The 288,358-nt window shown below is 36.3% G+C and overlaps 1 protein-coding gene across 20 annotated transcripts; it reads left to right on the plus strand.

Annotated features, from left to right (window-relative positions):
- Positions 1-64,215: 64,215 nt before the first annotated feature.
- On the plus strand, positions 64,216-237,156 carry MPDZ (multiple PDZ domain crumbs cell polarity complex component). 20 transcript variants are annotated; one of them, XM_021675924.2, is made up of 48 exons: positions 64,335-64,353; positions 99,162-99,236; positions 101,626-101,792; positions 123,091-123,300; positions 123,975-124,114; positions 125,258-125,471; positions 126,198-126,326; positions 127,916-128,125; positions 130,717-130,831; positions 131,143-131,231; positions 141,465-141,648; positions 142,465-142,536; positions 146,667-146,776; positions 149,571-149,717; positions 150,585-150,749; positions 152,601-152,786; positions 153,937-154,146; positions 156,564-156,680; positions 159,417-159,584; positions 166,516-166,797; positions 167,056-167,179; positions 175,119-175,317; positions 178,898-178,939; positions 181,512-181,616; positions 186,267-186,359; positions 192,003-192,180; positions 194,969-195,079; positions 199,070-199,168; positions 202,469-202,631; positions 204,758-204,954; positions 206,108-206,199; positions 206,416-206,506; positions 208,628-208,708; positions 217,013-217,105; positions 217,194-217,268; positions 218,392-218,566; positions 220,502-220,647; positions 221,629-221,712; positions 221,868-222,061; positions 224,154-224,301; positions 227,889-227,975; positions 228,876-228,966; positions 229,856-229,899; positions 230,768-230,890; positions 232,175-232,279; positions 232,840-232,952; positions 233,847-233,970; positions 235,747-237,156. In XM_021675924.2, the coding sequence occupies exons 2-48, from the start codon at positions 99,221-99,223 to the stop codon at positions 235,891-235,893; spliced, it is 6,255 nt and encodes a 2,084-aa protein (XP_021531599.2). In that variant the 5' UTR covers positions 64,335-64,353; positions 99,162-99,220; the 3' UTR covers positions 235,894-237,156. The 20 variants fall into 20 exon arrangements, with proteins under 20 accessions (XP_064237659.1, XP_021531600.2, XP_021531604.2 ...); XM_021675923.2 differs by lacking the exon at positions 64,335-64,353 and adding an exon at positions 64,406-64,519; XM_012453518.3 differs by lacking the exon at positions 64,335-64,353 and adding an exon at positions 64,760-64,868.
- Positions 237,157-288,358: the final 51,202 nt, after the last annotated feature.

Genomic DNA, 288,358 nt, shown 5'->3' on the forward strand with positions numbered 1-288,358 from the left:
TCCCAGCACTTTGGGAGGCCGAGGCAGGTGGATCACGAGGACAAGAGATCGAGACCATCCTGGTCAACATGGTGAAACCCCGTCTCTACTAAAAATACAAAAAATTAGCTGGGCACGGTGGTGCGTGCCTGTAATCCCAGCTACTCAGGAGGCTGAGGCAGGAGAATTGCCAGAACCCAGGAGGCGGAGGTTGCGGTGAGCCGAGATCGCGCCATTGCACTCCAGCCTGGGTAACAACAGCGAAACTCCGTCTCAAAAAAAAAAAAAAAAACTAAATAAAAATAATTATAAAGAGCTCAGGAGAAGCAGGCCAGTATTGATGTGAAGATTGAAAGTTGAAGCCCCATGAAACATAATAATTATTCTTAACAAATCCTTACTTTTAACACATCAAATTTCTAAAAAACTATTTCCAATGCTAACCCTCAATAAAAGCCAAGACATTCCAACAAAATGAATTATAGTAAAAAGAATGGCATTCGATGCCACAATTACATGTTTGAAGTATATTAATTTATGAAGTCCAATTTAATGCAGGTGTAAGTTTTAGAATATCTGGAAGATTGGACTTGACAATGACTGTGCATCAAACTTTACATACAAGTGCTACTCCGAACACTACAGACACACTGATCTGTGTGTCATGCAGTTGGTTGACATGCATTTTTGTCTATCAGTTGTATCTCCATTATAAGATCTATAATGTGGGTTTAAAATGTAGGCTTCTTAGAGAGCAGTGTCTATATGTTATAATTAACACAGCATATTGTTATATGTTAAGAAGTACTTTCCAATGATGTAGATTTTTAGTGCATAATATTATGTCCTTCAGAGAAACCCTGTTCAAATTATGTTAGCCCAGGAATCTAACAGGTCAAAAAGATTGTTATAGATGGGTCTACAAAGAGAGGCAAATGCTAAGGGCTCACAAAATTCCTGTTGGTATACATAGAAAAGAAAACAAAATAGTGTTCCTAAAATGCTTTAGATGTTACAGGGACATGTTAAAACACAGAGTGTCTAGGAATATCTATCCTGGTAAAATCAATGGACTTAAGCCAGGGCAGAGAACACTTATGGCTTGCAGATACGTAATTTATGCTGTTTCTGATTTGAAAACTGGAGTAGATTTTTAATTTATGATTGAAAATATTGAGTTCACCTTTGAACATCTAGGTAAATTAGATTGCCCTCAAGTCACCTTTGAAAAGCACCACAACCACAACTATCAGTTTCAATTTGTAAAATGGAACCAATGAAAGAGTCACTAGGGGCACTTTCACACACCTAGCCCTTAAATTATGCATAAATAAGAACCACCAACACCTCCAACAGGCAAATGAATTTTAAAGTGCAAGGGTTTCTATTGAGAACACTCTGTTCAAAAGTTCAACTCAGCAATGCCAGCAGGATTGCACTAATGAATCAACTCTAAAACAAAGGGAACAAAGATCACTATTTTTAAGGGCCAATATTTCTCCATGTAAGATGCCGGGATGCCACTAAAGTGTGTTTCTCTAAAAGAGCTTAGTGAGTTTAACTTCCTGATACTAGATACGATATGTTTAAAAGGCTAGAAAAAGTCAAAAGAGGATAACTAATGTAATTCCAGTTAAAGTTCTTAATTTCCTTCCCTTCTCTAACAAAACTTACAAGAATGTTATGTATAAGGAAAAAAAGTCAATTTTGCAAAGATTTAGAACGTAGCAATTGAGTCTATGAATTCTCATTAAATTAGTCCTATAAATCAGATTCTATGGAATAACTCTGAAAAGCAAACCTTATCTTATCCAGGAAAACCCACTGTATATATTTAAAACCTCATAAGAGACTATTACTTATGCTGTATATTGTATTAAGTAAGCCCATTTAAAGCATACACTTTAGCTTCCTTAAGCCAATGTTTTTACAAGTTCATGACCATGATAAAATATATTGCTTTTCAGAATAAATATCCTTTATGCCTATCATAACTATGTTATACCAATTAAATTACACCAACATTTATGGGACAAATTTCCCTAGAAACAGACTGTGTTTAATGCCTGCAGTGACACCTACTGGTAATGAAGTACACCTAATTCTTAAAGATACTTGAAAGTAATAGTATCCTAGGTTCATATTTTCATTCTCAGGTCCTTAATTAACTAGCCACAGCAAATTCTTTCTTTTCATCAGCTAACTTATTTCAGTAGCTTTTTGGTAACATAAATATACATACAAGTAACACTTTCTTTCAGAGAATAAGAATTTGTCATTAAGTAGTTTTTGTTATCTTTGTTGAATATGATGAAGAAATGTACTTTTTGTTGATAACAGATTGTCACAACTCATTTAATTTATGCTTATGCAAACCCAGATGTCTCTTCTTATCCAAGATGCCTATGAGAGATGGTATTTCTAAGAAATTGAGGAGAAAATAAAGGGGAAAGAAGCCTTTGCATGAATTGTAGATCTATGGGATGGTCACCCCTACCATCACCTCTGAGGACCCCTGGATATGATCTGCATACTCCCTGTTGATAATGTGGTTTTTTCTCAGGGGCTTTGCTCATGTTGCAAACTCTTTTTGTTAATGTTCAAGACTGCTCTACTCAAATATGACCCAACATCCTTCTCTCTGACCTTATTTAAAGCCAACTACACATAGCACATCTCTCTATCTCATGTCTTCCCCAAATACACAAGTCAGTCTCATCCTTCTCTCCCTCATTTCTCCATACAAAGTTATATAAATTATTAAAAATCCTAAGAAGCCTTTCCTGCCCACTCTACTACCAGGGCTGTCTCTGCCTTTGAATTCTTATTATTTTTTGGTCTATACTACATCACTAAAAAAACTGTTTACATACTCTTCTTCAGTTACTACTAATAATAATCATAATTAGAGTCCATTTATATATTACCCACAAAATGCTGGGAATATGCTAAGCTGGATGTAAGGACTTTGCTTCTCACAATGACCCTTCAGGTTAACTACTACCATCTCCATTTCTCAGATAAAGAATCTGAGAAATGGAGAATTTAGATGCTTTGTTCAAAGAAATAGAACTTGACAAAGTTAGGATTCTAAACCAAATCTGTCTGGAGTCCCGAGCAACCTCTCCTTCCGTTATGACATATAATGGAAGTGTGTTATTAATAAGTTCTTTCCAGCCAAGTTCTGGCCTTAAGGCTGTTGGGCACATTTCAACCTCTGTAGGTTGTCCCCGTTCCTGCCCACAAACAGTGACATGTTTGTGGCAAGTTAGTGTTTCCTCTGCTCATCAGCAGAGTTTCAGAAATATTATTTTGCTTTTGTCTAAAGATTAAAGTTCCTGGAGGGTGAGGGATCCAGGGTAATTTTATGGGCAGTATCATAGGGCAGCTTCTGGATACCATGCCTTTGTGGCTCCTTGCTGCTGGTGCAGTGGTTCACCAAGGAAGGCTTTTTAGAAACAGCCAATCTGGCTGGATGCAGTGGCTCACGCCTGTAATCCTAGCACTTTGGGAGGCCGAGGCAGGTGAATCACTTGAAATCAGGAGTTCAAGAACAGCCTAATCAACATGGTGAAACTCCATCTCCACTAAAAATACAAAAATTAGCCAGGCTTGGCGGCACACGCCTGTAATCCTAGCTACTTGGGAGGCTGAGGCAGGAGAATCACTTGAATCTGGGAGGCGGAGGTTGCAGTGAACCAAGATTGCACCACTGCACTCCAGGCTGGGGAACAAGAGCAAAACTCCATCTCAAAAAAATAAAAAATAAATTAAATTGCCAGTTTGTATAATACTATGATAGTAAGTTTATGTTATTATTCATTTGTCCAAACCTGTAGAATATACATCACCAAGAGTGAACCCTCATGTAAACTATGGATCTCAAGTGATAATGGTATTCAATGTAGGTTAATTGATTATAACTAATGTACCATGGGTGCAGGATATTGACAGATGCAAGTTTAGGGATAGGGACTATATGGGAATGCTCTGTATTTTCCACTCGATCTGGCTATGAACCTAAAACTGCTCTTAAAAAAAAGTTCATTTATTTTTTAAAAACTGCCAATACCCAGGCCCCATCCCAAATTCAGAATCTCTGGGGAACAGACCTTTATATTGGTATGTGTCTAAAATTCCCCAGGTCACACTGATGTGAAGTTAGGGTTGAAAATGACTAAGTTAGTGTCTTCCATGTATGCTGAGTGCCTCTGGTCCTCAGGATGCCTGGTGACAGAAGAAGGCATGGTTTGTAGCTAAATCAGCCAGCTGAGTTTCCCCTACCTGCAAACATTCTGGAGACATATCCATGGTGATTTCTTGGCTCCATTTTCCTTTGAACAATAATAATTATAATATATATCATATAATAATACAATAAATCTATGTTTCTGATAGGAGACCACATGTACACTCAACATAGCATATAACCACTCATCTAATTTCTGAATTTTTGTCCCAGAGCCTTCAACATCTGATTTTTTTTCTGTGCCTACTGAGAGATTAGAATTGCCATCCATCATGGGTTTGATTTCCGTCCTTTGATTTGTCCCTGAACTCTTATAGCTCTCTTCTCCTCTTGTCATTATCTTTTATCAATTTTATATCCAGAGGTGCTTTTTGAGATCATGAACTTCCTCCAGTGTTAGTTCCCTTCCCATTAGCAGCCCTGGCACACTGTTGCTTCTAATGTTAACCTAGTAAATGTTAAATCCAGCTTTAGCATTCATGAAAACTTTTACAGACTCCAGTACCAACGGCATCATAAGATCTCTAAGTGCATCCTCCATTCATATATACCTAGCTCCCAGGCATAAGTAAGCATATTCACTCACACTTCATTTTACTAGAATGCACAGTCTTTAAGGGCAGAAGACATACCTTATTCATCTCTACCACCTACACCTAGCACAGTGTGGTTTATCCGTTCACAGTTTATCTACTCATAAATGAATAGTGTTTATTTATAAATTAATTGCATAATCTTTCCCTTACATAATAACTGTTGTTATTAAAATATGCACCTGGACTATTTTTTCCATTTGTGGCAATGAGAGTTTCCACAGAGTTATTCAAGTGCTTCACTGGAACACTCTTAACCAAGGTCAAATTGTGAAATAGTAGCATAAACTAGTAAATTTGGAGTCATTTGCACCTCATTCTAAGCTTTCTAAAGGTGTCTATGGGTCATAACATGTCATTTTATTAAGTACTTCATTTAATTTTAGAATATAATAAATCATTTCCCAATCAGAAAAAGAGGTCTTCCTCCACCACCGCCACCACTTCTTCTTCCTCTTCCTCCTCCTCCTGTCCTTCTTCTTCTCCTTCTCCTTCTTGTTCTTTCTTTTTTTTTTTTTTTTTGAGACAGGGTTTTGCTCTGGCTGGAGTGTAGTGGCCCAATCATAGCTCACTGCAGCCTCAAACTCCTGAGCTCAAACAATTATCTCGCCTCAACCCCCCGAGTAGCTGGGTCTACAAGTCCGCACCACCACACCCATATTATTGCTTTTTATTTTTCGTAGAGACAGGGTTTCACTATGTTGCCCAGGATGGTCTCAAACTCCTGGCCTCACATGAGCCTCCTGCCTTGGCCTCCCACAATGCAGGGATTATAGGTATGAGCCACCATGCCCAGAATTTTTTTAAGGCAGAACATGGGACCTGCTATTAAGTCCCATCTTTGCCACTACTTAGCTCTCCAATCACCTCCAAGTTACTTTATGATGAAACTACTTGAGGGGCTTATCATAATGTATTTTTACAAAAGATACATATGAGATACAGGACACATAATAATGATAATCATTATAGTTACTATTTCTATTGACATTCTCTTTTCTTATCCATAAACAATTTTCAATGATGATTTATAATTCAAATATGAAATCTGTCCTCAATCTACATTGTATTTGGAAAAGTTTGCAATTTGTTAGACCAGCCAATAGTCTTAGAATACAGTCTTTCATTCCCAGGAATTCATTATTTAGAAGTGAATTGGCCACCATAGCTCAGAAAATATTTTGGTTTTGTCAGGAAAGCTTTAATAAAGAAAATTATATATATATTCATCATCTATGCCAATAAAGTAATATCCAAATATTCTACAGATGTTTTATGAGGAATGGACAATCTTAGTTCAACTCAACCACCAGGTCCCTATAATTTACACCAACATCCTAGTTCTAAGAAAGCCTTGTAATATGTGCTTCAGCAGTCGAGAAAAAACATCAGATCAGTTCTACTTCATATAGAACAGTCAGACTTTGGATCAGATACTGGCATATTTAATCTGCCCAAGATGGTTTTGATGCCCTCTAAGTAGAAGATTAATATTTTGGAATAGGAATGATATAGCCAGACAGACCAGATGTTTACTTCTGTCTGCCTTTGGCTGCAATTGTTTAAATACAACCTAAAGAAAGGCCTGATGAATACTTGCTGTGGTGATGAAAGTTCCTGCAGTGCTTCAAGGGCTGCATTATTTGATTTGTATTTCAGCCTGATGTCAGGATGCTGGTGGGGGCCTATTATAATACATCTTCTAATACATTTTCTATGTGCCGAATTTGGTATACATTTAAATGTATATATGTACCCACATAAATGTTTGTGCTTGTTATTTAAGGTATTCCAAGTAAGGTTTAAAACATTGAAACCATCTGATTTGCATTTTTCAACAAGAACCAACATTTGTATTTATTTATGGAAACATTTTTGGCATAAGGCTTTCTACTAAATTATAATAAAAAGCTTTCCCTATCACCCTGGGGAATCTGGCAGTCAGCCTACCTCCTACCCAGATCAGTCTTCCCCACCTACTCCTGCCTTCTCCCAACCATTATATGCTTAGCTGAAGTCTGTGGTCTTGCCTGGAGCTGGTGTCCAGGAGAAACAGAAAGTTAAATAAGGCAGTATGTAGTAACGTGGCTGTGATTCTCTTGATCTCTGAGGTCCCCCAGGAACCAATAGATTGACTATCTATTATTTAGGCAGCTCTATTTTCATTTTCTGTAAAATGAACAAATACATTTTACATTTTTAAAGCATAGTAACACTCAAGAAATTAATTGAATATAAATACTCCTATGGCTTAAGGCTAAGAGAGCCACATTCCTGTCAATTTTTAAAATTTCTTGTCTATATCCAATCTATCTTTCCAGTCTAAACTGAATCAATTACTGACCCTGCCAAATAAATACAATTTTAAAAATCGTAATATCATTAATTACTACAACAAATGAAATTATAATAATATACATATTGAGTACTGATTATATTCAAGGCAATACTATGATTTAGATGTATACATTCATTACATCCATGATTTCATTAAATTGACAATATTCTAATAGTAAGTATTATTATGATGCCTGTTTCATAGGAGGTAAATATGAAAATTCTAGAGATTAAAATGACTTGTCCAACAACACACTATTTAAAAATGGCAACAGAGGGACTCTAATCCAGGAGTGTCTTATTTAATTTTTATTTATTTTATTGTAATATGCATTTGTTTTATTGTTAATTAAATAAATACATTTCCCTAAGTATGTCTGTATTCTTAGCTACTATCCAGCCTCAAGTGGCATTAATAAATAATAAAGACAAGAGTGTTTGTATTTTTCAATTGGCTGAGCATTTATTGTGCCCCAGTGATCATAAGTGCTTAATGTCTCAGTTAATCTTGACATCTCTGAAAGCTGGGCATTTTTAACTGCATATAGGGTCTTTCTCTGCTCATATTGACATGTATTTGGAAGTTTTATTAGAACATATTTTCCTGCTTAACTACTTCCTTCTATTCAAGAAATTGACAAGTTTGGGTCCTCCAGAGGAGAAAGGAACTGGAGACCATAGAGAAATTTACTATAGACACTTTGGTACATTTTGAATTTTGAAATAGATGTAAAAATCACAAAATTAAAGTTCTAAGATAATAGAGAAAATACATGAAAAAATAATTACTGACTAAAATTTTATGGGGACGGTAAAATACAAAGTGAACAATATTAATGGAGAAGCTAGGTAGAAAATAAGCTCTGGTCATTATTGCAATTGAATCATAAATAACTTTTTTTATTGTACTTGAGGTTCTGGAGTACATGTGCAAATCATGCAGGATTGTTGCATAGGTACATATATGGCAATGCGGTTTGCTGCATCCATCTCCCTGTCACCTATATCTGGCATTTTCCCCATGTTATCCCTCCTCAACCTCCCCATTCCCCCAAATAATGCTTTTTAACGTAAAACATACTGTTTAGAAACTATAAATCTCATCCACAAATCACATATATGTTAAAGTAGAGAAGAAAACTATGGAAAATATAAGAAAGGTACTATAAGGAACAGCGTAAAGATTAATTAACTAATAATGAGCATACAAATAAATAAATATTAATTTATTCATAAAAGCCAATGCAAGAAAAAATTAGTAAAGTTAACCAAGAAAAATGCTTGCAAAAACAAAACATTTTCATACAGTACAACTACAATACAATGAAAATTTTATGTCAATATACTTGCAAAAATAATGGAAAGAGTTTTTTAAAACAACTTATGTTGACTTAAGAAATTAAGAAAACTTCAATAACCAATAATCAATATATTAATAGTCAAATTTTCTCACTCCTACAAGTATCAGGGCATGATACTCACTAATATGGTTTGTCATAGACAATTGCTTTTGTTACAAACTAAAGGTTTGTGGCAACACTGTGTCAGTCCAAGTCTATTGGGGTAATTTTTTCATCTGCATATGCTCACTTCATGTCTCTGTATCACATTTTGGTAATTCTCAAAGTATTTCAAACTTTTATTATTAATCTGTTACTGTCATCTGTGGTCAGTGGTCTTTGATGTTACTATTGTAATTGTTTTGGGGTGCCACGAACCATGCCCATATAAGAGGGTAAACTGCATAAATAAATGGTGAGTGTGTGTTTGGGCTGCTCCATTTATTGTCAGTTTCCCCTTTTCTTTCTCATTCCTCTGCCCTCCCTATTCTCTCAGACATAACAATTTTGAAATTATGCCATTCCATAATCCTAGAATGGCCTCTAAGTATTTATGTGAAAGGAAGATTCGAATGTCTCTTACTTTAAATCAAAAGCTAGAAATTATTAAGTTTAGAGAGGAAGGTATGTCAAAAGCATAGATAGGTTGAGGGCTAGGCTTCATGTGCCTAACAGCCAAATTCTAAATGCAAAGGAAAAGTTCTTGAAAGAAATTAGGCCAGGCACAGTGGCTCACGCCTGTAATCCCAGCACTGTGGGTGTCAAGGCAGTCCGAGCCCTTGAGCCCAGGAGTTTGAGACCAGCCTGGGCAACATGGCAAAACACTGTCTCTACTAAAAATACAAAAAACTAGCTGGGTGTGGTGGCATGGGACAGTCCCAGTCCCAGCTACAGAGGAGGCTGAGGTGAGAGGATTACCTGAGCTCAGGAGGCAGAAGTTGCAGTGAGCTGAGATCATATCACTGCACTCCAGCCTGGGCAACAGAGCCTTTCTCAAAAAAAAAAAAAAAAAAAAAAAAGAGAGAGAGAGAGGAAAAAAAAAAAAAGAAAAGAAATTAAAAGTGCTACTTACTCCAGGCTAGGCGCAGTGGCTTATGCCTATAATCCCAACATTTTGGAAGGCCAAGCTGCGTGGATCACCTGAGGTCAGGAGTTCAAGACCAGCCTGACCAACATGGTGAAACCCTTTCTCTACTAAAAATACAAAATTAGCTGGGCGTGGTGGCACATGCCTGTAATCCCAGCTACTTGGGAGGCTTTGGCAGGAGAGTCACTTGAACCTGGGAGGCAGAGGTTGTAGTGAGCCTAGGTCACACCATTGCACTCCAGCCTGGACAAGAAGAACAAAACTCCATCTGGAAAAAAAAAAGTGCTACTCCAGGGAACATACAAATGATAAGAAAGCATAATAGCCTTATAGCTAATATGGTAAGTTTAAGTGTTCTGGATAGAGAATCACAAAAGACATAACATTCTGTTAATTCAAAGCCTAATTCAGAGGAAGACCCTAACTCTCTTCAATTCTATGAAGGCTAAAAGAAGTAAGGCAGCTGCAGGAAAAAAAACTTGGAAGCTAGCAGAGGTTGGTGCATGAGGTTTAAGGAAAGAGGACATCTGTACAATATACAAATGCAAGGTAAAGCAGCAAGTGCTAATGTAGAGGCTTGAGCAAGTTATCTAGAAGACCTAGCTAAAATCATTCATGAATGTGGCTCAACTAAACAACAGATTTTTAATGTAGATGAAACAGCTTTATATTCAAAGATAAGCCATGAAGGACTTTCATAGCTACAGAGGAGAAGTCAATGACTGGCTTCAAAGCTTCTGAGAACAGGCTGATTCTCTCATTAGAGACTAATATATCTGGTGACTCTAAATTGAAGCCAATGCTAATTCTTCAGGATCCTAAGATTTTCTGAAAATCCTAGGATCTTTAAGAATTATGCTAAATCTACCCTGCCTGTGTTCTCCGCAAATGGAACAAGAAAGCCTGGATGATAGCACCTTTATTTACAGCATAGTTTCCTGAATCATTTAACCCCACTGCTGAGATTTATTGTTGAGACAGAGTCTTGCTCTGTTGCCAGGCTGGAGTGCAGTGGCACCATCTCGGCTTACTGCAACCTTCACCTCTCTGGTTCAAGTGATTCTCCTGCCTCAGCCTCCCAAGTAGCTGGGACCACAGGCGCACGCCACCACACCTGGCTAATTGTTTGTATTTTAGTAGAGATGGGATTTCACCATGTTGGCCAGGATGGTCTCAATCTCCTGACCTCGTGGTCTGCCCATCTCGGCCTCCCAAAGTGCTGGGATTACAGGCATAAGCCACCACACCCCGCCAGGTTTCTTTCAAAATTTGAAAATATTACTGCTCAATGACAATGCACCTAGTCACCCAAGAGCTCTGATAGAGATATATAAGGAGATGAATGTTGTTTTCATGCCTGTTAACACAACGTCCATTCTGCAGCCCATGGATCAAGGAGTAATTTTGACTTTCAAGTCTCATTATTGAACACATTTCATAAGACTATAGGTGCCATATGTAATAGTTCCTCTGCTGGTTTAGGGCAAAGTAAATGGAATACCTCTAGAAAGGATTTACCATTCTAGACACCATTAAGAACAATTGTAACTCATGGGAGGAAGCCAAAATATCAACATAACAGGAGTTTGGAAGAAGCTGATTCCAACTCTCATGATGGTTTTCACAGGTTCAAGACTTCAGTAAAGGAAATAACTAAAGATATGGTGGAAACAGCAAAAGGACTAGAATTATAAGTGGAGTCTGAAGATATGCCTGAATTGCTGCAATCTCAAGATGAAAGTTGAATTGATGAGGAGTTGCTTCCTATGGATGGGCAAAGAAAATGATTTCTTGAGATGGAATCTACTCCTGGTGAAGATGCTATGAGCATTGTTGAAGTGAAAGCAAAGGATTTGGCATATTATATAAACTTAATTGATAAAATATCAGCAGGATTCGAAAGGATTGATTCCCATTTTGAAAGAAGTTCTACTGAGGGTAAAATTCAAACAAAGAGCATTGCATGCCATAGAGAAGTATTTTCTGAAAGCAAGAGTCAACTGATAGAAGCAAACGTTATTGCTGTTCTCTTTGCAAAAATCCACACAGCTATCCCAACCTTTAGCAACTACCACCCTGATTAGTCAGCAGGAAAGAGGCCATCTGTATTACATAAAAATGCAGGCCGGGCGCGGTGGCTCAAGCCTGTAATCCCAGCACTTTGGGAGGCCGAGGCGGGTGGATCACGAGGTCAAGAGATCGAGACCATCCTGGTCAACATGGTGAAACCCCGTCTCTACTAATACAAAAAATTAGCTGGGCACGGTGGCGCGTGTCTGTAATCCCAGCTACTCAGGAGGCTGAGGCAGGAGAATTGCCTGAACCCAGGAGGCGGAGGTTGCGGTGAGCCGAGATCGCGCCATTGCACTCCAGCCTGGGTATCAAGAGCGAAACTCCGTCTCAAAAAAAAAAAAAAAAAAAAAAAAAAAAATGCAAGGGGAAGCAGCAAGTGCTAATGTAGAGGCTTCAGCAAGTTGTCCAGAAGTTATCAAGATGGAGGCAAGACCCACCACCAGCAAAAAGATTATGACTCACTGAAGGTTCAGATGATTGTTAACATTTTTAGCAATGAAATATTTTTTAATTAAGCTATGTTCATTGTTTTCTTAGGCATAATTCTAATGTAAAATTAATGGACTACGGTATAGTATAAACATAGCTTGCATATACACTGGGAAACAAAAAAATTTGTATGACTCATTTTATAGTCTGGAAAAAAGCCCACAATATCTCTGAGGTATGCCTTGAAATGAGAAAATTATCACATAATTATCTCTATTGATTTAAAATATGATAAAATTTTCCACTTTTTACACATTTTATTCACAGTAAAAATTCACAGCAAACTAAGAATAGACTTCCTCCATCTAACAGAGGATATTATTTTTAAAGTATGGTAAACATACTTTAAAATGTTCCCATTGCTATTCAGTATTATAATGGATATAATACAAAACCAATACAAAAAGATAATAAACAGAAAGGTATACATACCTGTGAAAAAAACAGGGAAATGAACAAAAAAAATAGAAAGAATAAAATTTAAAAATAGAAGAAAAATAAACAGAAAGGTAAAGGGGAAATTGATTCTTTCACCAACAAAAAATCAAGATAAAAAAGAGGGTATAGAGCATGTTAGCACTGATGCAAAATGATCATAATTTTTTTAAAATATGCATACCTTCTTATCTATTTCTAGAAAGTTACACAGGACCAAGAGCAGGAGTTTCCTCTGAGATGAACAATCACATAAATAGGAACCAAAAGTGGGAGGAAAATGCAATAATTTTATAACCCTTTTGCACCACCTCGGTTTTTACCATGTTTATGTAAACAAATTTTTGACTTTGTAAAAAAAAAAAAAAAAAGTAAATTTTTAAAGAAATGATTATATAGAGTATCACCTTTTAAAATGCTATATGGAAATACCACGTGTCTCAAGACAGCATCTTCTCTATTATTTGCTTTCCCAAACTAAAAACAAGGTCTGGGAAAATCTTGACAAGGAAGTGAAATTGTCTAGAAGGAAGCTGGGGGCAGCTGGAGTTGCAATGACAAAGGAGGGAGGAGCAAAAAGAGGCAAAGACGATGAAAGGGGACTTGTGGAAGAGAAGACATGAATGGGAAACACTGAAATAATCTAGGAGTTCAGTCTCAATCCCAGCTCAGAGTCTAGATGCCTAAAAGACAACAGCATAGAAGATGACACTGAAACTTGGAACTGAAAGGGCAGCAGGCATGGAAATAGCATTTGCGTAAAAGTGAATGAGGTGGAGGTGTCCACATGGAGAGCTGTCTCTCGTACCTTGAAGCAGGCCTTTGTATTTATGTTTCCAGATGGTTTCCACAAAAATACCAGACATACTTGATACATCTATACCTGGGAGCTCAAAAACCAGATGGCTTGAAACAATATTATTTGCAGCATCTGATATGGAGAACAAAATGAAAGGTCAAGGAGAATTTTGTGAGCATCCCTCCTCCTTTGAGTATTCTACTTGAGGTGAAAGTACAGTGATGAGGATGGGATGGGTGTGGAGCTGATGTTTCAGGATCCCAGTTTGTGGGGCCCAGCCCTGTAGGTGTATTTGATACCATTTGACACCTACACTGAGGTAACTTAAGGAAACAGTGGCTTTGTAATAAAATTATATTCCCTAACATAAAGCATGTAAATTGATCCTGAATTTTTTTCTTATTTTTTTAAAATTTGCTATCACATGAAGATATTAAGAATTTCTGGGGTAGAGGAATGAAATCACACCTTAATTTAGAGGCTACAGAGAGAAGAAAGGTAAATAATTATGATAGTAGAGTTGAGAATTTGTCTATTCTTAGACAGTAAGAGTTAAATGTACTATTTTTATTTTTATTTTTTTTTTGAGACAAGGTCTTGCTCTGTCACCCAGGCTGGCATGCAGTGGCATGATAATGGCTCACTGCATCCTCCACCTGCTGGACTTAAGTGATCCTCCCACCTCGGCCACCCAAGTAGCTAGGACTACAGGTATGCGCCATCATGCCAGGGTAATTTTTAAAATTTTTTTATAGAGGTGAGGTCTCACTGTGTTTCCCAGGACGGTCTCGATCTCCTGAGCTCAAGCAATCCTGCTGTGGCTTCCTGAAGTGCTAGGATTATATGCATGAGCCACTGCACCTGGCCTAAATGTAATATTTACAGCAACACTGAACTATGTGACGTCTTTTGCATGTGTATGACATATGTTCTATAGAAACCTGAGTTTTTCACAAATAATACAAACGTTTCATTTTGCAATTGTGAGACAAAGCAAATTGCAAAAGTATACAAAAAAAGAAAAGAGGGAAGAATGAAAAGCAACTTCATAAGGCCTGTTTTTCATACATTATATTTCTTCATATTTATGGGGTACAAGTGAAATTCTTTTAGATGCATACAATGTATAATGATCAAGTCACGATAAGGCCTTTTCTTACAGCAGGAAACAGTACTTTGTAAAGAATAAAGCTTAAATAGACAATTTTAAATAAAATTTAAAAACTTTTAACTTTTCTGATTAAAATATGTACTGATAAACTACATGTCAGTAGACTTTCTTCCCACATAATTTGGATGTTTTTATTCATTTTCTACCTCTTATACTATTGGTAAATGTAATTCTTTGATTTCAGTTTATTGTTACTTGGGAATTTTCTTGCTTTACATTTACTTTTCAAAAAAAATTATAGAAACTTTACAACAATTGTCTCAGTTCCTAACTTATTGAAGCATCTGCCAAATTAATTTTTCTTATCTAGCTCTTTTGTTTATTCTTTTCAGATGCTATATTGAGAGATGATCAGATTTATTATTTTTCTCAGAGAAGAAACACAGATTGAGTTTTAACAGATGTTCCCATGTTTTAATTTTTGGAGTTTGCAATTCCCACTTGGCTTTAATGAGTTCATTCAGTAATGCTGACTTTTACTAGATATTGTATGTTCTCACACTTGATTTTGCAGTTCTAAACCACAAAAGAATACTAGAAAAGAGAGCCTATAAAGCAAATTTATTGTGGGAATGGAATTCTCACATGCAAGTGGGTTCAGAGTAAGGAAATATCCTTAGCTAGGGAGTGAGAAGTGACAAGGGATGATAAATAAGAAAACACATCAAAAAGTAAACTCTCCACTATCCAATTTAGAAACTTGCCTCTTCTCCAAACAAATTCTAATTCTTCCATGTTATTTGTAAGTCTTTGATTAAAAATAAAAACATTTTGTCATTACTGGTACTGCCTGACAAAAAATTTTAGATGAAAACGCAAAGTTTCTTTTTTTGAGACAGAGTCTTGCTCTGTCACCAAAGTTGGAGTGCAGTGGTGGAATCTCAGCTCACTGCAGCTCTGTCTCCTGGGTTCAGGTGATTCTCCTGCCTCCTCTTTCTGTGTAGCTGAGACTACAGCCATGTATCACCACACCTGGCTAATTTTTTTGTATATTTTTTATTACTTTTTTTTTATTGTATTTTAGGTTTTGGGATACATGTGAAGAACTTGCAAGATTGTTGTATAGGTACACACGTGGCAGTGTGATTTGCTGCCTTCCTCCCCTTCACCTATATCTGGCATTTCTCCCCATGCTATCCCTCCCCAACTCCCCACCCCCCGCTGTCCCTCCCCTATTTCCCCCCAACAGACCCCAGTGTGTAGTGCTCCCCTCCCTGTGTCCATGTGTTCTCATTATTCAATACCTGCCTATGAGTGAGAACATGCGGTGTTTGATTTTCTTTTCTTGTGTCAGTTTGCTGAGAATGATGGTTTCCAGGTTCATCCATGTCCCTACAAAGGACATGAACTCATCGTTTTGATGGCTGCATAATATTCCATGGTGTATATGTGCCACATTTTCCCTGTCCAGTCTATCATCGATGGGCATTTGGGTTGGTTCCAGGTCTTTGCTATTGTAAACTGTGCTGCAATGAACATTCATGTGCATGTTTCCTTATAGTAGAACTATTTATAATCCTTTGGATATATACCCAGTAATGGGATTGCTGGGTCAAATGGAATTTCTATTTCTAGGTCCTTGAGGAATCGCCACACTGTCTTCCATAATGGTTGAACTAATTTACACTCCCACCAACAGTGTAAAAATGTTCCTATTTCTCCACATCCTCTCCAGCATCTGTTGTCTCCAGATTTTTTAATGATCGCCATTTTAACTGGCGTGAGATGGTATCTCAATGTAGTTTTGATTTGCATTTCTCTAATGACCAGTGATGATGAGCATTTTTTCATACGTTTGTTGGCCTCATGTATGTCTTCTTTTGTAAAGTGTCTGTTCATATCCTTCGCCCACTTTTGAATGGGCTTGTTTTTTTCTTGTAAATCTGCTTTAGTTCGTGGTAAATTCTGGTATCAGTCCTTTGTCAGATGGGTAAACTGCAAAAATTTTTTCCCATTCTGTTGGTTGCCAATTCAATTTTTTTGTATTTTTAATAGACAACATGTAGTTCACCATGTTGGCCAGGCTGACCTCAAACTCTTGGCCTCAAGTGATTCACCCACCTTGCCCTCCCAATGTACCAGGATTACAGGCATGAACTACCATGCCTGGCCTGTAAAGTTTCATATTTGCAGATTCTGTCCTTAGATTAAGTCACATGAAATCAAGTAGAATCTCATTTAAAAGTTCCAATACAATCTTTGTAATCTTACTTTTGTTTCAATGCCAGACTCTTTGGCAACAGAACTAAATAGTGTCAGTTTCCTTATGTCAATTGTTCAGAAATTACATGTTACGATTCCAGTGTTTCAAGTGCTTGACACCAAATGTGTAATGACTCATAAAAATACTAAACACGATTATTTTTATCTTTAGGAGATTATTGTGCTCAGGATCCTGCTATGATGGAATTGACTCATGGAAACCAAAAATAAAATTCCATGATTGAAATAAAATGATATTTCAAGGTATAATAGGTATGAAATATTGGAATTACCAAGTGCTATAAACTTAAGCCCTAGGTTCTAAATCCAAGAGGAAACATGATAGAAAGAATAGAGTGGTTTTTCAAATACAGAAAAAAAGCGGGGAGGAAAACAATTACTTTATACTGTCTTCACTCTGGCTTAGTCATAATTCCTAGACATCATGCTGTGGTCTGTCTCCTCCACTCCCATGCCACCCTCCTCAAATATGCCTTCTTAAAGCTTGCATAAGCCAATTGCTCCTGGACTACAAACTATAGGAAACAGCACAAAAAGGAACTTTAGGTGATAAAAGGCTATTAAAAATTTCAGTTATTCAAAGTGATGCATGTTTAAACAAAGGTCAGTTTAAGGTATTACTTTTCCTAAGCCTGTTGTTTTAGATGGCCTCAACATATCTAGCATTCGGTTAAAATGATTTTTAAAAACCTAAAATAAAATATTAGCAAAGGAAATTTAACTTGGATAATTCCAGGGATGAATGAAAGGATGATTTATTTATAGAAAACTTCAAAATTTAAAATAACATTAATAAGTCAAAATTTAAAACTATGTGTATATATATCAAAATTCAGAGGATAAAATTCAATAATCTTTCCTGATAAAACTCAGAAAATCACAAAGAGAATGATACTTCCTGAACATACTGTAGAATGCCTACCTTACATTCATTGCCAAAATTATAATCATAATGGCAGCCAAGAGTCATTCCCAATGATATAAGAAAAATGACAAGGATATGTACTATTCCTGTGTGCTATTTGCTTTTAGTCAAGATCCTGGTGGGAAGCAGATGACACATTCAAGCTGGATAACAGGGACATTACCCAGGCATCGGCATGTGTTAGAAAAACCCCAGAGGATCTTGCAGCACCCTAGGTTAGCAACAGCAGAGAAATGTGACCAAGTGCAAGCCTGAAGGGTAGTTGTGTGGAGAGGACCTCTGATAAGAGCTGTAGCCTTTGGCAGGACACAGCCACTGGCACCAGTTAAGCAGGGAGGAAATCTTGGAAATAAATATTTTCCCTCCACTTCCCTTCACTCTGATTTCCTGCCAATGCCCTCATTGGCTGAACCTAATTGGAAGCCAGAAGGTAAGGAAGCCCCAGCAAGGGGAACCTTAGGGAGACAGAGCAGGATGCAGAGCAGGGAGAGGACTCTGGAGGGGAGAAAGGAAAATATCCAGCATGGCCAGCTTGCCCAAGTCAGGTGGTAAGAGGTGAATTCAGATACAGATGGGAAAGCCTGGCTACAGGACCCGAGCTTTTAATTACCACATTATACTGTTTTTCTCTAATCTTGAAATTACAGTTTAGATGATTCAAAGGGAAAAAGGATTTTAGTCTCAGTGGCAGTGAAAATCATAAAATGTCCCAATACATTAAAATACCAAAATCAGAAAAGACATAGGAGCAATCCTTAAAAATATATGAGGGCTAAAGAAAACATTTGCTAAGTAATATAAAATATTTCAATAAATGGCAAAGGATAGAATGCTCCTTTGTTAAAATATGAACTATTGTCAAGATGTCATTTCTTCCCAAATCAATTTTAGGCTTAACCTAAGCTCAATTAAGTTCTTCATAGTATTTTTTAAATCATAGAAATCTTTTTAAAAGCTATTTTAAAAGAAAGCTGGCAAAAAAAAAAAAAGCTAAGATTTTTTTTTTTTCCTAAAGATTATTGAGGTTGTACATGCCTATTCAATTCAGGAACTTAACAAAATAATATTTTAATTATAAAATATATTTTTTACCAGCCAAATTGGCAGGATGCCCTTCAGCCCCTGTTTTATTTTAAAATCCAGTGCAGAGCAAGATGTGATGAAAAATACATTAATACTGTTGCTGGGGGCATTAACTGATGCAAACTTCATGTGCCACAATCTGGCATTATGGATAAGAACCTTAAATGTGTTCATACCCTTTGGCCTAGTAATTCAATTTTTAGTAATTTAGTTTTAGAAGTTAATTCAACCGCATAATGATCTAGACAAATATTCATATCATCATAATAGCTTTTTAAAGTAAACAACATTGACCAGGCACAGTGTTTCATGCCTGTAATCTCAGCACTTTGGAAGGATAAGGCCAGTGGACCACCTGAGGTCACGAGTTCGAGACCAGCCTGGCCAACATAGTGAAACCCTGTCTCTACTAAAAATATAACAATTAGCCAGGCATGGTGGCACACACCTGTAATCCCATCTACTCGGGAGGCTGAGGCAGGAGAATTGTTTGAACCCAGGATGCGGAGATTGCAGTGAGCTGAGATAGTGCCACTGCACTCCAGCCTGGGCGACAGAGTGAGACTCCATGTCAAAATAAAATCAGATAAATAAATTTTTTTTTTTGAGACGGAGTCTCACTCTGTCACCAGGCTGGAGTGTAGTGGCATGACCTCGGCTCACTGCAACCTCTGCCTCCCGGGTTTAAGGGATTCTCTGCCTCAGCCTCCTAAGTAGCTGGGATTACAGATTTGCGCCACCCCACACCCAGCTTATTTTTGCATTTTCAGTAGAGACAGGATTTCACCATGCTGGCCAGGATGGTCTCGATCTCCTGACCTCATGATCTGCCCACCTCAGCCTCCCAAAGTGCTGGGATTACAGGCATGAGCCGCTGTACCCAGCCAACAAATAATTTAAAATATGTTTATATATAAATAGTCAATGTGTAGAATTCATTAAATTATGGGAAAGTCATATGCTAAAATGCCACATAGACTCTAAGGACAATATGTTTTAAAATATTACATAGTATAAAAATACTTCATATATGTATGTATTTAACCAAAAAAATGCCGAACTATATATAAGACTTATTTCCGAAAATTGTTTCTTTTCTTAAGCATGCACAGGGAAATAGGGGGAGACACACCAAAATATTAACATACTTTCTCTGATTATCAGTTTTGAATGATGTTAAATTTTTTTCTTTGTATTTCTCAGATTTCCTGCAATCAAGAATTACTAATCGCCGAAGCAGTCTTGAGCAAAAAGAACAAAGCCGGAGGATTCACACTACTTGATTTCAAAATGTACTACAAAGTTTTAATGAAAACAGCATGGTCTAATAACAGACATGTAGACCAATGGAACAGAGTAGAGAGCTCAGAAATAAATCCACATATTTACAATCCATTGATTTTCCACAAAGATGCCAAGAACTAATTTTACGTTTTTTCTCCATTTTTGTAAAAAAAAGTTACTGAGATTTTGATAGGGATTGCATCAAATATGTAGATCACTTTGAGTAGCAGGGACATTTTAACAATATTACTTATTCTAATCCATGAACACAGGATATTTTTCCATTTATTTGTATCTTCTTCAATTTCTTTCATCAATGTTTTATCGTTTTCGGCATACAGATCTTGCACTTTCTTGGTTAAATTTATTTCAAGCATGTTTTTGTGGCTATTGTAAATGGAACTATTTTCTTGGCTTTTCTAATAATTCATTGATAGTATACAGAAACCTTATTAATTTTTTGTATGTTGATTTTGTGTCCTGCAACTTTACTGAATTTATTAATTCTAAGTTTTTTGATGTAGTCTTTAAATTTTTCTATATATAAGATCGTGTCATCTGCAAATAGAGACAATTTAACTTCTTCCTTTCCAATTTGGATGCCTTTTATTTCTTTCTCTTGCCTAACTTCTCTGTCTCGTACTTCCAGTAGTATGTTGAATAGAAATGGTGAGAGTGGGCATCCCTGTCTTGTTCCTAATCTTATAAGCAAAGCTTTCAATTTTCACTATTGAGTATGATATTAGTTCTAAGCTTGCCACATATGGCCTTTATTCTGTTGAGGAACATTCCTTCTATACCTAATTTGTTAAGAGCTTTTATCATGGGGAGAATGTTTAATTTTGTCAAAAGCTTTTTCTGCATCTCTTGAGATAATCATATCGTTTTTGTCCTTCATTCTGTTAATGTCTTGTTTCACAATTATTGATTTGTGTGTGCTGAACCTTCCTTTCATCCCAGGGATAAATTCCACTTGATTATGGTGAATAATCCTTTTAATGTACTGTTGAGTTCAGTTTGCTAGTACTTTGTGGAGTGTTTTTGCATCTATGTTCATCAGGGATATTGGCCTGGATTTTCTTTTCTTGTAGCGTGCTTGTCTGGCTTTGATATCAACATAATGCTGTCCTTATAAAGTGAGTTAGGAAGTGTTCCCTCTTCCTCGATTTGTTGAAAGAGTTTGAGAAGGATTGGCATTAATACTTCTTTAAATGTTTGGTAGAATTCAGAAGTGAAGGCATCAAACCCTGGGCTTTTCTTTGATTGGAGATTTTAAAATATTGATTTGATCTGCTTGCTTATTACTGGTCTGTTCAGATTTACTGTTTCTTCATGATTTACTCTTGTAAATTTTATGTTTCTAGGAATTTATCCACCACTTATAGGTTACCCAATTTGTAGGCATATAATTGTTCATAACAGTTTCTTAATCTCCTTTGTATTTCTGTAGTACTTGTTTTTTCTATCATCTATCTATCCAACCATCCATCCATCCATCCATCCATCCATCCATCCATCCATTCATCCATCCAAGACAGGGTCTTGCTCTGTTGCCCAGGCTGGAATGCAGTAGCACTATCAGGGCTCACTGCAGCCTCAACTTTCCCAGGCTCAAGCAATCCTCTTGCCTCAGCCTCCCAAGTAGCTGGGACTAATGACACAACCACACCAAGCTAATTTTTGTATTTTTTGTAGAGACGGGGTTACATCATGTTGCCCAGGTTGGTCTTGAACTCCTGGACTCAAGCAATCTGCCCACCTTGGCCTTCTAAAGTGCTGGGATTACAGGCATGAGCCACCATGCACTGCCTGTAATATTAGTTGTAATGTTTCTTTTTTCATTTCTGATTTTATTTACTGGAGACTTCTCTTTTCTTTCTTAGTGTAGCTAATTTCTTTTTAATTTTGTCTTCACAAAAAAACACCTTATTAATCTTTATTTTTCTAGTCTCTATTTTATTTATTTCTTCTCTGATCTTAATAATTTCTTTCCTTCTATTAAATATGGGCTTACTTCATTTTTCTTTTTCTGATTACTTGAGGCATAGCTTGTTTATTTAAGGTCTTCCTTCTTTTTTGATGTAGATGTTTATTGCTATAAACTTTTCTTTCAGAACTGCTTTTGCTGAATACCATAACTTTTGATCGTTGTGTGTCCAGTGTTTGTCCCAGGTTTTTTTTTTTTTTTTTTTTTTTTTTTTGAGGCGGAGTTTCGCTCGTTACCCAGGCTGGAGTGCAATGGCGCGATCTCGGCTCACCGCAACCTCCGCCTCCTGGGTTCAGGCAATTCTCTTGCCTCAGCCTCCTGAGTAGCTGGGATTACAGGCACGCGCCACCGTGCCCAGCTAATTTTTTGTATTAGTAGAGACGGGGTTTCACCATGTTGACCAGGATGGTCTTGATCTCTTGACCTCGTGATCCACCCGCCTCGGCCTCCCAAAGTGCTGGGATTACAGGCTTGAGCCACCGCGCCCGGCCTGTCCCAGGTTATTTTTAAATTTATTTTTTAAATTCTTCTTTGACTTATTGGCCATTCAAGAGTATGTTGTTTAATTTCCAAGTATTTGTGAATGTTTCAAAATACCTTCTGTTACTTATCTTTTTTTGATGGCATTGTATTCAGAAAAGATGATATAATTTCAATCTTAAATTAGCTAATACATGTTTTGTGACCTAATTAATTTTGAAAAAATACAATATTAGATAATCACCAAACTTAATTTCAGATGCTTAGAATTAAATCTCTAACAAAATCATAAACAAACTAGAAAAATATATATATAAGTAAAGGTGTAAACAATCTTAAGGGAGTGGAAGTATTTTCCCATAAAAGATATGGAAAAACCATGAAGAATATATTTTTGAGTTATAAATGTAAAACCTTGTACTTCAAAAAAATTATAAATCTCAAATGCTAAGTTGGGGGAAAAATCTTTTTGTGAAACATCTAATAGCCAAAGGATTGTTACGCTTCATATATTAAGAAGTTTTCAAAATAGTAAAACAAACCTTTAATACTATGATAGAAATATGAGTAAATAGTGTAAAATGACGTGAAACCTTGTTAGTAGTGACACTGCAAATTAAGACAAACATAAGATTATTTGTCTCATGTCAAAGAGTCAAAGTTTAAAATTATGTAGTATCAAATCTATTGTGTCAGATGCAAATCTTAAGAGTAAATGTGAATTGTAACTATATTTTTGAAAAGAAATTTGATAAGACATAAAAATTTTATGAATGTTCATTCTTTGAATCTCTCCTTGGGAAGCTAATCATAAAAAAAACATTTAACATGCATTGAGGCTGGACATTGTGGCTCATGCCTGTAATCCCAGTACATTGGAAGGGTGAGGAGGGAGGATTGCCTGAGCCCAGGAGTTCCAGACCAGCCTAAGCAACATGGTGAGAACCTTTCTCTAAAATTATTTTTATAAAATAAAAAATTTTCTTTAAATGCATTGAAAACATGAATATTCACCCAGTATCAATTATCAGACTGAAAATTAGAAAGAATCCATAATATGTATAATAGTGTAATAGCTAAATAAATTATATCTCCTCATTATAGATAATTGTATAAACATAAAATTAGGATTCCAAGAAATTTTAATGTAAACAGTCATAATATGATGTTTAGCTAAAATTCAGAGTACAAAATGTGATTTCAGTAGAGGCAATCCAATTTTTACACATCTGTGTGCATATGTGACTGAAATAGTCCAAGCTAATGGTTCTTGAGCACTGACCATATGTCAGGGCCTATTCTAAGTGTTTTAAAATAACTACCAATTATCAATTTATTTTTTTCTCAGTTCCAAATTCATTCTTTTGGCCTGTTCTGTGAAAATTGAACTAGGTTCTTTAGATATTTTTTCTTTACCATCTGACACAATACTAAGTTTTGTCAGTGGAGGATGCTGGAGAGACACTGTGGAAGGAAAGGGTTTTACTTCCTGCTTCTGTGGTTTCCCCCCAGGATACAATGCAATACTCCCACAATATAGTGCAAACAGCAGCTTCCCTTGGCACCTGTCCTTCCCTGACAAGTAGTTTTGTAACAGAGCCTCCTATGAAACACTTCCTTATGAAAGATTTCTCTGGTACTCTACAAGGCAGATTTCTGGCAAGTTCTGCCAATGTGTCATCACAGCAAGTTCTCTTCCATTGAATGAACCACAGTCAGGCCCTCTTTAAGAAGTTTTGGATGAGTAGAGAAGAAGGAACACTTCCTTGGGTGCTCTAAGGAGAATTACATCATTGAATATCTGTAAGAACCCTAGATAATTATTGCCAATATGTTACAAATGAGGAAACTGAGGAATCATATAGACAAGAGCTAATGAAGCCAAAATTTAATCCAAGCCCTTTGGCTCCAAAATATGAAAAGTCATCCCTCAGTATCCATGGGGGATTGGTTCTAGGATCCCTACAGATAACAAAATCCGCAGATGTTTCAGTCTCTTAAATAAAATGGCAGTATTTGCATATAACCTATGTATGTCCTCTTGTATACTTTAAATCACTTCAAGATTATTTATAATACTTGATACAATATAAATACTAGGTAAATAGTTGTTTTACTGTGTTAGGGCTTTGTATTTTTTTATTGTCATATTATTTCTACTGTGTATTTTAAAAAATATTTTCAATTTGCACTTGATTGAATTTAGAAATGTGGAACCCACAGATATGGAGAGCCAAATGCACTTTCAACCACTATGCTATACAGACTTCTGAAATATTCATTATTTACACACAAATACATAAAAAGACACTGGAAGGTAAAGCAAGTAGATGTAAATGGCAGCTATCTCTAAGTAGCAAAATGACAGGTGTCTTATATTACTGTTGTGCAATTTCTGGATTTCCTCCAATATGCAATATTAGTTTAATATTCAGAAACATATACATATTTAAGAACGAAATTCGGAAAAATTCTCTGTGCAACAGAGATTTCCATCTTTACATGAAGCCACACTATCAATGCAATAAAGTACAGACCCACCAAAGCCACATTTTATGTCTACAGCCTTTACTCCACTCCCTTTCCTGATGTACAGGTGCAATGTGCACTGAAAGCATAATTCCAATTTCCCTGAGATCTACGTTTACAATCCATTCAGCACTGAGGCAAGAGTAACTATAGCTAAATTTTAATTTGCATAATTACAATCCCACACAAATAAAAAGCATTCATAGTGATTATGCTTGGCATGGCTCCAGTTTGTATCATATCCCAGGCCATATGACTAATATTATTAACAGTGCTGAGCAAACTTACAATACATTTCATGAAGCTAAACTATGAATATTATTTCCTAATTTCAAGTTACATAAAGTTATCCATCATTTCTCAGGAAAGTCTCTTTTTAAAAATCTATTTGTCCTGAATTCTTTGTATCACACTTGGTAACTTGCTCTGCTCTTCTAATTACTATTACAAGCTGTAATCTTTTTCTTCTTATTCCTGAAATATAATTCCTTCAAGAGGCGCCTGCCAGTCTGAGAGACCAAATTTTCTAACATGCCTATCTTTACCATCAAAGGGTTCAGTGTCAATAGCAAGACTATAATTTTTTATTTTATAAATAAAAACGATGGCCAGGGAAGTGTGAGTGACCATACGGGCTATGCCCACGCTTGGGGCCCCAGGCTTGGAGACTTTTTTGGAAGGTTATGTCCCCAGGATAGGGTGAGCCCAACAAGCCTGGGCCGGTCCTGCAGAAAATCCTGAAGGAATTGGATGGATATATTACTTATCATGTAAACCTCTTATAATAACGTGAGATGGAGGGAGGGTACCCAGAAGAGGGGAATGTTATCTTGCATCTGGAGAGCCCTGACTTGGAGCCAGGAGCAGGGCAGAGCAAAGATTAAGACTGAGTTGTACGGTGGAGCTAAGGAGAGCCAGACCAGACAGGTGGGCGGTCTCACGGAGCTCCCTGAGGTGTAGCCAGAGATCAGGGTCCCTGGTGGCTGGCTGCAGAGCCCGCCAAGATGCAGTGGAGAATGATAATCATGCAGGTAGAAAGGCCAGATAACAAGAATTCTCCGGGACAGTGCATTGATGAGAATTGAAAGGATGCATCCAACGGTCACGACCATGATGACATCACCACGGGAACTGCCAAAGGCAAGAAAGAAAAGACCTCGAAGAAAAAGAACCACTCCAAGGCCAAGGCAGAGGCCCCCACAGACCTTGCCATGGACCCCAAGGAGCCAGCCAGCGTGCTGCTCAGGTCTACAGAGAAAGGAGCTGCTGTGACAACCATGAGTGCCCCAGGGAGTGGCTCCACTTCTTGAGCGTGCGACTTAATCATAAACCAAAGGGCAAGTGATACTGTCCCAAATGTCTCAGGGAGAAGGAGAAAACAATGGAAAAGCACTGGGGAAAAAGAGAGGTAGTTTCTGGACCTCCATTTTAATTGTGAGAACAATATAAACCAGGGAATTTACTCCACTGCCACTTTTGATGAGGTGTAAGGATTGTAAAATACATATTTTTAAAGAATGTTAGGAAAGGAGCCATTCCTTTGCTAGAGGTGACAGTGATTATCTTAGACTTTGTTTCATTGGTGCACATGTGTGACAAGAAAATGCTCTGTGGATTGACATTTTTAAAACTACAAATATAGGCTTTAATTAAATACTTCTAAAAAAGTGAATCTGTACTATTCTTGCATACTTTTATACACATTTTACATCACCCTTGGAGTAGTTATCTCTAAATTAAAAACAAAATATAGGCAGATCATTTTAAAGAAATTTGCTGTCACTTGAAATACAGGTTAAAATCCATCATCTTAAAATAGTGGGCATCTTTAAAGTTGTTTATTAGGTATGCAGAAACAAAGGTTTTACCTTTTTGTATTCTAATTCATAATATTGTTTTCAACTATCACATATATAAAGTTTCTGAGGATCTTATGTCATCATAGCGGATGGTGTTGTCACTCTCAACTATGCATTCCTTATTATTCTTTTATTTGTACCTGCATCATGTGTCTAATTAGCCAATCAACAAATATTTACTAAGTCAGAAATAATGCCTAAGATAAAAATATTTTCAGCTAGATGGTGAAAATAAATGGACTATGAAAACAAATATAATAGGATTTTTACAGTAAAAGCTTAATCCTCCATACTAAGAAACCGCTGAAATCACACAGTCATCTTTGGCTAAAAAGATTGACTTAATTCTTGCCATGTCCATAATTCTCTTCTTTTTTTCATTGTCCAGGTTGTACTTTTGTGAGTTTCTCATTGCTCTTATATTTCACCACCTTGAACTGGGAAGTTTTTTACATATAAAATATAATACTGTTTTCAGAAAATTCTTACTTTTGATTATCAGAAAATTCTTACTATTAATTACATCTGCAAATGACTTATTTTAAATATAAAGTATTTTTCAATTATATTGCTACAGAGGTTTTGCCTCTTCTGATATGCTCTTGCTAAATCTGAACCTCAGATTCTTATTACCAAAAAAGGCTTTGTTTTCTAATCGTTGAAGTTGCCTCAATCACGGGTCTCTGTGTATCTTGCTCATGTCTTCCACGTTGTTCTGTCTTCTAAGGATCTGAGTGGCGTACTATTTGTCAACTTTTTTCGGGGAGTCTTACTCTGTTGCCCAGGCTGGAGTGCAGTGGCACTATCACAGTTCACTGCAGCCTCAAGTTCTCAGGTCACCTCAGCATTCCAAGTAGCTGGAACAACAGCTGTACACTACCACACTTGGATAACTTTTCTTTTCTTTTTTTTTTTTAGAGCTGAGGTCTTGCCATGTTGTCCAGGCTGGTCCTGAACTCCTGTGCTCAAGTGATTCACCCTCTTTGGCCTCACAAAGTGTTGGGATCACAGGCATGAGCCACTGCCTGAACTCTTCTACTTTTTTGTAGGAAGAATAACTTCTAGATTGATGATAAGTAGTATGGTATTTTCCAATTCCAGGAACTGTTGAGTGTAGTGATACTTTCTGTAGTAGGTTAAAAGTGGTCACAAATTTTTGCTCATCCTTTCCTTAAGAAGTAATGAGTCTAATTCCCCTTCCCTTGAATCTGGGTTGGCCTTAATGACTTCCTTGACCATAGAATATAACAGAAGAGATATTCTGAATCTTCTGTGTCTAGGGTCAGAGCCTTGAATTTTTAGCTCAGATCTCTTAGAACATTTCCTCTGGAAACCCTGGCCAGTCATATACCTCCAACTACCCTGAGGCTATCATAATACAGATGCCATGTATAGAGGCTGTGGTCAGCAGTCCTAACTCAGCTCAGCCTTCCAGCTATCCCCTGAAAAGTGACAGACATGTAAGCGAAGCAACCTTGGATCCTCCAGACCAGTGTACTCATTAGCTTAGTTCCTCAGAGTGACTTATGTTCCTGCCATGTGGAAGAGAATAATCATACAGACCAGCACAAATTTCTGAGCTATAAATCATGAGATATTAAAAATTGACCATTGTTTAAGCCATTAAAATTTAAATGGTTTGTTATGCAGCAATCAATAAATGGGACTTTCTTCCTGTTTGCAACTACTTGGTGGTTTTATTATTTAAGCATTTCAATCCCAATTTTATGTCAGTAACACTAATATAGTAGCAATTAAGAGAACTCTGCTTTCTATAGAATGATTTAGAATGGAGAGATATTTGTTCATCAGGTGAAATAGTAATAAAGACTGTCCAGTTGGCCATGTTATTAAGTGAATTTACAGATTCAGTTCAACTGGTAAAATATCTCCTGGCAGAAGAAATAGAGTCTTAATAGAATAAAGGCACTACCCTTGCTCAGATTTATTTATAAAGAATAAAGTACTAAAACATTTTTCCAAGTTTGGGGCAGAGAGGCAAAGGAGCAGAGGGAGTCAGGAAAGTTCAAAGCACATGAGGAAATTTATGGGTTTATCAGATAACAAAATTCCTGATTTCTTCAAGTCCTTTGTTTTTTATTTAGGGTTTTTTCCCCCCTAAGCAAGCAATGTGTTTCTTTCTGCTCCTATCATCACTATTTCATACTTAAATATGTGAGATAAAATCTTGCCTCCTAAGCTGAAGATAAGAAGAAAAGTGAAGAGGTGTGCTGGAACATGAGCTATCATCTCTATCAGAATTTGAAAGATGAGTTCATTAGACTCCTTACTGAAGGAACACAGCTCATTTGTAAGATTATAATCCTTCTGAGTAGTGATGCCCAAACCACACTATGCATCAAAATCACATGGGAAGTTTTTCAAAATATTTCCCAGATTTCTTTTGTGGGATCTAAGAATATGTGTACATATATTGGACAAAATTCTTTTAGTGTAAAAACAAAAATCAAAACAAATGAAAAACCAGAAAAAGCAACTCAAATTGATGTTAGCAAAAAAGAGAATGTATTAATTCACAGAATTGAAGAGTCTATTCTTTTAGAGGTTTCTACTGAGATACTGGTATGGTTCAGCTGTGTCCCCACCCAAATCTCATCTTGAATTGTAGCTCCCATAATCCTGTGTTGTGGGAGGGACCCAGTGGGAGGTAACTGAATCAAGGGGGCAGGTTTTTCCTATGCTGTTCACATGATAGTGAATAAGTGTCACGGTATCTGACCGTTTTATAAAGGGCAGTTCCCCTACACATGCCCTCTTGTCTGCTGTCATGTAAGATGTGCCTTACTCTTCCTTTGCCTTCTGCCATGATTGTGAGGACTCCCCAGCCATGTGGAACTGGGAGTCCAAATCTCTTTCCTTTATAAATTACCCAGTCTTGGGTATGTCTTTATTAGCAGCATGAGAACAGACTAATACAGATATACTTTCTATTTCTAAATAAAATGCGTAGTTTCAGTTCTTAATACTTCAGTTACAGGACTTATCTATTTACCTCCCACTACAGGAGATGAGGATTTAGTTTTTTATCAATCCTTATTCCATGCATCCATTTCTAAACCACTCCCCTTCCACATTTCCTCACCCATACTTCTCAATACAGTTCAATATTCAGGGTTATATTTTTACAGCTATGTAAATGTCATTTAGAATAGGAACCATGTAATTACCCATTTTAACTCAAACATAAACTCTCTTAGAAGTATTAATCTTCTCTTAGTTTGTTCAAATATATGAATTTCACCTTTTTTCATCTGTACTGCTTGCCCTTGAAGGCAGTTATTATATTGCAATATTACTTTTTCTCTCTTTTCTAATCAATCTCTTGCTTCCTGGCTTGCATGCCTTGTGCTTTCTTGATTTACTTCCTTATTTTGGTAAATAAAAGATAGTATTTTGAGACATTGCATACATGAAATATATTGTTATATGCCCTTACTTGTGATAGGTAGGTAATTGAATTTAGAATTATAAATTGGAAATCTTATTCCCTTGGAATTTGAAGACAAATCTCCTTTGTCTTCCAACTCCCAGTATTTCTATTGCCAAGTCCAATGAAATTGTGATTCTTGATCTTTTAAATGAAACGATGTTTTCTCTTTAGTAGCATATAGGCTCTTATTTTTATCCCAACTGTTTGAAATTTCATAATTATGTGGCTTGGTATTTTGCTATCAGGGTGACTTTGTGGTCTGAAAACTGATGACCTTTATTACTGGGAAATTTCCTAAAATTATTTACACAGTGATTTATCTTCCATTTTCTTTGTCCTCTATATTTGCATCCTGATTAATGAAAATTTGGACTTCCCAGACTGATCCTCTTATTTTCTTATCATTTCTCTATTACTTTTCCTCTTGTGTTTTACCTCCTGAAATATTTCAACTTAATATTTAACTCAGCAACAGCTGATACCAGCTGTCATATATGGGAAAAGGTCATATCTCGGATATTTTAGCCTTTGCTGAGCTCTCAGTTGAATGCAGCCACCTCACTTACTCTGGCTAATGCCACAGGAGCAGAAGAATCAACATGCTGAGCCCAGCCAACCTTTAAAAATATGAAAAATAACACATCAATACATATTGTGTTGACTCACTAAGCTTTGGGGTAATAGATAACTGATGTAGGGGGTATGACAGATCCTCACTTCAGGACCTTAGGCTTAGCCATGTGACATGCTTTAACCAATGAAATGTTAACAGAAGTGATACTTGTCACTTTTTAGCAAAGACTTTAAGAATCAGTATGTGGTATAACATGTTCTCTTCCTACATGCAAAAAGCCAGTAATGTTCCATATAGAGGCTATTGCCAAGAAGCCTTAGTCTCAAATTGAAACTGACTTTGAGCCAGAACATTATATTTTTCACAACAGCATAACCTTTTCTGCCTGAAACAGATACTAAACAGCTAAAGGGAAACTTATGTACATGGACAAGTGTGGGAATCACTGTGGGATGATCTGGTAGGTGCTCCCCAGCTCCCTCTTCAGAACTGAATAATTTATGTTATCAGCTGCTAGGAGTGCTGCCACAGACAGTCCTTAGCTGGTAGCTCTGGAAATTGCTCTCAACTAGAGAAAACTTCCTCACCAAAGTCATACCCTTAGGAGCAACCTGCATCCAATGACTGGTAAGGATGAAGGTATAAAAGCCCACCAAGCTTGTCATAATGCAGGACAACTTTGAAAAACCATTTCTACTTCAGAAATCTCCATGGTATCAGCTTCAGGTGTGACCACAGCCCAATTACCTCTCCCCAGTCCTGCTTCCTTTCCTTTCCTTTCCTTCCTTTCATGAGTGTGGTTCCCATGAGTGCTCTCTAATTAACTTCCTGCAAGCTAATCTCTGTTTCAGGGTTTATTTTCTGAGGAACCTCATCTGCAATCACTTTTTTGTCTTGTTTTGTTGGTTTTGGTTTTGGTTTGAGGGAACATCTAACAGCAATCTCTTTAGGAATTTCATCTTGGATTGACTTGATTCCTCAATCAATAATTTTCTAATATTATGCTTAAGAAAATAGATCAGGTTTAAGATAAAATTGGTCTTACAATGCTTAAGAGAATAGGTCATGCTCTGGGAACTGAATTAAAGAGAAGACTGTTGGATATTAATAACTAATTATCCAGTCTACACTTTAATGTCCCTGTTTTCGGTACAGTATCCTGGGCCTCAATTGTGCCCAATATTCTCCAGGGCACAGACATTTGGTTTCACCCTCCACAAAGATTAACTGCCCCCCTCCCCAGCGCCCAGCCTCGTGTTCTGCCATGTTAGGAAAGAGTTCAAACTCTAGCTGTGTGGAATTGGTTAGGGAGTCTTGAAGCCCACTTCCGCTTAAACATACTTGTCAGGCTGGGTGTGGTGGCTTACACCTGTAATCCCAGCACCTTGAGAGGCCGATGTGTGGTGGCCCGCACCTGTAATCCCAGTTACTTGGGAGGGTGAGACAGGAGATGAAAAATTGCAGGTTCAGCATTTTTTGTTTGTTTGTTTGAGTTAGAGTCTAGCTCTTGTTGCCCAGGCTACAGTGTAATGGCCTGATCTCAGCTCACCACAACCTCTGCCTCCTGGGTTCAAGTGATTCTCCTGCCTCAGCCTCCTGAGTAGCTGGGATTACAGGCGCCTACCACCATGCCCAGCTAATTTTTTGTAGTTTTAGTAGAGTTGGGGTTTCAGTATGTTGGTCAGGCTAGTCTCAAACTCCTCACCTCAGGTGATCCACCTGCCTCAGCCTCCCAAAATGCTGGGATTACAGTCGTGAGCCACCGTGCCCAGCCGCAGGTTCAGTTTTATACATGCTAAGATTACATTTCCTGTGAGACATCCAGGGGATGTGAAAAGAGGGCAGTTTATGCTGGGTGCAGTGGCTCATGCCTGTAATCTCAGCACTTTGGGAGGCTGACCCAGGCAAATTACAATGTCAGGAGTTCGAGACCAGCCTGACCAATGTGGTGAAACCCTATCTCTACTAAAAATACAAAAATTAGCTTGGGGTGGTGGCGTGCACTTTTAATCCCAGCTACTCGGGAGGCTGAGGCAGGAGAATCACTTGAACCCAGGAGGCAGAGGTTGCAGTGAGCTGAGATCATGCCACTACACTCCAGCCTGGGAATAAGGCTTCATCTAAAAAATATATATATATATGTATGTGTGTGTATATATATATATGTATATGTGTATATATACGTGTATGTGTGTGTGCATATATATGTGTGTATATATGTGTGTGTGTGTCTATATATATATATATATACTTGAATTCAATTCTACTCTTTTTGTACTACTCTTACTCCCATTTCTAGGAGTTCCTGGTGCCACCAATTTCCAAGCCTGCAACACAAATCAAGTGGTTTTACAACTTTTTCTTCATAATTTTCGGAATGTTGTTATTGTCGTCTCCTCTCTCAATATTTTTACCCTTATGTATTTATGCCTTTTTAAAATATGATCATATTCATTTACTCTCATTTTAGCAAGGAGTGAAGGAAGAAATGCATGCTTTATTCAACCATCTTTAATTAGAAGAACTAAATAGTTATCCTTCTACACATGCATTGCAGTTATTGAGTCAAATTCTCCTTTAAATATCTCTATGGAAAACTTAATTAGAATTATATTTAAATTCTAAATTAATGTAAGGGAACTGATATGATGCCAAGTTTTATTTAACAACAAAGCATAGCTTTCCATTTACTCAAGTTTTCTTTTAGGTATATCAATTGAGTAATAATCTTTTAAATATATGTTCTGTTTTAACAAATTTATTTCTAGTTTTGTTTTTACACTTTCTATTGATTTTCCAATGGGATTTTTTCTTTCATTATATTTACTAAATATGCTTTCTTATAAATAAGGAAAAGATTGAGTTTGGAATATTAATTTTGCAATTGGACATCTTACTGATCGGAATTTGTTCAGTAATTGGAATGTCTTCACTAGAAAAGTGGGAGGACCTCCTATCTTGGGTACAATATAGGTGACATTTGAGAAATGACATAGAAGTTACAAGAGTCACATTAGGAGTTTTCCAGCACACCACCCTTTCTAACACCTTATTTAAGTTGCTGGAACTCAGTCACAAGTTTATGCTGTGGCCTCTTGATTTTTAATGACTCTAAAGACTGTGGCTTGAGTTTTCTTGGATCTTTCTAGGGTAACTTAATGCAGCTCATGTGGAATCTTAGGAGTGCTTAATATTTCTAAAAGAAAAAAAATTGTTTGCCTCCTCCTCCTAGCCCACCCATGAGAGACTTCTAATTCTGAAATGTAAGCCAATTGGAGCAAACAGACAAAAAGGGAGTTGTGGTAGATTGTTTCCAAAGGTGGTCACAAACTTTCCTCCCATATCACATGACTTAATGCCATGTGATTTTGCCACTCCTTCCATAAAGAGGAATCTCATCTCCCTCCTCTCTCGAGTGCCTTTGCCTCACTAGTTAAACACTTCAAATAGATCCCTACTCAAAGTGCTATTCAGCCTCAGTTGGTTGTTGATTATGGAGCCCTGTGCTACATAATCTTCCTTTACTGGAAGGAAATGAAACCATAGTGAATGGTTCATGAAAGCATTTTTTTTTCTGGTAGCTATCTACATAAGAAATAGTATTACTGCTACTGAAGGATTTTAGTAGACTAAATTTTACATTATTATAATTTTGAAAAACATCTACTACCCAGAAAACACCTTCATGTTTAAACTTGGAGTTTAAACTCACAACTAAGTCATATGTGTTACTGCTTCACAACTCTCCTTATTATTATACGTGGCATTAGATATGAACCCAAAGGAAATATACATATATGACTACTTAAAAATAAAATAGAACCAAATCATATTTTACTTCAGATATCATCTAAAAAAGCACGTTTGTTTCGCTCTCTATGTATTTTATCAGTTTTTCTGTGTTTACTATGGTAAAAGCTAAAGCAATTGTTATAATTTTTGCACAACAGTAAAAACATTTTAATGTGTTTTAATTGCAGCATCCTCTTAGTAGTTGTTTTACAAATCTTAAAAAATAATATTGTAATCCCTGCTTCTACATTAAGGGGCATATTCTTCCCAAGACACTAATACATAAAGTAGAATAGTAATAATAGGTACTCACAAATGGGTACTCAGGGAAGAATATAACCTTTTAAAATTACTTACAAAGAGAAAATCCATGTTCTGCTACTGCCAAAACACATTTCATGACAACTAAAACTATTTTTCCATTCTTACAAATACAATTACAAAGATATCAAATGAATTCCAAGTAATAAACTTAAGATAAAGTTTCCTAATTTCAAGTTCACATAATAATATAGATGGTGTTTCATAAACGATTTCTCTAACACAGTCATTTTCAAACTTTCTTATGGTGGTGGGGGCCTTCCTCAAATGAAATATGAACAAGAAGACCAATTAATACAAAACAGATTTTAAAAAAATAAGCCTACTCTAATGAAGATTGGTGGGAGAAGGGTACAGAGGCCTGACCAACAGACACTCTGAACCTCAATTATATCAATCAGTTTTTCAGAGGGGTCCATAGGGTACTTCAGATAAATTACTAATGCTTTAGAAACATTTAAAACTACTGATATCAGGCCAGGTAGAGTTGCTTATGCCTGTAATTGCAGCATTTTGGGAGACACAGGCTGGAGGATCACTTGAGTCCAGCAATTCAAAACCAGATTGGGCAATATAGCAAGACCCTGTCTCTACAGAAAAATTTCTAAATAGTCAGAAATGTTGATGCACACCTGTAGTCCTAGCTATTCAAGAGGCTAAGGTGGGAGGATTGCTTGAGCCCAGGGGGTCAAGGCTGCAATGAGCTATGATCACAGCACTGTACTCTAGCTTAGGCAAAAGAGTAAGACTCTGTCTCTAAAATAAATAAATCGAATTAGATTATATTTAATAGGTATTCATACTATATAAAAATTCTTTGACCAGACTGGGGAATATAGCAAAAACCTTGTTTCTACAAAAAATACAAAAATTGGCCAGGCACTTGCCAATAATTTTTGTACCTGTAGTCCCAGCTATTTGGGAGGCTGAGGTGAGAGGATCACTTAAGCCCTGGAGGTCAAGGCTGCAGTGAGCTGTCATCCTACCACCGCACTCCAGCCTGAGCAATAGAGCAAGATCCTGTCTTAAAAAAATTCTTTAATAATTTTAAAAGTAGGGGAGCCATAAAGACTATAACCAAGACATAACAGTAAGCCAGGAATGGTGACTCACACATCTATTCCCAGCACTTTGGGAGGCTAACATGGGAGAATTGCTTGAGCCCAGGAATTTGAGACCAGCCTGAGCAACATGGCAAGACCCTAACCCTACAAAAAGTTTTTTAAAAAATTAGCGGGGCATGGTGGCACATGCGTGTGTTTCCAGCTACTAAAGAGGCTGAGGTGGGAAGATTGCTTGAAACCAGGAGGTTGAGGCTGCAGTGAGCCACGTTCTCACCACTGCACTCCACCTGAGTGACAGAGTGAGACTCTGTCTGAAAAAAAAAGATATAACAGTTTATTCTCTCAGCAAAAATAATTACATAGAGGCAGGCAAGTAAGCCAAAATGGATATGAAAACTCCACAAATTTCAGCAGGGACTTAAGCTTCTTCTGTAAATCTGTTCTGCCATCTTGGTGTAGGATTTCATCTTCAAAATCACAACATGGTCCATAATGGCTACTAGTGATAAGTCAATCTTACATTTATTCCAACAACAGAAAAAAGGAGAAAAAAAATGGACAAAAGAAAAAGTACAGCCCAGCCACCTCATCCGTTTTAAGAAGTCTTCACAACTTCTTACTGTCATTGGCTAGAACTTACACGCCCAATCACATCTAGCTATAATCTAATTTCCCGCAAGTTGAGTCTGGAGTTTGATTTTACCTAACTTACAAGCTACTAAGTTATCCTGTTACATTACATGAATGCTTAATGAAGACAAGAGACACTTAGATCTTTACTAATCATGGCACAGTAAGCCAGATGAGCTCCAGCATGTTTGTATAGGTTGCCTTGGCCCCCAGATCCCACAGGAATATCATGGGCCCAGATGAAAGCCTACACATGCAATGGGGTGTGTTACAGGAGAAGAGCACTGAGTTTGGGGAAACCCAACATTTTATAGCAAGCAGTAAGCAAGCATGCTTTGGGTTCTGAAAGCCATACTTCATCCCTCAAGGTTGCATGCTGCAAAAACAACCCTGAAAAATGGCCTGATTCAAGAGCAGTCGGGACCTTGCATTCTTGGCATACCTAGCAAGATTCTGAAGGTATGCTCAAGATTCTTGGTGTATTGCCCCTGCCAACATACATTATGACCCTCAACAAATTCAGGGTTCTGTCACTAAAGAAGAAGAAAAGAACAAAATTGAATATAAATGTCACAGCCTATATTACATCAGCTTACTGTATTTTCTAATATTTCTATGTTATGTAATAATTTTTATTTTAATATTTTAGTAAAGCTTTAAATAATCCAATGTATTTTAAAGTATTACAGAATATATTTTAATGTGACCTAGCATTCTTAGCTAGGTTGCATCTAGAAATTGGATATTTATAGTAAATATGGGAAAGACACTTCTTTCCTAAAAAATCTCTGATTCATGATGTCTTTAATTTGGGGTAAGAAGAAGTATTTTTTGTGTTCATTTTTCCTTTTGTGGGAAGGAAATGTTTTGATGATGTCTTTGAGACGAACAGATAAGAGGAAAACTTGGACAGCATCTTCCCACATATGCAGTCTCACTAATTAGTGTCTACATAAAACAGATTAGAATAACCACAGGCTGGCCATGGTGGCTCATACCTGTAATCTCAGAACTTTGAGAGGCCAAGGCAGTTGGATCACCTGAGGTCAGAAGTTCGAGACCAGCCTGGCCAACATAATGAAACTCCATCTCTACTAAAAATATAAAAAAGTCTTAACCAGGCACAGTGGTGGGAACCTGTAATCCCAGCTACTCAGGAAATTAAGGCAAGAGAATTGCTTGAACCTGGGAGGCAGAGGTTGCAGTAAGCCAAAATTGCACCATTGCATTCCAGCCTGAATGACAAGAGCAAAACTCCATCTCAAAAAAAAAAAAAAAAAAAAAGAACAAGAACCTCAGGGATCTATGTTCTTCAAAGATTTTCTTCCCCAGTATTCCCCAATATACTTCACACAATTGCCACACAGAAGGGAATAATATTTGAATGTTCTGGGTAGACAGGGCGTGATGGATCATACCTGTAACCCCAGCACCTTGGGAGGTCAAGGCGGGCACATCACCTGAGGTCAGGAGTTCAAGACCAGCTTGGCCAACATGGTGAAACCCCGTGTCTAACAAAAATACAAAAATTAGCCTGGCATGGTGGTGTGCAGCTATAGTCCCAGATACTCAGGAAGCTAAGGCAGGCGAATCACTTAAACAGAGGAAGTGGAGGTTGCACTGAGCCAAGATCATGCCACTGTACTCCACTCTGGGCAACAGAGCAAGACTCTGTCTCAAAACAAAAACAATAAAAAAAAAATTGAATGCTCTAGGGGAAATAGATCAAACTATTAATGACTATGGTAACTATCCTAGGGGCTCTCACTACCCCCAGGTTCTGCCCAGAAACCCAAAGTGATAAGGGAATCAATGTATCATTATATGTGGTGTATCTTCTGTTGAGATGTAATAACCTAGTTTGTGTTAGCCTAACTGACTCTGTCTCAGCAGCAAGCTCTAGCTTAGCTTCTCCCTCCCTGCCACAGCCCCTACAGGTGCATTACTGGGTCATGCTGCACTCAAAGCTTTGTACCAGTTAAGAGTGGTTCACACAGTTCACAGTACCTGTAACCATTGTAACCGCATCTTGCTTGGCAAGTCTACCTGCTATTGTGAATACCCTCCTCGGTGATTGATTGTATGGAAAGTTCCCCCTGCTATCCCCCTTGATGATTGTATGGAAATACCCTTAGCAACCAACAATCCTGGGAACCTCCTGCCCCCTGGTTACCAGCTTCCTTTCTAACTTGCTTGTTCTGCTTCTGTAAAATTCTGCTTCAGCTAGGCTCCCCCTCCCCTACCTAAATCAAGGTATAAAGGGAAATCAAGCCCCTTCCTCAGGGCCAAGAGAATTTTGAGTGTTAGCCATCTCTTGGTCACCAGCTAATAAAGGACTTTTAATTTGGAACTCAGAGCATGGCACTTTCCTTCTGACTTGCTCAGTTACAACAGAGAAGGTCCCTTTTAGACCAAGTGCATAAGTAGTGCTGGCAGGAAGACCTAGGATGAAGGTCAGTCTTCCCACTTACACAGTGTGACCACGCAAGGTACCCTAAGGGTTCAGGTGGCCACAGCCGACAATATCTACATCCACCAGAGTTGCATTCCCACATAGAGCACCATCAGCAGGAGTACCTATGACCATTGACAAGAAGTGCTGAAAGAAGATCGCAAAGGATTATGCACCTGAACACAAATGGCTCACAACTAGGCTGGAGACAATTCAAAATAGTGGGAAAGGCTGTGGCCCTATATAAGCAGGTGAGTTCTAAGAGCCATTGCAATTGAAAAGTATTGTGTGTGTGTCAGCATGTACTCGCATGATGGTGAAGTATCAGACAGCCTATTCCATTACAGTTCCTATATCAGCAGTGTCACAGCAAAAGGGCTGGATGAATATTTGCACTCTATGTTGGGGCTAACATGTGCTTAGACTGTTTTAGTATATTTGTGACAGTTCAACTGATGTGCACTAATAGACATATATGTAAGATCTAGGAGAAAGTATTTTTGACTTTAAACCAATTTAGGCATCTTTATTTTTTTTTTTTTTGAGACAGAGTCTCACTTTTGTTGCTCAGGTTGGAGTGCAATGGCGTGATCTCGGCTCACTGCAACCTCCACCTCCTAGGTTCAAGCAATTCTCCTGCCTCAGTCTTCCAAGTAGCTGGGATTACAGGCATGTGCCACCATGCCCAGCTAAGTTTTGTATTTTAGTAGAGACAGGGTTTCTCCATGTTGGTCAGGCTGGTCTTGAACTCCCAACCTCAGGTGATCTGCCCACCTTGGCATCCCAAAGCGCTGGGATTACAGGCATGAGCTACCATGCCCAGCTATATTTAGGCATCTTTGTAGGCCTTTCTAAAATGAGGATTCAAGTCCCTTGATAGTCTGCTACAACTTTAAAAAGCTTAACTTAGAAGACCCATGGATGCAAATTCAATTTGCTCTTCACCTGAAATTTTTGTAGAACTGTTTAAATAGACTAGGGTGTTGAAAAATAAAAAGTGAGTATGTGCTTTGTAGATGTCACTTCAGGACTAACAATATTAAATTAACCATTAAACTCCAAATATAATTTTTCAATTCAATAAAATAACTCAAAGAAAAAAACCCTAATTTGCAGACTACTGAGTTTTCCAAACAGGATAACATATTAACCCAATAAATAGTCAATGTTAGTGATCAAAAATTAGAAAGTGTCCTCTGAGAAACCATAAAGCTTTACTTTCCCACTTTATAATTATACATTCTCTTAAAAAAACTTACCTAGATTATTCTCACTATTTGAAAATCATTTGCTCAGTTCAATAAAGCTGGGAGGAAAAAAAGAAAACCAGTTACTCAACAAAGTAAGAAATCCATTACTCAGTATAAATCTACATGAACTAAGACAAGCAGTTTCATTTCTTCAAAACAGTTTCTTTACCCATGAATGTAGGTAATAATGACTACTACTAGAGTTGTTAAAAGATTAAGGATGTTCACTGGGATCTGCTGATTCTTTATGATTCATATGAGATTAGCTCAAATCCTCAATGTCATAGCATGTCAACATCCAAAGCACTCCTGAGGATGTCTACAATTTCTTGGGTGGCATTTGATCTTGGTCATCCCTGTACTCAAATCTCTGCTTATTTTGCATGTACTGGTCACTCTTCCATATCATGATGGTCCATCTGTAAAAACCATCCCCATTCACAGTGTGCATATGTGCACAGACACACAACATTTGTGACTATAGGTGCACTAGAGATTTGTTGGTGGGAAGAGGATGGAGAAGACTTCATCACAACAAGGCAAGTAATTCAAAATGACCATTAGCCATCTGATATGATTTGGCTCAGTGTCCCCACTCAAATTTCATATCAAATTTTAATTCCCAGTGTTCGGGGAGGGACCTGGTAGGAAAGTGATTGGATCATAGGGGTGGATTTCCCCCTTTTTAGTCTCATGATACTGAGTTCTCACAAGATCTGATGGTTTAAAAGTGTATGTCACTTCCCCCTTTGCTCTCTCCTGCCACTATGTGAAGACACGCTTGCTTCCCCTTTGCCCTTCTATCATTGTAAGTTTCCTGAGGCCTTCCTAGCTATGCTTCCTGTATGGCTTGTGAAACTGTGAGTCATTAAACTTCTTTTCTTCATAAGTTACTCAGTCTCAGGTACTTCTTTATATAGTGTGAGAATGGACTAATACATCTGTTCTTTGGAACAGATGTTCTTTGAAACATCCACAACAAGGAAATTTCTCCTACTTCTTGTCCTGTGTTTTTCCTCAATAAACATCAACAACAAGGAAATTTCTCCTACTTCTTGTCCTGTGTTTTTCCTACCTTATTGCTTATTTTCATCTATTCTTTCTGAATTCTGCTCTCTTCCCTTTGCCTTCCTTCCTGCAGTAATGGGAAGGATGGACAGGAACACTGAGAGAAGGAGCATGAGGTCTGAGTTCATGTGCCTCCACTGAAGTCCTCAGGTGCTGTCAAGCATCTCATTCCATGTCTCTCTATCTGTAAGTTCTGGAAACTTCTCCCTTCTCTTGTCCCTTCAGAACTAAGGGTTGCAAAAAAACCCCACAGTTACTAACCCAAATGTACCATACTATCTTCAATTCAAAGTATCCCTATGCCCTGATTACTCTTTTTTTTTTTTTTTTTTTTTTTTTTGAGATAAAATCTTGCTCTGTCACCAGGCTGGAGTGCAGTGCTGCAATCTCGACTCACTGCAACCTGCACCTTCTGAGTTCAAGCGATTCTCCTGCTTCAGTCTCTCGAGTAGCTGGGACTACCGGTGTGTGCCACCATGCCCAGCTAATTTTTGTATTTTTAGTAGAGATCAGGTTTCACCATGATGTCTGTGTGTGGTAGCTTACACCTGTAATCCCAGCACTTGGGAGGCCAAAGTGGGCAGATGACGAGGTTCCTGCCTACTTTTTATAATGTCATCTGTTTCACTGGAACCATGACTGATACACACATCAAATACATTTTTGTTTCAGAGCCTTCATCTCCCAGTCGGGATATCTGCAGTATTTATTTCATTTCTTCATTCAGGCCTTTGCTCAATGTTACTTCATCCAAAAGATCTTTCAGACCACATTATCAAAGTAGAAACCTCACCATGTGCAGAACCTCCTTCTCTTCTAATCCTTATTTTTATTCATTGCACTTGTTACCACCTAACATCTTCCAATTATTCTTCTTTATCTCTCTCCCAACATACAGATGACCAACTCACCCCAATTTGCCTGGGACTTTCCTAGTTTTAGTACTGAAAATTCTGTGTCCAGAGAATCCCCTCAGTCCTAGTCAAACTGAGACAGTTGCTTTTCCTACCACACAGTAGGATGCAAGCTCTATTGAGAGCAAGACTGGTTTTTTCACTATTATATGCTGACTAGCCCTTGGGAGTAGTACAGTAAATGTTTGTTAAATGAACGAATGAATAGGTATAAGATCCTAGGGAAAGGGGTGGGAAGTAGTCTACAATATAAGAGCTGAAAGGAACCTTAGCATTCCATACAATTCTCATTTTGTGCAAAGGGATGCAAGTGAGTGGGTATATAAGGGTCTGGGCAGAGAAACAGAGCCTGTGTCAGCTAGTTTAACAGAAGGAGTTTAGCATGATGAACTAGCTATAAAGGTATTAGAAAAACAGAGAAACCAAAGAGGAAATGATGAGACCTCCCAGATACAGCTACTGATGGAAGCCAGTGGTGCTCCTAGGGAAGAAGTGGCAAAGGGTAAAGTAGGTTTACTAGAGCTCAAAAGCAGGGTCAATGGAGTTCTCTGTATCTATTCAGCAGAACCAAGAACCATGAAGGAGACAAGGTACTGCAAAGCTGCCCAAAGTTAAAAGAAAGAGGGCAAAAACTGGTTTCTCTCTTTTTTCTGCCCTTCCATTGGTGGAACCTCACTGAAAGCCAATTGACCAAGGAACCTAAAAACTGGTGTTTGCAGAGATAGGTAAGAAATGCATCCCAGAGAACACAGGAAAATGGAAAAACAAACTTGTATGTTTCTCTCTATATAATTAACTAGCAAAGTTAAAATTGTGGTAATAATTGGAGCAATATGGATAAATAATAATGTCTGGATTATTAAGGCCATTAGGTTCTCTAAACTCTAGCTGAAAACAAACTAGCCTCTATTCTGATCTCTCTCAAAGAAAAACTAAAAACAAACAAACAAAAACTTCCCCAAACCAAAGAGTTATTTAATAACAAAGATAATTAAACTTCAATTATCTACATAAAATCTGTTGCCTAATCTTTAAATCAAATAACAACAACTTTTTGGGTCAGTTTTGTGAGCTAAAATAAGAAGTGGTTTGGGTATTGTTAAATGCTAGTTATTAATACTATTGTACAGGAAAGTTAATTTATGTAATACCCAGCCCCCAACTTTATATTTCACCAGTGTAATTATAGCATGTAGAATTTTTCAACCAGAGCACTAAGTCTATACATAGCACGAACCATTTAACACACCAACCTCCTTTTCCAACATCAACTATGTCTTCAGTTTCTTTAGAGATGAAATAATGGGAAGATGACACACAAAGCAATAGGAAAGCCTTTTATTACAATGAAATTTCAGACTTATTCATAAAACTTCCACTGAGGCCAAAATATTTTTTCTAAGATCAGTACACTTCTCCTGCCCTTAACTTGTCAACACTCTTTATCATATGATTTTGCCAGCTACAAGACAACTTTATTTGAATGTCTCAGAGAACCCTCAAACTCACCATATTAATTTTTATTTTTTTTGAGATGGAATCTCAGTGTTGCCCAGGCTAGAGTACAATGGCATGATCTCAGCACACTGCAACCTCCACATCTCAGGTTCAAGTGATTCTCGTATCTCAGCCTCCTGAGTAGCTGGGATTACAGGTGCGTACCACCACACCTGGCTGATTTTTTTGTATTTTTAGTAGAAACAGGGTTTCACCATGTCGGCCAGGGTGGTCTAAAATCCTGACCTCAAGTGATCCACTCACCTTGGCCTCCCAAAGTGCTGGGATTACAGGCATGAGTCACCACACCTGACCCATATTAAAAATTTAATTCATTAATTTCTACCAAATCTCTCTCCTTCATCCTTTGCCCAAATGTCTGTAACACCATCTTAATCACCTAAACCAGAAACATACACATTATCCTCTTTGCACTTTCCCTTAACTCTCACTTCCACTATTACCCTTGCCCACATTCCCAAACTTCAATAACACAAGTTCTACAAATGTCACATTTCCAATGTGTCTCAAATAAATCCCCTCTTCTTTACCTTTGAACTTCAGGTTCTTATTATGTCTCATTCTGATTTACTACATCAGCCTCTTAATTGAGATTCAGTAATCTATGCAGAGTTTAGCACAGTGCCTTGTATTTAGTGTAAACTCAATAAATATTAATTACAATTATCTATTTATAATGCCCTTCCTGTGTAAGTCTTCTATCCCTTTAATTCACTCTTTTTTTTTCTTCAAATTTTATAATTTTTTTGTAGAGACACTGTCTCATCCAGGCTGATCTGGAACTCCCAGCCTCCAGCAGTCCTTTCACCTTGGCCTCTCAAAGCTTTGGGATTATAGGAATGAGCCACCACATTCTGCCTTAATCCACCCTTTATGCTGGAGCCAGAGTGATATCTGAAAATACCAATCTTGCCTGGCACTGTGGCTCATGCCTGTAATTCCAGTGCTTTGGGAGGCTCAGGTGGGAGAACAACTAGACAACAGGAGTTTCAGACCAGCACAGGCAACATAACAAGACCTGTTATTACAAAACAAACAAACAAACAAACAAAAAAACAACTAGCCTGGCACAATAGTGCATGCCTGTAGTCATGGCTGTCATCCTGGGCAAGACAGTGAGACCCTGTCTCAATAATAATAATAATAATAATAATGATAATGATAATGTCAATCTTATCAAGCTATTTAAATGCAAGAAGTAATTTACTGTTGATGCTTATCCTGTAAGATAAAGTCTAAGCTTCTTCATATGGGAGGGATCCTCCAAACTTTTGAGGTCAGCCTCCCTCTCTAGTGTCTTCTCTCTGCAAGGTTTCAGAGGTTATCTGGGTCACAGATACACTAAGTCAATAGAGGTTTCATACATGCACACAGATTTTTTCTGAAATCTGTTTCTGTATTCCTGTGGTTTTTAATGCCAGGAATTCATCCTCTATCTCCGGTAAGATTTTACTTTCGAGAATCCTTTAATCACAAACTTGCTGCTGCCTACATGTGTAACTCCCACAATTCTAAGTACCTATGAAATTGATATTACATGCTTCACCAACAAGGGATACTAAGTAGTATTATATTTCCTTTTAGAGTTTCATGTTTCTCCATAGAGGTTTGAATATTCTTAGTTAAATACTATATATTCTATAATTTTTCTTCCTATTGTGAAGAGTATCTTTCGTTTGTTTGGTTTGGTGAGGTTTTTTGTTTGTTTGCTTCTGAGACAGCATCTGCCTCTGTCATCTAGGCTGGAGTGCAGTGGAGTGATCATGGCTAACTGCAGCCTCAACCTTGTGGGCTCAAGCAATATTCTCACCTCAGCAATCCCCCACCCCCAACACTGAGTAGTTGGGACCACAGGTGTGCATCACCATCCCTGACTAATTTTTAATTTTTATTTGGTAGAAACAGGGTCTCTCTATGTTGTCCAGGCTGGTCTCAAACTCTTAGGCACAAATGATCCTTCAGTTTCAACCTCCCAAAGTGTTGGAAGGACAGATGTGAGCCACTGTGCCCAGCCCAAGAATATCTTATTTTTTAGCGTATATGCTAGTTGATTATTACTGATATAGAGAAATGCTACTGATTTTTCTGTTTATCTTGCTTCTAGCAACTTTGGCAAATTTTTTAATTACTTCTAAGTGGTTTATTTGTTGATACCATTAAGAAAAAACATCTGAAGCTTGGAAATATACAAAAGAAATGACTATTTATTATTTCAAAACATTTTGAGGTGTTTCTTGTAGATCCACCAAGGATTATCTCATTCTCTAAGTGCATGTACCTTTGTTTGACTTATTATTTGCTATTGATCAAGATATTTTATTATTTTTATAAAGGAAAATGTTTATTTATAAAAATAAGCAAACAAAAAACCATCACATGATTCTTGTCCAAAAGCAATGCAAATGAATTATGTCCAGTATGATGCAAATTATTTCTGTCCAGTAGAAAGGACTGCATTTTAAGATTACAGGTTTATTGCTCAGTAGAGTATTTATCAGTTTAAAATGTAATGAAGCAATCTTATTCCAGCATATTTCCCTTCAGCGTATTTCAGCATTTCCCTCCTCATCCCTCATACCTTAACTGTGACTCCTTTGAAACCAACATAATATTCTGCTGGTTCTCTTATTAATGAGTCAAGTCAATTTTTAACATATACATATTTTATATTTGTATGACAGTCATGTTTTCAAATTTTTGAAAATCAAACTTTAGCATCACTTTTTTAATCCTCAGATGATCATATCTATTTCAAATAGTAAAAATATCATCTCTTTCCATCTTTTCAATTCATTTCTTTTTATTTCCTTATTACATTGTCCCTGACCTCCAGGATAAGGCTAAACAAAGATCTATATTAAGAAACCTAGTCTTGTTCTTAATTCTTAAGGTAATACATCTCAAGATTACATGTTAAAAAATAAAATTTTGCTCTATATGTATAATATAAAACATTTATTGTAGTTAAAATCATTTCCTCTATTTCTGTCTTTTAAAGAGTTCTTATTATAAGCAGGTGCTGCTTTTTAGTTAATACACTTTTTAGCAATGATTGATGTAAATGATTATTCTCCTTTAGTCTGATAATGTAGTGAATTTAATAGATTTTCTAACATTGACCCATTCTTGCATTCCTGACATTAAACTCTTACTGATCATTGGATATGTTTAATATACTGCTAGATTAAATATTTAATATATTATTTACAAATTTTATATCTATATTCTAAGTGATATTGAACTGACCCAATTGTTCCATAGAATTTTTTTTTAAATAAATATAGAAATAAACTCTTCTGGTCTTAAAGCTTGAAATATATTTGTTTTATCTGAGTTTCTTCCTCAAGACTTCCTTCAGGCCTCTCAAAAAATAGTATCAAAGAATTGAAATTCACCAGACCACTGCATCCAGACAATGAGATGCAGGATCCCACATTCATCACGGTTGCTTCCTTGCCCTCTCCAACCCCTGTTTTCTTACACATTGCTACATTTCTTCCCTGCTATATAAACCCAGAGTTTTAGTTGGTCAGAGAGATAGATTTGACACTGAGCTCTGGTCTTCTTCACTGCAGCAGCACTCATTTAAAGTCTTCTTCCTTGGCAATACACATTATCTCTATTATTGGCTTTCTGTGCAGCCAGAGGCAAGACCTATACCAAACCCCTGGTTGGTAACAAAATGGGTTCTAATTTTATTTTCTTCTACTGTTGCTTTCTAGTTTTGGAATTGTAATACATCTACCCAAAAACCTTAGTTGGATGAGTTTTAAAATTATTATTTTCTGAAATCATAGCTCTTTATTTAAAGGTTATAAAACCATCTGGATGTGAGATTTTTGTAAAGGAACAATTTTTAATCACTACCTTTCTTTAATAGTGAATGGTAGATTCAAGTTTTCAATGTTTTCTTGAATCAATTCTGTTTTTATATTATCTCTAGAAATGTATACATTTCATTCATGGTTTTCAATTGTTTTAGCATACAGTTGTTCATAATACTCATTTATTATTTTAAAATTTCTGTTGTATCTGAAATTGCGTTCTGTTTTTCATTTTGTGTTTTGTCTATTTGAATTAGTTTCTTGTTATTGATTGATTTTGCCACTGACCTATGGATCTTACTAATTTTTATGAAGATACTACTTTTGGTTTTGTTCATTCTCTTTGTCATTTCATCTCTCTCTCTCCCTGTTCCTTTATGTCTCTTTATCTCTTTGTTCTTCATGTTATTGATTTCTTCTCTTGTATTTTTTTTTTGTTTGCTTAGATCTTTTTTAAGTAGTTTTGTTGAATCTTTAGCTCATTTATTCAAAATCTTTTTGTTCCCAAATGAATTATTTAAACCTAATAATTTTCCTGTATGACTTTAAGTCCCCCAAATTTGAAAAATATTATTTTCATTATGTCATAGATTGATTGCAAAATGCTGTACCCTCTCTATACCAAAACCCATTGTAATGTTACCTTGCTGCCCCTCCCATTACTAATGGGTTTTTCCTCACTTCTTTAATCTGAGCTAGTCTCATGACTTGATTTGGTCAACAGAATATAGCAGAAGTGACAGTGTGCTAGTTGTGAGCCTAGACCTCAAGAATGCTTGTATTCACACTCTTTTACATTGTACTGCTGCCATGGGAACAAGCCTGATCTAGTCTGCAAGAAAGTGAAAGGCACATGGTCAGTCACCCCTGCTGGCCTAGCTACAGCCATCCTAAATCAGTCAGCCTCAGACCAACCTGTCAGTTGACTACAGATGCATGAATGAACTCAGCCATGATCAACCAAGCCTAATTAGGATTAGCAGAACCACTTAGGTGATACGTGAACAATAGTAAACGTTTATTGCCTTAAACTGCTTGATTTAGGGGTGGTTTAGTACTTAACTCAGTCGATTATTACTGAATTCTAAATATTTCTTTTTTTTTTTTTTTGAGACAGAGTCTCGCTCTGTCACCAGGCTAAAGTGCAGTGGCATGATCTCTGCTCATTGCAACCTCTGCCTCCCTGGTTCAAGCACTTCTCCTGCCTCAGCCTCCCAAGTAGCTGGAACTATAGGTGTGTACCGCCACATCTGGCTAATTTTTGTATTTTTAGTAGAGATGTGGTTTCACCATGTTGGCCAGGATGGTCTCAATTTCTTAACTTCATGATCTGCCTGCCACAGCCTCTCAAAGTTCTGGGATTACAGGTGTGAGCCACTACGCCCAGCCCTAAATATTTGCTAAATTATTTTGTGATTTCATTTTTAACCTAAGTAATATTCAACACTGTGATTCAATTTTTTTAAAAAGCTAGAATTTCGTTATTAATTTGTAAATTTATTTCTTTGTGTTTATCACTATCAAAGAATATGTTATGCACAATATTGATTATTTGGGATTTATTTAGGTTTCTCTTTTGCCTAATATCTATTTTTGTAAATTTTTATGTGTGCTCAAAAATAATATGTATTTTTTATTAGGGATATCATTTTTTGTATATCTGATTATTCAAACAATTATAGTGCTCAGTTATTTGATATTTCTGCTTTTTATCTTTTTGATATATGAATTTCTGTGAGAAATGTGTTAAAATTTCTAACTAAAGTTATTGAAATGGCAATTGTAACAACTATAACTGTATATTTTGAGTCTGTATTATTAGGTGCCTGTGTGTTTATAACAATTATATTTTATTCATCTGGTATTCTTTTTTGCCAGTATGAAAAAAGCTTTCTTTGTTCTGGTGACACTCTTTTGCCTTACATTTTATTCTGTCAACTGTTAAGGTTGATATTCCAGCTTTCTGTGTAGGTAATTGTCGCTGTCTTAAAAACTGTATTTGGTTTTTGCTGTTGTTCTTTTTTTGAAACAGGGTTTCACTCTGTTACCCAAGCTGGAGTGCAGTGGTACAGTCATAGCTCACTGCAGCCTCAAACTTCTGGGCTCAAGCCATCCTCCTGCCTTAGCCTCCCAGTAGCTGGGACTACAGGCATGTACCACCACACTCAGCTAATTTTTTAAAAACTTAAAAATTTTTTTTTGAGACACAGTCTCACTCTGTCATCCAGGTTGGAGTGCAGTGGTGCAATGTCGGCTCACTGCAACGTTTGCCTGCTGGGTTCAAGTGATTCTTGTGCCTTACCCTCCCAAGTAGCTGGGATTACAGGCATACACCACCACATCCAGCTAATTTTAGTTATTTTTTAGTAGAGATAGGGTTTCACCATGTCAGCTAGGTTAGTCTCAAACTCCTGACCTCAAGTGATCTGCCCACCTTGGCTCTCAACGTGCTGGGATTACAGGCATGAGCCACTGCACCAGCCCCTATTGATTTCTTAAACCTATAATATTTTTTTCTTCCCCATGATAAAGTAAGAAATGTTTTTGTGTATGTTCATATCGTGGAAGTTATAGATACAATTTTTTTTCCTTTTCATTTGAATCTGTAATTGTTGGATTTTTGTTTTGTTTTGGCAGAAATAAACTTTATCATTACTTTCAATTTGATTACCTTTATTTTACACACTTTCTTATTTTGTAGTGTGTGTTCTGGTTTTGTTGTTATTCATATTTGGTAACTTCTGTATTCTCAGTGTGAGTTTAAAGAGCAAAACTTTCAAGATTGTGGGGTTGAAATTATTTTATTATGGTTTCATTTTGAACCACAGTTAGTCAGGTTCTGTTAGCTCCTAAGTTCTCTACCTGAAATGCTTTGGACAGTTTTTCACATTGCCTCCAGTATTGCTATTAAGTCTAATTTCAGTATGATTTAGATTTTTGGTCTATGATCTGTTGTTTTTCTCAGGAAGCTTCTAGAATTTTGTTTATGCTACTTAAATTCACTATAATTTTCTATGTGTGGGATTTTTATTTTCTCTCCCTCATTTGTGCTCATTTGTGATCACTGGTTATCTATTTAATGTTGTTGTTTTAATAGCTATTTCTTTCTCCTAGTCTAGTTATTTTGCCCTGTGAGTTTACATTCTCTTGGTATCAACTGACTGATATCTCTAGTGATAAAAATAAAGGAGGAGACCACATTCTAATCATTGTCAGTAAATTTTAAAGAAGGAAGGGTATGAGCCCCAAGGCAGAGTGCCCTAAGCACCACAGAGTTGCTGTTTCTCAATAGGCTTCCATCCCTCCACCAGCCAAAACACTCATCAAGATTCAACACTTAACCCCTTAGGAATAAGCAACATTGACAGAAACAGTCTTGCTAGGTTATAATCCACCAGTCCAGAGGCTTTGGAGAGGGAAAGGATTAGAAATGAGTGCTTGAGGGAGCCTGGACTATTCTTATCTGCTTTCGTTAACTCTTTGTGCTACCAGTAGACCTTGGTAGGCTGAGCTTTGCTGCCAATTTCTGCAGGGAAGTGGCAAGCAGACAGTGATTGTCCCTAAGACACATTGTTGAGAGATAGAGAATTCTACTGCACCCTTAATATTCAGATTGTTTCTAAATATCATTTCCCCATAAAAGAAAACAGGCCCCTTTGGAGATATGGCCAATTCCAGGACTAGGACAAAGAAAGTGAAAGATAAGGCCAGGCATGGTGGCTCATGCCTGTAATCCCAGCACTTTGGGAGGATAAGGTAGGCATATTGCTTGAACCCGAGATTTCAAGACCAACCTGGGCAACATGGCAAAATTCTATCTCTAAAAAATTAGAAAAATTAGCTGGGTGTGGTGGCATACACCCATAGTCTCAACTACTTGGGAGGCTGAGGTAGGAGGAATCGCTTGAGTCTGGAAGGTGGAGGTTGCAGTAAGCTGATATCACACCACTGTACTTCAGCCTGAGCAAAACAGCAAGACCTGTCTAAGGAAAAAGAAGAGAAGAGAAGAGAAGAGAAGGAAAGGAAGAAAGAAAAAGAAGAAAGAAAGAAAGAAAAAAGAAAGAGAAGGAGAAAGAAAGAGAAAGAAAGAGAGTGATAAGCCTGGAATATCTTACTTCAGGAAATAAAAAGTGCTCAAGATTAATGGTATCATCTCAAAAAGATGCAGTCAACATCTTGAAGGGATTATCATTGAACAAATTTGAGATAACCTGACCACCAAAAAAAGAATAATAACAGTAATGGATTTTAGTTGTAAATAAATAAAACATTGTATAATGCATGTTAACATATACTTCTATAAAATAATAAATAATGTAATCATTATAATAAACACTATATATATCTACATTTAAAAATGTAAGAGAGTACACAAGGAGAAAAAAGAAAAACTCATCTTTACAAAAAAAACCACTGTCTAGCACACAAATAACACAATTACAAAAATCACAATTTTTAATTTAATGGAATACCTACAATTTAACAATTTTTTTAGCCAAGAATGACTAAACTAATGGATTAAAGTTTGTTGGGAAATAGGTTGTTCACATGGCTCCAATTTATCACATCACAGATTTATTAATCATTACCAAGAGGAGAATATGTATTTGCAATGGAGATATCTGGGTTTACTCCATTACCCAAGTGGTTAAGCGTGGAATTATCAATCATGGGACAGCCTGATAGTATTCCCTCCTTATATAATGTAGTTGGAAATATACATCATTTACAGTATTCCTACCAAAGACCTTTCTTCAGTCTAACCATGAGAAAAAAATCTGATCAGTCTGGAATATGGGATATTCTATAGACAATTGGCCTGGATTTCTCAAAGGATTCAATTTAATGAAAAGCTGAGAGAAATCAGGGAGTAGGATTGGTGGCAGTGGTCATGTGTATACACTATAAAGACAAAACAACAAAATGCAACACAAATCCTGTTTGGATGCTGGGATTTTAAAACACAGCTAAAAATGACATTTTTAATATGGTTGCAATATTGAGTGTGGACTATATTTTGGATACTGATATCAAATCAATGCTTAAGGCCAAGGCAGGAGAATTGCTAGAAGCCCAGAGTTTGAGAGCTGATTTTTTTAAGGCATGGTAATGAGGATGTTGTTGTGTAAGAGACTGTCTTTCGAAGTATTTAAGAATATAGTTTCATGATGTCCTTAGATTACTTGTATTAAGGAAAGTGTGTGCCCATATTGAGGGGGATGAATGGGTGTGGAAAGGTGCAAACAGTTGATAAATCAGGATGATAGGTACATGAGTATTTATTATGATGTTTTTTCTTCTCCTTGCAGATTTACAAACAGCCTTCCACATTGGTCTGTACTAATTTACTCCAGGCTTCTGCAATTCAGTTCCCATACTAATGTTATCTCATGTCTTTGCTGCCATTTTTATTTGTTTGTTTGTTTGTTTTGAGATGAGGTCTCCTTCTATTGCTCTGGCTAGCCTCAAACTCTTGGGCTCAAGCAATCCTTTTTCCTCAGCCTCTGGAGTAGCGGGGACCACCATTGTTATTGACTTCCAAATCCATGTTTTCCTATTGTTTCTAAAACTGTTTTTTTTCGCTAGAGTGTAGTAGCCATGCTAGGTCTCCTTAGTATGACAGATGTTAGAGGACTTTTTGTTTTTCAATTTTTCAAATTAAAACTGGCTATATCACACCTTTTATTTTTCTTTCTGGGTTCCTCCAGTACGTCTCAGCACTGCTACACGTTAGCATCATTTGGGGGTAATTACTTAAAAAAAATAGAAGGAAAGATCTGAGGTGGAATTGGGAATCTGTATTTTAAAAAATCATTCATGGCATTCTGATTCACAATGAGGACTTAAAACTGCTGCTCTAAAGTCAGACTGTATGGTTTCAAATTCCTACCTTAACACTTTGTAGCTCTGAGATCTTGGTTCAGTTAATTAAACTTCTTAGGCTATGGGTACTCAGGTATTGTGTCTGGATCTTTGTCTTCATCATTTTCCTAGTTATCATATAAGAAAGGATCTGCAAGCAAATTTCCTCTTATAATAAAAATGTTTTGCTTATGAGAATTCTACATTACAAGGTCCATTAACATTTTTGCAACCTAAATCCAGAAGAAAATGATTAGCAGTTATAGGACAATGAGGTAGATATTTGGGGACAGGAGTATGTTATAAGTGCCATTCAAATTACTCTAGGCTCAGTGTGGTGGCTCATGCCTATAATCCTGGTACTTTGGGAGGCTGAGGCAGCAGGACTGCTTGAGTCCAGGAGTTTGAGACCAGCCTGGGCAACATAGTGAGACACTGTCTCTACAAAAAAAAAAAAAAAGCAAAGAAAATTAGCCAGGTGTGGTGGTATATGCAGTAGTCCCAGCTACTCTGGAGGCTGAGGTGGGAGGATCACTTGAGCTTGGGAGGTCTAGGTTGCAGTGAGCCATAACTGTACCACTGCACTCCAACTGGGGTGACAGAGCAAGATCTTGTCTCCAAAAAAAAAATACTCTAATTATCTTCTTCTTTATCATCATCACATTAGCATTATCACCATTAGCATTACCATCATCATATCTAGCTACTGATGGTCACTTACTGCATACCAGGCATTGTGTTTACAGTTTACAGGGATTAGTTCTCTGACTCTTCACAATTCTATAAGTTGGTGTTGTTGTCATTGCAGATGGGAAACAAGTTTAGGAAAGTTAAGCAATTTGCCCAAAAGAGTAAGTCCTAGCTCCAGAGTCAAACTAAGGCTTTTTGAGTCCAGGGCTTGCTTTCTTAGATTCTGTAATTGTGGTCTGTTTTACATAGAATGAATGTTGGTCTGATTTCCTATTTGGCTTATACTTTTTATCTTGAAATAACCCCAAGTATACTTTTTGTATACTTTTAAGTCATGCTAACAAGTTCATTCACCAAATATTCAAGGCTAAATGACCAATAAAGGCAAACTGGGTGGTCACTGGGTGCTATTTGTACCAATTGCAATGTGTGTGTCCTACTCTTCCAATGCCCCAGTTTCTTCCCCACTCGTTTCTGTCCTGCTCCTGATACGTAACTACCTTTCCTATTGGCTACCTTCTTTCTGCCTTTGTACTTGATCTTTATTTTTGTTTTCCTAGCCTTAAATCAGTCTTCCTTTTGTCTCCTTCCACTTGAAAACACTTATAAGTTGACTGTACCCTACTCTTGCTGTACTCAGGATTGCACCATTTAACCAATATTCTGACTGGACTTGCCCTTAGCACATTGTGCATAGAAAGGAAGGAAAGTGGGCAGAACCTGTTACTGGCGAAAGGTATCTGAGAGACCAGTGGTAAATTTGTACAGGTCTGCAGCAACCAATTCTTGCCTCCTCAGAAGCAATAATTAAACTGAGGGGCATATGGCAGAAAAAGAGACACAGGCAAGTTTCAGAGCATGTGTGGAAGTGTATTTGAAAAGGCTTTAAAACGGGAAGGAAAGGAAAGCACACTTGGAAGAGACCTAAGTGGGCACCTGAAGATGAAGTGCAATGTTTAACCTTGATCCTAGGACTTTATAGGCTGGCTCCTTTCGCATGATGTTTTCTTTAGGTGGGCTGCTTACATGTTCGGTGCCCTCCTTACCCTTGGGAAGTAAGCATGCACAGTGTGTTTAGGAAGTTGTATGTATGCCCATCTGAGGCCTTCTTCCCTTTTTTGGTGGAGTGTTCCTGGAAGATCATCATTCTGTCATTTTGTCTCTTAATGCATACACCTGGGAAGATGCTTCTACCTGGCATCTGCATTCAATTAAGGTAATAGGAGTGGATCATCAGGAAACAACCTCTTCCTGGTGCCAGCTGCCAATTTATCACACTTAGAGAGGCAATGCAATAATTGCTAAACCATCACCTAACATTTTTAGTAGGTAGAGGGAGAGGCCTCTCCTGCCCTGCTCATGCCTGTCTAACCACCTGTAACAAAGCCACCCCTCATAATTACATTTTAATTGAAAAACTCTTGAAAACCAACTATAGAATTAGGAAAATATCTGGTAAAGCAATTTAAGCAAAGTCCACAAAAATGTAGGTAAGGATGATAATGTTGAAACAATCTTTGGGAATAATTTCTAATAAATTAGGCAATTTGTATAGGCCTATCAAAAGCCAACACTTCATCAAGGTGGGACAACTCTAAAGGGCCATGTTAGTTCCAGAGTACTGTATAGGATCTACTAAAGTCTTTGTCTCATGCTATAACATTCGATGCCTTCTTCTGCCCAACCCTGCTTTCACAAACCCCTCACCCAGATATTGACTCCAAGGCTATTCTCCAGTATACTTCCTGTTTCCTAGGGAATCTGAGCAATGAAAAAAATCTATAAATTACAATTTTGCTTTGATAAAGTGGCTACAATCCAAATGTCAAGATTTCAAGGTACAACCATTTCGATAAGAAATAAACTTTCTTTCTCAGAAGGCTCTAAAAATAAAAGTAACACCAAAGTGGAGAATAAAACATTTTAAAACAAATTTTATATGCAGAAAGAAGATTGGGAGGAAATAAGCAGGAGAGAAGAATTATTTGGAATCCAAGAGAAGCAAAAACTTCAGGAAGAAGAAACTATGTGAGAAGATTTGTTGGATCTAAACTATATCAAGTCAGGCAAACTAGTGCAAAAGTTATTTGGGTAAAGATGGCCTTCAAGCAGTTGAAAAAGTGTATGTTTAGTGGTTAGGTCAAGGTTAGTGGGTTTCTAAGTTCACATACTACTCGCAGAAATGTTGGACCTAAAAGAAAAGCCCTAAATGCAAGATGCAAAAAGAAGCAAAAAGATATGCAGACAAGTAAGTCAGAAGCAAATCAAGTTGGAAAAGATAGGCAGTAAAGAAACTATAGCCAATTTCACTAGTTTTTTTCTGTTTTCACTGTAACGAAAGAAAATTTCTAGTGTAGTTACTGAAACACAGCATGGCAGAAAGTCTTCAGAGGAAATTGATCTGGATCCCCTAGAGTTTGGAGAGCACAGAGTTTATTTACCACCTGACTCTATCCTAGAAAAGTCTGAATGTGGAAGGCTGCCAAGAATTGCCTAAGATGGCAGGTCCAAGAAAAAAATCTGCGGATTTGGGTGGGGCTGAGTTGCTGAGTTTTCTGTGACACCTATAGGCAAGTTGGAAAGTAGTATGTCTAGACTAGCACCATTTTGAAAGAACTTCCCAGAAGAACTACCTGCCTGGATGAGTGGACCCTATCAGAAAGAGTCTGTGTGGGATATAACAGGAAAGCGGGATTTGAAGGGGAGTCTCATGAGGTCATCAGGAATGTACATCATTCCCATAAAAGGCAGAGATCCAAGAAGCCAGAGTGAAGAAAGTCTCCAAACAATTCACTAAATCACCCCATAAGAGAAGGTGCCAGCCTCTGGAGATCTGTCACAGAAGACAGTTTTCAACACTCAGCCAAGTAAAAAGGTATTTTTGTTCCTTTTCATCTCATTCCCAGCTCCTTAACTTAAACTTAGAAGAGTTAGAAACAGCACTGAGTAAATTGAGAGAAGTCAGGGTAAATAAAACCAATAAACAACTAAACCTGAGGGCAAAGAGAAGATGCTTTAAATTGAATGCAAGATACTTTTTTTCAAAAATTTATATGGAGATTTTTAACACTCGAAAATAAGAGCTATTCACCAAACCCCCAAAATGGCTGTAAAAGCAATAGGGTTAATGGTGGTTTAAAAATACATCTGCAAGTTCTTTGACACTTCTCAATCAAGAGATAGGGTCTACGTCCTTTTTTTGTGCCTGGTGGGCCTTTGTGACTGCCTCAATAAATGAACTATGGCAGAAGTGACACTGTGTGACATCCAAGGCAAGATTAGACAAGGTATGCAGCTGGTCTTGTGGCTTCTCTTGGCCATTTGCTCTGGGAGCCTTCAGCTGCCATGAAGGAGAAGGCCACCATATGGAGAAGACCACACAGAGAGATCATATGGAGAGAATTAAGAGTTGTGGGGCTGGAACCAGGGAGAGGCAAGTGAGACAGGAGAGGCAAGTGAGACAAGTGAGGCGTCTTCCTGGACACAAAATTAAAGAAGGGAACACCAAACAACCCTAGTAATCAAGAGAAATCGTATTTTAACATAGTATTTTAAAAATCAATGTAAAAAATCCACAATGAATAAAATATCGACATCTTTTGCTGGTTGTTCCTTTTGCTTCAGATTTCACTATGGCTTGGCAAGGCACTGTTACTACTCCTGATTGGAAAAAACACAAGGACACTTTCTTGGGTAATGGGACTATTCTACATCATGGTTTGGTTAGTATCTATGGGGGATGTATGTAATTGTCAAAACTTACTGAATTGTACACTTCAGATCTGTGCATTTTATTGTTTGTAATTATACCATGTGCATAGATGTGTAGAACAGGCCTGTGATCTAATTCAGCCTAAGGAATGCTGGAGGAATACTACTGGCAGTTTTTGGCAGAGTTACTCTTTAAAAAGAGAGTGACTGCAATGGATGGTCTCTGGACATCACTCTGTATGCATTTGAGAGCTGGAACTGAGATGGTTACCTAGTGATCAGCCTGGCTATAAGCTGATGCATGAAGAATCACAAGTTCTTTCTGATTATTTCAGAAGAATCAGAGAGAACTTGGACTCGAACCCTCACTGAACTATATCTAATCACTGCATTTATTCTGTACCTTTCCTGTTACATATGCCAACATCTTTTTAATTTTATAAGCCTGTTGAGTTGGGCTTTCTATTACAGATTGAAAGACATACAGACAAAGCAATATACAGAAGCAGTTAGGCAGAAGCTCAGAGTGAGCAGAATTTCTGAGGAATGCAGAAGCAGAGTGTAGGGAGCATGAAGCACCTATCACTTGCCAGGCACTGTGCTGTCACTGGGGAAAGGATGGGACATGAGACAGACAAGATCTGTGCTCCCATTGAGCTTACATTCTAGCTCAATGAATGGTGGTAGGAGACAGGAGGGAGACTGCAACAATTTTACATAGTGATAAATGCTGCAAAGATAATAACACAGAGCAATGTGAGGTGAGAAGGGGCTATTAACTTACTGGAGAGCCAAAGAAGTCTTCTCTACGGAGGTGACATCTGACCAGTGACTTGAATGAGGAGACAATGCTAGCTGTCTGAAGCTCTGAAGAAAAAGTTTTCTAGGTAGAGATCCAGCAGCACATTCCTGGAAGACAAAAAACAGATGGAGTGGAAACTCCCTGAAACCTTTAAAGTGCATATAAATCACCTGGGGATCTGGTTAAAATGAAGATTCTGATTGAGTATGTCCAGGTGATGCCGAAATTCTGCATTTTTAACAAGCGTGGTGCATCGTTTCTGTAATGCATTACAGCTGGAGTAATGCTCCAACAGTGTGGTCTGCAGCCTGGTCCACAAAAAAAAATTAAAACTTAACCTTTAAAAATCTTTATAGCAACTGAACACTGACACAACATCCAAGTATGTCATCATTTTTCCAATAATTTATTTTTAGTGCATTGGTCCGTGACACATTGGAAATTAAAGACAAATCACCTGACCCTTTGTGGTTAGTTTGAGAAGCACTGTCCTTGGTCTATGATACTACAGCAGAGGAGGGAGCTATTCTGTCCACTAAAACTGCAGAGAAGCTGGTAGTTGAAATCCTAGGTACAATGGAGAGTGGAAGTAAAATGTCAGGAGCAAAACCTGGGTATTGGAACAACAGACATTATCACCACCACCACACACATGCACACAGACACATAAACACATACATGTACACTCTAGACACACATGCATACACACATAGCTTCCATATGTAACTCCTGGCAGCCAGGCATCTATTTCTCAGGCAAACATCCAGAAAAGTCCTCTCTAAAGACATCAAATGGCTATGGAGTAAAGACTTCCTTATTCTGGAAGGGAGGAGGCCCTAAGTGTAATGCTTTCTCAGAAGTGAAGTACGAGTCAACAAAGCCTTCTGCTGTGCACAGAGCCCCACACTGCTCACTGCTTCATTATTAAATATAAACAGACCATCGATGATCACCAGATTTTCAAGGAACCAGTGTAAACAAACATTGCTAGAGGAAGAAGAAAAGCTAGATACATAGGGACAGAGGTACCTAGATTATAATTATGGTAGAATCACACAGACTGTAAGAAAATCTCATCTCTAGAGCTGCATCCTCTGAAATGACATTTCATTTCTCTGTGTGTTTGTGTTGTGACCAGAAAGATGTCACATTTCTCTGCTGTTCACCAGTGGAAACTCATGTTTTCCTTATATTCCTAGTTATCCTTTAATAAGCTCTCACTAACTGAGGGAATCTCAGTGTGTTCCTTGAAACTTAAAAGTACCTGTCTAGCTCACTGTGAATGGCTTAATATGTACATTTCATCTATTTGAGTGCTTTTAGTTACAAACAACAGAAAACCCAGTTCTAACTAGTTTAAGAACTAAAGAAAATTTATTGGCTCATACAAATGGAAAGACAAGCCATGGAGTGGGGCTTCAGGTAAGATGTGATCCAGCAACTCTGGTGTTTCCAAAAGCTCAATTTTCCCCTCTATTCTTTCTGCCATCATTAAGGGAGTATTACCTAAAAGATACTATGCAACTTGAACAAATTCTTTTCATTATTGTTATTGTCTGTTTTTCCTGATTTTTTTTTTTTGATAACTCACTTATGCCCTTCAGAGTATGTAAAACAGGGAAGAGATTTTATAAGATATTTCAAAATGTCATTTTAGCTGGCATAAACTCGAGGCACAGATACTGGAACAGTTTGGATGTGTTTTTCCCTAAAATTAACCTGGTCCCATCTAGAATTTCATTATAGAGTTAGAATTTTGTGGGTACAAATGCAAATAAATTCAAGGTCAGAAGGTCATGACCTCCCAATGCCCTTTCTTTCATGCTTAGAGAGATGAGACATAAGCAGACACACTGGAGATTTCAGAGCCTTTTATCTCTCTATAAACAGTTTATTATATGAAGAGAGACAGATTACTCTGTATGCTTGCAAAAGAAATAATTTTTACATTTTTCTCATTCCTGGGATTCTCTCTTAGTCATTCTCTCCCCCTAATGGCTTTCTCTTAAACACATATATATCTATTATCCTAACGTTCTTTTCTTTCTTCTTTATCTTCCTTTTTCAACCTTGACTTGTTTTTAATGGAGAGAAAAAATTAAGGATTATCTAAAATGTTTTTAACTTTGAACTAACTAAAAAAAAATGTATCTGAACTCTTCTTTTAATTGAGACATTTGAGGCCAATTGAAACCATAAAGTCAGTCAGCCAGTAGACAACATAAAAAAATCTACAAACTATAATAAACTAAAACTGCACAGTTGTTATATATTAGCTATCCCTTAGGTAGATGGATGGGCAAGCATGCCATCTAGTTTGCATTTAAATGCCACATTATTAGTAAGAGTCACTGCTGGCTAAAGGTGATGGAAATAGCCCAACATCCCACTATTAGGATTACTTCAAATCACTTAGTCCTTGGGAAAGGATTTGGTTCATACAAAATTCTGACCCTGAAGTCCTGTAGTGACATCTCCCAGCTTAGGGCTTTCACCCATGTCTTGGCTATCTGCTATTAAAAAGCAGAATGAAGACTGCGTGCTCAGCAGGCAACTAAAAGATTCCTCTGTTATTTTGATGGATCAAAACTTTAATTTCCAGGATCTGTCTTTTCAGCAGCCGTTAAAGGTTTTGAGTAGACAACCTGGGCCTTTCACTAGTTTTAGAGTTGTAGAGGAGCCACAAATGTAAAATAATATCATATACATGGTTTATATTTGTACTTGTTCAATTATGATGAACAATAAATACTAAACCAATAATAATAATTTAAACCAATCTCAGATGTTTCCAGGACATTTTCCCTTATAAAGATCCTCTGAATATGACTCAAATTTGAGGAAAACAAATTGCTGTGGAGAATGCTTCACGGAGGATATAGGTGGAATGACCCCAGAGGCTGTATTATCATGAATAGAAAGCATTATTAACCCAGATGTATAGGGTATGTTTCAACCCATCCCAAAGAGTAGAGCACCTCTACTCTATCTGCTTTACACTTTGTAAGATTTTATTTCAACTTATTTGTTTTTAACTTTTATTTTAGGTATTTTTTTTTTAACTAGTGCAATATCCCTGGCGGATTTCTAGAAATCTTACATTTTGGATTAGAACAAGTTAAAGAGAATAGGGCAATAGCTATACGGGTTAGCTTCAAAAGGAGAAGCTGGGTGGAATTATCCCTAAACTCTGGATAATTTTATGCAAGGACTACTCTAAACAAGATGCCTTTTTGTCCTCTGATATGCTGCTGTTTAAAGAGGGCATGTGGACTTTGCTTGGCTAAAGGGGACTAGAACAATAGCACCTTTTAAACCAAGGTAAAATCCTTTGTTTTAATCTCATTTATCTACAATAAACTAGGGAATTAAATTTCTAAACCTTTACTCTAATTCAGTTTTATGGGCTCTTTCTCTGTGGTTCAACATAAAAAATGCCATTTAAAATTTTAGGACTCACGGAATTCCTTCAATAGCTAGTTATAAAATTCTTTTCCTCCTACACTACCCTGGCGGCTAACATTTCATGCATGTACTTCCTTTGTATTTGAGAATGACCAGATTTGAAAACCGACAAGTAGAAGTGCTACTCAAAGAGGAGGAGCCCTTTGGAATTTCTAAGCAAGAAGAAAATCATTTCCAAATGGGCTGCCTTGAGATGACTCTATGACAAGAACACAAAAGTTATATAGACACATTGTTCATTCTTGCAGTCATACACTCATCCTATTTCATATGAGTGCTAACCAAGTGTGAAGATTTTACTAGGCTCTGAGGATAAAAGTTTAACTTAGCCCCTGTTCTCACAGAGTTTATGGTTGAAGTGGGAAGAGATATTGCCTAAGTAATTACAAAATTAAATGCATATTTACAAAGCAGGATAAATATTATGAAGCAAAAGCACAGGGTACAATAAGAATATATTACAATGGGTTTATCCTAATTTGTGGAATCACATAGTATCTATGGCAGTTCCATTCATTGGGACACTGAACTGTGGAAGATGACCAGGCTTGAGCAGAAGTATCACGGTTGCATTTTTTTTGCAATCTAGGTTTGAGACAAGTAAACAGGAAAGTCAAATAAACACTTGAATATATAGATAAATCTGAAGGTATAAATTTAAGATTCCTTAGCTAGTAGATGATAAGCTAGAAGTGAAAATGTATTTAGAGGCAAGCGTTAAAAGGAAAAGAGGGCCCCTAACTGATTCTTAAGGAAGACCAGCATCTAAAAGTTGGGGGAGAGGAGGCAAATAAGAGTGAAGAGTGGCCTGGTGACAGAGGCAGATCTACCTGGAAACTGATACAGCTTAACATTTTGGGTTCTTCTCTTGCCTGGGAGGAACCCTAGCAATGTGTTTACATGGGCATATATTTTTCGAATATTTCAAAATAAATCCTATATATATATATATTTGTTGTTGTTGAAGCAGAGCCCCCAATTGCACAAGCTTCAGAGCCCATGCATCGGCCCTTGACTAAGAGGAAGGAGCAAAACCAATTACAGGAGCAGTGGAGTGCGGAGGTCTCTAGGAAGAGAGAGGTCAACAGCTGCAAATGTGTTTGAAAGGCCAAGGAATATGAGAAAAGAATATTTTTATTCCGAATATTAAAGGAAATTCTTTTAAATGTTCTAAATTGGACTTCTGAGTACCCTTTGGTCCTATACTCTAATATTAGAGGGATGTATTAAAAAAGGGTTTCTTATGCAGAAAAAGATTCGTGGGACTTCCAAATCGAGGATAACAGACAATCTTAAGTGGCACAAAATAGAAATGAATATCTGTTCTTTCGGGCACCATGCAACTCGAATCACTTTTTCATGTTTACTGTTTTTGCTTTTTAATTGGATCATCAGACTAAGAATGCACCCTGATGTGTGAAGTCACTTACAAAGTGAGAAGACTGCCCCCTCCTTTCTGATTAAAGCGCTTCTCACCAGCATCCTATGCCTCTTAGTAAGCAACCATGCAGAAGCCATCCACAGAGCAGTGCACATAAAGAAAATTTGAGAAACTAGAAACAGGCTATCAGTTTCCGCAGGTTGACAAAATCGGCACATAAAAATATTAGAGTGCCATTACATTTGTATTTCCGATAAACAACTAAGAACTTTTTGGTGTAAGTATGTCCCAAATATTGCATGGGATATACTTGTACTAAAATTATTCTTTTTTTATTTGAAATTCCCATTCAACAGGGCAGCCTGTATTTTATCTGACCACCTCACAAGTCCACAACCCATACCCCAGGCCGAGCGGCTCAGTGGCGAGTTTAAAACCCAGCACCGGCCCGCTCGGCCGCGCCCCCTGATTGGCCGAGGCGCGCCCGCCGCCCCGCCGATCGCAGGCGTCACCGCAGCCCCGGCAGCCTGGGCCCCGCCACCGCCTCCGCGGCAGCCCGGGTCGGCGCAAGTGCGGCGCGCGCTGGGGGAGGGGGCGCAAGGGAGCGCGAGGCTGGCGTCGGGCCGCCGGCGGCCGGGCGGGATTAAGTTTCTCAGTCACGCGTGAGTGTCTGTGCGCGTTGATCCCGAAGCTCCTCGCGGGGCCGTTACTTCAGAAGAGAAGAGAGCGAGCGTGGGCGAGGCGGGACATCCCGAGGCCCCGGCGACCCTAGCTCCCCAGCCCTCCGCCCCTTTCGCGTCCCTGCCCAGGGCGGCCGCCGCGAGCTGGGTAAGCGGCTCGTGAGCCCTGGCCGGGAGGCTGAAGCGCGCCCCCGCGTCGTGCGCGCGCGCCGGCGGGGAAGGTGCGCGGGCGCCTGGGGCTCGGCGCGCGGGGGTGGGGGTGGGGGTGCGGGTGGGGGCGGGGGCGGGGGCGGCCGCGGCCGGCGGGGCGGGGGCGCTTGCCCCACCCCGCGCGGCCCGGCGCTTAGCGGAAGCCGCTGCTCCGGCTTTTTAAAAGGATGGGGTCTAGAAGTTTCCTTTGCTACTCTCAAGTCTCCACTCCCCCACCCCCGCGATGGATAATCCTAGACCTTTCAGCCACCCTCTTCCCGTCCTTTTGCTCTCGCTGACTCTACGAGGTTTAAAACTTTTCCTTCTTCCTTGACCCGGAGGGGCACAGTCTTGGTGTCGGGGGGCGGGGGCAGCTTGGGGGCCCGGAGCGCAGACCAGGCCTCTGGGGCGCGGGAGCCTGTTGCTCTCCGCTGCCGGGGCGGCTCCCGGACGCCCCATCCGCCCTTATGCGGTGCCGGGATGTGCGGGGTGCGGTAGGGAGTGGGCAGCATTGCTCCTGGCCCTGTTTTCTCGCCTTGGAAGTGGGGGACCGGAGGCGAGCCGCTAATTGGTACCGGTGCGCCGCTCCCCACGCCTGGCGTCCGTGCCCTTTTAACCGCCGCTCCCGTGGGTGGGAGCATTTTGGGATCGTCTCTCCCTTAATAATCCCCTCACCCCCCGCGCTGATGGGCGCCTTTGTCGGCGATTTGGCAGTCCCAGGATGCCGGATGTTCCTAGGGAAGCGATGTTTGGGAGACGCTTTGTGTCTTGCGGAGTTGCGCGTTTGTCGGGTGGTGATGGTGGACATTTTTGCTTGCATTTTTTGCAGAGGCACAAAGGCCTGCCTATTATTCCCTGCAGTCACATGGAAATCCAAGCGGAGACTTCGGGGGAGGAGAAGTGGCCAGGCACCAGCGGGAGGTGGAGGCTGCTGCACAGTCACTAGGGGCGAGCGGAGGACACCCCCGGAGGCCTCTCCTCCGCGGTGGAGCTGTTGAGGTTGCTCTGCCTGGGAAGACCTCGGCAGTGGGCACTGATTGCCTTTGTGCAGTGAGGGCTGCGGTTGCAGGCTAGTATTTAGTAGGTATCAGATAGATAAGGAGACTATGACCTCACTGGCCGACAAGGAAAAATTCGCCATTTTCTTTTAATGTCGTAGAGGAGGAATCTGATAAGTGACCAGACTCTGCCTCTTCCTGCATTGTGGATAGTTTGATGTAAATATCCCCTTCGTGTTTCCGTAGAAGTTACTCGTTTAAGTTACTTTTTATAGAATAAATAACACTTTATTCAGAAACTAACAAGGAGGAGGTGATGGTTTCGGACTTGGGAGTTTTACATGTTGAATGTGGGTATAAGTGATTACAATGAACTTCTTGTAATGTTGGAACCATCTAAATTTGTACAATGTACGCCTTAGCACCTGATATAATTTTAGCAAACAATAGTGTTAGAAAACCCAGCAAAACTTGACTGGGCACAGTGTCTCACGTCTGTAATCCCAGCACTTTGGGAGACAGAGGCAGGTGGATCACGTGAGGTCAGGAGTTCAAGACCAGCCTGGCCAACATGGTGAAACCCGGTCTGTACTAAAAACTACAAAAATTAGTAAGGTGTGATGGTGGTAGTCCCAGCTACTAGGGAGGCTCAGGCAGGAGAATCGCTTGAAGCCGGGAGGTGGAGGTTGCAGTGAGCTGAGATCACGCCACTGCACTCCATCCTGGGCGACAGGGCAAGACTCTGACTCGAAAAATAAATAAGTAAATAAATAAAACGTAAAAATAAAAACCTAGCAAAACTTGAAGTTCTTTGGCTTGATCTTCAAATACAATACCGTGCTTTGGATGGATGCACTTGTGCGCTTGTGTGCAACCTAGGCAAAACTAGTTTTGGGTGCCCGTTGACTCTCCATTTCTCTTCCCTATCTCATTTGCTAAAACAAACTGATAAAGGTTGTTCTCAGCATATTACCAATAGATTATGGTCTACCTTATTTCTTACATATGTTCCTTTTCTTTCCTTTGATCCTTTCTGTATTTATTCTTTTCACTTACCTTCTCTAGTTCTGGTTTTCTGTGTCCCTTTACCACACTCCTTTTTATTTTCTAGGCCTGATGGTTATGGCTTGGGAATGGAGGAATGTGTAGTCAGTTTTTAGTGTGCTTCTAAGTCCTATCACCTAGACCCTCGTGGGCCCTTAAAGATGTCTTTCCCTTTCAAGATGTCTTTAAATGCACCTATCTGTGAGGAATAGAGGCTGTTCCTCAGAGTTTACTGTCTCTGCAAGTTGAAGGTATTCAGAGAGGAGATTCTTTGAAATCTTTGAAATGTAACTTTACATGGATTTAGGCCTACTTGGGCACTTTTAGTTGTTAACTGCTAGAGTGGAGAGATTTTGCTTGACAAATGACAAGGAAGTAAATCCATTGTCTAGAATTGAGATTAAGGGATTTAAAAGCTGAAGAAAACAATGAATTGCCTGGAAGGTCACTATCCTAAGTTAGAGAAAGATTATTTTCTCCAGATTACATCCCACTCTGACATCATAGTCTTGTCTCTCTCAGGTTAAGTTGCAGGTTGGCTACATTTTGTATATCTAGAAAGCGTACATAGTACTCTGTGAATTTCTTGAACTATATTGAGGAAAGTTGGACTGGAAGTGTCCCCAAACGTGGTAGAGCAAATAGCACATCTGCTAGAGAAAGATCCTATACTTTAAAGTGAAGAAGCAGACAATTTCCTGGTGAATTTAGGACTGCTTGATGGTGCATATGAGTGATGATGTGTGTCCCAAACAGTTATATGTGCTTTTAAAAATAGATATTTGGCCTAAAGTACGATTTCATACATTAACGTTACATAATCAGCCCCGTAACAATAAAGGTTTCTAAGGATTCTAGGAAAGTAGGCAAGTATAGGGATTACTTGCCCTCATCATTGAGGTTAGTAAATAAGAAACAGAAGGGGCCTTGGTCTTGAGTAAAGAGGGTGGAAATGAAAGTTTTTTGGTATGAAGTGGAGCTTAAGTCAGTGGTTTTGCCTTGAAAATGGACACGGTGTATGGAAGAGGTTGGGATGTGAGTAGGCAGTGGGTACGGGAGACGATATTCAATTTATTTCTGGAGTGGAATAGAGGGTTTGTGCCTAGGAGAAAAGTCTGGATGGGGAAGAGCATTTAATGGAGAGCAATGAAGTGTGGGCAGAATTATTTCTTGTGAAGTTTCCACTTTCCAATCACCCGTTTCTCATTTTCTTCTGAGACCTTACCAGAAACACCTTTTAATGTCTGTATTTCTAACTGTAACCTCTTCAGTGCAATCTGGGCTTTTTCTAACATACATTCTAAAACGTTTGTAGCCATTACCTATTACCCAGTTCCAAAGCCAATTCCATATTTTTGGTGTTGGGTACCCATTTCTTGGTATCAAAATCTGTATTTGATAGGGCTGCTCTAACAAAATACCACAGGATAGGGTGACTGAAACCACAGGAATTTATTTCCTTACAGTTCTAGAGGCTGGAAGTCTAAAATCAGAATGTTGGTGGGATTGGTTTCTACTGAGCCTCTCTCTTTGGCTTGTACGTGGCTGAGTTCTCCCTGTTTCTTCACATGCCCCCCCAACCCCTGTGTATGTCTATGGCCCATTTTCTTCTTATAAGGGAACCAGTCATACTGGGTTAGGGCCCACACCCAGTGACTTCATTTAACCCTCATCTCCAAATACAGTTACATTCTAAGGTACAGGGAATTAGGATTTCCTTGAATTTTTAGGAGACACAATTTAGCCCATAACAAGGTTCTCAAAGAGACCTGGGCTGTAAACTGGTGAGACCCTGAGGCAGTGAGATTATATTGGAGGCTATTGCATAGTTTAAGCATTACTGGGGTAATTTGATGTTTGGCAAGAAAGGGAAACTGCTCTTTGAGGACGAAGGTATTTTATCTTCAGCCTAAGGCCACTTATTTTCTTCCTCTGGATGTTCATTGGGAAATTGTGCCTCTCATGGCCCTTCCTTTTTGTGGATAGAGCATTAATTTTCTTTTTAAGTGTTTTATAAAAACATTCATTTTTCTTAAAATATTTCTTTTAATAGCTCTCAAAAATAGTGAAGTGTTCAATGTGGTAGAGCTGACACATTGTGTTATAAATATCTCAGTGGTTTTTGAGTCTGATTAAAACAACAAAATTTATTCTTTAACTTCCATTGATCTAAAAACTGTCTCTCTTATACATGTTTTGTGGGTTAATATTTGACATAATCTTTTTTCCTTCAGAAATGTTTCCCCCTTTTGTGAAAATATGATTAATAAAATTTATGTCACATAAATAAAATAAAAACTTTTTTTTTTTTAGGTGTTGCAATTATATTTGTTGAGTTAATGAAATGTTAGAGTCATTCTTCCAAATCTGGTCAGCTAAGTTTTAAAAAAAAGATAAAAAGAGACAAATTCTTGCTTTTTTTCTTCTGGCTTGTCTGCCTGTGGTGGTTAAATTTTTTTGGTTTAGGGAATTTTTTGTCCATCCTTAGTTTTATTCATGTCTTCAAAAGCAACATTTATTGTTCCTTTCTTGTAAACCACTCTACCTCCATATCCAAGGTGCTATAAATAAGTACATGAGGGGAAATTGAAAAATGAAACAATTATTAGGAAAAAAAGTAATATCCACTGCAAAAAAAGTAAGGAAAAACTGAATGTTGCTTATGTTTTAAAATTATTTTGATAATAAAATACATAAGGTAATTTTTAAAAATATGGAAAACATAGACAAATGAAAAGAAGACAGAAAACTTACCTATAATTATATAACCCAGAAAACACTCCCACAAGAAAATCCCCAAAACACATATTTTGAAAATGAAGATACTTAAATTATTTTGATGTAACAAATGAATAGGTAGAGTTGTTGATCAATAGATTTCACCAGTTATCTCAGGGAGCATAATCTGATCTGAGATCATTAAACGTTCATGTAATTTGAGTTGACACTAATAGCATTTGTTTGAACCAGGATTTCAGGTCTTTTGAGGAGGTATAATACAGTTCACTACCACATGGCATATAAGACACCAGTGAAAAATGTATTTTTTAAAATTTTGATCTCTGCTTACAATTAAGTGTTAATAGGCATATTGTTAATTTCAAATAACTTTATATTATGTACTCAGGTGGCCCCATAGAATACCTTGCTTCAGGGAGCTCGCATAGGAAATGGTCATGAGAAGCTATCCTCCTGTGTTCATAAGATATCACTAACCTGGCCGGGTGCGGTGGCTCATGCCTGTAATCTCAGCGCTTTGGGAGGCTGAGGTGGGTGGATCACGAGGTCAGGAGATCAAGACCATTCTGGCCAACATGGTGAAACCCTGTCTTTACTAAAAATACAAAAATTAGCTGGGGGTGGTGGTGCATGCTTGTAATCCCAGCTACTCAGGAGGCTGAGGCAGGAGAATCGCTTGAATCCAGGAGGTGGAGGTCAGCCGAGATTGTGCCATTGCACTCCAGCCTGGGCGACAGAGTGAGACTCTGTCTTAAAAAAAAAAAAAAAAAAAAGAAAAGATGTTACTAACCTAACAAAACCATGATGATAGAGTCATAAGATTAATGATTATTCTACAATTAAAAAAGTCCTCTGATATATTTCAGATATATCTAGTTTCTCTTATACCTTGCTAGGCGCCTGTTTTAGTTCCTTTGGGCTGCTATAACAAAATATCACAGACTGGGTCATTTATGAACAAAAATTTGTTTCTCATCGTTTTTGAGGCTGGGAAGTCCCAGATCAAGGCACTGGCAGATTCTGTGAATGGTGAGGGCCTCATAGATGGTGCCCTCTTGCTGTGTCTTCACATGGTGGAAGGGACAAGGCTCTTCTCTGGTACCTCTTTTATAAGGGCACTAATCCCCTTCATTAGGACTATGCCCTTGTGATCTAATCACCCCCCAAAGGCCCCACCTTCTGATACTATTACTTTGGGGATTAGGATTTCATCATATGAATTTGCAGGGGCATAAACATTCAGACCATAGTAGCCCCCTTAATAGGTTCTGCTTTGTCTAAGGCATTGCTAGATAAAGTTCATAAAGCTTATGTATTTCTTCCAGGGCTTTTCACTCCCTACAAGTCTCCCATGGTATTGCGTTTTCATAAGTCAGGCCTGAATCCAGCTCTGGACTGCATTTGTTTTCTACTTTAGGACTATAGGGGCCTCATTGATATTATTCAGTGGAGTGTTGTTTGACCCTTCCACTCCTTTCCCATCACATTCACAGTTTTCTGGGATAGGAAATGTAGTTACTTTATGCTGTTTTAGAAAACTATAGCATTGGAATGGCTCTTCATTCTGAGATAATTTGTTGAATATATATCAGGTTAGACTAAGTCACAAAGTATTAGCTCTGTTTTGTGGCAGAAGTAGGAAAACAAGAAAAAACAGCCCTGGGGTCTGGATTATTGCTCCCTAGCTAGCTTCATTAAGATGTTCAGTGAACATCTTCCATATTGCTCTTAATTGCCTTAATATCCCCAAATACTTTTCTATTCTGTGCATCCCTTTATCTTTGCTTCTTTTATCTCTTGCTGTGAGAGTACAAAATTGCTGACATTTTCAATGTATTTAATCTGTTGGATGCTGAAGTCAAGACATTCAGCCCCTTTCCTTTTCTCAAGGAGGTGGGAGGAACTGTTTAACTGTTTTATTATAGTATAAGTTATAATTGACATACAATAAACTGCCCATATTGAAAGTGTACAATTTGTTGAATTTTGGCTGACGTGAAGTGATTCCCCCACAATTAAGATAGTGAACATATGCATCGCCTCCGAAAGTTTCCTCATCCCCCTTGGTAATCCTTTCCCCACCTCAAGTAAGCTACTCATCTGCTTTACATCACTGTAGATTATTTTGCATTTTCCAGAGCTTTAAATAAATGGAATCATACAGTATGTTCTTTTTTGTCTGACTTCACTATAATTATTTTGAGATTCATCCACATTACCTGTATTCATAGTTTAGTACTGCTTATTGCTGAGTAGTAGTCATTGCATGGATATGCCATTAAAGAGTTTTTTTTTTTGTTGTTGTTGTTTTTAAGAGTCAAGAGTCTTGCTCTGTCACCCAGGCTGGAATGCAATGGCATGATCTCGGCTCACTGCAATGATCGACTCTTGGGTTCAAGCAATTCTTCTGCCTCAGCCTTCCAAGTAACTGGGATTACAGGCACCTGCCACCATGCCTAGATAATTTTTGTATTTTTAGTAGAGATGGGATTTCACCATTTTGACCAGGCTGGTCTCGAACTTCTGACCTCGTGATCCCCCTGGCCCTCTCCTCCACCTCCCAAAGTGCTGGGATTACAGGCCTGAGCCACCACGCCCAATAAAGAGTTTTTAAGTTGCTTAGAACTCTCCTGTACTTTGTCCATTGTCTTACGGTATATATTTATTCTTGGTTTTGTGAGGGAGGAAAAACTTTACTTTCTGAGGTTTATTGGTGAGGCCTGAGAATTAAAACTAACAAAAGACAGATTAACATTTAATTGATGTTTTTAATTTCACATGCATGGGGGCTACACAGAAAAGAACCCAAAGAGGAGAAGAGATTTGGGGTTTTTGCACTATTTTCACCATAAAAGTTCTCAGAGTTAAGGAAGAGATACTCATCTATACAAATGGAAACTTACATCGCATTTACAAAGGGAATTTTATGTTCTACTTTTACATAGAAAGGGCGAGGGCAGAGAGTGCTCCTGTCTTCCATTTCTTATTTGTCTTCAGCTCAAAGTAATCCTGATGCCAAAGTAGCATATTTTTGAGTGGCATATTCTGATCTCCTTTGGATTCAACTGTGTGTGTGCAACTTTTGTATTTGACAGTGTTTCTTAGTCTTTCTAAATTCATGCCCCATTTCGATACACATAACAGAAAATTTAAATGCTCTTATGCAAATGTTACTTGGTGCTTCAAAATATGTAAGTCAGTAGTTTAAAAAATACTGGTAATTGTAAAAAAAAAAAGATTTAAAAATATTTAATTTTTAGACAACAAATGGGAAAGTTGGCCAAGAAAAAAAATATATATTTAATTTTGAAAGAGGAGATATTAAGAAAAAAGTCAGGTGAATATTGAGGCTTTCCATAAGCTTTTGTATCTCACCTTATGAAGAGTTTAAGCACAGCACAGTCAGTTTCAGTATTGAACCCAATGCTTTATTTTCAGACTGCTTGCTAAATATTCCTAAACCACTTGCATATTTTTAGTTCTTACCATTTTCGAAGATTTATCTGTAACTCCTATGACAAGTTTATATGATAATCATATAGTGAATTGGATAATAAAGGAGTAATTTGGTTTTGAAATTATTCAAATAATTGCCATTTTGTATATGTTACAATTCAGATCATCAAACACACCAAGAGTTGGAGAGGGGAAGATCTGTATCATTCTAGATCAGCTCTGGCTGTTGGAAGTATTGTGAGCTACATACGTAATTTTAAGTTGTCTGTAGCCACAGTAAAGAAAAAAACAGAAGTAGTTGAAATTAATTTTAATAATATATTTAACCCAGTTTCTTCAAATTATTTCAACATATAATCAGTACAAATATTATTGAGATATTTTACTCTCTTAAAGAAAAGGTGTCCAAAGTCTGCTGTGCCTTTTACACTTACTGTGCATTGCCTTTAAAACTAGCCAAGGTGTAAGTGCCCAGTAGTGGCTTGTTTCAGTGTGGCTCCTGGCTACCATATTGGTCAAAATAGCTTTAACTCATGCAGCTAAGCTATAAGGTCAGATGAAATCAAGAAGCAAGATGTCTCATTCTGTTATGAAAACCTGTTACGTTGGCTGGAACAACTCAGCCTTTTTTGGATCATTTTTAATGTTTATATATTGTTTCTAGCTTCTGATCACTTAATTGAAGAGATTAAACAACATTTAAAGCAGATGTCCTGTTTGGATTATTACGAAAGTAATAGTTGGTTTATGCTCTTAATATTAACGTCTCGTCCTTTGAGTGCCAAAGTAAAAAACAGTTAATGGCGGCAGTTAAATAGTAGATGAGTTAATTAAGAAGCAAAGAGACATGTTCATTGAAAGAATAAGACCTTTTAAAATGTTTTCACAAAGAAAATACCACTTGTCAAGATGACCCCAGTGAATCCTATAGAATTACATGTAGTAACTAAATAGTGTAGCTTATTACATTATCTTCGAATTAGTAATTAGGGGATTGAATTGTTCCATGGTTATTTATCTCATATGGCTAAGGTACGTGTTCAGATAGGTTCATAATAACTTGGATTTCTTAATGCAGTTTTCCCTTATCTGAACTACCTGCAATGTTGCCAGCAAGATGTAAATTGTCATTTCTTGTTGAATTTTCTCAGTATATTAGCAGTGTAGACTACCAATGACTGACACGCTTATCAGCAGATTTAGACAGTAACATCTCTTTGCTGGCAGAGGACTACAGGGTTCTCTCTAGGAATTCTTTGGTATAGATTATGAAAAATACTTTTTTTTATTGTAAACAAATTTTGTTTTTTTCTTGGGTGTATGCATGCTCAAGTAACAGAAGAACCAAAGGTACATTTGTTTCGGTTTAGGTATGGAGCTGAATAAGAAAGGATAATGGCAAATTTTATTTTTTAAGATACATGCTTGTCTATATATGTACACTATTTCATCTTGGAGCTTGCAGGAATGTTATTGATTCTACTACGATTTTTAGTTTATCTCACAGCCATTATTTCTGGTGCTGGGGATATAGCCCCGAGAGAAAAAGAAAACAGCAGGAACACAAAACTTCCTACCTTCATGAAATTAAAATTCTATTATTTCCTTTTTCCTAGAGGCATTTCAAACTCAGTATGTCCAAAAGGATTATAACCATATTTTTCTTTCTTCTAAAACCATATTATCTTTCTGGTGATGTTCTTTCAGCCAAATGATGTCCTTACAGTTGTAGTTTCCTAAATTAAAATCATGGGGAGAGTTAACCTCTGTTTCTGTCACTCATTCACTCCTTCTGGCCCCAAAAGTCTCCTAGTGATCTCTGAGTCCTTTTGATTGCTTCTAATGAGTGAGTCTGTATCTTTTCTCTTTTTTCTTGCCTTTGCCTTCGTCTAGGCTCTCATTATTTTTGATTAGGTTGTCTTAACAGCTTAACATCTGATTGTATTACCATTAGTTCTTTTCCCTTGTTGGTGAAATATTTACCCTATTGTCAGAATTGTTTTATCAGAAAATAAATTTTAGTAATCCCCGTACCCTCCAAACTCCCTCCCCAGTGTCCCTTCATGGTCCAGCGTGCCTGTAGGGCACAGCCCCAATGAGGCCATGAAAACATTACTTTCCTAGCTCCCGTCATTCTGGACCCAAGTACTGCAGCCTCATTGTCATCAAGTTCTCTGGGCTCTGGTTTTGTTGCCTTAGGAGATGTCCTTTCCTTAGTAAGAAATGCCTTTCCCTTTACCACTCTCCTTCTCACTCTTCTAATCTGCTCATACTTCAAGGTGATTCATGTGTCATATCTCTTCCAAATTCTTTCTGACTCATGTCCACAGTGTTGGATTCCTCTGTACTCAGAACTTTACCTATCACGTTGCCCTGTAATTACACACTGTTTTCCAGTAAATCGAGAGCTCAGAAGTTAGATATTTTTCCTTATTCTTCTTTTGTCATGTGCTTCAGTGACAGAGGTGGATAAAGACATGGGGGTCTGAAGTACATGGAAATTGGTACGTTCTCTTAAAAATAATAGAAAATTATAAATATAAAATTAGATATGAAAAAACATTTATTTGAATGAGATTTGAAGGATCCTATGCAAGTACTTTCATGCTAAATCTTCCTATATGCATGTCTAATCTATGCACATGGCTAGAAATATGTAAGTGCTCACTTAATACTTGATGAATTGATATATTTTTTGGGGGGATGTATTATATGTATCATCTGTATATCTAGATCTATATAATTTTATTTTTTTGCTGTTTTTTTTTAAAAAAATTAGGAAACATGATCAATTAGCCATTCAGATGCTAACACTGTTGTTAATGTCTAATGCTTCCATACTTCTTCCCATTTCTACTTTTGAATACCTTATATTACAGGATTCTGACAACTGAGTCACAAGGAAAGTGACTCAGACTTAATGACTCTGTGTTTTGCTACTTGGTGAGTGAAGGAAAAGTGAGCTGAAGTTCTTCCTTTGAGATCAGATTTCACTTTGGTGGGAGAAATGACTCAGTTCTTCCTGTGCATCTGTAATCTCAGTCAACACCACTTGGCTCTATATTCTATTAGCCTGCTGAATGCTAAGGAATTTTCTGTGGGTTTTCCAAATAATCTCAGTGCCATTCCATCTTTTCATCCCTTCTCCCTTTCAGCTTCCTCACTTCATTATTACATCTTCCTTTCCTCCCCTGTTATTTATGTCTTGCCATACATCAAACATATTCTCCTTCATAGATCTTTTCTCATAGATACATTGATACTTCATTTATTTATTTTTTGAGACAGAGTCTTGCTCTGTTGCCAGGCGCCAGGCTGGAGTGCAGTGGTACGATCTCGGCTCACTGCAATCTCCACCTCCCGGGTTCAAGCAATTCTCCTGCCTCAGCCTCCTGGGTGGCTGGGACTATAGGCGCACGCCACCATGCCTGGCTAATTTTTTTAAATTTTTAGTAGAGACGGGGTTTCACCGTGTTGGCCAGGATGGTCTCAATCTCTTGACCTCATGATCTGCCCGCCTCGGCCTCCCAAAGTGCTAGGATTACACATGCTTGAGCCACCGCGCCTGTCCAGATTGATACTTTTAAGTGTCATTACTTTAAATAATTTTAATTTTGGAGTTTGCAATTTTCAAATTCATTTCTACTTCTTTGAAGTACTGTGGGGTGTGTTTTTGGGATCCTCAATAGTGTAAAAAGAGCACATAATTTTCAGCAATGGAAAAGAAGATATCATAAAGCTGTGTACTTTACTGCATATAAGACAGCTCTATTACTTAAAAGCTTCTTGAATGTAGGAGGAAACTATCTTTCTGAACCTCAATTTTCTTATCTAAAGATGAGGGTGTGAAGTATGGAGCTATTGGTAGGATTAAAGGAAATGCATATTTGTAAAGCACATAGGTTTTGTTTAAGAAAACAGGGATATATGAAAGCTATTATAAAAGAATGGTTTATTTCAAAGAGTAAAACTGATGCCAGTTTCATTACCTAAAAAATTTACTTATGTAGCCTATTTTATATTCTGGGAAAGTCATTATTATAACAGATGCAATAGCAATCAATTATTATGCAATTTTATTGTTAGTTGTTACTGAATAGCACTTTTAAGAACCCCAAATAACAGATTGTTGCTTTAAATTGTGTTTTGCAACCAAGCCTACATTTTAGACATTCCAGTGATAAATATGTATTTGGAAAGTTTTGCCTCTTGAAGTATTTGGTGGTGGGTATGTGCCTGAGGAATAAAGTTGCCTTTTTACATCAGCAAAATGATATGGAAAGTTAGTTTGTTGCTTAGGGACTCTGGTCAGGGTAGACCCCCCTCTGATTAAGGCTTTTAAGCCTTTGTCCTTGGTAATTCTTTCTTCATTCTTCTCTTTCTCTGCCCCCAAATCCTTGAGTAGCTGAATGAGATTACTTTTGCATGAAACTATTCAGATAATTATTGATGTTTCATTATATAGACTTTTCAGTACCCCACATAATAATGGCTGTAGAAATATGATTGATTGCTTAATAAAAGATCTGAGTTGGGGAACATTGGAAGTTATTGTAGTAATCTGTTTGACCCTCTACTAAATCCATAAAATGTGGTCTTAACAAGTTATGTGTTTGGAAAGAGTAAAAGCTCATAAAATTTTCTTACATCTTTAAATCATTTGATAATTGAAAAAAAGAAGTGTTGATTTCTTCTGTCTGCTGAATTTAAGGGTTCTGAATTGCTAAATACTCCGCACAAAGTACTGCAAAGAATAGGTCGAGAGGGACAGAGAGTGTGATTGTTCACAAGCCCTTCTCAGTACATGCATCTGTGGTACTTCTCTGTGCAGAGTTGGAACTAAACCAACATGAGTCAGATGGCCAGTTACCACAAACACAGTTCAGGAGAGAAAAACAGCCACCTTAAATATTATTCCAAAATGCTGTTTTCTTCCCAGAGGACTTCCTATGAGAAATTTGAGCCTGCCCTTTCCTGAGTCAAGTTTGTAAACTTGGTTTCTATCCACATTCAGCAAAGGGAAATCATGCAAGCCACTGACTGAATTTAGGAGGCGCTGATGGATGGGGAAGGATAAAAATATGTAATTATGTATAGTACTTATAGCTCAGTGATACATAAGTAGTTTATATAATATACAACACTCTTCATAATTTTTGTGGAAAAAATTCCAGAATGGGAGAAGTCATTTGGAACAATAATAGAGAAATTGTGGAAGTAGAGTTATTTTAAGACTTGGGAAAGTCCTAGAAAATCTTGGGATAATAATAGAAACCTGAATTTTGATGGGGAGATAAGTTGAAGCAGCATGGTTGTAATATTCTGGTCTTCCCTCCTACCTTCTAATTCGACAGTTGTGTCTGTATTGTAAATATTGTCTCCATCCTTTAACACTTTCCCCTGAAGAGTCACTCAGTCACAACTGACAAGCCACCTGTTGTTCTGCCCTAGTGTCATCAAGATCTCACAAACTCAGTGAAAATCCTGTTCCTGAGAGGGCAGCTGAGTAATGACAGTCTTGTTTTGTACTGTTACCTCTGACTGCAGTTGATAGGTTTTAGCAGAGACCAGCTGCTGACTGTATTTCTGGGTCCCATGGGTACACTTTGAGTACCCAGTGCTTTTTATAAACACCAGGACACAGTCAACCTGCGCTCATTGAATTGTCTCATTGCAGGCAGGCAAAAGGGCAGGAGGTAAGAGCCTGAAGTAATTTCCCCGGAGAATTTGTTGCCAGTGTAGGAACTGCACTGAAGAATTCTGTGGCACCAAATTAATTCCTCCACATGTTTTAGGTTTCCCCCAAGAAAATAATGTGGCCGCAGTCAGTGCTTTATAGGCAGCTAGCTGCCTCTGGAGCTTGGCATTGACACTTTGTTGTGTTTACCTGCAAGGGCAGCTCTTGGAAGAATCCCCCTGCCTGTTTCTTTGCAAGAAATATGCCTGGCATGTTGTGTCTTGGCACTTAACACTGAAAATGTGGCAAAAACAGGGGCAAACTGCCCAACAACCTAAATTCCTTTGAGTTTAACTAAGGAGTGAGAGAACACAAGAGGCCAAATCTTAATTCTCAGAAGATCTTAAATCTTTCCTCTCCAGCACCATGTTTGGTGTGAGTTAACAGTTTGAGGGGAGGGTCCCCTGTCCAATAGAGATAAATGATGAAGAGATCATTATGAATGGGAGGTATGTAAAAATGGATCTTCGGAGAGAAGGTGTTGGAATCTGTAGTTCTCTAATGTGTATTTTGGACTTTTGAAAAAAAATTATGGGTGAGGGTTAATGGGGAAGGAAATAAATATATGCAATGGCCTATAAACAGAACTGATTGGTCTAGTATATTTTTAAAAAAGGAAAGTCAGCCTTTCAGATTGTTGAGTTATAGCAGCAGTCCAGGGTTCTGATCCCAGACACACCATTGATTTGTTATGTAATCAGACTTCAGTGAGCTTTAGCTTCTCTGTGACCTATGTGTTTTTTGAGGCCCTTTTCAACTCTAAAATTAACTTTATAGTTGAGCGTAAGCAGTAAATAAGGCTATTTAACTCAAAGTATCACAAAATGTAAATATATAATTCTGGAAGTGGATATGAATCTGGTAATATTCTTTATAAAACTTGCATCTATGTGTTTTAGGGAATCTGCAGTTAAGGTAAGAACATATATACTATTTGAAAGAGCATTTGCGTCAGACCAACAATCTTAAAAATAACTTTCAAAAGCAACTTTCAAAAGTCAAAGGAAATTTAATGAACATGTTTGTTGGTATAAATGCATTTGTTATATAAGAATACCCATAAGTAATAAAAATAATTCAATTTCCATATTATATATATTTTCATTTTCAGTAGACTTCACTCCCTCCATTAGAAAATTCATGGGAAAAGGAATGATACTATACTATCACCGAACTTTCTTAGAATATGTGGATTCTTGGTCAGTGTAGTGATTTTGATTTGTGTATGTTTATATAACTATGGATTAATATGCCTCTTTTCCATATTTTAGTATTAGCATATGTATATTGTATGACTGTTCATTATATTGATTGTCATTTGAAAATTCATGGAAGATAAATAAGTTTTATTTAAACTGAAACAGGTGTATATTTATGTACTCTCTTGGGATCCACCATAGTTCACAAAGGTGGGATTCTTGGTTTGAACTATACATATGCTCAAAAATAGAACAGCAATAGTTGTTCATCACTTCCTGCCCTCCTGCTCTCTCGTGAGAAGTTGCCTAATCCAGGACTATAAGCATCTGCTTCTAAAGCTTGTATCTCAAACAGCTTGGTAAAATTAGAAGCACAGTAACCACCAGAAAATGAGAATAAAGCTTTGTTTTTAATAGCAAATGAAAATGATTCCTTATACTACATTTTGAAGAAATGTTTTCATAATATTTCCTTTAGTTTTGCTGGAATTAAGTAGTCCAGCTGAATAAACTATTGTTCTGGGAGGATTTACCAATGGTAACTTTTTTTTCCAAATAACTTAGTATTGTAGTTTTAGGTGAAAATTTTTTTTTTTTTTTTTGCCAAACAAGTGTGGTAAAGAGGATTTGAAAAATATTGCACATCGTAAAGAAGGGACTAGTCATCTCTAGTCCTAGCCCCCAAAACTAGATATTATTAACATTTTCACATATTGGCTACCTTAGTTTTGTAATAGTTATTATGAAAAATTTCAAATGTACATAACAGCAGTGAATTCTTATATATCCATTATTCTCTTTTAGCAACTACTAGTTCCTGGTCAGTCTTATTTCTTCTCTAGTCTCAGCCATTTCCCTTGTCCCTTCCCTGGAAGTTTTTGAAGCAAATTGTGGACATTATATTATTTTATGCATAAATATTTCAACCCAATTGCTTTTTACATGCGTAATTTAAAACCATTGTAAAAATAATTTCCTTAAAAAAAATAGAGAAAGCTAAATTTCCCCTTTAACTCCCCCATGTGAGGCTACTACTTCATCCATCCACTCCTAACTACTGTTATTTCAGAATGTGTCCTTTTAATTCATTGTTGAAAATACTGAAAGTATATATATGCATATTTTTATGTGGCATATACTATTTTTTATATCTTAAAAATATAAATAAACTACTTATTCTTTAAATCTCCATTTCATTATTGAGATTTGGACTCTGAGTCTGTTTTTTGAAAAATAAATCTAACCCATTTGTGTTTATTGTGAATATGGATATCTGGATTTATTTCATCGCCCTTGTTTTGTGTTTTTTGTTTACTATGCTTTTTCTTTTTCTCCCCCATTTCTAACCTCTTTTAGATTGCTCATCTTTTTTCCTCTTGGTGTATATATTGTTTAGAATCTATTTCTGTTTTTTTTTTAGTAGTATCCTAAAATTTTAACATGCATGTTTGGCTAAATTTTTCTAGTAGAATTTGAAGAAAGAACCTTTCCATCCTCCTATGAATGGAATTCTTTATTATTATTATTATTATTATTATTTTTTTTTTGAGAAGGTCTTTCTCTGTCACCCAGGCTGGAGTGCAGTGGTGCAATCACATGTCACTGCAGCCTCTACCACCTGGGCTCAGGTGATCCTCCCACCTCAGCCTCCTGATTAGCAGGGACTATAGGTGTGTACCAACGCTCCTGACTAATTTTTAAATTTTTTTAGAGATGGGGTTTTGTTATGTTGCTCAGGCTGGTCTCAAACTCCTGGGCTCAAATGATCCACCAGTCTTGGCCTCTCAGAGTGCTGGGATTACAGGCATGAGCCACCATGCCTGGCCTCACTGGAATTTTTTGGTCAGAAATATTTTTACTATTTATAAATGTTGTTCACAGTTACTATGGTTTCATTTATGTAATGAAAATTTGACAGATCTCACATTTCTTTTTTTATTTTTAATTTTAATTTTCTAGGGATGGTGTCTTGTTCTGTTGCCCAGGCTGGAGTGCAGTGGCATGATCATAGCTCACTGTAGCCTCAAACTCCTGGGCACAAATTATCTTCCCACCTCAGCCTCCTAAGTAGGTGGAACTACATGTGTGTGCCTCCATGCCTGGGTAATTTTAATAATTTTTTTTGGTAGAAACAGGGTCTCACTATGTTGCCCAGGGTGGCCTTGAGCTCCTGGCTAAAACGGATCCTTTCACCTCGGTTTTTCAAAGTACTGGGATTACAGGCATGAGCCACCATACTCGGTCAGCTACCTTTGTTTTAACAGTGGATTTATGCTTTATTCGGTGGTAGTTTATGGTTTTTCCTGAGCAAAACAGAACTTGATGGTGTTATATTCACCCACCATATTAGAAGCTTCCCTGTACTTTTTTTTTTTTTCTAATGTAGCTATTTCTCCTGTAGGATTATTAATTATTTAGTGGTCCTACTAAAATTGTCCTTGCTTGTTAACTCCCTCAAATCTTTATTGAAAGTACAGTGCCCAAATAAAGTAAAGGAACAAGGGCATTTTATAACAAGGATATTTGAGAGGTTTTTTTTGGGGGATGTGATGATATGGTACCATACCAAAGCAGACTGTGTTTGAATGAATAGATGTGTTTAAATAGAGCAAGCAGAGCCTCATATAACGTACCTCTGGCCAAATGGAGTTCACTGTAAGAATGGAGATCAGTGTTTATGCATCTGTAGGGATCAGTTACTCTATTTTCCTCTTGTTGGCTGTTTTGCATCTCCCAAGGAATGCTTGCCTCTCTTAATGTCAAGCTATATTAGATCTCTATCAACTGATTTGTTTTGCTGTTTTGTAACTCTGGCTTGCATGTACCCCATTTTTGCTTCATCATCCCTTACTAAGCCATATTCTATCTTCTCAGCTCTTGCTCTACCATTAATTGGCTTATTCTCTTAATATTTCTTAATTTCCCAAGAGACACTCTAGCCCATTCCTGCTTTTCATGTCAGCACTTATATTGGCTTCCTTTGAATAAGGAGCCCAGCCCTGGTTCCCTTGGTTATGGTTGCAAGAAAGGGGCAAAGCAAGTACATGACAGCATAGTCCTTAGAGGAAGGGCTGTGGGAAGGTTGAAATCTGTATTAGTCAGCTTGGACTACCATAACAAATTATTTAGAGAGGGTGGTGTAAACAACAGGAATTTATTTTCATGGTGTTAGAGGTTGAGAGGTCTAACATCAAGGTCTGGCAGGGTTCAGCTTCTGACGAGGGTTTTGTCTGTGGCTTGAAGATGGCTACCTTCTTGTGTCCTCATGCAGCCTTTCCTCAGTGCTTGCACGTAGATGGTGAGACAGGTTTTCCTCTCTTCCTCATTTTATAAGACTACCAATTCTTTTAGATCAGGACTTCACCCTTATGTCCTCATTTAACGTTAACTGTTTTCCTAAAAGACCTATTTCTAAAATCAGTCACAGTGGGGTTAGGGCTTCAACATAGGAACTTTGGGCAACACAGTTCATTCCATAACAACTAAAGGTACTATACTCAACTATTCAAATTCAATTAGGGCCGACATTTCTAGAACAGTCACAACACTGACATGTTCATTGTAGTATTACCATCCAGTCAATAACCAAAGCAGGAAAGGTGGGATTTATCCTAAACTCATCTTCCTTACCTCCATATTACCATGCCACAGTACTTACATCTCTTAACTAATCTTAATCTATTCCCATTTTCCTTTATTTTCCCATTCTCTAGTTTTGAAAATGCCTCTTACCTGGCCTCCTTATCCCTAGCTTCTCTTGCTTTTTGTATGTCCTCCATACCAATACTAGAGTGATCTTTCTAAAGATGACTGCCAAAATAAACTTCTAATTAAATCTAACTGTTTAATGTCTGGGTGCAGTGGTGGCTTACCCTGTAATCCCAGCACTTTGGGAGGCTGAGGTGGGTGGATCACTTGAGGCCAGGAGTTCAAGACCAGTCTGACCAATGTGGCAAAACCATGTCTCTACTAAAATTACAAAAAAAATTAGCTGGGTGCCTGTAATCTCAGCTACTTGAGAGGCTAAGGCATGAGAATCTTGAACCTGGGAGACAGAGGTTGCAGTGAACTGAGATTGCACCACTGCACTCCAGCCTGGGTGACAGAGCAAGATTCTGTCTCAAACAAAACAAAACAAAAAAACATTTAAATTATTTAAGAATAGTATGCAGGGCCCTCAATAATTTGGCTATTACTCTCATCTCCAACTTTATCTCTGTCTTTCCTTTTTTCCTCAGCCCCAATCCAGGTGCTACTTAAGAAACTACTCCCAGTGCTCAAAAGGTACCATGCACTCTTACATTTATGTAGGGAGCGCTTTCATCAGACCTTCTCCACTACCTATTCTTTAAGACTGCGCAGGGGTCTGTGTCTCCAGGAAGTTTTTCCTGACTTCTCAGTTAAGCTTGGATGTCTCTCCTTTGGGTTCTTGTATTTTAATTGTTTACGTGTTTTCCTTTCCTTCACTTGAACGTGAGTTCCCAGATTGTAACATCATTTCTCCAATTCTGCTACTAGTCAATATGCCAGTCATTTAAGTGCCCCATGTATGTTTGCAGAATCAGTAAATAACAGAATTTGAGTCATTTTTTAATCCCTTGATCTTCTCTGCATTTTCTTTTCTTTTCTCTTCTTTTTTTTGTTTTTGTTTTTGTTGTTGTTGAGAAGGAGTCTTGCTCTCTTGCCCAAGCTAAAGTGCTATGACTTGATCTCGGCTCAGTGCAGCCTCTGCATCCTGGGTTCAAGCTATTCTCCTGCCTCAGTCTCCTGATAGCTGGGACTACTGCATTTTCATTTCAGGTAATTTATCTGGCAGTTTATAAAGGAAGAACAAGAATATTAATCAGGTGCTGTGGCCCATGCTTATAATCTCAGCACTTTGGGAGGCTGAGCCAGGCAGATCACGAGGTCAGGAGTTTGAGACAAGCCTGGCCAATATGGTGAAACCCCGTCTCTACTAAAAATTCAAAAATTAGTTGGGCATGGTGGTGTGCAGCCATAGCCCCAGCTACTCGGGAGGCTAAGGCAGAAGAATCAGTTGAACCTGGGAGGTGGAGGTTACAGTGAGCCGAGATTGAGCCACTGTACTCTAGCCTGGGCAACAGAGCAAGACTCTGTCTCAAAAAAAAAAAAATTAATCAGTATTTGAAGCATGTGGTGAAGTTAAGCTTCTTTAATACTTGATTTTCTTTCATTTTGGTGGGGAAAATAGAATTGATACATCTTATTTTCTTGAATAAATTTAGGAAGATTTATAAATGTCAACTTGAAAATAAAAATTATGTTCATGAGTGCTTTTTTGATCAAAGCCTATAAAAATGAGGGAGAAGTTCAGAAGAACAGACGCTAAGAAAAGGCTGAGTGATTTCTGTTGGATGACTGCATGATGTTGGTGGGTACTGTGACATTTCTGTGCTTTTAGAGCTGTAGTTCAATAGTGTTACCCAAAAGTAGGAATTATGGCTGAAAGTGTAAGAATTGCTATTATGGACAATTGACTTTATAACAAACTACTTGCAACTGACTACAACTGTGCCTTTGTCTGCTACTTCAGGTACTGCTGAGGCAACTATGAATGATACAAATAGTAAATTTAAAAGCAATAACAAATGCTGAGCAACTTTGACAAGCTGCAAGCCATTGAAACAAGCCCTTTTAATGTTGTATTCCTTTTTCAGTCAGAATTGTTTAAGATAACTAGAAAATTGTATGCATTTGGGGCAGTTTCTCTTCATAGAGTTATTTTTAGTATAAAACATATTTTCACTTGTTAGTTGCCATATAATCTGCATTGAGCAGAATGATTTGTGTTATGTTTCAAATGCTGATTCTCTACTTCATGAAAGCTGTGCCTACATGTTACCATTACAACTTGTTGAAAAGTAAAATGATTACTCAATCAGTCCCTATTTCTAAATAATACCAAATATTCTGTTTTATTTTTATCCCCTGCTGACACTAGGTTATCAACAAGTTGTTGGAGAATCTTATGATCACAGGAGAATCTTTGAGATTTATTAAGGATTAGGCAGCTCTCTCATTATATTTTAAGTTTTACAGTAAGCATGAAAGCTAAAATGATTTTATATGTTTATTTTTTTCCTAAGCTAGCATGTAACATAGTAGGATTGTTAGGTAAAATAACAGATGCCCAGTTAAGTTTGAATTTCAGATAAATAACATTGGATTTTAGTATAAATATGTCCCAAGTATGGCATGGGACATACACTAAAAAATTATTCATTTACCTGAAATTCAAATAGCTAGCATCTGTATTTTTATTTGATAATCTGGCAACCCTATATTAAGTTATAATATTTAAAAAACACAAAAGTAATGCAGTGCAAAGTAAGATTATCTCAGTGTCCTCCAACCATGCCATATCCCACTATTAGTGTCTTTGAAAAAGTTGCAGAATAGTCTATGCTTTTATAAACATACACCTATCAATTTTCACTTACCTAAGCAATTGCCCTCCTCTTTCGCTGTGCAAAGTGGAGCACCTTAATACGTTCTTCTGTATATTCTTTTTAATAAATTTGACAATATATTTTCACCATGTGATTTTGCAAGACAGTTTGGAAAATACGCAGTAGTGTAATAAGAGTTTGGGCTTTAAAATCAGGCACAGTAGGGTTCAATTCCAAGTTCTCCCACTTACTAGCTGTGTGACCTTGAGTAAGAACTTGACCTCTCCTTTTCTCTGTTGCGTTATCTGGAATAATGTGCCAGGCATGGGAGGATATTGTGGGGAGCACAAGTATCCTTCACAGGATATTGTGAGAGTCCCCACATGCATGATGGATCATGTGTAAACTGCACTTGCCTAACACTGCGGTGCCTAACAGATACTGAATTCATTGAGCTATTATTGGTTTGTCTTGTGGTTCTGAGAGAGAAGGCTATTGGAACAGATTTTAGGTTCAGTTATAACCAAATAGTGATATGGCCACAAGCAGCATACATGAACAGCAGCTAGAGGGGAACTGGTATTTTTTTTCTGTACCAGATTTGAGTACAGTTGTCCCAACTGTTAGAACATGGAGGGCCTGAAACCAAACATAGTACCTTACCCTATATATACAGGCCTATGTTATTTTATTGTATGTTGCTTTATTGTGTTTTGCTGATACTGCATTTTTTTTTTTTTTTTTTTTTTTTTTTTGAGGGTTTTAATTTTTTTATTTTTAATTTTCGTGGGTACATAATAGGCATATGTATTTTGGGGGATACATGAGATATTTTGGTACAGGGAGGCAATGTGTAATAATCACTGTTGGGAGCATTGAGAGCAGGCCCTAAGCTCTGGCATAAACAGGCCTTAAAGAAACTGGCCATAAACAGAATATCTATAGCACTGTGACATCCTCCTGACCTAACCCACAAGGGCGGAAGAACCATAAACAATAGCATGAGTGACACTTGCCTTAACAACATGTTCCAGCTGCAGTAGATAAGCCTGCCAGAGCCTGTTTCTTGCCACTAGTAAAGAATGTTTTGTTCCCTGCAAAGAATGCTTTTGGTTAAATGATGATTATCACTTGCTTGCTGTCAATAAATGTGTGGGTCAGTCTATTTGAGGCTCTCAGCTGGGAATGCTGAGGCCCCCTGTCTGTCCCATACCTTTTTGCTCTCTGTCTGTTTCTTTTTTTTTTTTTTTTTTTTTTTTTTTCCTTTTTTTTTTTTTTTTTATTGCATTTTAGGTTTTGGGGTACATGTGAAAAACATGCAAAGTTGTTGCATAGGTGCATTCATGGCAGTGTGATTTGCTGCCTCCCTCCCCCTCACCCATATCTGGCATTTCTCCCCATGCTATCCCTCCCCAACTCCCCTCCCCGCTGTCCCCCCCACTCCCCCACAACAGACCCCCGTGTACAGTGCTCCCCTCCCTGTGTCCATGTGTTCTCCTTGTTCAACACCCTCCTATGAGTGAGAACATGTGGTGTTTGGTTTTGTGTTCTTGTGTCAGTTTGCTGAGAATGATGGTTTCCAGGTTCATCCATGTCCCTACAAAGGACGCGAACTCCTCATTTTTAATGGCTGCATAATATTCCATGGTGTATATGTGCCACATTTTTCCTGTCCAGTCTATCATCGATGGGCATTTGGGCTGGTTCCAGGTCTTTGCTATTGTAAACTGTGCTGCAATGAACATTCGTGTGCATGTGTCCTTATAGTAGAACGATTTATAATCCTTTGGATATATGCCCAGTAATGGGATTGCTGGGTCAAATGGAATTTCTATTTCTAGGTCCTTGAGGAATCGCCACACTGTTTTCCACAGTGGTTGAACTAATTTACACTCCCACCAACAGTGTAAAAGTGTTCCTATTTCTCCACATCCTCTCCAGCATCTATTTTCTCCAGATTTTTTAATGATCGCCATTCTAACTGGTGTGAGATGGTATCTCAATGTAGTTTTGATTTGCATTTCTCTAATGACCAGTGATGATGAGCATTTTTTCATATGTTTGTTGGCCTCTTGTATGTCTTCTTTTGTAAAGTATCTGTTCATATCCTTCGCCCATTTTTGAATGGGCTTGTTTGTTTTTTTCTTGTAAATCTTTTTTAGCTCGTTGTAAATTCTGGATATCAGCCCTTTGTCAGATGGGTAGGCTGCAAAAATTTTTTCCCATTCTGTTGGTTGCCGATTCACTCTATTGACTGTTTCTTTTGCCGTGCAGAAGCTGTGGAGTTTGATTAGGTCCCATTTGTCTATTTTGGCTTTTGTTGCCAATGCTTTTGGTGTTTTGGTCATAAAGTCCTTGCCTACGCCTATGTCCTGAATGGTTTTGCCTAGGTTTCCTTCTAGTGTTTTTATGGTGTTAGGCCTTATGTTTAAGTCTTTAATCCATCTGGAGTCAATTTTAGTGTAAGGTGTCAGGAAGGGGTCGAGTTTCTGCTTTCTGCATATGGTTAGCCAGTTTTCCCAACACCACTTATTGAACAGGGAATCCTTTCCCCATTGCTTGTTTTTATCAGGTTTGTCAAAGATTGGGTGGTTGTAGATATGTTGTGTCGCCTCCGATGCCTCTGTTCTGTTCCATTGGTCTATATCTCTGTTTTGGTACCAGTACCATGCTGTTTTGATTACTGTAGCCTTGTAGTAGAGTTTGAAGTCCGGTAGTGTGATGCCTCCTGCTTTGTTCTTTTTGCTTAGAATTGACTTGGCTATGCGGGCTCTCTTTTGGTTCCATATGAAGTTTAAGGTGGTTTTTTCCAGTTCTGTGAAGAAGGTCATTGGTAGCTTGATGGGGATAGCGTTGAATCTGTAAATTACTTTGGGCAGTATGGCCATTTTCACGATATTAATTCTTCCTAACCATGAACATGGAATGTTTCTCCATCTGTTTGTGTCCTCTCTTATTTCGTTGAGCAGTGGTTTGTAGTTCTCCTTGAAGAGGTCCTTTACGTTCCTTGTTAGTTGTATTCCTAGGTATTTTATTCTCTTTGTAGCAATTGTGAATGGCAGTTCGTTCTTGATTTGGCTCTCTTTAAGTCTATTATTGGTGTATAGGAATGCTTGTGATTTTTGCACATTGATTTTGTATCCTGAGACTTTGCTGAAGTTGCTTATCAGTTTCAGGAGATTTTGGGCTGAGATGATAGGGTCTTCTAGATATACAATCATGTCATCTGCAAATAGAGACAATTTGACTTCCTCCTTTCCTAATTGAATACCCTTTATTTCTTTTTCTTGTCTGATTGCTCTGGCTAGAACTTCCAGTACTATATTGAACAGGAGTGGTGAGAGAGGGCATCCTTGTCTAGTGCCCGATTTCAAAGGGAATGCTTCCAGTTTTTGCCCATTCAGTATGATATTGGCTGTTGGTTTGTCATAAATAGCTTTTATTATTTTGAGGTACGTTCCGTCGATACCTAGTTTATTGAGAGTTTTTAGCATAAAGGGCTGTTGAATTTTGTCGAAGGCCTTCTCTGCATCAATTGAGATAATCATGTGGTTTTTGTCTTTGGTTCTGTTTATGTGGTGAATTACATTTATAGACTTGCGTATATTGAACCAGCCTTGCATCCCCGGGATGAATCCTACTTGATCATGGTGGATAAGCTTTCTGATGTGCTGTTGCAATCGGCTTGCCAGTATTTTATTGAAGATTTTTGCATCTATGTTCATCATGGATATTGGCCTGTAATTTTCTTTTCTTGTTGAGTCTCTGCCGGGTTTTGGTATTAGGATGATGTTGGTCTCATAAAATGATTTGGGAAGGATTCCCTCTTTTTGGATTATTTGAAATAGTTTCAGTAGGAATGGTATCAGTTCCTCTTTGTATGTCTGGTAGAATTCGGCTGTGAACCCATCTGGACCTGGGCTTTTTTTGGGTGGTAGGCTCTTTATTGCTGCCTCGACTTCAGACCTTGTTATTGGTCTATTCAGGGTTTCGACTTCTTCCTGGTTTAGGCTTGGGAGGAGGCAACTGTCCAGGAATTTATCCATTTCTTCCAGGTTTTCTAGTTTATGTGCATAGAGTTGTTTGTAATAATCTCTGATGATGGTTTGAATTTCTCTGGCATCTGTGGTGATATCCCCTTTATCATTTTTTACTGCATCTATTTGGTTATTCTCTCTTTTCTTTTTTATTAGTCTGGCTAGTGGTCTGTCTATTTTGTTGATCTTTTCAAAAAACCAGCTCCTGGATTTATTGATTTTTTGAAGGGTTTTTCGTGTCTCTATCTCCTTCAATTCTGCTTTGATCTTAGTTATTTCTTGTCTTCTGCTAGGTTTTGAATTTTTTTGATCTTGCTCCTCTAGCTCTTTCAATTTTGACGATAGAGTGTCAATTTTAGATCTCTCCTTTCTTCTCATGTGGGCACCTATTGCTATATATTTTCCTCTAGAGACTGCTTTAAATGTGTCCCAGAGATTCTGGTATGTGGTGTCTTCGTTCTCGTTGGTTTCAAAGAACATCTTTATTTCTGCCTTCATTTCAGTGTTTATCCAGTCAACATTCAGGAGAAAGTTGTTCAATTTCCATGAGGCTGTGCGGTTCTGGGTTGGCTTCTGAATTCTGAGTTCTAACTTGATTGCACTGTGGTCTGAGAGACTGTTTGTTATGGTTTCCGTTCTTTTGCATTTGCTGAGGAGTGATTTACTTCCAATTATGTGGTCAATTTTAGAGTAGGTGTGATGTGGTGCTGAGAAGAATGTATATTCTGTGGATTTGGGGTAGAGAGTTCTGCAAATGTCTATTAGGTTTGCTTGGTCCAGGTCTGAGTTCAAATCCTGGATATCCTTGTTAATTTTCTGTCTTGTTGATCTGTCTAATATTGACAATGGGGTGTTGAAGTCTCCCACTATTATTGTGTGGGAGTCAAGGTCTCTTTGTAAGTCTTTAAGAACTTGCCTTATGTATCTGGGTGCTCCTGTATTGGGTGCATATATATTTAGGATCGTTAGCTCTTCTTGTTGCATTGATCCTTTTACCATTATGTAATGTCCTTCTTTGTCTCTTTTGATCTTTGTTGCTTTAAAGTCTATTTTATCAGAGATGAGAATTGCAACTCCTGCTTTTTTTTGTTCTCCATTTGCTTGGTAAATCTTCCTCCATCCCTTTATTTTGAGCCTTTGTGTATCCTTGCTTGTGAGGTGGGTTTCCTGGATACAGCACACTGATGGGTTTTGGCTTTTTATCCAATTTGCCAATCTGTGTCTTTTGATTGGGGCATTTAGTCCGTTTACATTTAGGGTTAATATTGTTATGTGTGAATTTGATCCTGTCATTTTGATGCTAGCTGGCTGTTTTTCCCATTGGTTGATGCAGATTCTTCATTGTGTTGATGTTCTTTACCATTTCGTGCATTTTTGGAGTGGCTGGTACTGGTTGTTTTTTTCTATGTGTAGTGCCTCCTTCAGGAGCTCTTGTAAAGCTGGTCTGGTGGTGATGAAATCTCTGAGTGCTTGCTTGTTCTCAAAGGATTTTATTTTTCCTTCACTTATGAAGCTTAGTTTGGCTGGATATGAAATTCTGGGTTGAAAGTTCTTTTCTTTAAGGATGTTGAATATCGGCCCCCACTCCCTTCTGGCCTGTAGGGTTTCTGCTGAGAGATCTGCTGTAAGTCTGATGGGCTTCCCTTTGTGGGTAACCCGACCTTTCTCTCTGGCTGCCCTTAGTATTTTCTCCTTCATTTCAACCCTGGCGAATCTGACGATTATGTGCCTTGGGGTTGCTCTTCTAGAGGAATATCTTTGTGGTGTTCTCTGTATTTCCTGGACTTGAATATTGGCCTGCCTTGCTAGGTTGGGGAAGTTTTCCTGGATAATATCCTGAAGAGTATTTTCCAGCTTGGATGCATTCTCTTCGTCACATTCAGGTACACCTATCAAACGTAGATTAGGTCTTTTCACATAGTCCCATATTTCTTGTTGACTCTGTTCATTCCTTTTTACCCTGTTTTCTCTAATCTTGCCTTCTCGTTTTATTTCATTGAGTTGATCTTCGACCTCTGATATCCTTTCTTCTGCTTGGTCAATTCGGCTGTTGAAACTTGTGCATGCTTCACGAAGTTCTCGTGTTGTGTTTTTCAGCTCCATCAATTCGCTCATATTCCTCTCTAAGTTGTCCATTCTCGTTAACATTTCGTCAAGTCTTTTTTCAAGGTTCTTAGTTTCTTTGCATTGGGTTAGAACATGTTCTTTTAGCTCACGGAAGTTTCTTATTATCCACTTTCGGAAAGCTGATTCTGTCATTTCATCACGCTCATTCTCCATCCAGTCTTGTTCCCTTGCTGGTGAGGAGTTGTGCTCCCTTGTAGGAGGAGAGGTGTTCTGGTTTTGGGTGTTTTCATCCTTTTTGCGCTGGTTTCTTCCCATCTTTGTGGATTTATCCACCTATCGACTTTGTAGTTGCTGTCTTTCTGATTTTGGTAATTTTAAGTCTGTAGTAGCTGAACTCATAAACCCCCTTTTCTTCCCCCTAGGTGGTCTGTCCCAGGGATTTAGGGCGTTATGATTTTCCGCTGTTGCAATGGTTTTCCCTGCCCACAAGGTGGCAGCCTAGTCACACTCAGCCTGCAGAGGCTTCGTTGAGCTGCTGTGGGCAAATTGTCCTGGGAACTGCAGGGTGTTTCCCGGTGGGTGACGCCCCTCCTCCACAGAGCTGGACCGTCCCGTGTTCAGCCGTGTTTCCGGAGGCGTCCTCTTTGCCCAGGAAACTCTTGGGTTGAGTCCCTGCCTCAGCTCCCCTTGCTTGCCCAGAGGGGATCCGGTCTCGCTCACTCTGCACAAGGGGCCGCTGCTCCCTGCCTCGGGTGCAGGCAGAGCAGCCGCGCCAGTCCAACCAACGGCGCTGGCAACCCGTGGACCTTCGCCACCTGTGAATCTCCTGGTCTGTGGGCAGTAAAAATCCACTGCCCTGTGAGCCGCTGCATCAGTCAAAGCAGCGGCTCTGAGATTCGTGGCGCGCCCTTTCCCGGGAGTGTCCTGGCTTGAATCCCTGCTTCAGCTCCCCTTGCTGGCTCAGAGGTGATTCAGTCTCTCTCGCTCTGTACGTGGATCCGCCGCCCCCCACCTCAGGGCGTAGGCCGAGCGGCGCGCCGCTCCGCTCAAACCAGCGGCGCTGGTGACCCGTGTGGCTCTTCCTCCTGTTAATCCCCTGGTCTGTGGTCAGTAAAAATCTGTCTGGAAATGCGGCGTCCACTCACCCTCTGCGCCTTCTTTCGGAGCTGCGATCCCGACTTCCTCCTAATCGGCCATCTTGAAAACCTCATCTCTGTCTGTTTCCGATACTGCATTTTTTTAAACAAATTGATGGTTGTGGCAACTCTGTGTCAGGCAAGTCTATTGGTGCCATTATTTTTTCCAGCAATATGTGCTTACTTTGTGTCTGTGTGTCACATTTTGTTAATTCTTACAGTATTTCATGCTCTTTATTATTCTTATGTCTGTTACAGTGATCTGTGATAAGTGATCTTCGATGTTACCATTATAATTATTTTGGGTTGCTACAGCCCTGCCCATTTAAGATGGTGAACTTAATCAATGTTGTATGTGTTCTGACTGCTCCAATTGGCTGTTTGCATTATCTTTCGAGCTTCTGAGGCGTAGAAGCTCAAAAGCTAGAAATAATTAAGTTCAGTGAGGAAGGCATGTTGAAAGTAGAGATAAGGTTTCAGAAGGCTATCCAGAAGATCTAGCTGAGATCATTAATGAAGGTGGCTTCACTAATCAACAGATTTTTAATGTAGGTGAAACAGCTTTATATTGAAAGAAGAGGCCATCAAGGACTTAAATAGTTCTGAGAAGTCAGTCTGTGGCTTCAAAGCTTTAAAAGACTAGCTCTCTCATTAGGAGCTAATGCAGCTGGTGATGTCAACTGGAAGCCAGTGCTTACTTACCATTTCAAAAATTTTAGGGCCCCTAAGAGTTATGCTAAATCTGCTGTGCCTGTATTCTCTGTACATGGAAAAAGAAACCCTGGATAACAGCACATCTGTTTATAGCATGGTTTACTAAATGTTTTAAGCCCACTGTTGAGACCTACTGCTCTGAAAAAGGTTCTTTTAAAATATATTACTGCTCATTGACAAGGCACCTGGTTATCCAAGAGCTCTGATAGATTTTATAAGGAGATGAATGTTTTTTTCATGTTGGTAACACAACATCCATTCTGTAGACTCTGGACCACAGAGTAATTTTGACTTTTGAGTCTTATTGAAAAAATACTCTTTGTAAAGCTATAGCTGCAGTACTTAATGATTCCTCTGCTAGATTAGGGCAAAGTAAATGGAAACCTTCTGGAAAGGATTTACCACTTTAGATACCATTAAGGTATTTGTGATTCATGGGAGGAAGTCCAAATTTCAAGACAGCAGGAGTTTGGAAGAAGTTGATTCTAACTTTTATGGATAGCTCTGAGGGTTCAAGACTTCAGTGGAAGAAGTCACTGAAGATGTGGTACAAATAGCAAGAGAACTGAAATTTCAAATGGTGTCTGAAGATGTGACTGAATTACTGTACTCTCATGGTAGAGTTTGAATGAATGAGGAGTTGCTTTTTATGGATGAGCAAGGAAAGTGGTTTCTTGAGATGAAATGTATGCCTGGTGAAGATGTGAACATTGTTGAAATGAAAACAAAGGATTGAGACTATTACAAAACTTTAGTTGATGAAGTAGGAGCAAGGTTTGAGAGGTTCTATTGTGGGTAAAATGCTGTCAAACAGCAATCACATGCTACAGAGAAATCTTTTCTGAAAGGGAAGAATCAATCAATGTGGCAAAGTTGTCTTATTTTCAGAAATTGTTATAGCCACCCCAGCCTTCAGCAACCACCACCCATCAGTCAGCAGCCATCAGCACAAAGGCAAGACCCTCTACCAGCACAAAGACTGTGACTCACTGAAGGCTCAGATGATCACTAGCATTTTTTGACAGTAAACTTTAAAAAAATGAAGATGTGTAGGTTGTTTTCTTAGACATGATGCTGTTGCACATTTAATTGTCTACAGTGTAGTGTAAATGTAACTTTTGTACACACTGGGAAACCAAAAAATTCATGTGACCCCCTTTATTGAGAGATTCACTTTATTGCAATATCTCTGAGGTATGCTTGTACCTTTTTTTTTTGTAAATACATACCTATGATAAAGTTTAATTTACAAATTAGTCTCTATAAGAGATTGACAACAACTAATAATAAAATAGAACAATTACAACAATATACTGTGTATTCTTAATTCTCTTTGTTTAGGGATTTAGTACCTTGAAATGTAAAAGCAATGTTTTTGAATGTACTTTGAATATCAATTTAAAGAGCCTTACTTCTGAGGGTTTTTCTTAAAATCTTGGATTTTAAAAGTGGTTTGTTTAAAGATGTATGAACATGAACATTACGTAAATGGTGAATATTCCTGATTTTTCTTTGATAGACCCACCGGTGTTTTCTAAAATTTGTAATTCTGACTTCTTCATACCTTGTCTGGACAGCTGGCTAATTTGACTATCTACAACAGTCTGTTCCATTTCAGACTTCATTCATTTTGGGTCTCTGTTCCTTTGGTTTCACTTTATGTAGAGCATGGTCTGTTTGAATTTGGAAGCAGGGAAGTTGAATCTTCCTGTATTCTAGAGGCAGCATATTGTAGATATTAAATTGTGAACTCTGGAGCTAGATGGCTTGTATTAGGATCCCGGCTCCATCACTTACTAGTGGTATGGCCTTAGACAAGTTACTTAACCTGTTTGTACTTCATTTTCCTCATTTATAAAGTGAGAGGATTGTTTAAGTATTAAAAGACTTAATTGGAAGCGTAATTTGAATAGTACCTAGCATGTGGTAGGTGCTGTTTGCTGTTGTCATTGCTGCTTCTGCTTCAGCATTAGTGCTTATCTCCTTCTTATCATATCCATATCTTATCTCTTTTTTTGCCTCTCTGATTCATCATTGTCACTGCTTAGCATGAATTGCCCAGAAAAAAAAGAACTTGACATTCTTCTGACATGTTAGATCTTTTTTAAGTCATGCCAATTGGCCATGACCCACTGTTATGACTCAGGTACCCTTATGTTTCCATACAGTGTTGAGATGGTCAAAAAGGGAAGGGAAATGGTAGGGTGATGAAAAGGTGACAAGAGGAATTCATGGCTGCAAGTTGAAGGGAGTGAACTCAATCTATCTCAAAAATTCTGTGATTACAATTAGAACTGAATCCTTAGGACAGGAGTATCAGGGACAGAAAGTAATAATTTTTAAAAAATTCTTATCCTTTTGTCAGGGTTGCTAATGGTGAAATCCCCTGAAAAATCTCAAAAAAAGCTATATGTTTACTTTAGGGACATCCAAGCATAGAAAATAAATTCTGAAACTGTAATTAAAAAAAACAACAACATTGAAATACAAAAGAGTAGAGCTCTCTTGTCTGGGAGCTATTTTTTTTTTTTTAATCTTTGTGTATTGGGGGAAGAAAAAGTAATTCTGTTTTAACATAACTGACTTATAGGTGAACTTTCCGACAACAGTGTTTTTCTCAATTAGGAACTACCTACGCTGTACTTTCTCTGCAGACTTCTCATAAATCAGTGAGCTTCTAAATCCGAGGTCTACCTCCCATGTATTTCATGAACACTTTCTATCTTTTTGAATTAATTTTTTCTGTGCATACCAAACACATGGATAATTTTATCCTTTCAAAACATTATAAACATCATTCATTTGTAAATAGAGATTCAGGTTCAGAAAAGTGACTTAATGAGGGTGTACAGCTAGTTGAAATTTAAATTCAGGTCATCAGACTCTCTAGTCCATGCTTTTTCATTGCTATCAAGCTTCCTACTGGGTGATTAAATATGCCTTTGTAGCCCTGGGCTTCCTTATATTGGGGTATCTTTATTCAGGTGATTTTCCTGCCTCAGCTTCTTAGAGCAGCTGGGACTATAGGCGCATGCACCATGCCCAGCTAATTTTTGTATTTTTGGTAGAGCGGTTTCACCGTGTTGGCCAGGCTGGTCTTAAACTCCTGAGTTCAAGTGATCTGCTGGGATTACAGGTGTGAGCTACAATGCCCAGCCCTATTTTTGTGTTTTAATTGCAGAAGTTAATTATTTTTGAGGAGGGGAGTGGCTAATAGAAGGCTGTTTAATGGAGGAGTATTATATTCTCTTTGTAAATAAGAGTAAAAAATATCACCAATTCATTTGTTAATATTTCCCTATATCAGGCCTTCATGAAATAATGTAATGCTTGTTCTTGGAATGCCCATCTATATGGACTATATGGACTCAGCATTAATCCTGAGTAAATATATCATAGTTACGAGTTATGCTGTGAGCTGGGAATTGGCATACTTTATTTATCTCATTTTCCAAAATATACGCAATGAGTGTGTTTTTAAGGAAACTAAGGTTGAGATGATAGGTCCCTTGATCAAGGCCACACTTCTGTTTAGATTTCAATTCCAGGTCAGAGCTAGTATCCTCTTTTCTTGACACAAAGGCACTTTTAAAAACAAGTGCCAGTAGTTAAGCTATTTGACATTTGAAGTGGAGTTAATGTTTCAAAGAGTATATTCTAAATTGGGATAAGGCAAGTCAATATGTACTGTTCTCTGTTATTACACAGAGCTAATTGCAGGCATTGATGTTCTGTAGCTCTGCTCATCTACATCACATACGTCCTCATTTGCCAAATGAATTTTAAAGAGGTAACGGGGCAACTTGTTCTTTCTAAGAGGAATCCCATTTTATCTTCCAGATGAAAAATGAGAATGTGTGGTGGGCGATTTCTTTTCTCTATTGAAGGAATGACTTACTGACTGTCTTCCTGATGATTCAGCGTTTTCTGTGAGGCAAAGAGAAATGGAACTGTGGGGATAGTTGTGCAGATTTATTCGGCAGCAAAGGCTCAGAATGGGTTAGTGATGTGGATGTCAGCAATGCAGATCTGTGTCCAGTACTTCAAAGTATCTAAGTATTGTCAGAGAAACATGAGATATGTGGATTGGAGGGAGGAGTTGAGAAGATTTCTTTGAATGGGAAAGAGGAGAACATTATAGTCAGGAGAGTATTTTGAGAACTTTTGAAAAATTTAAGTGTGCTCTCTTTTGTTCAGTTTTTCATCCATGATTTAATGTATTATCTTCCAGTGGTTCATGTACTGCTTGAGTGTCACATTCATTTCTTTTATTCATTTTCCTTTTTTTCTTTTTTTTTTTTTTGACATGGAGTCTTGTTCTGTGGCCCAGGCTGGAGTGCAGTGGCACCATCTTGGCTCACTGCAACCACTGCCTCCTGGGTTCAAGTGATTCCCCTGTCTCAGCCTCCGGAGGAACTGGGATTACAGGTGTGCACCATCACACCTGGCTGATTTTTGTATTTTTAGCAGAGATGGGGTTTCACCATGTTGGCCAGGCTGGTCTCAAATTCCTGACCTCAAGTAATGCACTCATCTTGGCTCCCAAAGTGCTGGGATTATGGTGTGAGCCACCGCGCTTAGCCCACAGTTCATTTCTACTAGGTATGTGTGTATTGTATCCTCAATTAGGGGTGTGAGCCTTTAAGGGCAGGATCACATTTCCTACTTTTTATGTTTTTGCCCACAGAATTTCTTATGTGGAGATAAGTAAGCTCCTTATTCTACACTTAATCATCTATAAGTGAATACAAGATTATAGTGGTCTGTATTGAGAACTTCTTATAGAAATACGTCTGAAACTTCTGCCATCTTATTCAAAACAGAATTTATGTCTTTTACCTGATTATGCAAGTATTGTGGGTAAATATATACATAGAAGATAATTTTGAGTAAATCCTAAAATGATTACTTTTTTTGTCCATAAAGAGAACTGTCTTAAGTTATATCAACAGGATCTTAATGGTCAAAGGAATTAGAGTTGTATCAAGTGTTCTTTAAGAGTATTTAACTTTAGAATATAAAGTTCTGATAAAATGTAACCATTCCATTTTATTTTTTCCACAGAGTTCTATTTTAATTGCTATTATTAATCATTGTAGAGAAGAACACTGAACTGTGAAAAAATGTTGGAAGCTATTGGTAAGACTTATTCTTTTCTGCCTACTTTTATAAGAATTGTAACTCTTCCCATTGGGATTTTTGAAATATTATGTGTTTTATATAGTGGGATTCTGTCTGTAGTAACTTAGACTTAAAAAGTTTTTATGCACTAGCATTGTACTAAGGTAATATGTTTCTGTATTTGGACAATTTCATTGTAAGTTTTGTAAAAAACACATTTATAAGCAAAAATTAAAAACATTATTATGAGTTTTAGTAAGCCCGATTCTGACTTGTCAGCCCAATTCTGGTTAATGTTTGTTTCTGGAAAGCATCTGAAAGATCATTGCTTTTACTTGAGGCAGGTGAAGTACTACTGAGCTCTTGCTATTAATTGATAAGAGATGCTTTAAGGCAGTTTAATTTCTATATGAGATAATTTAGGTTGAAATATCTAGATTTCCCAGACTCATGTGTTAATAATGTGCTTTTCCCACTGCTCTTTGGTTTTAAAGAGGCTAAAGTAGAACCATTTACTGGTAGATATATCAGGTGTGGTACAATACATATAATTAGCTTACACTCTAATCCCTTACCCTATTTCAGGTAACTCTTTGGGTATGACTAAATGGAAACTGTTTGGATTTCACCCTGGCACCTTAATCATTATGGCAGATACCTTGACAGTGGTGGGTTTGAGGTATAGAGTGAGAGTCAGTGGCAGTAAAGGGAGAAGGAGCTGTTTTTGTGATCATGGGGATCACTATGATTTTCGTTCCTGGTATAGGCATATAAACTCTGCTGGTAATGAAAATGTATGTATATATATTTCCTTCACTCTCCATTTTATACTAAACTCACATACTATAAAAACTACTAGTCCACATAGGAAAGTCTTTATAGGAAAGTAGAAAAGAAAGGGCAAATATAGAATTATTTAAACCATTGTTTTCTAGTCTTTATTCTTTTTTGTGCTGAGTTGCACACTTTCCAAAGAATTGATATGGAAATTAATATTAGATTTGTATTCTGAGATACCATGGGAAATATAACCCAGAATAAGATGCTCATGTGTATCTTTATCATTGTTTGTTTTTAAAATTCTGCATATGAATAAATATTATTTAAGTGTGTGTATGCTTATGATCAACATTAATTCATGTTTTAATCACTCTTTTTGTACAGTTTTAGATTTGGTGCTATAGAAAGTATCTCTGGTGATTCCTTTTTTTTTTTTCTTTTGAGATGGAGTCTCACTCACTCTGTCACCTAGACTGGAATGTAGTGGCATGATCTCGGCTCACTGCAACTTCCGCCTCCCAGATTCAAGGGATTTTCTTGCCTCCGTCTCCTGAGTAGCTGGGATTACAGGCATATACCACTAGCCCGTCTAAATTTTGTATTTTTAGTAGAGACGAGGTTTTGCTGTATTGGCCAGGCTGGTATTGAACTCCTGAGTTCAAGTAATCTACCTGCCTCGGCCTCCCAAAGTACTGGGATTATAAGCATGAGCCACCATGCCCCACTGATTCCCACTTTTTAACATTACTGTGATACGGCAAATACATTTAAATAGATGCACTTGTTACCATCATGAATCTACGTAATACATCTGAACAATCTCCACTGAAAAAAATTTTGGCTTCACTTATAATAGTCTGTAAATGTATATGTCTGTTTATGTGTCTGTATTTCAGGGAGACATTTTTAACTCTTATTTGTGGTAGAAACTGTCTGGTAGAAGTATGCTTGTAAGATGCTAGGACTATTAGGACACACTTACTCAAAATATTTACTTTTGGCAACTTTGTACCTGATTTGTACAGTGCTCAATATTTATTTGAATTGGTTTGGTTTAAAGCAGGTATAAACATGCTATCTTATTTGCTGTTTAATTTTGGAGAAAGATGTTTAAAGTATTAAAAAGTACTCAGTTTTGTGTTTTTTGTATTGTTGTACTCCATTAAAAAATGTGTACTTTCTCTACAGTTTTCTTTTTTTTTTGAGATGGAGTCTCGTTCTGTCAAACACCCTGGATTACAGTGGCCTGATCTCAGCTCACTGCCACCTCTACCTCCCGGGTTCAAGTGATTCTCCTGCCTCAGTCTCCCAAGTAGCTGGGATTACAGGCGTGCACCACCACACCCAGCTAATTTTTTGTATTTTTAGTAGAAATGGGGTTTCATCATGTTGCCCAGGCTAGTCTTGAACTCCTGAGCTCAAGTGATCTGCCTGCCTCAGCCTCCCAAAGTGTTGGGATAAAGGCATGAGCCACTGTGCCTGGCCTATAGCTTTTTATTCAATTTAAAAGAGACAATTTTATGCACTCAATAAAAGCTGTTTTAGGATCTTCATAAGATGGAGTCCTCATAGGCTGGACATGTGTCCTTTGAATCCTGTTACTGACAAATGCTGCTTTTTGGTATAGACAAAAATCGGGCCCTGCAGGCAGCAGAGCGCTTGCAAACCAAGCTGCGAGAACGTGGGGATGTAGCAAATGAAGACAAACTGAGCCTTCTGAAGTCAGTTCTGCAGAGCCCTCTCTTCAGTCAGATTCTGAGCCTTCAGACTTCTGTACAGCAGCTGAAAGACCAGGTAAGACATCATTCATCCAAGCAGGCATTCACGACATGGCATAGATCTTGTGAAAGGCTTGTGTTTTTCTGAAAGTCTGATTTTTCTATGTGTTAATGAATAGTTAATGAAGTCATTTAAACCTCCAAATGAGACATTCAGATTCACTGTGGCTTTTTTCCTCCTAGTTATTTTTGTAGTGGTTGTTGCTCTATATTGTAGATGATATGACATTGTGTTGAAAGCTGTGTGGATGCTGAAGAATGAGTTTCTACAGGAAAAACGGATGATAAAAATATGTTTAGGGTGGTTGGCTGTAGACTTGGTTTCCATCATCACTCAGGCTCATTGTTCATGTGATCTTGCTCATTCAGATTCGGACATTCAGTATACTTACAAGATTTCAGATAAGCCAGGATTTGCATGTGTAATCATGTGTGTGAGGAAGGGAAATCACCTCTATTTTGACAGTAAAAGGAATAATTACATTGTCATCAGTTAGAGGAATTGCAATTCTCACTTCTTTAAAGAGTGTAAGTAGCAATTGCTTCCATGACAGCTCAGATGGTGATAAACATTAGAACTTATAAATGTAACACAGTGCTTTTTTGTTCTGTAAAAATTATGAGCATTAAAAAGTCGAGCATTTATATTAAAATTGAAACATTTCACAATGACAGAATGAAAACTGGAGTCAGATGTTCTTTGAACTTAGTTAACTTAATCACCATCTCTATGCTTTAAAAAATATTTTAAAAATGTTGGTTATATTCAAGGTTTGAAGTCAATCTAATTATGCCTTCAATCCAAGTTAGTTTTCATTCTAATGTCTTTAGCATTAATTAAATGGTTAGAGATGACGTGTTAGCAAATATTCTGCCTTAAAAGGTTAAAAACGAAACTTGAAGATTAGTTCCATAATTGAGTGAAAGAACAGCTCCAGTTAAAAAAACAAAACAAAATATGGCTAACGCAAAAGAACAAATAATAATAAGAGAGAATGAATTTGTTTAATGTCATGTAACTTCTTAAACTAGATGTTTTGTAGCAGAAAAAGTAAATCAAGAAGAATCTTCACAAATACTTTTCTGTAGTGAATTTCTATTTAATGGTTTTGGAAGTTGTGATCATGAATTTAAGGTGTTTTTGTTATATGTAGTTGTGTTTGTCTCCTTTACAAGTTGTTGAAAAGATTGATTTTATTTATTATTAATTATTATTTTTTTGAGACAGTCTCATTCTGTCACCCAGGCTGGAGTGCAGTGGTGCCATCTTGTCTCACTGCAGCCTCTGTCTCCTGGGTTCAAGCAATTCTCCTTCCTTAGCCTCCCTAGTAGCTGGGATCATGGGTGCTCACCACCATGCCCAGATAATTTTTGTGTTTTTAGTAGAGATAGGGTTTCACCATGTTGGCCAGGCTGGTCTTGAACTCCTGACCTCAAATGATCTGCCTGCCTTGGCCTCCCAAAGTGCTGGGATTACAGGAGTGAGCTACCGAGCCTGGCAAGATTGATTTGCAGTACTGGTTTTCAGAGTGGATTGGCAAGCTTTTGGAGAAACCAATATTCTGAATAAAAGCATAATTATGATGTGGAAAATTATCTGCTTTTTCAGAGAGTGTAAAGAAGTTGAACAGATATCTTCTCTTATTATTATATTATCAGAAAACATGATTAGAATGAGAAGAAACATTGAAACAAAAAGCGTGCTAGCAAGTGTGTTGGGAAATACCACTGGCCTAGTGAGATAACTGTTGAAATTTCCCTTGTAGCCGGTCTTATATAAAAGGATTAGTATTTGTGCATACAGTGTCTCGTGAAAGGAGAGTACAAATAGGCCTGCCTATTAAACTTTGTTTTACCATTTCCAAATGAAAGTAGGATATGGTTCTAAGACTATTTGGGTCTCACCTGATTCAGATGAAACCTACTTGGAAATTTGTTGAGCCTGAGATTAACTACAGCATGATCTTATTATTTTATTAATGATAGGCACTGATATATTTTAAGACTACGTAAATTGTGAGGTCTGTGAATTATGTGGGGCATGTCTTACATGTTTTTAGACTTTGGGTTTCTTGTTCACATCTTTATATACAGAGGAAAACTAATCCTGAAATGGACCAAGGAAAACATCTAGCTTATACCTGTGGACTACAATGGCTTAGAGAGGTCAAGTGACTTGATTGTAAGAGTAGAGTTAGAACTAGAACTCAGTTTTCTTTGCAGCCTGTCTTATATCTTCTTCTCCTTCTTTTTTTTTTTCTTCCCGAAGGTAGAAAATTGGTCCCTAGATGCCAAATTTCTTTTTGTTTAAAATCATTAATAACTTTTTACAGTGTCTGTGACTCTTATTAAAATCTCCATTCTTTACTAATTCAATTCTATTTGTTGACCAGATTTTTTCTTAGATGACTAGAGTAAAAACTTAAAATCATATATTATTTTCTATTCTAAAATTTAAATATAAGTATTCTAGACTTATGTCAGATTTAAATTTTCTATGTAGTTTACCAGCTGCTGATTTATTAATATTTATAGTTTAATAATTAATGAATTTGAGGAATAAAATTTGTTTTATTCTTTTAAACCAGTGGCTACACAAATCTGACCAATGGCTAGTTTATATTTATTACCTTATACCTTACTGGTTTTCAAATGTATAATTTTATATGCACGACAGGTACAATTTACTATCTCCATCTTTTTTACTATTACTAGATAATACAACCCTCTGATTCTCCTTCTCCACCAGTCTCTTGTTTTTCAGAGAAGGGACTGAATAATTGAAAAGCCTGAGGTATATCCAGCATATTGGAGAGCATGATCATATTGTTACATTAATGACAGATGCTGACATGCCATGTTGAATTAAGCCTACAGTTTTTTTTCCCTCAGATCCTTCTCATTACTTCTGTTCAATAATGTTTAATTTTTTCAATTTGCTTCTTCAGTATTAAGACTGCCCTTAGAAATCAAACTGTTTCCCTTTGACAAATTAAACACTTGACAGGTGTGTAACTGAGAGGGCAAAAAAGCCATGCCCTGAAGGGATGTGCTATTTAAATATTGTCAAAAATATTAGCAGGTCTGAGAATATAACTGATGTCTCTGTTTAACTCTGCCACATTGTGTATTGTTCTAATGCCAGCTAAAAGGATGCATGCTCTTAAACCTGAATAATCTCTAATAGCTGTAGTTCATTTCCTATTTCATGATTCCTGTTTAAGTGAAGAGAAAAAAAAAGAACTGTGACTGTGTGTCAGTGATCTATCAAATGCAAATTCTCAAGTAGTGTCCTCACTGTCACCTAGTCATCACTGCTGATAACTACAGGGCTTAATGCGTATTCATGACAAAAATCCAGCTATTATGGGGGAAATAAACACATTAGCAGTTTAATAATAGAAACTTGTCAGCCTTGAGGACATTGGATATGCATATTTATTCTATGAAGTTTCTACAGTCCAGTATAGGTGGATGCTACTTTCTTGATTAATTAATTGCCTTGCCTTAAGAATAGACCAAAGGCACTAAATTAATCTTTTTACCCTGAGTTATCTGTGGGAACACTGTGAATTAAAGTGATTAATTTCAATAGAAATTTAGAAGAATACTTAAAAATTGACATTGCCAAGATTGTTTTTAAAGCTATGGCAACAGAGACCAATTCTAAGATTGGTGAAATAATGTGGATAAGTCAGGTTGCAAAAGCTGCTTAGATAGCAAATAAGCCTCAGAGCGCAGAATTTTCAGGAGGTCTCTCCTTGTCAATGACCTTCAGACTTTTTGGAGTGTGGCTTTCTATTGTTTTGTTGTTGGTGTTTATTTAATATTTTTAGGTTTGTAGTTCATTCACTTTCCTCCCAAAAAGTGTAGGCTTACACACATATCATCTAGATGCATAATGTATATGCACACAAAATTAAGGCAGATTTTTCTTTGGAAAATTTATGATAGTTCTTGAAATAACTGTAGAGATGTTGTGTTAACATAGGATCAGGGTTGAAAATTACTCTTAAATGTTAATTAGAGTAATTAGATCTTTTTTGAAATTTTTTTCATGAAATGAGATCTTCGTGACATAAAATTTTGGTTTTATATTTCTGCATTTGTAAATTTTCCCTGATTATATTTCAAAAAGAAGTTGAAGCAACTTCTGATGGCAAAACTTATTAAATAATGAATGATTCAAATGTAAACTTCAAGAAAGACCAAATAAAAATACCACAGAACTAAATATATCAGGATCTTGGATTACTAAAATTGAGTATGTCATTTAATTTGTTTCCCAGAAGCAAAGGCAAAAAAGAAAAAAAAAAAAGAGAGAGAGATAACAGAAGGGCCATGTATTGTTCAGTGTGGGATTCAGTGAACTAGGTTTCCCTTGGCAGTGGGAGGGTTATCTCATGGAGGTTTATATTCTCATATTCATTTAATAATCAACCTTTGTTGAACATCTAAAATTAATAAAAATACAAAGAATAATAAGATGAAGGCTGTCACTATTTAGAGGGGAAAATAGAACATAGAAGAAAGCAAGGTGAATAGTAAAAGAGGAAGGAATGAGTAACTTTGACTACGCAAATTGTATTTGCCTCACAGTGGAGGCAGTAGGGTGGAAGATGGGTCTTGAAAAATTAGTTCTGCGGAGGTGGGGGAAATGATTTCAGTAGAGGGAGCAGTGTTTACAGGGATACAGAGCAGATCTCAACTGAGGATTATTTTATGCTTTCCCTTCCCAAGGGAAACTTGGCAGTGTCTGGAGTCAGTTCTTATTATCATGACTGGAGGATAAGGGAGCTGCTACTGACCGGTAATGGGTAGAGTTCAGGGATTCTGCTAAACATCCTTCCATGTACAGCATAGCCTCCTACAGCAAAAAATGATTGGGTTTATAGTGTCTACATTGCTGAGATTGAGAAACCCTGGTATGGAGCCCCGTGCAGACCTGTATTATCAGAGCAGTAGATTATATGAGGGGTATTGGCAGGAGAGGAAACTATGGAGCCAGACTGTGAAGAACCTTTTCAAGCAAGATGTTTTGTTTGTTGGTTGATCATCTTTGTTCTTTTGCAGTCATTTTTTTTTTTTGAAATAATATTAACTTTATCTTCTAATCCTTCTATTATATACATTATTTTAGCAATCATTTTGTTTTTTATTTCTTCACTTTAACCTGATAAAAGTGTCCTAACGGGCTGGGCGCAGTGGCTGAGGTGGGCAGATCACTTGAGGCCAAGAGTTCGAGACCAACCTGGTCAACATGACGAAACACCATCTCTACTAAATATACAAAAATTAGCCGGGCACGGTGGTGCACACCTGTAATCCCAGCTACTCGGGAGGCTGAAGCATGAGAATCACTTGAGCCTGGGAGGTGGAGGTTGTAGTGAGCTGAGATCACGCCACTGCACCCCAGCCTGGGTGACAGAGCCAGACTCTGTCTTGACTAAAAAAAAAAGCATCCTAAAGTAAAGTAGTGATTTTAATGACGTTTTGATAAGTAAGATCTTCAGTTATCATTGCAAAATATATTAACTGTTCTTTAAAAGAATACTTCTTTCATCTTACTAATTCTAAGAATTCAGTATCACATCCTAATTTCATAATAGTTTTTCTGCCCAAGGCCACACAAGGTAATGTACACTTTGTGTGCATTTTTTTTTTCTGATGCTTTAAAACAGGAGCAAATTCTAGAAAACTTAGAGATGTAGATAGTCAGTGTGTACTTAGAGGTTCAGTTTCAAATATCTGAGGTAAGCAGGGATTGTTAGGTGGAACACACACTGTACCAGGACATTTCTGAGCAGTCTTTATGCTGTAGATACAGATTTGTAAGACTACAGAGAGTTCGTGGCCAAAGTGTTGAGGTATGTTGCTTTTAAGTATCGACAGCGTCAGATCAAATCATTTCTTACATTTATTATTTTAGATTGATGGAAAAATGAGAAATTTTGTGAACTGAGCATTTTCTTGCTCTGTTTTGAATTTGACAATCAGAAAGATACTGTTTTGTTTGATTCATGTGTTAAAGAGAAGTGCCTGTGTTTCCTTCTCTTTATTACTTGTATAAATGACAAAAAAAAAAAGACTCTTTCCCTATAGTTTCTAATTTGAGACTGAAAGGAAGATGATTCACTTATAGGTTTGCAGTAAGTAAAGAGGAGATGACTACTGTCTCCCAAGAATGTTTAGGTTATATTATGACTTAGTGTTGTTAGGAGAAGGAGGACAGAAAGAAAGAAATATGCTTTGATTTCATTAACAAGAACTATCTAAAAATGGAGTGAAACTCTTCCCAGCTGATGTTGCTTGTGAAAATGAAAATGGTCTTTCTTACACCTGAAATAGTTTTACTTTTATGATTGCGCTTAGTAGCCACCTGACAGCAAAGTGACTATTTCTTGAGACTCTAGTGTACATTATCTAGGAGAAGTTAAAAGAGAATGAGTGGTTCTTATGTTTTTACATTTACCGTAAAGTTTATTTACTGTAGGAATTTCAAATACTTTATTTTTGGTACAATAACAGCTTTTAAATGTTTGTTCCTTTAGCTAAAAGTTTGTAAATATAGAGCCATTGAAGGGACTAAAATTTTTGTTTTACCGTGGGCAAGAAGGCACTGTTCAAGCTTTTTATACAGTGCTGGATTAAAATGCAACACCATCTTGCTATTGGCTATGCATGTGTGTCTAAAACAGCAAATGGTGATAATTGTATGGTATTTTTGTGACAATGTTAAATGGTCTTTGGAGAAGAAGGAAAAAAATGTGAAATTTACTGGTTATAACCTAAATGAGTTTTTTTAATCTCCAAATTTAAGAATAATAGGCTTTGTTTTACATTTGAGCCTACAGTTACCTTTCAAGAAGCCCTTATGCCCTATAGACTTGGCTTCATTTAACTAGTTCATCAGTTCTATGAGGTAGGTTTTGTTCTTATTTTATCCAGTGAGGAAATTGGGGATTAGCTTATGTAACTTAATCTGACCCATGCAATTATTCATTGATAGATTTAGGAGAATTTGGAGTCAGTCTGACCCTGAAGCCAGTCTTTTTTTTTTTTTTTTTGTTATTATTATAACTTACACTGTTTCTGAACCCCTAGTTCTCTATGTTAACAAATAGATGGAAAAACAGTTAATAGCATCCCTAAAGGGAAATGTACTTAAACTAAACATCATCTAAACTCAAATTCATTAAGATAAAATATGCCATGTCCTGTGAATTCTTCCCCCAAATTTGAATCATGGAGTCTTTTGAACATAAACCGGTACTTTGATTCTGGTTATATTTATGATTTTGCTAGATTTTAAAGGTAAAGTGAATGATCTGGTTGAAGATAATCATGGAATGGAGAGAGAATGTGGCAAAATATCATCAATCTTGATGTGTCCATTCCTATATAATTATACATCTCTGTAAGGCTTTATTTTATTTTTATTTTCCTCTAAGCAGATTGTGAACAGTGAGTCAGTTTTGTCTCCTGGAAATGTGGGACTGATAGGAAAAACACTGCAAAAATTCTAACATGTTGTTTGTTTAAATTTTCAGTTTCTAAATTACTTATTTGTCTTGGCATTTCAAATAGATTAATTTACTTAATTTTGATACCTTCTCCACTTTGATATAGAAAATTTCAGCATACCTTGATAAGAATATTATTTTTGCTCAAGCTACACTTCTTAAATTTTTTCTTTTGGAAATTTAAGAAAACACAGAATTGTTGAGATTTAAATAAAGAAAAGACATTCTGTAAATATGCATAAACACACATGCCTAGACTGTGGTATATGCTGCATTCCACTTGCCATTTGTTCTTAACAAGCATAAAAAGGAGCTTTAGAATTAATTGTATTTCAGGTTTGCTTGACATCCATTTACTACTTTTGACATAAAATCCGTACCATATTCATCTTTAAATACCTTGAACCTTATATGATACTTTACTCAAGCTCGAAAACTGATTGCTTAATAAATGAATGCATGAGTATTCTTAAATATTCAAGACTATTGTTCATTATTTATCTTTCCTTGCCAGGCAACTAATTTTTAGTATAAATAAATTAACCAAATAACTGAAGTTATTTTGGAGACCCTACCTTTTCTCTTAGCAAGACATTGAAAAGGTACATCACTTATCATTATCATAGCATAAAGTCATACTCTGTGCCTGGAATTGTTCTAGTTCTATTATAGTTAATCGTTTTATCATTACAACAATACTATAAAGTAAGTAATATGATTTTCTTCATTTTATAGACAGGGAAATGGAGGCACAGAGAGGTTAAGTGGTAGAGCCAGGCAGGCTGGACTCCAAAGCCAAGGTCTTAATCATAGAACTCAATTTTTTGTTTTGTTTTATTTTATTCTTAAATAGAATAGTGAATATAGTTTAAGGATTTCCTGGTGATTTCAGGGCTTCTTATGATTATCTGATCTAAGATTGTGGCCACATGGGTCTGGTAGTAGTTGGAGACAAACCTGATCCAGATTTATATTCTGGTACTGATATTTATTAGTAGGTGATATTAAGTAAGAGTTTATTCTCTCTCTCTCTCTCTCTCTCTCTCTCTCTCTCTCTCTCTATATATATATATATATATATATATAGAAACATTTTGGTCTCCTGATCAGTTTACAGTCATAAATTATTATTAAGGATTGCAAAAAGCTTTTGTTTATATGGTTTTAACTATCAATATATGCCATGTTAGAAATCAAAATTCGGAAATGTTTTAAATATTTATTTAAAAATCACAGTAGTAAAACCATTGCATGTTTAAAAATTAATGAGAAGAGTGGCATTATTTTATATTTTTGCACATATCTTTAATGTGTGGCTTAATAGAAGAATACTAGATTTTCATCTGCTTCTGCATTTAATCTGTTTGGATTTGCTGTTTTAGTTGATGTTTATGAAGAAAATCTGGCCTCACAGATATGTAAACTGGGAAAGGGAGGGGTATAGCTTTTTCAGATAATTGTGGTATCCTTCTTTGGTAATGCATCAACATTTGTGGTGGTTTCTTAAAGATTAGTTGCACCGTTGAAGCACCATCATTGTCTGGGGTAAATACCCAGCGTTCATCGTCTTGCACCAAGAAAATTAAGGGCACGGACACATATGGGTGGGTTAAGAAATGGAAAGTTTAATATGCAGGAGAAAGGAAAGAGGAGAACCGTTTCTTGCCAGAGAGAGGCATCCGAAAGCAGGGTTAAGGAGGCAGACTGCAGCAGATTTTATAGGCAGGCTTGAGGAGGGGGCATCTGATTTATGTAGGGCTCACAGATTGGTTTGACCACATGTGAGGTTTACACAGTTCAAGGGGAAGGCTGGTCATCCCACCTTAATCTTATTATGCAAGTGGACTTTCCATTTGGCCTACGTCATCTTGTCTGCTCCTTATTGTACAAGTGACTGGTAAAAAGAGAAGATAGAGCCACCATTTTGAACATGCCTAGTCCTAGGTAGTGTATTCCTATGGGCACAACTGCTAGCATTCACCTGTGCGAGCTTCCAGCTTGTTTATGTCTGCAGCTCTATTTCACAGGGTGCTCTTTGTTAGCAAGGAAAATGATTTTGGTGCTGTTTTTCTGGGAAACCTTACCGAGGACTTCTGTACCCTCACTATCTGCCTAAGTAATTCTTCTTAACTCCTATATCACTGTGAAATCTGAAACCAAATCAGTTAAGTACTTCACTCTCTACTATAGTAAAATCTATTTGTCTGTGTTGGTCTTTGAATTTTTTTTTTTTAAACTAAAGCCTAATTTATATTACATTGGTCATTTGGAAAATTTGAAAAATGGAAAAATCACATTTCACATTTCATTATATAATACCAAAAAGTTATACTTCCTGATGTCAGTTGCAGTCTTATCAACAAATTCAAGTTATAGAAAGGTGTCAGGGTCAAGATGGCAGATACAGATGTTCCAAAATTCTAATTTTCACTTGAAAGCTCAAATTTTATTAAGGGCAGCAAATAGTGTCTGTTGTTTTTCTGAAGTGACAGGCTTACTTTGTTTATTTTTGAGAAAATGTCTTTTCTGTACTCAATTTTATATAATCATAGTTTGACTTTCAGTAATTTTTCTTCAAATATGATACTTGTGAAAAAAAAGTGGCTAGGCTAGTTCAGCTTGCAACTGAAATGAAATTAGTGCTTTTCTGTGAGACAACCACTGAATTTATTATGCAGCTGAAACACTTTATACTTACCATTTTTTTTTTTCTGAGACAGCGTCTTGCTCTGTCACATAGACTGGGCTGGAGGGCAGTGGCACACTCATGGCTCAATGTACCCTTGACCTCTTGGGCTCTGGTGACCCTCCTACCTCAGCCTTCTGAGTAGCTGGAATCACAGGTGTGTGCCACTAGCCAGGCTAATTTTTTTTTTTTTCCTTTTTTTTTTCTGTGTTGATGAGCTTTTGCCACGCTGCTCAAGCTGATCTTGAACTCCTGGGCTCAAGCGATCTACCTGCCTCAGCCTCCCAAAATGCTGGGATTATAAGCATGAACCACTGCCCCTGGCCTACTTACCATTTTGAAACATGGAATATGAAAAAGACATGTACTTGAGGGTCAAGATTTAATAAAATTAACATGTTTTACTGATTTAAAACATGATTAACATGTTTTACTTGTGATTTAAAGGGTGGGGAAATAGAATATTGCTCTTTATGAGAGGCTCTGAAAGGAATTTATAGTCTTTTTTTTTTTTTTTTCCCCAGCTTACCTTGGACACCTCTAACCACCCAATAACAATAATAAAAAATAAAGATACTATCAAAAAAGATCAAACAAGTTAAAAAAAAAAAACTTCATTATTTTTGAAATTAGGATCTCAGTGGAAACCCAGGGGATAGGTAAAACATCCTGGTATGTCTTACTTCATTGTAGGAGCTAACTTTTTAAAAAAGAAAGTAAACAATTTTTTTTTGATAACAATAACGCAAAGAGTTTAAAAAAAAACTATATTTAACTTCAGGTTATTTTCCAATCTTTTTACAAGTATTATACATAAATATTTTATGAAATTTGGAGGAAATGGGAGTCAATTTTTTTTTTCTAACCTAAGTGTATTCCCAAAGGTTTTAGTGTCACTTACGCAGTCTTAAAGAAGAAGAAAACTAGTTTATAAAATACACATGGAGCCCAGCATTTAGTGCAGTATGTCCTGTGGATTGATTTTAATAAATATCTCTATATCATTTTGAGAATGAATAAGATCTTTGCAGCTTTGAATAAAAACTAAAACATAAAATAATCTGTTAACTCCTCATTCATCCATTTAAGTTGACAGCATTATATAAAAGCTAAAGTCTATAGTTTTGTATTTGATTTTGACATTTAACAGGTTATAACAATCAGCGTTACATCAAGGTACACCTTCCCAAATAGAAGAAGGAAAAAGTCAGAGTGTAACATACTCTTTATTTCCTTAAGTTTTAAGTGCTCTTTGCCTTCTGTCTTGAGTTTATAGCTTACAGTTTAACTTTTTTAGCACAAGGGAATTTTAAGACAGACATGCATTTGTACCTATATAGGGGCAGGTGCAGAACATTTACATTTTGATTACTTAAAAATGACTGCATCAGCATTCTTAGGTTAAGGACATATTTTCTAAATTGAATATCCTATCTTTTAAATTTATCAGCAAATGATAGTGAAAGGCTACTTGAAAAATATCTGCAAATTATACTTTGTGTTCTCAACCACTATCTGTTTTGCTATTCAAGAATTCATGGCTATGAACAGAAAGGTATCTTACCTCAGTAGCTGAGTGAACTAAGCCTAGCGGAATAATTTTATACGATATTTAACACATTAGTGATTATGGAAAGCATTTTGTCACTTTAATTACTACCCCTATTACCTAGTGATGTTTAAGACATTTTAGATGCTCAGTAAATACTTGAATGAATGAAAGGAAGGTCTCATAGAAAATGTAAAATTGTGTTTGTTCTATTTGAAAATATTGTTTTCCCTTCTTATAACTTACTGCTCCATTTTGTGTCTCATTTAGTTCAGGAGCTAGGAGCTACTTTATGTCCAAAATAGTTTCGTCACATTAAGCTAATCCCCTTTGAACATGCAGTTCAGTTTCTTTAATTAGCTTTAAAAATAAGGATTATTAAATCAGACTGCTACCATCAATTACTGTGCTAGGGTTTGCCTGTTCAATAATGCATCAGAGCTGTGCTTTAATCAGTATTTCACTGAAAGATTTATGGAAGAGGAGGCCTCTCTGGGTTCCAAACTTGAAATGGAGTCCTATCATGTATAAAAAAAATTTTCTTGTGATTGTTATCATTTTAGGTGCTGTTTTTTATTGAATGATCTCAGCATCCTATCTTTGCATTTTATGGTTGAGACCAGTTCCAGAGAGTGTTTTACAGCATTTTTGATAAATTCACAAGAAAATAAGCACATTTTTTTCTCTGTAGGGAGAAAATACAAGGTGCATGATTTTAAAAAAAGTCTGCATTTCTAAGAAATGCGTCTGTTATGGCAAGTTCCCTGAAGAATGCCTTATTTCTTGCCTCTCATTAAAATAAGGTGTAACAAGTAAACAAACAAACAAAAAAATAGGAAATTGAACTAGCAATGTATTTCTGTGAGTTTTTAAACAATTTACCAAAACTAGGGTTGCAAAAGCAGTGGTCATTTTTACTTAGTAACCTAATTTAAGGTAACATATATTTTAGCTTTTAAATGATAGAGTATAATATCTATCAAATACACATAAGCATTTTGGTCATTTTATTCTTCCTGCTATACTGTGTATTGAGAGTAAGTCAAAATAACAGAATCATAAAACAGATTTTGATAATCTACCAAAAATGCTTTATGAAATAAAAGTTTGATCCTAAGCAGTCATTTTTGTAGATAGTTATACAAATACTTTTGGAAAGATTGATGGTAGATCAACTTTTAGCTTTGTTGAATTTCTTCATTGTATCATTTTTGTGTTTTGTTCATTTTTGCTCTGTTGTATGTTATTTTCTTCCTTTTCTGAGTTTGGTTTTCTTTTTTATTTTTGCTTTTTGATTTGAATGCTCAGCTCATTGATATTTCATCTTCCTTTTCTCCCCTAATATATCTAAGTCTATATATTTCTTTCTAAGCATTTCTTTAGTTGCATATCCAACAATTCTGGATGTAGTATGTAGCATATGCACTGTGTTGTATCTTTATTATCATTCAGTTCAAGATTTGTTTTAAATTCCTCTCTCCCTCTTTCCCTTCCCTCTTTCCCCCTCCTCTCCCTTCCCTCTTCTCTCCCCCTCCCCTCCCCTCCTCTCCTCTCCTCTCCCCTCCCCCTCTTTCACTCTGTCTCTCAGACTAGAGTGTAATGGCATCATCTTAGCTTAATGCAGCCTCAACCTTGCTGGGCTCAAGTGATCCTCCCACCTTAACGCCCCAAGTAGCTGGGACTACAGGCTAGGACCACCATGCCTGGCTAATTTTTTTTTTTTTTTTTTTGTTTGGTAGAGTTGAGGTCTCAGTTTGTTGCCCAAGCTGTTGTCAAATTTCTGGGCTTAAGCAGTCTTCTTGCCTTGACCTCCCAAGTGCTAGGATTACAGGTATGAGTCACCATGCCTAGACTTAATTTTTCATTGTCACTTCTTTGACTCGTGGCTTACTTAGAAATGTATTGCTTAATTGACCACATTTTTTAGTTTTGTTATCTTTCTGTTGTTGATTTCCAACTTAATTCCACTGTAATGAGAGAATATCATCTGTATGATATCAGTTCCTAGATTTATTGAGACTGTTTAAATAGAACTATAGTTTATTTAGATAAATACTTCTTAGACTCTTGAAAAAAGTATGTATTCAGCAGTTGTTGAGTGCAATATGTAAATGTCAGTTAGGTCAACATTATCTAGAATGTTGTTCGGATCTTCTGTATCTTCATTGATTTATTCTATCAGTTACTGAGAGAGGTGTATTATAATCTCTAGTAATAATTTTGGATTTGTCTGTTTCACATTTGGCATTCTGAGTTATTTTGCCCTACATGTTTTGAGATTATATTTTTGTTACTAAGTTTGTTCGATATTTCTACTGAATTGATTCTTTATAAATTGTTTCTCTTTATCTCTAGTAATGCCTCTTGCCTTAAAGTCCACTTGTCTGATATTAGTGTGGCTGTACCAGGTTTCTTTTGGTTATTGTATGCATGGTATATCTTTTTTTCATCTCTTTACTTGCATTTTTTCCTTAATTTGCATCTTTGGTAAATAGCATATGTTTGGTTTTGTTTGTAATCTAGTCTGACAATTTAAACTAAGAGACTAAAATTTAACCTGTTCATATTTAATGTAATCATTGAGAAATTTCTGTTTAAGCCTATCATCTTTTTGTCTTTTATATTAATTTTTGTCTTTTTTGTAACAAATATTTTTATTTCATTTTCTCTTTCTGTTAACTGTTTATACTTTATTTTATTATTATTTTAGTGGTTACCCTGAAGATTATAGCATGTATCCTTGACTTATTTGAGTCAATGTTTAAATAAATTTTTATTTTGAAATACTTACAGACTCAAAGAAATTTTAAAATATAGAGAGGTCCTGTACATATCACCAACTTTCTTGCCAAGGGTTGTATCTTAATAATTACAATAAAATATCAAAACCAAGAAACTGACATTGGGTACAATATATGTAAATTTTTTCAATTTGTGTCATTTTTGTTTTTACCTATATAGATTTACCTAGCTATCCCCACAATTAAGATCAGATCTGTTTTATCACCACAGAGATCTCCCTTATTCTACTCTTTTATAGTCATACTTAACCCCTTTCCCACATTAATAGTCCCTGGCAACCTTTAATTCATTTTTCATCTCTGTGGTTTTGTCATTTCAAGAATGTTATAAAAATAAAATCATAATGTATGTGACCTTTAGAGATTGGCTTGTTTTCATGCAGCATAATGCTCTTGATATCTTAAAGTTGTGTATATTAATATTTTTCCTTTTTTTTATTCTTCAGTAGTATTTTATGGTATTGGATGTAGCTATTAAGGGCTATTTTGTTTTCAGGTTTTTACTATTATATATAAGCTTCTGTGAGCAATTGTGTATGGATTTTGTGTGGACCTAGGTTTTTATTTCTCTACAACAAATACCCAGGAGTGCAGTTGCTAGGTTTTATGGTAATTGCATGTCTAGTTGTTTTTAGAAACTGCCAAACTATTTTTCAGTGGGGTGTACCATTTTACATTTCCACCAGCAGTGTATGAGCAATCCAGCTTCTCTATATCCTCACCATTCTGATGGGTATGTAGTAATATCTCTTTGTGATTTTAGTTTGCAATTTCTTTAATGGCTAATGATGTTAAACTTCTTTTATGTACTTATTTGCCAGCCATATTTTCTCTTTGATGAAATATCTCTCTGTTTTTTGCTCATATTCTAATTGGGGTTTTTTACCTGTTGAATTTTGAGTTTCTTTAAATATTCTAGATATGAGTCATATGTCAGATATATGTATTCTTGACTTATTTGATTCTACTTTAATTAGTAATTTCCAAAAAATTCAAGAAACTTAAAACATTTCAACTTTGGTTACTCTGCTCTTACTTTTTGTGTAATTGTACGTTCTTTAATTACACATACATTTAAAGCTCCATAAGTTTAGATTATTTATTGTTTTAAGGAATTCTTACTGCTTTACATTTTTAAACCCCTTTTTGTATTCTAATATTTTCTGCTTAGGGATATTCTATCTAATTTTTTTTCTGCCCAAGATTTTATTTTGGTATTTCTTTTGTACAAATCTAAGGTAACTGTGTGTGGGGTATGTTTGTGTTTGTGTGTGTGTATCTGTGGTGTGTGGTGTGAAAAATCCAGGTTGTCAAGTATTTTTATCTTTTTGTTTTTTAATCATCTTGTTAACATCTGGCTTTCATTGTTTTTCTTGAGAAGTCAGCTGTTGGTCTTATTCTTCTTTGAAGATCAGATGCCTTTTTCTCTAGTGGCTTTTAAGATTTTCTTTCTGGCTTTTAGCTGTTTTGCTATGATATACCATGCTAGTCAGCCTCTAAGATGGGCAGTATTTTCTTCCTTCTGACATTCATGCTCCTGTATAGTCCCTTCTTCTTTGGTGTGGGTTGAATGTACTGCTTTGCTTTGTATCAATAGAGTATGGCAGAAGTGTTGGTTTCTTTTTGATACCTGCAAAGTGTGTGTGTGTGTGTGTGTTTTAATAGCTTCTATATACAGTTTTAATTGTTCTCAGTGGAAAGGTTACTCTGATACAGTTATTCACACAGAGTGACCTTAATTGTATGTAGAACTAAAGATAAATTATGTTTTCTTGGATGCTGTTCTAGAAGCAGCTCTCCTAGAACACCTGCAAATGAGGTACTTGCTAAGAAGATGCTGTCCATTCCTTCTGGAAGGCATATTGAGTGATACCTGGGGCACTAAACACTTGTCTATTCAGACATTCTCTAGTTTGTGTCCTTCAATAGCTTGTACCAGCTAAATGTGCATTTGTCAAAAAGTCATTTTTAAAGCTGTTTGTGCCAATTGTATTTATTTTATAATTGCATGACTTTATTATATAATGTAAAAATTTATGATGTGAATTTATTTTTCTATGAAAATGTATTTAAATTATTTTGAAAAACTGTATAGGTGACTTGACAAAACACTTGTTGGTGAAATTGTTAGTTATGTTTGATCAAACTGTAAAACATATTTATGATAAAAGATATTTAAGATTATGAAATGTGTTACAGGCTGAGGATCCTGCACACCAAGATCTAATGGCAATGGTATGTTTGCATAGAAAAAAGTATTTGGACTTATGCTATGGTAAGCCAGACTGAATAAGTTACATGTATGAACAAATTCTATATACAAATGAATATACCTGTGTTTTCAGTTAAAGTAAGGTACATATTTTTTCTTTGTTATGATTTCTGCTTTATCTGCCCTTTTTAAATATGTGAACCAATATTGGTTCTGACTATATCTCGTAAGAGGACTTTTCCTATACTTTTAAATACTGAGAAGGAGTTTTAGCTTGCCCTTTCACATAGAATTTGCAAACTTCTAAATAACTTTCATAATATTTAAGTTATGCTTTAGGAAATAGCACTAATTAAAATCCATAAATTAATGTGTATTTATTTACTAAATACATAGAAACCCCTTTTAGACTGAAATGTTCAGCCAGAAGTTAAACAGAAAACATAATTATTTAGTGACTCTTGCGTATTTACTAGCAACTTCCATAAATTACACAGATTGTTTATCTGTATATAAAAATTGCCCGATATTTATGTTTTCTTTTGCTTATTTTATATTCTACAAACCAAGGGTGAGAATCAAGATCTTTTCATTAAACATTTATAGCATGACTACTATGAACAGACCTATCAAGGCAAATTAGATGCATTCCTATTCCTCAAATAGATTATAGTTCAGAAAGCCATTTTAATAAACAATTATAGCATAATCAAAGGTGCCTTTCTGCTTTTTCTTTTGAGTATAAGTTTGCCAGTTTATAAACAAGACTTTTGTATGGTGGTATAATTAAATAGTAGTTTTTAGATATGTGATTTCTATAACCTTTGCTTTTAGGTTTATGTAGACATCAAGGTCAGGGATGAAGCAGTAGGAGTCATTGACCTTCCTCAAACCTTTGACACACTAGGAGATGACAATTGATATTAAATACTTTTTTTTTTTTTTTTTTTTTTTTTTTTGAGACGGAGTTTCGCTCTTGATACCCAGGCTGGAGCGCAATGGCGCGATCTCGGCTCACCGCAATCTCCGCCTCCTGGGTTCAGGCAATTCTCCTGCCTCAGCCTCCTGAGTAGCTGGGATTACAGGCACGCGCCACCGTGCCCAGCTAATTTTTTGTATTAGTAGAGACGGGGTTTCACCATGTTGACCAAGATGGTCTCGATCTCTTGACCTCGTGATCCACCCGCCTCGGCCTCCCAAAGTGCTGGGATTACAGGCTTGAGCCACCGCGCCCGGCCTAATACTTTTATACAGTTCTCATTTTGTAATATTTTACTTGTTCCGCTCCCACCAACTTTACTCTTAGAATGCCTTTATACCTAGTCTTTCATAATATCAGAGCTTCTATTTTACCATGAATTTCTTATAGACAGACTCTCTATTCTCAGAATGTGATTTGTTAATTCTGGCTTCCACAGCATAAGTCCAAATATTTTTTCCTGTGCTAACATACCATAGCCATTAGGTCTTGGTGTGTGGGATCCTTAGCCTGTCACAAATTTCATTATGCCATCTGTTTCAACCTGCGCTGTATATCTTCTGCTGGCAGACTTTATTGAAGTTGCCATAGCTCAGGATTAAAAAAAAATCAGTCTTGGCATAAGAAACTTGCTTTTGAAAAAATAATAATTGATCATGCCTGCTAAAGATTTTAAAATAAACATTTAAAAGGATTCCCAAAAGTCTTTTCTCAACACACTGATCTCTTTTTCATTTGTCATTGTAGATAGCCAATATAATGATTAAGTTATTGGTAACTTTGGTAACTTAATGAATTTTCTGTTTTATTTTTAAGAACAGGTAACAAACTCTTATGTATAGATTTTGGTGACATATTGTAAAATATTTTGATAGCTTCTGTCAATGGATTTACCTAATGTCTGAAATTTACCTAATGTCTTTTTTCAAAACATGATATCTCAATTGTTTTGTGTATAATACAAGAACTCTATGTTTTGTGTATAATACAAAGATGATAGGAACACCATGACGAAAAAAATCTAGGTCATAAACAACTTAGGTGTATGACTGTGTAACAATTTCATAATCTATAAAATTGAGATGATATTTGAAGGGTTGTTCAGGAGACTGGATCAGAGTTAGGTCCTTAAAAAATAGATAAACATTTTTTTCTGCCCTTGTATGTTGAACATCAACTTTGTATAAGGCATTCTTCTAGAGAATGAGGGCATAATAAAAATAAAATAGTCATATTTTTCTACTGGAGGAATTTTACATTCTAGTCTGTCTCCACTGACTGGGATGAAAACTTCATGACAGCAGGGTATGGATCAGGTGGTAATGAGTGCCATGAATTAAAACAGGACACGATAAGTTCATGGAGTATAATGGTGCTATCTTGGATAGGAATGCCAAGAAAGACTTTTCTGAGGTGAGACTGGGCACACCTGAATAAAATACAGAAGCATGTGGATATTTGGGGAAGGATATAGCTGTCTGGTAGAGTGAACAGCTTGGCACTTTGAGGCACAGTGAGGCAGGGAGCACAACTGGAGCCAAGGGATAGACTGCTAGGAGATGAGATCAGAGAGTGACCCAAAAACATCATTGAAGTAAGCTTTCTGATACGTAATTATAGATAAAAAAAGTCACATTCCAGGCACCCAGCATAATTATGAAATTAGGATTGACTGCATTGCTTTATCTACTATTTAGATTTAACTTCAAACTCTTTGTAATAGGCACACACAAATAATTATAGAATCATTTCCCAAAGTGGGATGATATTTTCCATTGTTGTTACGTGTGTCATTGTACTTAGAGTTAGCCAGACAGCATGGTTTCAGGGTACAGTCCTCCAGACTCCTAGTGCTGCCCCACACCTCTGATACCAACTGCAGTGAGTTAGGGTCCAGCTACAAAGTTAAAGGTATAGGGATACACAAAACCACCCTCACTTCTGACATCAGCTGCAAGTTTGCAGGGTTCCCCTAGCCACCTTGAGGTTTCGTAATTCACTGAGAATTCTCTGAAATCTGTTATACTCATGGTTATGATCTGTTGTAGGGAAAGGATGCAGTTAAGGGTCAGCCAAAGAGATGTGTAGTGCAGATTATGGGAGGATTCCAAACTGGAAGCTTCCATTTTCCTGGGAAGGTATAACTTTGCTAGAATTGATGTGGGACAATATGTAGAGCATACAGCCATGTGTCATTAGGTGATTGCATCCTTGTACAAACATCATAGGGTATACTTACACAAACCTAAGTGGTATAGCCTACCACACAACTAGACTATTGGGTATTGCTTCTAGCCTACCAACCTGTATAGCATGCTATATGGAGTACTGTATGTAGTTGTAGCAGAATGGTAATTATCTGTGTATCTAAATATAGAAAAGGTACAGTAAAAATATGGTTAAAAGATAAAAAACGGTACATCTGTATAGGACACACTTACCATGAATGGACCCTACAGGACTGGAAGTTATTGTAGGTGAATCAGTGAATGAGTGGTGAGTGAATTTCGTGAAGGCCTAGGACATTACCATACACCACCAGATAACCAATATATTGTATGCTACTAGATAGCCAATTTAATGGTTAAGTTTTTGGTAACTTTGGTAACTTAATGAGTTTCCTGTTTTGTTTTTAAGGACAGGTAACAAACTCTGATGTATAGAGTTTATGCATAACTTAATAAATACTGTACACTTAGGCTATACTACATTTACAAAAACATTTGTTTCTTCAATAATAAATTAACCTTACCTTTTTGTAACATTTTTTGCTTTATAAAGTTTTAATTTTTTAAAACTTTTGAGTCTCATAATAGCACTTAGGTTAAAGTGCAAACACATGTAGAACTGTGTTTAACTGTGTTACAAACCCAGGAATATTACCTGATCTTGGTGTTCAAATTATTTTATTTTATTTTATTTTACTTTAAGTTCTGGGATACATTTGCAGAACATGTAGGTTTGTTACATAGGTATACATGTGTCATGGTGGTTTGTTGCACCCATCAACCTGTCATCTATATTAGGTATTTCTCCTAATGCTATCCCTCCCTTTCAGAATTTTTTATTGGGGTGTTATTTCATAGATGTGATTGGTTGATTGTCCTGCCCACATGACTAAAATCTTATTCAGAGTTTGGGCTTATATCTGTGGTCCACCATGAAGAAGAAAGATACCCCATCACTCAGGAAATTCTGATAGTTTAGAGGTTACTTCATGGGATCTGGTTACTTCATGGGATCTGGGGACAAAAAAAATGTATGTGTGGATGTATATATTTATGTGTGTGTTTTAATGAGTACCCTGAAATCGAACCCTGGAGGTAATTAATTTTTTAATTTTCCCATCTAATAAATGGTGCTGCATTGAACATTTAGTGCTGCACACACGTCTTTATTATCCTAATGTTTATTCTTGAAATAAATTTCGTAAAATAGAATTTCTGGATCAAAGGATTTGGACATTTTGAAATTTCATATGTATGTACTTATACCCTTGGGATATTTTCTATGAAATAGTTTATGGAATGTCAAAATTCTTAATAATCTCTGTATTACTCTTAGGTTAATATTGCAACTTCAGCAACTTCGAATACTGAATATGCCCACATTCCTCATCTCAGCCCAGCTGTGATTCCTACTCTGCAAAATGAACCGTTTTTATTATCCCCAAACAATGGGAATCTGGAAGCACTTACAGGATCTGGTATTCTACACATTAATGGGAAACCTGCTTGTGATGAATTTGATCAGCTTATCAAAAATATGGCCCAGGTAAGAACATTTCTTTCTGTTAGTTATTGTAATACCTGCAATAAGTTAAGAATGTGATCAAGTTGTGGATAATTTGAAGAATATAGTGATATTTATAACATCTGAAAAAATTGGAACAAAAATGAAGTCAATTTTGTGGGAGTTTAGATGGTTCAGAATTTTTCAATTACAGTTTTGTTATCACCATTTAAATTTGAGTATTATATGTCGTGTTATAGAAATTATTCTTCAGGATAAAGTGCTAACAATGACCTTGGAAAAATTTTTTTCAATTTATTTTTTTTAAACAAAGAAATGATTCTAATAAGATGACTGTTGTGAAGTCATTAGCTTTTAATTTAAGTTTTTTTTGAGATATGTCTTGCTCTGTCATCCACACTAGAGTGCAGTGTTGTGATCATAGCTCACTACAGCCCCAAACTCCTGGGCTCAAGGGATTCTCCTGCCTCAGCCTCCTGAGTATGTAGGATTATAGATGTGTGCCACCACACTCAGCTGAGTTTTATTTTATTTTTTATAGAGATGGGATCACATTATGTTGCCCAATCTGGTCTCTAACTCCTGGCTTCAAGTGATCTTCCCACCTTGGCCTCCCAAAGTGCTGGGATTACAGGCGTGAACCACCATGCATGGCCTGGCTTTTAATTTTATTTATTTCTTTGTTTTCTAAACAGGGTCGCCATGTAGAAGTTTTTGAGCTCCTCAAACCTCCATCTGGAGGCCTTGGGTTTAGTGTTGTGGGACTAAGAAGTGAAAACAGAGGAGAGCTGGGAATATTTGTGCAAGAGATTCAAGAGGGCAGTGTTGCGCATAGGTGAGATGATCACAGGATCTTCTTTTTGATACCCCATTCTGAAGGTTTTGGTCATTATGTGGGAATTTAGAAAAATAATAATAAATAGAAACAAACAAAAAATTGAACATAATAATCTGTTATTAACCAGTTTTTATAAGTCATTAACATTGTGATAAAAATAACAAGTCCTTTGAAGTGAGAGTAGCTCTTAAATATAGTCATAACTTAAGTTTTGGTAAGGAAAGAAAAATTTGAGGATAACATTATTTTCATTTTTAATTAAATGAGCTCTTATTGATTAGATTTTTAAAATTACTATACTAAAAATGATCCATAATAAATTGAGCTGCATATTATTTATATACCCAAAGCAACAATTGAGTACAGTTGTCCCTCAGTATCCATGGGAAATTGGTTCCAGGACTCCTGCAGGTAGTAACATCTGCAGATGCTCAAGTCCCTTATATAAAATAGTATAGTGTTTGTACATAACCTGTGAACATCCTCCCATATATTTCAAATCATCTTTATATAACTTATAATGCCTAACACAATGTAAATCCTCTGTAAATATTAATAGTCATACTGTATTTTAAAAATTTGTATGATTTTTTATTATTGTGTTGTTATTTTTTCTGTTTATATTTGATCCCCAGTTGGTTGAATTTATGGATGTGGAAACCATGGATATAGAGGGCCAACTCTCTATGTATATCCACTTTCATTTTTAGAAGATAGGAATATTCAAGATGTAATGTAGGTTGAATGGGTGGCTGAAATAAAGAATGCTTTTACATGGAAGGGGTTGAGTAGGAGTAGCAGTGGAATAACTTTACGAGAATTGATGACCTGAAGCCAAAGTGTATTATTTTAAAGTAGAACTGCAGGAAAAAGATTAAAAAGTGTAAGAATTCATGGGAAGAAATGCCAGATATAGGTGATGGGGAGGAAGGCAGCAAATCACACTGCCATGTGTGTACCTATGCAACAATCTTGTTCTTCACATATACCCCAAAACCTAAAATGCAATTAAAAAAAAGAAAAGAAAAAGTGTGAGAATTAAAAACAAGATTAAAAATAACTTGAACATGCATGTCCAAGAAGCTGTCATTTCCTTGAGAACTCTCAGATGTCTTTTATTCTCCTTTTCATTCTTGATAGAGATGGAAGATTGAAAGAAACTGATCAAATTCTTGCTATCAATGGACAGGCTCTTGATCAGACAATTACACATCAGCAGGCTATCAGCATCCTGCAGAAAGCCAAAGATACTGTCCAGCTAGTTATTGCCAGAGGCTCATTGCCTCAGCTTATCAGCCCAATAGTTTCCCGTTCGCCATCTGCAGCCAGCACAATTTCAGCTCACTCTAATCCGGTGAGTACCTACAATTTTCAGAAGGAACAGAACATATTTTTTGAGTTCTTTTTGGTTATCTCCAAGTTTCTAATTTGTGTAGGTTCTTTGCATTTCTTGAGTTTTTGTGTAACTATTCTTCCATCTTTCCCTAGCCTGGAATATTTGCTCTTTAAGTATGATAAAGCTTCTAGGTTCTAAAACAACTGTTACTTTTCTTTGTATAGTTTTTTTCTTTGACAGCATTCCTTAAAAATGAAAAATGTAGTCTTTTAACAAAATTGACTTTATCTGTAGACAGGTACAATCTTGATTTTGCTTTAAAAATTATACAATTATATTGTTACAGTTAGCTGTCAGTGACTTTAAGAAGTCATCTAATTTGGAATCCTGCCTCAAGGCAGGATTATGCGAAGACATTCTTAACATGTGACCTTCCTTTTTCCTTAATCTTTTTCTTTTTTTTGAGAAGTTCTACAAAAGATCTTGCAAATCAGTGTCTGTCTTTAACTGGTGAAATGAAATCATTATGTTGATACATTGATAATTTCAAGAATGATTCTATCAATAGCATTACATTCTGTTGAAAGGGAAGTATATCAAATGAAAGGGACATTGTTAGGGCTCATTTTTATGTCTGAATTTATTATTTAATATTAACCAAATAATCACAAAAATTTCTACTGTAATATAAAATGTTAGTGCTTTGCAAATTTCTACAAATTCATATATGAGCTTGCTTTGTAGGTTCACTGGCAACATGTGGAAACTATTGAATTGGTGAATGATGGATCTGGTTTGGGATTTGGCATCATAGGAGGAAAAGCAACTGGTGTGATAGTAAAAACCATTCTGCCTGGAGGAGTAGCTGATCAGGTAGGCTGCACAATAGATCTTTTATGCTAATTTATCAAATAGTATGGCCACATCTTTTACATTTTTTGTTAGAGAGAAGAAACTATGGCCTTAGATACTGCCAGAGAAACTGAGTTAGAATCTTTTGTTTTATCAAGTGTCCCTGAAGTGTTGTCTTAGACCTGGGGGAGGAATACTTTAGAAAAAGTATTAAGTTATAGTTTTAAACAATGGGCTTTAACACTTTTGAACCTCAGACTAAAGCCAAGGTTTTGGATTTGATAATTGTGGAGGTAGCTACTATTTGTTTTATAGTCATAATTCATATTGTAAACCTAGCCAGCTGTTTTATAGTCACAAGGTCTTGTGGGAAAATATACTTTATTATTCAGGCAAAAAAACAACATTCAACTTGTTCCTTTAGTGGTGGGTCACTGGTATCATCTTTGTATATGAAGCACAGCCTATTTTTTATTACTTAAGTAGTTTATTAAGGCATTACCATTTATGACATGTGACATTACAATATATGTGAGACAAGATTTAACACATTTATTATGATTTATATTTTAATTTGATGAGGCTTTCTAGTTTAAGTAACTTTTGCCTTGATTATAACTTTTTAAGAAATGAAGTGGTTGTTTGTACATGTGTTTTTGAACTTAAACTAGGAAGTCCAGTTCATCAAATATTTCCTGTATTCATAAATGAAATTCCTGTTTAATGGCAACCTTGTCAGTAGGGGTATTAACAGTAATATAACAGCAAGCAAATTTTTCTTCCTTTTAAACGTTAGCTAGCATCTAGCAGCATCAAATAAAGTGTCTCCAGTTGACGAGCATGTGATATTTACATGCTTTATCTTCAATATAGAGCTTCATTCTTCAATACTGTAGCTGTTTGCTTATCACTTTTTAAATTCAAATTTAAGTTAATTAAAAGTAAATGAAATTACAAGTTCAGTTCCTCAGTTGGACTAGCCACATTTCAAGTGCTCCATAGCTGTTGTATTGAGTAGCGCAGAAGAGTTCCATCATTGCAGAAAGTTAATGGACTATGTGTGTATGGAGGCTCATAAGACTGCTTTTCACTCCTCACATCTATCTGAATTTTCACTTCACAAGTATTGTACCTGCACATGAGTTCTTTTGGGACATTTATAATAGAAATGGCCAGGCAGAAAGTTGTGGTGTTAATATAATGCTTTCTTGTGGTTTATACCACATTTTAGGTAATATGTATTTGCATAGTGACTTCTATACAACTTTGCTTAATGGCATTTTCTTCTTTCCCTCCAAAAAATTCACAAAAAGCCATTTGGGTAGAAATCAAAGTGAAAACTTCATATGAACTCTTGATAGGTAGAAGTCAAAATGAAAAGTTTATATGAACTATTGACTTAAGGAATATTTGTGAATTTCATTTATTGCATCACTGAATGATGCTAGGATATTTCAAAAGACAGTTAAAATTATAACCACATGTTTTATGTCCTGATTGGTAACTCATATTATTGCTATTTTTTAAAATTAATCCCTTCTCCTCATTTAGGATTTATCTGATGCAGTTAAAATAATAATAGTCTAATTATTCCACATTGTTTTACTCAGCATGGGCGCTTATGCAGTGGAGACCACATTCTAAAGATTGGTGACACAGATCTAACAGGAATGAGCAGTGAGCAAGTAGCACAAGTCCTTAGGCAATGTGGAAATAGAGTTAAGTTGATGATTGCAAGAGGTGCCATAGAAGAACATACAGCACCCACCTCTTTGGGTATCACCCTTTCCTCATCTCCATCTTCTACGCCAGAGTCGAGGGTAAGTAGTTAAGAGTAGTTAATGTGAAAGTCAGAGAAATAGCAATTAGATAAACAGTGATATTTACTTATATACTAGACTTACTAATCTTCATATATTAGTGCTAAAGAATGGAACAAAATTCAAATATAGGGATGCTTTAGCACTAGTAATATTTTATTGATCAGGAACAATGCATAAAACAAATGAAAATAGGTTGTTTAAAAATGCCAGATTATTTTACATTTTTATTTAAGCAGCACATTTATGAGGATAATGGTTTAAAGTATGGATAAAAGTTTAGAAATTATTTGGTACTGATACCTAAAATGTTTAATTCTGTCTTTCTCTCAGTTAGAAGGCTCTCTGTAAAGTGGATCATAGTTCTAATCATTCTTTTTCATCAACTTTCCCTATAGTATTTTTGTTTTTGTTTTGAATGTGTGGAGGCTGAAGAGTGGGGGCAGGCTTGGTGGGCATGAATAAGGCTTACTAAAACCTTTTAGTGTTATTGTTTTAAAGTATGTCTTAGAACTCTTATCAGATTTGTAATAAGTAGTCGTTATTCTCAACCCAGTTATATAATTTTTCAAACGAAAGTTATTCTTTTGGTGTTATAACAAAACCTTTATTCATATGTATAACATTCCATCCTTGTCCTTAACTTGACATGAAAAGAGCTAGAAAATTTCAAAATTATTGGAAAGTAGTGGCTATCTCAGCAGATTTACAGGTCACAAGACTACAGAGGATAAAAACAAAATAATTTATCCAGAAATCTCTTAAATATTTAAGAAGAGAATTACACTTAGTTTCTAGATAAACCCCAAAACATCTATCTTTTGTTCTATTAAAGTTTTTTCTAAGCAGTTGCTATAAACTCTTTTTTAATATCCTAACCTCCTCCACAAGCCCTTTAAAACTTTATTAGAACACTTGTAATTTCCATGATTCTGTTGTTTTTAGGATTGAATTTGGTTGCTATTTTTTGCAAAGAGAAAGAAGTGAAGAAAGAAAGCTTGTTTATAAAAGTGTTTAAATGGCATTCTTTTGTGGTAAACAAAACATTTTATTCAGCGATATATAAATGAATGCAATACCGAAAACCACTTGATGTAATTGAAAGCTTAGAAAAATATCTGTTCTGTGCATATCATCATTTCTGAAGCTTGTGCCCCTTTTAAAACCATTCGATAGTCAAATTGGCACTCTCTAAAATAGCACTCGCATAAGTCTTATTAAAAATAGAAAACACATTTGTTTCAATTGAAGCAGATTTCATCCTGTCATTTTCTTGTAATTATCTAAACTTTAAACTTTTGCTAAGTTTGCACAGATAATTATGTGCAATGAAAAAAATAAATCAAACTTTACTGTAAAATTATATCTCATTTAAGTGGACTGTCGGAGTTTGTTTAAAGAATTTAGAAAACATCAGCTACCCCCAACCTGACTATTCATTAGGATCTGTAGCTTTTATTTTGTTGTGCTCTTCTTAGGGTTTTCTGTAGGATCTGCTGACACCATACTAATACATAGTACCAGTAGCTTATTGATGATATATTGTACTGATCAACTAATGCTTAATTTTAGGGAGACTTGCTCTCTAGTCCAACACAGAATTAATAACAACTCTGTACATTAGAGAACGCTGACATCTGAGAAACCCACTTTCAGTTACATTCAGAATGCCAATGCAGAAAGGCATATTTTCCTTATAAATAGCTTTTCATATTAAAGGCTGAATTTACAAAACAAATAAAAGTACAATTAAAAATACATCCTTGGTGTATTTCAAAATAAAACATCAGCCTCTTAATAACATATCTGCAGACAGATTAACTCATACTCATGATGTTAGAATCAACTATAAATATAAAATAGTAGCAACTAAAAGGTGGGCACTGTGGCCCCTATATTCTCTTAGGGATTGTATATAATGTGTATAATTTAAGAGCAGGGACTCTGCATAGAAATAACTGGATTTTAATTCTGCCTTTACTAGGTTGCTAGCTGTTTGTTCTTAGAAAAGTTTATGTTCCTTAGTTTCCCCAGAGAAAAATTCATATAATTATACCTACCTCATAAGCTTGGTATGAGGAATAATGAATTAAGACAGGTAGAGTCTTAATTCTGAGTTACACACAAACTGCTTGATAAATGATAGCTGGTTTAGTTGTTGTTTTTCTTTTTCCAATAGACAGTTGAGCAAACTGATATTTTCTTTCTAGATTAAGTGGCAAAGCTAGATTTGAACTTGCTGATCTGAATTAATAACATGAGTCTTTCGACAATACTGCATCCTGACTTCTTCAGAAATTAAGATAAGCCATCCCTGAAAATACAATTTCCTATTAAAAACTGTTTGATTTAAAATTTAGTATACACAAACAATAATGTATTCTCTGATAAGGGAAGGTTCAACCTTATTCTTGACATCTCTTTCTGAGCAAAAATATGATGATGTCCTATCCCTCTTTTCAGGATTGAAAGAATCATCTCTACTGTAATTCTCTGCTAGAGAACTTTGGCTTTCTTTTATCTTATCATGTGGGGTTTTTGTTTTTTTTTTACATGTTTATTTCTCATCGTATTTATTGATTTTATTTTAGGTTGATGCGTCTACTCAGAAAGGTGAAGAAAGTGAGACATTTGATGTAGAACTCACCAAAAATGTCCAAGGATTAGGAATTACCATTGCTGGTTACATTGGAGATAAAAGATTGGGTAATTTTAAGCACTAAATATTCTTTTAAACTTGTCAATTATCTCTGATATCTATCTCTTATAAAATATTGAGTCAGTATTACATGTTTCAGATTGTTGGATAAACTGGTTGAAACTTCCTTAGGAATGAGTTAGTGTAGGTGTATCATATATTTAAGACAGACAACACAATTATCTTATTCTCTAGCCTGTGTTTCTACTAGATGATATGTATTTATTCAGAATTAGAGCTTTATGTTTGGAGAATTGAAGATGGATATTCTTTGAATGTGCTTTGAACACTGTGAAAAATAACCTATTTCTAATCTTAGAACCTTCAGGAATTTTTGTAAAGAGCATTACAAAAAGCAGTGCTGTTGAGCATGATGGAAGAATCCAAATTGGAGATCAAATTATAGCAGTAAGTTACACATTTAATAATAACTTTGTTAATTTTCATGGTTGAGAATTGCATTCTCCTGGTTTACTTAGTTTTGAGAGCTACAGTTAACTGTACTAATTTAAGCCAGCTTTGGTGACTTGAGACTGTTATTGCAATTACCCTTTTTATTATTTTGTGGAAGTAAAATAGATGAATTGGATATAAGCTTTACTCGTGTTCCAAAGGGGAGACTTCTTTCTTGAGTAATTTTTGATATATCTAATTTCTGGTTGTAATGATTTTGTTACATTAATATTACACTTATTATACTTTACTTGCAGATACTCCAAAGGTAGAGATCAGATGTCATGACCTTTAGGGTACTGGAATCTGAATTAGGGATGCCTGCATTTTTTTTTTTTTTTTTTTTTTTAATCAGCAGATGATACTGTTCTTATTGGCTTTATGGCGGGGGCTTTTTTTCAGCCCTAAGAATATATAAGAATGAAAAAAAAAAGATGTAGCTTCTTTTAATTAGAGCAAGCTATTATTGTTATCATTGTAACATCAATATGTTTTAAACATATGACTATCTAAGGCAGTGTACAGAAGAGTTCAACTTTAATTTCAGTGTTCAGTTGATACTGGACTCCCCAGACTATAGCCTGAAACAGAAATTCAAGAGACTCTGCACCAAAACTTCCTGGTCAAATAAGTTATGGAAAAACTACATACAATCTAGTGTCCTGTGAATTCACAGTGCACATAGAAAAATTGAAGATAGCTGGGTGTGCTGGCTTCTTTCTGTAATCCCAACACAGGCAGACCCTATCTCTAAAATATATATGTATATATGGCTGGGCACAATGGTGTTTGCCTGTAGTCCCAGCTGCTTGGGAGGCCAAGGTGGGAGGATTTCTTAAATCTAGGAGTTCAAGGCTGTAGTGAGCACCACTACACTTCAGCCTGGGCAACAGAATGAGATCTTATCTCTAAAAAGAAAAAAAAAGAATGAGAAGTTTGTAATAGAAAAGCCTGTTTATCTGTTTTACATTAGTGTTTACTAAACTTTTTTAATTGTGAAGTCTTTATTTTTCCAAACATATTCATATTCTTTGAAAGACATCTTGAGGGTATGCTGATTTATCTTAATAGGTATTTGTTTATGCTTAAGTCTCTGTGCCCTCAGAATCTTAATAATAGTGAGAAAGTAGGATATTAAGATAGGGGAGTTCTTGTCCATAGCAATATTATTCACAATAGCCATGGCATGGAAGCAACGCAAATATCTATGAATGGATAAACAAACATGTGATATATATATGTATGTATATCCAATAGAATGTTATTCAGTCTTTAAAAAGAAGGAAAATCTTATCACATGCTTCAGCACTGGTAAACCTTGAGAACATTATGCTAAGTGAAATAAGTCAGTCACAAAAAGATAAATACTAATGATTTCACTTATTTAAAGTATCTAAAATAGATTTACAGAAACAGAAGGTAGAATGGTGGCTCCCAGAGACTGGGGAGGGGGAATGAGGGATTGTTAAATGGGTATAATGTTGCAGTTCTGCAAGATGAAAAAATTTTGGAGACTTGTTGCACAATAATGTGAATATATTTAACACTATTAAATTGTACTCTTCAAAGTGGGTAAGATGGTAAATACGTGTTTTTCTACCACTATTTTAAAAAATAGAGGAGACCTTTATCTCTCCCTTTAAGCCCATGTTGTAACTCCGTGAATCTTCTTGGGTTTTGCTCTGCGAAACTCCTGCCTACACCTGTTCACCTCTTGAAATCTACTCTAAAGATCAAGTTGTGCTTGCCACTTCATCTGACTATATGTCTGAAATGAACTCCCTCTGTGTATCTGTTTTACCATACAATGTAAATGTATTGCTATACATTTTTTGTGGGGGCTAGTGAAAGAGAGAAGGAATAGATATGGAGTCTAAATCCATATCTGATGCTGAGTTACAAATTGAAAGCATAGCTAATTTACTCTTTTCCCACTTAAGTTATCTATATTAATCAATTAGAAACCTTTTAAAAAAATCAGCTTGATTGAAATATAATTCACGTGCCATACGATTCACCCATTTAAAGTGTACAATGCAGTAGCTTTTAGTATATTCACAGAATTGTGCATTCATCGCCACAGTGAATTTTAGAACATTTTCAGTACCCTAAAAACATTTTCAGTGTCCTGTAGCAGTCACTTTCTCCCCCATTCTCCAAGTCCTAGGCAACCACCAATCTACTTTCTGTCTCTATGGATTTGCCTATTCTGGGTATTTCATGTAAATGGAATAATACAAAATGTGGTTCTTTGTGGCTGACTCCTTTCACTTAGCATAATGCTTTCAAGTTTCATCTGTGTTGTAGCATGTATCAGTCTTCATTTCCCTTTATTGCTGAATAATATTCCTTTATATGGATATACCATATTTTATTTACTCATTCATCAATTGATGGACATTTGGGTTGTTTCTCCTTTTTAGCTATTATGAATAAGGCTGCTGTGAACATTTCATGTACAAGCTTTTATGTAGATACATGTTTTCATTTTTTTGGGGTGTATACTTAGCAGTGGGATTGCTGAAACTTACAATAATTCTGTGTTTTACCACTTATCAAACTTCCTGATTCAGTTTCTTCACCTATAAAATTGGAATAAGGAAACTTCTCTTGTGTAATATTCAGGAAAATCAAATGAGTATTTTATTGAAAATACCTGATAGCAGTTTAATAATTAAGCAAATGCCTATTTATTGAGGGCCTAAAATGATTACATATTTGAAAGAGTCTCATGATAACTTCCCTCTAAATTTGCCATTATCTTCATTCTTTTATAAGTGGAATCTCAAATATAATTCCTGTTAGGCAAGGTCAACAATGAAGGAAATTGTTGACATAAAGGTGGAAGAATCTTTTCTCTGAATTGTTTTCTTGTTTTCAATAAAATTGACTATCTTCACTGTCATCAATATTCTGATTTTTGATTTTTAGCAAACATCGTATTACTACAAAGATATAAGGATTTCAAATTCCTGGAGAATGTCATGCAGTGCTTTTGATCATGTATTAATTTTGTACTAAATATCACCATCTTGTGGACTTTTGCGATATTTACAGTAAAGTTCTTCACATCCAGTTGCATTTTCACAACTGCAGTCTTTTTCTATTATTTGTTTGATTTTTGTTTTGACAGCAGCTATTAGAGGTATAATCTATTTTTATTTTGTAATTGTTGAAGTGATGAGATTAAGAAATTATTTCTTACTATTTTGAAGAAGTGTTATTTTGTAATTTAAAACTTTTATTTTGCTACAAGGTTCCTGATTTACACATTGTATTCTGTAGATGCCTCGGGTTTCACTGTAGGCATTGCAGTGACAAGGAATAGATTAAATGTTTCCATTTTCCCTATTTCATATGTTGGTATTCTGTTAATAATTTGATTACTTGACAAAAGGACTTTGTTGTTTTTCTCAAAAAGTTGACCAAACTTGTCATTAGATAAAAGCATACACTCATTCTTTTTAGTTTGCTACTCAATGATCTTTGCTAAAAGCAGTAGGTAATTTTAATTGATAAAAAGTTACTAAACAAGCATATAAATAAGGAAAAGTGTCCAGTGTTGCCTTTGATGTTCTGTGACTTTGTTGATAGATTGAAGTTCTCTCTTTATATGTATAGGATATGTTGAAGGAGGCACTGGCAAACTATGTTGAGTACTCTCAGGGGTCAGATTTTGTAAGTTATTTCAGCTAGTATTTCTCACCTATAATTGTTCCTGTTAATTGTGGTGTATGCAGTGTACATTATGAGGATGTTAGATCTCTCTCTTTTTTTTTTTTTTTTTAAATCTTGGCTAGGTGGTCTTGAACTCCTGAGCTTGACAGATCCTCTTGCCTCAGCCTCCCAAAGTGTTATGATTACGTGTGAGCCACTGTACCCAGCCTGGATCTCTTCTTTTCATGAGATAGTACATAGACAGTTTGATGCCATTATACTACCTAATTCTTTCTACTACACTGTTCTCTATGGTACCGTGGGTTCTGAACTGACTTCTTGACTCTTGGGATAAAGTGGGACCAGAGCTAACCAATATCTCTTAGGCTTTAGTGACTTTGGCTTATATGTAGCATGGGTTTGATTATATTGAACAGAAACCACTCCCATGAAAGCCTTGGAGATTTTTATGTTTATTACTCACTTCTTTACTCTTTAGATAATAATACCAGCTTCTAAGTATCTTCCCAGTACAAAGTGCCACGCGGTATAATTCTGGGAAAATAGATCTTCTTATTTACATATTACAGATGAAAATAGCTGAGAAATTTTAACAGAAGTCTGGATTTTAAAAGTTCATGACTATTCCATTGTAGCAATTTCTTCTGTGCTAGTAGTATCCTCTGACATTTGGGTAAGGAATACATTTTAAAATTCAAGTCATCAAGTTCGGAAAATAAACGAAAAAATGCATTTTTAAACATATTTCAAGTTTATTGTTATTAAATAAACAAAACCACATACTTTAGATTTTTTCTCAATAAAACTTCATTTTTAAATAGAGCTGAGCAATAAAAATGTTTTGCAGATAAAAGGCTTGAAGTTCTGTGCATTCTAAGAATTTTCATGGAGCCCCAACGTTGAAATTTTTGCCATTTTTTCCTTTATTACTATGAGAGTAAATAGCAAGTTCATTTATTTTAATTTTTGTCTTTATGGTTTAAATAATACAAAATTTGAACATGGTTAAAAAGCCTTCTCATAGAAACCACTAATAATAGTTTATGGTTTAAAATTTAGAAAAATTCTATATATTTATATTTAAATAGCATCATATTATATTTGTCTATACTTTTCCATTTTATTTTATTTAAAAATTTACCCAGAAGAGGTAGTCATATAAGCACATGTAGGTCTGTTGTGATATATTGAAGCAGGCTTATTCATGGATAGTTATGTTGTTTACAGTTTGTTGTTACAAACAGATTATTACATACTATCTTGTATTTTAAGGACTTGAAACAATTAAATTCTATTTTGTTGCTGATATGCTATTATTTAGATTAGAATTTTACTTATTTTGTTGCTCAGAACTGGATCTTGTATACTACAAATTTCTTTGAATTTTAATCTGATTAATCTTTCATTTGGCTAGAGTGTTTTGAGTAAACTTTACAGGAAGAGAATGTGTTGGTAGACTTTCTAAACTTTTTGTCTCTTGAGAATCTCTTCTGTTGCCTTCCTATATTTTGATTATTTGGCTGGGGATAACAAATAATGTTGGACAAAGAGGATTTATTAGGTATAATCTTAAACAACTTTAAAGATTTTGTCATCAACTCTCCCTTTTAATTTTTAATGGGGAAGGTTCTTCTCTTTCTACTAGACAAAATCTTAGGCAAGTCTCATGTCTTAAGTGTATTCTTACAGAATAAGTTATCCTGTGGCCGATCAAAATTATCGGACACAGTTGCAAGTTAGTAATTAAATTTTTTCCATCCTAAATAATAGTCTAATTTCAAATGAACCCAATGGCACATTAGAAGCTTGCTATGAACTGATGACTTACATTGGGATAGAAGGTATACCACTCAGTCTGTCTCTCCCCACCTAATTTTTTGTTTATGCCCACACCTTATTGTAGTTTTTAATGGTGTAAAAGTTGACAGAAGGAAGAGAAGGAAGAAGGAAGGAGCATTTTGTCTTTGACTGCTGAAGGGTGGCTTTGTGCTGAGTAAGCCTGGCAGATGTTCAGAACTGACTGTCTCTTAGGGTTTCTTCTGGGGCTCTTGGGAGATTCCAAGGGAGATATGTTTGACTTAACTTTCCATGAATAACAGTTGATAGATTTTTTATGTAGCTGACTCTTCTTCCCACTGGCCCTTGATTTCCCAGCAGTCTATTTCATAGATTCTCTCTATTGGGTCCCAGCCACTCGAGGTTCTGTGATAGGTTTCAAAATGACTTGAGCCTGGCTCAGTCTGGTTATGTGGTTCTCGTCTTGACTATGCCTAGGCAAAGTCAGGCAGGTGAGCAGGTCCCAACATAACAGCATTTTCCTCTGGCTCCACTTTCAAAGCAGCTAAACTGCCTCTTCCTTATCCTCTTGAGGCATTAGACACAATCCGCTGCATTGTCCCTACTGCAGGTGACTTTGGACTTGAGGTCAAGGGGGAAATACTTGGGTGGGTAGGTAGGGACTTAGAGCATTCTTTACTCTTTAAAAAAAATCTTCCTCTTAAAATTTTTCTTAACCTTTAACAGCAACTCAGCTCTTTTATGTTCTGAATGTGTGTGAATTGTAGTTCTTTACCACCTAGTTTAAATTTCTCCATGATGGCCCTTTTTACAGCTGCTTTGGTATAGGCTATTAATAATCATAGCCTCTCAAGCACCATTTCTGTTTTCTCATATATCACACTAAGTATAAGATTCTTGGTTTGCAATTTCTTTAACACAGTTCTACAGATAGCCTAGTCTCTCTCTTTGCTGCCTAGAGGCTGGTAGATTTTTTTTCTTTTTATCTTTGAAATAAAAAAATTTTTACCAGGATACATTCAGGTGTGAGTTTTTTTTTTTTTTTCTCATCATTTTCTGTTTTTTGGTGTGCCTTTTCAATTTGTGGAGTTGGATAAGTTTCCCTTCTCCCTAATCATTTGTTTGACTTTTCCCCCTCATTTATCATCATCTCCTTATAATTTATTTTATTAGTATGTTGGATTTCCTAGATCAGCCTCTGTGTCTTTAGCCTTGTTTCTGATCATTTTTATCTGTTTGTTTTTTTCCTCTGAGATATTGGAAAACTGCATGAGCTGGTCTTCCATTTGCTGACTTTGTTTTTGCGATACTTAAAATCTTGTTGACTGTCTTCATTGTAAGTTTCCTTTTTCTTTTTTGTAGATACTTGTTTCTTCTTTGTAACTGCTTCATAAATACAAGTGAATGTGAATTATTTTGATAGTAAGTTTCGGGAAATATCTTTTTTCCTGTTCACTGCAATAACAGCTTCATAGGAAGATACATGCATGGATCTTCAATGTGCAACCTTCTTTTTGGGCTGTGGTATCTTATTTCACATCGCATGGCTTTTGGTTATTCTCAAAAATAACTGGGCTTGGGCTTGTACAGATAGAAGTTGAGACGGGTTCTGCTGCAGTTTGTATGGGTTTTGTCCAGATGATTCAGGAATTGGCAAAGTGGACAGGGAAGGGGAAAGTTTACATTTACTGTAGCTTCACTTGATTCTTTTGTAGATTAACAAAATGGGAAGGAAACCAGTGCTAGAGCATCACACGGGGGGATTTTGCCTCTGTTTTTGTTTTCTGTGTTTGCTGTGGTAGCCAGGAGTTAGTTGGGGTTGTGTGTGTTCATGTGTGCACACGTGTGGTTAAGATAATACTCATTACAATTAAAGTAATTCCGTGTTGCTACATGCAACCCAACTTAGTATGGCCTTTAGTATTTGGTGTGTTTCTTAGAGTTACTGGTTAGGATCCACATATGCCATCTGACTGCCTCATTTAATGAGAGGGTGTTGTTTGATTTTTGTTGAAGTTTCTTCTTATAGACCAAACAGGCTATTCCCACACATACGAAGTCATGTTGGCCTGCCTTTGTTCTGGCCATGCCCAGACCATTTCTAGTAGAAAATTCCTCTGCTGGTCTAGGGATCTTGGTGCTTCTTTGGTTTCCAGTTTTGTTGCAGTATTTTCTCTGTTATGTTTTGTTAGTTTTTCTAACAGGGAATCAGCAGGGTGGAGGTAGCGAGAAAGAACAGAGGCAGATACTTATGTTCAAGTTACCATCCAGCTCAGAAGTATCATAGAAGGTTTAAGGAACTGACAGAATATAAGATTATCATCTAGATCAGAGGTTTCTGGATTTTTGATTAAATATTCCTTCTTGTAAAAATAGCCACCTATTCATTTTTTCTCTTTCCTCTTCACTATATATTCATATATATTGTTATGTATATATGTCATATATATACTTAACAGACATTATATGTGTGTTTATATATGTGTACATATACATAATTATATATATATGCAAACTCACATATACACATATCTACAAAGCAAATGAATTTTTAAAATGTTTGTTTAGAAGTTTCATTCTATTCCTTCAGAAACCTTTGCAGTAAGGGTACTCTATCTTGGAGACAACTTTTTCCAGGCAACAATTTTCTAGAAAAAGATTTTTTGATTTTTTTTATTAAAGACAGGGTCTCACTCTGATGCCCAGGCTGGAATGCAGTGGCATAATCATGGCTCACTGCAGCCTTGAACCTCCTGGGCTCAAGTGCCTCTCACCCCAGCCTCCTGAGTAGTTGGGATTACAAGCATGTGCCACTATGACCAGCTAATTTTTCTTTTTTTTATAGAGACAGGGTTTTGGCATGTTGCCCAGGCTGGCCTCAAACTGCTGGGCTCAAGCAATCCTCCTGCCTCAGCCTCCCAAAGTGCTGGGATTACTAGACATCAGCCACTGTGCCCAGCCTTGATCTAGATCTTATTATTTTCACATATTTACTAAGTTAGTAAAGATATGAATTATAAGATTATAAAATCTAGATCTTTTCTAACTTAGTAAATATTTGAGTGCCTAATATGGCCCCACTGTGCTTGGAAAGCATTACATGTACGGTCGTTTTATAGTCATTTTGCAATTCTAAGGAATATCAATGACTTTGAATTTCAATATTAAATGTATTGCTCTACTTTTTCAAATTTTTTACTGTGATTTTTGAATTAAACATCATGTTAAAATCTATATCTATCTCAAAATATAATTTGCTTTACAAATATGTTTTTGACCTATGAGCCAATGACTCTTTACTTGAATATCTACAGTATGGACAGTACCATGTTTTGGTGACACTACTATAAGCAAAAATGATACAGAGCCTGTCCTTGGAGCATATAGTCATAAACCACATAATGGCAGAAAATGTAAAATTAAAATTCTGAAAAATCCCATGAGGAAGACTGTGCGAAAGGGGGCTTTGACTGCAGTCAAATACATCAAGGTAGTTTATTATGAAAACCGCTATTGACTGAGATATAAAGCAATTATAAGTGTTTTCTAAGTAAGCTGTTGAGATAGAGCATGGTCTAGAGTGGGCTATTCAGAGAGTCCAGGCTGAGGGAACAGGACTTGCAGAGACTCCATGGCTGAAGGGAGCACTACAAGTCAGAGGAATGGAAGTGAGCCCTCTGTGGCTGAGGGGCAAAGAGTAATGGACAGTATCATGAGAGATGAGGTTGGTGCTGGTAGGAGGTGGGGGCACTTGGCACAGGCCATTCTGAGCCACGTTGAGAATTGGGAGCCCTGTCCTAAGGAGTTTTCTGTAGAAGGGAAGGTTGGGGAGATATGGGGAGATATCTATATTTTGGAAAGATCACAGGGACATTTTTGAATGTTTTGTCATTTGTGAAAAGGGGAAAGTCAGATGTATTTTTTAAAGAGAAAAATAAAAAGGCAAAGTACTTTTTTCTTTCTTTTTTGAAAGGCAATATAAATATGACTTTGTGATTCATCAGTGCACTCAATGAGCACATTCATCGCTATTTTCTATGCCTTTTAATCCTGCATAATTCTGGTTTCCAAACTTGACTGTGCATTGAGATCAACTGAGGAATATGAGAGCATATTTAAAAAAGAGTAGATGTGGAGCATAGTGGCTAATACCTGTAAACCTACCATTTTAGGAGGCCAAGATGGGAGGATCACTTGAGCCCTGGAGTTCAAGACTAGCCTGGCAACATAGGGAGACCCCATCTCTACACAAAAGTTTTAAACACTAGCCAGGTCTGGTGATGTGTGCATGTGGTTCCAGCTACTTGGGAAGATGAGGTGGGAGGATTGCTTGAGCCTAGGAGGTTAAGATTGAAGTAAGCCATGATTGCACCACTGCACTCCAGGCTGGGCAATAGAGCAAGACCCTGTCTCAACAAAAAGGAAAAAAGAAAAGGCATAAAAACCTGTGCCCCACCCTAGAACTAGTGACTCAGTTTCTAGATATGGTACCCCAGAATCTGTATTAAAATAAACAGAACCCTCTCAAGTGATTCCAGTGCATCCATGTTAATACTGGTTCCCAAAGAAATACTAGGGTCTTAGTGTACATTCCCTAATAAGGGGAATACTTATTCTCCATTCTTTTCACATTAACAAACTATACAGACACATTTTGTGAATTGTTGATGCAAATATCCATTTATTTAACATGTAACATATCTTTTTTCACAGGTAGATGGTACAAATCTTCAGGGTTTTACTAATCAACAAGCAGTAGAGGTATTGCGACACACGGGACAAACTGTGGTCCTGACACTAATGAGGAGGGGAGTGAAGCAGGAAGCCGAGCTCATGTCAAGGGAAGACATCACAAAAGATGCAGATTTGTCTCCTGTTAATGCCAGCCTAAGCAAAGGTAATCCTAGGTTAATCTGGTTTTTAGTTAGACCTTTATATTATCTGCAATTTTTTCTAATTCCAAAATAACTTACTATTTCAGAATGGTTTTTAATTAATCAGAATGCATTTTACCCTCAACTATTCATTATAAATCAAGGGGAAAAAGGAAGTTTAATAAAGTCAGGATTAACTGGAACCAGCAATGTGTCTATAAACTATAGAGTAGGCTTTTGACTAGAGCCACTTTCTTCCTGTCCTATTCATTGTTACCATTTCTCAGTTGGAAACAGGCAGTTATTTACCTTTCTGTCTCTGCTTTACTTCTGGATGTCATTGCAATGTTCTTACTTTAGGGGGATATCCTTCTGTCTGGATTATTTATGTGACCTTCATAATAATTCTAAATGTCTAGCCTTTTCTTGAAAGAATTGACTTTAATACCACATTTAGAAATGTCATTCATAAGCTGTTTGTATATGAATATGTCTGCAAATTACTGAAATTCCTATGTAGCTCACTGATGGGTAGGTTTATTGGTAGAAATCAGACTTTCGGCTGAAAATTGCTGTCTCATTTCTAAAACTGTTGACCATTCTGATATTTATGCCATTTATATATATTGCACTATTAAGAAACAGAGGGGCAAATCACAGGAGAAATGTATTACTTCTTTTCCACTAAGAGAACTTTATTTTAAGTACATATAGTTATTGAGAAGTTTATCTCTAAAAAACAGACTCTCATGTAGGAGTTCAAATAAATATGGTGGGTTTAGAAAAATTCAAGTGTTTGATTATACTAAAGATATAATTAAAATATTTTTATCTTTAAGAAAATTATGAAAAAGATGAAGATTCTTTATCTTTGAGGAGAAACACCAGCATATTACCAATTGAAGAAGAAGGTAAACACCTAGAGCCAGCTTGTTATGTACTTCATTATTTATTTTTTTATAAGTGATTTTTACTAATGTGATTAACCCTATATGGATATATTGTAAGTTACTAAAAAAAAATTCAAACAGTGATGTTTGTAAATCCCTATTTATAAATATGACTGAGTGGTCTTACAGATTAAAATATTCCATTTATAGCTAATTTATACTTTCATTCACTTATACTTTCTTGCTGAGTCAGTCTATTCTTACTTCCATATTTTTTTTGACTAGAACTCTTTAGGAGTTATCTGGTTGTATATGTGGTTCTAACTTAATCTCTTTGTTTCTACACAGCCAACATAAACTAACAGTATTAAAATTATAAAGTATTTAAAAACAAACAGGAGATTCTTTAAAACATAAGCTCTTGGGAATGAAACTATTCAATTTTGGGAGGCTTTTTCTCACTTCTCAATTTTTCAGGGGTTCCAAGTTTTAGTATTGGAAAGTTGGTTTGGAAAATAATTGCAGAGAAATTATCACACCTTTTGAGAATTCTATCACTATAAACATAGGACCTATCAAGCTATTTAAAAAAATTTAGAGTGGCATTATTGTTATTATTTATTTTAGAGGTGGATTTCATCATGTTGGCCAGACTGGTCTTGAATTTCTGACCTCAAATGACCTGCTCGCCTTGGCCTCCCAAAGTGCTGGGATTATACGCTTGGGCCACCACACCTAGCCAGTAGTATTATTTTAATACATAGTTTTGCCAGAATGTTGCTGCCCTCTTTTTATTCTGTGTGCTTTGTGCTTCCTTGACCTTTCAGATTGTTTTAGGTACTTGGTAACCTAAATCCACTGAACAGAATACAAAACTGATCTCCTTCTCTTCATGTAAATTCCTTTTACTGTATAATTATACCAAAGCTTTGTTGTTCTTTAACATATATATTCCTTCATTATTGAATTTTCTACTGAAAACTTTGATGTTTTACTATTTTAAAGGAATGTTTATGTATGCAGAGATATTCCAGAAGTTCGATGTATAGAGTTCACATGTACTAATAACATTCTGCCATTTTTACAACAATAAGTAAAGAAATTATTTAGGCTAAAGTGAATATCAAGAGTTGTGGGAAAGGATAAAGATGTTTAGAGCATGATACTTATGATACTAAGTGGGCATGGTGTAGAAGTTGTCTCCAAGGCGCAGAACCATCTCCTTTCCTTTGGTGAAGGTAGCTAATGAAAAATCACTCTCTCTCTCTCTCTCTCTGTGTGTGTTTGTGTCTGTGTGTGTGCGTTTGTGTTTGTGTGTGTGTGTGTGGCAGGATACATTGGGGGTGACTATAGACTTAGAATCAGGAATTAAATAAAGCACAAACTTCTAAGTGATTTTAATGCATCTGCCCTAGTATTAGTCCTCAGACAAAGGATAAGATATTATTGCCTCTTCCACAGATATTTTACTCGTTGTGCAAGCCTGGACAAGTCATTTGACTTTCCAGCAAGATCAGAGGTTTAGACTTTATGATTTTTAAATATATGCCTGAAATCCAGTCTTGGGGCAATTGTGAGAAGGTGAGAATGGAGAGTTGTTCTGCTGAAGGTTGGTTGAATATTAATTGCAGACTGTTTTTATCAGCAGCATGATTCCCCACTTTTCCCATTCATAATCTTACCTGCTTAAATCACTGCCTAGCTGTGTAAACACCGCAGACTTAGAGAAAGGAAGTGTGGAAAGAGATATGACTCTGGACTGACCCTCCTATTTCTCTTGCAGAATCAGTTCAAAGCTTCCCTGCAATCTGTGTTCATCCTTGCATAGTTATTTCCCTCTGTACTGAATTTGTTTATTTGCTTTTATTATTTTCAATTGATCTATAATAATTGTATATATGTTTGGGGTACAGCGTGATATTTCCATACATGTATACAGTGTATAATGACCAAATCAGAGTAATTAGCATTTTCATCACCTCATAGATTTATTTTTTCTTTGTGTTGTGAATATTCAACACAACATTCTGCTCTTCTGGTGATTTGAAAATATACAGTAAATTGAAGAGTAACATCAACAAGATGGCAGATTAGAAGATTCCTCCTACATTGTTCTTCCTATATACATACAACTATCAAAGACAAAAATACCACCCTGAGTTCACCAAAACTAGGGAGAAAAGCAGAGAAACTTCCCGGGCCTACAGGATTGAGAGAAGCCATAACTCACAAGATAAATGAGTTGAGGCTGATCTGCCCCCTTCCTCAGACTGGCATAATGCCACTCAAAGAGAATTTCCTTAGACTCACAGTTTCCAAGATGAGAGGAGGAAATTGGAGGTAGATGTTCAGTCTCTCCACTGGTCTGGTAATCTTTGACTGGAAGTCCACCTAGGTCCCATTCTTGAGAACCATTAGGAGTTACAGGAGGGCTAAAGCCCTTGGGGTAAATAGTGAACAAAGATAGGGGCACTGATCACAGTGACTGGCATGCACTGGCAGGTATTCTGCACTCTCATCAGTGGGTATGCCATGTTAACAGAAGAGGCTGGATGGTTCCATGGTGCTGCTGGAGTACAATCTGTGGGAATATCCCGTCTTTAGCTCAACTTTCCACAAAACCCTGATGCTCTCATGGATCCATCTCCTGGCCTAGAAAGAACTGAAAGGTTTGGATTAAGTTTTGGTGACTGCTTAAGTCTTCCCAAGACTGGGGACCCATGGCAGTGGAACAATATAATTCTAGGGCAGTGATTAACTTTCAGTGCTCACTGTAAGTCTCCCCTAGACAGGAAATAATGGCAAATCAAAGAGTTCCAGGGCAGTGTTTTACTTCCAGTACTCAGTATAAATCCTCCCCAGAATGGGAGAAGCAACAGCCCAGCATTTAAGTTCTGATACTAAGTAGTAAAGCTCTAAAACCACCAAAGAGCACTTGTAAAAACTGGAAGAGGTAGCCAACTCCTCAAATGTACCATCATCAATGTAAAGATACAAGGATTGTGAAAACATGGAGAAATAGGATACCATCAAAAGAAACCCAACAGAGCTCCAGCAATGGACCCAGAAGAATTGAAGATCTGTGAAATGTACAGAAAAATAAGAATAATTCTCTTAAAGAGGTTCAAGGAATCCCAAGAAAATATGGATAGAAAACAAAATGGAATTAAAAAAATAATTCAGGATTACAATGAAAATTTGAGAAGTAATTATTGCTTGGTATCTTTTATTTTTATCTTTGTATCTTTTATTTTGTTGTATCTTTTGTTTTTATCTTTGTATCTTTTATTTTTTCTTTTATAAATAAAAAATACAAAGCTTAGAAATAAATCATACAGTAACTAAGCCAAAATCTCATTAGAAAGTTTTTATTGAAGCAAATTTGATCAAACAGAGAAAGTTAGTGAGCTTGAAGATAGACCATATGAAATTACCCTATCAGAGGAGCAGAAAGAAAAAAGAATTGAAAAGGTGAAGGAGACCTGTGAGAATTATGGGATACCATCAAGTGAGCTAACCTCTGTGTAACAGGAATTTTTTCTGAAGGAGACCAGAGAGAAAAAGGACTTTAAACCATATTTAAGGAATTAGTGGCTGAAAATTTCTCAAACCTGGAGAAAGACAACACCATCCAGCTACAGGCTTAGGGGTAATCAACTATATTCAATACAAAGAGGAAATCCCCAAGGCACGTCATAATCAGACCAGCAAAATAAAAAGGAATACTGAAAGCATCAAGAGAAAAGAAACATCACATTCAGAGGAGCCCCAGTATTGCTATATTGCTGGGGTACAATCTGTGGGAATATCCCGTGAAAGATATTTCATGCAAATGGAAACAAAAATGAAGAGCAGGAGTAGCTATACTTATGTCAGATAAAATAGACTAAGTGAAGAACAGTAAAAAAATAAAAAGACGGGGTCATTATGTAATGAGAAAAACATCAATAGGTCAATACAGCAAGCAGATATAACAATTGTAAATATGTATGCACCCAACATCAGAGCACCCAAATATATTAAAAAAGCAATAATGGTGAAGGGAGAGATTTACTGCAATATAATGATTGCAGGGGAGTTCTGCACCCCACTTTCAGCAGTAGACAGATTTTTGTAGTTTGCTACTAACTTGATTGCCTTGACTTTTTCAGGGTATCCATTACTGTCAGCGAAGATAGAAGAAATAGAAGATGCACAACAACAGGAAGCTGCCCTGCTGGCAAAGTGGCAAAGGATTATGGGAATTAACTATGAAATAGTGGTAGGTTAGCTTACCCTCCATAATTTCATAACTTGCAACTGTATTTAAGCAGGCAGTTCGAGGGAATAATAGAGTCAATCATCAGAGTTCCGGAGAAGAATCAAATGTACAGGCCTTTTTTAGATGACCTAAATGTGGTAATCCAGGTAATTAAAAAAAATTAAGGTTGGAGAAAGGCAAGTAACAAAGGAACTGAAATAAATGGGATTGAAGTTTTGAAACTTGTATTTTATCAGTATTTTAATATTTCCAGTAATATGAATACTATAGATACAAGGAAGGGTTTTTCTGATTTTTAAACCTATGATTTATGGAAATAATCGAAATAGAGTGAGAGTTTCTTTGAAAATAAAATTATCACGACTTATGAACACAATCATCAAAGGACTCTTTCCTACTCTTTCTTTTACCTTACTATGTATTTACCTTCCTGAAAAAATCCTGCATACTTTTTTCATACCACTTATGCTGTGGTGAATGTTTTGTGTTTATTAATAGCCTGTATATCTAACATAGCCATTGTGATCTACCATCCCAAAAGGAAGTCTTACAAAATTGATACAAATTACCAATGTTAAGATACATACCAGCACATTTCAGGGATTTCAAAAGGAAAAATAAAATATTATACTATGTTAGGTAGAATTTTTCATATTTTTTATAATGTTTATATACCCCTAGATGAAAAGGGAGAAAATACAACAGATGACATGTATTAATAACAAGCATTTAGAGAGTATTTTGTGCCAAGCAGCAGTGTTCTTAGTGTTTCATTTAATCCTCATGACCATAATCATCATTTTTTTTTTTCATTTTTTGAGACAAGGTCTCGCTGTGTTACCCAGGCTGGAGTGCAGTGGTGCAATCATGACTCACTGCTGCCTTGACCACCAAGCCTCAAGCTGTACTCCTGCCTCAGCCTTCCAAGTAGCTGGGACTGCAGGCGTGCTGCACCACACCCAACTGATTTTTATGTTTTTTATAGAGTGGGTTTCACCCTGTTGCCCAGGCTGGTCTTAATTTTGAACTCCAGCAGTCTGCCCCCCTCAGCCTCCCAAAGTGCTGGGATTACAGGCATGCGCCACTGCACCTTAGTATAATTTTTTTTTAAAACATTCAAAATGATTAACAGTCAAATATGAATTGAATAAGTATAACTGTTACTACCATTTTAAATTGAGTTAAGGAAAAATACATTAAGGTTCATCTTAACAATGGCTAATTTAATATGAAACTTCAGAAATTACTGTCATGGAGGGATAGGGTTAATGTGGCAGGTATGGATAACTGAGACAGCATTTCTTTGTGTGGCAATTGAATAATGAAGGAGACCTTTTGACTAGCCATTTTGTTGCAGGCATCAGACCTAAGACTGAACTTTTTAAAAAATTTTACTTTAAGTTCTGGGATACATGTGCAGAATGTGCAGGTTTGTTATTGTAGGTATACATGTGCCATGATGGTTTACTGAACCTATCAACCTGTCATCTAGGTTTTAAGCCTTGCATGCATTGAGTATTTGGCCTAATGCTCTCCCTCCTCTTGCCCCCATTCCTTTGACAGGCCCCGGTGTGTGATGTTCCCCTCCCTGTGTCCATGTGTTCTCATTGTTCAATTCCCGCTTGTGAGTGAGAACATGCAATGTTTGGTTTTCTGTTCCTGTGTTACTTTGCTGAGACTGATGGCTTCTAGCTTCGTTCATGTCCCTGCAAAGGACATGAACTCATTCTTTTTAATGGCTGCATAGTATTCCATGGTGTATATGTGCCACATTTTCTTTATTCAAAGACTGAACTTTTAACTGCCCTTTGTGCACATGCTTTCTTGGTGGCATTCGTAGTAATCTGTCAAGGGCAGAAGTGTACAAAAAATGAAAAATGACTAAGTTATTTATGGACCTTGGTCAGATCAAGGTAAATAAGACATAGATCTGACTTCAAGTTGTTTGCTGTGTAATGATATAGCATAAATGAATCATGAAGTAGTGTAACAGGACTAATGTACATTATTTGATGGGACATTCTCAGAAGAAGTGATGTCTAAATTGGGTTTTCGGGGGTGAGAAGGATTTCGTCCAGTATTGGATTTCAAAGTCAGATGATATTGCTTCTGAAAGTGACTTCTGCACATGTTATCATTAAAATTTGAAAGAGCTCTTGTTAATGAAACTTTTTTAGTCTTTTTATCCCTCAATTTCCTTAGCTGTAAAGTAAAAAAAATAAATAAATAAAGTAGATCATCTTTGGCATACCTTCTGATTTTAATGTTATAATTACTGGATTCTACGTGAAAATGAACAGTTTCCTAACATTTTTCTTTATTTAGTGTAACAGTAGGAAATTGGAAGTTCATTCTTTTGTTTTAAGCTTTGATTATTTTTAAAGATCATTGTCTCTGGATATAGCATAAAACCAGGAATGTGGTTCTAGATTCTTTGTTTTGAGTCAAAGCCCTTTTCTAGCTCTGCAACTCTGGTTATTGTAACTTTTCTGAATTTCATTCTTCTACTTGGGAAACAAGGAGAGAAATTGTACCTATTTATGAGAAACAAATGAGACCTGTGTAATGGCTGCTTGCAGCTCGCTGCTTCCTTTCAGTTTGTTAGTTCATGAAGTCAGAAGACAGCAGTACTCTTTCAAAGGAAAAGCCCCAAAGCTTTGCAGTTTTACAATATGGTTTTTGAAGCTTTGTGAGAAAAGATGACCACTTTTGGGTGAACATAAAACATTAAGTGTGTGCATGAGTAGAAATAGAATATAAAAATCATGGTGATTTTTTTTTTTTTTCTTTTCAGGTGGCCCATGTGAGCAAGTTTAGTGAGAACAGTGGATTGGGGATAAGCCTGGAAGCAACAGTGGGACATCATTTTATCCGATCTGTTCTCCCAGAGGGTCCTGTTGGACACAGCGGGAAGCTTTTCAGTGGAGACGAGCTGTTGGAAGTAAGGAGCTATGCTGTTCCTTCTCCTCCTTAAATAAGACATAGAAAAGGTTGCAGGAGGCTTAATGTGGTGATTAAGTTCTTATTTTAAATTTCTCCTCCAAAGGGGACCTGAGAGAAATCTACAGATAAAAACAACCCAAAGCAGAAATTTTGTGTCTTTGTATACATTTAGCTTTAAACCTAATTCTGTGCCATTTTTTGCTTAGGTCCAGAGAACTGTAACAACATTCTTTGAAAATTTTTTAATCTTTATTTATTTTAGAATAAGTAATACATTTACATGTTTAAAATCACAGAGAATACAAAGATAAAGAATGGAAAGAGGCTCCTTCCTGTCCCTATCCACCCAGTTCTCATCACTCTTCGTTAGGTAACTACTAATCTGTTTCTTTGTAATCTGCCAGTATTTTTAATGCATAAATAAGAAAATTTGAATATATTGTTTTCCCTTACTTTTTAAAACACACTAGCATACAATATATGTCATTTTCCATTTTTTTCCACTTTATATAAAATATCAAAGTTTTACAATGTTCTTCTCCTTGCTCCTTTTATTCTTTGAAAATATTTTTATTGTCTCTTTTTTCCCAGACGACTACACTGGCAGATCAAACATGGATGAAAGCTAGTGGTTTTTATTTATTTATTTATTTTTTGAGTGCTTTAGAAGCTCCAATTCTAACCATACTTTACACTTGCACATAAATTTAGATGGTATTTCCACAGTTCTCACTATAATTCTGAGCACAGTAAAACTATGATAATGATTAAAGTAAAATTTATATTTATTTAATAAAAAATTGTGTTCACAAAAATATTCATATTATAAAGTGTTGTTTCTTGGACAATTTATCTTTTTTCACAGGTAAATGGCATAACTTTACGTGGAGAAAATCACCAAGATGTGGTGAATATCTTAAAAGAACTGCCTATAGAAGTGACAATGGTGTGCTGCCGTCGAACTGTGCCACCCACCACCCAATCAGAATTGGATAGCCTGGACTTATGTGATATTGAGCTAACAGAAAAGGTATCAGATTTGCATATATGAGGCTAACCTATAATGGAAAAGTTAAATGGTTTAAAAATTTTTAAGCGTTTTTAAATTGGGTTTTGGATTTACTCACGTAGCCCATGGCTTGGAGGATAGAATTTAAAGTCAGACGAATCTGGGTTTGAATCAGACTTGACACTAGCTGTAGGAAATTGGGCAAATCACTTCATCTTTCTGAACCTCAGTTTTCAATTCAGTAAAATGCAAGTCATGATGCCTGTCTCAGAAAGTTTCCCTGAAGGTTAAATAAGGTTATGAAATCATGTTACATATTATTGCACACTACTTATTTGTTTAATTTACTTGCAATATTTCTATGAAGTAGATGGTCATATTTGTCTCTGTTTGCAGAAGAGAAAACTGAAGTATGTAAATAGTGTATGCAGAGTACATACGTGGTAAAAAATATTTTTACATAACCTATCCAACTCTGCCTGGCACACAGTTGCCACATAGTGAATGGCTAAAATATGGATGGACACAGCATTTCTGTGTGGATAGGCTTTACTTGTTTACACCTATCCTTTTAAAATATGATAAATTTGAGTTCATAATGCTATATATCAGATAGTTCTCTGTGACATTCAGAAACTCACGTTTTCCTGTTTGCTTATTCTTTCCAATTCATATCATGATGTCAAGAAATGGAGCTAATCAGCTTTTCTGAGGATACACAATACATACCTAAAGTTAAGCTTTGGACTGTGCATAATTTGTAGTCTAGTCAAATCTTATTTAAGATATATTGAGAGATGATGTTAGGATTTGATATATATTATATTGAATGAATCAGCATAATGGAATGATTTTGAAAATTTTGAAGAATGAAATTCATAGTTTAATATTCATATGTGTGATTAGAATAGGGTAGAACAAGAAACATAATTCCAAATTTTATAGCACTCAAAGTCTAGCATGCTATATATATATATCCATACATGTTTTTACATGTATAAAGGGATTATTACGATAAAGCAGATGGGTGTCATTTGCATCCATGGTCCTAGGCTATGCAATAATTGATTAGAAGCAAAGATATTAGACAAACTAGGATTTCATCCTCATAAACACATCTTTCTTTAAGTTATGTGCATACAGATGAACAAAGTTGGATTAACCTATATTCTTTAATTTATTTTCACTGAAAGAAGCTAACATTTTGAATCCATATTTCTGTCAGATGCTTTATAAATGTTATTTCATTTAGTCCTTAGAAAATTCTATGAGATGGTTAACTGTGGAGCCCAGGTTAGGAATATTGCTCAATGTAACTCAGATTTCAAATATTTAAGCTGCTTCAAGCTGGGGCAAATCTGTTTTCAAATCTTATGTTTTGCCACTGTGTATGTTAATTTATTAATAAAATAACCATATGCACAAGTCACAGCAGTTTAGAACTCTTATTAGCATAGAGTATAGAACTTTTGCATATATCCATTTTCTCTTGTTTTTATTTATCATAAGAATTCTTTTAATATCAAAATAGCTTTATCTTTTTTTCTGACTATAGAGATGATTGAAACACTGACGAAAAAAGTGACAATCACCCACAATCATGCTGTTGAGATGTAACCATTGCATATTTTCATAGACCTTTGAATCATGTATTTTTAATGTTTGTTAAAACTTAGATATTTCTTCATTTTTAACAACTTTCAATAATTACTACCTCAGTTCCTAAAGGTTTCATGAAAAACTGTTGCTACTCTTGTTTGAGAATGTTTTGCTCTGGACAGATGCTGGGAATATCCCTTTTCTTGTGGTGTTGGTATGTGTGTCAGCCTATCTAGTGCCTCTGAAATAAGAACTGTCTGATGTATTATCCAGCCTCATGTAGATCTAGGTGAGTTCATCGGGTCGTCAGAGACAGAGGATCCAGTGCTATCGATGACTGATGCGGGTCAGAGCACAGAGGAGGTTCAAGCACCTTTGGCCATGTGGGAGGCTGGCATTCAGCACATAGAGCTGGAGAAAGGGAGCAAAGGGCTTGGTTTTAGCATTTTAGATTATCAGGTAAGTATATCCTACTTAAAAATTTTTTTTTAAAAAAGATGCTGTATACTAAAGGTATATTGTTGCTGTCAGAGAAAAAGCAGATGATAGTTTATAGCTTTCAAAGACATTTTCTTTTTTCTAGTCAATCTTTCAAAATAGTGATTTATATGATTCACTGATTATCACAAAGGATTTCTTTTAACATTGAATTCATTGAGCTATTTTTATTTCACCTCTTGGAAATTGGAAGATACATTTTAGGAATATCATGGTGGATTTTTTTCCATTATTTGGGGAGTGTTTATATTATTTTTATTTCCGTGCTCTTATTCGGTAGCTTGTGTTTTAATGGTAAGTCATAAAGAAGTAGATATTTCTTTTGCCTGTGACATGAATGATAATTTATAATCTGATATTCCAATTAATATTTCTGCTGTTCCAATCATTTGACTAAATTTATGAACATACTTAAATTGGTCATGTTGGCCTTGTGTCCCTGCCTGCATTGTGTTCTTTGCTAAGGGAGGAGATGGTAAAGCCTGTCTGATAGAGTGCAGCTGTTGCTTCTTACTAACACCAAATCAGAAAGCCACCTTGGATGACTCCAGGAAGTTGTATTCTTACGGCCTGACTCTAGAGTCTTGTTAAAACATTAAGGTTGTTGTGTATCTGAAAATATTTCATTACCACATACTTTATGGCTTCTCTCTTTATTCTTTCATTTCAAAAGGCTGGGTCCTACCTTCAGTGCACGTATATCTCGTAGTGAGTTGATGTTCCATACAGTAATAGCCTATTTAACAAATGCTTTTGTTAATAATTGATATATTCAACATCTGACATCCAATGATAGTTATAAAATTTGATAACTTATCAAGGTTGAAATTATGATTTTAAAGTTATCTGTACAATTTAAGATTGGTCTACTCAGGAACTTTAGGAAGTGAGGGTGCCATTGTTTCAGGTGAGTTCTTCCTAAACCCTCTAAAATGGAGATAACCTTTGCCTAAATAACTGATTAGAAATTTTGTATGGATTTTTTTTTTGGCATGACAATTTTTAGACACTTGAAACAATTACTCATTCCTTACAATTTACAGTGGACAACCTGTAGAAGAATTTTCTTTGTAAAATGAGCTGACTCCTCTTTCCTTTGGCTTTCTGTCAGGATCCAATTGATCCAGCCAGCACTGTGATTGTAATTCGTTCTTTGGTGCCTGGTGGCATTGCTGAAAAGGATGGACGACTCCTTCCTGGTGACCGACTCATGTTTGTAAATGATGTTAACTTGGAAAACAGCAGTCTTGAGGAAGCTGTAGAAGCACTGAAGGGGGCACCGTCAGGAACTGTGAGAATAGGAGTTACTAAGCCTTTACCCGTAAGAATTCAGATTTTATTGATTCCTTTTATATTTACAAGCAAAATGGTTCATAGGTCTACTTTTAGCTGTAGGTGTTTTCATGATTGAATCATGACTTTCAGTACTTTTCATCAACATGATTACTAGCTCCATAGGTATAAAGATTTAATTTTAAGTAATATTTTTAAAAAATAAGGGAAAGAAAGCCACAAAGTTTATTAATAATGCTATTTGGTTCATTTTTGACATTTCTTTCTTTCTTTCTTTTCTTTCTTTCTCCTTCTTTCTTTTCTCTCCTTTTTTTCTTTTTTTCTCTTTCTTGATGGAGTCTTGCTCTGTCACCCAGACTGGAGTACAGTGGTGACATCTCAGCTCACTACAGTTTCCACCTCCTGGGTTCAGGGACTACAGCCACATACCACCATGCCTGGCTAATTTTTGTATTTTGTATTTTTAGTTTCACCATGTTGGCCAGGCTGGTCTCAAACTCCTGACCTCAAGTGATCCCCTACCTCAGCCTCCCAAAGTGCCAGTAGTACAGACATGAGCCTCCATGCCCAGCCTTGACATTTTATATTTGATAATAAGGTCATGATGAATGCAGAATCAAATATTTTCAAATAAATATGGCTTAAAATATGTATACCAATGTAGTGGGTTATTAGAAAAATTAATAGGCTTAACAACTAACAATAAAATCTTTAATCACAGTGGGATAAAGTAGAATCTCCATCAGAGTGTCTTCAAGTTACTAAATTCAGTTGACTTTAACACATTTGCTGTCTAATTACTGCAGAGTAGGAAATTAAACTTTCCAGAATGGGTTCATCAGTTTATGGCTCTTCTCCTGGCAGGGAATAGCTCCCAAATCATAAATTACTATAATAATAGAAATAACTAATGAATCTATGCTACATAAAGCAGTATATTTTGTTAGATATGGTGATTGCAAATGACACTTATCATTGTATTGCAGTTATATATTGGAGATGTTCTGAATATTTGTGGGTTTTTTCCAGTATGTCAATATAGTTTTAAGTGAAAAGGCAGATATACCTTTTCTTAAGAAAATATAGACACATAAATATATTTTCATAAGTAGCAGTACGGGTTTGTTGATTTTTGTGAAAGAATTTGTTAAAACAGTAAGCTTTGTTAATGTATTTTAAGTGTTAAAGTTTTATGCACCACTTTTTAGTCCACAAAGAATTCCAGTAGCCTGTTAAAGTATGTTTATGAAAAAAACAAAGATAAGGAGGGCAGGATGATTGAAGAATATGTTAATCCAATCTGAAATCGAACCAGGCTTGTAAAAATCATGACAAAAGAGCACTATGGATAAAATGTAAGAATAAAGATAGGCTATCAAAGACTGTATTTATTAAGATTGGACCGTAAATTTGGTTCTGGTCTTTCTGTTGGACAGAGAGAAATGGCAAACATGACTCGATATACCTTTTATTTTACTGTCCTCAAGGTGAAACCATACCAGTTATTCAGAAGTAGTCTTCTTTTTTCTATATAGTTCCAAAATAAATTTCTTTTATGACAGTATTTGGTATTTAATTCAGTAAGCATTGCAATACGTGATAAATAACTCTACTACCTAAAGTGAGACTTGTTAAATATTAAACTCACGTATGTGGGCAAAGAAGAAAAACAGGTTTTTTTCCCCCTATAATACTTCTTCTGAATGTTTTGGTGATACCAGGTAATGTAGGCAAGCTGATGAGCTAAATATTTTAGCCCATTTTGTGTGAGAGTAGAATAAATTTGTTAGCTTTTCTGTCAATGTGACCAAGTTTGGAATATAATACCTCTAAACTGCAAGTTAAGCAGACTGTGTACATGTAGAGATTTGTTTTTGTTTTGTTTTTTAAGCCATGCTAAATTGAGTTCACTGTAGGGTTTAGTAACATTCCTTTTCAAGTAAATGGAATTACTTAAAATAATATTTTACAAAGGATGACAGAAGTTGATATTTCTTTTTAATATTTTGTTTTTCTGCAACTTCTTTTATTTCTTAATACCTAAAAGTTGTTTCATTTCTCTATTAGGAAGTCATTGTTTGACCAGAATATTTTGCAGATAAAAATAACTAGAAGATTATTACAGAATTTTAAAAAATCATTGATTTAGAAAAATAAATTTTTATAAGAATGAAAAGTTAGTAGAAAGGGATTCCCATCCCACAGGTGATTTTTATATTAGAATAAATAATCCTCATTGTCTCATACCAAATAAATGTTAAATATAAATATCAGATTTCATATTTATCATTCTATGTGAAAGTCATATAATTTGAAAACTTTCCTATTTCTTTCTCTTCCCCTATCACTTTTCCTACCTTTACCCTTCCTTTCCCATTTCCTTTCCTCTTTGCTGTTCTCTCTCTTTTCCATGAACTGGTCCTTGAACACCCATTTTCCCTACAGCTTTCACCAGAAGAAGGTTATGTTTCTGCTAAGGAGGATTCCTTTCTCTACCCACCACACTCCTGTGAGGAAGAAGGACTGGCTGACAAACCCCTCTTCAGGGCTGACTTGGCTCTGGTTAGTGGCTATGACTTATCAAGCTTTTTTTTCAGAAACCTTGTGTGTCTTACTTTGCCTTTCAGAATATTCTGAAGAAATCTGTATTCTTTGTTCATCATTATATTTTGGAAAGATAAATATGTTTTCTCCAACTTAGTTCTCACAAATGAAACTGGGAAGAAAAACCTTAATCAATATGAAAAATATTTGTGAGGAAAATTTAATTAGCGTTGCATTGTGGCAGTATGTAGAATTAATCTTTGTACTATATCTAAGGTTATTGGAGCATTTGTTTGCTCCAACTTCATTCTTAGATATCTCTAGGCATTCTTTAACTGTGTTCAGTATTCAGTCACAAATCAGTGTTTTGGCTTTATTTAATGAGGTAATAGGTATCTTTTTTTCATTAGATATTAATAGTGTGAAAATCATATAAATTGGTTCAGTTATTAAGAACATCACAGTTTTAAGGAAAGGTAAAGTCCATGTTTTCTGTAAATACATTTAAGTAAATATACTGATTTACCAGAAAAATTTAAATTAAAATTTTATTTCTGTTTGATGTTTAAAAAAGTATCCATTGGAATAAAAGTATTTGGAGCCACTCTGCTCTGAAGAAACTTTTTTTCTGGTACAGGGTACAATGCTATATGAATAACTAAAGGATAAAACTAAATACCAGGCGTAACTATACATGTGACATTTACTCATTATAAATACAAGTAGTACATCCTGTTCACTTTACCCCTACTATTATAGCTAGGTTCCTGACTTAACTTTTTTTGTGGGGCAAATGTTGTGCACTGTTGCTAGAAAGGAATATACTTGCTTTTTAAATACTTGTTTTAATTTTGTTAGACTAGAGAAATGTTTAAAACCTGTTAAATTCTTCATTATGTATTTATAACTGTGCACACCTTGCTTTAAAACAGAGTGAATTATTTCTTTGACTATATATACATTTTGCTGATTCTAATTTTGGGGGAGACAATTCTTTTTGTTAGTATTTTAAAATTGCAAGCTCTTGAAATAGCCATTTGAAAAGTTTTGGTATATGTTGTAATAAATGCAATAATTTCATACTGTAATATTTAACATACCAGGTAACTTATGGCCCTGCTCTCCATGGGTGTTATGTTAGCACTTCAAAACTAGATAGCTTAAGTATATACAATGAATTACATAAGGTACTGTGGTGTTAAATAGTACCCAGCCATAGAAAATACTTTTTGATTGTTGCAGGATACATATACTGTATATGATTGTTTCTAAAGTACCAGAAGAAATAATATTCTCTTTAGAGTTTACATGGCTTCCTTGAACCTCTTCAAATGGATGCCAATCAAAAGGAAGATTAGTTCCACTTTTATGTGAGCTTAGCATCTTATAATGGTAATATGCATCCTGGGTCTTCTCCCTAGCCAGCTAAGTAATCTTGGACTGGTCACTCAACTTCTTTGGGTCTTAGTGTTTTATCTCTACAGTAAATAAACAATTGATTGGGTCTTAGTGTTTTATCTCTACAATAAATAAATGAATTGATTCTCCTAAGATGCAAAGACATCAAAAATAGGCATACAGATTATATTGAGGTATTCTTTCCTTAATGTTACTTAAATACGTATCATAATCTATGACACAAGCCTTAGTTAACACTCTCTATCTAGATTGTTGTACGTTATGTGTATTTGTAAGGGTCAACCTCCCACATAGTGAGTCACTAGTGAATTTGAACATGTATTATTGGGCCTATGAAATGTATTTGAAGAGAGAATCACTTCAAAATGGCCACAGGTATTTTTAATAGTTTTTTTTTTGTGTGTGTGTGTAAGAATGTGACCTGGTATGATGTTACAATTCTTCTAACTTCTGCTGGCCAAATAGTAAGTTGAAGTTACAAAAAAAAAAAAAAAAAAAAAAAAAAAAAAGAACATACGAAATTTTGTCAAGATAGACAGGAAATACTTGTAATATCAGAGAAGGGTAGTATATATTTCATTTCTACCTATTCTAAGGTATGACTGTGAGTGAATTACAAAAAGAACTTCAAGCTCATCATGATTTAATTATTTCTCTTGGTTCTGTGACAGAAGACAGCAATAGGATTATTAGAGAATATGTAGTGAAATTCTCTGTCTCACTCTTTATGAGTTTTCTAACAAGTTTATAACTTAAAGCTTCACCAAAACCAGATCATAATTAGGCCCCTTGTTTGTTAGTATAATTTTAGCATGAAATCACAGATTTTCTTTTTGGTTTCTGCAACTTGAATGGTTTTAAAATCTAGTTCAAGATAATTTAAACAAAATATATAGTTTTAGTGTGGCTTACAAATACATAATTGCCTAGCTCCCTTGTTGAATAACAGTTTATTTTAGTTGACTAGAAAAAGTTATGACACAATTTTATTATAAAATTATAAGAGTTGGGCATGGGAACTGAAAAAAAGTAAATATTTTTCTTAACTGTGCATCTGTTTAAACTTAGAATTGATCCAGGCCCTTTGTTAATTGTTGCCTTTAGCCCTTTTATTGATGAAATAAAATAACCTTGTATGCCAGCACTTTCTGCTGTAGGTGGGCTATTTGTCCTTGTTGTGCTGCATTAGCAGTCTCTGATGAGAATGAAGAGGGCGTATAGAAAAATAATAGATAAAAGAATGATACCAGTTTGCCTTTTAGTTTCAAATGGACGTTGTTTGTCATATATGTAATAGAACAGAATTCCCAACTGACACTATTTTTTTATTTCTAGGTGGACGCAAATGATGTTGACTTAGTAGATGAATCCACATTTGAGTCTCAATACTCTCCTGATAATGACAGCATCTACTCTACTCAAGCCTCTGTTTTATCTCTTCATGGCAGTTCTTGTGGTGATGGCCTGAACTATGGTTCCTCCCTTCCATCGTCTCCTCCTAAGGTACAAAGGAAATGCCAGTTTTTCTTTTATGAGAAAATCTTTTGTATAATTTTCCAGAGGTCAGTCCTTATGGGGAGTTGTGGGAATAACATATTAGAGACATTATGTTTCTCCAGTTGTGCAGTCATTGTTGGATTAAAGTACAATTTCATTTAGCTAATGTTGGTTAGATAACTTTCAGATTAATAGAAAGTATATAAATCTAGTGTCTGAGACAGAATGATAGACACAGAGGCTCCAATCTTTGATTAGAGTTTACCTGTCAGAAAGAAAAATTTAACATATATTTCTCAAGCTGTGTTTTTAGCAGTGTCTACTTTGGAAAAATTACAAGAATAACTTTATTTTCTTAATGGTTTTAAAACTGACTTCTATACAAAGTTGGATAGTAAAATACTTACTGCATTAATATAACATTTACTAGCTATGTTAAACTTAACGCTGTCATATGTTTTTATACAAAATGATGCCAAAGAATACTTTACATAAAAAATCACAGTGAATGGTAAATTATGTTTGTGTCACTGGATATGAATGAAGAGTTTAGTCACTATTTGACATATTTGTGCCATTTATGTCTTAGGAATAGATTATTGGCATAAATGCCCCAACTCTATTCATTTTCTTGGTGACATACTCTATAATGTTCAAAAAGTAATATTTTTAAGTGTATCCAGTGTTTTGGGTTTGAAATGGTATCTTATTATTTTAATTTGGATTTCCTGATTACTAATGAGAATGAATATTTTTTCATAATATTGACCATTTGGTTTTTACTTTTCATCAAAGATCTCTTCATATCTTTTGGCCATTTGTATTGGGTTACTCATTTTTCTTTCGATTTGTTGCAGTTGTTTGTTTTTTGGAAATTGATATGCAAAGCAATTCAACATATATTTTTTATGAATATGTGTGTACATGTGTATAGTAAAATCTAAAACTGTTTTGGCAGGATACTTCTCAACTTCAAAAAAGAAGTTATCCTTGGAGTAAAAAGGAAGTATGGGAATTTAGCTATGTAATGTTTAATACATTATAACATATTATGAAGAAAGAGAGATTGAAGAAAATATGGCAATATGTTTATATCTGTTAAATCATAGCAAAGAGTTCATATATGAATATACTTTCTATTTTTCCATGCCAGAAATATGCCATAAACATACATTTAAAATTGAGTTGAAAAGACTGGACAATATTTTTTAATATATGAAATATGTGTTTTCTACATAAATTGAATTCAGTGGGAAGGAGTATTTATGAATAAGTTGGAAAGTGGAATTTCCATAGGTCTAGCACAGTTTTCCTCCTTTCCTGATTAACAGATTTTTTGGCCAGAACATTTTCAAAGCAGTTTTTCTTTTATGTTCAAGGTGCACCTGTTATCCTTGCAAATGATGCTGAGCAATCTCCTTGAATTGGTTGCAAGGTATAATCTTGAGTGGAGCAGCTGCTCCTCTCTTACCACACCTGAGACTGTCTCTCTGGCTGTGTCCTGTCTGGAACATGTTCAGTCTTTACTGGCCTCAGGGCTGGAAGCTGAGTTCATCTCCTGATGGAATCTCCTGATCCACAGCATAACATACTTCTTCTTGCCAGTGGACAGATTGCATTGTTTAACTTAGTAATTGTTACTTAAAGGGATTACACAGTCTGCATACTGAGAAGCATATATTTTACAGGGCAAATGCTGGCTGTATGCAGCACAACATATTGGCTTACTGAAGTATGTTTGCCTCCTTTTTTTCCCCCCCTGAGTAGTTTACTCTTTTGTTGAAGCAAATTTTGGCAAGCTGGTTTATCAACTGAAATACTTAAACTACAAAACAACAAAGAAGACATTAATGAGGGTGTTTTAAAACACATTGTGAAACTCCTGTGTACTCTCAGTTTTCTTAGAAAGCAAGACTGTTCCTGCATCATGGTAAAATTTCTGCAACATTTTATATTTTTGGTGACAACTTTTTAATACCTAGACTTTTACTGAAATTTTTTGTGTAAATAAAATAAATATATAATGCATTGTTTCTTTGCACTAAATTTATCTTATTTTTAGAAATAAAAGTTGGTATAGCAGCTGGACGTGGTGGCTTACACCTGTAATCCCAGCACTGTGGGAGGCCAAGGCGGGCAGATTCCAAGGTCAGGAGATCAAGACCATCCTGGCCAACATTGTGAAACCCCACCTCTACTAAAAATACCAAAATTAGCTGGGCATGGTGGCGGGCACCTGTAGTTCTAGCTACTCAGGAGGCTGAGGCAGGATAATTGCTTGAATCCAGGAGGCAGAGGTTACAGTGAGCCAAGATCGCGTTATTGCATTTCAGCCTGGCGACAGTGAGACTCTGTCTCAAAAAAAAAAAAGGAAAACAAAGATGCCTCTATCCTGATTTGAAAGAAGGATAAAATAGAGTGTAAGGATGTTAGATTTTTGACTTTGCTAAATATGATAATCTTGTAGCCTTAAATGGCAACTGGAAATGAACAAATAATTTTACTTTTCTCTTCCCCTTGACGAATGGTCCTTTGGCCTTGGTAACGTATACTAACATAAGTGGTCCGTAGTAATCATCTAGAGTACAAACTCTTCATAGAGGGAGGCCTCGCTCTTCAGGGTAGCTTTAAACACCAAAGAGCTGTAGCCATAAGTTTGGGCTCTCCCTCACAAAATTCTCTAATTGGGGGGTCCATTCTACTTGATTTTTTAAAAGAATATGTGTTTGCTTAATTTGATTAGTTACCATGTAACAATTTAAGAGAAATAACCATTACCCAAGAACCTGAAAAATATACCTGCCTCTTTGGCATTTGGCTTAATATAGGCAGGTCATTGAAATAATGGATTTTAAAAGCAACGTGGCCATAGCCAGTGAGTTTTTTCCTTTCTTATTCTTTTAAGTTTTAATTTCTTTGGTTAATCATTTTACTCTTTTTCCTTGTTACCTCCAAAGATATGACAAAATACAGAAATAATTGTTTTTTAAATTTAAATATTTGCAGACTTTTGTTTAAAATCTTAACATGGTTTTTAGAACATACTTGTTTTATTTTTTCCTATTTTGATTCAAAAATACAACTGATAAAGATTTAATATCTATTGAAGTTTCCCCTTCTATTCCTTATTCACATCTCTACACCCTGCCCTCCCATATATACCAGTACTCTTCCTCTCTCCACGGATGATATTGTTACCAGTGTGGTGCCTGTCCTTCGTCCTGAATATCAGTTCTGCCAGGAAATACTTTGGATTCTAGTGCAGGTTGAACCTGATGTTTGTCAAGATAGGAACCTTTTTGCATCTTGTGCATCAAACTCAACTAACGGACTTCGTGATTTTTTTCGGTGGTCTGAACATTCTCACAAATTCTTACTGTCATTCTCTAGCATAAAATATTATTGCCTTCACATCCATGTTTAGAATGTTGATACTGTTTCTTATTTTATTTTTATTTTTTTGGCGGATGGGGTTAGAATAGAAAACTAAATCACTGTAATCGAAATGATGGGAGTGACTGTGAAAATCTTAGTGACAAAATTGCAGGCTCTCAAAGGTATAAAAGATGTTACCTTTTTCCTTAGCAGCATCAGAGTCAAAACAATAAAGGAAGTGCATCTTACCTCAGGAAGAGTGGGAGAAAGACAGTTGGAGCAGCTGTGCTTGCAATATTTTTTTTAAAGTATAATAATTCTCTGGTAGACTGCTTATTAAAGAAAAGTAGGTAGTAGCTATTGAATACTTAAGTATTTAGTTCATTTTTGTAAATATATTATCTGGGTAAATTATATGTCCAAGTCTAACCTTAATTTATGCATTGCACTTAAGAAATAGAACTTTTTAAAAGTATGTTTGACATTTTAATGTAACCTTTTCCCAGTTTTTTACTGAGGACAAGAATATATCAAGTGAAGTCACATATTAATATAGACTTTCGAAAGACTTAGCTTTAGCTATCAAGTTGCACTGGGAAATTGTGGTTATTTTTGTACGTCTTATGAGGGAAGAACTGTTTTTCTTTTAGATCCATAAGACTTTTAAAAATAAAACTGAGTTGGTTGTTGAGCAACCAGAAATGTTTCTGAAGTGGGCGTATGTTGTCTACTGTGTTGATTAGCTCTTTCTTTTCTATGTGTCTGTGTTAACTCCTTCATGAATAATGCATGGGACTGTTATACCATTTACAGTGCACCCCAGCTAACAAGGGTGACTTGACCTCTTTTTCTAATGAAAAGCAGTTTTGATTGTTATCTTTATCTTTATTTGAGGCATGGGGGAGATGATTTACTGCTAATTATTATAATAAATTTAGTAATATGGAAGCTAACCAATTCTGTAGTAAGTACATTATTACTTTTCATAAGAATAAAATTATCAAAGTTGGGTGAGGGAACCAACATGTTATTGTTTAGATCCTGAAATGTGGAGGATGATACCTTCCTATCATTTGTTTCTGAAGATACTACAGATGTTAATTGCTTATATGATATTTCCACTTGCCTCAATTCTTTGTACTAGGAATATCTGATAATTCTAGAGCGATAATAACTTACATTCAAGGAAAAGAGTATATAATAAATTGTGCTGGAGCAATTAATTACCCATTCAGGAAAAAAATGACAGACCCATATCTCACACCACACCCTGAAATAAATCTAGGTGGTTAAAATCTAAAACAAAGCATTTATAAAATAGAAGAAAAATACTAGAAAGCATTTCATTTACTTTTTGTGAAAGGACTTATTAAGTAATACATAAAACACAGAAACACAAAAAAATGACAAATTTGGTTACAGAAATAACTTCTGCATGACGAAATATTACCTATTAAACTTAAAGACAAGTGACAGACTGGGAGAATATTTGCAGTGTATATCACAAAGACTTTGTATTCAGGCTATGACAATGACAAGAAGAATGTCTGTTCTTCACCATAAATACCTGTAAATGCCTATTAAGATAATTTTCTCTTGGAGGCCCCTGTGAATCCAGATCAATTAATGTCTTACTTTTTATGTTCTTGATCATTTCATAAATAGGAACTTCAAAGTAATTAGAACTGAATTGCATTTTAAGTGAAATTTGAAATTATAAGTTATTTGCTTCTTTATGTAATTTGAACTCTGAGACAATGTTGGATAAAGAATATGAAGATGATGTTAACAGAAGAAATACAAATGGCTTATCCTTGATAACTGTTAGGAACACACGTAGTAAAACATCAATGAATATATTTATTATAAATCAAATTGCTAAACTGATCTAGGGCTGGCAAGATTCATTAACAGGTATTCCTATATTTTCCTTTTGCAAGAGAAAATTAGAAGACAATTTAACAGTACGTACCAATATTTTAAGTGTGCATATCATTTGACCAACCACTGCAATTCTAGTGATTCATAGTGAATATATCTTCACATGTATGCACAAAGTTGTAGAATATAAATTACAGCAGTAGCTTACAATTATTGGTCATTTTCTATTAAGTCAGGCCTTTTTTTAGTACTTTGTGAGTATTAATACTCTCTGTCCTCCCAACAGTCCTGTATTAGGTTCTATTAATTTTCCCATTAGCAGATGAGAGAGCCAAGGCATAATGTTTCAGTAACTTGTCAAAGCTCTAACATTTAATTAGTAGTGAGCCAGCATTTGAACTCAGGCATCCTGGCTTCAGAGTCTACACACCAGTGTCTTTCATACTTAGGAATAACTTACAGCCATAAGAAGATTAAAGTTGACTTGTTTTTAAACTCAGATCAAGATGCAAAGATACTGCAAAAAAAGTAAAAATGCTATTTATTGTATGATTGTGTTTAGTTTTTTAAAATGTATATCTGCTATATCTGCTTCTATGTGTGAGTATGTACAAGTGTAGTTGTGTGTGTATATTATGCAAATGCATTAAAAATTTGATGGATAAACACCTAACTTATGCCAGCCATTTTTACTGGTGAAGGGAATGGAAATAGGAGCCATAGCAAAGACTCTTCATATTGTATTCTGTATCCATACACAATACATGTCTGTATCTTGAATCCTTTATGCAATAATATATTCATATGATACTTTTATACATTACAAATATCAATAAAAGAATTGAAGGGAAAACTGATTGGTTTATTCAACAGCAGTTTATGAAGCGACTGCTTGCCCAAGGCACATTAGTGTTGCAATATATCTGTTGTAAGTAGATCCACATATTTATATAGAACTATAAAATTTTAGTTTCAAAGGGTTGTAGAAATTGTCTAATATAAAGCTAAGAGAGGTTCTGTGATCTACAGATTGTTAATCACAGAGCCTGGATTTAGAGCCTACATTTTATGACATCCCATTTTACTATTCCTTCTGTTATATCTTACAGAATATTTATGCAAATTTTTCCTATGATAATCTGAATTGTAAAGCTTTCTGTTCTTCTCCATAACTACTTATAAATACCTATCAAAATAATTTTGTCTTGGAGGCTTTTGTGAGTCCGAATCAATTAATGTCATAGTTTTTATATTCTTGATCTCATAATAAATAGGAACTTCAGACTGATAGGAAACAAACTACACTTTAAGTGAGATTTGGAAGTATATTACTTGCTCTTCTATGTAATTTGAACTCTGAATAATTTTATTTGTGGAAAGAACATAGTATTATATCTAAATGATCTTATGTACAGTATCTTGTACAAGTATAACTCAGTAGAACATGAGATGTATGACTTGCAGGAAATGTATTTAAAAGGATTTATGAGAATACAGATACACAGAAAATCTGCTAAGTGAAAAATTGTATGTTTGTTAAGGCTTTTTGAGTAATAAATAATTGTTATATTTTGTGTTTTACTAAATTGTTGTTAATTAAGAAGTGATATTATGAATTACATTGATGTAATTCTGGTCACATTTTTTATTTTTTTTTTTAATTTTTTTTCTCAACCACCAGGATGTTATCGAAAATTCTTCTAATCCAGTGCTTGATCTCCATATGTCTTTGGAAGAACTATATACCCAGAATCTCCTACAAAGACAGGATGAGAATACACCTTCAGTAGACATAAGTATGGGGACTACTTCTGGCTTTACTATAAATGACTGCACACCTGCAAATGCCATTGAACAACAATGTGAATGTGAAAACACAATAGTGTGGAATGAATCTCATTTACCTAGTGAAGTTATATCAAGTGCAGAACTTCCTTCTGTGCTACTCGATTCAGCTGGAAAGGTAATATTTTAAAGATATGGTTTGTGTTTTATGATGAGGTAGGGAATAATGAAGGGTTATTCTAGCTAATCTCTTCATTTGGAATTAGTGCTTCTTGACACTAAGATTTTCAGAGAGCAACCTATGAACTTGTTTTGGTTGTAGGTTCTTGCAGAATAAAGCACAATCAATTAGAGAATATGCGTGATGTTGAAATCACACTCCAAAGTCTAGTTTCCCTTTCCATGTGACTTGTGACTTGTTTTTTCTTTCTTACAGAGCTCTGAGTACCTACTTGAACAGAGCTCCCTGTCCTCTAATGCTGAGTGTGTCATGCTTCAAAATGTATCCAAAGAATCTTTTGAAAGGACTATTACTATAGCAAAAGGCAATTCTAGCTTAGGTAAGTTTCTCATTTTCCTCATATACCTCTACTGCTTAACCCCCTTGACCAAGGGGAAATATTGAATATGGTAAATTTCAATATTTTTTGCTGTAGATAAGAGAACAGATGGTAGAAATTTTCCTTTAGTTTTTGTGGTTTTTCTTTCTATGTCCTCATTATTTTTTCTGAAATGGTTTACAGGTTTGTTTACTTCATGTGAGCAGAAATCCCTCATTCTCTTAATTATTTCAGAGTATTCACAAGTCTCATTTACATTCAGTAAAAGATATATGAATTGTGTATGAAACAGCAAATCAGAAAGGGAATTCTTAGAAAAGGAAAAGTCAGCAATTTAGAACTCTAAATTCTTTGGAAAAGTAAATGATTAGTTTCTTTGAATGTACCAGTGATGTATAAGTCAGTCTGTATTTAATTTCTTTCACTCACTGAAAGAAAGACTAAAAAGACAACCAGGTGTGCCACTACCAAAATGTAAATGTGAGTTATTCAGTAGGACTTCCCAGGTGGCAGGATTTTTGTGTCCTCTTTTACCCACAAAACCCTCTGAATTAGGCAAAGAAGACTTTCTGTAGAAATATCCTAATTACAATAGCTAAAACTGTGTCGAGGCAGAGCATATTTGTTCTCTCGTTGAGTTATACAGTCATGTGACTCAGCCCTGTCCTTTTTGATAAATAGGATGGTAGATTGCTCTAAGTGTCCAAATGCAGCCCAAGGCTCTGGTTAATTCAGCTCCAGAGATCCTTTTCCTTCTATGAAGTAACCAACCACTACCCTTTACATTGATATCTTAAGACAGGGTCTTGTTGCCTCTTTAAGTTTTGAGATTTGGCAGAGAAATCCAGCAGTGCTTACTTGATGAGTGGGTTTTCAGCCTTAGTTTCCAAGATTTTGTTCCATTTGGTGGTGGCGGGGTACTATCAACAGCAGCTAACCAGAATTATAGCAGATAATTTCTGTGTTATAATATTTCTTATATATATTACATTTAATAGGATGATACAAAGCTTGAACTGCAGAACTTTTCCATACTCATTAATTATGATACGAATATCTAAGCCATGCCAGAATTATTTCATCGGCTTTAGTGTTTCTGATGCCATGTTACTCAAAATATTAGTTCTGTAGGATGTTAATAGGAGTTATAAATGAGTTCCAAGTTTTAAAGTTTGGGATGAGATAAATTTAAGAAGACAATTTTCTTTTTACCTCTCAATATCTTTTATACTCCAGTGTGCATTGTGAATCACTAAGAGATAATCAAATGTAGCATTTTTCACATTTAATTGGCCATTGAAGCCATTTTTCTTGAACGATTAATAGGACAGAGATTTTGCAAAGCCCATTTAAGCGCTATTATTCTGTCGTATTTGCTAAACTAGCAAACATTTATTTTCATACTATATCCACTATGCAGAGACACCATAATATTACCATTGTTCTCAAAGAACACAAGTTTAAGAGAGTAAGATTTAAATTGACATTTAAAATCCTAAAGGCATTAAAATATTGTACATGCTATGATAGATACTTACACAGAGAACACTGAAGGCTTAAAAGAGGGAACAACTAATCCGTACTCTCCGAGTGTGGAGAAGTTTAGAATGGTTTCAGAAAAGTGGAGATGTATGATTTAGGTCTAAAAAGAGGATATTTTTACCACATAGTTGAGGAACTGGAAAAAGTTGAAAGCTGCTAGAAGTAAAGCAGAGAGATGTGAAATATTACTGAAACTAGTTCTGTATGAATGAAGTGTGTTGTGATGACCTGCAAAGTAAGAAGTGGGAGACAACTGCTTGATGGGTTTGTGTGCAGCACACAGAACTTCTGCTGCAGCCATCTACTGCCTTGTGCTTCCTGTAGGCAGCGAGAGCTAAGGATAGGAGAGTGACATAATCAGATTTGTGTTTTATGAAGGGCATTCAGCTTAGGTTGGCGAAGCAGTTAGGAGGCTCTTGTAAGAGCCATGGTTTGGGTACATCAGATTTTGCAATCTGACTATTTGGGTTGCTTACCAATTTTTTTTTTTTTCTCACAGAGTTTTTGCTTTGTTGCCCAGGCTGGCGTATAGTGGCATGATCTCAGCATACTGCAACTTCCACCGTCTAGGTTCAAGCAATTCTTGTACCTCTCAGCTTCCTGAATAGCTGGAATTACAGGCCTCTGCCACCACACCCAGCTGAATTTTAGTATTTTAGTAGAGATGGGGTTTCACCATGTTGCCCAGACTGGTCTTGAACTCCTGAGCTCAGGCAATCTGCCTGTCTCGGTCTCCCGAAGTGCTAGGATTACTTACCGATTTTTAATTGATTGTGAGAATGTTGAATTTTGTCAAAGCATTTCTTCATCTATTGGAGAAAGTATATGGATTTTCTTATATATTCTGCTAATATGTCAAGATACATCTATTTTTTTATTGTGGTAAAGTATACTAACATAAAATTGACCATTTTCATCATTTTTAAGAGTGCATTTCTGTGGCATTAAGTGCATTTACATTGTTGTGTAGCCATCATCACCATCCATCTCCAGAATGTTTTTATTTTCCCCAGTTGAAACTCTGTATCCATTAAACAATTGTTCCCCATTGCTCTCTCTACCAGTCCCCTATCAACTACCATTTATTTTTCTGTCTCTATGAATTTGACCAAATGCTTCATATAGGTGGAATCATACAATATTTATCCTTGTGTGGCAGGGTATAATGTCTTCAAGGTTCATCCATGTTGTAGCATGTGTCAGAATTTCCTTTTTAAGGCTGAATAATATTCCATTGTATGTATACACTATACTTTGTTTATTCATCATCTGTTGATGGACACTTGAGTTGCTTCCACCTTAGTTTTTAAGTTTTGATATAAAAATATGCTAGGTTAATAAAATTATTAGAAGAAAACAGTGAAAGGTAAAAGTGGCCTACCTTTCCATCATATCTAGAAATCCCTTTAAACCTCAACACCTGACTTTAAATTTAAAGTATAAAAGAGCCCTTTCATTTGTTTAGTGAAAGTAAAACATTTGTCCAGACATGGTGGCTCACACCTGTAATCCCAGTACTTTGGAAGGCCGAAGCAGGCAGATCACCTGAATTCAGAAGTTCAAGACAGGCCTGCCCAACATGGCAAAACCCCGTCTCTACTAAAAACACAAAAAATTTTCCAGGTGTGGTGGCGGGTGCCTATAATTCCAGCTACTCGGGAGACTGAGGCAGTGAGCTGAGATCGAGCCACTGTACTCCAACCTAGGTGACAAGAGTGAAACTCTGTCTCAAAAAAAAAAAATAAAGTGTCCAGGTGCGGTGGCTCACGCCTGTAATCCCAGCACTTTGGGAGGCCGAGGCAGGTGGATCATGAGGTCAAGAGATCGAGACCATCCTGGTCAACGTGGTGAAACCCCGTCTCTACTAAAAATACAAAAAATTAGCTGGGCATGGTGGCGCGTGCCTGTAATCCCAGCTACTCAGGAGGTTGAGGCAGGAGAACTGCCTGAACCCAGGAGGCGGAGGTTGCGGTGAGCCGAGATTGCACCATTGCACTCCAGCCTGGGTAACAAGAGCGAAACTCCATCTCAAAAAAATAAAAAAATAAATAATAAAAAAAAAATAAATAAATAAAGTAAAACATTTAAGTGTGAAATTGCAGCACCATTTAGTTTACCATTCACACTGTGATATAAAAGTATAAATCACAATTAGTTTAACTTTTCTGCTTCATTTCCATTATTGATATGCCCAGTATGTTTATAGGGCTTTCTCCCTGGGTTTTTGATTTCCTGGGACCCAGTGAGGTTCCTCTGGCATTTTGGGGTTAAAATTTACAGCATGCCAAGGCAAGGATATTACTCTGTTATCTCATTTGGCAGGAGATGCTCAATGTTCCAATTTCTATGGCATTTTGAATAAATAAATATAAAGGAATCTTAAAAATCTATGTAAAAAGCATTCAATTTAATTAGGTGTTGACTGTACAACTTGAAATAACAAAAAGTGTGATAAATAGTATTTTAGGAAGTCTAAATAGAGGCTGGCTTTGTGCTGGTGGAAAAGTAAGTTATGAAAGGTTCTATCATTGAGCTCACTTTCTTAGATTCACAGTCTCCCCTTAATCGGCTATATGAGATTGTTTGCAGTTTTAGCTTTGTGAATAATAATTTGTTTCTTTGTCTAGTGATGACCAGAAGAAGTTATTAATAAATGACAGGTTTCTGTAAAAACTGTCATAATCCATTGTTTTGATTTCAGGAATCATTCAGGTTTTTGAACTTTGTTAAATGTAGAGTGAAAATGTTATATACAGAAATAAAGATACATTAATAAATGTCCACATGCATATAATGATTATTAAAAAATTCTAATCTTGATGCTTTTTGATAAGTCTTTGGTCCATTGGTTAATGATGTGGTGTTTGGACTTGAAGGTAAAAAGCAAGGTTCTTCAGGGGAAAAGAAAGGAAAGGAAGATCTTATCTTCCCTTCACTGATTAGATACAGAAACATAGACAGATTCAGGAATTTCTTTGAAATTACTCAGCCCTTAAAGAGGAAGAGTCAGAACTCAAACCTGTCTCTGATTTTCACATATACCATACAATACATTCAGTACTTGAGTTACCCAAGGGCACATTATGATTGTTGTAGTAACAAGCTTCGTTTTAAAACTGAATTAAGATTTACATTTAGTCTTTAGGGAGCAATGTAACCTTGGTTTGCATTTTAAACATATTTTATGAGTTTTGTTTTGTTTTTAGTTTTCTGACTAAATTTTGTTGTACACTTTGTGTCAGGTACTTTGAAAGTTTTACTATACTTAAGTGTTTCTCACTTAATTCTTTAAACAACCATAAGAGAAAATGCCGTCCCTTTTAAGAGATAAGTAAACTGAGGCTCTGTGTGAGGTTAGGTCAGTTGCCCAAGGTTGTACTGATTGGAAGTGGTGGAATTCAGATTTGTAACCAGTTCTCTAGTTCCAAAGTACATGATTTGGGGTTTGGGATATTCTTTGATACTTCTTCCAGGAAAAAATTGAGAGATCTTACAAGTTACAACCAAAATCTAGTTAGTGGAGATTACCCCTAAGTTACTCAACCTTGAAAATTGTCATTTGGTGAAAGGAAAGTATAAGCTCAGCTAACTGATGTTGACTTCTTGGTTTACATGGTTAATGTGACCTGGCAGCCTTCATAGCTGAGAGTTGCAAGTTAAATATGATATTAAAAGTGAATTCAGAGATCATGTTGGCCATAGCTCATGATATGTTTCATGTCTGTGTTTTACCTTTTGTAATCTGCCTGGTGCTAATGAGAACAAGACGATTAGTTAAATTCCCAATGTGATTCACTGAGTTAAATTTTACTTTGTGCTGACACATTTTTATTTTACCAAAGTACAGTTGTATTGTGGGTATTGGTGGGAAAGGTGGCTTTATCATTAAAAACTAGAGTACCTTTTGAAAATTTTCAGAGCCGGTCTTTTTGCTCACCTGAAATTGTATCTTATTATTTTATGGTAAGCAAAGGTGTCTTCTTAACAATACACTTAAAAATCGTCAGTATGAGTCTTACCTGAATATTTTAAGTACATTTAAAAATGTTTTATTTCTATCAGAAAACAATAAGTAGGAGCCTGAATTGCCATATTCAGGCATGAACTATTAGACTAAAAACATAATCAGAATCATTTTTTAAAATGTTTGAAATACCATATCTAATTTGGTATGAGTAGAATTAATATTTGGAAAGACATCATTTTTTCAAATATATAAAAACCTAAAAAGGAATTTGTGACATCTGTCAAAGAAGGTTTTATAAATACCCTGGTAGCTTTATATCTCTCCTTATCTTGTTTAATTATATAATTTTGTTTTGGAAGAAACTTTCAACACTTCATTTTAAGTGAACTTACATTATTTTTGCAAAGTTTTAAATATAATTTTTAAGTTCTGTATTTTTCAAAGAATAGAGTGAGGATCGGATGCAAAGGGAACATTTGGGCCCCTGCCTCCTCCCAAGTCCCTCTGAGCCTCTCTGCCTCCACAGCCATCGCCTAAGTATCAGCTCACTCTCTCCCACTGGCCTGCTGCTTCTCCTGGGGCCCAGGGCCGCTCTGTGAAGGCCCGCCATGGCAGCCCTAGGCCCTCTCGGGCCCTTGCCCCCACCCAGAGAGGGCCTGGAGTTCTGGAGCTAGGCAGGGACGGGGTCGGGCCAGCATCTGGAGGGGAGCCAGGGCCCAGAAAAGCCGACTTGCTCTTCCAGAAGGGCTTTTTGAGGAAGTCATATTGAAGAGTGAGACAGAGTTATCTGTGCAAGAGCTGCAGAAAGAAGGTGTCAGGCAAAGACTTCAAAATGGGCAGAGACTAGATGTATTTGTGGCTAGAATTCAGGGAGTCAAGAAGGACATAACACAAAGCAGAGATGCACACTGCAAAGGCCAGTGTACCCCTGGTCTATAGACTGTGCTGAGCAAGTGTGTTGTGTTTTACTACAATGGGAAACTATTGAAGAGTTGCAGCCAAGGGACTGATAGGATGTGACTTGTCTTTTTTTGTAATGGTCCCTCCATCTTCTGTGGGAATTAATGCATTAAAGGAGATAATAATGAAGGCAGGTGACCAGTTAGGAAGGAGGCTTTTATAAAAAGTCAGGCAAGAGAAGGTGTTGACTTAGTCTAGGGTTAGTATCTAAATGGAAAAAGGTAAATGGATTCAAGATAAATTTTGAAGATAGAAATGACAGGATTTGATGATTGGGTTAAATATAGGGGTTGAGAGAGAGGGATGAATCAAGAAAGACCCCAGTATTTCTACTTTGCATAATGGAAGGTAGTGTGATAGTGCAATTTACCAAAAAAGGGAAGAAAAACGGAGAAATAATGTGAGATTAAAAATTGCAGGTTCAATTTTATACATGCTGAGATTGCATTTCCGTGAGACATCCATGGGATGTGAAAAGAGGGCAGTTTAGGCCAGCGCAGTGGCTCACGCCTGTAATCCCAGCACTTTGGGAGGCCAAGGCGGGCAGATCATGAGGTCAGGAGTTCGAGACCAGTCTGACCAATATGGTGAAACCCATCTCTACAAAAAATGCAAAAATTAGCTGGATGTGGTGGTGTGCGCCTGTGATCCCAGCTACTCAGGAGGCTGAGGCAGGAGAATCACTGGAATCCCCGGAGATGTAGGTTGCAGTGAGCCGAGATCATGCCACTGTACTCCATCCAGCCTGGGCGACAGAGTGAGACTCCATCTTAAAAAAAAAAAAAAAAAAAAGAGGGCAATTTAATATCCAAATTAGAGGCTTAAAGTTCAGAGATAAAATGGAAATAGATTAAGTTCATAGCAATTTACTTCAATAAACTATACTTTCACACACTGTGATAGGCTCCAGGTATGAAGACTTCAATATAAGCTTCTTGATGTTAGGAATTCTGTGCTGTGCTTTTATCCTAAGCAACCAACATAGTTTTGGCACATATTAGCCATATAGTAAACAGATCCTGAATGAACAAGTGACATAGGAATAAGGTAATAGCGGATAATTGCTTAATTTACAGAACGAATTTTCCTTTTGTAGTCTTGATCTTAATTCTCTTTTATGTGTTAGAGACAAACTGCTATTGTAAAACTGATTCAGTTCTATCATAGTACTCTCCCTGAGCGTCCTTTTTATTCAAAGGGGCAACACATCACATTGTCTAAATTACATTCATTCCACAATGTAGACCCATTTCTTTTATAATACATTGACTCTATACAATTTGACAAACATTTACAAATTTACTTAAAAATATTTTTTGTTAGAAACGCTTTTTCTTGTTTTTGCTATTGCTTTTTATTGACTAAAATGTTACTCCTATTTTTATCTACAAATCATAGGAATTATTCAAATTAAAAAGTGAATTTGAAAATCATGTATTTAATTATATTTGCATTTCTCTTTTCCTGTAGGAATGACAGTTAGTGCTAATAAAGATGGCTTGGGGATGATTGTTCGAAGCATTATTCATGGAGGTGCCATTAGTCGAGATGGCCGGATTGCCATTGGGGACTGCATCTTGTCCATTAATGAAGAGTCTACCATCAGTGTAACCAATGCCCAGGCTCGAGCTATGTTGAGAAGACATTCTCTCATTGGCCCTGACATAAAGTAAGTATCATTTGGAGCCCAGTTTGGCTTGGGAAATTCAGGAATTCCAATGAATCAGAATTCTTTTTCAGTATACACTTCTGTTTGAGATACAAACATTATCACACTTTTTAAAAAATATAAATCCCTCAAGAAATTGACTATTTTTGAGTCATTCTCAATTCTAAGTATAGTTTCTTTGAGATTATAGCAGTATTAAAAATTTGAAAATGTTGCTTTGTTTTTTCTTTGTTTTGTTTTATATTTTGTTTTTCTTTTTGAGACGGGGTCTAGCTCTGTTGCCAGGCTGGAGTGCAGTGGTATGATCTTGGCTCACTGCAACCTCTGCCTCCTGGGTTTAAGCAATTCTCCACCTCAGCCTCCTGAGTAGCTGGGATTACAGGCACATGCCACCACACCCGGCTAATTTTTTGTATTTTTGCTAGAGATGGGATTTTACCATCTTGGCCAGGCTGGTCTTGAACTCCTGACCTCATGATCCGCCCACCTTGGCCTCCCAAAGTGCTGGGATTACAGGTGTGAGCCACTGCGCCCGGCCTGTATTTTTTATTATACTTCTCCAGTGATTTCTACAACAACCATAGATGTGTCGGGTGCAATGACTCTCACATAGCAAGAGGGCCCAATTTTAGGATCTTAAAAAGATGTTTGGTTTGGCTTCAATATAAGGAATTGTACCCTACCTAATTCAACTATGTGAATCCTAGAACTAAGCCAGTTCTTTAAGGGCCAGACATGCAAAAAACATAAAACAGTATCCATCTGACTCAAAACTTAACCCTTTCTTGAAATACTTCATAAACCCAGGGGATAGACAATATGTTGGTATGGTCTGTTTGTAGATCATGTAGGATATTTTGTCAGGAAGTGCTTAAGATTTCTGATAATCCCATAATGTACTAAAAGCACATCATATATGTGGTTTGGTTTTTAAGTCACTAAACATTCCTTGAACCAACATAAAAATCAGCTCATGACTTTATTGTGATACTTCATCAATGCGGCATTTGCCTCTAGCATGAATCACTGAATATTTGTTTTTAATGTATGAGGGATGACATGATATAATAAGAGCTCAGGGAAAGATTGTTTACCTGAAATGGATGTAATGATTATTAGTATGGGGGACTTTTATGTATTAATCTTATTTTACTGACTACATTCTCTGTTACTAGTTGTTTTGCAAAGTATATGTCGCTAGGGCTTAGGTAACAAAAGCTGTACAGACTGTTTTTCATTCTGCGGTCAATAAAAAGCAGAGAAGTATATACATTTGGAGCAGATTCCACTATCTTATACAAAAGAAATATTATTTTTAGGCAAAATCTTCACTAATGGGCTTTCATATTTTTGTATGCTTTTTTGACTTTTATTTACAGTTGAATAGATCATCAGATCATGTTACTGTTCCTTAATTACCTTATAATAATTGGAGTACAAGTGAACATCATTAAAAATGTTAGTCCTTTTATCATAAGAAAAGAGAAACTTCAAGTGTTTTCCTTAACATTTATGGCCAGTGTTCCATGACGTAGATCATATGGAGACTATGTATTTATTGTAGGGATTTTAGTTTAAATGGATTAGATATAGTATAAAAGGCAGTTGGCCTAGTAACTGATCATCTGATTTATTGTGCCGTGATGTACATTTATGCTGTGTGTGCTGATACCAGTCTGCTGCCCACTTTTTGGCACTCTGATCACCACATTTAGTACTAGCCCTACCCCTCAGTTCTAATGTACTGCAGAACTTTTAAGAGTAGTTAAAAAATAAGACCATTGTGACACCAGTTTGGCATAAGTCATGCATCTGGTCAACTCTAGAAAACTTTTGGGGTACATTTTTAGGCTCAAAGTCTTTTTTTTTTTGAGACGGAGTTTCGCTCTTGTTACCCAGGCTGGAGTGCAATGGCGTGATCTTGGCTCACCGCAACCTCCGCCTCCTGGGTTCAGGCAATTCTCCTGTCTCAGACTCCTGAGTAGCTGGGATTACAGGCACGCGCCACCACGCTCAGCTAATTTTGTATTTTTAGTAGAGACGAGGTTTCACCATGTTGACCAGGATGGTCTCAATCTCTTGACCTCGTGATCCACCTGCCTCGGCCTCCCAAAGTGCTGGGATTACAGGCATGAGCCACCGCGCCCGACCTCAAAGTCTTTTTTACCCTTTCCTCTTTTTTTTGTTGTTGTATGTTTCCATTTCCCCTCTCCCTCTGATTCAGCAGAATTTACCCAGTCAGGTGGGCAGAAGCTTTATTATGACTATGAAGGATATCTAGAGAGCTAGCTTCATACTTACTTTTGGATCTTAGGAGGCAGAATGTACTGTAGAATCTTACATTTTTTTAAAAAAAGAAGAAAAATCATACAACCTTCCTTCTGGAAATCAATCATCCATTCAGTTAGTCAGTCTCTCTCTCTCATGCAGGTAAACTAACATGCAAACATTCAAAACACATTGATTTATTCTCAAATGCCTTAAAAATGCTCTCATTCAAATGGTGATAGCTTAACTTATTGATTAACGATAGAAATAAACTAAAATCATCCTTACATAATGCTTTTTCAGGAAAAAAAAATAGTAGATTATAAAATGCAAATAGCCATTTAGGTTGACCAGGGCTGAGCAGCATGTTCTGTGCATTTTGCATGAAATTTTTTTGTCCCTGTACCTTTCCTACCACTTGTTTCATGAAGCAGAAGGTTTAGAATTACCTTGAAAGCTATGTGAATAATCTTCCCAAAAGGAAAGTTTAGTCCTTCCATTACTCTGAATAGAACCATAACATTGCCTCGGGTCCATTAAGCTTTGTGCTCATTACCTGGATCTAGGCTCCATCTACATTGCTTTCTCATTATTTTTCTTTATGAACCTAGCTTAATCTGGGTGGTGGTGGAGGGGTGTATTGTAGGGACTTTAAAAAAAGAGACTGTGGTTCAGTTACATAACTGATTGGTTTTAGGGAAAGCATTGCATATGGAGACAATGCACTGGATTTCTTTTTTGCCATTTACGATAGATAGCTAGGAACTTTTGTGTGTGTGTGTTCATGCATGCATGGGTAGATAATTTGAGTTTCAAGAGTTCAAGAACAGCCAGTTTAAGATCCAGGTTTCATTATTTTCTATGGAAAACCAGATGCGAAGCCTCACCAGAATGCATTCTGTTTCACTTCTCACTCCACCTTGCCAGGAGCTCTTATATTTCTGTAATAATAGCCAGGGTTTTGTGCTTAGCAGCAGCTGCTTATAACATCTGCCAGATAATTACTGAGCTGAATCAGAATTCACCTGCCTTAACCTAAAGTGTGGGATGAATTCCTGATCAAGGAATAAAAGATTGATTGCAGTTACATTTTTTTCATGCCTGTTAATAATCACTGCTATAGACACTAGTAAAGAGCAGATGCTTTTCTGGGGGAGGTGTAGATGGGAGGGAGGTGGAAAGGGGAAAAAAAAAAACAACCAGGAGCACCCACTTTTAACTACATATGTATGCATCTCACATTCAGCACAAGACATTGACATTTGTTAACACCATTGTAAAAAGATGCCGCGGCGTATGCTTCACATTCTAGATTTTCTGCAACACCTGCTGACGATCGAGCCCCCTTTTATGTGTGAGTATCAGTGATTCAAAAGCTCATTATGACTGTGTGTTACAACTTGTCTGTGAAAACAATTTTGTGCTTTTGTAATGTCCCAGTGCAAGGATAGATCCCGATATAGATTTCGTATATACATTTTGGCTTGTTTTCTTCGTTTAAATAAGAACATAAAATCCAACAGAGCTGTGGGATTGTTACGTTTTCACATTGCACTGATGATTGTGAACTCATTTGAAAATCGTATTTTCTAATTACAAAGCTTTTAAGCTCCTTTGTAAGGGAAGGATCCTGTATGCATGTGCAGGCGCAGTCTCTGCATTAATAGCCATATCACATTACAGCATCACTGATGGTATTATTTTTTCTGCTAGTCCATTTATAACCAAAAGTTAGTCCATGTGTAACCAAAAGTTAGTTTAAAATTTTAATTCAACTCTCTAAGCATTTTCAGTGTGTTTTTGCAGCTCTTAATACAGCTTTGGCCTTTTTGCTATGGATTTGGAGATTTTGTATGATTGTGTGACCAGACTTGTGCTAGCATGATTCTACATGTGCTGTTGCATTGTGGGACGCTTGTTCTGGTGGCCTCACTCTCTGTAGTGGCTAAATAGTTATGAAAACTGCCGTCTCTACTCTTTCTCAGTGGTATGCCAAGTATTGGAAAAATATTTGTAAATGCCTCCACTCCTCACCTTTTGGTAAAAGAAAAAATAACATTGAACAAATGTAAAGAAAAATTCCTTTTTAACATTGTTTGGGATAGAAACATCTTCACCTTCTTTCTCAAACCAATTAAAAATTAAATACTTTGTACTGATTACTATTATTTTTGCTATTCTATCTTGCCTTTTCTCCCTGACCTTTTCCTGGTTTTTTAAACTTGTGTTTTATTTATAGGAGTTTTACTGAATATTCAGGAATAACATCAGCTTTCTTGACTAGCCTTTTCACATTTTAGGTTTTTTATTTATCTTTATTTTATTTTTTCATCATTTAAAATATAATCAGTCTTCTTTCCTGACATAATGTATTGTTTGAAGGGATAAAAGCAGATTTGCTATGCCGTATATTTTTGTAGCACCTTAGAGAAGGTGTCTTTATAGATGAATAAATTAAATAGGGCCAGAATTAAAATGCAACTTTTTCACCCAGCTTAGTCTTAAATCCATTGATCTGTACTTTCTGCTTCATTTTTTTGACCTTTGAGGTAAAAGTGTCATAAAGAGATTCCCAAAGGCTCCATGTATTCTGCCCAAGTGATAGTATGACCAGGAAAGCTGATGACCTGTGAGAGCACTGACTTACATTTGGATTGTGCTTCTCAGCTTACAGTAGCTTCACAAAAGTGACATCCTTTTTGTGGTAGAGGGTATAGAGGTTCAGCAGTGGTGATTTACCCCACGACATTCTGCATGGTAGCAGAACTATGTCTTCCGACTCCAAACCCAAGTGACCTCGCACTTTGAAGTGAAAGAGTGAATGCTTTCTATAGAATAACCAATATATTTAAAATTATGTATACTCCTCATTCAGTAAATTATGACATTGGTATAATTTTTATTTTGTTATAACATAAAAGACAATCTTTTTATCTTTGCCCTCTAGTGCTGAGGCTTTGTATACTTATTATTTTAACAGATATATTATGGAGAGATGATTTAATAATCTTTGTGATTTCTAATTTTTTTGTTGTTGCACAAAAGTGCTGTATTGAGTTCACATTCAGTATTTCGCTTATGTTACTATTCATTAATTTGAAGATCTTGAAACAGCTTACTTAAAAAACCATATCCACTATGTAAGAAGACTTAGAGGACAGCCGTAAACTTGAGTTTTCATATATCAGTTTCTAAACATTACAGCAGTAGTCAGCATCTGGCACAGTGTCTTCCACATAATAGGCATTCAGTCAGTACTTGTTGAATTAGTAAATGGCCATTCACGTGTAAATTGTCGCCTTTACTTTGAGACCAAAGTGAATTTTAAAAAATTGCTACAAATTAGTAAGATTCTTTCCATAAACTCAAATGGTTTAATCTCATACTTTAGACTTGAGAGTTCATAACTTAATAGAGCTAACATAATTATTGATAATACTTGTTAATCTCTAGAATTAATTATGTATTTATAGAAAGATGTAAAGTAATTTGTGATATTTAGCATTTCAATAGAGTAAACCTATTTTGTTTCTGCTGGAGAACCTAGAAATCTTTGGGCAAAATTAATGTTATTACTGACAATCATTGTTTTAGGGATTTATATATCTTCCTAATTAAAAAAAAAATTGTTGTTAGCCTTTTCATTTGACAGTATAAATAATTCTGTTTTCCTTCCCCGCATGATGATTAGTAAACACATAGTTAATCACAGCATTTAAAAACTTAGTTTCTGTTGTTATTTTTCCTTATAGAATACTTTATCCTGTTGAAGTTTGGACTCTGCTGAATATACTGATTAAATGAGTTGTGTGAAAAAGTAGGGAGAAAGAGACGATATGACTTGTTTCCTTTATTTTAGAAACTTTTTCTAACAGCTAAGCAAAACATTGTTTCCCTTCGCTTTCATGGATTCTGTTTTGTTCCAGAATTACTTATGTGCCTGCAGAACATTTGGAAGAGTTCAAAATAAGCTTGGGACAACAATCGGGAAGAATGATGACATTGGACGTTTTTTCTTCATACGCTGGCAGGTAAGTGAAACATTAAATCTGATACAATAAATGATATAGCAAGTTGTAGAGGATTTAGAATTCAGAGTCAGGAAGGACTAGAACAAAGAAAAAGCCTGAATCCTTTTCCTCTTTCAAGATTTTAAAAAATATTCTTTCCTTACCCTCAATTATATAACTAATTATTATATAGTATGGAAAATTTGAGAAATATGTAAATATTCAAATCAATAAAATAGTATTTAATTCTACCACACAATGTAGCACTTTTAACATGTTGTTTTCATAATTTGCCCCAAATGAGTATCATTTCATTAATTTCTTAGAACCTAAGAAATTGTATTTTTTTACTTTTTCATAAATATTATCAAACAACTTTAGAAATGTTATTTATTCTTTTATTAACATGCATACAAATTCAGAAACTTTTTTTTTCTTTTTCAAGGCAGAGTCTCACTCTTGCTCAGGCTAGAGTACAGTGGTGCCATCACGGTTCACTTCAGCCTCTACCTCCTGGGTTAATGCAGCCTCCCACCTCAGCCTCCCAGGTAGCTGGGATTATAGGTGTGTGCCACCACATTGGGCTAATTTTTGTATTTTTTGTAGAGATAGGGTTTGCTCATGTTGCTCTGGCTGGTCTCAAACTCCTGAGCTTAAGCAATCTGCCCACTTCGGCCTCCCAAAGTGCTGGTATTCACAGGTGTGCACCACCATGCCTAGACCAGAAACATTTTAAATCGCAATTTTCTTGCTCTTTTGGAGAATGTTGAGCTGAACCTGTTAGCATATATACATGTTAGGAAACGGTGTTTGGCTTTTTAAAGGTGCTTCGCTTGATATATAGTGTATTAAGAGCCTTTAAATAATGTACGGAATGTTTTCTTTTTTCTTAGGAAAGGCGGGAACTGGGTTTTGATGCTGCTGCTGACTGAGTCAAGATCAGGGAGATAAATAATGTCATATTGCTTTTCCATGAAGAATGTACCATTTTACACTCTCAGTTGTGGGCCTGTGTTTTTCAGTTGTGCTGGCAACTGAGTACCAAGTTTCTTGTAAGCATGTGGTAGAGCAGAAATGGCCTTGCAAGCACTTTGAGGTCTTCTCAGAAGAGTTCTACCATTCTTTTTTTTTTTTTTGAGATGGAGCATTGCTCTTGTTGCTCAGGCTGTAGTGCAATGGCGCGATCATGGCTCACTGCAACGTCCACCTCCTAGGTTCAAGTGATTCTCCTTCCTCAGCCTCCTGAGTAGCTGGGATTATAGGCACCAGCCACCATACCCAGCTAATTTTTTGTATTTTTAGTAGAGACGAAGTTTCACCAGCCAGGCTGGTCTTGAACTCCTGACCTTGTGATTCCCCCATCCCCCCACCTCAGCCTCCCAGTGCTGGTATTACAGGCATGAGCCACCATGCCCGGCCATGTTCTGCTATTCTTTAGAGAATGTCAGAACGTCCTAGAACACCATGGTCTCCAGTGACCTTGCATTCATTATGATCTTTGCTGCTTCCTCCGCAGATTACACGTGACCACAGAATACAGAAAGTGTCAGGGAAGGGGAAGTTACGTTATTTGTATAATAAAGGGAAGGAATGGCATGGTCCTTGGGGCCTCATGAATATTATGGGAAAAGGAGTATAATTGTCCCTCAATATCTGTTGGGGATTCATTTCAGGACTCCCCATAGATACCAAAATCCACAGATGCTCAATCCCTTACACAAAATGGTACAGTATTCACATATAGCCAGCCTACACACATTCTCCCATATACTTCAAATCATCTCTAGATTACTTATAATACCTAATACAGTGTAAGGCTGTGTAAGTAGTGGTTATACTGTGGTTTTTTTTTTTTTTTGATAATGACAAGAAAAAAAAAAGTCAGTACATGTTCAGTACAGTGCAACCATCTATTTTTTTTTCCCCAAATATTTTTGATCTGCTGTTAGTTTAATCCATGGATGTGGGACCCAAAAATACGAGGGATAGGGGAGGCAACTGTGTTTACTTTACACTGTACAAAGGTCAGCCACCATCCAGGATTTCCATTGTAGGGTTAATGGCGTGAGTTGATTATAGTTTCCCAGTGCATCCTGTCAAACTGGTAAAGTCAATTATTTCAATGTCCCTCTGAAATGTGTGTCACATGACTTACTTAAAGAAAACACCAGGTAACATCTTAGTCCTGTTAAGTTCTATGGCCTTAAAATGCAAGTTATTAGAAAGAAAGCCACTTTGAGCACTGTCTTCCTCCAAGCACAGAAAAGCGTATAGCCTGGATTGTTCTATGCTCTAACTAGCTGCTTCACTGCAGAGAAAGTATATTTTCTGTTGATAGCAGAATGCTTAAAATAGAACTAAGGGATCTGCATTTTAGAATCTGCAGCACAGAAAGGTTCAGTAACTTTCCCACAACTAATAAATGCCATAGCCAAGCGTAGAATGTAAGCAGACTCCATGTTCTTACCGTTGGATCCAAAGAAGGAATTGCACAAGGAATTGCCATATAAAAATATGTGGCAGCATAGTATGGCAGTTAAGAACTCAGGTTTTCGGGAGGCTGAGGCAGGAGAATTGCCTGAACCCAGGAGGCGGAGGTTGCAGTGAGCCGAGATCGCGCCATTGCACTCCAGCCTGGGTAACAAGAGCGAAACTCCGTCTCAAAAAAAAAAAAAAAAAAAAAGAACTCAGGTTTTATGGTAAGATGACCTCAATCCAAATCTCAACTATGCTGTATTACCATATGACTTTCTGCCAGTTACTTTACCTGGTACATATATGCAGATATAAAGAGATCTAGTTATTATAGTTGATAAAGTCTTGTTGGTATTCAGTGGTTTAATACAGCAGAAAAGTAGTTGATTGTCTTCTTTCTTGGCTGATTGCATACAGGAAGACATGAAACTTGAGTCCCTGACACTCTAAGATGAGTAAACAATAATCAGCACATGTAGGGGAGCATATTTGGGTTAGTGAAAAGATTCAAGATTATAGAATAATCTGAAGAGACTAGGGTCCTTGGATTAGATTATTCTGGAAATTTATCTTATATCTAAAAAGGAAGAAGCAAGATGCAATGTGGCTAGAGTGTTTCTGAGTAGCTCCCACTGCTTAGGCTTTAGGATTAAGGACCTCCCCCAGTACCTTGGCTATCACTGAATATTTTAAGGACTCTTTCTAGGTTCTAATTCTTGTCTATTGTCTAACTCTCCTTTCTTCATCATATTCTCTCCTGTTGTACTTCCAGAAGGTTAGGCCTAGTTTTTACCTCTCTCCCTTGCATCTTCTGGATGAAGATTTCATTTTTACCATTTCTGTGTCAACTCTTTGATAACATATTTAGGATCTCCCTCTTGGAGCTTTTCCCACCAGCCCTACCCTGCTGTTGAGTTTAGACTCTAGGAACCCTAGTCTCATTCAGAGCCTTTTCTTTAATTGCACAGGGGGGAAACTCAAACACAAAACCAACGGGTAGGACCTATAGCCAGTACATTTTATTCTGACAGTTTAAAAACAAAAACTTAACATTCCAAGAAAGAATGAGACGTTCTAGGAGTGCCTGGACATTTGCTTGCCAGAAATGTTGCAAAGCGCATTCAAGCTCAGGTGGATGATTGGATTAGATGACTTCTGATCTTGAAGTCTGAATATTATATCATTTGAGAGAGTTCAGTACTCCTGTCAGGGGAGAATGGCTATAATGTTTACATACTTTCTTTTGATTCTTCAATTTCTATAAATATCAACTGAAAACATTTATTGAATCAGAATTTTTATAGCCTTCTCTGCTTTAAGTGGAATATGTGGACATGTTTCTTCAGAAATCCAATTTTTACCAACAGCCTAGTGACAGTCCATAATCAGTTTAACCATCCTCTGTTATCCTGGCAGTGTCATTTATTAACACAAAGTACTCCTTTGGACTAAACAAAATATTTCTTGATATTGTTATTGTATATTTTCTTTACAGTCGATCAGTAGATTGGACACATTTTGTCATATCCTTCCATCTGGCAAAATCTAAATTGCTACAGAAATATAGCAGAAATGTTCAAGAGTAACCTTGAACACAGATGTCTTGTAAACTGCTTCCCTTAAGAAGTATTCTGTGTCTTGGCCCTCTGGGTGGAGTGAAGCTGGACCATAAGCATTTCACTTAATTTTTCAAAAATGGAAAGAAAAGCATTGGTCCATCCTTAGGAAAAGAGATACTGAACTCTTCGCAAACTTGATGAGAAATTCCTTCAGGACAGGGATCAGGGCTGTGCATACATGCTTACAACCTACATGGTACTTCTAGCTTCTTGCACATTATAGAAATTTAAGAAATGCTTGTTCAGTGGATTTTCTTTACAAACCTGGTATTTATTCCATTTTTCCTATTCCTTTCCCTTATTCTCCCATGTTTCATCAGGAAAGAAACAGACTAGACAAGAATCTTAGTGTTCAGCTCTACACTATGATAAGTTGATTCTAATGTAAGGTTTTAATTTTGTTTGATTAGGTTTTTCTTTCCTCCTGATGTAAAAATATTTTATACTTATTGCCACATATGGTGAAAATATAGAGTAGTCCTGCATTTTTAGCGAAACCAACAGTAGAGTACATATAAGATAATCTTGCATATTTTACTAGGATTTTGGGGTACTCATTGTATAATTCTTTAACCAGAGACATTCCAGAATTACCAGAGCGAGAAGAGGGAGAGGGCGAAGAAAGTGAACTTCAAAACACAGCATACAGCAACTGGAATCAGCCCAGACGGTAAGGACTATTTCTGTCTTCTGCCCAGTCAATGGATATATAGTGTTTAAAGAGAAGCAGGTATAGTTTCAATTACTGGATTTCAGCTTGCTTCTTGTCCCTTTGGGTGAGTTGTTTAATACTTCTAACCCATCATTTTTTCATGTATACAGTGGAGAGAATAATGCATATCACACAGGGTTAAAACTAATATATATATGCAGAGATCTGGCACATAGTAGGGACTAAATTAAAGAAAATTATGCATAGGTAGTTGGAATGGATAATACATTCTGTAGAGTTTGATCTTAGGTATACCAAAAAGTATTCATTTAAATTTTATCTAGCATTTGTAGAAACTAGATATGCAAACATATATATTCAAAACGTGTGCACATGTACCCGAGAGCCCAAATACAATTAAAAAAAAAATCCCACCAAGCTTTCTATGGTGCTGCCTACATTGAGAACAGGTATAAGTGCTAGATCTGTGGCAGAAAATATATTCTGTATTCCGAGGTGTTAAGTGTCTTATTTATTTGTGGATGGAGGTAGAAATAAGTTAGATGAAACTGTTTTGTAGCAGATAGTCATAGTGATAAACTTGAATTTTTTAGGAGGACAGTAATCACAGGAAAATAAGATGCATTGGTCAGTTTTGGTAACAATATTATGAAAGGAAAAGTAGTTTTTAGAAGGTGATATGATTTGGCTCTGTGTCCCCACCCAAAGCTCATCTTGTAGCTCCCATAATTCCCACTTTATGGGAGGGACCCTGTGGGAGATGATTGAATTATGGGGAGGTGTCTTTCCCTTGCTGTTCTCCTGAAAGTAAATGGGTCTCACCAGACCGGATGGTTTTAAAAACGGAAGTTGCCCTGCAGAAGCCCTGTTATTTGCCTGCTGCCATCTACATAAGATGTGACTTGCTCCTCTTTACCTACCTTCTGCCGTGATTGTCAGGCCTCCCCAGCCAATGTGGAACTGTAAGTCCAATAACCTCCTTCTTTTGTAAATTACCCAGTCTTGGGTATTTCTTTATCAGCACCATGAAAATGGATTAATATAGAAGGCAAGATGCAAAATGATTGGTGTCAGTAAGAGCCATGTTAGAATTTTTGACTCTGATACTTTCTAAGACAAGATTCTTCATCTCTGCTGGGTCTCTGCTACTTTATCTGTTAAACGGGGTTAATAATGGAATCTTTTTGAATTTAGAGGAGAATTCAGTGTCATCTAAAATCCTTAGCATAGTGCCTGGCAAACAGTGAGTCAGCCGTTGGCTTTGTCTATATTGATACAATATTGGTCACTGGTACCTGATCAAAGAGAAAGCACTATATACAGAAATTGTTATGAAACTTTCTTATGAGAAAGAAGAGTATAACGTCTGGACTGGTAAATTTTTATGCTTTTCTCCTTTTAACCTTCACGCAATTCTAAGATAGCTAACAACCTTACATAGAGAATATGTCCAAAGTTTACATAAATCCTTCTAAGAAGTACTCTGTATTCACTAATGTAGTGCTTCCCCTACATGCACTAAGCTACTTCTAGGGGAATTTCATAGAACACAAGAAGAAGAAAGCTTAATGGAATAACCAGAGCTTTTAATGAATTAGGAGTTAGTGTTGTGAACATCCTTCATAGCATTAGAAATGTGATGGGACAGTCATACATGAAAACAACAGAAATTTGCATGACAATCAAGAATACTTTTTAGCAAAATGTAAATTTTAAGATTATAAAATAGGCTGTATTTTATTTTGCATGTGATTTTCATTTTATACAGTTGATATTGTACTACTACATGTATTATTTTCCATTTTGCTTAATTTTTCTCTCAATTCTTATGTTTTGTAATTCTATCAAGCTTGATACTTAAAGATCTAATTCATTCAATTTAGTTGTTGTGTTGCATGTCAATATATGATACCATAGTTTATTCATTGTCAGATTCATAGTTAACAGTTATTTGCTATTATAATAATTCTGTGCAATAAATATATTTATGTATACTTACACATGAAAATTTATGCAGGGAATATATCCAGAAGTGGAATTGCTGGCCTGTAAGTTTGTATGCATTTTTTACTTTCAGTTTGTCAAATTGCTTTTTAAGGTTGCTATACCAACTTTTTTTTTTTTAAGATGGAGTCTCATTCTTTTGCCAGGCTGGAGCTGGAGTGCAGTGGCATCGCCAGGCTGGAGTGCAGTGGCATGATCTCAGCTCACTGCAGCCTCTGTCCCCCAGGTTCAAGCAATTCTCCTGCCTCAGCCTCCCAAGTAGCTAGGACTACAGGCGTGCACCACCATGCCTGGCTAATTTTGGTATTTTTAGTAGAGATAGGGTTTCACCATGTTGGCCAGGATGGTCTCAATCTCCTTACCTCGTGATCTGCCTGCCTCAGCCTCCCAAAGTGCTGGGATCACAGGCGTGAGCCACCGCGCCCGGCCACTGATGTTTTTTTGTATTACTCAGGAAGTTATAAGAATCACTTTCTAATTTGCACCAACCATATAGAGCCCTCAGAGACATTTTCTTTCCTTCTTTCTTTTTTTTTTCTTTTTAAGAAAAGAGTTAAGGAGTCCTACATATGTATTCTGGATTGTTAAATATGGACACTTGGCTGAACTTACTATATGTGCAAGGTACTATATGTACAATGGCTAAACTTACTACTTTGCTACTTTGCCATAGGAACTACTTTAAGAAAACAGGGAAGGGACAGTTGTAGTGGCTCATGACTGTAATCTCAGCACTTAGGGAGGCTGGAGTGGGAAGATTACTGAGCCTAGGAGTTCCTGAGCCCAGGATGTTGAGGTGAGAAGTCAAGGCTGCAGTGAACCATGGTCACGCCATTGCATTCTAGCCTGGGCCTCAGAACGAGACCTTGTCTCAAAACAAAAACGAAAACAAACAAACAAAAAACAGGGAAAGATGGTGGATGTTGGTTCTTTTCTGTCACAGAATTTCTGGAGTAAGAGAAAACAACAGTATTTTAACTAGTTTATTAATGAAGATTTTGTAAGATCAAGGATCATGGTATAAGGTTCTTTCAAACTAAACAGGTAGAGTTTCTAGAGTTACAGATTTACAGTCAAGAAAAAGAGTTACTGGCCACAGGAAGATGTTCCTCAGCATCTGCTTTCATTTTACCTGGTTCCCGTCCTTTCCTCTCTGTGGTGCTCTTTCATCCTCAGCCTCTTCTTATCTCAGTCATTTTTCAGGAGTCCTTACTTCAACCTTTTCTCTTCTCTGGGAGTGCCTCAAATGTTAGTGTTAAGGACATGTTTGACAATACTGTCTTATCCTACTTAATGTCCAACATTGTCTTCCTTTGTCAGCATGGAGCAGATTTCAGGGTCTCATCATCTCCTTAAAGTTCTGTTTGGTATGTTTTCCTCCAACAACCTGAGCTTTGACTCATCCTGGCCAAAGACTTCATTGCAGATTTCCTTACTCTTTCTTACATCCTGCTTTTTAACAAGCTGTTTGTGCTTTAAATATACTCAATAGCTCTTATAGCTATTTGTAGTTATTACATTTGAGTTCATGTCTTTATTTTGTGAGTATGGGAAATGTATTCAAGGCAGAGGAATTAACAAGCACCAAGGCCCCAAGGTAGGAGCATGCTAGATGCTGTGGTAGCTTGAGTGGAGAGAAGAAAGTACAGAGCCCATGGCAGGTGTATTAGTCTGTTTTCATGCTGCTGATAAAGACATACCCAAGCCTGGGCAACTTACAAAAGCAAGAGGTTTAATGGACTCACAGTTCCACGTAACTGGGGAGGCCTCACAATCATGGTGGAAGATGAAAGGTACATCTCACATGGTGGCAGACCAGAGAAGAGAGCTGGTACAGGGAAAGTCCCCTTTATAAAACCATCAGATGTCATGAGACTGACTTACTATCATGAGAATAACACAGGAAAGACTTGCCCCATGATTCAGTTACCTCCTACTGGGTCCTACAATATGTAGGAATTTTGGGAGCTACAATTTAAATTGAGATTTAGGTGGGGACACAGCCAAACCATACCAGCAGGTGAGGTTAGGGAGGTAGTGAGAGAATCATATCCTGTAGGATTTTGTCAATCACTGCTCTTCATGTCCTGACTGTTAGTGACCAGGTCTGCCTTGGCAAGAATGACTTCTGTTTCTACAGAGGTGAGTTCCTGACATAGTGTATGCAGGAGTGTTCTTTCCCTTGCTTTGGTTGCTAAGCTTAGAAACTACTATCTGTTTTGCAGTAGCTGAATTTTTTGATTACTTCATATATTTAATACTAAGATCCTGTAAAATCATCTTTTTACACTGCTATGTGCCCCAGCCTGGAGTATGAGTCCAGTTTTACTTGTAACATCATTTTCAGAAATACATTAATATATTTTCAGATTCTACAAGACACATAGTGAGAAGGTATTTTAAACTATCTTGTTTTACTACTAATAAAACCTTCATAAATTGAGCAAAGTAATATTTGTAAGAAGTAACATATATGACATTTTATTCCATTGTGTTAAAATATTTTTATTAGTATTTTAAGCCAGCTTAACCATTTTTAAGTGTACAGTTCAGTGGCATTAAGTACATTCACATTGCTATGCAATCACCTCCACCGGCTATCTACAGAACTTTTTTCATCTTGCAAAACTGAAATTCTATGCCCATTAAGTAATAACTCCCGTTTCTGCTCTCTTCGCATCCCAGGCAACCACCATTCTACTTTCTGTCTCTATGAATTTGGTACCTCTAGGTACCTCATATGAGTGAAATTAAATGACATTTGTCCTTTATTTTACTTAGATGATTTACTTCACTTAGCTTAATGTCTTCAAGGTTTATTCATATTATAGCATGTTTCAGAATTTACTTCTTTTTTAAGGCTGAATAATATTTCACTGAATTGTATAGTATTTTATCTACTCATTTCTCGATAGATAATTGGATTGCTTCTACCTCTTAGCTTCGTAAACATGGGTGTATAAATATTTCTTTGAGATGCTGCTTTGAATTCTTTTGGTTATAATACCCACAAATGAAATTGCTGAATCATATGATAATTCTATTTTTAAATTTTTGAGGAACCTGTACACTCTTTACTATAGCAGCTGCATCATTTTACATTTCTACCAACGGTACACAAGAGTTCCAAATGCTCTGCATCCTTGTTAATTTCTGTGTTTTTTTTTTAAGTAGGTAATAGGCATCCTGTTGGATATGAGATGGTATCTTATTGTGGTTTTGATTTGTATTTCCATAATATTTAGTGATGTTAAACATATTTACATGTAATTATGGGCCATTTATATATCTTCTGTAGAAAAATGACTTTTCAAGACATTTGCCCATGTTTTACAACACTTGTTTATTTTTTTTTGTTGAGATTTAGAATTTCCCTTTGTATTCAGCATATGAATCCGTTATCAGATATGTGGTTAGCAAATATTTTTTTCCTTTTGTGGGTTGCCTTTTTATTCTATTGATAGTATCATTTGATGAACAAAAGTTTTTAATTTCGATAAAGTACATTTTGTCTATTTTTTCTTTTGTTCTCTGTACCTTTGGTGTTATATGTAAGAAATCATTGCAAAATCCAGTATAATGAGGCTTTTCCTTTATGTTTTTTCCTAAGAGTTGAAAATTTTATTTATTTTCTAGGGTTGAACTCTGGAGAGAACCAAGCAAATCCTTAGGCATCAGCATTGTTGGTGGACGAGGAATGGGGAGTCGTCTAAGCAACGGTGAAGTGATGAGGGGCATTTTCATCAAACATGTTCTGGAAGATAGTCCAGCTGGCAAAAATGGAACCTTGAAACCTGGAGATAGAGTAGTAGAGGTACCGTACCTTCAGTAAACTTTCTGTGTTAAAATTTTTCACCTGCTCCATCCTTTGTACTAAGGAAATTGTCATCTTCATACTAGTTACTCAACCCAGCATTAGAGTAAAATATGTATGTGGTTAAAGTATTTCTTCCTTGTTTATTTTCATGTATAATTTTCTCTTATGTATATAATGACAGATAATATGTCTTGATATAGAGACTGACGTTTGGAGATAAAGCCAACCATTTAAAAAAATTGGCTCCAAAATAAAATAATTATGTTCTGTTTGAAAGAACAAAGCACAATTCTTAGGGAAAAAATTTGAATTAAGATTATATAGACATACAATGTATATATATGCACACACACAAAATGTAGATATAATTATTAATGATATTTTATTTCAAGAAGTACTTTATTATCATTTCATTGCAGATAAACTTTGTTGGATGAGCTTTTTTTTTTTCCAAGTGCGTCTTTTTTAGTAAAATATTTAATGCTGAGACCTCAATTACCTTTCATGTAATTCCTTCTCAGTCGAAGCCAGGATCTCTCTTCTTTTCAGTGCTGTGTTCATTCATCAATGAAGGCTCCATGTGTGTGCCTGTGTATATGTGTGTGCACATGTATGTGTATTTTGTTGTGTGTTAAAGAGAAGCATGTCCTTAAGTTGTGCCTAATCTCTTAATTCAAAGCAAAGTTCAATATTTTAAATAGACTCTCCTCTCATAAGTCACTCACTCATTTACTCAACAAATATTCCTGGAACAGCTGTTGCATTCCAGGTGCTATAACAGGCTCTGGGCATCCCACAGTAAACAAGCCACTGTGCTTGCCTGCCAAGTGGGACAGACTTGACAAGTAATCAAATCGCTTCAGAATAGTGTGATAAATTATTTGATCAGGATAAGCATAATTTTATTTAAGCGGATAGAGAAAGGAGTACCTGACCCAGATTTTCTGAGTTTTCAGGATTTACAGAGTAGACTAAAAGAGACAACTTCTAAATAAAGACAGTTTTATTACTACTATAATGACCATTATATTTACTTTATACAAGTGACTGTCATTTTCTAAACCCATATAACTTACACATTGGAATGTTTTGTTTAGAAGAAGATTATAACATATCAACCATGACTTTTAAATGAACGTTTTGATGATTGGTTGATTTATTACTTCATTGACTTGCTGTCTTTAAGAGCCAAAGGTGGAAGCACATTGGGACCTGAGAGAAAACAGGGGCCATGTCCTTTTTTTTTTTTTTTTTGATGACCATTTATAAGGAAGAATGATAGGCTTTTTCTCTACCCTGCATTCTTTCATTAGATGATATCTTAGACCCCTTTTAAGGAACTTCTTTAGTTAGGATACTACCAAAAATTTTAAATTTTGAATCATCACTAAGAAGTTTATTTTATTTATACCTCACTATTAAATCCTTTTGACCTAAATAGAAAAAGAGCTATTTATATTATTTTCTAGAAAGGAATGGTCGTAATTTGCTCTCAGATTTTGTTTAAATATATTTAAAAAGTTAAAGCTCCCCTTTTACATGGAAAAGAAAGGACTTTTTCATGTGTTGTAAAATACTCTATGCAGTTTAGCAGTGATTTGTGCCATATGTGCAAGGGCTTTTCTAGTATGTAGGAAGCCTTAGGCCTCTGTAATCCTGAGGATTCTAAAGTGTGTCTCTGCTAAGAGTTTCTCAAAATATATGTAGACTAGGTGAGTGCAGATCTTCAGATTATCCTCTGAGAATGGTACTTTGGATTTGAGCAAAGATAATTAACATCCTGTTAAATTTTTCCATGAATGGAATATATAGTAGACATATGGTAGATGTGAATACTGACTTTTGTTCTACAAAAAAGTTAGAAGCTATTTTAATATGCACAAAAAATGTTTTCATCTAAGTATCAACCTAAGGGAGGTTTTTTTCTAAATCTATATAATTCTTTTAAAGGTGCTAATGTTCTATGCAAACATCTAATAATGTTCTTTTCTAGAATTGTGTCCACTCTGAGTTTACTGTTTTGTGTATATATCATAACATGGTGATTAGAAATGACAAAATGATAACATCCTATAGTTTTCTGACAGGATTACCATTTGGCCTTTTAAACTATTTTTGTTCCTACTCAGATAGTGTATAAGCTGAGCTGATCATTACTCAGGCAAACCATAATCAATAAAATTTACAAAATAACTTTAATTCTCAAACTATATAAGAATTACTAACAATAAACACAATTTCTTAGCTTCTAGCTCCTATCATATCTACTGCAAGAATTCTTTTGCAAAACTAACCTTATCATTATCTGATTTTTCTGGACATCAGAATTTTGTTTTGAACTTCAAGGTTCCCTACAGAGAGAATTATACAAGGCATCACCCCTTCCCACATCACTCTATAATGGATTAGAAGAAAATCATTACAGTGACTCATGATGAAGACAGTGCTGCCAGATAGTTCCCTCATATTATTTCATTAATGATACAGATTTATTAATTTGAAGGAGCAGTTGAGCAATGTAAGGAATGCAGAAAGCAGAGCCTTCATTTCAATTGATTATGACTTGAACTGACTATTAGAGACAGAGGTCTATGTCCAAAGCAAGGGACCACAAGTTAGCTGGATAGACGGAAAGTTCTGCAGCTTTACAAGTAGTCTCAATTATTTTTGATATTAAAACAGAGTTTCTAGTAGTCTAATCAAGGATCCCTAAAACTCTATATCCGCACATTTTTTTGTTGTTCTATAGATTCTTGAAATGTTAAGCTGAGGCCTTCCATTGCAGGTGGATGGAATGGACCTCAGAGATGCAAGCCATGAACAAGCTGTGGAAGCCATTCGGAAAGCAGGCAACCCTGTAGTCTTTATGGTACAGAGCATTATAAACAGACCAAGGGTAAGCGAACACAAAGGGCAAGGTAGGCATATCCAAACAGTGTTCAACTTGGAATCTAATGTATCAAGGCCAAGTTGTCTATATAAGCAAAGGTAGTGACTTTTAAATCTCAGACTTGTTAAAAGTTTGTTTTGCTTTCTCAAAAATTGAGTTATGCTGGAAGTCTCTTCCACCATGTTTAATAAAGACTTTTGAGGTCTGTTGAATATACACAGAAGTAGGGTTTATCAGTAGCTCTAGGTATCTAGACGGTTAATTGTTAGTATTCATTTCAGTCACAAAATAACACATTATTAAAAGGAATGTGGTATCATGATTCAAGTTAATCATCTGCGATCTCTAGTGGCGCCCCTTAGAAACAAAAGAAATGACCTTTTCTTTTTAAATGTATTCTCTAGACAGAATCTCCTATTTATGCAATCCCATGATCATCTGTGAATGATCTTTCATGTATTTGTGTATCCCACTGAATGTTAAATTCACACAGGGTAGATTTGGTTTTTTTACAAGTGATTTCATAGTTGCTATACTCTAGCCACAATCACCGTGTAGCTCTTCATCACTGTATATCTATATTGGTGGACAGAAACCTACCAACTCATTCGCCATCAGTCATCACAGGTAAAATAGCTTTAAAAAACATTTTAGAAAATGTAAGTACATTTGATGAATGTTGTTAGCAAAGATACAGAGTGAGGCTTTGGATTTGATGTGACTTGATGCTGAAGATGAAAATGATGCCAAGAGTTTTAAAACTGTTTTTTCCACTCCTCCTTTATGCCTCATGAAAAAAAATATTCACATGGAATTATTAAGTATATTGGGTTCACATACCCATTTGAAAGTTCTTTAGAAACATATACCTCCACTCAAAAATTGCATACCATTTCCTAGATGTCATGAAGCTCTTATAGACTTCTCTTTTGGATTTAAGTTAACAACCCCCATTGTAGTGATTCTCTTTGAATTATCTGCTTACTAGTTTTTAGAGTTGGTTGTCTTTAAAAGAAAAATGTCAGCATATGTGAGGGAACTTGAAGGCATCATCTAAAACTTAAAATATGTAATTTTATCTACAAAATACACTGAATCTTAACGTGTAAAATCAATAATTCAAGATATTAAGGCTCAATTTAACTTGTGAAATTAAGAATTTAAGATACTAGGGTTCAAATGATGAAAGTAACCAACAACTCTCTAGATGAGCTCTGTCGAAGTAACTTATCAATATTCTATGCCATGGACTATAAAGTGACCAGATATATTTTACTGGTCCTTCCTTTTGTTGTGAAGACAGGTGTAACTCTGATCTGGGTTCACTGTAAAGAGTGAATCTAGTAGTTCTTAACGTAAGCCCTTCAACATCTGCAGTTTTTAATCATTCACTTGTTTATTGTTAGGTAATAATTATCCATTCAGAAAGGAAATTTGCCAAATGGTAGGGCTGCCTCATGCTGCATTCTTTACAAAGCTATTCAATTTGTTTAAATAACTATAAATCCTTTTACATTTGTTTCCATTTGTGTGTTAAACATACACACAGCATAATAATGTTTAATGGCTGTTTAAGTTAAAGCTATTTTTTTATGTGGGTGGGTTTTAGTCCTTTTTTGTTTTGTTTATAATTTACAACTTTTACATATTTGGGACAATACTATAAATTGCTGAGTAGTGATTCTCAATATAGCTTTAAAAACTTAAACTACAAATATTTCTTTCAATGTCAGGCACAGTTTCCAATGAGTTGGGAAGATTTGTCTCATACACCTGGAAATTACTCTTATTTTACTATCTGAGGTATAAAGATACCTGATTTTATAGCAATTGTTACAGGATAAATCTTGTTAAGAATGATATGTGTAGTCAAGTCATACTTATTTTGCTTTGGAAAATTAAAATTAATTTTGCATTTAAATGAGATATGTTTTGTTTCAACGATTTATTTCCTTATGGAAATAAGCAGGTCTCCAGTAGTCTAAAAGGAACAATCACAAATGCATATCCTTAAAAGTCTCTTAGTGATAATTGTGTTATCTGTAGATGTAGGATAAACCTCCTAGGAAATCTTAAACATGGGCTGAAAAACCAGTCAGTTTCTTTGGTCCTTACGCTCTTCAAGAATCAGAAATTTCCAGAACTAGCCCTGATAATTTCACCAGTGTGACCCTTCACAGAATTCGGTCTGACCACATTGTCTCACTGAAAGGTGGGCCCCATTTAAAGAGACCAGAGAATGTTTTTATCTTCCCTGTGCTTCTTCGTTGTTAATATTTCTGCTTTTCTCAGTCCTTGGGACTACAAACAGAAGTTTCATCATTGATTTTTTAATAAGAAATTGTCTGTTTCTAAAAATATTTTCCTAATAATAGAGTAATCTACCATTTCATCTGCTGTGCTTGTGCTATATACTTTTACACTTTGCTATCTGGGCCAAATTCTAATCCTCTAAGATCTGCAAATTAAAAAGGAAACAAAAGTAATAAAAATTTAAAAACTAGAGCTTTCTTTAAATATTTCATTTCTTGTTATTATAGTTTTGTTTTCTAATGTTCCACAGAATTATAAAGGACACTTGAAACCTAAAAGTCCCATGTATGAAGATTAGAAATAATCTCCACTTTCCATAGCATTGAACTATTTTGCCTAGGATATATTTTTCTCCTCTGCCTAGTCATTTCTTCCACCTTAATAAATGGTTATGTTCTTTGGTATTTGTGATCTCCTCTTTTGTAAAGCAGGAGTTGACATTTTAAACTGAAAAGCAAGGAGAAAGTTGAGATGAGCAGAAATGTCATTGTGCCCATTTCTTTTTCCTGTCTTCCCTCTGTAGGAAAAACATTGCAAGAAGAGCAGATTGAAAGGGTAATGTGGCATAAGCTTTAGTGCAGGCATACTGAGGAGTCTTTCCAGAGTGTTCTCCCATACAGGGTGGTGTCACATGACAACCTCTCCCTATACTTGATGCCTGCCAGTGGGGCTTTTTTATAGAGAGAAGTAACACAAACATTTAATTGGAGCCAAAATGAATTTTAAATGTCTGCAATTTCCCCTGAAAGATATAGTCAATAAAAGAAAAAGATAGCGGGTGTGAAAAGAAGGAGAAGAATTTATTGTGCTAAGGAAATTACTTTTTTTTTTTAACTATGAAAATGCTAAATTCTATCTGGCAGTCATCCTGGCTTTAATATGTATTTTCAACTCTAACAGTCTGGCTCAGGGCTTATTACTGGTAAGCCACAAAACCTCTGAGAAACACTTTAAGGCAGGACTTCAAATATTATCTAAAGCTTCATAAATTCCCCAATAATATGGGCAATTTTATAGGAAATTTATTTAAACCATGAATCTCCATGTTTCTACCCCCACAGAAACTGGGCAGAAATAGAGAACACTACTGTACAGGAGTTCATTTTTTAATAAATTGTTGAGTTTTTAAGTTAAAAAATACAATTGCTCTAAAGCACTATCATTACGAAGTCAAAATATGGAAAGTTTCCTTACTAGGAGACAACATAAAAGAATGATGAAGGTTACCAGTGAACTAGCAGATGGATTTATAATTTGCATTCTGGAACTGATTAATTAAAAAAACATAATTAGCTTTTAGATGTAAATTAAAAAATTTTGTGGTTTTAATTTTGAACTTGTTTACTGATATTCGTGAAACATGTAGTAATATATAAAGTGGGCAAAATATATGTGTCTCTGTTAGTAATACTGAAGACATTGAGCAGAAATAAAAGAAATTTGGGATCAATTTGGCAACTAGTTTCCTGTGGGTGGTGTGATTTAGACTCAGATATAGATTCAGGTCATTAGAGACAAATCTTTAGTTCCAGACTGTTTTAAGATGTTGCTATTAATTACTAGAGCTGATAGGATCTAGTTTCACACAGGCAGTTCTTTAAATCAGTATGTACTTTGCTTTTAAAACTGAGTTGTTTTCAATACATTTCCTTTGCGTTCAGTGCCTCTTATGTTTCCTTTTAGAAATCCCCTTTGCCTTCCTTGCCGCACAGCCTTTACCCTAAGTACAACTTCAGCAGCACTAACCCATTTGCTGACTCTCTACAAATCAACGCTGACAAGGTTGGATAATGCCCATTGTCTTGCTGTTGCCTTTTGCAAATGTTTTGTTCTTTGTTACTACTGTGCCTTTGTCCCAGTTCACTGTTTACAACATTTGGGCAGGAAAAAAAAAACCAAAAAACTGAAGCTGTTCGGAGTGGGCATGCAAATCCTTTTTAAAGCACATTTTCCTGCCAGAGAATATTTATTTTTATTGCTGAAATTAAATGGCCCTTCTGAAAAGTAAAGGAGAATCAGGAGTCCAATCCTTTCTTTCATTTTGATGTGATTTAAAATTTCTGATATTTAAATTTTTGTTAGTTGCCAAATGTACGATACTTTCACACGTAATTTCTTTAAAACCTTGTATTGCTTTAAATCCTTTTCAGACTTCTACAAGGTGATCATAAAAGCTCTAACATGAGTAAATCACTGCACAAATAATTGTGTATGTGTACATGCAGGCGTCTGTTGAATATTCATGAAGCATGCCCATATAATTGCCTGAATCAGGAAACGTAACTGTTTCAATGCTTGTAAATATATACTTGGATCTTCTCATTTTCTGATGAAATTATAAAACAAAAATTGAAACAAAAATTTACAAGAATTTATATACCATAATTTGATCATGAAAAGGAAGAAAGATGTCAACAATATTTTTTTCAGGAAACACTTTATGAATATTCACCAGATTACCATGTTATTGTAACGGATACCATGTTATTGATAGGGATAACCAAAGATGCTATATATCTGAAAGAATATGTTTTCTATTACTATAGGAATTACAGAATTCAAGTAGAATTATCTTCTACTGTTCCCCAACTAACCCTTTTGCTCCCACACCCTTTAAGGTTTGTGTCAGTGTGGAATTTTCTTATGTGGATGTGTTACAGTGTGCTTTATGTGTGTGTTGTACTTGGTGTGTACATACATGGCATGGAGTGATTGAACAATGTTTGTTAAAGAGCTATATCTTCATGAATAAATATTAAAAAGATCACTACCGAGGCAGATACATGATCTTCATGAGAATGAGGGTGTCAGGAGTATGAAAACACAACACCTGATTGTCCCTCAAGTAAATAAAGGCTTATATTGTTTTAATTAGTCAGGTAGGTTAGGGTACCATTTTGGTTTACTCACAGTATGAAAATGTTGTGCCTAAGATCCCAAACAGTTTTTCAGATAAGCAGGTTGTTTGTTTGTTCTTAAAATAACAACTCAGAAAAATTATGCAGCAAGATCTATAAAATGTGCATTTATAGATTTGTTAAAATTATGGAAAGTTTAAATTAGATTTTGTTCTCCTTTTAGCAAAATGGAATGGACTTAATTCATGCTTTATAACATTTTCTGTTATTACAGAGAATAAATTTTTTTTAACCAGAAAAATTCTAAAGTACTATGATAAAGAAACTTGATTGGATCAAGTGAGGGTTTTTTTTTTTTTTGTATGTTTGATCATTTTTATTGTTATATTAATTCAAGAGATTTATGGCACAGCATTTGGGAAGATAACAAGGGTTCCATTTACATTATGTAACTTTTATCTGTTTGTCCAATGACATATAGACTGAACATTTCAATATAGCAGATTCTGTAATCTGACACGTATGCTGTTAAATCTCTATTAACTATCTCTTTGCTTTGCCAGAAAATTGAGTGCTTTCTGAATCAACAAAGAAAGGTCACATTTAGTGTCAAATAGTTCTAATGTTAGATATATTTTTAGGTATTCTAATTCTTGGCACCAATTGATAATTTCTAAGTATTTGTGCATGTTTATCATTTAATGTATTCTTATAAGAAGTCAGTTTTTTAAAAAACTCATAATATTTTTCTAGATATAAACATTTATAATAAACCAAATTGTATCAGAGGGATTCTTATGCAGTAAAAAAGTAAAATAAAGATATATGGGAAAACTATAGGTTCATGGCATCAGGGCCAGCTTGGTACCAAGGTTAGAACTTTAGCTGGATGTCCCTGACCTTTGAGTTAGGTACTGTCTTACTTATGGAAATTGGAGGAGACAACATGGTATAATGGAAAGTGCATTGGATTAATACTTAAGCAAAAATAAGTCTAGTACCACTGTTTGATTTGGAACAAAAACTTCCACTTCTTGTAGCCTCAGGTTCAAAAGGTTTATTCATCTGCAAAATGAATAGAATGAACTCAGTAACTTAAAAACCTTTCAAACACTAACATTCTGTTTGATCAGCTGTAATATCAGGTTGGTGCAAAAGTAATTGCAGTTTTTGTTATTAAAACTGCAATTATTTTTGCAATATAATAACTTATGATGCCAAGTCCTTTTTTTTTTTTTTTTTGAAATAGGACCTATGACCCTAAGTGACACCAAGTATACCGTGCTTTGGCTTTCTATTAAGGAGCCCCCTGTGTTTTCTCATTTATCTTGTGATCTGCCTTGGCAAGGGAAAGCTGGTGTCCTTAAAACCATGCCTCTCAGATCTGAGTGTGTGCTCTGTGCTAACAAACTGGCTCCCTGGCAGACAAGCCTGCATGTATGATACTTGCTATCCTGGATTTGTTGAGAGAATCATGTGGAGAGAGGATTCAGGTAGCAATAAATAATTATTTAGTCTCACTAATAAGCTTTGAAGGGCAACTTCTTTGTTAATTATCTTTTTTGCAGATTTTCCTAGATGCCCTAGATCTTACCTGGACCCAAAAGTTATAACTTTTAAATGATATTTTTCTTCTAGAAGGGAAAGTTTGTACAGTTTTCTACCAAGTCATATAAGCCTTCAAATTCAATAATCAATTGGCTTAAAATAGCAAATAAAAGTTCAGTGAATTGTTCTCTGATACTACTTAGTTTAATATATTTAAACTTTACCTAAATCCCATCTAATATTTCATATATATGGATACCTGTATATATCTATATATACACATATATATGGAAATAATAAGAGTGTAATGTCAAAAACAGACTGGCTTTAAAATATCTAACAAATAATGAAAAGGTCACATATATAAAGATGTATATTTACATATTCATATTAAAAATGTATATTTATATATGTAAAATATCTAACAATCTGAGTTTTCCATTATTTGTTAGATATATATATATATGTGAGCCTTCCATTATTTGTTTTTTATATATATGTAGAATATATATAAAATAGCTAACTATATAAACTATAATATATATAAAATAGCTAACTATATAAAATAGTTAGCTATTTTAAAGCTAGTCTTTGCTTTTGACATTATTCTCTTCTTCCTCTTGAAGTTTTCTTCCTTAGACTGCACAAACCCACTGCATTCTTTTTGTTCCCACAGGCACCCAGTCAGTCAGAGTCAGAGCCAGAGAAGGCTCCATTGTGCAATGTGTCCCCACCCCCTCCTTCAGCCTTTGCAGAAATGAGCAGTGATCACGCACACTCATCTGCAAGCAAAATCTCACAAGATGTGGACAAAGAGGATGAGTTTGGTTACAGCTGGAGTAAGTTGTCTTTTTGTGATGCATTTAATTATAAGAGGTATTAAAATAGCTCTGAGTTTCCCAAGGATTATGCCCTGGATAAATAAGTATGTTGCAGCTTTTGTGATATATACTGCAATTCTTTGTGGAAAGAAATAGTGTTTGTTTTGCTTGAATACAGCATACATTCCTGAGGCATGAAATCATGCTTTTCCTTTCCTTTAAAAGTACTGTTAAAGCTCACTTTGCCTTTTGTATGAGAATTAATAAGGACAGGGTACTCTCTGAGAAGCCAGTACTGGGTCAGCCACCCTGTGTCTTGAACAAGTCATCACCCCTTTCTGGGCCTGAGATTCCTCATGTAAAATCTGGTTGTTGTTGATATCACACCTTGAACTTCTGGTGTATTTTCTATACCAGAATGATGACATAGTGTAATTGTGGAGATCAAAACTTTAGGCATTGGCTAAGCTGTTTAACTGTCTCTAAACTTTAGCCTAGTGGTTATCTCTCTTTTTAAAATGCAATTCTTCCTTCAGATTGCTAACATTCAATTAGATAGTGCCAAAAGAGTGCTAAGCACAGCGCCTGGTGCCCAGCAGTCTTTCTTTCTTTTTCTTTTTCTTTTTTTTTTTGAAACAAAGTCTTACTCTGTCACCCAGGCTGGAGTACAGTGGCATGATCTTGTCTTACTACAACCTCTGCCTCCCAGGTTCAGGCAATTCTGCCTCAGCCTCCTGGGTAGCTGGGATTACAGGCGTGTGCCACCATGCCCAGCTAATTTTTGTATTTTTAGTAGAGACGAGGTTTCACCATATTGGTCAGGCTGGTCTCAAACTCCTGACCTTGTGATCCACCCCGCTTGGCCTCCCAAAGTGCTGGGATTACAGGCATGAGCCACTGCGCCCAGCCCAGTCTTTCATAGGCAGCTGTTATTAGGACCAATAGGGAATCTGTTTTCTAAGGAAATACCATTTTATAGGAAAATATTTAAAATTTAGCCCAAAGTCGTTTTAAGAAGTTTTATTTTAAAAATCGAATTATTTTCTTTAAGAAAGCTGTAGTGCATCTTTTTAGGAAGTAAAGAGCATAAAAGTTATGCTGCTATATGCTAGAAGGAGTCAGGAAATAAGAGTTTATGAAATTGATGCAATTAAGAATCAATGTAGAATGCATACATTACCCATTAGCCATATAGTAAGATTTTCTAAGATGACTGGCACTGTTAAAAGTTTGTAATTTTCTCAGTCTTTTCTCAATGATACTAGAGCATATTGCTAACAATCAGTGTGGTCAGAATATACTCTTAAGGAAAACGTGAACTGGAATGTTTCAGTTTTCTATTATGAAGCCACCCCAAAATGTAATGGCTTAAAACAACAATTTATTATTAATCTATTAAAGGGCAATGGATGACTGGGCCTAGCTGAGCTAGACTTCCAAGACAGCTCATTCACATGGTGGACAAGTAGTGCTGACTGTTGGCTGGTCGCTCATCTGTGTCTGTGCACTGGAGCATCTACGTGAGGCCTCAAACCTCTTAGATTAAAGAGGGTGCGCACTAACCGTCACCTCTTGAAGATGTGGGGTAGAAGATGTAAATGGTCTCATCTAATTAGGACATGTGTCCCAAAGCTGGGACATGTGCTTCAAGTTGTCCTGGGCTGATAGCTCTATGCAATAAGAAAGCCCATTCCCTTCATTTTGGACAATATCTGCCAAGCAACTGCCCAACATGATGTGATATACAATGTTGATTTTCCTATGGGAGAAAAGCTGCCACTGATTAGTGAACACAGATATTCTGGATGCCTTAGTTCTGTTCTCCGCTGCAAATGATCAAGTTTCTGGTTTAATCATAGTCTTTTGAGAGTTTATAATGAATTACTTTTCTTTGACCTAGCCACCCCAAGGTGAACTGATGAATCAGACATTGCACCCTGGATGCAAAGAAATTCCTCAAAGTTTGGTTCCTCCAGGAAACCAGTCCTGTTGCCCAAGTGGTTAATCTATTTAGCTTTTAACTGACAAAGATTACATTTTGGCACAAAATACTGCCCTTTTGAGATAAAACTAAATAGCTTTCCACATTAAAGCATTTGACTGTAAATTAAATATATATTTGTTGTTGTTGTTGTTACATGTAGAAAATATCAGAGAGCGTTATGGAACCCTAATAGGCGAGCTGCATATGATTGAACTGGAGAAAGGTCATAGTGGTTTGGGTCTAAGTCTTGCTGGGAACAAAGACCGATCCAGGATGAGTGTCTTCATAGTGGGGATTGATCCAAATGGAGCTGCGGGAAAAGATGGTCGATTGCAAGTTGCAGATGAGCTTCTAGAGGTAAGTTTTTGAGGAAAACTTTGAATTTATTCTTGTTGTATTAGTGTAATGGAATCATCAGTTTCCAGAAAATCACCCAGACCTTATAGTTACTGAGAAAACCATCGCTTGCTTAATAAAATAGATGCATTGCAGCAGGTCTGGCCCTAAACCAAAACTCTACTAAGTAGAGTCCATGTTCCCATTAACTTCCATTAAAAGGTCATGACTGTGTAGCACCAGAAACAATTTTTGCCCCAAGATAGTAATAAAGCTCACACTTCAAAAGCATTTATTTTGTGTGCTGCATTTTTATTAGGAGTTTTTGAAAAGCCAAGTGACCAATCATTCCCCTGAGGCTGACCCACTGGACGTTCTGGAACTTGAATCACTAATGGGAGAAGTGATGAGAGTGAGGTGGGGTGGGGTCAAGGTTAAGGCTAAATAACAAAAGCAGTAACTCAGCCCGCCAAGCAAAATAAATTTGTGGACCATACTTTATAGGGTTTAGAATCTTAGTTGCTTGTGTTGTTTGTCGTTGCCTCCCCTAGGCTGGGATCCACATGTTTTTATACTGCCTTTATACTCTTCCCATGCCGGGTGTGTTTCCCTGTAGACATGGAAATCTCAGTAGGCACTGACTAAATGACCAGATGAGTGAAGCAGTCATTTGCATTTGGCACTGTGCTGCTAGGCACAGTTTGCTGCCTGAATCCTGAATCTACCCAGCATTGCTTCTCCCAGTGGCCTATTTCCAGGGCTTGAGTTTTGAGACTAAGTGGGAAATATGACAGTAAGGAACTTCCCAGGATGGTCTTGCAGGTCACAAATTTTTCCTCAGAGCCCTCGTTTTGCAAAGCATGCTGGGAGCCCAGTGCCTGCCAGAAAATTTGCTGTCTACTCTCTTGCGGTTGGTCCAAGTGGTGCCTCTTTATCAGCAGTCTGTGGATGTCAAACTTCATGTGCATTATTTTAATGCTGGCTTTAAACATGAGCTTTTTCTATTCACCATAAAAAGTCAGGTTCATGTTCTGGGGAAGAAAACATATAACATTTAATATAAAATATAATATTTTAAAGGAAGAAACAATGTGCTTTTCATTAACTAGGAAGGATGGTAAAAATTTATGATACTAAAATTTCGGGCTCAACTAATGATATTTATTTCTCACAGATCAATGGTCAAATTTTATATGGAAGAAGTCATCAGAATGCCTCCTCAATTATTAAATGTGCCCCTTCTAAAGTGAAAATAATTTTTATCAGGTGATCATTTTCTTTTCCCAGTTTACCAAATACTTTTTGTTAGCATTTCTACTCTGAGTTCTTTTGAATGAAAATAAAATGTTTGTAAATATGTAAGTGTCATAGTTCCAGGTTTTGGGGGTTAAAGAATTTTCTCTGATAACTTTCTGACTCTTGAAATAGAAGAATGGAAATAATATCATTATGGTATAATAGGTTGTTGTGTTTTGCTTTTAGAAATAAAGATGCAGTGAATCAGATGGCTGTATGTCCTGGAAATGCAGTAGAACCTTTGCCTTCTACCTCAGAAAATCTTCAAAATAAGGAGGTATATGTAACTTATGTTTGTTTCTTTGGGAAGACTTGATTGGTGTGCCCCTTATTAATTCAATCAACAATTACAGAACGCTTAGAAAGGGATATCAGAGGTAGATAAATTATAGCCTTGGCCTTCAAGGAGTGTATATCCTAGTGTAAGAGGACACTCATGGAAATAAGCATACCACTTATGTGGAGACTACTTGTAGTCTGCCTAGGGAATAGTAAGGGTAGGAAAGGAGTTACCAGTTCTGCCTCTGAAAAGAAATTGAGAATAAAACTTTATACGGAAGGTTACATATGAAGTCTGTGTTGGAAGATTTGGGGGGCAAAACATTGTAAGCAGAGGGCATGGAGTGAGAGATGGCATGGAGGCTCTGCTGTTGCAGGAAACTGAAAATTACAGAGCATCACTGAGCAATGAGGGGCAGCGAATGGGAGCTGGTCGGGGAAGGGTCAGTGATAAAGGGGACAGGGTCAGATTGTGGGATACATTGACAGGCTAACATATGCCAGCTTTGTCTTTGAGGCAGTGTGGAGCTCAAAGAATGAGAAATGTATAGTTAAAAATTTCTCTGGCAGTACTGTAAAGAAAAATCAGAGATAGCGGGGGAGAGAAGTTAAGTTAGAGGAAGTAAGATAATTATTGGGATAATTCAGGAAATGGTTAACAAGGACCTGAACTAAAGCTAAAAGAGAGAATGGTTACATCAGATGTATAAGACCCAAATTGGTAATACTTCATCTTCAACTAAATGTACTCATTGAAGAAAAATGAATGGTTGAAGATGTGTTTATCCAACAAATATTTTCTGAGCATTCTATTTTGTACCAGATATTGCTCTTCGGACTGGAGAATAAAACAGATAGGATATACAAGGTTTTCAGATGTCTGACTTGGTGATGTGAGGGATGGCTGTCTTTTACCAAATAGAAAATACAGAAAGATATTTGGAAAAATATGGTACATTCTATTTGGGACAGGTTAAGAATGAAGTGCCTGTTGGATAGCCTGGTAGAAGCATACATTGAGACATTTAGTCTCCAATTTACAGATGATTTCCTGTAGATGCAGAATTGGCATTTATTAGCCACAGAAGCTGAGGTGCTTGCTACAGAGAGCATTTATAGAGACAGAGGGCTAAGGGCAGAATCCTGTGGTAGGAAGGCTAACAGAGATCAGAGACTATGAAGAACCAGGAGGGCATGTGGCACAGCAGCGGAGGAGAGTGTCTTTCAAGAGCACACTCCACAGCCCTATAGGCTGCCGTGTATCAAGAGTCCAGTGAGAAAATGAGAGTCCCTTGGGTTTGGTAACTAGGAGACGGTTGGCGGTTTTTGAGAAAACAAATGATGAACAGGAAATCAAGGAGAGAGAGAGGGCAGTGGCTAGAGGGCGACAGAGAATTGGGAAAGTTTTCTCACGGTGGTTTTGTTTTGGTTTGGGAAAGCTTTGGATACATGTATATGATGAATAACAGGAGTTAGTAGAGAGTGAAAAGCTTAAAATTAGAGGAACCTTGGTGATTATCAATGTGGGTAGCTGTAAGAAGAGAAACAGTCTTTCCTAAATGAATATATAAATATAGAGTTTATGTATATGTAAGATAGATGTGCAAATCATTGTCTCATTCCAGCTGCTCCTAACATTCATCTGAGACAGGTGGTTATTTAAGATGACTAGGTTATAAAGTAAAATATTTTGTTTTCATATTAGTTGTACTAAGTATGTCTCTTAAGGAAATGGAGTATTTTAATAACATTCAGGTAGAACATTTTTCATTTCACTCGATAACTAACACAGTAAAGAATAATAGTGTTTCTGCTAGTGCTCTGTCAGTGAGTTTCACCATTTGGTAGCTGGGCTGCCATTGGATTTTATTATAGAGTAAATCCAGTCTTCAGGCCACTTGGTCTCTTTGTGTTCTCAACTGATTGCTGTCCAGTCACACTACACCTTATAAGTATTTTGAAGAGAATATAATGTTCATAAATTCCATAAAATGTTAAAATAGTAATAATGTATTATAGTATATAAAATAATTTTGATTAAGTGGCCCTTCTTATATTTAAACAAATCAAAATTCCTAATACTCAGTTGCCCTTTTTGCCATTTCTTTTCCTCTGTCAGACAGAGCCAACTGTTACTACTTCTGATGGAGTTGTGGACCTCAGTTCATTTAAAAATGTGCAACATCTGGAGCTTTCCAAGGTAAATCTGCTTTGAATTGGAGTGAAATTATGTGGGTACCTTCACACCAGTGTTCTCATTCACAGTGTTCTCAAAAGTGTGGTCTCCGGATTAACAGCATCAGCATCATCTGAGATTTTGTTAGAATTGTAAATACTTGGGCCCACCCAAACTTACCTGCTGAATGAGAAACTGTAGGGTTGGGCCCAGAAGTTTGTGTTTTATTAAACCTGCCTGATGCACACTGAAGTTTGAAAACAACTGTGCTAACTGATACTTTATCAGGGGCCCAGCTTGCCCTTTTATAACTATTCCAAGTTATGAAATTTAGCTATCTGTCCATTGATTCCTTTACCAAGGTCCTGCTATGGAGGAAATAAAAATAAAGAAATAGAAGTTATAGTCTTGTACTTTAAAAATAAGAAAGCTCATCTATTTAGAAGTTGTGGTGATAGGTACCAACAAGACATTTCCTTTGAAAAGATCCTTAACTTTCAGTTAAGATGATTCCCTTAAAGAGGTACTTAGCTGAACAGAAACCTATAAATGCTTTCAGGTGCTTCAGGCTCATGCAGGAAAGCAGTAGACACTGGAGGAGCATGAGTATAAGTGGAAAGAGCAGTGAAGTGCTCAGGAAGGAGAAGAGGAAGGCAGGAGCTAAGGTGGGGGGATAGGAGGATATTTATAGAAAATGCTATAGGCAGAAAGGAGCAGAGTGTTCCTTATTACCCCTTCCAACCAGGAGACAATGCAGCGTGATGCTTAAGAGCCCGAGCTCCAGAGTCATTCTGTCTGGGTTCAATCCTTGCTTCATCAAGTACATAATTCATACGTTGTATGATCTTTCTTTGCCTTAGTTTCCTCATTTGTAAATTGAAGATGATAATAGTACCTTTATCTTAGGTAATAGGAAAGATTAAATGAGTTGCTTATGAAATAGCATAATTCCTGGCACATGGTCATATTCTATTAAGTATTCAGGGCAAAAAAATACCGTGAAGATACTGATATTTTTTATTGCTGTTGTTTTTTACAGTAGATAATCATATACAGAAATGCAATGCTCTAGTCTCATGCTATACATATAAGAGAAGTCTTTATCATGGACTATTTTTGTTGTAGTTAAAAAGTTATTAAAGTTTTTTTACCCTTCTATCAGGAAGTCCATACACTTCAGTTTGAGAATCCCTCCTTCTATTGCCACTTAAGACACGACACCTTCCTCCTAAATGCTGAAGTCAGAGTTTATAATTTTTAGCAGTGCAGTCATTTCCCTATAATTTGTTAATTATGAAACATTTAAATGTATGTTGAATAGTTTATAATGAATGATTTTTAAAAAAATCTGCTTATGCTGATCTTTAGAAAAATTCAAAATTAGATAATTTTAAATATCTTTTCATGGTATTGATTTTAATTTATCATCTATGGTTTAGTATATTCTAGAATATAATGAGTGCCCAGGAAACGTTGCTGGAATGAACATGTTAGATGAATTAAGAAGCAGAATACGGTAGTGATTGGGAGCACAGACTTAAAGCCAGACCACCTGGATCAGAGACCTAGATTTGCCACTCACTGGCGAGGAGACTGTGACTTCGAGCGTGTTTCTTAACCTGTACATAGTTTTGGCTTTTGAAAATGGACTTAATAATTGTCCAACTTACCTCATAGAGTTGTAGTGAGAATTAAGTATATATTGTAAAAATTAAATATACATATGTACAGTTTCCAGCACTTGGCACACATATACAAGTACTGTTTGCTATTGTTATTATTACTGTTTTAATAATTAGGAATGAGTAAGCTGGTATAGAGATGTCTGAGGGGTAGTTGTCACTGATTTTCTCTGATGTTTTCTCTTTCCACATTAGGCTACCTGATTAAGGTGCTTGATAAATAGCATCTTAATCCCTTACTCAGAACCTTCCAAGGACATTCATTTTCAAACAGATACATTCAAGTTCTTTGGCTGGGCATTTAGCAGTGAGGGTGGACAGAAGGCTATTCTGTCTGTCAGAAGCTCTTCTCACATCCTGAGTGATCACCCATAAATCACTTAATCCATTGGTCCTCACTTTCTTCTTCTGTAAATGGGGCTGCCTATATTAGAGGGTTATTGTTGGGATTGGATGAGCTAATGAGCAGGGTTCCCTCATTCTACAATATAAAAGCTGGTTTCTGCCTTTCGCCTCCTTTTTGATTTATTCAGCAGATGTCTATTATGTGTACTTCCCTTTCTAAATTAGTTGCTATTGAGGAATGGAAGACCTTGGAGAACCTCAGTGTATTGCCTACTGAAAGCTTCCATTTATATGTAAATTTCAAACAAATCTAAAGCTCAGGTAGCTAAAATGTATTTATTGAAGAAAGCCAAAGTGAGTAAGGGGAATATATAAGAATCTTTTAAAAGTAGTTAGAAGAGGCAATTAACCATGATTTTAATGATTTTAAGTATGGGCTTTGGAGTCACTTAACTTTTCTGGGTGATAGGCAAGCCATTTGTTCCATGGTGAGCAGGTATATGCAAACCAAACTCCAAAGACCGAGGGAGCTGGGAGCCTGAAGAAAGACGCTGACAAATCCAGTATATCAGAAAGAAATACTTAATAGGGACTTACGTACAGAAGCCATGTTGCTGGTGGCCACAAAACAGTGGATCCGAGCACCCACCCTCCAGAAAGTATCCTTTATATAGCAAGGATAAAGACATGTAGCTGGTCACATCTCAGAGTTTCTTGCTGAAACTTGTTACCAGTGGAGAGGTTAGGTAAACATATTTATGAAGGATTATCTATGCTACAGGGCACACTACAGAACACATTGGTATGCAGGAGTCAAACATTGGTCACCATGGTGGTTTTGCTTTGAGGTGGTGTCAATCTTGCCATACAATAGGCTGTTTTTCTATATGGTTTAAACCTCTCTGGGCCTTGCTTTCCTCGTGAGATGGGGAAAATCCCTTAACATTAGAGATACTATTGTAAAGATTAAATGAAAGAATTTATATAAAGTACTTACCACAGTGAAAGTTATTATAATTATTTTTGTTAATACTTTTAGCCATGAAGTTCTGAGTTCCTCATAGAATATATCCTTGAAAACCTCTCTTGAGGAAGCCATTGTAAAAAATGATGTTAAGTGACATATTACACTAAGCCTGTGCCCTCCTAACCCCATTATTAGATGGCTCTGGGAATAAACTCAATTAAGTAAAGAAGGGAGAAAGAAACAGTTTCTAATACTCATGAATCAGCTTAAATCTTTTGTCATTTGTACTATCCTATATTTTTTAAAACTATAGTTATTTGACAAAATAATTTAATGGCAATGAAACATTTGTTTATGTTATTTACTTCTTAGCAACCCTGTGAGGTTGCTATTATTTTGTCAACTTTGAACTGTTCCCATAACTCCAAATAGTAGAGCTGGAATTAAACTCTGGTCTTCTGTCTCCAAGTCCCATTTCCCATCCATTATCTAGTTCACCTTCTACTGGGTCCCATCTGCCTTTCTAAAATGCCTGTATGTTCCTTCTAGGAATCCTCTACTTCAGTCAAACTTACTTGAATCAAGAGCTCGTAGAGAAGGTTTTGAGAATTTATCTCTCCTTGCCTTGGTTTATATCGCTTGGTCTTTCTGACTTCTTTTAACTTATATAAATCCTACATACACTAAAGACCCAGCTTAAATCCCACCTCTGTTTATTTAGAAATATTACTTCAATATTCTGGCTTTTATAGTGCTTACTATTAACGTCTTCATTTTATTTGTCGGTTAACCATGTTTGACCCAGAAGCTTGTCTCCTGCGATGAGCTTTGATGTGGTTATCTTTTCTGTACATCTAAAACATACACATGTTGAGAGAAGAAATTTGTACACTTTTCCTTCTGTTACTTAGTGTCATGGACATAGTTCAGACTGAGTAAGAATCTGGGAAGGAAGAATGAATGAATGGGTAAGTGCTGTACACGTATAAGGGGAATGACGTTGGGATCAGGAGAATCAGGAAGAGAGTATAATTTTTGCATTGTCTAAAAATGAGAGCTCTTGTATCAGATCGTTTTTAGTTCTGTTATATTGGGGTTCAGGGGTGCCCTCAGTTCCCCTGAGAGGACATTTCTTCAGGTTCTCAGTATCGCCCTCTCAAGAATGAGAGAGTAGACCACGGCACAGTGCGCTCATAAAAGTCAATGCTGGACTCAAAAGTGTTTATAGAAAGTGATTTATTTAAAACAGAGAGAGAAAAAGGAGGAGAGACAAACAGCTAGCTCTCACACTGAGTGAGAGAAAGAAAAGCCACTCACACTGAGAAGGGATCCCAGAGGGGGAAAATCAGAGAAGGAAAGCTGCTCAAGAGCAAAGATAGCTTCCACACTGAGTGGTAGGGAATTGAGAGAGAGAGAGGGTAGTTTAGGAGAGGAAAAGCAGCTTCCACACTAGGCAGAAGCAGACCCCAGAGGGGAATTCCAGGAGGAAAAAGAGAGCTCCCACTATGTGGGAGGGGATTCTAGAGAGCTGGAAATCCAGGAGAGAAAGACGGCTTCCACGAAGGGAGTGTTCGTGGAAGGGGACCCAAACATGGGGTCCAAAGGGGTGAGGAAGAAGGGGACTTTTAACCTGGGAGGAACCCCCACCTTCTCCAAGACCCCTGGCCAATGAAAGGAGTTCCTTGGAACTTCTGCTGAGTGATTGACTTTTGATTCTTCCTGCGCCCACGAAAATTAAAATAGAGATGGTTAAATCTCCGAGATGGAGAGAGATGGGAGGGTGGGGCATGGTGCTGGGAAGTTCTTACCCTTAAAACTACGCCCCCTTGTGGACCTAGAAAGAGAACACATGCCCTCAGTTCTATTTTGACTCCTTAAAAACTCTTGATGGGTCAATTATCTTTTTTTTTCTTTTTAATCTTTTACATTTAAAAAAATGAGAAAATAGTATAAACAAAAATCTCTCATGAGTAGAATTTAAACCCACTATAGCTGACTGAAATGCAAATTCAATTGATAAGAAAACATTTTTGATTAAAGATCTATTTTTAGCACAGTTTGCCCCAGGAAAGTACCTATACATCAAAGCAGGTAATAGCCTTGATTGTCAGAGCTGTGTTTCATATCCATACAATTTTATGTGTTGAAAGCCTTGAAATACAATTAAGAGTTTCTCTTCTTTTGAATTTTAGAGAATCTTCTACCTTCAAAATAATTCTCCAAATAATAATAATTTGTTTAGCTTAATTCCACTTTAAATTCTTTTCTGTTCTTTTCTAGCTGCTTAATTATACAACTCTTTGTTCAAAAATACATTTCCTTGGAGCCAGGCGCAATGGCACATGCCTGTAGTCTCAGCTATTTGAGAAGCTGAGGTGGGAATTCAAGACCAGCCTGTGAAACAAAGCAAGACCCCATCTCTAAAAAAAATTTTAAATAATATTTAAAAAATGAAAAAACTCATAAAAATAGATTTCCTTAATTTGTTTTATATTCCCTGTATGATAGTGCTTTAATAAGTAGCCCCAAAAAATGTATCTGAGATCTCTTCTTGCTAAGGACTATATGTACTCTGGCAAAAGTAAGTTGGGAAGTTGAGCAGTTAGATAAGAAACCGCACACTCATACATTGTTATCCTTTCTTGTATGTCATCTTGCTTTTCTTTTTTTTTTTTTTTTTTTTTTTTTGAGACTGAGACTCCTGCTCAGGAGGCTGGAATGTAGTGGTGCAGTGCAGTGATGTGATGTGATCTCGGCTCACTGCAAACTCCACCTCCTAGGTTCAAGTGATTCTCCTGCCTCAGCCTTCTGAGTAGCTGGGCCTACAGGTATGCACCACCGCACCCAGCTAAATTTTGTATTTTAAGTAGAGATGGGATTTTGCCAATTTCACCAGGCTGGTCTTGAACTCCTGACCTCAGGTGATCCACCCGCCTCGGTCTCCCAAAGTGCTGGAATTACAGGTGTGAGCCACTACGCCCAGCCTCATCCTGCTTTTCTGATATCAACAAATTATTTGTAGGTGTGTATATAGTTGTTTTGTAGTATTCTGATGGAATTTGGGCATACATGTAGATTTGTAGCTTATTGTTTCTTTTAGGACTCCTCTTATTGCAAATAACAGAAATAAAGGGGACTAATTCCATCAGGTTTAATCAAAGAAGAGGATTTATGGACTCAGGTCAGCAAACTTCAAGGGTAGTTGGTCCTATGACTGAATAGTGTCATCAAGAGCCCATTTTTTCCCTGTCTATGTGACACTGTGTCATTCAGTATCAGCTTTATCCCAAGGCTTGTCTTTCTCATGGTTTTAGAATGGCTGCCAGCCATAGTTGGGCCATGTGCTACTTCTTTTACATGTATCTTGGAGGAAGGAAGAGAATGGCTCTTCAAGCCTTCTGAGTAAAAGTTCTAAGAATCATCCTAATTGAATCAGTTCAGGTTATATCTACTTTGAACCAGGGATTGTGACCATGGGACTATAATTGTAGAATTGACTTCAGTTGTTCAAACACCATTCTTGGAGTTCCTTATCTTTTGCGACATAAATTACCACAAAACTTTGCAACTTAAACAGTAGGCATTTATGGTCTTACAGTTTCTATGGGTTAGGAATTTCAGAGGGGAGGGAGGTCTGACTGAGAATCTCTTGTGCAACTGCTAACACATTATCATCTAAGGCTACAGCCATCTCAAGATTTGACTGGGCTGGACATTGCTTCTAAGATGATCTACCCAAATGGCTGTTGGCAGTAGGCCTTATTTCTTCTACAGGGGGCTGCGTGAGTTTTCTTATGACAATAGCAGCTGGCTTCTTGCAGAGCAAGTTACCCAAGAGAGAAAGCAAGGAGGAAGCCCCTGTGCCTTTTTTGATCTCGCTGTGAAGTTATACATCATTACCTCTGCTTTATTCTCTTTGTTAGAATCAACTCACTAAGTCCAGCCCATGCTCTTAGGTTCCTTCTTGAAGAGAGAAGTATCAAAGAATTTCTGCTCATATTTTTAATCTATAGCCTGAAACATGGTGAGGGAAGAAGGTGGGAGAGAGATTATGGAGGTTGGGGAGAGAGAGAGGAGTAGAGTGGGATGGCTAGATCTTCTAATAAAAATCAATTTTTATAGAGGGATAAGATGTTAAGCAGTATTAAGTAAACAATCAGCAAATACCCACTGTACCTGACTTTCCTGTTATGTGACAAGGATTATTATTATTCTATTTTGCAGATAAGAACATTTAGATTTCATAGTGAAGAAAATTGAAGATGATAGATGTTAAGTGGCATATCCAAATTTCTACAGTTAGGTAGAAGGAAATAGTCAGTTCTGCTCACCCTAAAAATGCAGCTTACTCTGGCGGATACACATGACTGACTGCCTGGAAAGAGAGAGATAGTAGAGATTTGGTCAGTGGCAGTTTCAAACTCACCAGGCATTAATAATCTACCTCAGAAAAGCCACATGTTGATGGTCTTTAAAATGATGTTGAATCTACCTTGATGTCATAGCCGTTACTGTAAACATCTCTGATAGTACATTTAACTTGTGTGTATGTTTCAGAGAAACGATGTCAAGATTCCTTTTCTCTTCTTTGCTTTTTGTAACTTTTCTCTGGAGAATAACTAGAAGGTTGCTAGCTCTGGCCAGAATGAAAATGTTAAAACTCTATTTTAATTTTATTAAGGAAAACATTAAAGAAAGCTAAAAGCCAATATTTCTGAACATTTGGTTTTTATAAAGGCAAATGTGGAAAATATAGACAAAGTAGTTACAGCTCCCCAGCCTTGGCAGGTTCTTGGAGCTTGTCTTGGGACTGAGAGGCATTTTCAGTCTGCAGCAGATTGAAATGCTCTTCTCTGGAGAAACAACTCTTGAGTGTTCAGCCCCAAAAAGGACAGAGTGCATCAGTAATGGCAGTCTGCCTGCTAAAGGAAGAAGAGGAGCAGAAAAGAATGAAGGGGCTAAACCTTGTTATTTCCAAGCGACAGACCAGAAAGGAGGCAGGATTCTTTGGTTGGTTTTGAATGACTTATTCAGTCATTAGACAAAATTTGTAAACGTGGAATGCTTTGATTGAATTATTGAATGTATTTTTGCTGTCTAGATATTTTGCTAAAGTTACTAAAGATGTCAGACGTGGGAAGAGAGAAAACACTTGAATGTTTGATGGAAGAAACTGTATTCTCATTAGGAAACTGTGAAAGATGCTTATCAAAAGACAAGATTTCTAATAGTGGACTTTAGAAGAGTTTTAATTGCTTTTCTTGCCCTTGGGATAAAATTGCATAAAATTATCTGTTCCAAGTCTTCTGAGTATATTTGTTTTTACTTCTCTAGGATCAAGGGGGTTTGGGTATTGCTATCAGTGAAGAAGATACGCTCAGTGGAGTCCTCATAAAGAGCTTAACAGAGCATGGGGTAGCAGCCACGGTGAGGTTTACCTTTCTCGCTGTTATTAAGTAGTCGGGAGGGAATTACTTCAGGAAAATCACTCAAAATCTTCTACATTTCCATATAGGATGGACGACTCAAAATCGGAGATCAGATATTGGCTGTAGATGATGAAATTGTTGTTGGTTACCCTGTTGAAAAGGTACTTTTCCAAAATAAATGGTAACATAGACTCATCCTTGGGCATGATTAAAGTGTTTGTGTCTGTGGTCATAGGGAATTAGGCCTACCTAGCTTTATTAGACATGTTCTTAAGGAAACGAAGAGATTATTCAGAAGTTCTTCAGTTTCTATTTCTTATTTTCCAGGCGGTGTTAAGGTATTTTTTGTTGCTATACAAATTATTCAATATTCACTGGACATTTTTGATAAATATTTCCATTTTTTCCTCAGGAAAACTTGAAACTCTTTAACCGTGACTAAGTGTTAGTGCCAAAGTATTATTTAATGAATGCTTGGTGTCATAAATATCCAGTGTGTATATTGCTTTATAAACAGATTGTAAGACTCAACTATTAAATATATAACTTTTATTAGGGTTAAACGGGTCTTGTACTTGAGTTTCCTCCCCTCAAAAGAGATCTTAATACTTAATTGGTATCTCATTCGAGGACTTTCATTTATAAGTGCCAGAAAAAAAGCTTTGTTTCCTTGAAATATGGTATGCTTTTTCTTTCTTATGGTGAGGGAGAACCATATACCTATTTTCATTTCTTCATTGTCCAGCAAAAAAGTTAAAGCCAGTTTTTAAAAATTCTGCTTTAATAAGTATTTAGGTTGGATCCTTTAACTCGTAAATCTGTGTTTTCACTTTTTGTTTGCCTTGACTTTTTTGTTGCATAGTTTTTTTATTTTGCTTTTGACATATGTGTATCTATTTTATTAAAACTGTTTGTGTAAGCTGCTTCCGTAGAATCAGGAAGTAGGTAAAATAACATATATCTCCTAAGGTTGTATGCATCCAGAAAAACAGATGAGATTAATTAGAGATGTAAAAAGTTCAAAGTCTTCTATAAGGAAGAATCTGGTCAGAGCTAGACTTAGAGTAGGAATTAACCATGGCCCTGATCTACATCGGGCATTTGGAAAAGCTGGAGAGAAACTAGAGCCGTTTCTTTCCTTGCCCAAGTCCTGACAAAGAAATAATTTGCCTCGGTCTCTTCCCTTAACGAGAGAATTAGATTTCATTGATAATGGTGACTCATTGGTATGTCTACTAATTCACCTTTGAATTTTGTTTCTCTTTCACACATGTACCCTTCCAGTTTATTAGCCTTCTGAAGACAGCAAAGAAGACAGTAAAACTTACCATTCGTGCTGAGAATGCAGATTCCCAGGCTGTTCCTTCAGCAGCTGGTGCAGCCAGTGGAGAAAAAAAGAACAGCTCCCAATCTCTGATAATCCCACAGTCTGGCTCCCCGGAACCAGAGTCCATCCGAAGTAAGACCTCTGGGCTCATGAGAGTTCTGCACATATGAAACACCTGAACTCGGTAGAGGGTTTCTGCTTGGGAGCCAGCTGCCTGCCTGTGGCTCAGTGTTTGGAAGGTTGTAGTCAGGGAGCCCTATGGTGAGGGCAGGGTATGAAGAGAGGACTTCTAGAGAGAGTTCTAGACTGTTAGGCTGGCAATCTAGTGCTGTACATTAAGCAGCTGTGGCATCTTAGGAAACCTTTCCACTCAAAGCCTCAGCTTCTTTATCTCTAAAACAAGGGAATAGTATTATTTGCTCTCCAAGAATATATTACTAAGGGCACCTTGATTTCAGTCATCTAACTAATGAATTAGAAATATCATTTTGTAGATTCTTTTTTTAAACTGGGAAGGTAATTCAATTTCTCTAAGCCTCAGTGTTTTTATCTGTAGAATGGATACACAATTATCCTGTTTCATAGGTGGGTCAGTACTGCCTGCCACTATAAGAAGCTCGTTAGTCATTGCTACAGTATACATGGTGGATCTGAGTTCTATGCTTTGGTGTAATGGTGGGTTCTGTCATAATGAAAATGGATGTAGGTTAAGTGGACTATAGAGTGACACTTATAATGTGTCATTACACTTCCAGTCTAGTATATGGAGGCATATTATTCCTTTGAGTTACTTTTTGAGAAAGAATACACTGGTACGTAATAAAAAGTAAGTTTCAAGTTCTGTAGCATCAAAACTTAAAAAAAAATTACTTAAAGACATTGGCTTTTTCTGTAATTGGGGGCGGGGGAGGGAGAAATTTCTTTTGGCCTCCAAACTGTTCTTTTAACAGTTTTTTAAGGAAACACTAGTTTAAAACATTTGTAATGTAGTTGGATGAAAAAGTCTTAAAGTAATACATCTCTGAAAATAAACCTTTATTTAGAAAGACTGGATAATTCACTGAAGTGTTAAAAGATTTTATGGAAATTTTCTCATTTTTCAATTTTATGTTGATCCCTAAATAGTGTTGTCTATAAAAATATGAAATGCTAAATGAAAACTTAACATAAAAGAAAATATCTTACACCTGTTCTTACCATTTAAGGAACAAGAAAATAGTCTGTTTCTGATTTCCTAAAAAGAGAACGTCTTGTCTAAAGCATACGCTACTATATCAAGTGTCCTAGCTTTCCCAAAACATGCTATTTGCTGTATGTTCTTTGTTGTATCATAAAACATATGATATGATATGATATGAAGACTATCATAAAATAACGTGCAAAATTATATCCCCCTTTTCTTGTGCTCTATTCTGATCTATTCGTTTCTGAGCATATATGTACCATGATTTGATAACTGAATTTATAAAACATCAAGTGAGACCCAAGGAGAAAACTGCAAATGGTGTGTTTTGCTCAGAATTGGTTACGTAAGAAGAGATGCTCTAGGATAAGAAGCAAACAAAAACCTAAAAGGCCCTGAAAAGCAGGCATCACAACCAAAATTATTGATATGTTTTGTGGTCTACCCTGAATATGCTTCTAGGTCTTTGCCACATATCTCAGTTCTTAGTTTTATAAATCTTTTATTTCATGAGAAATGTGTTTGGCTCCATTGAAATGGAGAATATGAAAGTGAAACTTGAGGTTCAATTTAACTCTGTTCCCTCTTCTTGATATCCTATCCTTTATGTCTCTAGCAATTTAAAACCAGCGGGATAGCATAGAAAATAATTAAACAGGTAATTTTCTGTCCACTACCCTAAATTAACAATGGTGATTTAATCACATTTGTTTTATTTTTAAATATAAGACAATTAAAAGATTGAGGTAAATATGAAGTCTCATTTTCCACAGTCTTGGGCCCATTTCCCTGCCCCATCCCTCAAAGTCAATCTGTGTGATGAGTTTGATGAATATGCCTTGTAGCCAATTTTTATTTGTATTTTATTTTTAACTTATTTTTAGATACAAGTAGATCATCAACACCAGCAATTTTTGCTTCTGATCCTGCAACGTGCCCCATTATCCCTGGCTGCGAAACAACCATCGAGATTTCCAAAGGGCGAACAGGGCTGGGCCTGAGCATCGTTGGGGGTTCAGACACGCTGCTGGTGAGCACCACCCAGAGGTGTTTCTGCACAGGCTGTTCTTCACCTGGGCCTCAGAGACCATTATGGGGAGATGTCTGTCAGTTCTAGTAAAGGAAATGTGAAGGCCCAGAAAAATGTATTTGTTTGTAATTTTAATTTATAGGGCAAATAAGTACAGGGTTGTCCTTTGAGTAAGCTAGTGAATACTGACTCAGCAAGATTCTGTTACACTTGTGATTTTGACCTTTGAATTTCAAAGTGTTTCTGTCAGTTCACCAGTCCTTGCCACATTTTAATTTCCTTTTTGCTGATACCCAGGTTGTGTTAAACCTATTTTAAGAGGAGTTTGGGCCAGGTGCGGTGGCACATGCCTGTAATCCCAGCACTTTTGGAAGCTGAGGCAGGCGGATCACTTGAGGTCAGAGTTGGAGACCAGCCTGGCCAACATGGCGAAACCCTGGCTCTACTAAAAATACAAAAACTAGCCTGGTGTGGTGGCATCTGTAATCCCAGCTACTTGGGAGGCTGAGGCAGGTGAATCTCTTGAACATGGGAGGCAGAGATTGCAGTGAACCAAGATTGTGCCACTGCGCTCCAGCCTGGGCAACAGAGCAAGACTGTGTCTTAAAAAAAAAAAAAAAACAGGAGTTTGAAAAATTAGATATTTGTAGACAAAATTTTCTACATGTCAAAAATATCTTAGAAATCATTTCATTTGTGGATAAGAAAGATATCTCTCATATATGTATGCATGTTTTATTTACTTTATAATTTTTTCTTTAATCTTCTACATCATTAGGGAAAAAGTATAAGCTCTTTTGAGCCTGTTAGCAGGAATTGTTGTTACATTTTCCTTTGAATTATATGTGGCTCGTACCTGTAGAGCCAGAGTTTATAACCCTTATTGCTGTCTATCAAAGTATAATGTGTTTGGACTCCATTTCTGCTCACCATTCCTAAGAGAATGGGATAAGTATGGGTATGTTTTGTTTGGGCCCTTAGGGTGCCATTATTATCCATGAAGTTTATGAAGAAGGAGCAGCTTGTAAAGATGGAAGACTCTGGGCTGGAGATCAGATCTTAGAGGTATAGAATGCCTGTTTTTGACCTTCAAAATTAAGAGAAAAGGTTCCTGGGGGGAGTGTTTCTTTCTTTGCTTCTTTCTCTCTCCCCTTCCCCACCTTCCTCCCCTTTACTTAACTCACCATGTTCGTCACAGTCAGTGTCCCATTTCTGTACAGGTGAATGGAATTGACTTGAGAAAGGCCACACATGATGAAGCAATTAATGTCCTGAGACAGACACCACAGAGAGTGCGCTTGACCCTCTACAGAGATGAGACCTCATACAAAGAGGAGGAAGTGTGTGACACCCTCACTATTGAGCTGCAGAAGAAGCCGGGAAAAGGCCTAGGATTAAGTATTGTTGGTAAAAGGTATGACTGAGAAGGACAAACCCAGTGGTTCCTTGGAAATGATTGACTTAAATTATTTTAAAGAGTTAATAGCAGCAACTGAATCGTTTATCAGTGGCTAGTGTTCAGTAGGTAGCTATTGTTAGTCCCCTCACTAAAGAACCGTAAAAAGACATTCGTTTTGGACTTTTAAAATCAGAATATTGGAAGGTTTTGAAGGTACTTAACAAAAGGTTGTTTGGTATCTTTTTGAGTACCCAGTATGTGCTAGGAAATACATTAAGTTTTCAAAAACAAAGTTAAATAAGACATGGTTCCTGACCTCCAGAAACTCATGATCTGGTAAATGTTGAATTAAATATATTCTTACAACAAAGGAATCTATTGATGAGGACAAAGATGCTTTGTCGGAGGGGGTGGGGGTGGGCATGCTAGCAAAGGAGAAAGGGACCAAGTGACCCTATTTACTTAAAATGAATTAAGGAAAATTTCTAAGAAAAGAGGTGCCTGAGCTAAGGCTAAAAGTGATGTGATAATTGGTTTATTAAAGGAGAGTGGAAGATTTCGTAGGGAGAAGGATCAGAGTGAACAAGAGCATGCCATCAACAGAACCTAAAGAGTGGTGATGGATTAGTGAATGCACAAAAATTCACAACCTAACTTATTTAATTATTTATATATAAGTACATTTTGAAAGTATTTATATATAAGTAATATTAGCAAATTCATTTATAAGTAATATTAACAAGTATGTAATCCAGTAAGTTTTATAAATGTTTCTTCCTTTTAGTATTTCAAGCCCATTTGGATCTGATCTCAGAATCTACCAGCATTCAGTAAAAAGCACCCCTGCAGTCTGCAGTGGCTCTAAGTTAATTGTGTCATTCCTTGGGCCTCAGATATCCACCATTTCAAAGCAGCTTATTTTTTCCAGTGAGTCAGAAATCTGTGAAATGGTGATCTTTACGTCAGAATATCCTTCTTTGGAAATAGGCATTCTTCACATTGCCAAACCAGCAACATAGACACCTGGTTCTGCAGTGACTTTTCTGTATGGGAATAAAAAGACATTTACACCATTTTGTTTTCTCAGAGACAACTAAAGGGTAATTATTTTTAAACACAGAAAGAATGTAGCATATTATTTGAGTCTCATTGGGACTATGTAAAAATTACACTTTTTTTTGGAATACAGTATTCCAAAATAATGTTCTCATGAAATATGTTCTCATGAAATACGACATGGGTAAACATGGCTACCACAGGATTTGGGGTCACCAGGTCATCATAAAAACCTCCATTAATGAACCCTAAACTCTGTGCCTTGGGAAGACCATACAAAGACCATCTAATCCAATACTGTGTTTCTAAAGATGGGAAAGCCGAGGATCAAATGTTGAAATGATTTGCTCTCATAACCTTGGCAAGAACAAGTGATACAGTTCAGCTCTTACTATATATTTCTATTTACAGTTATCTTCATATCTCAAGAAATCTTGGAGGTTTTTTTTTATAGTTTTGTGAAAGAAAGATGGGAATAAGATTCGTTGTTTATTTTGCATAAACCTATCTTGTGTGGAAGATTTGTAATGATTTAAAATAAAAGACATCACAGCAATAGTATTTAGATTTTGAGTTAATAGTGTTTAGTTTGAGATACACATCTCTTATGATTTTCTGTAATATTAATGATGTTGATTGTGATAGTAACACATTTATGTAACCACAAGTTAATATCATTCAAAGCTCCATTCTGGTTTGGGAAGAACAGTAGATTTTGCATCCAAGGACTGACTCTTAAGTCTTACTTTTGCCACTTAGTAGCCAAGTGATCCATAAAATGAGAAAGGTAATACACACTTCTACTCACAGTAAGTAATTGATGAAGAATGAATATGCTTATGGGACATCATTTTAATCTAGAAACACTGTAAGACATAAGCTATTATTTATCAAAAAATATAATGTTGCCCCACTGTTGCTCCAAACAATAAGACTTTTAAAATTGTAAAAACAGAATTAAAATTTTTGGATAAAAACATAGCTTTTTATTAAATAAGCATTGCATTACAGTTGAGGAAAAGATAATGCTGAAATTCAAAATTGTGTGCAGAAACGATACTGGAGTGTTTGTGTCAGACATTGTCAAAGGAGGAATTGCAGATGCCGATGGAAGACTGATGCAGGGAGACCAGATATTAATGGTGAATGGGGAAGACGTTCGTAATGCCACCCAGGAAGTGGTTGCTGCTTTGCTAAAGGTAAAAAATGCCAAAAATAATTTTGTGTGATAGCATAGAAGAAAAAAGAATTTTAACATTGAGATATCATAGTCAAATTAGTACTGACTTCTCTTTATTTAAAGTGTTACTTTAAGACCAAGTGCAATGGCTCACGTCTGTAATCCCAGCATTTTGGGAGACCAAGGTAGGTGGATCACTTGAGCCCAAAATTTCAGTACTAGCCTGGACAACATGGCAAAATCCCATCTCTACAAAAAAATACAAAAATTAGCTGGATGTGGTGGTATGTGCCTATAGTCCCAGCTACTCAGAAGGCTGAGGTGGGAGGATTGCATGAGCCTGGGAGGCAGAGGTTGCAGTGAGCTGTGGTCATGCCACTGCACTCCAGCTTGGGTGACAGAAACCCTGTCTCAAAAAAAAAAAAGGTGTCATCTCGAATCTTTTAAAATGGAAAGATTGTATTATTTAGATTCCATAGTAGGGAATGTTTGGTCAAAGTCCTATTCTGACTCAAAACTATTGAACTATTTAAGGTTGACATTTAAAATCAGGAGCAGATTCGTCATCCCAATGAAGGTAATTTAATGCAGATTCACTGGCCAGTAACTTCACTGGGGATTATCCTAATTATAAGGCCGCCATTCCTACGTATCATTCTAAACTCAAGTACATTTTACATTATAAAATTAATTTCCTCCAAAGAAAACTCACCATGAAGGATCATTTTCTGATTGGAAAGATAGAACTGATTTCACTTTTAAAATGAATTAATTGTAAAGCACAGAAAAGTCACTTGACAATATAATTCCTGGGACTCTAGGCATATTCTCTGTCAGGGAATATTCCAGATTCTAGAGGGGATTTGCATTCCTGTAAATAAATAAGGCAATGTTTATCTCCTTGTTTTGTTTTTTTACCCTAATGTGTTTTATGACCTGAAGTATAATTCAACATTGACTAGAAAACTGTCATCATCAGTACCCATATCATGGGTACCAATTAACATAAGCCTGCATGACAGTGCCTAGCAGCAGGAGAGCTATTGGAGGTCTAATGGGCTAAGGGGAGCCCCTGAGTGGCTGGGCTTCATGGAGGGATTTTCAAGTGGGTGCTTGTTACTCACCTCTCTGGTTTACGTAGGATCTGGCATATGAATGCATTTATAAATTTGGTTATTAAAGCAAAGTTAACATCTATCACTTCTCATTAGAATTATCAATCTTCAAAACATAATGTAATTAGAAATCTTTAAGGAGGAATACCTTCTTTTTGGAGGTATTCACATTAAAAACAATTGTTAGCTCTGTGAGAATGATATATCTTAGAGAAACAATGGAAGCATCCATAAAACAATATAACAATTTTTAAACGAGTCATTTAAAAAGCTAGTCTGTCTGGTGCAATGGCTCACACCTGTAATGCCAGTATTTTGGGAGGCCAAGGTGGGCAGATCACCTGCAGTCAGGAGTGCGAAACCAGCCTGACCAACATGGAGAAACCCCATCTCTACTAAAAATACAAAATTAGCTGGAGAATCACTTGAACCCAGGAGGCAGAGGTTGTGGTTAGCCGAGATTGCACCATTGCACTCCAGCCTGGGCAACAAGAGCAAAACTCCACCTCAAAAAAAAAAAAAAGGTAGTCTGAAAGTATATAATAAAAGCATAAATATTTGTATAACTTAGATGTTTATTGTTGCTGCTGCTGCTTATTGTTGTTTTATTAGTTATTCATTTAAAAATCTTACGTATATAATCCTCAACACAGCACTTCATGCATGTAGAGTTCATTGAAGTATTATTTGAAATAGTAGGAAAATTGGAAGCAACATGGGTTGACAAATACTATATAAACTTTGGTATAAATACCAAGGATGCATGCAAACGTGTTGTTTGAAATGATATTCATGACAACTCTTTTAACATGATAAAACATATACAGTAGTTGCTACTAATCTGTAGTTTCTCTTCCTGTGGTTTTAGTTACCCACAGTATAGTACAATAAGGTATTTTTAGAGGGAGAGGGAGATCACATTTATATAACTTTTATTACAGTACATTGTTGTAATTGTTCTATCTTATTATCTCTTACTATTTCTAATTTATAAATTAAACCTTATTTTATCGATATGTATATATAGGAAAAAAATAGTATATATAGAGTTCAGTACTATCCATAGTGTCAGACATCCATTGGGGGAGCCTTAGAACATATTCCCCACAATAAAGGGGGATTACTGTACTTAGTAGATATATTATATGTATGACAGAGGATTGTATTTACAGCATAGATACAACTATGTAAAAATGCTCTTACACGTTTTTTAAACAATAATTATGAGGTAATTGTTGGACTTATGAGTCCTTTTCTTCCCCATCTTTTTTTATTTCCAAAATTTTCTTTAGTGGACATGAATTTCTTTTGTATTGGAAAAATTAGCAATTTTTTAAATAATCAAAACCCTTGATATTTGAAAGAGAAGTGTTGTAGGTAGGTGAAAAGACTGCAGCATTACACAGTGAATAATTAATGTATGGACTTGTTAACCTTACAGTTATGTAAATTGAAAATATAAATAGTTTCAAGAAGAGTTTAGTAAATTTGCAGCAAGGAAACACCAAACCAAACAAACAAAAAAGCCAACTTATGGATATTGCAAGTCAAGTTTTGACCTTTCAAAGTATGATTCATAATCAGCATGTTCAAGAGTAATACATCCCTTTGTAATCTCATCACTTAATAATAATATCAGTGCCCAATATTTATGTTAATATTACTTCATTCTAGACACTGTCATAAGCATTGCACATGGATTACTTATTTATCTCAACAACCTATAATGCTGTACATTTTAAAAATTCAGAGTAAAATATTTATTAAGGTTAAACATCCATTACGGTCACACAGATAATAAATCACATAGTCTGGATTTAATCCAGTGACTCCAAAACAGGATCTCAAACACCTCCTTGTGCTACTTCCATATTAGACTGTGCAGCATTTTTTGCATGCCAATGGTTTATTTGTCAGGGCTACAGGAAGATTGTCTTTAATTCATGTTTTGTGTTGACAGCAATATTTATTTAAGTTTTAAGTCTATTCAGGCACAGTGTAGTGATAGAGAATTTATCCAATTATCTAAGTACCTCTTCTGTTGAGGGGAAAACAAATTGCTGTGGTGGTGGTGGTGGTGGTGGTGGTGGTGGTGGTGGTGGATTTATTGTGTTCACTTTGTTTTTTAAACCATGAGTTATTCAGCTTCTTAGGCCCATCAAAATTAGTACATTTCATGAGATAATTGCTCAGTTCTCCATTTCTTTTTGATAGAAGTAGTCTCCATAGAAATCATGAGGTGATAAGACAGACACTTGGGTGTTGCTGCTGCTGCTTATTATTTTTATTAGTTTGAATGTTTTTTTAAAAAGCCATTTTCCACAAGGGATTGGAGGGATCCTTGCCTATGGAAATTCCAAAAGGAAGATGCCTTTCAAAAAGTCTTGAAGAGTAAAATGTTCCTAAAGTAAAGAGTAAAAATCATCCTAAAGATGATTATAGCATTTTATTTAAACATTTCCATAAAACACCCCCCCACCCCCACCCCCAGTGTTCCCTAGGCACAGTAACCTTGGAAGTTGGAAGAATCAAAGCTGGTGCATTTCATTCAGAGAGGAGGCCTTCTCAAAGCAGCCAGGTGGGTAGCTGTGGAGTTCATGAGGGTGATGCAATCAGCATGCCAAGAGGACACATAGATGGCCCTGACTGTGGGTCTATCCAGGGTCATGTATAAGGTCTGGCCCCCTGGCAGCATGGGATAGTCACTGAGGTACAGAGTTTGAGACAGAAGAACAAGAAATTATAGTAGGCAGGTAAACAAGGTGTAGCTATTGAGTAGTTTCTAAGTCATTCTAAGGAAATTGATTTCAAGCATTCTTTTTTGACATGATACTTTTTCCATAATCTCAAAAGATAATTATCTAATATAAGTAAAACCTACCAAGATAATATATTTTAAAAGTATTTTATAGCAACGTCAATCAATATTCAACCTAAAAGTCCTATATAAGTGACCAATAGATACTCAGCACCATGTATGAAAATATGGTGTTAAATATTTCAAGACTCTTGATATCTTAACCCTCTCCTCAGTCCTGTGTACTGATGATGGAAGTCCATTTTCATCAGTCTGTCCTTAAAGACCTCATACTAACTTTCTTAAGTTACTACCATGAGTTTCCTATTAGCTGGCCCTAATTCTGCAGTTTTTGTTTAAGTCCCGGTCTTCCTACAACATCAGTTTAAATTTAAAGAAGATTAGTTAGAATGAGATTATGAATATCCACTAAAATTTTAGGCAGATTGGAATCCATTTCATTTACCTTTTTAGCTTCAATTTATCTATGTCACTAGATAAATGCTCCCTCTAAAAGAAAAAAAAAAAGTCAGTAGAAACTGTGTTTAAATTGCTTATCAAATTGTCAAATGCCACTGTTGCTTAACAGGTATCTACCTCTAGATTGAATTCTGAAATAAGTGGTATTTAGGGAGTACGTTACTTCCAAAACATTCTGAAATAATTGTTATGTATTTGTAGGTGAGTGAAGGCAGCCTGTCATCTTTCACTTTTCCACTCTCTGGATCCAGTACATCTGAGTCACTGGAAAGTAGCTCAAAGAAGAATGCATGTAAGATTGGTTCAGTATTTTACACATGGTTTGAATTTTGGCTGTCAACACTGATTTTTTTTTTTCTTGTTTACCTCTGAGCTTTTTCTTCCCCCACACCATCCCATATCCTAATATAGGTACAAAGACATGTGTTGGCAAAAAGTCTGAACAACATGAAGTTGTGCCTATGGCAGCTTTTCCCATTTGATGTTTACCCTACAAGATACACTAAATATTATAATCAGGATTCTGTAATTTTTTTTCTTACTAAGCAGATTGGTGTATTTGATTTTAATCCTTTTCTATGTTTAATGTAACACCAGTAAATCAGAAGATGCCATTAAGTGAAACCTTCTTTTTCCATGAAGATTGCAAAAACTTGAGAAAATTAATGTGATCCTCCTGTGTTTTAATTACATGAAATCATGCTGCAGAGGGTTTTTTGGCTTGATGCGTTGGTTGAGAGTTGTTCAAATTGAAGAAATTAACCATATGGCAGTCTCTGTTTGCAATGTGACTAATATTCTAGAAATTTAGGCACTTAAATTCATGAATTTTTTTAATGCATCCATGACTTTATTCCTCTCAGCTGTGCACATGTGTCTTTCTATGCAAAGCACATTCTGCCCTTGACTCATTAAAGGGGATTATATAGTTATATAATCAATACTTAAAATGAAAAGGAAGAATGGAATGGTATATATGTTTTTCCAACTGGAAAAATAAATAGTTCCTATGTGAGATAGATCTAATCGTGTATACTAGTAGTCTTGAGTACCCTCTTAAATAAACAAACAAACAAAAGTAGGTTATTCCATTTAGTGTCATCCAGCTGTAGATATTTTAATGAACATAAAAAGTGAATGAACATAAAATAACCCTATTTTTATATTTTTTGCCTTTACAGTAGCATCTGAAATACAGGGATTACGAACAGTTGAAATAAAAAAGGTAATTTTGGGGAGAGAAAACAATGTAAACTCTGGTGTTTTCAGAGACATCTTCATATGTGTTTTCCTGTTAACTTTCTTACTGTTTTAAAATATTTATCTGCAAAAAAGTATGTATTATTACATATTACATGTGAAATAACATAATGTCTTTAATGAATTTCCTGATCATAGTGCCTCATTTGAAAAATCATTATTTGCATATTCTGTATTGCTGAAAATAGTATCAACTTGACCCCACACAAAATAGTACCATGCCTCTCACTTATACTGATAAGTAAACCTTTCTCTTCACCAGATGCTTATTAACTCTGAAATAGATTCCCCTGACAGCCGTGCACAAGAGAGAAAGTAAAAGCAGCTGTGATTTATTGAACCTTTACTATTGTTCTGAGCACTCTTATAGACACGTTATGTCATTATCGTGTCATTTAATATTCACGACAGCCCTCTGTGAGAGGCACTGTTGTCTCCATTTTGTAAATGAAAATCTTAACGATTTATTGAGAGGAGTGGACTTGTTCCAAGTTCCAGCATTTGCAAGTATGACTTCCTGGCTTTGAACACAGGTCTCTCTAATTCCAAAAGTGGGGTCTTTTCACTTCATGAGTTTACCTACTTTTCATCAGTTCCACAATATGATTTTCATTTAGCATGTCTTGATTTATTTTACTTCCTGAACCAGGTGCTTATTTTCCTAAGCCACACTAAGCACCTGCGTCAAATAAGTAATTCAGTTTTCTTGCATTTCATTTTCCCTCTCACACTTAGAAGATCAGCATTGACTATAGGATATCATGCCAAATAATAAACAAAAGGTCAATGAAAAATATCACTTTGACCAAAATATTATATCTGTTCCGTGGCAGGGCCCTACTGACTCATTGGGAATCAGCATCGCTGGAGGAGTGGGCAGCCCACTTGGTGATGTGCCTATATTTATTGCAATGATGCACCCAACTGGAGTTGCAGCACAGACCCAAAAACTCAGAGTAAGTTGTACTAACAACCCTAGAAGCCCAAGCTAAACTTGCAGAAGTGTTTTTATAAACCCTTTGAATCTGGCTACCTGTTGCAAGACAGTTTTAAATGTCTATATTGTCTTTTAAATCATGTAATCCAACCACAGTAAGGCTTGCTTGGAGTAAAAATAAAGAATATTAAAAGAAAGGAGAAAATGCAGGTTTGCAGTTAAATGAAATGTGAAGATTTATTGTTGTTTCTTAATACATATTTTTATATGTTGAAATTGTGGAGCAAGCTAAAAAAGAACAAAGTATTTTCAGATCACCAGTCTGAAGTGAAATTTTTTTCCTTATATATTTTATTGGTTTAAATGCTGATTTAACTCTGTTAAATTGAAAAGTATTATTTATTTGCATTCACTTACAATTCTACAGAACTTTAATATAAATATGGCTTACAGTGTTATAAAACTATATGCAATTTGCCTGAAAGCTGAAGGATTATCCAAATTGTAGAGAGCTACCATGGAATTTATCCCAGCTGCCCAGCTCCAGAATTACATGAATATTCCATTAAGGCAACTCACTCTCTCGAAAGTAAAATCTTGATGGTTTAATAACTCAAATAGATCTCAGAACATAGCCACATTTTAGTTTAAATAGTCTTTAGGTTGGGAATGATTCAGCGTCTTTTGATGTCCAAATTTATGGCTGACACTTAAAAACCGCTTGTATACATAGCACAGGGTCAGTAAACTTCTGGAAGGACGGTTAGTGAATATTTTAGGCTTCGTGGGACCTATGAATCTCTGTTGCAACTACTCAACTCTGCCCTGTGAAAGCAGCCAAATAAGCATGGCTGTCTTCCAACCAAATTTTATTAACCAAAACAGGCAATGGGCCAGATTTGGCCTCTGGGCCTTAGTTTGCCAACCTCTAACTTAGAGTCACATCTAATGATTATAATAGTAATGTCCAGAGAAATTTCAGTTTCCAAATGATAGTGGTATTTTTTTCTTTTAATAGGAAGTAATGTGTCACCCAAGAGAAATGAAGAGCAGGGAAGAGTGACCTTCTCTTTCTCCTTTCCTCTTCCCTGGATATGGAACTCAACCATTATTCACTTCTTCTTTTTGTGGTTGCTGCTTATTGGACTTCTTGGAATTAGTGGTTTCCTTGGTTATATTTCAGTGGCTGGTAGCAGTATATATGTCATGTGGAAGGTATAGAAGGAAATGAATACTTGGGTCTCAAAGACCCCCCTCTTCATGGCTGCTTTAGCAGACGGCTGTTTCTTTCTCTCTCTTGCAGGTTGGGGATAGGATTGTCACTATCTGTGGCACATCCACTGAGGGGATGACTCACACCCAAGCAGTTAACCTACTGAAAAATGCACCTGGCTCCATTGAAATGCAGGTAAGATTTTTATCCCGAGCATAAGTCAGAATATAGGAAGCTTGAAGACGTATGAGCTTTGATGCTAAAGCAATAAAAACGATTAAATCTTTTACTATTACTTTTTTTAGTATTTCTCTTGAATATAAATGATTAAGAGTTCCAAGAAAGTACATATGAAACATTCTGTAACATTTTACTCTGAATCGTTGTTTCATACTTTAAGGGGAAAAAATATAGTACCTTAGCAGTGCATGATTATTTGCTCGAATTTTGAGTGGTGCTAGCAAGTGGCTTGTATTCTAAAGATCTTTAAAAAATAATTACATATGAGACTATGTTTTAAAAACAATTCTACAAAAAACTTTGTAGAATTGAATTAGAATATGCTTACTGTCAGGACAGTTAGGAGGCCTCCGGACCTTGTGAAATTTCATTCTCTTTGGTTGTATTTTATTTTAACAGAAATGATTAAATGCACAGTAAAATACACATTTTAATCCAAGTGCTCTTTTTGAAGAAAAATTACTTTACCTCTTCACAGGAACATGTGTTTTTTCTGTTTATCCTCCCGTATGCAGGTGGTTGCTGGAGGAGATGTGAGTGTGGTCACAGGTCATCAGCAGGAGCCTGCAAGTTCCAGTCTTTCTTTCACTGGGCTGACGTCAAGCAGTATATTTCAGGATGATTTAGGGTGAGTTCATACATTATGATTGGTGTATTATTTGTCACTTATGAGTCAAGTCTTCCTGACAGTTGCATTCTCTGTCCCATGTTTCTAGGAATTACATACAGGTAAAATGATAAAATATATGAAGTATGAATTATACACATCAGGTGCTTCTAAACTGTTAAATAATTATGGCATGGATTTAGCTGATCAAAGATAAGTAGAGAGAGAGAGCTAGCTAGCTAGATATGCATGTTACTACTCTTCCCATGGTTTCAGCTCTGATTTTGGGGTGAGAGACATTTTAATCTTGATGTTACCATTTCATGTAATGTGGAGCAAGTCAAACCTATCATTTTAAAATTTCCAGCACTGCCTACTCATTTAAGATACTATCCTTTGGACTGAAAAAATTCACAGGATTAAGTAACAACACTTGAATTCAGAAGCATTGGAAAAGAGAGAGAGGAGGAGAGAGAGAAACACATTAGAAGTTTTACATAATGTGATGCAGCTTTTCCATTGCTTATAATTGATTTTTCTCTCTGAGATTGGGCGTACTGATGTTTATGATTTATTGTATTATAGTCATCTGAACTTTAGCCCTCTCACTTTAAATAAACTGGAAGAAGAAGTGAGCTTCTCTGTACAATGAGAACATGCCATAAATATGTTAGTTTAAGGGAACTGTAAATGAGTAATAGAATTAGGGTGTTAAGTAGGATTTCATTAGATTATGTAAATTTAAAATACTGAGCACAGCATGCACTGACAATTTAAGCATCTTAAAAATACCCATAATAGACTTGCTGTCAGTAATAAAGAGAATTATGCTAGCTCTAGGTGGATTTCAGATAATTCATAACTTATATATATATATTTAATTTAAAACCTCTTTTTTCCTTTTCTTCACTGTAGACCTCCTCAGTGTAAATCTATTACTCTAGAGCGAGGACCAGATGGCTTAGGCTTCAGTATAGTAGGAGGATATGGCAGCCCTCATGGAGACTTACCCATTTATGTTAAAACAGTGTTTGCAAAGGTAAGCTTGCAAATTTTAACCACCCTCTTTTCCCCTAAACATTCATTAATAGTGGTCAGCAGCTGGCTTATTAGTTTATGGCCTGAGGTAATGCCAAATGGTTAGCAGTTGATCATTTCTTTTCAAAACTCCCTACAGGAACAAGTCATTAAATATTTTTGTCCAATTTGAGGTTTAGTTATAGTTAAAGGAAAATAGGCTCAAATTGAAACTTCATGAAAACTCTTAACAATATACATAAAAATATTAATGAACTTTGGTTAATAAAGCCTATTTTTTTTTCTTTGAGCACAAATTGCACATGCTTATCCTTTGAAAATGGGGCATTTTAAATATGTATGCTATAGAGCACTGGTATTTCTGTTTGCATTTTTTGTTGCGAAATATAAAATAGATTAATTTCATTGAATAAAACAGAAAAATAACTGCTGAAAAAAAATTAAGGAGTATCCAGCAGCCCTATTTTCTATAATAATCAGCTATTCCCAATGAAGGGATTCAATTTAAAAAATTGTATATAGTTATAATGATAACCTATTCTATCTTAAGAGGGTTTAGAATAAGAATAAAGATACTGCAATACTGATAAAGCTATTAAAATAATTTAAACCCAGAAAATTATTGTTAATATGTTCAAATGTTTTTCAGGAGCTACAAAACTGGACAAAATTTCTTGCAAGGAAAAATTTAGAATCTCAAAATTTTACAATGTAAAAAGGAACAAACCTTAGTTAGACCTGTTTAAAAATTTGATATAGGGCTTTTGAATTAGTGGTATGGTCCTTTAATTTATGGATACTTTATTTTATTATTTTGGAAAAAAAAATTTTAGCCAATTTAAAATGCTGTACCTACAACAAGCTAGCTATAGGCTTAAATTATAAGATTTTAAAAAGCTATTGGTATATCCAAAAATACAAACAGCATTTGCTAGTGAATAGAAGAGTCATACAGTCCTTTTCCTCAGCCTAGGAACAATTTATTTAAGGCATGCTAGTTAGAACATATTTTAAGAATTTCATCATTATGGATTCCTCATTAACTTTTCCATATTTTTAATTTTATATTTAATTGCATAATTGTCTTCTATAGGCATGCTTTAAGATGGGGTTCTTTTTCAAACAGCAATGTCTGTGTTTAATCTTAATCACTTAGGGTCCATAAGGAATATGAATAATCTATCTACCTTTGGGAAGTAAGAACTAAGACAGCTTGAATAGCTTTTTCAAAACCACTAAAAGAATTACAAATAGCAGTGGGTTTTAAATTTAGAACTTAATTGCCTTATCCTGCCCTAGTGAACATTCAGGTGGGCTTTGTGCTTCTGCAAACCTTTGGATTTTGTCGGCCCCCAAACCCTTGTCCTGTAAAATAGGTTCCTACCTAATCTTTTGTCTTCTTTCTGTAGATTTTCTTTACAGGATAGAAAATCCTGGATTCTATTGAATCATTCCTACTAGGCAAATTCCCAAATATTCTTTATTAATTTGAGTTCCTACCAACTGCTGTGCTGAACAGCCAAAAACCCATTCAACTAATCTATTGACTGCTAAATTCTCTCTCAAATTGGTATCTCAATGCTAAAACCATTTAGGAGAAAGACCTTCTTTGTCTATGTTCATCATTGCTTAATGACTTAGAGCACCCGTGCAGCACTGGGAGCTATGTGTGTGTACGCGCAGAGCAATTTACATTCCTGTTAAGATCTTTTCCTGTTATGAGGCTGCAAGGCAGCATTTTTTTGAGAAATAAACAAACCTACTTTATAATTTACAGGGAGCAGCCTCTGAAGATGGACGTCTGAAAAGGGGCGATCAGATCATTGCTGTCAATGGGCAGAGTCTAGAAGGAGTCACTCATGAAGAAGCTGTTGCCATCCTTAAGCGGACAAAAGGCACTGTCACTTTGATGGTTCTCTCTTGAATTGGGTGCCAGAATTGAGCCAACCCAACCCCTAGCTCACCTCCTATTGTAAAGAGAAGGGGGACTGGTCCTGACTTTTTCTATGCTGTGCTCAGCCGGTTCTTCAGATCTATAGGGGGAAAATAACATTTAAGTTTGTTTTTCTCATACTGACAAGCTAACATTATTTTTCTTTTCTCCTTGCATTTTGTGAACGTAAATTCAAAGGGAAGGAATATTTGCGTAGGTGAATCTGGTTTTTATTTGTGAAGATATCTAATGTTTTGTAGTCATGTGGGCAAGAATTGTTAGATGCTAAGCTGGTTAGTGTAAAGAAAGATAATTCTAAAGCTAACCAAAGAAAAATGGCTCCAGTAAATTGGGATGAAAAATGAAAATACAAAGAATCTCGGGGAGTTTAAAAATGCCTATTTGGCAATCTACCTCTTCTCCCCACCCCAAACTAAAAAAAGAAGAAAAAAGTTTTCTATTGAAAATCTTCAAAAATACTGTCAGTATTTTAAAATTTTCAACACAGTATTATAAAAATATTTCATCTCCCCACCACTAATAGGCATTTATATTTTTCCTGCTAAAATTGGTTTCTACATTGAGTAAATAGCAAATATATGAATCAGTATCCCTAAATTTTATAAAGAAATTATATCTAATGCACATCTGAATTTTCATTTTTATTTTTGGCCTGTTATAAAATATTTTCATGTTGCTGTAAGTAAATGATGATGCCACCCCATGTTGACTATGGTTTTTCTAGAAAGCAACCATTCTGCTTGCCACAGAGGAACATAGAAGAGTCCCAGAACTTTTCGTGCTGGTTTTAACAACTGATGCAACATTAAAAATGTGTTAGTGTGCTGTGCAATTGGTTTTCAATTAGTATTAATCTTAATGACGGAGAACAAACAATGTGTTAGTAATTATTCTGTTTGTATGCCATTAGCAAATTGATAGAAAAATTAAGGGGATTAGCATAACTTCATTTCATTGCCTTATATTAACATCTTATAATACAATAGTTTAAGACTAAGGGAAACAGATGGAGCTGTTTATTGAGACAACTGGTGAGGAATTATCATGTGTTCATTCCCATTTTAGAGTGTGAAACTCCTACATTAGAATATATAAAGTCACTTTAAATATTATCTATATTTGTAGCAGAAGTAGTGTACAGATATTTTATTACAGCATTCTTGTGTAAATGCAGAATTAAAGTGAATAAATAAGAAGTTTCAGTGGTGCACAAATAAAGAAGCAGCAGGTGTATTTTTTTTTTTGTTGTTCCTTCTACTGTGGAAAAGCTTTGTTATATACTGTTCAAGATTTACAACTTAAAATTGGTTTTTATCATGTCTAACTGAACATATGGTGTCCATAGTTACAGCTAAAGGAACTTTGGACAACATCATTATGGAAAGCTCAATATTTTTTATCTCCACAATTTTTTCTAGCGCTAAAGATTCATAGACTCTTCATGGATTAGAGGGAGATGACATTGTAGAAAGAGAAGTACCCTGCCTGTGTATGTTTTTCTCAGGTGCTATTAACGCACTAATATTATAAGTTGCTCTTTAGTGTAGTCAAGAACGATTAAAGTGTATTCACATGGACAAAATCATAATGAAAATTATTTGTATTAATAAACATGACAAGTCCAACTTGAACACTGAACAAGGAATGAGGGGAACTTTGTTCTACTTTTGTACCAAATTAGAACAAGCGTGCATTTCCCTCTGATTTATCTTATCTGTAAAATGATAGGTTATCTTATCACAAAGTTTTTATTTAGTTCTGAAATATAAGAATTCAGCGATTCTTAGTTACACAAAATGAATGGAAAAAACTACATATTGCACCAACTCAAAAGTTGTTAACCAGTCATTGTAAATTTAGGTGCTTGGAGTAACAAAATTCATTTTAGTATCCCAGTGACATATCTGGCTTCTTAGCCGTCACTTAGTGGCTCTCCATAACAAAAGATCCCACTATTTAATGGTAGGCTGCTGGTAGATGAACTAACTTCCCATCTGAGTTTGAGCTAGCAAAGAAGTTTTGTAGAGGATGTTCCATACCAGACTGTGTGGGAGAAAGGCAACCAATCCCATTCAAGTTTCATAATATGTCTTAAGTGCTCCCAACAAGAACAGCCCAGTCAGTATCTTTACTAGCTGAAACAGTGTCTCCCGGGGGGGGCGCAGTGTCTCACGTCTGTAATTTCAGCACTTTGGGAGACCGAGGCGGGCGGATCACGAGGTCAAGAGATCGAGACCATCCTGGCCAATGTGGTGAAACCTGTCTCTACTAAAAATACAAAAATTAGCTGGGTGCGGTGGCTCGTGCCTGTAGTTCCAGTCACTCGGGAGGCTGAGTAAGGAGAATTGCTTGAACCTGGGAGGTGGAGGTTGCAGTGAGCCAAGATCACGCCATTGCACTCCAGCCTGGGCAACAGGAGTAAAACCTTATCTCAAAAAAAAAAGTTTGTATGTCCTCAGCTACTGTCATTATATCTGGCTAACAGGAAAGACTATGAGTAGCTACTAATTAACAAAGACAAACACATGAAAGAGAAAATGGAGGGAGGGAGGAAAGAAAGTAAAGTTTCAGAGTAAAAGAATATAGATTTATAAACACTGGAGATAAGTAACAAAGCCTTATGCTTGCTATACTATTTCTTTCTGGAAATATAGTAGTTCTCTGTGGTGAGAGAAGAAAGTGCTTGAACAAAGAGTTTAATTCAAGACTTGTTTTATTACAGTGTTAGTGCCATGTACCACCCAAGACATTGGATTGCCTGTAATAGGTTCTATAAATATAATTACGTGTTTGATTAAATCAAACTGGGAAATGCATATTTCTGGTACTATCCAAAAGGATTATTATTATCCAAAAGGATAATAATAACTAATAAAGTATTTCATTTATATATTTATATATACATACATATATAAGCAGCAGGAATAGCAAAGTAATGTAGCAAATCAGTAGAATTTATGTAGCAGAACAGTGATGGAGTTAGAAGGATAAAAATTAAAATTCATGAAAAATAATAGAAAAAAGGAGGAGAGGCTTTTTTTCCCATTTTATGAATCTTGACAAAGCATATTCTGATAGATATGAAGAAGCAAAGGGAGCTCTTCCGTGCTCTGAGATGTACTGTACTAAACTGCCTTAGATTTGGTCAGCTAGTTTATTGTCTGAGAATGCCATGCAATGATTTAGTGCCCCCTTTTGAGATTCCCAAGGTGAATAGAGAAGTTGAAGGGATGTGTTTAGGGAGACAAGCAATAAATAGGCTTTTTTTTTTTTTTTTTTTGTCTAGATATGGGAATGTCAAACTATCATCACTTGCTTTCGGCAACCCTGGTATGTTGTTTCATGTCAGTGACAGATATTCTGGAATGCATTTGATTTGGGCAAAGATGTTTCTCAACTTAACTTTGTTCTAAAGAGAGTTATTTCTAAGGCAGGATTGGCCTCCAAGAAACTTTAAGAGGGAAAAAAATTGGTGTCAAGAAAAGTTCTAAATAAGAGCATGAAAACGGGAAAGCAGGTATTTTTCAGGTGATTTTTATATGCGTAGTATTGAAATTTCATTTCCCTCAAAATGCCAGTGTTCCATATTGTTCGTTTCAACGTATTTTAGAAAAAAAAATTTGTCTAAGAATTTTAATAGTCAAATACTGAAAGTTCAATAATAGCCAGAATTGTGTCAAGCAGGGCACAAATGTATGGTAAGGATCTCAGAACTGTCTCACTGAAGTTGTTATTTGAAATTTCCAAAAGTATAGTACTATCAAAAGACTGCTATAGGCAGCTTCTAGGAGGAAGCTTCAACTTATTCACTTAACTTTAGACACTTTTTGAGAAGGTTGTGTTGTGTGTGAGTGTTTTGTGATCCTTTCTCCTCCCATCCTCCTCCTCCTCACATCCATATTTTCAGAAACAAACACAGTTATCCTTGGAAAACATAATTTTTCTTCTCATATATTTTCTTATTGATGTAGTGGAAATTATTATTTTTGACCTGAATCTACCTTAAAATATTTGGCATTCAAAGTTCCACTACGTTGAACTTCATTCACCTAATCGTACTTTATTCCATTCAGCAAAACTTAAAAGATTTATCCTGTTTTGGAAATTAAAGAGATAACTGCACGTGAAGTATTAATACCATGCACAGAATGAGCTTTCAAGGAATGATAGGAGCTGTTGTACTTATCTTAGAAGACAGAGTCATATAAATTCAATACTTTCTTTAAATAACCTTCAGTTTTTATTTTTGTGTAATCATGTCTTTTTCTTTGGAAATTGGATGCAAATCAGCTTATACAAAACTTTCCAAAGTTTCGGTTGTTTTACATACAACCTTCATGATGTTTCTCATATCTTTATATAACTGTACTATGAATTACTAAACATTTTTCTTTAAAGCAGACTAATTTTTTAAGTTAAATTTGCTCAGAAGAAATAGTATCTCATTACTTTGAATGGAAACCAGTATCATTTGCCATAAATACAAAATATGAGCAAAAGTTCATAAAGCAAAGGAACAAAATTCTGCAAAGATACTATTGTCCACCAAGAGTCGAAACTGTAGGTCTGCACCCTGCTCTCTGTTAGGGAGAATCACAACTATTAGAATAGTGTCAACAACTCCTTGGAAACTCTTCTCTGGACTTAAAGGAACTGAATGGTATTTTCATACCTTTCTAATTATGTGATTCAATATTTCCTAGTACCTTGTCAGTGCCACCTAAAATCATGATCTTATGATATACTTCCTCTTTGGAAAAAGCTCTAAAATATTAATACTAAAATCAAGAAGATTTTGTTCATAGGACTCCTTTTTTTAAGATGTGAAAGCCAGCCAGTCAATTCCTCTTCTTAAGTATATTCTTAGCTAGGGAGGTTGCTTAAGATTTTGTTTATAAGACTTTAACTAAAATCAGAATTGGGTCATCGTGCCCATTGCTTTAGTTTTGGCAATCTGAGTTTGAAATAAAGGACAAATGACATAAATTAATGGAGTAAAATTAATGTTGTGGTAATATTAAATAAAGTTAATGCCTTTTGCACCTGGAGGGCTATGCAGATGGCAGGCATACCTAATTATGCACCCTGCTGCCTTTAAGTGTACTGATAAAAATCTCTCAACTGAGTATGAAATATGTTCATTCACTGGCTCCAGAAAAGTTTGAGTAAGGCAGCACAATCCACAAAAACCCTAACATACTTATTTTTTAGTGGAAAGAAATAATTCTATAAGTTAAATGAAATAATTAAATACTTATTTTAAAAACAAGTTATTATTACTGTTAGATTTGTTCTTTCTGTGAATATCAAAATACATGTCTGTCATTCCCATTAGAAAAAGATTATTGTGAAACCAGCAAATAAGTACTTAAATGTAAGTGTACATTTTTACTTGCTGCACATGAATTAAAGAGAGTAATTTACTTGTGGTATTCTAAATAAAGAGATTTGCTTTCCTTAGGTAAAAATTGGATTGGTTAATCATTGCTGAGTTATTTATAAACTTCTTCAATTCTTTAAGAAGTAGCTTCTCTAGAAAATACTTTGCTTTAGTTAAAAATATAGATATTTTGCTATAGATATTTCAGAAGCATGACTGAGCTTTAAAAACCTTACTATGAGTTTTCTTCATTTAAGGAATGTATTCCAGTGAACTTCATTTTGTTGCATTTGGATACCTGTGAAATTAAAAGTACAACCAGCAGCTACTACTTTTAGCTTCAGAATGATTTTTAAAATCCTTTTTATAATATTTGTTGCACATTCCTGTTTATTTCTTATAATTACACATATATTTATTACCTACATTTTTAAAAATAAAGAACCAGTAAACTATGATTATTTTTCAGACAGAGTTTTCATCAAAATAGGAGATCAGGTGTCTGGTGTTTATAATAAAGGATGCTGGTTCATTTTTAAGACTAAGTGGTTGATTTTCAGCCTAAAGAGCATATAATTTCGTCATCTTTTACTGTCTGTCTAATCCTAGGGTTAATTATTGCCTGTCTAATCCTAGGGTTAATAAAGAAAATGTACATTTTTTTGTTGTTTTTGTTTTTGAGACAGGGTCTCATACTTTCACTCAGGCTAGAGTGTAGTCGCATGATCTTGGCCCGCTGCAAGCTCCCCCTCCCATGCAGTTCTTCCACCTCAGCCTCCTGAGTAGCTAGGTAGGACTACAGGTGCAAGCCACCACACCAGGCTAACTTTTACTTTTTTTTTTTTTTTTTTGTAGAGACAGGATTTCACCTTTTGCCCAAACTAGTCTCAGACTCCTCCTGGGCTCAAGCAATCCACCTGCCTTTGCCTCCCAAAATACTGTGAGAAAAATTTCACATTTAAAGTTTGTATTTGTAATAGTTGTAAGTGTCTGCTTATCATTCCTTTTATTCAGTGGTGTTGATGAAAAGAGTCAAACTCTTTATTCTGAGCCAAATATGAGTGATCGATGGGTTCATGGCACAGCCCTCAGGAGATCCTGAGAACATGTGCCCAAGGTGATCAGAGTACAGTTTGGTTTTGTACATTTTAGGGAGACATGAGATATAAATCAATACACGTAAGATGTATGTTGGTTTGGTCTGGAAAGGCGGGACAACTGAAAGCAGGAGCTTCCAAGTCATACACAAATTCAGAGATTCTCTAATTGGCCACTGGTTGAAAAGAGTTATTATCAACAGAAAGGAATATCTGGGTTATGATAAGGGTTTCTATAGGCCAGGGTTTTATCATAAAGATGAACTTTCTAGGTACTAGGCTTCAGAGAGAATAGATTGTAAATGTTTCTTAACAGACATAGTCTGTTCTATCAGTAATTCCAAAAGGAAGGAGGATATAATAAGGCATGTCTGGCTCTTATTTCCATCATAGCCTGAACTCATTATTCAAGTTAACTTTGAAATACCCTTGGCTGAGAGGAGGGGTCCATTCAAATGGTTGGGGGGCCTTAGAATTTCATTTTTTAGTTTACTGTAGTTAATTTTTTCTAAAGCTTGTTTTTTTTTTTTTTTTTTGAGGCAGAGTCTCACTCTGTTGCCAGGCTGGAGTGCAGTGGCATGATCCCAGCTCATTGTAACCTCTGCCTCCTGGGTTCAAGCAATTCTCCTGCCTTAGCTTCCTGAGTAGCTGGGACTACAGTTGTGCGCCACCATGCCCAGCTAATTTTTGTATTTTTTAGTAGAGACAGGGTTTCACGATGTTGGCCAGGATGGTCTTGATCTCTGGACCTTGTGATCTGCCTGCTTTGGCCTCCCAAAGTGCTGGGATTACAGGTGTGAGCCACCATGCCTGGTCTTCTAAAGCTGGTATTCATATAACAAAGTTATCAATGTCTTATCCTTCACTTTGCCTGTCTTGCTCTTCCATTTAATGTAAATTGTAGCTGATAAATGTCCTATGAAGAAGCACTGTTAGATTTCTCTGAAATGTAGTGTGAAGGGCATGGGCCTCCAGAGCTCAGGGCCCTGAGTTCATAACCTGGCTGAGCTCCTGATTAGCCGGCAGCTGACTTCTCTGAGAATCTGCCTGCTTTGTCAGTAAAATGGGAATAATAGCATCTTTCCTTACAGCACTCTTAGTATCAAATGAGACCAGGTGGATGTATATGGGAGCACCTGATAAATGCTAGAAATATTGTTATGATTACAAAAGTCAGCATAATGTAAGAGCTGTGATGATACATATAGTGGAATTGTGGGGGTCACCTGAAAAAGTGTGCTATCACTACTATGAATTTGTATCCCGACTTTGAAAATAAACTTATAAAGTGCCTTCCTACTTTGTCATTCTAGAGATTTCCTCATAATTTTTGCCAGAAAGAGAAGCTAAAAACAAAAACAATTCTAGGAGAATTGAGAACTACAAGGCCTCATTGATTGATTGGTGAAATGAATGTACTACTCCTTAACATTTTAAATAAGAGATGTTTTAGATGAGAGATATTTAAACCTAGTGAGAGGTTTTATCATCAGTCCAAGCCCCAGCACTTGAATAATAAACCAAGTGTCTAGTTTTAAAGATAATGGGTAATTGTATAATATCCCATTATAATCTCTTCTCTCCAGTCCTCTGTATTAAATTAATTAGGATAAGTAGATTCCACTTTCATTCCCTTTTTATGTACAATCCCTCTTCAAAGGAGGGAAAAAGAAGAAATTAGTTTGGTAGACTAAACAGTCTTCTAGAAGGAAGTTGGTGAGATCATACTGTTGGCAAAATGCTTGTTTTCTTCCATATTATTATTTCTCAAATGGTTTATACTAAATAAATTGGGTAAATGTAGGGTAGAAATTTTATATACCTCTAATGGTTAAGTTTTCAAATTATTTTGAGCAGTCAAGTAAAGGAAATTTGCTTCTAAAGAGAACTTCTGCCAAGGGATGATCACATTTGACCGTAAAATAAGCTTCATGGTCTACAAAGACCTGGCTCTGAACGTTCATACTCTTTAAGATTTGGGTTAGGGTTGGGAAATAGAGCTTCTATTTAGGATACTGTAGCATGGTTTTCTTTGGATGTCATGCAAGGGTGGTACCTCTCCGAACTGGACAGCAGACAACTAGTACACGTAAGCCTAGTTTTTAGATTTGCACATTGGATGAGGTAAGTTTCTAAACCAGTCTCAATCTCCACTTGCTAGTAAAATGTTTTATGAATATTTATTTTAAAAATCATACATTTCAAATATTGGAAGATAGTGAAGGGCCAAGAATCACTTTGAAACATTAAGGAAGTGAGATCCAAAAGAATGTATGTGTGGAGCCACCTGTGTGGAAGTTGTCATTTGCTATACTAAGATACATGTGTCCATGTCAGAATTGTCATGGGAAGTTTGAGGTGTGAAAGTCATTGGTAGCTTTTCCTTTATGAACCATGGACCATATTTTTTAGAATGTGATGTACTTCCCATGATACTTAGGAGGCTCATCTATTTTTCAACTTTCACATGACAAAAGTCAATAGAAAAAGTTAATAGAACTTTATATATAGGAATTCTGAATACTAAACGGATTAGAAACTCAGGTTGCCAAAAACAATTTTGAAGGAGAAAAATGGGATTAGAGTCCCCAATCCGGTAATTTGTTTCTCTGAATCTATTTATTCATGGAGATAATATTTTCCTTCCCAGGGTTTTGAAAGTCAAAATATATAAAGGATGTGAAAGTCTAATTAAAGTGCTCTATAAGCGTTGATAATTGTTATTGTATGTTAGCTTAACGACATATTTAGGTTAAAAGTTATTGAATTCACCAGATACTGTTATATAGCACTGGAAATGAAACCTTTCTGGTGATATGTTACTTTGTTAGTGAATAACATATATCCCACAATTTCCTAGAAATATGAGGTGGCATATAATTTTCAATTTTGCAAATGTGTGTGTGTGTGTGTATTTAAAGATCACAATAGATCCATTAAAGAAGAAGCCCTCACCCACCCCTAGCATAAACTTTCTACCATTGTTATCATCATTGTATCTTGGACATATCCATTTTTTAACAGATGGTTCCAGTGTATTGTTGTATCCACGTTATGAACTCTGTTACTATCCTGGAAAAAATAATTAACACTGGAGTTTTGCTCAGAAATGAGAAGCGGGGATGAAGGAAGGAAGGAAGGAAGGAAGAAGGCAGGGAAATAAGAAAAGTTCATTGAAAGGAAGGCAGAAGATCATTAGCCTTAAGTCTATTCTGATAAGATTTCTGCCATTTGATGGGAAAGTTAAATATGGACACCTTCAGAGTCTAGTGGAAAACAAAAGAGCAGGAACAATTTTATAATTCTAATTCTGATGAAAGCCAGAATTTGTAAAATCTTTTTTTTTTTTTTTTTTTTTTTTTTTGAGACGGAGTTTCACTCTTGTTACCCAGACTGGAGTGCAATGGCGCGATCTCGGCTCACTGCAACCTCCACCTCCTGGGTTCAGGCAATTCTCCTGCCTCAGCCTCCTGAGTAGCTGGAATTACAGGCACGCGCCACCATGACCAGCTAATTTTTTGTATTTTTAGTAGAGACGGGGTTTCACCATGTTGACCAGGATGATCTCGATCTCTTGACCTCATGATCCACCTGCCTCGACCTCCCAAAGTGCTGGGATTACAGGCGTGAGCCACCGCGCCCGGCTTGTAAAATCTTATATATTGCATACAATGACTAAGCTTCATAACTGTCTGCTAAACAATAAATGTGAGTTAATAATTATAAGTAAATGAAAGAATCATTTTGGGACGGACTTGGACAAGTAAAAAGAGAAACCACGAAGAATGCAAACGTGGACCAATGCTAGTTTGCATCTTCTATCTCTCATTTCTTTCCGAACTTTTTTTTTTTTTTAATATTTGGGTTTGGGAAAAGGACTGAGAATGGTAGTAAGTTATGGATATTTTTCACACGCTAAGGAAGCTCGGGAAAAAATGTTCAAAGTCTCCAGTGTATGAAGCAACTGCTGTTGCTTTCTATAGACATTACCAAAACTTTGGTTCAGTGACTGGTATCCAGGAGAGTGCATGGTATCTAAGGAGATGCAAGCAATATGATCTAAACCTTTCTAGAATGCGAATTCTTCTCCATCAATCACAACTGATCTCAAGATAGTCTGTATTATAAAAAAAGAAAATATTGTGTGATATGTATTTTAAACCTACATTCCAAATTGGGTAGAGCATTTATTGGACAAACAATAACTTCACAGAAATTAGTACTTAGGCCTTGTTTATCTGCTTGACTTTTGCTTTAAGTAATATTAGTGATAATCAGCATAGTCTAGTCCAATGATACCTTTTACTGTCATGCAAGGAAAAAGAATATTTCCTCTGTCCTTTATGAGCCATCTAAAGTCCCTTGAGAGACATCCTAACAGATGGTTTGAGATGGAGATGTGAAGTAATGACAAAATTTAGATACTCCAGATGAAATGAGTTTTTTGAATTAAGTTGGCCCAATATCTAAATATTTCTCTAGTGTAGTTTTGACTTGAAGTGTAATCAAAATAAGTATAGACCAAAAAACAACACATAGGACAATGAATTTTTTTTTTCTGATTTGATAACTAGAGTGCTCTTTAAGAATTTTTTTTTTACCTGTATGCTGCATGAACACTGTAGACAGAGATTGTTTTCTAGAAACAGATAATTGATTACAAGCCCAGTGGCTATAAGGACATCCTTGGACATAACCTTGGTGGTATCTTCCCCTACTTCTCCTTCTCACCCTACCAAACTACTCTCTCCCTGTAGTAAAGGTATTTGTATGTTATTCACACTGTCATTGCAGTTCCCTTGCAGTTCCCACATTCTTTTTGTCTATGTGATTATCTTCACTCTTGCTCAGAACTGTAGAATGATTCCTTGCATCTCTTGGAGAAATAGATAAAAGCTAAATTCCTGGAAATGAAAATGTGTAGTCTTTGCATTGTATAAAACTAAGTAGGTTGGGAGGCCGAGGTGGGTGGATCACGAGGTCAAGAGATCGAGACCATCCTGGTCAACATGGTGAAACCCCGTCTCTACTAATACAAAAAATTAGCTGGGCAAGGTGGCGCGTGCCTGTAATCCCAGCTACTCGGGAGGCTGAGGCAGGAGAATTGCCTGAACCCAGGAGGCGGAGGTTGCGGTGAGCGGAGATCATGCCATTGCACTCCAGCCTGGGTAACAAGAGCGAAACTCTGTCTCAAAAACAAACAAACAAACAAAAAACTTAAGTAGGAAGTGGCAGTGATGGCATTTATGCAAGAAGGATCACAGAATTAGTTACCTGAGTTAAGATGAGTAGACAGCCCATGGTCTGAGGCTAAGCTGAGAAAGTAAGGCAAAGATAAGAAGGAAAAGGCAACTTGATGGAAGAACCAGGGGAAGCCTTAAATTCCAACTGGTGGTTTTACTAGAGAGGCTGAAAAACCACAGGCTTTCTTAGAATTTCCCTAATTTTATCTAGACTTGATGTTTTTAGCCCTTTCTTGACAAAAGAAGAAGGTAACATCTATGGAGAGTTAAGTGGTTGGAGAGTTCTAAGAAGTCTGTTTTCCCCATGCCCTAGTCTTCCATCTTCCATAGCTAAACATGAATTTCCTGATGATTAAGCCCTTTCTACCCATGGCTTACTCATCAGCTTCTCAGTCGCTTCTGCTTTCTCATGGGCCCTCTCCACATCCTTCATATATATGCTATTTATATAGTAAAGTTGAAATCTAAGGCTAGTTTTCATAAAGGCATGATCAGTGGTTACACCATGACTTACATGTAACACAAATATAAGTAGATTGTATTCAAAGAAGCGCAGTCTGGCAACCAAAAAATATAACTAAAAGCAGTCTAAACATTCATTTCATTTATGAAATCTTAGCTGTTATGTCCATTAACTGTAAAAATCTCTTTACTTCTGTTTTGTCCAATTTTTCACATTTAAAAAATGGATTTAAAGTTACATTCCCTCCCCTCCTGGCTCATTCCTCAATACTTTTTCTTTCATATTTTATACTGCTCCATTCCTTTCCTTCATCTTCAAACAGGAATGACCACTTTTGCCTGCCAGGCATGGTAGGCTGAGCCAGGACCACTAGATGATCCAGAAACTGTATACACTTCTCACCTGTCATGGACAGAAGCACACAGCAGCCCCCTAAGAAAGACAGTTCATCTCTAACTCTGACCACTTTTCTTGCCAAGTCATCCCATTACCTGGATTCAGCATATAAGGAGATAATAGTAAGCAAAAAATAGCCTTTTTTGAAGTACAAATATGTGTATTTTCCATGAATATTCTCTCTTTCTCTCCCTTTATCAAAGGCCATTTTTCCCCCACCTCCCCAGCCCACACTGAGACCTAAACAAAATCTCAAAGTAGTTGCTGGCAAAAATGTTAGGAAGAAAAGTGTGGGTCCTCAAAACTGTATCAGAATAAGGCTGCCAAAAGAGAAGGAATGGAAGGAGTTAGAACCTTAAAGTGGGAAAGAGGAGAAGAATCAGTCCTCCTATGTTAAGACCAAGGAGCCGAGAGCAGAGCACTGAGTGCCAAATTGTCCTTGAATGATAATCCCTTTGCTCTTGACCTGTGGTGCCCTGACTGTACCCCCTTCCCTCCCAATTGCCTGTGGATAACCTGCCATCCCACAGGACCAGTGACCTGTATGTCCCCCAACTGCAGTGGGGGCATTGGAGGACTGCATGGCTCTGGTGAAATGGAGGAAAAATTTCTGATGCAGGAGCCGCAGTGAACTTTCACCAATTGAAAAGTTCTGTAAGAGCCAGGGCAGCAAGAACCATGGTGCTTCTGCTTCTCACATGCGGGTATTTAAATCCTTATACAGAATATGCCTCCAACTCCCAAGTGGAGACATTTATTTGGCAGTAATTGGGAATGGAGGGTATGGTGGTTGAAGAGAGAACTTAGAATACATTTTACCACTGCTTTTGCTAATGGTTAGGATCTCTAGATCCAGATTGCTTTGTTAAGGGGAGAATCTTCCTCCTCTAAACTGTGAAGAGAGTTCAGTAGTGTCCGCCTCCCCAAGACAGTGTTACGTGGTCACTGTCAGAGGGCTAGCCCTGTTCCTCGGGGTGTGCTCTGAGCAGGAACAAGAAGGCAGAGTTTACTCTCACCATGCAGTCTGCAGGTCAGCATGGTTGTCTTGACTACCAGGTTCACCTTGATTCAAACAAAGAGTCACTTCTTTCATGTTCCACATCTCTTACTTAGACCTCTTATTTTTATTCTTATTTCCAAAGATAGAGCATCTCTGAGAAGAATCTGAACGAGCAGGCCTTGCTGTTTCCCATGGTTTACTACTCTTAGCTCTTACCCCTTTTTTGTCCTGTCACAGTTTCCCATAACTCTCCCCTGTTCTTCAGAGCTACTAGAATCAAATCTAGTTGTTGTGTCACATAGAACTTACATGAAATAAATTTGTAGGCACTTCTTTGCTTATTTGCCTTTTGTTACCTGGACCCCAGCTGAGCGCATACGAGAACAGAAGGAAAAGATATTTTTCCTTCCTTTGCACATCTAAAACACCAGCTCTCACCTTGTGCCCAATTACTACATACCTTACATTTTCTTTTTTCATGTTTTTTTTCTTTTTTTCTTTTTTTTTTTTTGAGACAGAGTCTCACTCTGTTGCCCAGGTTTGAGTTCAATGGCACAGTCTCAGCTCACTGCAACCTCTACCTCCCAGCTTTAAGTGATTCTCCTGCCTCAGCCTCTCGAGTAGCTGGGATTACAAGCATATACCACCATACCCGGCTAATTTCTGTACTTTTAATAAAGACTGGGTTTCACCATGTTGACCAGACTGGTCTGGAACTCCTGACCTTAAGTGATCTACCTGTCTTAGCCTCCCAAAGTGCTGGAATTACAGGTGTGAGCCACCACACCTGGCCGGCATGCTTTACATTTTCAAGTGTGGTCCGCCTGCCCTGCATTTGTCATTGTTGTCGTCTGCCCATGCTTTGACGAAATGCTGGGATTTATCTGAGTTTCCCCTCCTTCTTGCTGTGCCTTTGTCTGGATTGGGTGGATGGTTTGCCATGGTGCCTGTGCTTTTCACTGACCAAGCTGCCCTTCTTCCGCGATGGGTCCCCTGCCATTTCACTGGCCACACTTCTCTGGTGCTTTATAAGATGGGTTCTATCACTCCTGAATATTTAACCCCCAAAATGGATTAAAATTTTATGGTTGAATGAAACAAGCACTACTAATATTGTATTCTGATAAACTGAAGCTACACAGGAAAATTAGTGTGTGGGACATGCTGGATGCTAGTGTTTGAGGAAAGCTAGGCTTCATAGAGCAGGATGATGAGCAAAACACTTGTGGAGATTTTGAAGAAACTGTTGGCCGTGTACAAATACTTTAGAAATGAAAAATGCGCATTCTTTATACATCCTGATTTTACTTCCAAATGTGTGGTTTTTATTTCCTTTGGGCTCTGTGTATCGCTGACAAACCTCATTTGGACCAGTTGTTCAATCATGCCACTCCTGGCTCAGATGTGTCTTAGGTGCCCCACTGCATAGAAAAACAAGTCTACAGTTTGCTTAGTACTAGAGGCACCTACAACTTAGCTTGAAATGTTCCAATCTAATTCCCTGTTTTTGTTCTGATGAAGCTCTAGCACCTTCCTTCATTTTGCCATTTTCCAAACATGATTGGCATATACTGGCCTCATGTTTTTAATTAAACTTACCTTTTTCTGGGATGACCTTTTCCTCAACATGTTTCTGGCTTATTCATTAAGGGTGACCTCAAATCCCTTGTTTGTCACAAAGTTTTATGTCGAATGAGCTAATATGTGTTGAAGTGTATCTTATAGAAAGTACTTAGAATATAATGAACATTTAAAAATAGTAGCTATTATTAATCAGAGTTCAGCTTTCTTCTTATTGCTCATAAATTTTTATCTCTGTAACAGTATTTTTCAAATGTTACATATTACTTTTAAAAAAACAAAAATCTACACTCCAAAAATAAAGTGTTGGAACATTGGTTTAAACACAGTTAAAGAAATTTGTTTTGACAGACTTATCAGAATGTCAGATATAGCAATATATTGTAAATCTTCATTGGGGACCAAAAATATCTGGAGAGATTCAAGTTCCAAGGAATACATCTTTGGGAAACACACCTATACCACACCAACTTTGAGCTGCTAGCGTTATTAGCTCTACATTCTCTTCCCCAACTGATTTTGAGCTTCTGGACAGAAGGACTGGGGATCCTTCAGATTTTTACCTCCATAATGTGTAACAGATATGTCACATAGCAGGCTGTAATACATTGTTTTTCTTTTTAAGATAGCAAGTTTTATAGTATTTTTTTCCTATGGAAACTGGACAGGAGTTGAAAGCAAGAAAGGGTCAAGAGGATGCGTTATTATTTTTGAGGAATTAACTGAGTTTTGAGTGGTGAAAAGAAAAACCTCTGAGTATTGTCCAACATGCAGGAAGCATGGAACTGGAGAGGGAAATATTGGGTCAGCTTTTGGCAAATCCACTAAGTTATAACAAGATAATTTAGTTGATATTGGAAGGTTAGAGTGTAGAATACAAGCCAGTCCTTTCATGGTCAAATATGTTTCTAAGTTGACTGTTCTTACCCATTAATTAAGTTCTTGTACATGGGTGTATTTTTATATTCCAATTACCTATTATCTTTTTACCTTGTTAAATTTGACCAAAACATTGATATATATATATATACTTTGAGCCAAGAATGCTGTTATTCCAGACTAAATAAGGCTTAAGAAGTTTTGATTTCCAATATGATTTAAAAATTTCTATTACTGAAGAATTTTATCCAACTCCCTAATGTTATAGATGAGCCACCTTCAATGTTACCAATAATCTATGGTGAAACTGGGACTAAAACTCGGGTTTTCTGACGATAAAGTGACTCTTTTAAGACAAGTATTTGAAATTGATGTTTTTTTCAAGAATCAAATACTTAAATAATTTATAATAATAGTATCTTATCATGTTAGCTTAATTGAAGGAAATTAAGCAAGCATTAATCTTGTACATTTGAAGTTGGTGTAAAGGAGATGAATGAATAATAGCTAAGTATTATCATTAATTTATTGAACTGTACTCCTAAAGTTCAGACATTAAACCATTAGTGTTCATAGTCATCAATATACACAAATTTCTAGCAAGAAGCTACCCAAAAGATTTTTAGCTTCAACTCTTTCCTTGACAGAGCAGGAAAGTGCAGATGAACAATTTTCCCAGCAAGTATTAAAGTTCACTGATTCTTATATCATATCTGTGATTTGGAGCTCAGTTAAGTTTTATCTGCTCTCCCATAGCAATATCGGGCAAATTACCTTATCGATTTATTATTGTGCCAGCTACTAAATCTTGAGACAGCTACAAAGAAACAAGACTAAACAAAAATGATATTTTGATTACTATTGTGTTTACTAATGCTACGAGTTCCCTATACAAGCTTGATTAAATGTTTATGTTTGTATAATAGTGATTGCAAAATCAAGTTACCAGGCAGAGCCATTTGGTGGATAATGTAATATTTTGTGCATTTAGAAAAGCATGTGTGCATTATATAGTCAATTGGCATATATATGCTTATAAAGCACATTCAGTAAATGGAAGTGCATTACAAATGGATAAATTTAGATTAGTGATTAACATCATTAAAATGTTTTTATAAGAAGATGCAAGTTCTATTTGTAAGGAAATTTTAGTAATAAAAAATTAAGGATTACCCTACATGTTTTAGAGAAGTAAGTGTAGCAGATGAAATAGTGTACACCCACATTAAAACATGTGGAACACCCCAGGAGCATCAGCAATTTAGGTCTCAACAACCACAGCTCGTCTGTGCAGGCACAGTGCAACAGTGACACCACCGGGCCAGCTTTCTCAGACTTCTGGGGTTTTCAAGGTGTTAAAAGGACGCTAGATGTTTACAAGAAATGCAAGAGATTGGGGAAAATGTGCAGACGGTTATGAAACTCTGCTTTTAAATTATTGGGGGGAAAAAATCTTTCCAGCAATACTTTTAAAGTGCTGGTTCTGTGTTTGATGTGTTTTCCTCATTGACCTGAGTAAATAAAGAAAAAAATCCGATGATCCTTATGACTGATGAAGTAAACGTGGCTGTTCCTGACACTTCAGGCAGTGTTATCACTTGGTTAAAGACTTTCCCATTTGGTTAAAATTCCCCAAGGCAAAATAAACCCATAAGAAAACACACGAAAGCCAGAGAACGCCTTAATTTTCTTCTGGAATCCAACCACTAGAGGGCAGTAGAGTCCATGCTACTTCTGCTTTGTTCTCCATAATCCGTTACCCTCCCCGGCTCAGCACGCCCATCCTGCTCCCACTCTGCCTTCTCCCTGATCCCCCATCTTTCTCATTTCTTCTGAGCGGCTCTAAGAGCTTTTCAGAAAAAGTAAGAGTTTCAGTTCTTTTACTTCCAAAGTAATGGAGCATTACATTTTCTCAGAAACTTAAAGTAGAAAGTAAGATACAGTGATTTGAGGATGTGGTTATAGTGTTTTTGCTTCCATGAAAATTAGCTGTTTTTTAAAGTATATGTTTTGGGCAAACAGAAGGGTATCACACAGGCTTTAGTGGTTGTTGAAAAAATTAATATCAAGCACTAAATCAATGAATTATTAAGTCAACTCTTAAGGAGTGTCTCCATTTGTAAAAATCCAACTTAAGGTGAGAAAATAATATAAAAGTTAAAAAGCCTCTTTGTATTCAGAACAAAAAAAGAATTCTATATGAAGAACATACAATAATAGCCACAGGAAGTACTCAACACTTAGACGCCTGGCTATTCATTGATACTACTAATTAGTGTCATTGCTAGAATTTGGAAGAGAATAATGACCTTTTTAAATACATTTTTTTCCCCAGATTTCCTTTTTCTTTCTGTCTTCTAACATAAAGTTTTCATTTCTGGTTAAATGAAATATTTGGTTGAAATTTTTTTGATGTAAGTTTGAATGGACTTTGAGAGTGCTTATTTTCTGTTTTATTCAATAAAGTTATGTTGTAATACTTCACTGATAAAGGTAAAATCAATTTTCAAGTTTCTGTTTCCAACTCTGTGACTGTCACTGCAGCATTCAGCATTTTGTGCATAAATTTTCCCCTGAAAAATAAAAAGTCAACTTAACTGGTATCTTTGGCCTTGAAACACCCAGAATTATTTTTTTTCTATAAACATACTTATAGAAGCACTACTTTTGAAGAATGGAATGCTATGGAAACTTTTTGAAGAACTATGAGGCCTCATAATGAGATTTCCTTAGAAAACTCAATTAGACATTGTTAGGCCTTATCCTATATTTTTGAATAACTATTCCCAAGGACAGTGCTGGGCATAGAGTAGATTCTTAATTTTTGAACAACGTGAACGTCCATTGAGCTTATCCAAATTTCAAAAACTATGCTAGGTACACTTATCCCTGCCTGATAGGGACTAAAAATCTCTAAATTAATAAACAGTATTGTTAACTCTAAGATAAATTAAGTTTAACACTCTTATGGTATTTGGCTGATTTTTTGCAAGATCTTCACTGTCCTGACAAAAGTCTTGCATGACACTTACTTATTTTTTTTCCAATGACAGGCATACCTCAGAGACTTTGCAGGTTTTGTTCTAGACAACCACAATAAAGGAAATATTGCAATAAAGTGAGTCACATGAATTTTTTGGTTTCCCAGTACATATAAGTTACCTTTACATAATTCTGTGGTCTATTGAGTGTGCAATAGCATTGTGTCTAAAACATGTATATACCTTAATTTTAAAATATGCAATTTCTAAAAAATTCTAACAATCATTTGAGCTTTCAGTGGGCTCTCGTCTTTTTGCTGATGGAGGGTCTTGCTTCAATACTGATAGCAGCTGACTGATCGAGGTGGTGATTGCTGAAGCCTGGAATGGCTGTGTCAGTTTCTTAAGACAACAATGAAGTTTGCCTTATCGATTGACTATTGCTTTCATGAAAGACCTCTCTGTAGTATGTGATGCTGTTGGATAGTATTTTACCCACAGTAGAACTTCTTTCAGAATTGGAGTAAATCTTCTCAAACTCTGCCACTGCTTTATCAACTAAGTGTACATAATATTCTAAATCCTTTGTTGTCATTTTAACAATGTTCACGGTATCTTCACCGGAGTAGGATCATCTCAAGAAACTGCTTTCTTTGCTCATCCATAAGAAGCAATTACTCATCCATTCAAGCTTTATTATGAGAGTGCAGCAATTCAGTCCCGTTTTCATGCTTCACTTCTAATTCTAGTTTTTTCACTATTCCCCCCACATCTGCAGTGACTTCCTCCACTGAAGTCTTGAACACCTTAAATTAATACACGAGGATTGAAGTCAACATCTTCCAAAAGAAATTGGAGTTTTGAAAAAACTCTAAATGGTCATATTTTAACTTTCTTCCATGAAAAACAGATATTCTTAAGGGCATCTAGAATGGTGAATCCTTTCCAGAGGGTTTTCTGTTTACTTTTCCCAGATCCATCAGAGAAATCACTATCTATGGGAACTATAGCCTTGAAAGTGTATTTCTTCAATAAGACTTGAAAGTCAAAATCACTCTTTGATCCATGGGCTACGGAATGGTTGTTTTAGCAGGCATGAAAACAACATGTCCTTGTACATCTCCATCAGAGCTCTTGGGTGACCAAGTGCCTTGTCATTGAGCAGTAATATTTTGAAAAGAAACTTTTTTCTGAGCAAGTCTCAACAGTGGGCCTAAAATATTCAGTAAACCATGCTATAAATAGATGTGCTGTCATTCAGGCTTTGTTGTTTCATTGATGGAGCACAGCAGAATAGATTTAGCATAATCCATAAGAGCCGTAGGATTCTTGGAATGCTAAACGAGCATTGGGTTCAACTAAAAGTCACTGGCTGCATTAGCCCCAATGAAGAAAATCAGCCTGTCCTTTGACGCTTTGAAGCCAAGCATTGACTTTTCTCTAGTGAAAGTCCTTGATGGCCTCTTCTTCCAATATAAAGCTATTTCATCAACATTAAAAATTTGTTGTTTAGTGCAGCCACCTTCATCAATGATCTTAGTTAGATCTTCTGGATAACTTGCCGTAGCTTCTACATCAGCACTTGCTGCTTCACCTTGCCCTGTTATGTGATGGAGATGGCTTTAAACCTTATGAACCAACCTCTGCTAGCTTCTAACTTTTCTTCTGATGTTTCCTCACCTATCTCAGCCTTCATAGATTTAAAAAGAGTTAGGGTCTTGCTCCGGATTAGGCTTTGGCTTAACGGAATGGTTTGATCTTCTATCCAGACCACTACAACTTTTTCCGTATCAGCAATAAGGCTGGTTGGCTTCTTCTCATTCATGTTCACTGGAGTAACAATTTTAATTTCCTTCAAGAACTTTTTCTTTGCATTCACAACTTGGCTAACTGGTGCAAGAGACTTAGCTTTTGGCCTGTCTCAGCTATCAACATGCCTTACTCACTCAGCTCAATCATTTCTAGCTTTTGATTTTTTAACTTATATTTGTTTTTATTTTAATTTTTTTAGAGACAGGGTCTCACTATGTTTCCCAAGCTAGAGTGCAATGGTTGTTCACAGGCACAATCATAGCACGCTGTAGCCTTGGACTCCTGGTTTCAAGTAATCCTCCTGCCTCAGCCTTTTGAGTAGCTGGGACTACAGGATGTGCCACCGCACCTGTCTAACTTTTTATTTAAAATGAGAGACACACAACTCTTTTTTTCACTTGGACATTTAGAGGCCATTATAGGGTTCCTATTTGACCTAAGTTCAATAGTGTCTCAAGGGATGGAACAGCCTGAGGAGAGGGAGAGAGATGGAGGAACGGCTGGTCAGTGGAGCAGTAAGAACACACATAACAGTTATGAATTAAGTTTGCTGTCATATATGGGCACAGATTATGGTGCCTTAAAACAATGACAGTTGTGACATCAAAGATCACTGATTACAGATCACCAAAACAGGTATTATAATAATTTTTTAAAGTGTGAAATAATGCAAGAATTATCAAAATTTGACACAGGGACATGAAGTAAGCTCATGCTATTAGACAAATGGCATTAATAGACACTGGGTTGTCACAAACTTCTAATTTGAAAAAATTTCAGTATCTGTAATGTTCAATAAAGTGAAGCAGAATAAAACAAAATATGCGTGTACACTGAACTAAATTATTGCCCTGGGAATTTTTAAACAAATGGAGATTATTGCAAGCAAACTGTAGCATCTCAAAGACAATGTTGGCAATTACAGGCTTAGGCGATGGCTTTTCTCTAAAAGCTCTAATGCTGTCACCAACATTTCCTTTTGTAACTCCCACAAGTAGTTTTGATACTCTGCCCTGCTTGCACAAACTCACTTTTCAGATTTGCAAGGAATTTGATTCTAGATGTGGCCTGGGGCTTGACAAGCAACTTCCTGAAAGGCTTTGTAATAGGAACTTTTTAGATAAAAATGCTTCTGGCTCAGTTCGACTTTCTCCTTAGTGAGTAAGTCTACTATTACTCATGCAGTGGTTCGATTTACATTGACTTTTCTTAGGGAACTACAAGGATAGGCTCTTAAGGAGATAGTGTACTGCAATCCAAAGCAATCCAGTAATAATGTTTTAAAAAAGGACTCCTTGGGAGACAGCCATAGTGGATTCTGACACTTCTTTCTTAAAAAATACTTTGGTGTTCAGAGTTAACCTCAAATATGTTGCCTTTATTTATTTATTTTTTTTAGAGCAGAAGATAAATCTTTAGACCTCAAAGCAGTCATTGGCATTTCAGGTATGAAGACGTGCATTTGTAAAGTGTCTTTTCCCAAAGTGGAAACCTGTCAGAACTCCTTCTTATCTCACGAATATTGCCCAATTTGGAAAAGATATTTTCATTTGGCAACTTTTACCAAGGAAGGTTATTTTTGAGGCGGCAGGGGAGAAGTCTGTGAGGGGGGATTCTTTTCTTCTCCTCTATGGATAAAATTATGTTTAACAGAGATACTTGAATATGTTAAACTGGAAAGAAGATGACCTTGGTTAACCCAATGTTTAATCCAGTTCAACTATCATTCCAACTTGTACTGCTTTGCCAAGATTTCCTCTGTTATATTTGAAGGCCAGCCTGCCCTGGAGATTAACAGCCAGTTAACTCTCTTCTAGTGTGTCATAGTGTCATACTTCAGTCATCCTCTCTTATTCTTAGCATTATTTCTGCGTGGCCTCCTCCAACATGTTAGTTTTTTTGCACAAGGCTCTGATTTTCTGTTCAATCATTATTTACTAAGGGCATAGAATGACTTGAGTCTCTCTCTCTCTTTTTTTTTTTTTTGTAATGTAAAGCCATTTATTTAATTCTAAATCAAATCACTTTCACAACAGTGAAAATTACTGACTGGTTAAGGTGTGCCACTATACATATCATCATTTTCTGACTGTGGTCAGGACCTGGTCCTAGACCACAAGGGTGGCAGGAGAAGGGTGGAGGCCAAGAACACAGAAAACACACAAAAGAAAGGAAAGCTGCCTTGGCAGAAGGATGAAGTGGTGAGCTTGCAGAGGGGTGGTAGGAAGGGGGCTCCCTGTTGGGCCAAACCAGTAGTCCCAAGTCAGCTCTCCTGCCTTGACTCCTGGCAGAGGGTGAGTGGGGACCTATAAGGTTCAAAATCAAACAGCATTTGGCCAGCCTGGCTTTACTAACAGGTTCCCAGAGTGCCTTTGTTGGTGGAGCTCTCCTGGGCTCATTCCATTTTGTTGAAGAGTCCAAATTATTGATTTTCCTACCTACAACTCTTCAGTATTCTTCTAGAAACCCTTTTCTGTTGAGTCCATCTGACTGAAGTCCTCTCTTTCTCCACTATTTGGGGCCACTGCACTGAAGGGGTCCCACCACTTCTCTCTAGAGCAGAGACACTCCAGGGGCCCCTCCAACTATGGGGATTTCCAGAAGGTGATAAAAAGAGCACTCTTGAGTGGGTGCCCACTCAAGAGGAATGTTTAAAAATCCATCAGGCACACTATAAAGCTAGTGGCTTCTTCATTATGAAACAGAGTACTCAAAACGCTTCTGTGATGGGAAGTTTACAGATAAGGAAAATAGCGATAATGTATTTAAATAGTTGGTCCAAACTCACACACCATAAAAAGGAACAGAGCGATAATCCAAGCCACACCTTTTGACTTGATATTCACTCTTGTTTTTACAGAGTTGCAGTCGCAGTTGCATCCCAAAGGAGTAAGGGGAGGTGGTATAAACTGGACTAAATCAGAATCTCAAAGGCAGGTCAAGGTAAAGGGTCTCTGTAGCCAAACAGGAACAATTGCATGAATCCCCCACAAGCCTTTCTGCCCCTCCACACACCCCAGTGACCTCAAACACAGTTAGAGTTTAGAATGCAACTGTCGTGCTGCAGCCTTTAAACAGGGAGATTGTGCCATGATTCATGCCTAATAAGTGTCAGCGATACTGCAGCTATTTTATAGAGCAGCAAAACAAGTTTCAGCAACCCAGATCTTTATCTGCTTCAGCTGAAAAGTCTGAATGCTGAAATAGGATGGTTACATTTTCATCTCAGTTATATAAATGATTGTTTTGAAAGCAAGCTGGCACATCTTTAGAAAGTTTTTTTTTCCTTTGATACCCATTAAGTCTCTTTTTTTGAAGTAAAAGACAAATCTGAACTACATTAAGTATAGAAAATGATGTAGATCTCACTATTGAATAAGTATTCTGGCCAGGATGTATTGTGAAGTTAGCCATCTATAGTTACGAATTTTTAAAATATCACCTTGAATAAGGCACAATTTATATTCAATGAAATCTACCAGATTTAACTGTAGATTTTAATATACTTCGACAAATCTACATATCAATCATTTCCAGTATCCCCCAAAGTTGGGGATATTGTGTCCTTCTCAGTTGAGTTCCCCTCTCCCAGTCACCACTCCTGTTCACAGGCAGATGCTGACCTGTTTTCTGTCACTACATATTAGTTTTTCTTTATTAGAATTACATATTAATAAAATCACAGTAAGTATCTATTCTTTTTTGTATTGGCTTCTTCTGCTCAGCATGTTTTTGAGGTCATCGTTGTTGTTCTATGTCTCAGTGGTTCATTCCCAAGTAGTATTCCATTGTTGTGATATCCATAACTTGTTTATTCATATCTGTAAGATGAACATGTTTTAAATTTTCAGCTATTATAAATAAAGATGCTAAGTACACTCATGAAAAGGTTTTGTGTTGCCATAACACTTTCATTGCTCTTAGGTAAAACCTAAGAGTAGAATGACTGGGTCATAAGGAAAGTATATATTTTATTTTACAAAAAAGTGCATCAAAATATGAGAGTTCAGTTCGTGGATATCCTCGCCAACACTTGGTATGGCCAATCTTTTTAATTTTAGTCATTCTAATAGGTGTGCAGTGGTTTTTACATTAAAATTTAATTCGCATTTACATAATGAATAATGACGTTGAGCAACTTTCATGTTATTTACAATTTGTATATTTTCTTGGATTAAGCATCTGTCCAAATCTCTTTTGCCCATTTTTAAAAAAATTGGCTTGGTTGTTGTTGCTGTGTGTGTATTTATGTACATTCTGGATACAGGTCCTTTATTTTTTCCTCCTAGCCTGTGGTTTTATCTTCATTCCACTATCAGAGTCTTCCAAAAAGCAGAAGTTTTAATTTTGATAAAGATAATATTAATTTGTTTTATTATGGATCATGCATTTGTGTGTATCTAAAAAATCTTCACCTACTTCAGAGTTACAAATGCATTCTGTCTTTTCTTCTAAATGTTTAATAGTTTTAAGTCTTACATGTAGGTCTATATTTTATTTCAAGTTACTTTTTATATAAGGAGTGAGATCTATATCTAAATTCATTTTTGGCATTTGGATATTCAATCATACTGGCATCACTTGTTGAAAGGACTATCCTTTCTCCACTGCATTGTCTTTGCCTTTGTGGAAAATCAGTTGTCCATACATGTGTAGAGGTATTTCTATTCTATTGACTTGTTTTTTCATATTGATGCTAATACCACCCTGTCTTGATTATTCTAGATTTAACCTTGAAATACAGTAACATTAATCTTCCAACTTTGGTCTTAATTTTCAAAGTACTTTTGGCTATTCTAGGCCCGTTTCATTTAAATTTGAGTTTTGTAATTCCATTTTCAAAGTTTTTCAAAATAAGCCTTTGAGAATTTTGGATGGAATTATGTTGAATATATAAATCAATCTGGGATAAAGTGACATTTTAACAATATTGAGTCTTTTGACCCATGAACAAAGTATATGTCTTTTTTTAATTTAGGTGATTTTGATTTCTCCTAGCAATCTTCTGTAGCTTTCAAAGTATAGTCTTGCATCTTTTGTCGGATTTCTTTCTCCTAGGTTTTTAATATATTTTGATACTACTGTAATTGGTATTATTTTCTAAATTTCAGCTCTGGTTGTTTGTTGCTGGAATGTAGAAATCCAATTAATTTTGTATATTGATCTTGTATCCTGCAAACTTATTAAATACATATTAATTCTAGTAGCTTTTTTTTATAGGTGCTATTAGATTTTCTATATAGACAATCATAAAGGTAGTTTTATTTTTTCTTTCTAATTTGAATAATTTTTATCTTTTCTTCCCACAGTGTATTGCAGTAGTTGGAACCTCCGATATAATATTGAAAAGAAGTTATAAGAGGTTATATCTTTGTCTTGTTTCGAAGTGTTTAGTTTCTAATTATCTAGTATGTAATTAGCTATAGGCTTTTAGTTTCTACTCCTTACCAAGTGAGGAAGTTCCCTTTTTTTCCTAGTCTGCCGAGAGTATTTATCAGGTGCCTTGGATTTTGTGCAGTGCCTTTTCTGTGCCTATTGAGCTTTTTTTTTTTTTAAGTTTATTAATACAGTGAAGCACCTTAATTGATTTTAAATGTTTAACTAAACATATCCTGGAATAAAACTGACTCACTTATAAAGTTTTGTGCTTTTTATATATTGCTCAATTCAACTTGGTAAAATTTTGTTTATGACATTTGCATCTGTGTTCATGAGAGATATCTGCCTATAGTTTCCTTCCTTCTTTCCTTCTCCTCCCACCCGCCCTCCCTCCTCCCTCCCTCCCTCTTTCCTCCTCCCTCCCTCCCTCCTTCCTCCTTTCCCTTCCCTTCCCTTTTCCTTCCCTTTCCCTTCCCTTTTCTTTCCCTTTCCCTTCCCTTCTCCTCTTTTCCCTTCCCTTTCTCTTCCCTTTCCCTTCTCTTTCCCTTCCCTTGCCTCTCCCTTCCCTTCTTTCTCCCTTCCCTTCCCTTCCTTCTCCCTTCTTCCATTCTTCCTGTCCCTTCCCTTTCTTCTCCCTCCCCCACCCCCTTCTCTTTTCCTTTTAACATATTCTTACTTTATAGCCCAGGTTGGAGGACACTGGCATGATCAGAGCTCTCCAGTGGCACCGTCACAGCACACAGAAATCTCAATCTCCTGGATTCAAGTGATAACTCCCACCTCAGCTTGCCAAGTTGCTGGGGCCACAGGCACGTGCCATCATGCATGGCTAATTTTTTTTAATTTTTTTTTTTTTTTTTTTTTGGTATAGTCGAGGTCTTACTCTTTTGCCCAGACTGGTCTCAAACTCCTGAGCGCAAGTGATCCTCCTGTCTCAGCCTCCCAAACTGCTGGGATTATGGACATGAGCCACCGTGTCTGGCCTATAGTTTTCTTTTTTTTAATATTTTTGCATGATTTTGATAACAACATAACATGGTCCTCATAAAATAGAGTGAGGTTTATTATTTTCTTTTAAATCTCCTGAAAGAGTTTTTACAGAATTGGTATTATATTTTCTTTATATATTTGGTAGAATTTAGCAGTGAAGCCATGTGGGCCTGGAGTTTTCTTTGCAGAAAGGTTTTGAACTATGAATCTACTTTACATAATTTTATATATAATAAAATCCACTTTTTAATATATGAATCCATGGTGCTATTCAGGTTGTTTATTTCTTATTACAATAACTTTAGTAATTTGAATCTTTCAGAGAAATTCTGCATTTCATTTAAGTTGTCAAATTTATTGACATGAAGTTCATAATTACCCTTATTATCCTTTTAATATCTATAGAATCTGTAGGACTATCCTTTTCTTCATTCCTAAAATTGACAACATCTTCTGTCTTTTTTTCTTAATATGTCTTCCCAGAGGTTTATCAATTTTATTGACTTTTTTTTTTAAAAAAAGCTTTGAATTTTATTGATTTTTATAACATCTTTATTTTTTGAAATTAATTTATGTTAATATCCGTATTATATTTTTCTTCTATTTAACCTGGCTTTAATGTCCCCTTATGTTCCTACTTTTTAAAGGTAGAAACTGAGGTCATTGATTTGAAATTTTGTTCTTTTCTAATATAGGCATTTTTTTTTTCCTGTAAATTTTCCCCTAAGTACTTCTTTAGCATTATTCCATATATTTCAATATATTGTAGTTTCTTCTTATTTTCGTTCAAAATAATTTCCAGTTCACATTTGCTTTCTTCTTTGCCAATGTGTTATTTAGGGGTGTATTATTTGGTTTCACAATATTTGAAAATTTTTCATAGATCATTTTATTATTGATTTCCAATTTAATTCTGATGTGGTGAGAGTACATACAGTCATGCACTGCACAACAATGTTTAATTCAAAGATGGGCCACATGGAGCTGAAAAATTCCTGCCACCTAGTGACATCATAGCTATTGTCATTACATCATAGTGCAGTGCATTGCTGGTGTGTTTGTAGTGATACTGATGTTAAGAAACCTGCTGCACTGCCAGTTGCATAACAGTGTAGCAATGCAATTATGTAGAGTACATCATACTTGATAATGATACTAAATAATTGTTAATGATTTATGTATTTATTATATTGTATTTTATCATTATTTTAGAGTATACTTCTTCTACTTATTAAAAAAACGTTGTTTATAAAATGGCCTTAGGCAGATCGTTCAGGAGGATTCTAGAGGAAGGCATTATCATAGGAAATGACAACTCATGTGGAGATGGAAGTCAGTGATATTTGTGATCTTGACCTTGTGTAGGCCTAAGCAAATGTGTATACTTCTGTCTTCATTTTTAAGAAAAAATTCAAAAAGTAAAAAAAAAAAAAAAAAAAAAAAAACTTAAGCATAGACCAATGCTTATAGAATAAAGAAAGAAAACATTTTTGTAAAGCTATGCAGTGAGTTTGTGTTTTAAGCTATGTGCCATTATAAGAGTCAAAAGCTAAACATTCAGAGGTTTATGAAGTAAAAAGGTTATAAGCTAAGGTTCATTTATTACTGAAGAAAAAATATTTTTTATAAATTTAGTATAGCCTGAGGGTACAGTGTATATAAAGTCTACAGTAGTGTACAGTGATGTTCTAGGCCTTCACACTCATTCGTCACTCACCCACTGACTCATCCAAAGCAGTTTTCATTCCTGCAAGCTCTGTTCATGGTAAATGCCTGATACATGTATACGAGTTTTTATGTGTTATACCAGGGGTCCCCAACCCCCATGGTGCCAGTCCATGGTCTGTTAGGAACTGGGCCATACAGCAAGAGGTGTGTGGCGGGTGAATGAACATTACCACCTGAACCCCACCTCCTGTCAGATCAGTGGTGGCATGAGATTCTCATAGGGGCGCAAACCTTATTGAGAACTGTGTATGCAACAGATTTAGGTTCCATGTTTCTTATGAGAATCTATTGCCTAATGATCTGTCACTGTCTCTTATCACCCCCAGATGGGACCATCTAGTTTCTGGTTGCAGGAAAACAATCTTAGGGCTCCCACATGATTCTATGTTATGGTGAGTTGTATAATTATTTCATTATATATTTTAGTGTAATAATAATGGAAATAAAGTTCACATTAAATGTAATGTGCTTGAATCATCCCAAAACTATCCCCTCAACCCTGGTCCATGGAAAAAAATTGTCTTTCATGAAACTGATCCCTGGTGCCAAAAAGGTTAGGGACCACTGTCTTATACCACATTTTTATTGTACCTTTTTTATATTTAGATATATTCACATACACAAATACTTAGCATTGAGTTACGATTACCTACAGTATTCAGTACAGTGGCATGTTGTATAGGTTTTTAGCATAGGAACAATAGGTTACACCACCATATAGCTTAGGTATGTAGTAGGCTATACTACCTGGGTTTATATTAAGCATACTCTATGATATTTGCATAATGAAATCACCTAATGATGCATTTCTCAGAATGTATCCCTGTTGCTAAATGTTGTATAACTGTACTTTGTGTAACTCGGATCCTTTTAAATTTTGTAAGCTTGCTTTATGGCCCAGGGTATAATCTATCTTGGTAGATGTTCTGAGTGCACATGAAATTAATGTGCATTACATTCTTATTGGGTGAAATGGTTTTAAAACGTCAGGTCAAATTGATTGATGTTCACATATTGTGCATTCTTACTGATGTTTTGTTTACATATTCTGTTAAATTTTAGGAGGAACATGTAATCTCTTACTAAACCTTTGGATTTGTTTTTCTCCATATTTCTATTTGTTTTACTTCATGTATTTTGAAGTTGTATTATTAGTACATGAACATTTAAGATTGCTATGTCCACCTAAAGATTTAACCCTTTATCATTATTAAATGAAACTCTTCGTCCCTGGCAATATTCTGTGCTCTGAAATCTACTGTGTCTATATTAATATAAGCACAACAGATCTTTTTGATTAGTACTAGTATTGCACTTTTTTTAAATAAGTTTAACCCAATTGTGTGTTTTCATTTAAGGTAAATTTCCTGTAGGCAGCATATAATTCAATTTTAGTTTTATATCTAATCTGACAACTCCTTCTTTTTAATTGGGGTATTTAGAACATTTATATTTAGTATGGTTATTGTATGGTTTGTTTCAAATATATTATCTTGCTTTCTATTGGCTTAATATTTGTTTTTCTGTTTGTCCCACCTGGTATTTGTTCACTTTTATTTTGTTTATGACTTTTTTGGATTGCTTATAGGTTTCATATAATTATATTTTATTTCTTAGTCCGTGAAGTCTGCTATAACAAAATACCTTAGACAGAGTAATTTATAAACAACAGAAATTTATTTTTCAAAGTTCTGGGGCTGGGAAGTCTAAGTTCAAAGAGTCAACATAACCTAATCACCTTCTAAAGGCCCCACTTCTTAATACTATTTCATTGGGGATTAGGTGTCCCCATATGAATTCGGGGGTGTGATGCATAAACATTCAGATCATAGCGGCTACTTTATTATTTATTCATTATAATTCTTTATTTTTTTTATTTCAGCAATGTATAGTATTTGTCTTTAACTTATTCTCTATTTTCAAGGGATATTATACCTCTCTATTTTCAGTATAAAAATTGTACAATAGTGTACTTCCAATTCTTCCCTCCTGATCTTTCTGCTAACATTGTCAAATACTTTCATATATGCTATAAGCTCCTTATAGTATATTGTTACTATTTTTGTTAAGCTGTCAATTTGGACTTAAATAAGGAGAAATTAATCTCACATACTTACCCATGTAAATTATCATTCCCATTACTCTTTATTCTTTCTTGTAGATCTATATTTCTTTCTAGCATCATTTACCTCCTGTTTAAAGAACTTCCTTTCACATTTCTTGTAATGTAGGTTTGTTTATAATTAATTCTTTCAACTTGTGTAAATCTTAAAAAATGTTTATTTTGCCTTCATTCTTGAAAGGTATGTGTAGTGGGTATAGAATTCTAAGTAGGCAGATTTTTTTTTTCTTTTAATACTTTGAATATGTTATTCTGCTATTTTCTCACTTGCCTGGTTTCTAATGAGATATCTGCTAGCATCCTTATTTTTGTTTCTGTATATATACTGTGTTCTTTTTAATTCTCCTGCTTCTAAGATTTTTCCTTTACCACTGGTATTGAGCAACTTTTTTTAATGTTTCTTTACCTAGGGGTTCCTAGATCTGTAAATTTATAGTTTTAATCAAAGTTTAACTATGTTTTGGTTCTTTCTTCTTCAAATATTTTTTCTCCCCTGCCTCTCTTTCCTCTCCTTTGGGCTTCGCCTAGATTATTGATAATAGGTATATGTCCCTTAACTTACTGATGTTCTTTTAACATTTTAAAATTCTCTCTTCTCTATGTCAGTTCAGAGCAGAGTAGTTTCTACTGATTATTAATATCCTCATTATAGCTTATGTTCTTTTGCCCCATCCCCCACCTTTTTCTTAGACAGGGGTCTCGCTCTGTTGCCTAGGCTAGAGTGCAGTGGCATGATTATAGCTCACTATAACCTTGAACTCCTGAGCTCTCAGATAATCCTCCCCTCTCAGCCTCCTGAATAGCTAGAATTACAGGCATGCATCACCACACCTGGCTAATTTTTATTTTATTTTTTGTAGAGATGGGGTCTTGCTATGTTGCTTGGGCTGGTTTTGGACTCTTGACCTCAAGTAATTCCACTTTGGCCTCCTAAAGTGCAATTGCTGGGATGACAGGTGTAAACTACCATACCTGGCCATTTTCTACCTTTTTGTGTTCCCGGTAATTTTAGCTGGATATCAAACAATGAATTTTACCTTGTGAAGTGCTGGATGATTTTTCAAAACATTTTTGTAATTACTATTGAGTTCTGTCTGGGACACAGTAAGTAACGTGGAAACAGTTTAATCCCTTCAGGTCTTGCTTTTTAAGATTTACTAGGTGGTATAAGAACAGTGCTCAGTCTAAAGCTAATTATTATTTTTGTGCACTTTACCCGATTCCCAAATCATGAGGGCTTTCGTGTGACTTGTGGGAATAGAAACTCTTCCCATGATTAAGTCCCAGACATGATTCTTCTGTGTAATTTTTTTCCCCAATCTCAAGTAGTTTTCTCACACATGTACACTCATCAGTACTGAACTAAATACTTGAGGGACACTCTCTGCAGATTCCAGAGTTCTCTCTCTTTGTAATTGTCTCTTCTCAGGTACTCTGTTCTGTAAATTCTAGCCACCTTGGTCTCTCTAGTCTCTCACTTCCATCTGCTCAACTTGGAGAGTCCACTGTGCTCTATCTGATTTCCCCTCCCTGCCTTGCAGCCTGGAGACTCTGAAAGCAGTAAGCTGAAGGAATTGTGTGGCACATCTCCTTTGTTTCCTGTCTCAAGGTTATCATCCTTTGTTACTTTATTTACAGTGTCTTGCAAATCAGTGTTTTGTATATTTTGTCCATTTTTTGCTACTTCATGTGGGAGGAGAAATCTAGTTTGTTACTCCATCTTTGCCAGAAGCAAATGTCCTTAATTTTGTGGATCTGAATTTCCATCTGGTTTTATTTTCTTTGCACTTAAAGAACTTCCTGCAGTACAGGCCTGCTGGTTATGAATTCTCTTAGGTTGCGTTTGTATGAAAACATTTTTATTTCCCTTCATTTTTAAATGATTGTTTTACTGGTTTTACAAATAGAGCTTAAAACTTTTTATTTTCATTTATCATTTCTAAAATACCATTTCATTGTTATTTGGTGTTATGAGCTGCATTGTTTCCTCCCAAAATTTATATGTTGATGTCCTACCCCCTAGTATCTCAGAATGCAACTGTGTTTGGAGATAGGGCCTTAGTAAGGTAAAACAAAGTCATATGCCTGGGCCCTAAATCCAGTATGACTAGCATCATTACAAGAAGAGGAAACAAAAGAGAATACAGATACAGAAAGAAGACCATGCGAAGATACCAGAAGAAGATGGCTATGATGGTTAATTGTATGTGTCAGCTTCAATGGAATACAGGATGCCCAGATTAAACATTGTTTAGGGTTGTGTCTGTGAGTGTATTTCCAGATAAAATTAGCATTTGAACTGGTGGACTCAGTAAAGTAGATTGCCCCCTCCAATGTGGTTGGGTATTAGTCAATCTGTTGAAGTCCTGATTAAAACAAAAGGTGGAAGAAGAGGCATTCTCCACATTTTTCCTGCCTCATTGCTTGTGCTGGGACATTTCATCTCATCTTCTCCTGCCCTCGAACTTGTGTTTACATCATCAGCGCTCCCAGTTCCCAGACATTTTCACTGGGACTGAATTACAATATCGGCTTTCCTGAGTCTCCAGTGTGCATGAGCCAATTCCTCGTTTTTATCTAACTAAGTAAATATATAATAAAGGCAATATACATTGAATACATATAATATGTATCGTAACATACATATGTAATATATCATATTGATTCTCTTTCTCTGTAAAATGTTGATGACTAATACAATGGTCATTACAAACCAGGGGGAAAAACTCTCTGAAAAATTTTTAGCCTCCAGAACTATAAGTAATAAATTTTTATTTTTTAGCCAGACAATCTGTGGCACTTAGTTATGGCAGCCCTAGCAAACTAATACATCTGCTTTGCATAATTTCTGTCAAGAAGTCTAAAAATATTTCCTACTTTATTGTCCAATATGTAGTGTGTTCATTTTCTTCTCTAGCTGCATTTAAGAATTTCTCTTTCTGTTTTTTAGCAAGTAGATTATGGTTTTCTTTGAGGTAGTTTTCTTTAAACTGTGTGGTATATGTTAAGCTTATAGAGTTCATCAAATTTGGAAAAATTGAACGTTATTATTGAAATTTTTTTTTCTTTTTTTTTTTTAAATACGGAGTTTCACTCTTGTTGTCAAGGCTGAAGTACATTGGTGGGATCTTGGCTTACCACAACCTCCGCCTCCCTGGTTCAAGCAATTCTCCTGCCTCAGACTCTGAGTAGCTGGGATTACAGGGATGCACCATCACGCCTGGCTAATTGTGTATTTTTAGTAGAGACAGGGTTTCTTCATGTTGATCAGGCTGGTCTCAAACTCCCAACCTCAGGTGATCCGCCCGCCTTGGCCTCCTAAAGTGCTGGGATTAAAGGCATAAGTCACCATGCCTGGCTTTTGAAATATTTTTAATCACCCACATGCACTTTTTAAAATTATTATTGTTGTTGTTGTTGTTTTTCTGGAACTCCAACTATATGTCTATATGCACATTAGACTGCTTAATATTGAACCATAGGTCATTGAGTCTCTGTTCATTTTTTTTTCCTTTTTTTCTCTGTATTTTAGTTTGTTCAGTTTCTGTTACTATGTATTCAATTTTCATGATCTTTTCCTCTGCATTATCTGTTATTCACCATGTCTAAGAATTTTTTTTTTAATTTCAGATATTACATGTTTTGGTTCTACAAATACTACTTTTTGATATCTCACATTTCTTTCTTTGTGATGTTTAATTTTTAAAAGATATTGAGTGAATATGTAATAACTTATTTAAAGACTTTGCTAATTCTACCATCATTTTTATTTCTGGATCTGTTTCTAAGTGACTGACTTTTTTTCCTCCTAGACAATGGCTGCAATGTCGTGCTTCATTGAATCCTTAGTAGTTTTTTATTGTATACTGAACATCTCAACATTGTGGTTTCTAGCTCTAAAAATTCAAAATATATACTTTTTACACATGGTAAATGTTTGCTTTTGTTGTCTTTATTTTTATTTATTTATTTAATTGTTTATTTATTTTTGAGACAGAGTTTCACTCTTGTTGGAGGCTGGAGTGCAGTGGTGCAATCTCTGCTCACTGCAACCTCCGCCTCCCAAGTTCAAGTGATTCTCCTGCCTCAGCCTCCAGAGTAGCTGGGACTACAGGTGTGTGCCACCATGCCCGGCTATTTTTTTGTATTTTCAGGAGAGACGAGGTTTCACCATGTTGGACAGGCTGATCTTGACTTCCTGACCTCAGGTGAGCTGCCTGCCTCGCCCTCCCAAAGTACTGGGATTACAGGCGTGAACCACCACACTCGGCTGTTTTTGTTGTCTTTAAAAAGTGGTGAACTTGGTTCTGGCAGGTAGTTAAGTAACTTACAGGTCAGCTTTTTTTTTTTTGAGACGGAGTTTCGCTCTTGTTACCCAGGCTGGAGTGCAGTGGCGCGATCTCGGCTCCCCGCAACCTCCGCCTCCTGGGTTCAGGCAATTCTCCTGCCTCAGCCTCCCGAGTAGCTGGGATTACAGGTACGTGCCACCATGCCCAGCTAATTTTTTGTATTTTTAGTAGAGACGGGGTTTCACCATGTTGACCAGGATGGTCTCGATCTCTTGACCTCGTGATCCACCCGGCTCGGCCTTCCAAAGTGCTGGGATTACAGGCTTGAGCCACTGCGCCTGGCCCGCAGGTCAGCTTTTAGAGTTTTGATTTTAAATGTTAGGCTCTTCTAGAGTAGTTTTTACTCTACAGCTGATTTAACCCTATTACAGAGGCATAATTCTTTTAGGGTCAATACTGAATACCCTGGGTTTTTAACAAGGACTGTACTCTGGCAATTGTAACATTGTCTCCTGGCTCTGTATGAGCTCCAAGAACTCTTCAATTTGCAATTTAATATTCAGGAACAGACTGCAAAGTACTCCATTTCAGATTTCCAGAGATATTTTCTGCATAGTTTCTCTCTTTCCTGTAATCTACCTGAAAATTCCTGCTGTCTCAATTTTTTCCAAATTGGGATTTTTGTCTTCTGTGCTCTGCTTAGGTTCTGCTGCACTGCATTATGGTACAGAAAAAATAAGGCTACTGTCATCAGGGTGCGATCAGGGTGAATGCAGGATCAATCCAGTCTTTTCTGTTTTCTCTGAGATCACAGTCTGGCTCTAGCTGTTGTCTACTATCTGAAAAGAGTGGTCTCTTTTATTTCATTCAATTTTATAGTATTTTGTTTTCATTTAACCACAAGAGGGCAAGTCCAGCATCAGTTACTTCAACATGGCCAGCAGTAAAAAGCCTACAACTAGAATTTAATGTTTAAAAATGTATGTATAAGTTGTGCTGTGAAAATGCAATTGTTCTGTAAAAAGATTGTTTTATATCATTGTCAAATTTCGTGTTTCATTTTTAGATACATTTACACATAAGTCAAAATATGAATCAATGCTGAAATTTAAAAAGTACAACTAAATGTTCATTCAGGCAAAGGCAAAGTGTATAAAAATTCTAAAATAAAATTCCACATAATAATCTATTTTAACATCCATCACACACACACCTGAGCATATATATAAAGTGTACAGTAAATAACATATGCCTTCATGTGAGAAAATTTGTAATACTCTTGGAGAAAACAGAAAAGAGAAAATAAGTTACATTTATTATAAGGTAGTTTTGAGATGAATTTAAGATGAGAAAACTACATTCAAGAAGAAAACAGGAGAAACACGACAAATTTATAACCTGTACTACATATACTTTTGAATACGTATATTTAAATGAAATGTAAGTGAAATTTAAAATAATTAAAAATTATTTTTTTTCCAGTATATATAATGTTCAAGACAGTATGGTGTTATGATCCAAATTAACAAAAAAAAAAAAAAAAAAAAGAAGAAGAAAAAGGCATAATGTTTTCTAACTTTAAGAAATCCACTATCTAGGTGGGGAAATAAGACAGAAGAAAAAGGCAGGTAATTCCTAATGAGTGAAAGTGTCAGTAGTGTACCTTGGTTTCTGTGGTTTGTAGAGAATTCAACACTATTGGCATATATCACAGCCACAAGAATCCAGTGGGTTTCAGCTATGTTAGGGACCTTTTTCTGGACCCTAAGCAACGCAACATATGATACAGGCCTTCATGGCTGAATGCTATTGTCTCTTTTCCAAAAAAAGGCATTTTTTTTTTCAGTGATATCCTCTCTATTATTCCTGAGCAAAGAGAGACTAAGTCACTTAGTTACAAGCTACATCCTAAACTCTGTCCTAGCTTGCATTTCATACCGCCACAGGCATTCACTGGGTAACACCCTTGGTTGGTTTAATCCATTTCTAAATCATTTGTCTGAAGTCTTTCTCATGAAGACTTACAAGACACTCTAGGGCAACTTAAAGTACAGAAGGTGTGGCTCTGTGAAATCAGAATCTATGAAAAAGGGAAGTTTTTTGAATGATGGATATGTAAGTTTGGCCTTCAGGGCATACTAAATCAGGGGGCGGATCATCCCAAAATTGTTTTATACATGTAATTAATTTTCCTATAGTTGCAGAGCATCATTTATATTCTGTAAGGAAATAATGTTAGCATGCATGTTATGAATTTAAAATAGAAATAGCACTAGGAAATACTGTTATTTCACTAGGCTTAAAATGTCTTATAAACAAACAGGTACTACTTCCCTTTTCTTTACTTCCGCCATTATTCCCCATTTTTCTTCTCTTGGCATCTTATCTCCTCTGTCAAAGTCCCTGATTCTTGACCCTTCATCTCTTTTTTCCATTTTCTTCTGTATCCCTTCCTATGTGTATGCATAAGAAAGTGGACTTATCTTTCTGACAGATGTTGTTATAATCAGTATTTGGACATCTAAATGAAGGGAATATTCCGTAATAGTTAGACTGGAAAGCTGTGCAATATGCTAAGAATATTGTCATTATTCATATTTTTTAAGAATCTATGCTTCAAAGATAGATTATGCCGTAAACATTTTAAATTTTGTTTTTTAAAACCAAAATTATATTTCCAGATTTATAAACAAGTGTTCACTTATATTAGCTCTTAATGACTTGATTATTTTAGAAGCTCAAAGAAAAAATAATGCTTGCTAACATTGAAAATGTTTAGAAGATAAACCACAGCCTCTGAAAGTGGTCTTAAAAAGGAGCTTCCAAAAAATTTCATGAATGATAACATCATCCCCCAAAACTCTGGCCTCTCTAAATAAATGTGATGTTAATGTTTTGAGTAGATACTACAGAGTTTCCATATATGCTGCCCCCTGACCTGCACACAGAGTTCTCTCTAGCATTAATATCTTTCATTATGTGATTTTTTTTATAATTAATAAATTTATATTGATGCTTTATTAACTGAAGTTTATAGTTTACATGAAGATTCACTCTTTATAGGACAGTTCTATGGGTTTTGACAAATGCATAATGTATTTATCCACCTTATAGCATAATAAATAGTAGTTTCATCACCTTAAAAATATCCCATGTTTCCTCTATTCATCTCCCTCCCTTCTTCTGGAAACTACAATCTTTCTGCTTTTTCTGTAGCTCTTTGACTTTTCTAGAATGTCATATAATTAGAAACTTGTTATGTGGCTTTTTAAGACTGGTTTCTTTCATTTGACAATAGCCATTTAAGGTTCCTCTAGTTTTTGGTGTCATGATAGCTCAATTAAGATGTACCATAGTTTGTTGATGTATTTATCTGTTGAGGGATGTCTTGGTTGCTTTCAATTTTTTACAATTATAGATAAAGCTGCTAAACACTTGCATGTAGATTTTTGTGTGTGGGTAAGTTTTCAACCTAATTGAGTAAATACCTAGGAGTGTGAATGTAAGAGTAAGTTCAGTTTTATAAGAAACTAACTGCCAAATTTTCTTCCAAGTGCTGGTACCATTTTGCATTCCCCCCGGCAATGGATGAGAATTCCTGTCCCTGCCAGCCTTTAGTGTTGTCAATGTTTGAGATTTTAGCTATTCTAATAGTTGTGTGGTGGTATCTCATTTTTTTTAAAAAAAACAAACAACAACAACAACAACAAACAGGCTCTTGCTCTGTCTCCCAGGCTGAAATTACAGTGGTACAAGCATGGCTCACAGCAGCCTCGACCTCCTGGGCTCAAGTGATCCTCCCACCCTAGCCTCCTGAAGTGCTTGGGTTATAGGCATGAGCCACCCTGCCTGGCTTTCTCATTGTTGTTTTAATTTAGAATTTTCCCAATGATGTGATGTTGAAAGTATTTTCATGTGCATGTTTGACGTATGTATATCTTCTTTGATGAGATGCCTGTTTAGATTTTTTGCTTATTTTTAAGTCGGTTTTTTAATTGTTGAGTTTTAATGGTTCTTTGCATATTTTGGATATAAATCTTTTCAAGATATGTGTTTTACAAATATTTTCTCCCAGTCTGTGGCTTAATTTTTCTTAAGATGTTTTTCTTGACAGTGTCTTTCACAAAGCAGAAGTTATTTTTTTTATTTTGATAAAGTTAATCTTATTTTTTCTTGCGTTTTTTATATTATTGGTGTAGTATCTAAAAGCTTATTGCCAAACCCAAAGTCTCCTATATTATTTCTTAGAAGTTTTATTGCTTTGCATTTTATATTAAGGATTATAATTCATTTCGAGTTTTTTTGTGAAAGGTGTAAGGTCTGTGTTTAGATCTATATTTTTGCACGTGAATGTCCAACTATTCCAACTCCAGTTGTTGAAAATGAATGTCCAACTGTTCCAACCCCACTTGTTGAAAATGAATGTCCAACTGTTCCAACCCCACTTGTTGAAAGGAAAATCCTTTCTCTATTAAATTTTCTTTGTTTCTTTGTCAAAGATCAATCAACTATACTTGGGTGTGATTTTTTCCTCTATTTAAAAAATAACAGATTTTTAAAAATAAAATGAAATATAAATAAAAATCAAAATGATCTGTAAAGAGGAGGGTTCCATGTATTAGATGATGGAATAAAGTTCATTTTCCTTTCCTCCCTTGTTTTAGGAATCACTCCAAAGGAACAAGTATAACGGCATACAGACACAGATTTTATCTTTGATGACAGTAGGAGGGTTTTTTTTAAAAAAAATTCTTAATCACAGTATCTAAGAAAGGATTGCCAAATGCAGTGCTGGTTAAATAAGGATGCCAAGAGACACCTAGATTTTCCATGTGGGGCTGTGAAACTAAACAGCTGGAATTCCCCAGAATTGACTTTCCTCCTAGAAGCAATACCTTCTTTCCAACAACAGAAATGGGTAATTGGGCTAGTGACAGATCTTCCCTGAAAGTTATTTTATACCACAAAGAAGCACACACACACTCAGCCCTGTGCCATAAAGTATCTATGCCATAATGCATTTAACTTTAGTACAAAACAGAAAAACATTCTTCTTAGAATACTGGCCTCCAATGCATGAACTTTCTTTCTTTAATTAACTAGTAGAGGATAAACCTGCTTCATTCAGAGATAACTCTCTCTCTCTCTCTCTCTATGTGTGTGTGTGTATATATATATATATATACACATTCCTATCTCTCCAGGATAGGAATGCAGGATAACTGATGCAAATTTTATATATATATATGTACACACACACATACACACACACACATGCACACATATAAAGTTATCTTTGAGTCAAGCAGGCTTATCCTCTACTAGTTAATCAAAGAAAGTTTATTATATATATTATCTATATGGTTTATATATTATATATATAAGGTTTATGTATATTTTATATATTTAATTAGAGATACTGCAAAGAAGTCAGAAAAGGAACAGAGAAAATAGATAGCAGCCAAGGAATATTAATAAAAAATGTTTCCACAAAACAGAAAATCGGGATCACATATAGGCTCCCATTTAAGAAATTTAATAAAACACCTGCCTCTGTTCTAGAAAAAATGCCCAAAGCAGAGATCCAAAGGCTCAAAGAGATGACCATTGTCCTAATTTTGATCTAAATACCCTCAAAGAAATGGAAATCCTTGGGACCACTTTTAAATCCCTTCACACTCCTTCATAGATAAAGTAAGGTAGTCACTTAAGTATGATTTGAGAAGTACCAAAAGCCAAGCCTGCCCCTCCAATTCTTCCTCCATTTGCCAACTTTGGCATTATTCTCTCTTTCTGCCTAACACAAGAAGAAATTAATTACTCTTCTGGTCAGGTAAACAGCTTCATATCAGCATAACCAGGATATTCTCGAAATAGGTGCTTCCTGCAAAGAAAGAGTTGGGACCTATGTGGCTGCTTTGATGACCTGGATTAAGCACGTATCAGGTTATCAGTTGAGGTTTGTTGAACATTCTATAGAGCCCATCCATGAAGATGAGATAGCCGTCAGATAGACTGCTGTGCAGAGGATAGCCTAGGAGTAACAGGCTGCAAGATGGTACTGAACAGGCTCAGTAATAGGACCTCAGAGAATTGGAGGAAGTATTTTTAGCCAGTTTTGTAAAAAAGATATTAAGAAAAAAATATTTTCTTGGGAAGGCAATCCCTTCTGAATCTGTAAGTCCAAGTCTAAATATGGAACTCCATTCGAAATTACCTACGTGACTTGAAGCAAATTACTTAACCTCTGCATCTGCTGTATTTTTTTGCTTTCTGATCACCGTGGGGAGATCTTTTGTTCCTTTCTTCCTGTCCTGTTGTTTACCTTTGCTGTTTGGTGATTTTCTGTAGTGCGAATCTTTGATTCCTTTCTCTTCCTTTTTTGTGTAAAATTATTCACACTCTGAAAGTTAGTTTTCCTCTCTGTGAAATGCATGAAATAATGTTTGAATTGTAGGTTTCTAGATATTTTAATTGAGATGATGTTGGGAAAGTACATAATACATTGCCTAGCACATAGTAGGCAATTGATGACCACTCAGTTGGTCAGATTGTGATGCTCCACCCCACTGGGCACTGTTCTCAGAGTAGATGGCCCTGGCTGCTGTGAAATGTGGAGGCTCTGGGAAATCAATGAGAAGAGCTATTACTATTACAACCGTCTTCTCATTTTGCCTAGAGGTAGCTCCAGCCAGTCATGTATTGAGCTAGCACAAGAAAATAAGCTCTTTGCTCCCTCTGCTTATTTTCTATCTCTTTATAGTCTTCATCAGCAGTGAGATGCATGTGAAAAATGCCTACATGGATGGAAAATGGTGCCTTGTGAAAATCACCCCCGTTTCCTTAACTGATTTCAGAAGTCAAATCATTTAAGAATTTGCATCCTCAGTTTCTTCACCTGTCAAATGAGAGACTTTGACCAAATTGTCTTTAATGTTCTTTCCAGAATTCTTTGATTTATTACCTGGATCCCATTCAACACTTTAATCCAGTACTGCCCATAGACAGGAAATCTTATTCTCAACATGACAATGAAATTCATTTAACATGAATTCCCAGGGGATAGGGGAAATGGGCCAGACTTTTCCTACAAGTTTGTGGCATTTAGTCCTTGGCAAGAAAAGGAAGCTGTCAGACTAGCTTAAAATATTCCCTTTCCCTGATATAGTATTAATTAAACATGCTTAATCATTGCTGCGAAAGTTTTGCAGAGAAAATTTAAGTACAGAATACTCAAGGAACAAGCAGGTTATGGGAAAGTAGGAAAAAGTTAAGGGCGTGTTTGAACCTCCTCCTCCTCTTTCCTTTAATTTTAAGGGCTTGAGCAGTTGCTAAAAGACCTTAGTGTAGTAGGCTGGAGCTCTGTCCTGTTGAAATATCACTCAACTCCCATTCCTCTGGCAGTTACTGCCCAGCATAACTGATGCAAAGTGAGAACACACACATAAGTCCCTTTCAAAGGAAAACCATCACATCGACTCCCACTTTCCTAACAGGTTTTCTAAGTCTTCAATAAGTTTGTGTTAGCTGGGAATGAATGTCTGAATTTAGGCTTCAAAAATGTTCCTCCCCTCCACCCCCAATCTGTATAATTACTGTTTTTTTCCTGAAGTCTTTCAAAATACTATAATTAACAGATTGGCAGATAACCCATATAACTGCAGTTAAGGCAAATATAGTATGCAGCTGTCTTTGCATTAAGTGATTAAATCAAATAGCATAGTTTTGAAGTACATTTATAAAGCATAAATTTACCTCCTGGCAAAACTGTCTTAAGTAACACACCCTACACCATCTGTTCACTCAGTATTAATACCATATTTCCCAGGACTATAGCTAGGGAGAGCAGAGCTACCAGCTGTGCAGAACCAAGAGGTGCTGAGAGATCCTTTGGAATACTCAGCAAGTTTTGGATCCTCTTAAGGATGCTCATAATAATTGCGCATCTCAAACATACACACACAACATCCATGCACACAGACACACATGCACACACACACACCATGCACATGCACACACATGCATACAACCTCAAGATGCAGATGGTCTGTATTTTGATCTTTTGAAAGTGTGCTCACTTTTCATCAACAAAGCAATACACGGGTATTACCTTAAATGCATTTATTCAAGTATTTCTTCTTCCATTAAATTATTCATTAGACAATAAGTTACTCAATGCCTCCATGTGTCAGACTAGGTACTAGGGATAAATGGTGAACAGGGATGGCCCTTGCTCTGATGGAACTTACAACCTAGCATAGACATCTGTCATTAATAGACTAATTACAATGAATAGTAATGTTTTTAAGACAGAGTAGAAAACCACGCAAGCCTAACCTCAGATAGGATTTGTAAAATCAAAGGACATGAATATTTTTCAACTCAAGATTATGTACAATAAGTGAAAGAGATTCAATCATTAAAAACTTATCCAGAACATGTCATGTCAGTGGACAAAACAGGAAAAGATGTTTACAATTTGATGAAGAAAAGTGAAGCTAGCAGTAAGAGGAAATGCTGGATGCAATGATTCAGACTATTATGCAGGGTTTCAGAAATATCAAGCAAGTATTGAGAAATGGGAAGCCTGACATGTTTTCTGGAACAATTGTTATAAACTCTGGCTACACGTTAGAATCACTGGGTAAACCTTTTACAAATATTCATCCCCATGTCTCACTGCAAACCAGTTCTTTTAGAAAATCTGTGAATGAAGCTGGGGGCTTCTCTTTCTTTCTCTCTCTCTCTCTTTTTAAAGTTCTTGAGGTGATTTTAATGAGCCCTATCCTGGAAGGACTGGGAATTGAGCTAGACATCTAATGATGTGATCATCTAGAGTTGCACTGTCCAACATGTTAGCCACTAGCCACATGTGGCTATTTAAATTTAAATTAATGAAAATTAAATGAAATTAGATTTCAGGTTCTCAGTCACCTAGCCTCATATCAAGTGTTCAATGGTCACATGTGGCTAATGGTTGACACGGAACATTTCCATCTTTGCCAAAAATTCTATTGGACAGTGTTACTGTAGATGGATGAAGATGATAAAAGTGGACAATAATACAAGCGAAGGCATGGCAGTGGGAAAGTCATGAGCAGAAATAGGGAAAAGCAACTCGTTTCTTAGGGCAGTGGAAAATGTTGTGAAATAAGGTGTATGAGCTGAGCGGTAGAAGATGGCTTAGTACTGGGCTCCTCATCCAGGCAGGAACTGGGGCTACAGGAAGATGGGATGGAGAAGAGTGCTAAAATAAAAACTAGGTTGAAGAAAAATGGCCAGGCATAATTCAGGGTGAATGGAAGAGTGACTGGTGTCTGTAAATTGACTAAAAAACTTCCTTTTTTGTACTGGTTTAACTACTAAGATCAAACGAAAGCCTAGTTCATTTAGCTAGAGCACATGTCACTCCATTGCTAGTATTCTCAGGGAAGTCACACACAAAATAATTTAAACTTAAAAAAATTCAAAGATATAATGAATTCAAATGCAACATTCTTAAAGGTGTAAACTTGGAGCTTACAAAGTCATATTTGATATCGTACAGTTGTACCAACAAAGGTTGTATAGGTCACCCAGGTCAATATTCTGATTTCTTAAATGAAAACAGAAGTACAAAGATGGTAAATGAATTTCCCAGGATTTCACAGCAAACCCAAGGCAGGAATTGAACTAGAAGTCAGGTTTGTCCAGTTTCTAGACTGGGGATCCTTTTATTATAACCCACTTTCCAGATTTTTGACATATAGGAAAAAGCAAAACCAATTACAAAGAGTTTGCTCTCTCGTAAGGTTTTCCATATGGAGGTATTTTGGGGGGAAAGCAAAGAGCAGGAATGTACATTATCAGATGGAAATTAAAGCCTTTTATTATTATTATCATTTTTTCAAGAAAAGTGGATGCAAATTCTTAATTTTTGTGGCTCACATGAAACACCAAGAATTCAAGTAAACTCATTTTCTTTTTCTGTTGTTATGATATAATAATTCTTTACAGGTACAGATTATTTGACCTTTATGAGGATTTAGGATTATAAAAAATCTTGTGTCCCCCAAAATTCATTGTAACTGTAATGACTTATTTACATCTCTTATAAACTGTAATACATTATTAGTAGATAGGCATAGAGTTTTCTGTTGTTGTTTAATCTAAAGATATAAAGAAATTTCTCTTTATGAAGTCTGAGTAATATAGAGCTCCCAGGCTGAGCTCAAGATTCAGGCTGGTAAAAAAGGTATTCTGAATTTTGTTGTACATCAATATTTATTACTGTATCAGCAGCTACAGTTAATGTACTTAGAATTTATTAGTAGTCTTTATCAGGAGGCAGAAATCGACTCCATAATTATTGTGACTCACATATCCTCCAGGCATTATTTTAATCTTACTTTTGTTTACTCTCACTTGTACTGAACATTTCACATCACAATTCATAAAGAAGGAGTTCACAGAAAACTAGTATCTGGGCTACTCCAATATTTTCCATTTTATTAGTCAATGGGAGTGGCTTTAAATACCCAGCTTATAATTTTTAACCAGAACACATAATTTAATCATTTTAGGATGTGTTCAAGCACAGCTCCAAGTTTTAATAAGGCTGCTCCCTTTATTTCAGATCCCCTCCCTGTCAAAGAGGCGCCTGTATTTTAACAACTAAAACATGTCTTCTTTTCAGCTCCTCTTGAGTTAAAATGTGTATTGAAACACTTTCTGAGAAAAGAGTGGTAGAAAGTAAAACAAATCTCTAAGAGAGAGGGAGAGAAAAAAAAACTAGGAGTCTTTTGAGGTCATATTAAAATTAAGTAAGAAGATGGCACAATTATTTTGACAGCAGGTGGGATCGCTAAGCTGTTAATTAAGAGACTAACCACTAAGAACATGAAGACTCAAGATTTAGAAGTTTACTAATTCCTTTCTGGTATTTTGGGAAGATTTGATTATATGGTACTGTTTTTAAATGTCATTTTACAGCTTTACAAAATAACAGAGGAAGTACCTCATCCCTGAGGGGACACTGTTTGTCAGATTCTCATTTTACATAACTCAAAATGATTTACCCTATGGACAAAAGACCATTCATTGTGAGAAACAATGATATAACTAAACATGCCTATGCTCAGATAACTAATCAATCAGGCATGTTGACATGCTAGGCAACAGAATGGTATCCTCAGCTGTTGAGACAAATAGATGCATGGACTGATGGATAGATGGGCAGACATAATAGAACTCCTGTAAACAAATATCATCTAATAATAGCTAGGTCATGTCCCTGTCCAATAGAAAAGAATGAGAACCAAAAGAATGCAAGCTGCTAGATGGGTTATGTCCTCTGTAATGACAGCAGAAGGAAGACTGTGTTCTTTCTGGCAGGAGCTTTGCCTCACTTTTCTTTATATCCTCAGCACCTATCATAGTTCTTCTCACCCATAGAAGTTTAATAAATGTTGTATAAATGGAGGTAAAAGAAAAGAAAACAAGGAAAAACCCCTAGATGTAGATGCAAATGCTGTCAAATTGCATTTCAGTGAACAAGAATCCACATTTTCCATTAGAATTAAAAAGCATCTTGTTTTTTTTATTTTTAGATGGAGTCTCACCCTGTTCCCCAGGCTGGAGTGCAATGGCACGATCTCGGCTCACTGCAACCTCTGCCTTCCAGGTTCTAGCAATTTTCCTGCCTCAGCCTCCTGAGTAGCTGGGATTACAGGTGCCTGCCACCACATCTAGCTAATTTTTGTATTTTTAGTAGAGACGGGGTTTTACCATGTTGGTCAGGCTGGTCTCAAACTCCTGACCTCAGGTGATCCACCTGTCTCAGCGTCCCAAAGTGCTGAGATTACAGGTGTAAGCCACCGCGCCTGGCCTAAAAAGAATCTTAATATTGCAGTGAGAAGACACCTAGAATGGCAATAAGAACTGTTTCAGGATGTTATCTGAAGCAGCCTGTCTAGAAAGCCTCAAAGAGGCCTTGAGGAGGGGAATACATATTGAGGAGAAGGCTGCAGAGTTGATGGCATTTGCAAGCCCATGGAATAGGACAGTACCCAGAGTGCAGAGACCAAGGAAGTTGGATGTGTGGTCATGACCTAAGTAGTCCTGGATAAATCTTCTGTGGACTTCAGTTTCTTATTATATAAAACAGGGAGTTAAACTCATTTCCTCCTTAGTTTCTTGGGCCTGATGCACATTTTTATAATTCCTATATTCCATTCTTGAAATTCCTTATCTGATATCCTGGGAATAAAGGTGATTAATTATTTTCTCTGGGAAAAGGGAGGTAGACAGCAGAAATATTATCATATTATTTTTCAGTTATGATTTGAAAAAATTCTCTTGTTGTTCAAATGTTATTTGATTATACAAAAGCCCTAAAATACCAAGTCTGAATATGATTTCTTAAAAGTAACACCTCGAAAAAATTGGATGTGAAACTAAAAAAAAAGTGGCTTAAAAGAATTCTCTAAAAACATGACTATATTTTGATAGGTACTTGCAACTACATATGCCACATATCAAAACCTTTGTATTCTTTCTTTTCAAACATAAAGTCATTTTGTATTATTTAGCACTGGACTATAGGATAGAGCCTCATGTTTCATTGTCTTAAGTTTTCAAGTTTGAAATTTCCATTGCCTCAATCAAGACTCTGGTGAAGCACACCCTTTGTCCCCAGAGATGGCAGGCTGCAATTTCCAAATGCAGTTCAAACCCTTCATGCAAGCACAGCCTTCTCTCCCGATAATTAAACTGATGAACAAATTACAGAGGAGTGGGATGTCTGCACCTGAGGATTTGTTTCTATCTTGAAGGAGGCTGGCAACAAAATTTTTCTGTTAGAAAGGATAACTATGGCCGGGTGCTCATGCCTGTAATCTCAGCACTTTGGGAAGCTGAGGTGGGCAGATCACCCGAAGTCAAGAGTTCAAGACCAGCCTGACTAACATGGTGAAACTCCGTCTCTACTAAAAAATACAAAATTTAGCCAGGCATGGCAGCATGTGCCTGTCATCCCAGCGACTTCGTAGGCTGAGGCATGAGAATCAGTTGAACCCAGAAGGCGGAGCGGTAGAGGTTGCAGTGAGCCAAGATCGTGCCACTACACTCCAGCCTAGCAGACAGAGCAAGAGGCAAGACTCCATCTCAAAAAAAATAAATAAATAAAAATAAAGAAAAAAGGATAATTATAAATTGGTTTTGCAATGCATGGTAAGGCAAATATGGTGCAAGGGCAGTTTTATCCCAATGTAGAAAAACTTTGAAGAGAAATAGAAATTAGGTGAAATCTGGGATTAGCAGGGAGACTCAAAAGTAGAAAAAAGTGTGTCCTGAAAGGATCATGTTGCAAAGGCTGAAATGGGGTGGGGTCTGTCTTGGAGTTGGCCTTCAGCAGATCAGCTCTGTGGGGTGGGCGCTACTAACATGCAAAAATAAGATGACTGAAGTGCTACCTATTGGTGAAAAGATGACAAACCTATCATCTCTAGACTTGTGGGACTGTGTCCCACAGATTATTGGGCTAGGTGCTATGCCTGATCCCCCCCATAATAATTAGGATCATCTGCAAAAATAAATTTCAAGCCCAGGAAAGCTTCTACTGATTCTATTTATGTTCTTAATTATAATTACCATTTATCATGTGACTAGGGATTTTTAGCTCCACATTCCAGACAAACCACAAAACAAAGAGGTAAAGTGACATTTTCCAAGTCATGCAGCTGGTATGTAACAAGGCAAGAGTCTCAAATTATGATGCAAATGTGATTCTTTTTATTTTTGTATCTTTATATATAGTGTTTATTTTTATTTCATTTACTCTTTTTTCTTTTTTCCAACATATTTTAAAACCTTTATTGACAATATTAAAAATATCATTTTAATAGATGATCCCAGCGTTTTTGCCTGAGACAGAACCTAATAAGATGTTTATATTTGGAATTTCTCACTTTGGAGAGTTGAGTGTGATGGTGACAGCTGTGGACCCAAGCTTTGTCCGTTGCAAAGTGAGTTAAAATTCAGTGGGATGGACTGATGGGCCATTACATAGAATCATTTATTTGGAAACAATTTGAATCTCATAGAAAAGCTCCAAGAACACCAAAGAGCCTCCCAATACCCTTTGCCCAGACATATTTATTGTTCATGGTTTGTGCTACTTGCTCTTTATCTATACAAACATCATTCTTTGTTTCAAACTCTTGAAATTCAGTTGCATACATCATAATACTTCCTGCTAAATACTTAAATGTGTATTTCCTAATAAAAGAAATATTCTTATATATTCACAGTGTAGTTATCAATTTAAGTAAATTTAACAGGAACACAGGACTTCTATCTTATGTAGCATCTCTATTCTAATTTTGTCAATTTGCCTACCTAGCAATGTCTCTTTACAGCATGTTTTTCCTTCAGTACAGGATCCAGTAGGGATCACATATTACTTATTTACTTATCATACTCCATTAATCTACTTTAATATGGAGCAGTTTCCCAGATTTCTTTGTCTTTTATGACTTCGATTTTTTTGGGGGGGAGGGGACAAAGTCTCACTCTGTCACCCAGGCTGGAGTGCAGTGGCCCAATCTTGGCTCACTGCAACCTCCGCCTCTCTAGTTCAAACAATTCTCCTGCCTCAGCTTCCTGAGTATTTGGGATTACAGGTGTGCACCACCACACCTGGGTAATTTTTTTGTATTTTTGTAGATATGAGGTTTCACCATGTTGGCCAGGCTGGTCTCGAACTCCTGACCTTAAGTATCCACCTGCCTCAGCCTCCCAAAGTGCAGGATTACAGGTGAGCCACTGTACTTGGCCTTCACTTTGATATTTTTGAAGAATACAGTTGATGAACAATTTTTAGAGTTATTTCTCACATGGAAAGATTTTCTCTGGAGTTGAGTTTTTCTAAAACTTTGAAGGATGTTTTTAGATATGAGAGTCCTTTGGCCTTTAGATTCAATGTCAGGCATGCTAAGATGTGCACAGGGACTTTTCTGTCAGAAACGGATCTTGCATTGAAGAAAGAGTAGATAAGTGTGGCAGAGATTGATGTGTAAGCTTGCTATGGTCTGAATGCTTATGTTCCCCCAATTCTGTATGTTGAAATTCTTGTCCCCAGATAATGGTATTAGGAGGTGGGGCCCTTGTGGGGGGGATCAGGTCATGAGGGAAGCACCCTCATGAGTGAGATTAATGCCCTTTTTGAGGTGCTAGAGCAGCCTTCTCCCTTCCAGCATGTGAGACATTGCAAAAAGGCGCCATCTATGGGGAGGTGGGCCCTCACCAGACACCAAATCTACTGGCACTTTAATCTTGGACTTTCCAGCCTCCAGTGCTGCAAGAAATATATTTCTGTTGTCTTTGAGCTCCCCAGTTTATAGCATTTTATTATGGCAGCCCAAATGAAGTAAGACAAAGCCTTTTGAGGTTAGCATCTCAGGAGAAACTATTGGCGCCAAAGAAATTTGTGAAAAAGAGGAGCTGTCAATTCCAGTGAAGCCTCATCTCATGGATGGGAAAGATTTGGTAGTTCTGGGCAAGGTGATGCATTATCACCAGCAGAGGAATTGAAGAAATCAAAGTATAGAAATGATGCAGTGCATGAATTCACCAGCTTAAAATCTTAATAATTAGGCCATAGTAGATAGTATGAATATCTTAAATATTTGGCTAACATAGGTAGATAAAAACAGATAAATATATACACTAGGATATACATGGCTCCATTAATTATTTTTAATAAGTATTGAAAAGATTTTGTAGCAAAATTATCAAGAAGTTGGGAAAATTAGGAATTTTTTCCCCTAATTTACAACCTATAGATGTGATTCAAAACATGCACACACACACACACACACACACACACACACACACACCCCACACACATGAATATGGTTCTGTGTGGCTCCTACTGCTGTCTTAAAAAGTTAGGCCTCATTTACCCTTTAAATCAGTATGAACCTGGCTAGCCAGGTTTGAGTAGGGAGTTGGAAGAGCTGATAAACTCTATATAAGAAAGAATGAAGAATTTGAAATACTGTGGTAGTCATGGTAGTGGTGGTGTGAGGACCTGGGAGAGAGAAGAGGAGACTTGCAGGGCAAGACACTGTTTCGGTAGAGGGGGAGGAATTGAGAGACTGAAGGGCAAAGCAGTACAAAAGGGACTTTGGTTGGAAAGTGATAACATGGAGAAGAATTTGAACTGCAGGGGGATGGGCTATACACCATCTCTCCATTTATCACCCATGTTGGATCTTTGGTAAACTTGGTTTTGCCCATTAATGTGCTTTTTTCTTTTTTTTAAATCAAGTGGCATGCTTTCATGATGCTAGAAGTAGAGGCTGAGATCTGTGTCTGGGTTAATGCAAGGCCAAAATAGATTATATGGAAAAGCTGGCATAAAAGATGGAGAAGATTTCAGGAGTATAAATCCCTGAGAATTAGCAAAAATTACAGGGTAAACTTCAGATTTTCATGGTTGTGCGATTGATTGGGTCCAAGTCAAGATCTCCAAGGGTAAAAGATGGACCCTGATTACATCTGGGTTATAAGTGAAATAAATAGAAAATTTTCCTAAGGGATGTATATTATGTAATGAAAGGATGGTGTTGGAAAATAACAAGGTTGAGAGGAAGGTAGGGGGATCTAGTGGTCTGGAGAGGGGGTTCCCATTTCCCTTTCTTCTCCCTTGGGAACCCTCTGTGACAATTCCTTAGCCGTTTGATACAGGTCTGGAACCCTAGAGTAGTGTGTATTGTCAATGCCCAGTTGCCCATGGATTCAGTGTGCTTCAGATGATGAAAGATGAATGCTTCTTTTTTCTTTTCTGGAGATAATTTTGTCCCTTGGATGAGCTCAAGCTCTGCTTTCTGGGGCATTGACTTGATTTTCTACATCCTTTTAAGGGCATGGTGCCTCCCATGTTTTTCAACACTGGGGGAAAAAGAGATCCAAATCAGGTAAGGAGACCCTAGGTCCAGCTCCGAGAAGAGACTGAATTTTGTTTTTTTCTGTTCACAGTTTTCTAAATCATGTTTGAGCAGAGAAACATTTGAGATGAAAACTCTCAGGAAGTAGTAGAACAGCATCATTCTAG

Source organism: Aotus nancymaae, unplaced genomic scaffold (genome assembly GCF_030222135.1).
Source record: "Aotus nancymaae isolate 86718 unplaced genomic scaffold, 86718_ANA_hifiasm-v0.15.2.pri h1tg000003l, whole genome shotgun sequence".
Classification (NCBI taxonomy): domain Eukaryota; kingdom Metazoa; phylum Chordata; class Mammalia; order Primates; family Aotidae; genus Aotus; species Aotus nancymaae.

What these genes read in the sequence shown, in the direction of transcription:
- MPDZ (XM_021675924.2), top strand. An exon ending in TTGGAGATCAAATTATAGCA is followed by an intron (nt 131,232 to 141,464) that starts GTAAGTTACACA and finishes CTTTTTTCACAG; the next exon opens with GTAGATGGTACAAATCTTCA. An exon ending in TACTCGATTCAGCTGGAAAG is followed by an intron (nt 166,798 to 167,055) that starts GTAATATTTTAA and finishes TCTTTCTTACAG; the next exon opens with AGCTCTGAGTACCTACTTGA.